Source organism: Schistocerca cancellata, chromosome 4 (genome assembly GCF_023864275.1).
Source record: "Schistocerca cancellata isolate TAMUIC-IGC-003103 chromosome 4, iqSchCanc2.1, whole genome shotgun sequence".
Taxonomy (NCBI): Eukaryota; Metazoa; Arthropoda; class Insecta; order Orthoptera; family Acrididae; genus Schistocerca; species Schistocerca cancellata.
The window spans coordinates 866,672,796-866,961,153 of NC_064629.1; the positions used below are offsets into that span (position 1 = coordinate 866,672,796).

The window sequence follows — 288,358 nt, forward strand, 5'->3', positions numbered from 1 at the left end:
TCATACTAAAGACCATGGAAAACTATACTACCTAGATAAACAGACTATCTAATCGCACTACAGAACTCTACTGTAGACCCTGACGAAAACGCAGGAATTATGTCTAATAAATTAGATTAATACGCAGAGATTCAAAAACCAAACTACCAAAGGAATCAGGTGAGAATTAATAATTAGCCCCTGATTAGGAACTTGTAATATGTCACAGAATCAGTTTAGTTTCCGTCGGAAACGAAAACACGAAAACTGTTCCTATTAGATATTAAATTAGCATGCTGAAATACGAGACACTTAACTATCAAAGCACAAAGGTGAATTATATACAATTCGCTCCTGGTAAGGAACTCGCAAAAATCACAAAGTCGGTTACTTCCCTGTTGCTGCGTCTGTCTCGGCTGGCCACTGCTGCCTGACTACATTAGACAAAGAAAAGTCGCATGAAAAGTCGCTGCTAAATATTTTTTGAATAAAAATTCGAGATTTGATGTCCTGAGTGTCAAGTATTAGATAAAAAGCCTTATCATGTTACTGTAAGGAATGAGAAACCTTAAGTTTCGATGTAGAAAAACAGAAAGAATAGGCCTGAAAATTTATAAAAAATGTACACTGGCCAAAACAATTAGGGGATCAGTTGGGATATCTAGGGTCTGAAGTATTGTCATCGGCAGAATGAATGGTTCGACATGTTTCTGTCGGTTCTACAGAGTGGAGACATTACGATCACCGTGATAGTGGTAATAACGGAAAGTTGCTGCAGAGATGATTGGTGTTGACTTGTGTTTACTCTACCAAACGAATTACACAAGCAGTTGGGTTCAGATAGTGTAGTGAGCAGGTAGTGCAATGCAACATCGTGGCTTACCCAAAGCTATGGCGTGGAGAGCCATAGAATGGTTGGAAGCGGGACAGACACAGAGGGAGCTGGCTGCAGCTACTGGAGTGTCCCAAAGTGTAATTTCCAGGATCTGGACGCGATTTCAGACGACAGGAACTGTTAAAAGAAGGTAAGGTTAAGGCCGTCCACGGGTAATATCAGCAAGAGATGACCGTTATCTACGGTTAACAGCCTGTCCAGACAGGAGGCTTAATGCAACTCAGCTACAATGCACCCTCCAGGCAGCAACAGGACGCGCAATATCAACACAAACAGTCCGAAATCGCCTTCGGGAATGTGACCTCTACGCACGGAGGCCTATGGTGTGTCCCATTAAAACCACGACACCGTTTAGCCCACAGTAACTGGGTTGAGGAACATCAGGATTGGAGTGGTAACGAATGGCGCCAGGTACTGTTCACAGATGAGTCAAGATTTTGTGTTCAGCCAGACAATCGCCGTTCCCTCATCTGGAGAGAAAGACGAACTCGGAACAATCCGGCTTATGTGCAGGAAATATCACCGTATCATGGAGGTGGACGAATGGTATGGGCAGGAGTCAATACTGGTGGACGTAAGGACCTCTATGCCTTTCAGAATGGCGCTTTGACTGCTCAGAGGTATAGAGACGAGATCTTTCGACCTTTTGTTGTGCTCTAGGCTGGTGCCATAGGAATTGGATTTCATCTGCTGGACGATAAAGCTCGTCCGCACGGAGCTGCACTGGTGGACAATATGCTTGAAGCTGAGGGAACTGAACGAATGGAGTGGCCAGCTTGTTCACTGGACTTAACCCCGACTGAGCATGTGTAGGATGCACTTGGCAGACACATTGCAGCCAGAGCAGTACCTCCCACAAAGATTGCAGAGCTGGATATTGCACTGATGGAAGAATGGCCAAATATCCCTCAAAGCTGATTGATGACCTCATAATGTCCATGTCACGCAGGTGTGCAACTGTACTGACTGTCTGAGGTGATCACACACCATATTAGAGGGCAACGAGAATGACTGTTTCACCATTATGGTAGCCCCATATATATATATATATATATATATATATATATATATATATATATATATATATATACACACTCCTGGAAATGGAAAAAAGAACACATTGACACCGGTGTGTCAGACCCACCATACTTGCTCCGGACACTGCGAGAGGGCTGTACAAGCAATGATCACACGCACGGCACAGCGGACACACCAGGAACCGCGGTGTTGGCCGTCGAGTGGCGCTAGCTGCGCAGAATTTGTGCACCGCCGCCGTCAGTGTCAGCCAGTTTGCCGTGGCATACGGAGCTCCATCGCAGTCTTTAACACTGGTAGCATGCCGCGACAGCGTGGACGTGAACCGTATGTGCAGTTGACGGACTTTGAGCGAGGGCGTATAGTGGGCATGCGGGAGGCCGGGTGGACGTACCGCCGAATTGCTCAACACGTGGGGCGTGAGGTCTCCACAGTACATCGATGTTGTCGCCAGTGGTCGGCGGAAGGTGCACGTGCCCGTCGACCTGGGACCGGACCGCAGCGACGCACGGATGCACGCCAAGACCGTAGGATCCTACGCAGTGCCGTAGGGGACCGCACCGCCACTTCCCAGCAAATTAGGGACACTGTTGCTCCTGGGGTATCGGCGAGGACCATTCGCAACCGTGTCCATGAAGCTGGGCTACGGTCCCGCACACCGTAAGGCCGTCTTCCGCTCACGCCCCAACATCGTGCAGCCCGCCTCCAGTGGTGTCGCGACAGGCGTGAATGGAGGGATGAATGGAGACGTGTCGTCTTCAGCGATGAGAGTCGCTTCTGCCTTGGTGCCAATGATGGTCGTATGCGTGTTTGGCGCCGTGCAGGTGAGCGCCACAATCAGGACTGCATACGACCGAGGCACACAGGGCCAACACCCGGCATCATGGTGTGGGGAGCGATCTCCTACACTGGCCGTACACCACTGGTGATCGTCGAGGGGACACTGAATAGTGCACGGTACATCCAAACCGTCATCGAACCCATCGTTCTACCATTCCTAGACCGGCAAGGGAACTTGCTGTTCCAACAGGACAATGCACGTCCGCATGTATCCCGTGCCACCCAACGTGCTCTAGAAGGTGTAAGTCAACTACCCTGGCCAGCAAGATCTCCGGATCTGTCCCCCATTGAGCATGTTTGGGACTGGATGAAGCGTCGTCTCACGCGGTCTGCACGTCCAGCACGAACGCTGGTCCAACTGAGGCGCCAGGTGGAAATGGCATGGCAAGCCGTTCCACAGGACTACATCCAGCATCTCTACGATCGTCTCCATGGGAGAATAGCAGCCTGCATTGCTGCGAAAGGTGGATATACACTGTACTAGTACCGACATTGTGCATGCTGTGTTGCCTGTGTCTATGTGCCTGTGGTTCTGTCAGTGTGATCATGTGATGTATCTGACCCCAGGAATGTGTCAATAAAGTTTCCCCTTCCTGGGACAATGAATTCACGGTGTTCTTATTTCAATTTCCAGGAGTATATATATATATATATATATATATATATATATATATATATATATAGGAAAGGAAGTCGTGAAGGACATACCCGAAAGGTTCAGATACTAGACTTGGAGGAAAATGTGATTAAACCTGTAGAAGGCGATAGCCATGTCAGTACGACATGTTTCTGTCGGTTCTACAGAGTGGAGACATTACGATCACCGTGATAGTGGTAATAACGGAAAGTTGCTGCAGAGATGATTGGTGTTGACTTGTGTTTACTCTACCAAACGAATTACACAAGCAGTTGGGTTCAGATAGTGTAGTGAGCAGGTAGTGCAATGCAACATCGTGGCTTACCCAAAGCTATGGCGTGGAGAGCCATAGAATGGTTGGAAGCTGGTCTGTCAGTACAGGGTAAAGCTAGACGACAGTGTGGAACATTCTCCGTGAAAATTGTTACTACCCCTATAACTTACGGCGCAAGCAGGGCTTACTAGCGACAGACTTTCTACATTGGGAGCAGTTTTGTCACTGGTTTCTTCCCCAGGCAACCACGATTCCAGGTTTTGTGTCAGTCATCCTATTCCTATCCACAGGTGAGGCCATCTTTATGTGGAGTTGCATCTTCAACTTTCATAACACTCATCTGTGGAATAATATGCAGAACCCCCTTGGTATGGTGACAGCGAATCATCAGCAGCAGTACAGTCGGATGTGGGGGCTGGGATAATTGGCGACCATATTTTGGCACCAGTCTTCCTTCCATGTCGCCTAACAGGTCGAAAGTCTCGGCGTTTTTTGCAGGCGACTTTGCTTCCCCTGCTGAAAGAAGTGCCACTCATGATTCGAAGGGTTATGTGGCTGCTACATGATGGTGGTCCAGCCCACTTTGTCGTTATCATCCGGGCGCATCTCAATCGAGTCTTCCATAGTTGATGTATCAGATGAGGGGGTCCAGTTGCATGGTCTGCTCATTCACTGGATCTCAACCAGGGGCCATCTCAAAAGTATTGTGTGTGTAGAGCCCATTCCAGATGTGGAGACATTGGAGCAGAATACTCATGCTGCTTTTGACACTATTTGGATGCATGCTGGCCGATGAGAACATGTGAGACAGTACTGAAGCACATGCAAACCATTTTCAACACATACTGTAACTGTGGCTGTCTGGTACAGTGTTTACTGTACCACAGTCTCTGTAATGATGAATGATTGAATAAATGGTCTCTAGCATAGGAACCAACCATTTCGAGACATAAGTTCATTAGACCTTTTTTCCTGTATCAATACCTAGAGTTTGTACACGGTGGAAAAAATCACCCTCTATGTATACTGCTTGACAACTGCTAAAAAACAACTGATGCTTGGTAGGGAAAATCGCCAATCACTACCGAAGAACCTACAACTGCTATGAAACACCTGACCAACAATAGTACAAGGAAATGTAGAAAACAGGACGTGTTACCTGCTGCGAAGTCTGTGCACGAACGCTCTTCGACAGTTAATGCAATACAGTGTTTGACGAAGGTTGCAAAATTCCGTGTGATACTGCAACACATCTGCAAGACATCATCTGAGTGCTTGCAATCGTTGACAAGCAGTTGGACAACTCAAAGCTGACCATAGAGTCACTATTGCGGCCATAGTAATGTGTGTGTCCAAAATTGTTATCTTAGGATTAAAAAAGTCTGCTAAAGGTGGAAATGCATGAAGAGGCATGCCGCTGGACGTAGATGGACCACCACACAAGAAGAGGATCGATACATAGCCCTAGTGGTGAAACGGAACAGAGATCTCATTCCTAGGCATATTGCTGCAGACCTTGCAATTGCTAGCCGCACATATGTCTCTGCCAGAACCATTTTGTGGCCATTAAATCAAGGTGAAACTTCCCTGCAGATTAAAACTGTGTGCCGGACTGAGACTCGACCTTGCCTCCCGAGTTCGAGTGTCGGTCCGACACACAGTTTTAATCTGCCAGGAAGTTTCATATCAATGCACACTCTGCCGCAGAGTGAAAATCTCATTCTGAAATTAGGGTGGTTTGTGTGCTGAGAAGCCTGTTAAATGCATCCCACTTAATCCACACCATCGTTAACAAAGAGTTCGTTTGGTTTAGGAAGCATGTTAGTTGCAGTCAACAACAACGGTCTAGAGTGATGTTCTCTGACGAATCTAACTTCACTGTGCCAAATGATTCTAGCCACCACTTAGTTTAAAGAGAGAGGGGACATGTTTCACATCACAGAATATTCATGAACGTCATCGATATGGCCTAGCCATTATGGCATGGGCTGGCATTTCGCACAGTCGCTTAACATCGCTTGAAACACCTATTTTCGACCTATTTTGTATCTGTATCGATATTTCTGTGTCATCTTGTAGTGTTGCTTATATAAGATGTTGTATCTGTCAGGGAAATTCTTTGTCTATGTATACATGTTTCAGTTATGTGAGACTTTTGAACGATGGTGTTTAAAATGTGCTTGTGAATTTATATAACTACTGAAATGATTGTTATAAATTGACTTGGTCCATAACTAAGGAATATAGTGTTGAATGTAAAAGAAGTGGGGAAGCCCCGCAGCTAGGGAAGTAGCGTGGCGGAGTGGAAAGGTGTGGTTGACACACAAGTGGCAACTCGTCCTTTGTAACAGGTAAGGAGTCTGGGCAGAGCAGTGCTGTGGTTAACACATTGCTAGTAGTAGCGGATCATTGTGGCTCATATGCTAGGAGTTTTGAGCACAGAAGAGCTTAAGGGCAGTATTTAGAGCAGTGCTGTGGTTAACACATTGCTAGTAGTAGCGGATCATTGTGGCTCATATGCTAGGAATTTTGAGCACAGAAGAACTTAAGGGTAGTATTTATAAGCCTCAGATGCTGCATTTGGTGATTCCATTATCATGGCATGGATTTTTGTCCTATAAAAATATAATTCCGATGCCAGGAAGATATATAACAGGACGAGGCCAACAGTATTGATTGCATCGCCGCCAGGTTAATAGCCATTCCAAATTGCGCCACAAGTGTCACTAGCCTTCCACTAAATTGTCTATATCTGTCACTCTGTAAATGGACCAGGTATTCGTGAAATTTGGTTTATTTTATTATAATAATTGTGGTGTTGCTAAAAACTCTATTTTACATCTGTGATTATCCCAAATCACAAACCTGGACAAGAATCCTATCTTAGTGAATTTAATTCCAAGTGTCCTAATTTATTATGAGAAAGTGTTTGAACTTGAATTTAATGTTGTGTTGTCATTTGCACAGATAATTATACTTTTGAGTAGGTCCAAAGACTGCTTATGAAAGCATTTTTTATTTAAATAGCTATAATTTTTTGTGCTTTAATTAATTAATACTTAATGATAATAATGCTTACCATTTCTCATAATACTGACGTAGTTCTGTTAAAGAGCATGGTTGTCCAAACCATGAAAGATTAAGTGTCCTCATGTACTACATTAGTTAGTCGATGAAGCAATGCAAAGGCTCCTTCAGAGCCACTGTAGTTAGATTTGCATTCTGTTTAGTTGCTTCAGTCCAAGTTTAAGAAAGAACTATTTACTGTGTTATCTATTCTAATGCAAGTTGGTTAATGCACAAACATAGAGGCCCTGTACTAAGCTATGAAGTTATAGATTATGATCATTTGCGGACCCTTTGACTTAAATTCAGAATCATTTCAAGCTTTTCCCTGTTCAGTATTGCTACTAGTTTCCTGTGTGTCGGTAAATGTGTTTGTAAACTGTTACACCTAGTCGATTTAAGTTACGTGTTGTCGAGAGTCATATGTTTCTTTTCACTATAGCTCTATGGCCATTAGTTTATTAGTAATACATTTGTCTGAAAGGGGAGTTTACTGTGTTGCAGTATGAACTGATATGAGGAAACAGTTTAGTGTGCATGTCAAGGAAGGTTAGATGAGCCTTAGCACTGCCTTGTGCTTTATCATTTTGCTTGACACAAGAATGCCTAATTAGGCTGGCGATCGGTTTTAATACATAGTGTTGAAACTTGCGTTTGTGCTGCGAGAACGTCTGCTCCTGACCCACCTATTTACTGTTGTTTACACTCTGCTGGAGAGTTTTGGAAACGAATCACAGTTTGATTGTTCTATTTCCATTAGGTTATCTCACGGTCAAGTTTCTCAAAAATTCCTCACAGAGGTATAACGTTAGCATCGATTGACGTTTTAAGGTGGTCGGTGATACGTTACTTGCTGAGGTATCGTTACAACACAATGGTATTGCAGAGAGATCATTCTGGATCATGTCCATCTGTTTAGGGTGTAGTAGAGCCTGATTTTCTGTTTATGGACGACAATACCTGCCCACACTGGACCCATGAGATATCAGACGCAATGGAAAGCGAAGATGCGGAATGGTCTGCTTACTCCCCATACCTAAAACCTATAGAGCATGCCTGAGATGCTCTTGGCAGATGTGTATCTCAATGAACACTCTCTCCCTGAGCTGTGCAAAAACTGAAAACCACCTTGAGTGAGGAGTGGGAAAATATTCCCCAAGGACTCCTCAAGAGTTTGGTAGACAGCATGAATAACAGTTGCAAAATGGGCATTAGTGCCAAGGAGGGACATTCCTTACTGGGAGTCCAATATTGACCGTTTTATTTGGAGTCTGACCTGTGTCAAACATAAACGTTATTTGTATCTGTTACCCTCGTTTCTCATGTGGCGAAATCTCTACCGTTTTTTTCTTATAAATCTACCACTCTACCTATATTACATATGTACTGTGTTTTATGTCTTCCACTATTGCCTGTGATTATTGCTGCCCAATGAGGTCTCTGTTCCTTAGGAATTTTCAGGCAGTATATATCTCTTCTTGCCTACATTACCAGGTGTGGTTTTTATTTTTTTACCATCCAGCTGTGATACAGAGTCCCAAACCAGCCAAAATATCTACAAACGATAATTCTTCGTAATGCCCACCCACATAACACTAACTAACAAAACTGCTGATAAAAAATGCACTTACATGCGTTGCTGTGGAGGTTGAGTGTTGTTATCCTGTTGCAAACACACATATTTAGTTCATCGGCTTCCCACAGAAGCCCCCTACGCCCTTCCCCCACAGACGTCAAGACGCCAGAGGCGCTTTTGGGGGGCAGCAGAAATGGTGGTGGTGGTGGGGGCGGCAGCAGTGATGCTGTCCCAGTGTGGGTTCAGAGTAGTGTCTGAAAGGTGGACCTGCCTGCTTTATGGAAGGGGTACTGCTCATGGTGGATCCATAACAAACTGTGTCTGTGAATGTTAATTTGGGGTGGATCCACCATGTGCTTCGTCTGGGAATATTGTTCATGGTGGATCCCAAATGCACTATATCCAGAAATATTATTGACTTACCAGTGCCAACAGGACAAACCTCTGCCTTTTTCTATAACTTAAGACAGAACTACTACAATTTCACATTAAATGTCCACACATACATTGTTTTCGTAATCTGTTTGATTTACTTCTGTTGCTTGTTGCAGGTGTCAGAGACTGGAAACGATAGAAGCATTTGTTTTTTTCGCACGAGCTAATTGGAAGCAGAGGTGTAATAGAAACAGCAACTTGTGCATTACTCTGTCTTGAAGAGTCATCTAAGAAGCTTTCTTACATTAATTTTGTATTTAACTTAAACATTTGTGGAGGACGTCAAAAGAACGAGTAAGTACCAAAACTGCACCCTATGATTCACATAAATCCTATAAAAACTGTTTTTGTTGCACAAATTACATTGACTAAAATTTTCGACTAGATTGCAGTGTACTTGTATGTGGTACAACAGCCGGATATTCAGCCCAAGTATTTGATTTGCAGTCACACTCAGAATGCGGGAGACGTAGTTCATAGCATTGTTGAGAGAGTGGTTAAGAGTGCAAAGAAGTCCAGGCCAATTTATGTACCCAATAAATACGTACTAGTCATCTGAAATGCGAATCAGGAGTGAAATTCTCTGCATCTTAGAGAAATATGTTTTTTTTTCAGATTTCAACGATGTTAAAGCTTTGAGTGGTGGAGTGGTTCATTAGGTGGCCCGATTTCAATGATATTAAAGCTCTGAGTGATGGAGTGGTTCATTAGGTGGCTTAGGATGTTGATAGAAATATATTCAAAGTGTCTGAAAGTAAAGTATTTCAAAGTAAGGAGGGAAATGATGTTTCAATATAGAAGAAGCTACAAATAATCCGAGTGAGGACAAGCCAAGTTTAAAGGTATAGAGGAAGACGTTTACAGGGCATGTAGCTGGATTTGAAACCTGCCAATAATACGAAAATGACCCTTCCAGGAAACAAAATTCGAGATTTAAATAATTTGTTTAACTGCAACATCAGTCCTGATTATGACAACGGTGTCCATGATTCTCTTTCAACACAAATGTACATTGTTGCTTTACATGCATTTGTTTTGAATTTCGTTTTCTTTGTCAGTCTATTATTTAACTTCATTTATAAGGTACAAATAGTAAAAATGAAATTACAACAATGAAACTATCTAAGAATGACCAAATAAAATAATGATTTAGAGATAAATTTAAGTTTTTCCGACACACCTCTTTGATCATACATGTTACTTTGGTTACTAATGTTAGAAGAACAATGAAATATTTGCAAAAAGGCTTCCAAGTGGGTGAATAACGTGAAATTTAACAGAAATAATTTTTGTGTTTTGTAGGGAACACTTAGTGTACAGTTAGCCTTAGTTTCAATTCCACACTTAACTTTACTGTTGCTTAATGATGTCTTCAGACAATGTCGATTGTAATTCTGTATTTCTTGTAAATTTTTCATTTTGGCAGTTATGTCGTTCTTCTGGAATAGTGATATATTGACGCTGCTACAGATGAACTCACAAGAAGTTTGCTGGCAGGGGATAGAATGAGCTCTGTGCACGTCATGGATAGCATACATTTCATATACATAACTTAGATCAGCTCCTAATACCATTTCTCTGTGTTTTTCTCATTTTTAAACCATTTAAGTTACATTTCACCATTTTTTTTACGATTGATCGCGCCAGCAGAATCAGTTGTGTGAAATTTACTGTTTTCAACACATATACAATGGACGGTTTTGGAGGAGAATTACCACATGTTGGAGAGAGATTGTCGAAAATGATCTCTGCACAGGTACTGACCATATCTCATTGCCACAGTGTGGTAGATTATGTCTCTCACAGCTGTATTGCCAGGGTCTTTCGATAGCTCCATCTGGAACCTCGCTAGATCCTGTCGGTATTTTATGGTTTTAATGTTTAAGATTTTACCATCATACACCATTATTATTATCACAACTATTTACACTCTTGATATGAAGTGGACCTGGGCTACTTTAGAGTGAATTTCCTCCATTAGTATGCGTTGTGGATGGGATCATGCATACAGAAAAAAGATCACATCCTTCCTACCCCTGACCTTGGGGTATCCGCATCGCAGAACACTCATAAAGTAGTGTGTAATTACATCTAGACCTAGACAGCACAATAGAAAGTCCTGACAACTCGGGTCTCTACTCACAGATTTTTTGTTACCAGTACTAATCATCGACTAAACTATGTTTGACATATGGTGGTCTAATGCTGTATACTATCTATCTGCCTATAGTTTCAATTATTTAACATGGAAATCAATTGCGAAAATTCGTACTGTTGGTGTGCTCACGCAAAATAATGTATTCTGAGACATTTACTACCACAGAGGTGCGTAAGCGGAAGACTGGGGACCTAAGACTAAAGTGTGTGAATTATTTTATCTAAATATACATCTTAGTTCTACTTAAAACGATATCAAAGTCATTCATACATTATGACAAATGCTAGGGTCACATTATTATGTTCTTCCATAGAGTTGTCGGGATTGCTAGTGGCATTTCGCATTTTTTTTATAGACGTCGGAACTGTTACTTTAATAATAAATATACACCACTAAGTGCGCGTTTTTGGTGTGCAGAGTATTTCTACACATACAAACAAAATAAATACATGTTGCTGTCATTGCTGGGTTCACACCACACCCTATGGCCCTGGATATTTACGCCACAGCATGCACAAAATAGTGTAATTGGATTGAAAGTCCAATCACATTTAGAAGCTATGGTCAGAAGATAATGTGGCTGGAAGTATTGTCATTATAAGTTTTATCCTAAGGTTTTTGCTACTGATATGAATAATCATCATTAGTAAAATGCATTTTCTGCTGGTGGTCATTCTGATCATATTGCTGTACCAACACACATTCCAGTGTTTGTCCTACACATTTAATAACATGTCCTACACATAAGAATGGGATCTACACCAACAATTTCCAGAAAATTAAAATAAATGCTATTGACAGGGATGGAGGTTCTTACATTCCAGGTAATCACGTCTGATGATTGGTTATAAAACTAAGCTCTGTAGGTGTATAGTTTTAATTATTTAATCTGGAAATTGATTACACAAACTACCAAATAGTAATGCTGATGGTTTTGCTCTAGACTATATTTTGGCGATATTCTATTTTGTACATCTGGATGGCTGTCTATTCATGATAAGCAAATCACATTTCAAAATCAGTATGGTATGAAATATCTGCCCAGAGGTTTCTTATGCTAGTGTTAAGAATATACTACCAACAAATGATAATAAATCTGGGACCGTAAAGAACAGCCATCATCTCTAGAGGGCCTGACTGCCTTGCTGGCAAAGATATAGGACAAATTATACCTTACTGATGCATGAAGGAGGCAAAGTGTTGAGCAGTCGTAGACCATTACCTACTAAAGTTTTCGTACATGTAGTCCTAATGTCGTTCTGCAATTTGTCAACTGGGATGTAGAATCAGCTTGTATGTTGATCACGTAAATATGACGTCTTTTCCAGTTACGACTCCTAAAATTAGAGTACATAAGTGCTATGGTTTAGATGTGTGTGTGCATGTTGTAGAAGATTGTATTTGTAATGGAGTATTCGGTAATGGTAGGATGATGTACCATATATAGATACTCTGCTTTAAAAAAATGACAATCAGGTGTGATATAGGTTACAAAACTATGCACTTTATGCCTGTAGTTTTATTTATTTAAAGTGGAAATTGATTACAAAAACAGTGATACTGACAGTCGTATTATGGTCGCTTATTGCTTGTAAGAGAACCACATGACCATAACATCTCCTCCCAAATCTTTTTAAAATACACAGATACTCCATATGGTACCTTGTGCCACTCACAACAATGGAGGTATATAGGAAATCGTCTATCCAGACAAGTCCTATTAATTTCACTTATCCAAAATGTACACTGCCTATAAGTGTCAGTTCTCAATAGTGTTTCTGCGAAAAGAGCATTGCCCCGTTTGAGTTCATGTAATACAAGCATGTTGATTGAAACTACCAGTAAAACGTTCAGTGTTACGTTACTAATTTCAGGAAAATTCTTCTACTTAGTAACGAGTGTTTTAAAGCATATCTACAAGCAACAAAAGATTCACTGCTATGAAGTGATGCCTGCAACCTTATAAACCACACAGGTACTATACCTATTCTATTCCAGTCGTCGTTTTTTTTCTTCGTAGGATGTAGAATATGGATGTCTCTTGTGTTACATCCAACGTAGTTCACCACTGCATATCTAACCAAAACTTATATTTAGTGGTCCCATCCCAGTGTTCAAAATGACACAAGTTACTGCATATTTGTCTCAGAACGTTTTTCTTAGTGCAAGCGACTTAATAAATTCCTACTGCATAGGAAACTCTGCTACCATTAGTAGCATGTCATTGATAGTATTATTCTCGTTATTTAGAGGGATGTTCTGTATGTGTATCCACTGGCTGTCACATGTCATTGCCAGATGACACACTATCTGCCTTATCAAGCACCTGCTCCCTGAGATTACGAATGTCGTCTCCAATGTGTGTGTACTCCTCGGCTCTTGTTTCGTTTACTTATTACTGAGTGGCCATTCTGTTCTATACGTTGGGATCATGGATGAGGGAAGAAATATCTTGATCATTACCGCTAGCATAACAGAGGGCAGGGTTTTCTGACATGTAGGAAGATTTCCTGCATTTACTGTTAACCAATGTCTGCACGCTGAGGCTGTGGCGGTTCTTCACCAGGGATAGACGTTTCATATACGTGGGGAGCGCTCCTGCAGAGGTATTGGGAGGCCTGGCCAGTATTCCCAGCACCAGAGTCGGCCCTCGCAGTCACTGGGATCGGCTGCCGCGTCGACAGTACTGACAGCGCCGCCTGTAAGTTCTGCAGAGACTTGCAGCACAAAGTCGGAAATTGTTCATAGGCTTACTGACAGATGATGGGTAAATGCTGCAGCTCTCTACAGCCGCAGTTTATTATGTACTGCCACAGGTGTCGTGATCTGTGTGGGTCAATGACTTGGTAAGTAGGAATAGCTTATTTCCCTGCACTGTGGCCATTGCCCAGTCTCATTTGAATTGCAAGGATGTGTACTTATACTACGGATTATTTGTGAGTTTCACAGTGACGTTGGACACTAGTATTGTAATAAATGTCAATTCTCAATAGTCTTTTCACGAAAAGTGTATTGCACAAAGGGTCTAACAAATTGCTTACTAAGTAAATTGACATTTATTTCGTGTTATGTGTCTTTTTATTCTGCCTGTGAGCACTAGCAGTGCTCGCCTGTCGTCACTGTACTTGCACAATTGTATTTGTTGCTAAATTTTTCCGCATATATCCAGTAGGGTTCAATTGTAGGGTTCAAAAATGGCTCTGAGCACTATGGGACTTAACATCTATGGTCATCAGTCCCCTAGAACTTAGAACTACTTAAACCTAACTAACCTAAGGACAGCACACAACACCCAGCCATCACGAGGCAGAGAAAATCCCTGACCCCGCCGGGAATCGAACCCGGGAACCCGGGCGTGGGAAGCGAGAACGCTACCGCACGACCACGAGATGCGGGCTCAATTGTAGGGGTGGGGGAGTAGCGATATAGTGCTTTCGTTGCATTGTGCCACTCCTGCACACGTTTGAAGGAAAGGCACACTAACCTTACCAATGTGATGGACATAGAAGGACTGGTAGCTCTCCTACTCAAACGTTTGTACATGCCTCCCAGCAATCTCACCCATTCACAAATAATAGTGCAATAAGTTACACTGAAGAGCCAAAGAAACTGGTACACCTGCCTAATATTGTGTAGGGCCTACGCGAGCATGCAGAAGTGTAGCAACACGATGTGGCATGGACACAACTAATGTCCGAAGTAGTGCTGGATACGATTGACACCACGAATCCTACAGGCCTGTCCACAAATCTGTAAGAGTATGAGGCAGTGGAGATCTCTTCTGAATGGTATGTTGCAAGGCATCCCAGATATGCTCAATAATGCTCGTGTCTGGGGAGTTTGGTGGCCAGCGGAAGTGTTTAAACTTGGAAGTGTAATAGTAAACAGCATTGTCCTGCTGGAATTGCCCAAGTCCGTCGGAATGCACAATGGGCATGAATGGATGCAGGTGATCAGACAGGATGCTTACATAAATGTCACCTGTCAGAATCGTATCTAGAGTATCAGGGTCCCATACCACTTCAACTGCAAGCACCCCACAAGATAACAGAGCCTCGACCAACTTGACCACAATGTACACGAGTGGTCCTTTGGCTCCGAAAGCCCGTATCGGTGATATTTCGTTGAATGATTCATATACTGACACTTGTTGATGGCCCAACATTGAAATCTGCAGCAATCTGCGGAAGGGTTGCACTTATGTCACGTTGAACGATTCTCTTCAGTCGTCGTTGGTCCTGTTCTTGCAGGATGTTTTTCCGGCCGCAGCGATGTCGGAGATTTGATGTTTTATCAGATTTCTGATATTCTCGGTACACTCGTGAAATGGTCGTGCAGGAAAATCTCCACTTCACCGCTACCTCTGAGATGTTGTGTTCCATAGCTCGTAGGCGACTGTAACACCACGTTCACACTCACTTAAATCTTGATCTCTGCTATTGTAGCAGCAGTAACCGATCTAACAACTGCACCTGACACGTGTTGTCTTATATAGGCGTTGCCGACCTCAGCGCCATATTCTGCTTGTTTACATATCTCTGTATTTGAATACACATGCATATACCAGTTTCTTTGGCGCTTCAGTGTATATTATGTTAAATGTCTTCTTATTATGCCTGGGAGCTCTGGCTGACTTAGACTGACGTTGCCCAAGCATAAGCGCTAGTTTTGAAAGTGGCATTCGGATTGATTCAGAGAGAGAGAAAGGAGGGAGGGGATGACGCTTATATACAATGAAGCCTACATATTTCTACCGATGTGTTGGGGCCTGTTTGCTGTTATTACTGTGGATGGGAGGCCCATCGCTGAATGCCTGATAGAGCAGTAATGACTTTTGTGCCAGCAACCTAGTAGGAAATAATTAGATATAAAATACTGTGAACTACTTGGCCACTGCTAGAGCAGGGTATATGGCAGTGGCTATACTCTACAGGTCAGTATTAGAAGGGTGATATACTCTGCAGTGCTGGGGGTGGTTGGCAATACTAGTCAGCTCCCTCTAGGTGTGTACTTTCTTTAGTGCTACACTATGTAATCAGAAGTATCCAGACACCTGGCTGAAAATAACATACAAGTTCGTGGCGCCCTCCATAGGTAATGCTGGAATTCAATGTGGTGTTGGCCCACACTTAGCCTTGATGACAGCTTCCACTGTCGCTAGCATACGTTCAATCAGATGCTGGAAGGTTTTTTGGAGAATGGCAGCCATTTCTTCATGGAGTGCTGCACTGAGGAGAAGTATTGATGTCGGACGGTAAGGCCTGGCACAAAGTCGGCGTTCCAAAACATCCCAAATGTTTTCAATAGGATTCAGGTCAGAATCTGTTCAGGCCAGTGCATCACAGGGATGTGATCGTCGTGCAACCACTCTGCCATAGGCCGTGAATTATGAACAGGTGCTCGATTGTGCTGAAAGTTGGAATCGCCATCCCCGAGTTGCTCTTCAACTGTGGAAAGCAAGAAAGTGCTTAAAACATCAATGTAGGTCTGTGCTGTGATAGTGCAACGCAAAACAAGAAGGGGAGCAAGCTCCCTCTATGAAAACCACGACCAAACCATAACACCACCGCCTCCGAATTTTACTATTGGCACTACACACACTGACAGATGACGTTCACTGGGCATTCGCCATACCCACACCCTGCCACCGCATCGCCACATTGTGTACCGTGATTCGTCACTATACACAACGTTTTTCCACTGTTCAGTGGTCCAATGTTTACGCTCCTTACACCAATCGAGGCATCGTTTGGCGTTTACCAGCGTGATGTGTGGCTTATGAGCATTCGCTCGACCATGAAATCCACGTTTTCTCACCTCCCGCCTAACTGTCATAGTACCTGTAGTGGATCGTGATGTAGTTTCGAATTCCTGTGTGATGGTCTGGATAGATGTGTGCCTATCAACATTACGACCCTCTTCAACTGTCGGCGGTCTCTGTCAGTCAACAGACGAGGTCGGCCTGTATGCTTTTGTGCTGAACGTGAGCTTAACGTTTCCACTTCACTATCACATCGGAACAGTGGACCTAGGGATGTTTAAGAGTGTCGAAATCTCGTGTATAGCGTATGACACAAGTGACCCAATCGCCTGACCACGTTCGAAGTCCATAAGTTCTGCACAGCCCTCCAGTCTGCTTTCTCGCGATGTGTAACGACTACTGAGGTCGCTGATATGGAGTACTTGGCAGTAGGTGACAGCACAATACACCTAATATGAAAAACGTATTTTTGTGGGGTGTCCAGATACTTTTGATCACATAGTGTTTGATAATGATTATACAAACAGTATCCTTGATTGGAAATCGGTAAACCTCAGAATTTTGCCATGATGTCACTATTATTTCTAACAATGAACTCATTTTAAAACATAAACGATGACATCACAAAATCTATTAATGTATCAGTGGCTTTGGTTTGTCTATGGCAGTGTGACATTTCGGATACATACAGTATCTTTGGTTGGAAATTGATAAACCAGAAGCGCTTATAGATTTTGCTGTGACGTTAATATGTCATGACAGCATTATTTCTACCAATAGTGGTATGTATTCGTTTGTGACACATACACTATGATGTCACCCTCACAGTAGTAACGTAGTGGTTGCTTAGCAATAATAAATAATTCGGATGCTTTTGGGCACATGCTGCTGCATTGTGACTGGTTCACTCTGATGTACAATAAGGGGGAAAATTTTATTAAAATGTGTAGGAAGTTTTCCAAGAAAGCAGCAAAATTTCCAGAGCAAGAAAAACTATGATCTCTAGCCCACTCCACCTTTCTTAATCTATGATAGAATAAGTTCACATGTTCGTTGCAGAACTGGCGTTTGGGGTAGTTTTTTTTTTTTTTAGCAAGGTTGTATTGTTTTAGGTAACTCCAAAAACAGAGCACCATGAGCAGAAAGTCCTAAATCTAAGCAAAACTTATTTGTCTCATTATACATGTAATTGGTTAAAATCTTATATGAATGTTGCAGTCATTTCGTTTACTTGAGTAAAATCAGTGAAATTTGCGCTGAAACCCGATATCTAAGTCATATCAATGAATTTTGTTGAGTTATTGGCTTCACTGGCTAGATCTATGTTGAAATCAGCAGTTATTAAGACTCTTTTCTTGGTTTCTTCTTGAAGTTTTTGCAGTAGACACTGGAATTTCGACAAAAAATGTTTCGTTTCTTCTGGGAATGGAGTTCTATACACAGATAAAATAAAAATATTATGCCCTAACTCTACGCAGCAGCTTTCAAATATACATTGTTCATTATGGAATCGAAATCGAATCTTGCACATATTCCATTGATCTTTCCACAAGTATGCACGATCCTCCTCGGGTTAAATTACTCTTTCAAATGCTGCTGGCAACATAAAAATTATCGAGGGTATTTAAGATCTTGATATATCTTTGCAAAACAGTGTTCATTCAAGCATACAACCTTGATACTTGGTATTTCTGACAAAATAATTGGCAAGTTGTTAAGTTTTGTTTCTTTGCCATTTGTGTAGTTTGAAGTTAACCCATTTATGTTCAAGTGCATTACCAACATATTGTTACTTTTTTGGATATTCCTAATGGCGTCTGTTTTGAAACGCTGTTTGTGTATTTTCGTTTCAACTTCGTTATCAACTTTTACAACCTCATCTCTGCATACTAGTTTCCTTTTCTAAGTATGATCTTATAAATATTAATATGTATAGTACTAAATTTTGCCGATCCTATCCTGTTTAGATGCAGCCCATCTTGTCTTACACATTTATCACTGATAAATTTATTCGAATCCAAGAAAACTGCACCGAGTCTGTTGCACTGCTCTCTGGTGTGATTGTTTATCTTGTCCCTGTATTTATCACTTACCGATCTCCTGTGCAGGATACTACTAATAATTAACTTTGATGCTGGGTACATGTTTTTCACCGTCCGGATTAGATTTTTTGCTTCGTTTACAATCTCTTCTTCACTGTTGTTTCTGATGTACCAGTAGGAATGCATTTTGTTTAATTGTCTGCATGTTCTTGAGGTGATTATTTAATTGATGTATACCCATCCCTGGGCGGACACCAGTTGCTGCAACCCACTTGTATTTATTTCTAGGTTCGACACATTTTGCATTTCTTTCTACACGAATTTCGTCATTATCATAACTTTTTTCGGTTTGCATATCACTTTTAACACTTTGAGTTTGACATTTTTTTGGCCAATTTTCTCCACTGGTTCACTGTTCCATGGATCCATCGTCGTTTTTCATTTAATAGCTTCGCGTTTTCTTGCTTCAAGGTGGCAATTTCTTTTCTGGGGGTCTCAATGTCAGTATTCAGTAACTTGATAACTTCGTCTTTTGAATTTATCGTGTTGAGAAAATCTTCTCGTTCATCACTAACAAAGTTACGGCATGACCACCTAATGAGATTATCTTGTTCTGTGGTTTGTTGTCCTGTCTCTCATTTCGCAACATTCCATACACCCTTTTGTTTGGTGTCATAATTACTGATTTCTGACATTATGTGCATGATCCTTGATTTTTAATAACCTTACTTAGAATTGAGAGCAGTTTCTATAGTGTGTAGCTACTGCAGGGTCCTACTTGTCCTTGCCAATAGATACATTTCCCTTTTCCTTTCACAAGATACTTTAATCCTTATAGTGAACCATCGCTTTTTACATGGCTGTTTAGTGTCCTTTCTGATTGGTTTATGAGGAAAGCGATTTTCAAACAATGATCAAACTTTCGAAATGTGGTGCTATAGAAGAATGCTGAAGATTAGACCGGCAAACCATTTAACTAATACTGAATAGAAATGGAGAGAAATGAAGTTTGTGGCATAACTTGACCAAAATAAGGGATTTATTGACAGGCCACATCAAGGGATCCACAATTTAGTACTGGCGGGAAGTGTTTAAGATAAAAATTGTAGAGCGACATCACTATATGAATACAGTAGGACGGTTCGAAAGGATGTCGGTTGCAGTAGTTCATCGGAGACGGAGAGGCTTGCACAGGACAGGATAAAATGGAGAGCTGTACCAAACCAGCACTGGGACTCCTGAAGATTACGTCAACAACATGCATTCTTATGAACTTTGAGTTTTCGACTATACTCTTTGACTGCTTCGAATCTGAAGTATTGTTTCTGCACAGGCGTCATTGTGTGGTGTTTGTAAATATGAAGCAGTAGTTGAAAACATCGTTAGAATTAGTTTTAGTTGTTAGTGGAGATGGTGTAGCTACTCGTGGGGTTTGTACCGCCGAACATAAACACTAGTTTTCTTGGATCATATTAATAACTAATAATTACTGAAAAACTGACATGTTTCTGTTTAGTTGAAAAGCGGCTTAGTTTACTGAAATTGTTTATTTTGTGAATGTGACAGGGACCATGGCTGAAGTGAACGTAAGTCCCGATGAAGAAGAACGTGTCCATTTCAGAAGAATAGTTGCTGCCTTTAAATGTTACAGGTAAATGCGTTTTTTTAATGTTTTTTTTTTCATATATTTCCAACAACAGTGAGCAACGTCAGCCTAGGTTATATTATAGACATTCGTACAAGATCCGAGAAATTGCAGGAGTAGAAGCTGAATTTGTTATTTTTTTCAGTGTAATTGAACTTTCTTGATGAAAGTTAACTTTATCCATGATGTTATTCGAATATTTCGACATTTCTGCTGTCAGGCAGGTCCGATGGAATGCCCATCACTGTTGTAAATGCTGTGTGTAATATTATTTCCTACCCATTGACTACAACAATTAACCAGTCTCTAGAACAGGAATGTTTTCTAAATGTCTTGATATATGATAAGATGAAGCCAATCTTCAAAAAGCGATTACCAGAATATGTAGGAAAACTTGTCTGTTGCAGTGTTGTGACCAAACAGATGGAGAAGTTTCTGACAAAAACAGTAATACTTGTACAAATCACGTAGGTTTCCAGAAAGGGAAAAGCTTTATACATGACATTGACGAATTAACTGATAAAAATAAGCTCATTAGATAAAGTAAAATGGTCACATGAATTTTCTGTGACCTGTCAAAAGCTTTTGTTTTAATGTATCACACATAACTTGTTTTCAAAATACAAAGGAATAGTATCAGGGCCTGTGAGTTGCAGTGGTTCATGTCATATCTGGTAGATTGAAAACATAGAGTAACCACAAATGGAAGCAATTACTTCTCAGGCTTGAAGACTTTTATCTCCAAGGTTCAATAGTGAGTCGATACCTGTTTCTGTTGTATATAAATAACTTGCCATTAAATAATGATGTTCATTCGGTGCTGTTTGCAGATGACACCTGAGTCCTAATTGAATATATTGTCCTAGAAAGTATCTCAGATAGTATACAAAACATTAAAAAACCTTGAATCCTGGTTTTATCAAAGTGGACTTAAAATGAATGTAACAAAGACCGAATTGATGCAGTTTATAGCTAAAATACCAGAAACAATTGAAAATAAAATAACTCACAATGGCCAAGAAATGACAGAAGTAAGCCATGTTAAGTTTTTGGGGCCAAGTCTAGACAAATATTTTTAATTGGAAGGCACAAGTAGGTGTCATAGCAAACAATTTAAATAGTCTAACTTTGCACTGTGTGGTTTATCTGATGTGTCCCATAGAAGCAAAAATGTGTCTCACAGATACTTTGAATTGGTTGTTGGGTATAGTATAACCTTCTGGGAAACTTCAACCAACAACATTAGACTTCTGATGCTTCACAAGAAGATCATCAAAAACAGGTATAGCTCGCTACTTAAAAATGCTAAAAAGTAACTAATACTAACTATATGTTTATGAAAGTTTTATTTTCCTCTGCAGTAATTGCTATACGCTTAGAAATAATCATTTGAAACTCAATTACAGTGACTAGATTGTGATATTGGACCCCTCCTCCCCTCCATTGAAAAGTAGGCTTTGGTGACATACTGATTTGTAGTGTAGCCCAAAGTCAAGGTTAGGGTGGATGTGATAATTTGCCACTCGTCACAAAGAAAAATGCAAGCTTTCAATGCACAGATTAAAACTATGACCAAATACAACTATATGTGTGACGGAAGATTTATAATTAACTTAAAGGCAACAAAATATATAATGTGAACCTTAGCTAGCTGAAATAGTGGATTATTAACTTTTGGAAACCACCGCCAGTAGTGTGTAGTGGTCATCATATTCATACTACTCCCCTTGCCACCTTTTCCAATTTTTTTTAGCAACTTCATCTGTTAATCTCATGAGGAGGTAGACACAAAGAGATTACAAATTTCAAATTGCCGTTGACAGTTAACTTTATCCAGATGTTTCTGCTTCTTTGGTACAATCTGTGCACAGGTGATTTCATGCCAATTTCACAAAATTTTTAATGTGTATGGCCAGTTTTCTTTCGAAACACCTCAAGTGGCAAGTGACGTGTAAATTATAGTGTGATAAACTGCCCCTGTTTGATTTATCATCATTATGAGTACCTAAGTATTTGGAAAAAGTGTTGTCATAACAAGTGTATATTTGAAGTTCTCTGATAGCTTAGCCTCCCAGATCCCCTGACTTGAATTCATTGGATTCTTTGGTTGAAGAGTACTTGCAGTGTTGGCAGCCCTTCTACTGTGTACTGTTACTGGCAGTTTGTTTCCATTGCTTGTAGCCAAACAGTTGATAGTATACAGTAGCCAATGAACACATCTGAATGTAATGACTTTTTCAGCTGAAGACACAAATTGATTAATTTTGTTTTTTACGCAGGTAGCTCATGATTATGATTACAGATCTGGCCACTACGGATCATTAAGGGATGTGTCCACTAGCTAGTAAACTTCCACAAATTAGTTGCACAAGAATTTTCTTGATAGTGTTTTTGAACTCTGGGAACATATTGTGGATGACTGTCATTGCATTCTGAATGTGCCTTGAATTTTGGAATGTGTACGGGTATCAGTGAGGAGGCTTGCTGACCCTGTCAAGAGAGGAGGTGGTTATGGCAGCCTGGGATAGCTGAACGCATTAAAGAACGCAGTTCCGGGATACCAGAAGGTGTGCTGGTCTCAGATCGCTTGTGCCTCGCAGATTAATTATGGGGACCAGTGTGCTGGGCAGTCTGGATGTGGCATTTAGGCAGTTTCCCACATCCACATATGTAAATACCAGACTGGTTCCCATATCCTGCCTCAGGTACATGATGTGTAAACACTTTATGCCACAATGTCATATTTGACCTTTTGATTACACTAGATGCAGACAGAAAATGTAGACAGCTTGGAATGTTGAAATACCCTAAGTATTTGTACCACAGTGGATGCCATGTCAACATAAATAGAGGACTGGGAGGATTTCGCCACCAACAAATTTTTTAAGCTCCACTTAAAATCGTATGTCATTAGCAGCTAATATGTTCATGGTTGCCAGCCAGCCATTGAAAATGAATGCTCCCACATAATTAACACAATTCTGAACCAAAGTGAGTGCCTTTAAGTCTCTATGAAGGTTTTATCATTTTTAGTATTGATTTTGTGAACTGAACTTTTGCTTCAGAAGGGAGATAAGTTATGTGGAAGAAATTCAATCAAACAGTAGTTAGTATGCCCAGGTCTTTGAACAGGCTCTTGCAGGACATTTTTGAATTCCTGCGACAAACAATTTGTATCACACACTTTCGAATATAGAAACTGGGTTGGAGTTATGGTGGTCTATGGTTACTTTCTTATGTTGTCAGTACACTTGTGGATGTGTAATACCTCTATTACTCTGCTGTGTGCCTTAGGATGAAGCCTTTTGTGCTTCGAAACTGACTGCAGCTAGCGGAATACAATAAACTCGGCTGGTTGGACATAAAAGCAATAATAAAATTGATTAAATAGTTTTTACTATTCTAATAACATATGGCAATAGTTTATGTGAACTAGTTTATTGTAAGAGGTGGAGCAATAATATCGTCAACAATTTTCCTTGGATGTGATAGTGGGTATTTACAAAGTTTTTTTACTTCAGTGTTATTTACTTGAAACACTTCAGAATTGTAGCCATTATTTTTGTAATGCCATTTTCACAAACGTCTGAATTACCTTCAGCTCATTTTCATCAGAACTATTATGATTACTACACACACTGTGCATTCATACACAAATAATACTGATTTACAGCTTCGGTACATAGTACAACATGGAATGCAGTTATATATATACTGAAACACACCACCCAGTCATTTTTCTCATCTCTTACCTCCTGATAAATGCCCTTCAAAGAGATTCATTTCTGTCATTAATGAAATTTGATCACAACCATGTTCTCACCTAAGACTCAGTTGGAATAGGATCTCAAAATTTAGATGGGGAAAAAAAACACATACCTCACAGGCTTCAGAACACTGTTTTTATGCCCCAGAAGCAAACAAACCATAAAAAATAAATTTAAAAGATCACAGTCACCAATGCAAATGGATACTGCAATCTGCAAACATAACTGTGCTTCCACAAAGTGGAGCATAATATTGGAAAATCAAATTAAAATTAAAAATGGTGTCGAAAGAGCACCATCTAATAAGCAACACAATCCTCCTGGGATCTTTTGTCAGTTTCCAAACATGTTTTGCTTTATACGGTTGGTCCAACCTATTTGTAGATGCATTTTGGAGAGCTGTCAAGTTTCTCATACAACTAAGAGTTACGGTCAATAGTGCAGCTCTTTATCTTGTAACACAAATAAACACAATCACATAACACTGGTACAGACGATTCTCAAATATTGCTCAAATGTGTGGGACGCATACTAGATAGGCCTAACGGGAGATATTGAACGTATGCAAAGAAAGCCACCACAAATGATCCCATGTTTGTTTGACCCATTGAAGAGCATCACAGAGATGCTGAAAAAACTGAGCTGCATTAGGCACAAACTATTCTATGAAAGCTACTTACAGAGTTTCAGGAGCCAGCTTTTAAGTGATTAATCAAATGGTTCATGTGGCTCTGAGCACTATGGGACGTAACATCTTAGGTCATCAGTTCCCTAGAACTTAGAACTACTTAAACCTAACTAACCTAAGGACATCACACACATCCATGCCCGAGGCAGGATTCAAACCTGCGACCTAGCAGTCGCGCAGTTCCGGACTGAAGCGCCTAGAACCGCTCGGCCACCGCAGTCGGCAGTGACTAATCAAGAAATATACTACAACACCCTACAAATGACTCCTGCCTCAATAACAACATGAGACAAGTTACAGCAAATGTAGAGGTGTTTAAGCAATCTGTTCTCCTGCACTCCGTACTTAAGTGGAACGGAAAGAAATCGTAATAACTAGTACAATGCAGGATTCAAACCTGCGACCTAGCAGTCTCGCAGTTCCGGACTGAAGCACCTAGAACCGCTCGGCCACCGCGGTCGGCAGTGACTAATCAAGAAATATACTACAACACCCTACAAATGACTCCTGCCTCAATAACAACATGAGACAAGTTACAGCAAATGTAGAGATGTTTAAGCAATCTGTTCTCCTGCACTCCGTACTTAAGTGGAATGGAAAGAAATCGTAATAACTAGTACAATGCGAAGTACTTTCCACTATGCACTTCACAGTGATTTACAGAATATGGATGTAGTTTTGTGGTCATGTTACACCCTGTCCACTGGAACTGAACCATATATGTTCATTGAGTTTTTTTTGTTTGTTTGTTTAATTTTATTGCTGCAGGATTTGATGTTAGTCAACTTGAAAGGGGTGGGAACGGATAATTTCCATTATATAACTTTTATTCTTAATGCCAAAGGTAATTGTATGGTAGGCTGCTTCCTCATAATTTACTGACGAACTAACTTCCTGCATCTCATATATTAAAGTTAAAGCAGCTATTTCTAGAGTTTTCTGTAGGTGGAAATGCATATGAATTTGTGTATTATGTAACTATCAAATCATTTATCAGTGTACTCAGAAACATAATTATGTTTTGCATGACCCACTATTTCAAAAACGCTGGCAATAGTTTGTTTCAGGTTGCTGTTGTTTAAATGTTAATGAAAACTCTGAAGCAAGTAGGAGTCAGTTCCCTCTGAGCGACACAGGTGTTAACAGACTGAAATCTTCAGTCATCATCACCAGTGAATTCTACATAACAGTGGAAAATGACATAAGGACAAATTAAACAATGTGTACTGCATTTAGCTAGTTATTTATGTGTTCCATAGAATGTTTGTATGATATTTAATTATAACATGGCATTGGTCAGTTGACAGGTTAAAGGAGTGGCTACATGATGCCCATGTACTGAATTTGTGTAATAGTAAAAATATTTAGGTTATTAGCAGAAGAAAGTCTGTAATTCTCTTGAACTTCATACAAAACAAGTTTCTAAATAAAAACTCCTCTTTAGAATACAAACTTTTTCAGCTTCCTATTGTATTTTCCTTTGCTGCTTGCCTGAAATTTTATATAAATAGGAAAGTGAAGAAATTTTCATTAACAGTATTTTAGGAAAATGAGGAACTGTGACTGGTCCATGTGTTTCACTACATCCATTCATCACAGCGCACTCCATTCTCGCTTAAAGTTTGAGTTGTATCAGTAGTTCTTTTTTTTTCAATTTGCCTCATTCAGTCTTTGCAAAAGTATCTTACCTATTTTTTATGTATTTCTAACATACACTACATACAGTTAATTACTGTGTGGATTTTAGAAAAGGTAATTTTGCTTTAGCACTGATCACACATTACACACAATTATGACATATTACCTACAGAAAAGGAAATTGCAATTTTATATACATATTACCACATTATTATTATTATTATTATGGTTATTCTTCCCTTAAAATGAATTTCTTACACATGTACAGGCCACACACATATATTGGCTATATGGGTAGGTGTGACAGCTTTGACTATTTGAGGTGAATTGTGGCTCACATAACTGGCATTTATAAAGGAAAGTAATGCCTGTATTTTTTGTTTGTTGTGCAATCTGATTAAAATTACTTGGCACTGTATGTTGCCAAACTGGCTGTCAGCTCCATCCTTGTGAAAACTCGCACAAGGGGTGGACTCATTTTTGCATGCTGTAGCTGGTAGCAATTAAAAAGAGGATCCAGCACTGCCTGGTAAATGGTTGTATACATACACTGCAAGTCAACTGAAAATCTGTTGCATTGGCAGTTGCAGTTATTGTGTCACGTTGCTAGCTCCGAGTGGAGAAACTAAGTGCCAAGGTGTGAAGTTTCAACTAACAAGTAATTTGAATCGTACTTTAGTATTGTCATTATGGCTGTCACTATTTCATATCAACCATAATGGATTTTTTTTTTAAAAAAAGAGGGAGAATGTGTAATATGTATTGCAGTACTGTAGTTAAAATACATAACACTTGTAAGAAGTGTCTTGCTTTCATAATTGAAAGTTTCAACACTTCCAGACCAGTATTTGTTATATCTATCAAACTTATGCCATGGTAATACTGAGAATGATTATCCACTAAAACTAGCGGACTATCATGTTGAGAGTTCCACATTTTTCTGCATGCATTTACACAATGAAATGATTCTTAAATGTGAGTTATACATAATATAATTGCATCGGAAATAATTGAATGAAAATGTGCAAAGTATGTTTGCTTTGTGAATTTTTCTCTCTTCGAAGGTTAACACAAAATACAAAAGTGACTGAACTGAATTGTTTGATAAGCTTCAGACACCTTTTTTTTCAAATTTAAATATGAACATCCAATAATTTTGCAGATTCCACCTAGTTATTATCTCTTGCCTGTGCATAATATTTATCATTGGCAGTGTACTTTTTGATGTGCACTATTACTTATTGAGGCAAACAGTGATGAAACCACTGGCATATATAACTTGTGTGAGCAGTAAAGTATAGAAATCCTGTGATGATGTGATAGAACCAGTCTTGAGCTATCTTAGTAATCACTCAGAAAATATATGCCTGGATCACTGACAGACTTGATGTACAGTTTAGCCCTTTCCATTTGTGATAGTGGACGTAAGCATGTCATCCTTAATGATAACGCAACTGTAGAAATGTGCAAATATCGAGTGGAATTGATATCTGTAGCACCTGAAGAGACACTTAATGTTATTAGTGACAAGATGCCAGTTTAAACTGTGACATGCACTAGCAGAATACAGTATGTGAAAATAGTTCTCATCTGGACTCTGCAGTTCCTGCAAGGAGAGAACATGAAGTGCTGTATTCTGGTTCAAAATGTGTGAAGAAATTTTCCACAGACAAAATACATCACTTCTGGGAATCAGAGTTGAAATCGCATCTTATATTCCTGTCAAGCTAGATGCCACAGTGGCAAGATGCTGAACTAGCATTTGGGAGAGCATTGGTTCAAATCCCAGTCCAGCCATCCAGGTTTAGCTTTTCCATAATTTCCCTAAATTGCACAAGTCAGATGCCAGGATGCTTCCTTTCCCATGAGACACTTCCACTTACAGCGGCCCCAGGAGAGGAACCATGACAGAGGACAACCAGGTCACCACATGAGATTGAGCTCTCTCACTTTGGGTATTAGGACACAGGTAAGCCATTCTTCTGGGAATGCTGATCATACAGAAATAAGCAGTAAGGGTTTCCTTGCAGCTGGAATATGAGGATTCATGGGGCATGTCTTATACGTTTGCAGTTCACCACTTCTGCCTAAGGATTAAGTGATGTTTGTTGAAAATAATGTTACATTCTGTTTTATGTAATAAATAAAAGATCGCAGATTATTATGACAAGCTTTGGTTCCTCTGAACAGAAAGTCAGTGCTTTAGACCACAATGACTTTAAATTTTTGTTTGTGTGATGGCAAAGGAGGATAACTGTACCAGTGAAATAAAGACCTCCTGAAAATTTCCACAGCATATTGTATTATTTGCAGCAAGCTAAAGAAGTGTGTTCACATTATCAAATGACAGTGCATATAAAGTAATATAGAGGGTGACTAAAAATGTCAATTGTTGCTGTATTATGTCATTTGTTTTACATTTTTTTAAAATTCTTGTTGATCCGTAGACTCAATACACACAACTATCAAAGCACTTTTCCACATTGTGTTTTGCAGTGCCAGTAATATCTCAGCAGACACCTTCTCCAGATTCTTCTTAATAGCTTCCAAGACAGGACAGAGTTCCTGTCCCAATTCAGTTTCTAGTTATCTTGTTGAGTCATGTTAAGTGACATTTACACTCTCACCAGACGAGAGCGATCCTGTGCCACCTGCCTCAACCCTTCTACTTAGAAAATTACTTAGCTACAAAATGAAATAACAAGTTTATTGTTGTCAGTCTCAATTTATTTCCACATTATGTTTTAGAAATTTAAAGCTGCATTGTGAGGTGGATTTATGTAGATTTGCATGTCTCATGTTACATCTTTGGAGTAACCTGTATTACTTTTGAGTAGAAGAAGATAAAAAATAAAAATCTATTCCAATAAATGGCTTACAGTTTTATGAAAGTTCTTGACTGAAAGTATGAAGATAAATTTGAATGTAAAAGTAAAAATACTTCCAGGGGGCACAACACCTTTTTCTGTCGTGTTCCATCACAAGAATGATCACACTTCATAAACAAAGGAAGTGAAGATGGCATATAGAACCTAATAAGTTCAAAGAACATATAACAAACAAAACTCTATTTTGGAACATATCAATGTACTGTGGAGATCTTAGATTGCATAGATGAACGGAAATATAAAATATAAAAATCTCGTGTTCACAAATTCTTTTATGTCATGTTTACATCAATTACTTCTTTCTACACATTTGAGAACTCAGGATGGCATATTAGAAACATGAAGTATAAAGAACATATGAAATAATTATTTTGCTAACAGTGGCAAAGCGGCAAACTAACTCATTAATTATTTGTGAATATGAAGGAGGTGGCAGGCATTTTTTAATCATTTAGGTTGGGCTCAGGTTGTTGATTTTTGGAGCATTCAAGGCTGTCTAGTTTTGTGCCTTTAGGCTGGATATGTAAAATGCTGATACTTCCGTTATTAACATGGTGTTAAGTTTCATGGAGGTGAATGGCTGCTGCTGATATGAGATATTTTTTGTTTTATTAATGCTCCCATGTGTTTCTTGAATTTGATCTTGGCTGTAGAAGGTGGTGGTGTCACCTACTTGGTATGCAAATGTGAAGTTCATATTTTCATGGAAGCCGTTGAACAGTTGGTTTAACTCACTGATATCTTTTGTGACATGGATTAAAATGATGGCATCATTTACATATAAGTAGTAGTAAACAACGTTTTTGATGATATAGTGGTTGAAATTCAGAGTCTTGTTTCCTAAGTTTATGAAAATTATAGCTAACAATCCAGAGAGGTTTGATCCCATTGCCAGGCCATTTACAGCTTCTTGTTGAATTTGAAATAGTGAGTGTGTGTAGGTCCATCAGTTTAGTAATGTGTGTAGAAATGAGTTTTTTGTTTTTGTTGATTGGCATTAATGATCTGTAGTGTTGGATCTATTGGTACAAAGGGAATAATTTTTTTGTGTCAAACAAGGCAAGTGTTTCTCCATCTGGAATTTTTGCATTTTTGACATGTGTAAACTCAGTTGTTTTTCTAAGTTTTCTGTTATTATTCAATATGTACATTACTTAAAAAATTTGGAAGAACTTTTTGTTGAATTTGAATGTTCTACTGTTGTATAGTTCTCTTTAGCTGTGGCAATTGGGATTCCATTTTAATGGATTTTTTGTTGTGACCTGAGGGAGGGTGCTTGAGGGCTCATTGCCACAGTATTTCTTGCTTTTTGAATGGTGAGTAGGAAATTTATGTTATTTGAAATGTATGTAAACTCCTTTTGGATTCTGACTCTTGGAGTCTTAGGTATTTCTATTACATCATTGGGTTGGAAAAAGTTTAAAGTTTTCTCTATGTATGTTGATCTATTCATGATCACACGTGCATTACTTCTGTCAGCTTTTACAGTTATTGCATTATTTGTATTTATATTTTATACTACATATGAGGGCTGCTTCTCCTTTCTTGTGTGCATGAGGTGGTTTTATGACCACCTCCTCCTCCTTAATTTTGTGACATGTTGCTATTCTGTCATTTTGCTTGTCAAGGGCAATAGCTAAAATCTGTGTGACACTGGTGACGTGCTTATCTCGAGTCTTTGGTGCAATGGAGCTTGAATATTGTGTTTTAATTCTTTGCTGGGCGGTACCTCTGCTTCTGCAGTGATTATTATCTCAGTGTTGTTGAGGACAGGGGTGATGGATCTGTGTTTCTTTCAGCTGTTTTCATTCACTTTGGGATGTAATTGTTGTTTGACAAGATTGTCTAGTTTTCCCTTATGTGTCGTTTTCATTTTTTGCACAATAGATGAGAAGTAAATTGTTATGTGTACTGGTATAATTTATGCCAATGTTGGCAACATAATTATTTTATTTGTTCTTTTGTTCTTTACACTTCATGTTTCCAACATACCATCCTGCATACTTAAATGTGTACAAAATATAAACTGATCTAAACATGACAGAAAGTAATCTGTGACCACTTGCATATTTACACTTATATTTATATTCACTTATGGAACTGGCAACTGTAGATATTCACAATCCTTAGACACTTGGTCATAAATAGTGTTTTGTTTGTTATGTGTTCTTTGCACTTATTAGATTCTACATGCCATCTTTGCTTCCACTACTGTTTACAAAGTGTGATGATTTACATTTTCCTTCAAACTTTCAGTCACAGATCACCATAAAACTATGAGCTGTGTACTAGAATAGTGTTTTGTTTTTGTCTTCTTCTGCTAGACAGTGCCAAAGTCATAACACAACACAAATATGTCTTATTAATCCACATAAATTCACCTGACGATGAAGGTTTAAATCTCTGAAACACATCATGGAAGTACATGGAAGTAAATAAACTGTAACTGGTGACAATAAACTTGATTCCATTACTTATGGAGAAACACGTCTGTGGTAAAGACAGCCAACCTTTCAGATTTGGTACAGCTTTGAAATATAGAAAGGTCTTGATCACACAGTTCTTTATTAAACATTGTCACACTTAATTTTTGCATAGTTTCTAAGATGAAGGCAATTAAGGCCTTAATGAAAGTATGTTTTAATAGGAAATGTTTACCATACAGTGTTTCACCTATTTATGCAAAAATTAAGTGTAAAAGTATTGAATAAAGAATTGTGCCATCCAGACCTTTCTATATTTCACAGATGTTCCACTAAACATGATGTTCCATTCAATATCAGTAACAGTCATGGTAAAATCCAAACAAAAATTTTCAAATTGAAGGTTACCCAGCTGTTATTCTCAAAAAATTCACTAAAAACCTTGATAAATATCATATCATTAAACAAGTGTAAAGTTCCATTAAACAGACGATAGTCACTTCCATGTCTTGGAATATAAAAGGAATCAAGTATTGCTAATCTAACAAATTAGTTGTTGCTTATTGTACCATCATATACTGGAAAAGTCAATATATAGGACCATTAACAAAATATTGTGGTTGTTTGATTTAGGCAGCTAACCACTCATTGACATATTAGATTGCTGGTGTTTGATGGTGGTGTTAAGAAATGCAAGTGATGCCAGACTGAGATTCATTGGAAGAATCCTAAGGAAATGCAATCTGAAAACAAAGGAACTAGGTTACAGTACACTTGTTTGCCCACTGCTTGAATGCTGCTCACCTGTGTGGGATCCGTACCAGATAGGGTTGATAGAAGAGATAGAGAAGATCCAACGGAGAGCAGCACGCTTCGTTACAGGATCATTTAGTAATCGTGAAAGCATTACGGAGATAATAGATAAACTCCAGTGGAAGACAGCAAGAGAGACACTCAGTAACTCGGTATGGGCTTTTGTTGAAGTTTTGAGAATACACCTTCACCGAGGAGTCAAGCAGTATATTGCTCCCTCCTACGTATATCTCGCGAAGAGACCATGAGGATAAAATCAGAGAGATTAGAGCCCACACAGAGGCATACCGACAATCTTTCTTTCCACAAACAATACGAGACTGGAATAGAAGGGAGAACCGATAGAGGTACTCAAAGTATCCAATGGCACACACCCTCAGGTGGCTTGCGGAGTATGGATGTAGATGTAGATGAAATAAAAATATTGAAGCAGATAGGTCTGTCAGTGACTAGGGTTATAGCTGTCCCTGCCTTAAAGTCTTTCCATTTTACAGAGTGTATGGTAAGGTTCGTTCCACAAACTGTGCCACAGTAGGATGGCTTGTGTGCCTCGGTGACACAGATAGCTGTACAGTAGGTGCAACCACTTCAGAGCAGTGTCTTTAGAGAGCTCTGACTGATGTATAGTTCCTGAAGAGGGGTGGCAATCTTTTAAGTAGTTGCTAGGGCACCAGTGTGGATGATTGACTGATCTGGCTGGCAACATGGTGTTGATACTGTGAGTGGCTGAAAGGGAGGCAAACGTCAACCATTATATTTTCAGTGAACATGCAGCTCTGCTGTTTTATTTAATAATGATGACATCCCCTTGGGTTAAATATTTCAGAGGTAAAATAGTTTTCCACTTGTATCTCTGAGTGGGAGATTGCTGGTGAGGTTGTTGTAATCAGAAGGAACAAATGTGGCAATCTGTAGGTCGTAGCGTGGAGTGTTAGATCCCTTAATTGAGTAGGTAGGTTAGAGAATTGGAAAAGAGAAATGGATAGATGGAGGTTACATATAGCGGGAATTACTAAAGTTTTATGGCAGGAGGAATAGAATTATTTTTTGGATGAGTGCAGGATTACCAACACAAAATCAAATAGGAGTAATGCAAGTGTACAAGACTAGTAGCTCGACAGTTGATGAAGAGATTGAAATGAAGTATAGTCAGGTAAAAGGAAACAAAGTATGGTGAGACAAAAGAAATTACTCAGTTTGTTAATGGAGATGAAAATTTAATTTTAATGTGGGACTGGAATTCAATATAAGGAAGAGAAGGAAAAATAATAGGAAAGTCTGCACTGGAGAAAAAATTGAGTGAAATTCCCTGGTAGAATTTTGTGCAGAGTAAAATATAATCACTGCAAATGCTTGGTTTAAGAATCGTGAACAAAAGTTGTATACATGAAAGAGACCTGGAGTAACCTGAAAGTTTCAGATAGATTGTACAATAATAAGACACATTTTAGACTGCAAAACTTTTCCAGGAATAGCTGTGGATACTGACCATGACTTACTGGTTATGAACTGCAGATTGAAACTGAAGAAGTTCCAGGAAATAAAGGAGCTAGGATGTGGGTAAGTTGAAAGATCCAGGTGTTGAGTATTTCAAATGGGGCATTAGGTAACACTTGACTGAAATGGGAAAAGTAGCAAAAAGGCAAGGACCAGTAGCAAACTTTGGATAAGACATGAGAAACTGAATTTAATTGAGATACAAGAAAATACAAAAATACAGGATATGAATTAAGCAAAAGGGATTACAATTGTTTATAATATTTGTTTTTTTTATTGACCCAAGAAATCCCATTGTGCGATGTTGCACGTGGATATGAAACAAGAAATATAAAATGACAACCCAGGAATGGTTAGAGGAGACATGCAAAGCTGTAGAATCTTGCTTGACTTTGGGAAAGATAGATGCTGTCTATATGAAAATTGAAGTTATTTTTGAAGAAAAGAGAATGTCTCAGATGACAAACAAGTACTAAACAAATAAATGAAGGCTGAAAGGCGGAAGGATATATTGAAGGACTGTGCAAAGGGAATGACGTGTAGTTAGTAGTTATTTAAAGTGGCAGAGGTTTGCACAGGGTAGAGTAAAATGGAGAGCTGAATCAAACCAGTCCTCAGATTGAGGACAGCATGGTAATTTTATTGCCTCTGCAGTGCTGGATGAGATAAGGATTTCAGCTTCTAGTATATTGTTATAGAGAATGAATACCATTTATTACTATTTTTATGTCCAACCAGATGCATTTATTGTTTTTCAGTAATTGTAATCAATTTTAAATCACAAGAAGCTTCGTCCTCAATTACACAAAATAGCAATTGATGTTTCACATGTCTGGAAGTGTATCAGGTCATTGTATGGCTGGAGTTACAGTGGTGCCATTAAGTGCAGAATAATTCCACTCTGAGGACATTAACATACAAAGGGCAGACAATTTCAGATCACAGCAGCCTAGAATCAGAATTAAAATATTTGTTCAGAAGAATGCCTGTAAGCCACACCAAATGTGATATGCATGTACTTGTAAGTAAAGGTACAAACCTGTTCAGCTGATTGATAAAAAGTAGATCTGCAACACTCCTTCCATTCTGCAGAGCTATCTTTGGTGTGAAAGGTTATATTCTAGGAAAATATAGTATGAGACTAGTTTTCAGATCATCACAAAAAGCTAAATACGTTCCTTGTTTGCAGTGCAAGATGATCTGGGTATGAAATGATGCAATACCTACTATTTTATGTGCAAATGCTACAAAAATTTTATAGTGCGAGCAGTGTACATCGTTCTTGGTATGGGTTACAAAAATAAAGAAATGTCTTAAAAAGACAATGGGAGCAGAACACAGCCATACAAAGCTTATAAAATCATTTTTGAATATGTTGAGAGCCATGCGAGCCTTAGTCTTTTTAAGAGTATGTGTTAAAGAGAACAATACAATGTGCATGGGTACCGGCACTTTTAACAGAGAAACCGACTGTAATATTAGTAGAGTTTGGAGATGGAAAATAATGAAAATTTTTCCGTCAGAGGAGAATGGTGGTACTATGCTCAAGATGTCCAGTCTGATGGGATAGGAGGAGATGCACAATATCTCGCATTTTCGTGGTCAAATCCTTTCTCGCTTGACTGTAGTAAGCCAGACAGTGACAGTGTAGTAGGCACATTCACTTTCTTTGAACCCTCAAGTAATAATACACTCCTGGAAATAGAAAAAAGAACACATTGACACCGGTGTGTCAGACCCACCATACTTGCTCCGGACACTGCGAGAGGGCTGTACAAGCAATGATCACACGCACGGCACAGCGGACACACCAGGAACCGCGGTGTTGGCCGTTGAATGGCGCTAGCTGCGCAGCATTTGTGCACCGCCGCCGTCAGTGTCAGCCAGTTTGCCGTGGCATACGGAGCTCCATCGCAGCCTTTAACACTGGTAGCATGCCGCGACAGCGTGGACGTGAACTGTATGTGCAGTTGACGGACTTTGAGCGAGGGCGTATAGTGGGCATGCGGGAGGCCGGGTGGACGTACCGCCGAATTGCTCAACACGTGGGGCGTGAGGTCTCCACAGTACATCGATGTTGTCGCCAGTGGTCGGCGGAAGGTGCATATGCCCGTCGACCTGGGACCGGACCGCAGCGACGCACGGATGCACGCCAAGACCGTAGGATCCTACGCAGTGCCGTAGGGGACCGCACCGCCACTTCCCAGCAAATTAGGGACACTGTTGCTCCTGGGGTATCGGCGAGGACCATTCGCAACCGTCTCCATGAAGCTGGGCTACGGTCCCGCACACCGTTAGGCCGTCTTCCGCTCACGCCCCAACATCGTGCAGCCCGCCTCCAGTGGTGTCGCGACAGGCATGAATGGAGGAACGAATGGAGACGTGTCGTCTTGAGCGATGAGAGTCGCTTCTGCCTTGGTGCCAATGATGGTTGTATGCGTGTTTGGCGCCGTGCAGGTGAGCGCCACAATCAGGACTGCATACGACCGAGGCACACAGGGCCAACACCCGGCATCATGGTGTGGGGAGCGATCTCCTACACTAGCCGTACACCACTGGTGATCGTCGAGGGGACACTGAATAGTGCACGGTACATCCAAACCGTCATCGAACCCATCGTTCTACCATTCCTAGATCGGCAAGGGAACTTGCTGTTCCAACAGGACAATGCACGTCCGCATGTATCCCGTGCCACCCAACGTGCTCTAGAAGGTGTAAGTCAACTACCCTGGCCAGCAAGATCTCCGGATCTGTCCCCCATTGAGCATGTTTGGGACTGGATGAAGCGTCGTCTCACGCGGTCTGCACGTCCAGCACGAACGCTGGTCCAACTGAGGCGCCAGGTGGAAATGGCATGGCAAGCCGTTCCACAGGACTACATCCAGCATCTCTACGATCGTCTCCATGGGAGAATAGCAGCCTGCATTGCTGCGAAAGGTGGATATACACTGTACTAGTGCCGACATTGTGCATGCTCTGTTGCCTGTGTCTATGTGCCTGTGGTTCTGTCAGTGTGATCATGTGATGTATCTGACCCCAGGAATGTGTCAATAAAGTTTCCCCTTCCTGGGACAATGAATTCACGGTGTTCTTATTTCAATTTCCAGGAGTGTATAATGTGCCTCAAATGCGAGAAAATTTTATATCAGAAATTCATGACAAAAAAATTTGAGGTTACTGTAGTGGGCAACTTGAGTGATTTGTGTGTGTCACTCAAAGTGTAAATTGGGATTTGTGGTTTTTAAGAGTAAATAAAGCAGCTGCAACTAAATGAACATAGACTACTGCTGTACAAGGGAGGATGAGTGTGCCATTATTACAGTGTCCATTTCGGACTATAATATTTTATATTTCCACCTATACAATAATTGAAAATCGCCTGTGAAAAATAAATAATGGAACAGCTGAAGACAACCAATATCTGTGAAATGGAGGTATCAAGCAGTGGATAGGCATATAAATGAGAAATTGAATGTGATGTCTCTAATTTGGAGCCGACATCATCCTATAACAGTTAAGCGAAAGAATTTCAGTTCCTCTTTCATTTTTTAAGATATTTCATTTCAGTTAAAAGTATACAAAAGAAATGAGATGATTGCTGCATAACTGTTATTTAAAAATGTGCTCAGAAATTTATTTGTCTTACTCTTCAGTTATCTATTGATTTTTCACAAAATCTTGAGATTATCCTCAGTTAAATGTTTTACTAATGTCTGCAATCAGTCAAATGAACAAAGTGAAACTTTATAACGTTGTAGGAATGTAAACAGAGGCAAATTATGATGATAAAGACTTTTTTTTTCAAATGGTTCAAAAGGCTCTGAGCACTATGGGACTTAACATCTATGGTCATCAGTCCCCTAGAACTTAGAACTACTTAAACCTAACTAACCTAAGGACATCACACAACACCCAGTCATCACGAGGCAGAGAAAATCCCTGACCCCGCCGGGAATCGAACCCGGGAACCCGGGCGCGGGAAGCGAGAACGCTACCGCACGACCACGAGCTGCGGACGACTTTTTTTTTTTTTTTTTTTTTTTCATTTTAGATATGGATAGATGAAAGTAATAGATCTTTGTGAATTGAACTATATCATATCTGTACTTTCAGGGAAATGATATCATTCATGTGTATAAAAACTTTTCCAAAATTAATTTTGATAAAACATCAAAACTGTATGGAAGCTGTTATATCCAGCCATTAAAATGTGTTTGTGGACAATGAGAACATGGAGAGGTATAACTCTTGCAATGTATTTTGTTAATATGTGTCATGATAGTCTTCATTTTTCTTCACAGAGAAATGTATGAAACAAGACTAAGGAGGGCAGAAACAAATTTGAGAAAACTTTCTGCAAGGCACCAACAGCTCCTACAAAGTTATAAGTTGCATCTGCGCAGTGTCAGAGAATGTATTGAGAAAAATGCTGAGGTTCTTTCAGCATTTGTTCAAGATGCTTATGCACTGTTTGACAATGCGGAGGAATTTGAAGTAAGTTATTTAGGTATTGTTAAATCTCAACATCCAAATTACATTTTTCTAAGTATTAAAATTTTTCTGTAAGTGGTTTAGTAATTAGTGTGGTCTTTCATGAGTTGTCTTTTCCATAGCAAGTAAAGAAAATTTGGTTTTTTAAAAATTGTCCCTAAGATAACGATATAACATGTAGCTAGTTAGTTCCTTGTTCCATAGATCAAATTCACAATAAATGTTATGATGTAGAATGTGTCAACATAGAAAATAAAAAGGGCAGTCAAATGAACACAAGACAGGTGGAACAAAAGTAAGTAAATTGTTTATTATTTCAGAGGTCATCACCAGAACTGTTAATTCATTTACCTCACTGTGAGACAAGACTGTTAGTGCCTTCACAAAAAAAAGGGTGCGTTGTTGCCGACAGAACCATGACTGTACCCATGCATGCACTTCTTCGTCCAAAGCAAATCGTCGGTATAAACATCTTTCTTCAGGGCTCCAAAAATATGAAAATTGTACTGGTGGGGGGGGGGGGGGGGGGGGGGGGGGAGGGGGGTGATGGGGACTGTATGGAGGAGTGGCAAGGGCATTCCATGGCTATGAATGTCATTCTTCAGGGTTGCATGGGGAGAAGTCGGGACTGTTTGGAGCATTTGTAAGGGCTTCCCAGCAAAACTAATGCAGTGCATTTTCAATGTTATTGCAAGTACACTGCAGAAGTTTTGCTGGGAAACACTTACAAATCATCTGTACAGTCATGATCTTTCCCCCATGCAATACCGACATTTTTGGAGCGCTGAAGAAAGACATTGTTTATCATCAACTTGCTTCGGACTAAGAGGTGCATGCCTAGTTACAATCATGGTTCTGTTGGCAACTGCAAACAGTTTTCCATGAAGCCACTGACCATCATGTCTCACAGTGGGATAAATTTGTCAATAGTTTCGACAATTACTTTTGAAATAATAAACAATTTTATACTTCTTTTTCCACCCGTCTCTTTCTCATTTGACTGCCCCTTACGTATATAAAATAATATTAATATGGATACATGCTGGCCATTTACAGTATTTCGTTTACTGACTAATCATTGCTATTCAAGAATTCCTATATAACACTGAAGGAGATGTTAAGGAGAAACATCTTTACTACATTTGAAAACACTTCTGCCATCTGTCAGTCATTTTATTTCAGCGGGTAGATTGTCAAAGAGTTTCATATTTGCATATTTGATTCATTTCTGTGCTAAAGTTAGATTCATTAAAGAGTAATTGAAATAATTACTCCTTCTAGTGTTGTACTTATTAACATCTCTTTTACTCTCAGACTTAAATGGTTTGTTGATAACAAATTTCATAAGTGAATAAGTGCATTATGAGGCTATGGTTATGGTTAATAATGCCAGCTGCTTAAAGATATGGCTGCAAGATGTACACATGTGAACTCCACACATAATGTAATTGCTTTCTTGTATTCATTGTACACTTTTTGCATAAGCGAGGTGTTACCACAGAATGTTTTCCTGTATGACATCAGTGAGCTGAAATATGCAAAATACATTAACATACAGACTAATACATCCCGAAAGTTGGCAATTATTCTTGTGGTAAAAATAGCAACACACAAATGTTTTTGCAGGTATACTATTTGGTTTTTGCATTTTAAATTGTCATCAATATGCAAACTGAAGAACTTGCAGCAATTTTCTACTCTGTTTATTACTTCTTATTGGCATACTATGTCAATAGGAGGTGGGATACCAGTACAAAGCTGAATGAACTGATTTTTTCAAAATTTAAAACTAGCCCATTTGCACAAAAACAGTTACTTTCACAAAAACATCAGTTACCATTTTCTCTTCTGGTGCTTCTTTGCTTGGCTTCACAACAATTCTTGTATTATTTGCAGACAGTACTAATTATGCCTCCTGATTGAAATGAAATGGCAGATCATTAATATAAAGCAAGAACAGTAATGGGTAAATAATAAAATCCTGTGGGATTCCCACTATAACTACACCCCATGAAGATGATGTGGCACCCCTCTTTGTTTTTCTTGAACATACTGTGCATTCTCTCTCTTAAATAAGAATTAAACCAGGCATTTGTTGAACTTGACTCAGTAGAAAGACCCTTTTGAAATCCAGATGGTGATTGATTAAGTATTCCATTACCACACGGGTGGTTGACAGCCTTGGAGTATATTACCTTTCCAAAAATTTTTGAAAATGTTGTAAGGAGTGACACTGGATGGTAGTTATTGACATCTGTGGAGTCACCCTTTTTTAGAGAATCTCAACAATGGCATATTTCACTTTTTCTGGAAAATACCCTGAGTTAATGATCCTTTACATGACTAAGGACATTACAAATTATAGGACCATAACTTTTTAGTGTCTTTTTTGTGATATTAGCAATTGCATATGAACTTCTACATTTTAGAGTCATGATTTGAGAATTCACTAAATGTCCTCTGTATTGTCTCTTCAGTGAAATGCTTTGCTTTCTCTTCTAAACTATTTGCATCAATTTTTTCACCTATTTGTAGAAAGTAATTGTGAAAAATGTCTACTAAAGGCAAACTTTTACTATGCTCCCATTCTCTTTAACAGAAATATCATCATCATCATCATCTATCACTTCTTTCTCTGCTTCTCCTTTAACAATACTCCACATAGATTTTATTCTGTTATTTGATCTCTCAATTTCAGACAAGGTGTGTATACTCTATGATTTTTATACAACTTTTCATCATATGTTTCAGTACTGTTTATAATAAGAAAGTATTTCTTGATCATTACTATTTCTGACCATTTCATACAAGTCATTTTTTCATTGTCAGAAAACTCTGATGCATGTATTGATCTGAGGTTTCTTTAATGATTTGCCATTATTACATTTAATTAATCTTCTTTAGGAAAAGTGCTTTCAAAAAATGTATACATCCTCATTAAGAAATATCTTAAATTTATGGTTAGCATGATGCTCATTGGAAACTTTACAGGAGTCAACATTTTTTAAGCTTTCTTTAAAATCTTCAGTAATTTTGCCATTAACCAGCCTTACTGTTTCCTTAGACTCTTAGAACTGTACATGGAGCTGCTAACTTATAAAATGTGTCTAACAGTGCATCATGCTCTGACAATCTATTTACTGCCTAATGGGCATGAGTCTCTAACTTCTGTTTGTTGAATCTGTACATTAGGTAGAAGGGTACTGGGCAAATTATAAGTGGCTTAGGGCACCTATAGATCATTTCTCCTGTCAGATTCTTTTAAGAAATTTATATTATAATCAACACAGATTAATAATTTCTTCCTCCTGTCTGTCAGAGAGCACGATAATTCATCAAAATTTTTCATGAAAATTTTCCAATTACCCACTGGACCAACATACTGTAAAACTCAAATATATTACATTCCCATTAATAATTCACAAGCACATGCTTCTATATCCAGATCTATGCAGAATTTACTTATTTCTGCATTTTTGTATCTATTTCTCTTTGTATGAATGTGACAAATCCTTCTCTATCTACGTTGGATCTAAATGAATATGTAGCTATCTTATAACTACTACATTAAGATGTATAATATGGGTTTATACCAAGTTAATGAAAGAACAGTTTGTGATTTATGAAATAATAGATAAATCCTGCGGTTTTAGTAGCCATGAGATAAAATTTTATGCAGTACATGTATGAACTATATTAGTCTATGATAAGAGGGAATAACTATGATTTTTTCACTAGAATCAAAGCAGTTTTAGTTGATATGTGGTTGCCAAGTACACGGACCAATTAATTATCATTGACATTAGATATGTACTCAAGTGAGTATAAACACATTATATCCGGGCTTACAGCTATGAAAGTATGGCACTGCAATGAAGTAAATCAGGAATACATGTAACAATAGTGTTAGAAAATACCAAAAAATTGCAGTTAGGCATCAGTGTTCCAATAGTAAATTTATGAAGAAGCTAGAAGCCTTGTATGTAATTCCTTAGTTTTATTTCCCATGGAAAATTATATGTCATTTCATGTTTTATTTTTCTCATGGCTCAAATCAATAGAGTCACTTACACGATTAATTTGAGATATACCAATACAATTCTCTCATATCAGTAAAATACAATACATGTAACAAACAGATTATCTGATTGCAGTGATAGATTTTGCCGTACAAAGAGGTTTAGATTAGAGATTAGATTTACTTTCTTTCCAATTGATCCATAGCGAGGAGGTCCTCCAGGATGTAGAACATGTCAGAAAAACAACAATACATGACAAATATTTACAACTAAAACAAATAAGCCAATGTACCATTCCACAGGTCAAAGTGGAATGATCTTCATTTTTTTTAATGAATACTATGAAAGAGTCATTTTACAAATGCTAATGCACTGAATTTAAAATAAAAAAGTTTATTTATTTATTTATAAGGTAATAAATGTGTAATACATCATATATATATATATATATATATATATATATATATATATATATTTTCTGACTTCCAGCCTTGCCTCTCAATCCTTCTTAAAAAACCTTAATCCTACTCCCAACATCACCACTGCTGAAGCCCAGGCTATCCGTGATCTGAAGGCTGACCGGTCCATCGTCATTCTTCCGGCGGACAAGGGTTCCACGACCGTGGTACTTGATCGTCGGGAGTATGTGGCTGAGGGACTGCGTCAGCTTTCAGACAACACCACATACAAAGTTTGCCAAGGTAATTCCATTCCTGATGTCCAGGCAGAGCTTCAAGGAATCCTCAGAACCTTAGGCCCCCTACAAAACCTTTCACCTGACTCCATCAACCTCCTGACCCCACCGACACCCCGCACCCCTACCTTCTACCTTCTTCCTAAAATTCACAAACCCAATCATCCCGGCTGCCCCACTGTAGCTGGTTACCAAGCCCCCACAGAACGTATCTCTGCCTACGTAGATCAACACCTTCAACCCATTACATGCAGTCTCCCATCCTTCATCAAAGACACCAACCACTTTCTCGAACGCCTGGAATCCTTACCCAATCCGTTACCCCCAGAAACCATCCTTGTAACCATTGATGCCACTTCCTTATACACAAATATCCCGCACGTCCAGGGCCTCGCTGCGGTGGAGCACTTCCTTTCACGCCGATCACCTGCCACCCTACCTAAAACCTCTTTCCTCATTACCTTAGCCAGCTTCATCCTGACCCACAACTTCTTCACTTTTGAAAACCAGACATACCAACAATTAAAGGGAACAGCCATGGGTACCAGGATGGCCCCCTCGTACGCCAACCTATTCATGGGTCGCTTAGAGGAAGCCTTCTTGGTTACCCAGGCCTGCCAACCCAAAGTTTGGTACAGATTTATTGATGACATCTTCATGATCTGGACTCACAGTGAAGAAGAACTCCAGAATTTCCTCTCCAACCTCAACTCCTTTGGTTCCATCAGATTCACCTCGTCCTACTCCAAATCCCATGCCACTTTCCTTGATGTTGACCTTCACCTGTCCAATGGCCAGCTTCACATGTCCGTCCACATCAAACCCACCAACAAGCAACAGTACCTCCATTACGACAGCTGCCACCCATTCCACATCAAACGGTCCCTTCCCTACAGCCTAGGTCTTCGTGGCAAACGAATCTGCTCCAGTCCGGAATCCCTGAAGCATTACACCAACAACCTGACAACAGCTTTCACATCCCGCAACTACCCTCCCGACCTGGTACAGAAGCAAATAACCAGAGCCACTTCCTCATCCTCTCAAACCCAGAACCTCCCACAGAAGAACCACAAAAGTGCCCCACTTGTGACAGGATACTTTCCGGGACTGGATCAGATTCTGAATGTGGCTCTCCAGCAGGGATACGACTTCCTCAAATCCTGCCCTGAAATGAGATCCATCCTTCATGAAATCCTCCCCACTCCACCAAGAGTGTCTTTCCGCCGTCCACCTAACCTTCGTAACCTCTTAGTTCATCCCTATGAAATCCCCAAACCACCTTCCCTACCCTCTGGCTCCTACCCTTGTAACCGCCCCCGGTGTAAAACCTGTCCCATGCACCCTCCCACCACCACCTATTCCAGTCCTGTAACCCGGAAGGTGTACACAATCAAAGGCAGAGCCACGTGTGAAAGCACCCACGTGATCTACCAACTGACCTGCCTACACTGTGATGCATTCTATGTGGGAATGACCAGCAACAAACTGTCCATTCGCATGAATGGACACAGGCAGACAGTGTTTGTTGGTAATGAGGATCACCCTGTGGCTAAACATGCCTTAGTGCACGACCAGCACATCTTGGCGCAGTGTTACACCGTCCGGGTTATCTGGATACTTCCTACTAACACCAACCTATCCGAACTCCGGAGATGGGAACTTGCTCTTCAATATATCCTCTCTTCCCGTTATCCACCAGGCCTCAATCTCCGCTAATTTCAAGTTGCCGCCACTCATACCTCACCTGTCATTCAACAACATCTTTGCCTCTGCACTTCTGCCTCGACTGACATCTCTGCCCAAACTCTTTGTCTTTAAATATGTCTGCTTGTGTCTGTATATGTGTGGATGGATATGTGTGTGTGTGCGAGTGTATACCCGTCCTTTTTCCCCCTAAGGTAAGTCTTTCCGCTCCCGGGACTGGAATGACTCCTTACCCTCTCCCTTAAAACCCACATCCTTTCGTCTTTCCCTCTCCTTCCCTCTTTCCTGATGAGGCAACAGTTTGTTGCGAAAGCTTGAATTTTGTGTGTATGTTTGTGTTCGTTTGTGTGTCTGTCGACCTGCCAGCACTTTCATTTGATAAGTCACATCATCTTTGTTTTTAGGTATATTTTCCCTACGTGGAATGTTTCCTTCTATTATAACCATATATATATATTTTGCCTTTACAAATGTCTGCTTGTGTCTGTGTATGTGCAGATGGATAAGTGTGTGTGTGCGCGAGTGTATACCTGTCCTTTTTTCCCCCTAAGGTAAGTCTTTCCGCTCCCGGGATTGGAATGACTCCTTACTCTCTCCCTTAAAACCCACATCCTTTCATGCTCAAATGTGTCATAGCATCACTTGATTTATTATTGTATATTATAAGACCATGATGTATTTTAAGTTACCACTAACTTTCTTTGGTGGTTGTAGAGTTTTTGTTCTATAGTACACGAGAAGACATGAATAACAGCTTTGAGATGATAACACTAGAACAACGGCCTGTAACCAGACATCGAAATTGTGTAAAATAAACTAAAATTTTGTGGAACACAGACAAAAATGCATTTCCTTGCGTAATTATACATCCCTACTTTTATGATTCTTCACTGCCTGACAAAAAAAGTGAAGTACACAGGGGAAGAGGAGAAAACAAAATGATGCTTCATGGATTGAGAGGATATGTGAAATTATTTCAGTTGTTACAATTATTAGTCAGATTTACAAAGAACTTGGCAGTATGGTCCCACTTATCAGTATGAGGTTGCACCCCCTCCATCCTGGATGCATGCAGTGAGTCGGTTGCAAAAGGGTGCCATAAAGCTGTTGTATCCTCTCCTGAGACAAGCTAGCCCACAGCTGTGGCATCTCGCTGGCCACAGGAGTACCTCAACATCACACAGATGGGACATAGAAACAGGTACAATGTGTGGACGAGCACTGTCCTGTTAAAAAATGGCACCACAAAACAGTCACATGATAGGTAATATATGAGGATGCAGGATGTCCTTGATGTACTGTTGTGCCATAAGTCACTAACAGCTGTGACCTGTGATCATACCTGATGGCTCCCCATGCCATGACAGCAGGAGTAACACAGTACAGCAGTACTTCTCGAAGACATTAGAAGAGTGAGATCTCTCCCAGGGTAACCTCCATACTCGCTGATGATGGTCGTCCAGGGTAGTGCAGAATCATGATTCATTGCTGAACACAATGTGAGACCATTCTTCAGCAGTCCATGCTTTCCGGTCACAACATCACTCTGTATGCAGCCATTTGTGTTGTTGCCTTAACAGTAGCCTATGCATGGGACAGTAATTCTCTAATCCAGCTGTTGCTAGTGTCCAACCAATGGTGCAGTATGACACAGAATGTTGCAGGAAGTCTGTTACTTGATCTCAGATGGCAGGCACAGGTGTGAAGGGGTTATGATGTACGTGGTGCAGAAAATGGTGATCCTCACTTATGGGGGTCAGGCATGGCCGACTTGAATCTTGACGCTGAGTGGGCCTGTCCTCATTTTCCGATAAAGTCCAACGTTGAACCACTCTCACATCAGAATGCCCCACAAATATTTCACGAGTCAATCATCCAGGCAAATGGGGACTCCAGTGAGATCTCTTTCAGTCTCTGTCAGGTACTGATAAAGCTGTCCTGTCTCACATGAGTACACAGCATCACTATGTCCTTCACAGTGATCACTCAACATCTGATGCTGTTTGTACCTTTTATATACCCTACCAGGCCTGGTGACAACACAAATAGCTTTAAAGCACTTCTACTTGCCGCAGAGAATTGCAATTCTAATCATTTACACACCCAATGGTGCGTACATGTACAAAGTTACATTGACATCCAATCTTGTCTTATGGGTGCTTAATGCTTTTTGTCAGGCAGCTTCAGGTTAGACCATCTTCCTGATGCTCATTTTAGTCTTTTTCTGTCATAAAGTAATGGAGTAACTATGTCCAAATTCTCATACTTAAAAGGTGTGACTTACTTTTTCTCAAAGCATTGATTAAAGTGGATACATTTTATATGTAAATCACTTCTTGCCTTTTTTATTATATTCTTAGAGTTTGAAATATGTCCTGATGCATCTCAAAACTTAAGTTATATACATTTTCAAAAATGGTGAGCTGCATTTGTTTCTCAGTTGTTCCAGTGTCTTGTGCACAATTATCTCATCGCCAACAATCAATCTGGCTTCCAGTCACATAAATATTCTTCTGGTGCTGCTCATATCACTGTGAACGAAGTATTACAGGATATTAAAATAAACTGTAGTCTGTTGAACATTCTATTGGCATAAATTTTTATGCTGTATGTTTATTATGACTTTTATTATATTTGTTGTATTTGTGTTCTGAAATTTCAGTGTTTGATTATTCAGATTGTTTTGAAAAAAGTATACATTATGTTACAACAGGTTCTATGAAATTGTCACGGACACAGATGTATGAATGGATAAAAATTTAACCATTTTCCAACATAGATAACTACAGTCATCACAGACATCCATTCATTGTAATACATTCCTGGTTGTAGCTTGCTACTTTTCCAACAGTACTTTAGTTGTACCTATAAATAAAACTTAATGTGAGCTTGTGAAATGGAGCCTTTAATATGAGCATAACAAATTTTAATCACTGCTTCATGGGCCCCAGAAGCATGTTTTTCATACACAGTAAAAGTAATTAACCATTTATGCTTTTGGAAGAAAGTGACTGCACTGATTCAGATTGCCATCAAAACAGTTATCATCAGGACAGTAATGCACATCATACTTCATAAAGTGATCACTCCAGTAAGATTTTTGAATATGGCACAATAGAATGTAGTGCACAACAAAAGATTTCTGTCACGCCAAACATTTGTCACTTTTACCGTAATTTGTCTGGCTGTGTATGTAAAGATGAATGAATTGTTCTGTAATGCTGTTGAATTGAGTTGAGATTTATTTGACCCTGTAGGATTACGTTGCGTACTGCAAGTGCACATGTAATACAGGACACTGATAACAAAAGGCTGAGTTTCTTTGGATGTTAGTGTCATGAATATAATCATTTAGGCTCTTCTGTAGAATTATTAGTAACTTGATAACAAAGTAATGATGCCATTTTTCAGGAATTGTAAGTCATTCGGGTGGTAACCCACTCTGAACTATCTTTTGCACTTAGGTTGTTGTTCTGTATGTATTATGAGTTGTAAGAGTTAAGTAGATTTTTGAAACAATGTCTGCATGTTTCAGAAGTTGTCCTTAAAATGATTCTAATCATTTCTTTTTATGTTAACACCTGTTTTGTTTCGTTTGTATTTGAGTTTCTCCACACTGTCACTCCATACTGTTAAAAAGAGTCAATGGTGCACTGTGCACAGAAGCTATATGTCTCCATATTACAATAGCAATTTTAGTATGACTGTATATAAAATCCTATTACTGGACCTCTCACAGCACCATTTTTCAACCATGTGACAAGGAAAATAAATGCTTACACATTAAAAGTCTTTCCAGAGACCACTGCTCATTCAAAAATTGGTAAAAAATATTGGTTTTCTGTAACATTAGTGTAGTTTCCTAAAATCGATTGAGATATTGCCCCAATAGTTCCTTTCATTTCTTGTGTTTTGTGGATCCCATGGAGAATAATAGGCTTCAGGGTTGTGGAGGAATCAAGATATACGTTAACAAAAGGGAAACACCTTAAGGAAATGTGATGAGTAGTCTGTATTAACAATAAATTATGAAAAAAAGACACAGCCAAATCTTTTTCGATTCTCATCCTACTGAAGATCATCCTCTGTCCCCAATAACCTCACCATTAAAAAGACTTTAACCTTTATCTTCTTTCTTTCCTTCCCGGTAACAGTTAGCAAGCTGAAGGTGTACTTCACTCATTGTATCCTAATTTCAAAAGATAAGAATGTTTTCCAGTCAGTTCAATTGGTTTAAGGGAATTGAAGCTCCATGATTTGCTGAAACAGTGAAATTTACACGATTCACTTTCATTCACAGGTATTTGCACTTAACTTCAGATGTCCTAGAAACACAGCCTTGGTTAAAGTCCAGAATAGGGGCCATGAAGGCTAGGACACTGTCCAGTAAAGTGTATAAGCAGGCAACACATCTATTTTGCATATTCAGTGACATACTAGAAGTAACCTACCCCTATGAACCATGGACCTTGCCGTTGGTGGGGAGGCTTGCATGCCTCAGCGATACAGATGGCCGTACCGTAGGTGCAACCACAACGGAGGGGTATCTGTTGAGAGGCCAGACAAATGTGTGGTTCCTGAAGATGGGCAGCAGCCTTTTCAGTAGTTGCAGTGGCAACAGTCTGGATGATTGACTGATCTGGCCTTGCAACACTAACCAAAACGGCCTTGCTGTGCTGGTACTGCGAACGGCTGAAAGCAAGGGGAAATTACAGCCATAATTTTTCTCGAGGGCATGCAGCTATGGTTAAATGATGATGGCGTCCTCTTGGTTAAAATATTCCGGAGGTAAAATAGTCCCCCATTCGGATCTCTGGGTGTGGACTACTCAAGAGGACATCGTTATCAGGAGAAAGAAAACTGGCATTCTATGGATCGGAGCGTGGAATGTCAGATCCCTTAATCGGGCAGGTAGGTTAGAAAATTTAAAAAGGGAAATGGATAGGTTGAAGTTAGATATAGTGGGAATTAGTGAAGTTCGGTGGCAGGAGGAACAAGACTTTTGGTCAGGTGAATACAGGGTTATAAATACAAAATCAAATAGGGGTAATGCAGGAGTAGGTGTAATAATGAATAAAAACATAGGAGTGCAGGTAAGCTACTACCAACAGCATAGTGAAGGCATTATTGTGGCCAAGATAGACACGAAGCCCGTGCCTACTACAGTAGTACAAGTTTATATGCCAACTAGCTCTGCATATGATGAAGAAATTGATGAAATGTATGATGAGATAAAAGAAATTATTCAGGTAGTGAAGGGAGACGAAAATTTAATAGTCATGGGTGACTGTAATTCGAGAGTAGGAAAAGGGAGAGAAGGAAACATAGTGGGTGAATATGGATTGGGGGAGAGAAATGAAAGAGGAAGCCATCTGGTAGAATTTTGCACAGAGCATAACTTAATCATAGCTAACACTGGGTTCGAGAATCATAAAAGAAGGTTGTATACATGGAAGAATCCTGGAGATACTAGAAGGTATCAGATAGATTATATAATGGTAAGACAGAGATTTAGGAACCAGGTTTTAAATTGTAAGACATTTCCAGGGGCAGATGTGGACTCTGACCACAATCTATTGGTTATGAACTGTAGATTAAAACTGAAGAAACTGCAAAAAGGTGGGAATTTAAGGAGATGGGACCTGGAGAAACTGAAAGAACCAGAGGTTGTACAGAGTTTCAGGGAGAGCATAAGGGAACAATTTGCAGGAATGGGGGAAAGAAATACAGTAGAAGAAGAATGGGTAGCTCTGAGGGATGAAGTAGTGAAGGCAGCAGAGGATCAAGTAGGTAAAAATACGAGGGCTGGTAGAAATCCTTGGGTAACAGAAGAAATATTGAATTTAATTGATGAAAGGAGAAAATATAAAAATGCAGTAAATGAAGCAGGCAAAAAGGAATACAAACGTCTCAAAAATGAGATCGACAGTAAGTGCAAAATGGCTAAGCAGGGATGGCTAGAGGACAAATGTAAGGATGTAGAGGCTTATCTGACTAGGGGTAAGATAGATACTGCCTACAGGAAAATTAAAGAGACCTTTGGAGAAAAGAGAGCCACAAGGGCGATGTACTTGAGGACAATATTATGGAAATGGAAGAGGATGTAGATGAAGATGAAATGGGAGATACGATAATACGTGAAGAGTTTGACAGAGCACTAAAAGACCTGAGTCGAAACAAGGCCCCGGGAGTAGACAACATTCCATTAGAACTACTGACGGCCTTGGGAGAGCCAGTCCTGACAAAACTCTACCATCTGGTGAGCAAGACGTATGAGACAGGCGAAATACCCTCAGACTTCAAGAAGAATATAATAATTCCAATCCCAAAGAAAGCAGGTGTTGACAGATGTTAAAATTACCAAACTATCAGTTTAATAAGTCACAGCTGCAAAATACTAACGCGAATTCTTTACAGACGAATGGAAAAACTGGTAGAAGCCGACCTTGGCGAAGATCAGTTTGGATTCCGCAGAAATGTTGGAACACGTGAGGCAATACTGACCCTACGACTTATCTTAGAAAATAGATTAAGGAAAGACAAACCTACATTTCCAGCATTTGTAGACATGGAGAAAGCTTTTGACAATGTTGACTGGAATACTCTCTTTCAAATTCGAAAGGTGGCAGGGGTAAAATACAGGGAGCAAAAGGCTATTTACAATTTGTACAGAAACCAGATGGCAGTTATAAGAGTCGAGTGGCATGAAAGGGAAGCAGCGGTTGGGAAGTGAGTGAGACAGGGTTGTAGCCTGTCCCCAATGTTATTCAATCTGTATATTGAGCAAGCGGTAAAGGAAACAAAAGAAAAATTCAGAGTAGGTATTAAAGTCCATGGAGAAAAAATAAAAACGTTGAGGTTCGCCGATGACATTGTAATTCTCTCAGAGACAGCAAAGGACTTGGAAGAGCTGTTGAACGGAATGGACAGTGTCTTGAAAGGAGGGTATAAGATGAACATCAACAAAAGCAAAATGAAGATAATGGAATGTAGTCGAATTAAATCGGGTGATGCTGAGGGAATTAGATTAGGAAATGAGACGCTTAAAGTAGTAAAGGAGTTTAGCTATTTGGGGAGCAAAATAACTGATGATGGTCAAAGTAGAGAGGATATAAAATGTAGACTGGCAATGCCAAGGAAAGCGTTTCTGAAGAAGAGGAATTTGTTTACATCGAGTATAGATTTAAATGTCAGGAAGTCGTTTCTGAAAGTATTTGTATGGAGTGTAGCCATGTATGGAAGTGAAACATGGATGATAAATAGTTTGGACAAGAAGAGAATAGAAGCTTTCGAAATGTGGTGCTACAGAAGAATGCTGAAGATTAGATGGGTAGATCACATAACTAATGAGGAGGTATTGAATAGAATTGGGGAGAAGAGAAGTTTGTGGCACAACTTGACAAGAAGGAGGGACCGGTTGGTAGGACATGTTCTGAGGCATCGAGGGATCACAAATTTAGCATTGGAGGGTAAAAATCGTAGAGGGAGACCAAGAGATGAATACACTAAGCAGATTCAGAAGGATGTAGGTTGCAGTAAGTACTGGGAGATGAAGAAGCTTGCACAGGATAGAGTAGCATGGAGACCTGCATCAAACCAGTCTCAGGACTGAAGATGACAACAACAACTAGTAGTAACCCATGTGAGGGAATATATTTTGAGTGTGAGAATTGAAACCATTCAGTATTCTTCTCAGATTATTTATGATGATGTTACATTGTGAGATATTTCATTAAATTGTGAATGCCACCACAGTTTGCATATCTCTTACTATATTGTTTGAATAAAAAGTGAAGTCATACAGCATGAATACCTGGGCGACCCCAAAGGGTAGGTTTAGCCACCTAATTGGAAAAGTTTTCCCTGTTATTTGTGCCCTTGGGCATCATTCCATTGCAAGCTGTGTATGTAAGTGTAACTGATAACTGTAGGTGGCTCATTTGAGGATTTGATCTGTGTTTCTCTAAATATGTTGTGCACTCCACAATTATATTCACATATCTAGATTTGGCAAGTTACTTCATCTCATCATCATGTAACAAACCATCAGTCTGCTGCTCTCTGATCAGGTTTTATGAGCAGCTGTTGACACACCCCTCTACGTTCTCATCACACCTCACAGCGAGTGCTGCTGACATCACTCCTCAAAAAGGCACTGCTCCCATTCTGACTGTTCTACAATATGAAAAAAATGGGGAAAGTATGGCCAGTTATTGCATTGATTATAACCAAGGAATGGTTGAAATAGACATGTGTGACCAGCATTTATCTTAGTTCGCATTTATGAGGAGATATATCAAGAAATATGAGAAGTTTAAGTTAATGACATTCACAAAGTTTTGGTGGAACAGCTGCTTGGCTACTGACCTAATGGGCAGAAAACCCACATAGGCTTCAAGACAAAAGTGGGGGTCGTTTTCAATTGAAAATAGTGCCAACTGAGGAGAAAATTGTCTTCTAGAAGATATAAGGTCTGTTAGAACTGAGGATTACATGAAGATTGCAGCGAATGTAAAACAGAGCCCTGCGTAATGTCAGGCTATGCAATGCTTGCAGTGCCTTGTTCAGTGTTTCCAAAAGTCACACCTTACTGAAACGTCTGTGGTTCACTGGAGAAAATTGGACTGAGAAATCAAATGGAGTATTTGGTAAATTAAATGTATTACTTAAATTCATTTACAGTTTTTTTTATTAATATCAAGGAAAATAGTAGTGTTCCTCACATTATTCAAGTTAAAAGGTGAGGAACTGCAGGTTATTCCCTCTGGTGTTCTGCAAAAATGTCATAAAAATTGAAAATGAGTCCGTACACTTCCATATGTTCTATTTCACTCATTTGTTTGTATTTTATCACAGTACATATACAGTGATTGCAATCTTTTGGTGGATTTCCTACTTTCTTTAACTGTTTGTATGTTGGACATTAAGACTGTATTTCTGAATGTAGGTTTGCCAACTAAACCACCAGAAATGAACAACTGCCGTCTACAGCTACGTACAGAGATTTGAGTTGTTATGACATAAATCCATGGAGGTGATCACCAGCTGGTCTTGGATGTATGCAAGAATGTCTCATTTTTCCAGTGTTTGATAAGGGTCAAGTCGCATCTGTGTAATTTACTACATACAATGTTGTAGTGTAGGAGACCCTAATTTTTCTTATGTAATGTTCATGGTCATTAGGTGAAATGTATACTGGTGGCAGTAGGGTCGTACAGTGCTCGGCCTCAGATGACGGTTCTCTAAATTTTCTCAATAGTGTTCCTGAGAAAGAATGTCACCTTACCTCTAGGGATTCCCATTTGAGTTCGGCATTTCCATAATACTTTCATTTTGACTGTACCTACCTGCAACAACACTAGTAGCCCACCTCTGAATTGCTTTGATGTCTTCCTTTAATCTGATCTAGTGGGAATCCCAAACATTCGAGCAGTACTCAGGAATGGGTTGCAGTAGTATCCTACGGGGTAATCAGTCATTAATGCAACTGCTTTCACATGCCGACAGCCAGTGATGCCAGCTGCTTTGTCTGTGGTGGAGATGACAGGAGGTTCGCAGTAAATATACACTCCTGGAAATGGAAAAAAGAACACATTGACACCGGTGTGTCAGACCCACCATACTTGCTCCGGACACTGCGAGAGGGCTGTACAAGCAATGATCACACGCACGGCACATCGGACACACCAGGAACCGCGGTGTTGGCCGTTGAATGGCGCTAGCTGCGCAGCATTTGTGCACCGCCGCCGTCAGTGTCAGCCAGTTTGCCGTGGCATACGGAGCTCCATCGCAGTCTTTAACACTGGTAGCATGCCGCGACAGCGTGGACGTGAACTGTATGTGCAGTTGACGGACTTTGAGCGAGGGCGTATAGTGGGCATGCGGGAGGCCGGGTGGACGTACCGCCGAATTGCTCAACACGTGGGGCGTGAGGTCTCCACAGTACATCGATGTTGTCGCCAGTGGTCGGCGGAAGGTGCATATGCCCGTCGACCTGGGACCGGACCGCAGCGACGCACGGATGCACGCCAAGACCGTAGGATCCTACGCAGTGCCGTAGGGGACTGCACCGCCACTTCCCAGCAAATTAGGGACACTGTTGCTCCTGGGGTATCGGCGAGGACCATTCGCAACCGTCTCCATGAAGCTGGGCTACGGTCCCGCACACCGTTAGGCCGTCTTCCGCTCATGCCCCAACATCGTGCAGCCCGCCTCCAGTGGTGTCGCGACAGGCGTGAATGGAGGGACGAATGGAGACGTGTCGTCTTCAGCGATGAGAGTCGCTTCTGCCTTGGTGCCAATGATGGTCGTATGCGTGTTTGGCGCCGTGCAGGTGAGCGCCACAATCAGGACTGCATACGACCGAGGCACACAGGGCCAACACCCGGCATCATGGTGTGGGGAGCGATCTCCTACACTGGCCGTACACCACTGGTGATCGTCGAGGGGACACTGAATAGTGCACGGTACATCCAAACCGTCATCGAACCCATCGTTCTACCATTCCTAGACCGGAAAGGGAACTTGCTGTTCCAACAGGACAATGCACGTCCGCATGTATCCCGTGCCACCCAACGTGCTCTAGAAGGTGTAAGTCAACTACCCTGGCCAGCAAGATCTCCGGATCTGTCCCCCATTGAGCATGTTTGGGACTGGATGAAGCGTCGTCTCACGCGGTCTGCGCGTCCAGCACGAACGCTGGTCCAACTGAGGCGCCAGGTGGAAATGGCATGGCAAGCCGTTCCACAGGACTACATCCAGCATCTCTACGATCGTCTCCATGGGAGAATAGCAGCCTGCATTGCTGCGAAAGGTGGATATACACTGTACTAGTGCCGACATTGTGCATGCTCTGTTGCCTGTGTCTATGTGCCTGTGGTTCTGTCAGTGTGATCATGTGATGTATCTGACCCCAGGAATGTGTCAATAAAGTTTCCCCTTCCTGGGACAATGAATTCGCGGTGTTCTTATTTCAATTTCCAGGAGTGTAGTATGGTTTGTTGTGTAAGTTATTTCTAACATACATAATGTAAACAGTTAAAAAAAAAAAGTAAATTGCACATGCATATTACACAACGAGATACTGGAACTGACTCCCTTCATTCAAGCGTTTCTGACAGCTGCTTAGTAAACTGCTCATTACACTCTGTAGTTCCCTCTGAGAAACGGCAGCAATTTCTTTATGAACATTTGTTTTAAATTCATCCGAAGTGTGTGGATTTGATTTGTATACTTTCTCTTTTAATGTGTCCTCCTCCTCCTCGTCCCGAGATAAAAATTTCCAAGGTTTAAATTGGGTCAACAAGGGGCCATATATTGTTAGTGATAACTCTCTCTTGAAACATGTCGTCAGTTTCCTGTAATGATAAGCTGGCTGTATGAGCTGCAGCAGAGTCCTGCTGAAAGGTCACGAAAGCACATTCTCTCTCAGGTAATTGTTTCCAAGAAAAAGATAGGGCCTATTATTCTCTCACAGCTAATAGTGGACCACATACCTAGTTTTTCATCATGCAGGGTTGCCTTGTGTATCACATCAGGCTTTTCAGGACCCCAATAATGGTTACTTTGTGAAGTAATGTATCCATTTAGGTGGAAGCTTGATTTGTCTGAAAGGAAAGTTAGGTGAGGGTCAATTTCTCCGTCATGCACCACCCTATTCAAAATCCATTCACAAAACCACAACCTCGTTGCAGGGTCACCTGGTTTAAGTTCTTGCATTGCCGTTATTTTATATGGTTGTAACTTCAGTAACTTTCTTGCAATTTGAGCAGAGCCACAGGAAATTCCCATCTGCTAAGAAAGAAGTTGAACTGATTTTCTAAGAGACCTTTTCAGAGCATTTCCAGTGTTATCCAGAGTTTCTTGAGTACTGTATGTGATTGTCTTTGTTTCCTATCAAGAACACTTCCCATTTCATGAAATTTATTTATAAATTGATGAATCATATTCCAATTAAGAACTTGGACTGTGTATGTTTCCTATCAAGAACACTTCCCATTTCATGAATTTTATTTATAAATTGATGAATCATATTCCAATTAAGAACTTGGACATTAGGAAATTCCTCGTGAAATAATCTTCTTACTGCATGCGCTGATTCTGTATGCACATGAATACTCTGTGGCAAATAGAATACCTGTATTTCTCCATTTCACTTGAAACAATTTCATTCAGTGCACTGTATTGTGTCACCGAACAGACACATGCTACCTGCACAAGATTTTTACACACTCAGAGGCCTTGCAGCAGGGGGAAATATGCTTCCCACCATTGCTGCCTCCAGCTTGCTGCCGGTGGGGGGAAGAAGATCCTTGCCAGGCAGTTGCATCCAGGATTTATCATCCTGTAAAAGCAGTCTCCTTTACAGATGAATCACACATTCCTAAAACCAGCTTTGCACTGTACAGGGCACTGGCGTAGAATTGCACTGTGCATGTGCTTGACAGTGTGCCATACTCTGAACTTTGAGGGATAATGTCTTAATGGCTTACAATTTTTGTGAAATTGTGCAAGTACAAGAAACTTAAATGTGTAGTGCAAAAAATTGTTGTTATATAACAATTTTGTAGTTAAAAATGGTAATTGTGTAGAAACTCACTCAGTTGTACATGATGCAGGTGATGCAACACTCCTAAATACACACAATACTATAGAGTTACATAGTGCAGAAAACAGTAGGTTCCATATGCTCTATCATGTGCAAATTGAAAGAGTCAGATACCAGTGGCTGACTGATGATGCCATACTTCTCATTCACCCAGTCGCATGTTTGTTATGCCTTAATGATACAGAGACATTCTTGTCATGCTAGTGACATTCTAGAAGGCCAGGAAACAGTTATCAGAATAATGTTTGAAGTTACTGCTATGCTAAAACCAGCTTAAGGTAGAACACTTGCTTTCACAACACATGAGGTAAATTGGATGTTGATCTCGTGCTATATGCACTGATAATTTCCTCAAATAACTGCTTGTAATTTTTGAAACAAATTCTTATCATCTGTTCATTACACACTGTTTAATAGTGCCAGCAGTCATCAGCATGGGAGCAGTGAGGCTTTGATCCAGAGTACAATCTGGGGGTACACTGGCCTGAATCTCCCCCATGTTTACTCGCTCTGCCTATGAAGACGTTTGGATGTACTGTTGTCTGCATATCTGTCTGTGTGGATGTGCTAACTGGTAATACCCAGCCACTCCAGCAATATGGAGACATAACTCATAGTGATAGTGATACTATATGTGTAGCAATTAGTTCTGTTTTCAGTGGCCGTGACTCCAGGGGATATAGCAAATGTGTCACGAGATGAGTGATCACTGCTCACTACAGGACATAAATACCCATCCTGGCAGTTGGATTGACAGTTTGTACCTTGTTTAAGTCTTTGTATGCCAGTCATCAAAAACAATGGTTACCTCGCTTTGTGGACTGTGAAGTGAAACTCTGACTGTGTACATTGTGTTAAGAAACTCTCAGCTTTCTTGTTTGATTTTGATTTGAATTAATGTTACTTAAAACCATGACATTTGGTCCCTACTAAGTTTTTAGCCATCAATTTAGCATTAATCTTGGTTTCACATATGGTTCACAGCAGTGACCTCTCTAGTTTGTGTCAGATGATGACACAAAATTAACTTGTGCAGCCACATTCATGCCCTGATCTGTCAGTACCTGTTCAAATTTTGCACATACGTGTGTTTGTGTACATTTACTGCTGGAGTCTCACATTGTAGATTTATACTTTTCTGTGTGTCCTGTTCATCAGGATTAACCTCGGAGTGTTATCCTTGATGTTTTGTGTTAAGGAGAAAATGATGCATCACTGTCATCACTTGTAAGACAAATACTAGAGGAACTGAATAGTAGTTATAGTGAGGACAGTTCTGTTGATGTCAGTGATACAGGATCTTGAAGTGACGGCCTATGGTGTATGTGTGAGCATGTATAACTAGACAGTGTAATATTTCTGCAAGAGATGTAGTTCTTAGTTCTCTAGTGTCTGAAGGTGATAGTAAAATACTTGGGGGGGGGGGGGGGGGGGGGGGGAGCGGCAAGAGAGTAATTTAGTGACACGTTTCAGTGGTAAACATGATTTCTGTTGATTCACACATTCTTTTAATTACCTGACTTCAGAACACAAAAGTCATTTATAGAAGTGTGGAATTTTGTTTTTCATATTTCCTAATATGTTTTGTAACAGTGAACCTGATGAATAGCACATGAAATCGATGTACTGCATTCATGTAAAAAGGCAAATGTATCTGTACTGCTGCATTCTTGGTTGTTAGGGTGGAATTGTAGAGTGTTGGAGAAGCTTTGTCCCTTGGTTGCAATTAGTCTTCCCACAGATGTGGCAAAAAACTAAGAATTTTGTGATTAATGGGAAAGAATGATATATCTGAACACTCCAGATTTCAGTAAAATTATATCCCAAGACCGTTTGTATTAATTTCTTGAGAGTACTTCAGTTCAGTTCAATACCTGAGGAGACAGGTAATTGAAAGTTAGAAACGTTGTTGATACCATGAATATGATTCTCCAATGTTCATTAAATACGTATCAGGATTTCTGCACTAACAAAGGCCTATTGTTGTTCATTTGTGTTATGCCCCTGCTAGGCTGTCTGCCTTAGATTCTACTTTTTACACAGGTGGTACAACAGAATTTGAAATCCACAATTTGGAGAAAAATGGCCACATCTCTGAAGTCTATTTGGAATGGTATCGTATTATTTACATCATCAGAACTTCTTCCTTTTTGAAAATTTACACAACGAAATAGAGAAAAGTTGACAGAGAAAGGCACTCTGATGAATCTAATGACAAAAATATACGTGCAATAAAAATTGAGATATATTTTTAATTTTGCCTGTGCCAGAATGGAAAATATGAACTGTGAATGTGAAGAATACTCAGACATGTAGTTTTTGACTGCAGAACTTCTGTCCAGATGAATTAATGTGTAAACTCATAGACAGGATGTTCCAGATTCCATAGTATCTGTTTCATACTTTAAATACAAAAATTGAAGAAATGGCAGACAGGTGCATTGTATGATGCAAAAGAAGTTACAAATAATTGTTTATTTCCAAGGTGCAGTAATTATTTTGACACTGACAAAGAGCATTTGGACCTCAGCTTTTTTGAGTTTATAGATTATCAACTAACAATTGCTTGAGTTTGTGGGTTTGAAATGTATCACTACTTTCAAAGTGTATTCTGGCACCCAGATGATAAGGCTTTGAATATTATATGCAGATGAACAAGTGTATTTGTTAGAACAACAGCAGTGAAAAACTATCTGTGCCTAGATAATTTTTACACCCACTGTGTATAAATATCTCTTACCAGTGAAAAAGTCGGAGAGACAGAAAAAATTGTCACCACAGTGTTGGGAAAAAATGAGGCAGGCCACACGGATAACTTGCCTTCATGTAGCAGCCTGAATGCAGGTTATTAGATGCCCATAGCTCTAATTTTATGATAACAGCCCACTCTGGAGCTGATTAAAAGCTTCAGCTACTGGAAATATGGTAAATTTTCACAAATCATACATTTGACACAATGTTAAGTCTTCTTTTATGCCACAAAATTAATTACAATGTACACTGGTGTCCAAAATTAAAGCAACAAATGGAAATTTTGTGAGGTTGCATTTATTTTGCCACAAAACAGTATAATCAGGTGAAAGTAAAGTAGAAACAATATAAAGAATACAGAAGGTGAACAACTGCAACATGCATAATGGCAGACAAAAATGTTCTTCATTTTTTCCAACTTAATGGACTTCACACACTCTAACAACAGGTTAATGTGCTCAGTATGGGGTGTGACCACCTATGCAGCAGTAAAGGCCTGCCAAACAATGGGGCTTGCTGTGAAAGATGTCATCAATCTCATGTTGAGACAAGAACACCCATTCTTTCTGCTGTGCTGCTTGCAAGTCTTGGAGAGTGGTTGGTGGATGCTGACATGATGCAACCTGTGTCCCTAGTGCATCCCAGACGTCCTCTATAGGATTCAAATCAGGAGAGTGAGGAAGGCTGCACCATGCAGGCAGTATCTTATCTTTCCAAGAAAACATCAACCACGCATGCTCTATGAGCTCAAGCATTATCGTCCAACAATACGAAGTCAGGGCCCACAGCACCTCACAACAGCTGCACATGAGGTCTCAAGAGCTCATCACAATACCTGACAGCAGTTAAACCTTGCCAATTTGACCATACAATTTCATGAAGAGGTATTCAAGTGGTCAACATATTCCCTGCCCACGCCATTAGGGATCATCCTCGATATCAGTCTCTTTCCACAAAAGTTGCCTCCTGAAATAGTGTTTCACATTTCCTCCAGATGCGAATCTGTCTAGAATCACTGTCCAGACCAAATCGGGACTCATTTGGCGAAAGAGCATCAGCCCACTGTTGGACTGTCCAGGTGGTATGTTGACGGCTCCACCCTAGACATTCCTTTCTGTGAAGACAATAAAGGTCACTCTGCCAAAGCCTTCTGTACGCTGCTTTCCTCGATACAGCTGCAAGTTTCGAGGCCAGTTGCTGTGCAGTACTAAAATGGTACCATCGTGTCTGTACAGTCAAATACTGGTCCTCTCTTTCTGATGTTACATGTGCTCGGCCCTGCCCTTGTCTTCGGGATACAGTTTCAATCTCTATAAACTGTCACCAAATCTGAAAAACAACAGAATGATTCACATTAAGCCATCGGGCCACATCAGTTTGCGACTGTCCTGCTTCCATTCTTCCTATGGCCATCTACCGCAGAGAGCCTGATAGTAGTCTTCTCTGTTCCATACTTCACCGTCTGTGACTGTGTACACAGTGATTGTGGTTGTGAGACTACCCAGCAAACATTACCCTGTTTGATAGGCACCCTGATGTCATCTTTGGCATGGTTGTCCATTAACCAAAGTGTCATCTTTTGTGAAGGACACAATTGTGCGGACGTCTGTTGACAGTTTCTACGATTATACTGTGAATTAGACACAGGAAAGGGAAATAATGGTCTGTTTCTTTAATTTTGGACACCAGTGGACAATCCATGAATGGAAGGGAAACAATTTGAACTAAGAGTACTTGCAAAAGTGATTAAAAGAAGCTACACACGCATAATATGAACAGCCAATTTTGACAATGTTTGAGATAGGCATAGACTGATCGTAATCCCAGTTATCTAAACAAGAATATTAAATAAATTATTACTGTCATTTATGCAAACAACAGCATGTATTTCTTATCTTCCTTCTCCTTATTTCCACATTTATGATTCTTTTATCTTTGAGTATATTAAGATCCATCTTTTCTTTCTGCACTTTTATTTTATTTATCTATTTTTATTTTATAGGATGTCTGTGTCCTGAAGCATGTCATAACATGTCCAGAGTTTTTTAAAGAAAAATCTGATATGTAAAAATGCTGAACTGTGCAATGACAAAATGAGAATAACAATTAAAATTACACAGAAGGATTAACATTTTTTACTGAGCTTAGTAATGGGGAAGTCATTAGCCGCAATTTATTTGTTGGATTTATCCCAGGAGGTACTCGGGCTGATTTGAGAAAAGTGTAGAAAACTCAAATCAGGTAAACAAGCCTGAATCTTATTTGCATCAACACTTTTTCCCACTTTTTGATTTGTGTCAGTAATTTCCAAACACTATAATGTAATTGAGCAAATCTAAACTACTCATGCAAGTGTCATTTTCCAATTTATTTCTGTGCTTGGGTTTAATTGGATGTCAGTCTTCACTGAATAAGTGCTTCTAATCCTATTGATGAAGTCTGCATGATCAACAGTGAATCTCATAAATGAGTAATTGTGCTGTGATATCTCCAACTTCTTAAGTGTGAACCTACACCGGGTTCATAAATTGACACCACAGATGGCCTTGATGACTCACTTTTGGACTATGAATACTTTCATACCTTAACCAAATTGCCAGAAAACTGAAAGGATGTTCTGATTCAGATGATGATTGTCTGTTAAGGCAATGATTGCTGTACTTAACAATAGAGAATTATTTGTTACAAAAATGGCATTTTTTATGTTGTTACAATCAAGTTACAGGCAACAATAGGTCGATGGAACAGTACATATATTTACTTGCAGTTTTCACACAAGGTTAAATTGTATTTGGATAAACTGAGAGCAGCTGTGCTTCTTGCAGTTGGTACTCATCACATAATAGTCACAGATGTCAAGTTTGGTGCAGCTATGGTGATGGATGGACATAATCTGATGGCAGTGATAGCGGAACTAAATGTACTACTAGTAAATGAGGAATAGAGGCAGTAGAGCAGTTGCAGCTACCAATATTGCCATAATGTCAGTGAGCAGAAAGGCAGTGGAGAGTGTTCATGGTCAAACTGTAAAGTGGAATCTCACTATGAGTAACTGCAGTGCCATCAGTTTTAATATAGGAATTGTTTATACATACTGACTGGACTGATCAAGCTTTCACACAAGAAGATTTTTGCACCATTTTGCTTGAAATCTCCTGCGTACTGTAGTTGACAGCAAACACAAGAAGTTTAAGTAGCTGGATTGAGCTACTGCCTTCTGTTTTTGTCGGAAGTTTTTGCTGTATTTGTATACAAAAATCGTATGAAATTATTGTGTTTGTGTATGCTTTAGGGGAATTAGAAATGTAAAGAAGAGGAAAGTTATTTAAAATCTACTGTTACCTGTTGAAGGCATAAAAATAAAATGTCCAAAATTATAATAGTAGTTTTGTGTTTGTCAGTGTGTAAGCAGTTTTTGTTTTATAAGAGGGTGGAACTATAAAAAGGGTATGATTGGGTTTGAAAGTTGAGCAATGAAGAGACCACAGTAGGAGTAGATGAAAGGTGGAACAGGTTTGAAAAAGCCATTAAGGATGCTGCAGAGGAAATAATAGGCATAAGAAGGAACAGAAGAACCCAGGAGTGGTTTGATGAAGATTGCAGGTCAGCAATAGAGGAAAAGAACAGGGCAAGAACAAAAATTCTACAGAGAGAAACCAGAAATAATGTGGAACAATATAGAGAATTAAGGAGAAGAGCTAACAGACTGTGCAAGAGAAAGAAAAGAGAGTGGAATAAGAAGAAATTTCAAGAACTAGAAGAACTAAAGGAACAGAGTGAAATAAGAAAGTTCTATCATGCCACAGGCAAAATGAAGAATAGATTCCAACCAAAAACAATGGCCTGTTCCAGTAAAGATGGGAAAATGATAAGGGAGGAAGAACAGATAGTGGGAAGATGGGCAGAGTATTTTAAAGATACACTAAGCACCAGCCTAGAAGATGAAGAGACAGCTGCACAGGAGGGAAGAGTGGAGCTGGAAGTAGACAATGAAACCAATGAGGCAAGAAAGCCAACACTACAAGAGGTCTCCCAGGCTGTGCACAAGTCAAAAAACAATCGAGCCCCTGGGGAAGACAGCATAATTGCTGAATTAATAAAAACTTGTGGTGAGGCTGTAATAAAGGAACTGCACACATTAATATCAGATATATGGGAAACAGAAACTATGCCAGATAATTGGAAAATTGGAATAATAGTCCCCATTTATAAGAAAGGGGACAGAACAGCATGTGAAAACTATAGAGGTGTAACACTCCTAAGTACAGCTTATAAGATCTTCACAAGTATATTAAACAAAAGGATACGGGAGTGTGCAGAAGGCATACTAGGGGGCTATCAGTGTGGCTTTCGACCGGGCAGAGGAACAACTGATCAAATATTTGTGATAAGGCAAATGATGGAAAAGTTCTATGAATATGATATAGATCTGCATTTCTTATTCATCGTTTTCAAACAAGCAAAAAAATGTTCAAATGTGTGCGAAATCTAATGGGACTTAACTGCTAAGGTCATCAGTCCCTAAGCTTACACACTACTTAACCTAAATTATCCTAAGGACAAACACACACACCCATGCCCGAGGGAGGACTCGAACCTCCGCCGGGACCAGCCGCTCAGTCCATGACTGCAGCACCTTAGACCGCTTGGCTAATCCTGCGCGGCTTCAAACAAGCCTTTGACAGCATAAATCGGCAAGAACTATACAGAGTACTGAAAGAAGTTGGTATATGTGCTAAATTAATAAGACTAATCAGAATGACAGTGACAGAGACAAGAGCAAAAGTAAAGGTCCTTAGCAGAACAAGTGAAAGCTTTGACTTTAATAAAGGTGTGAAGCAAGGGGATAGTCTCTCCACTGTCCTATTCAACATAGCCCTGCATAGTGCAGTAAATAAAATCAACAAAAGAGGCACCATATTTATGAAAACTAGCCAGATATGTGCATACGCTGATGACATTGCTGTAGTAGGAAGAAATACCAATACATGCCTAGAAACATACCGGGCAATGGAAACAGAAGCCTTAAAAATTGGCCTCATAGTAAATGAAAACAAAACAAAATATATGGTAATGTCACAATCTGAGGCCAGAAGAACCCCTAAAAACCTAAACATCAATGGGAAATGCTTCAATGGAGTGTCCTCTTTTAACTACTTGGGAGCCCTAATAACAAATGATAACAGTATTGGAAAGGCTATAAGGGAAAGAATACAAGCAGGAAACAGAGCTTACTTTGCAAATATGCAGCTTTTCAAAAGTAGCCTTGTTACAAGAAAAACTAAATTGCTAATATATAATTCCCTAGCCCGCCCAGTTATCACATACGGCTCAGAGGTATGGACGTTGACAGAACACGATAAAAATGCTCTAAGAAGCATTGAGCGGAAAATACTATGCAAAATCTATGGGCCAATAAGGGAGGAAGAAGGCTGGAGAATACGCTACAATGCCGAATTACAAGAGTTAATACAAGGCAGGGACATAGTAAAATTTGTGAAATCACAGCGAATACGATGGCTAGGACACTTGGAGAGAATGGCAGAGGATAGAATTCCAAACGATGAAAGGTATGATCCATTCAGTTAGGCGAAAAGGGAGACCTAGAAGAAGATGGATCGATGAGGTAATAATGGATATGAGCAATATGGGAGTCCGGGGGTGGAAAAGAGCAGCAAATAACCAAGAAGTGTGGAGGAAGATTGTTGAAGAAGCCAAGGCTCACCAAGGGCTGTAGAGCTACTGAAGAAGAAGAAGATTGGGTTTGAAGATAGTAACTGAATTTAAAGTAACAGAAGTATTGATATTTTTGGATGGAAAGTAGGAAAAATAAATTAGGAACAAAGAAATATATGTATTTGTTGTAGGAAAATTCTTGTAGAATGTAAGTACTATAGGATTAAAGGAGACCACTCACCAAGAAGCAGAAGCATTTAGTCATTAACATGGACATGAAAAAGAAGGAAAACTTGCTAGATTTAGTGTTATCCTTTGACAAGCTAAAGCATGCGCGCACACGCGTGCGCGCACACACACACACACACACACACACACACACACACACACACACACACATGTGAGCCTGCACCTATGCGTCCTCCTCTCCACCCCCCCCCCCCCCCCCCCCACACACACACAAATGGGTGCCTACATCTATTGACCCTACATGTATCCAGCACAGAGGGGTGTGTGTGCGTGTGCGTGCATGCGTGCGTGCATGCGCGCGCGCTGACGGATAACTCGGAAAGCTAGCAACTTTTCCTTTTCTTGTGTGTGCCTATCAATGATCCACTGCTTCTGCTTTTCAGTGAATGATCTTCTTTAATCCTCAAGTTAATATGTATGTTTCTATGTAACAAAAAATAGCTCTGGTCAATTATAGTAGAAGAAAACATTTTACTGACAATAAATAATTGCAACTTCAACTAAAAAATCTCTTTGCTTCTCTGCTTTTTAAAAGAACTGTTATATATCTGATCTATGGTCTGATACCAAAAAGTCACACTGCCATCATCATGGAGGTCAATTTGAGAACCCTCAGTGCTATACTAAGCAGGGTCTTGGAGGTGGGTTGCCCTTGCTTCCTTCCAACCTTGAACTGATTTTCCCAGCCAGTTATAGGGGGCCTACATTTTAATGTGGACTTCATACCAGAAAAAAGTACAGCCTGGCAATTTTCACATTAACAAATCATTGCCGGAGGTGAAAGAACCAATAAGTGACAGAAAAAGAAATTCCCAGGACTGACTGGAGATCGGACTCCTGATCTTCGGTTTTGAAGTCTCGCACGTACCCAACCGACCTAGTGAGTTGTATTGTTTGTATCTGTCTAAGCATAATATATTTTGTGATTACAAACACAAAACACAATACTATTCTCAGAGACAATGCTACTCATTGTGGCATTTGGAGATTTTGGAAATTTGTGGTAAGTTCCTATGGGACCAAACTGCTGAGGTCATCGGTCCCTAGGCATACCCACTACTTAATCTAACTTAAACTAAGGACAACATACACATGCATGCCCGAAGGAGGACTCGAACCTCCGATGGTGGAGAGCCACGCGAACCATGGCAAGGCGCCTTAGACCGCGCGGCTACCCCATGCAGCATTGTGGCATGTAAAATATACAACACATTTCAACTCTAAGATGAGTAAGGGTTTGGGCAGTCAGCAGAGAGCCTTCTGCTGACACTTCTTCCAAATGATGCTATTGCCGCAGATAATGACAAATACATCTAGCTTCAAAAGCAAATGCACATAGAATATCATAACATTGGTACTGTCCTTAATCATATGGAGGAAGAGGTAGCCTCAGCCAACTCTATGAATCTCTAGATCCTGCTAGCAGTATTTTTCAGCATACGGTGTGCTATACACATGGTTTACTCTGGTCATATGATCAGTGATAAGCTGCACTAAAAATACGTCAATGAAGGATGCAGAATGAAATAAGATAAAAATAGAATGAAATATCCACTCTGCAGTGGAGTGTGCGCTGATATGAAGCTTCCCGGCGGATTAAAACTGTGTGCCGGCCGAAGGTAGGAGGCGAGGTACTGGCGGAAGTAAAGCTGTGAGGATGGGGCGTGAGCCGTACTTGGGTAACTCAGTTGGTAGAGCACTTGCCCACGAAAGGGAAAGGTCCCGAGTTCGGGTCTCGGTCAGGCACACAGTTTTAATCCGCCAGGAAGTTTCAAGATAAAAATAGATAAGATGTAGAATACAATAAAACAGAACATAACATCGTAGTAGGTAAATTGCGTAACTTTTATCTTCATATTCTGATTTACAGGTTGGTGTTGCATTGAAGGCAGTATGATGTGGTGATAAGGAAGTCAGCTAGGTTACCGAGATAGGCTCTTAGTTCACGGTCCGGGGTGGTGTGTTGGACAGTTTGACTTGGAACCCCTCAATCGCAGATAGAAGTGGGTAGCTTTCCCCACTTGTGGAGATTGTTTGCACCTGTTCCATGTCTTATTCGAAGTCTGTTTATGCTTTACAGTATCTGCCATGGAAGTTCAAAGCCCTTAGGTTTTTCTACTGGATTGACATGATCACTGTTATTGGGTGAGGGACTGTTACTGAAGCTCTCGTGCCATTTAGTATCCCTGCTAAAATTAGTAGCTACCAGTTGTTGGTCCACTCTCAGAGGAATGTTTCTAGAGTGAAGCTGAGTTTTTCCAAAATTGGGACATCTTTGTGGATGGAAAGTAGTGAATTATTCATTGTTTTTATACATTTCTTCACCAAAACTTCCTGTCTCCAAAGGGAAGGTGCAACTATATGGGTAATTGTTGGAAGTCAATATAGTGCGGTAGTCTGTATACATCCACTTATAATCTTCGTAGCAGCACTGAGCTGAATGTCCACCATCTTTACATGCTGGCTGGTTAACCACACTAGTGCACAGTACTCAGCTGCAGAGTTCAACTAAAGCAAGTGCAGAGGTTCATAGTGTATCCATCGATGTTCCCCAGTTAGTGCTGCATAGCCTCTGAATGAGATTATTGTGTGATCTTATTTTATGGGATACATTTTCAAGATGTCTTTGATTAATAAGGTCCTATCTAGAGTAACTGTCAAGCACTTTGCTTGTTGCTGATAGGGGAGTTCAGTGTTGATCATGTGAACGTTCAGCTTTTATCCCACCATTTTGTTGTTCAAATGAAAATATCCTACATTGATCTTGTTGGGATGCGGTATTAGCCTCCATTTAGTGAAATACCCATGCATTTTATTTAAATCAGCAGTGAGAATGTTTTCAGCATCTTTTAACTGCTTGTTCAGGACAGCTAGAGTCATATTATCAGCATAGCTGAGTTCCCATGACTGTGTTTCAAGCAGATTAGAGATGTAGTGGTTAAAAATGATTGATACTAATACTGATCATTGAGACAGCCCATTATATAATTTCCTATGTTTGGCTATGTTATTAATCACCATGTTGTCGATAAGTCTCAGTGTGGTTCAGGATGGGTCTACTTTTATCAATTAGTGTAGAAGCCCTTCTTTGCACACAGTGTCATAGGCAGCTGTTAGGTCTGCAGAAGCTACCACTATTTTTTTGATTTAGAATATGAGCCTCAGTGTGCGTGGTTAGGCTCAAAACCTGGTCTGTACAACTCCTGTCTGATCTGAAACCTTCCTGCTCTGGTGGGAAAACTTCTAGGATTTGTGAACCCATCCTGTTCAAAAGTAGCCGTTTAAGGGGTTTGTACAGCTGCTGAGGTGGTAGCTTTTTGCTTTATCTGATGGTTTGTTTGCTTTCAGCATTGTCATTAGTTTAGTAATCTTAAAAGTTTTTGGCAGGCGATCCAATGTTAGTATGCATGAGTAAAATTTTATCAGCCATTTCTTTATTTCCTTCCCACACTGATTCAGGAATTCAGGGTGCATCCAATCAAAACCAGGCACCGTACCCATTTTAACATCACTGAAAGCCACTTACAGTTCTTCAGTGGCGAAGGTCAGAGAGTACTCAGTTTCTTATGATGTTACTTGTTGTGTATGTCTCTATTCCTTTTTAAATTTTTGTGTTTGATATTTGTCTTGTGGTGCTCTAGACAGTGATACAGTTCTACTTGCTATCTCATCAGGTGATACTGGACAAGTTACTTTGGCAGGTGGTTTGCTTCCACTGATCTTCTTCAGTAAGCTCCATGCTTGCCTGTTAGATTTTTTAAAAATGTATTTCAATAGTTGACTTAATCCTTCTGTTCCTTCGTGCATTGTCCAATTTCTCTAGCAGTTCATTGGCTATGTCTGCATCACCATTCTTTGTGTAGGTTTCAAAATGTTCAGCATAGTCTTTCCTCCATCCTGGAATGTATTCTTTGTAGTGCCCACATGGTATATTCTTTTTTGCTGTTGCAATCACTGTGCCTGTGAATCTGTTGTAATTTTTAGGTGTTGGTGGGATCTATCTTACAACATTGTCAAGTTCTTATGAAAACTGTTCCCAATTTGCCTTTTGGAAGCTCTGTCTAGGTTACGGGATGTATAGGTTCTCCAGAATTTGTATGCTTATTTCATTGATTACTGGGCGATATTGGCTGTGTGGGAAATCTGATAGTACCATTCTGGATTTGCTTACTGTTTGGGTATTTTTATTCTGTGTTGAGACACAGAAAGCTAGATTGGAGTCTCTGCCCTAGGCTGCTGATCTGAAAGTTCCCTGATCCTATGCATCAAATATGATACATAGGCTGTTTTCCTCCATCCAGTCAGGTAGTGCAAGGCCATTCTGGTCATTGACATTGTACAGTGACTTTTGAAATCTCCCAAGTAGAGAGCTGGGTGGGGAAAGGGAGGGAAGTGGGGAGGAGGTTAATACCTCAGGAGGCCAGTGAGCCAGTGGAAGCTTGTCAGTATTAGGTATTTAAATCTCTTTGACTTTTGTAACAACACTGTAAATTCCAGTTTCAATGCCAGAGGACAGTAGTTACACATTTTCTATGTTTATGTGAATACAAGTGGCACAGTTGTGTGCATGATAGTATTTATCCAGATATCTTGTGGTGTGTAGCTCTGCAAATGGTGCCTCTTTTGACATGTATTTTTAATGGTCCACGTGTACTCTGGTACATTTTGGAAATTTGGAAAATAGTGTGAACCATAATGAGAAAAAATGATGAATATGCTTAAAATTTGAAGAGCTGTAGACCCTATATCATGAGTACTATAGCAGAAGTCCAGGAGAGATTTCCACATGTCTGCATGCAGAGCTCAATGTGCTGCACCAATATCAATCAGACTTTAGAAAGCATAGCTCTGTCGATGATGCAGTAGATATCACTGCATGCTAGCTGGATGACACCACTAAGAATTATGCAGTTGCTATAATGATGGACATTGTAGATGCCTTTGACAATGTCTGGTGACCTGGGCAGTTTGTCCAGTTAAGCCCTTTCAACAATCTGCCCTACAACTGTGTAGGATGAACTATTGAGTGGGAAGTTGAGCAGCTAAAGATAACAAAATGCTGTCCACAAGGTTCTGTCTGCTGTCCAATTCTTGTCATTTAACTGTCAAATCCTACATAACCCTGCTGAAAGAGGACAGTGAAGCAGGTGGTTTGTTCGCACATATTGATGATGTACCCGTTGTTATTTCAGTGAAATTCTAGAACAAAGTTGGAAGCAAAAGCATGAAGGTGATGGGTAAATAATATAAAAACAACAAGCAGCAGCCAGACAGGCTCTTTCCTGCTGAAGAATAGATTGCTCCTGACTAGAAAGTCAGAGAAATTTTCATTTCCAAAAGATTGATGTGTAGAGATTAAATTTACATTTAGAAAAGAAAAGAAGTGTTTCATATCACCACAGTAAGGTCACAAGAAACTTGCAAAATTATGTACAAATTAGCTGAATTTGGAATTGTGACATAAACTACCATTGTTAGCATTGGGACTACACCATAGTGTCATCATTACTGCCACTGTCGTATTCGTTACATGTGTGGACATTACAGCTGAAGTCAAAGCACCCCTCCACCATAGATGGTGAGATGGTTTTGTAAGATAAATGGTAGTGTTTGTAAACATACCAATAAAAGCATTGTCTGTATTCTGTGAATGTATCTTACCAGTATAAATTTCAGATACAGAACTGCTGCATATTACTTGTTGCAGAAAGGTTACATGAATATGTAAGGCAGATAACTGAAGTCGAAATTATGTGTAAGATTCATTTAAAGTTATGGAGATTTTTTCCATGGCAAAGGAATTTGCACAAGGACAACACCTGTTGTATTTGCGAGCTATTCTCAGATATTTGTAAAATGTTGATGAAATATGTTTACCCAAGCAGTGGCACAAGCCATTTTGTGATGTGAACTGGACTATAAGCTCTCTATCTATACAAATTTTGCAAAGGACAGTGAGATGTCAATACACTGGTCATTCAGTCACACGTCATGTTCCATAAAACCTGTCAATAACACAAGCCTTCAGGGATGTTGAGCAAGTCAGGTTTTCATGAACAGGCAGAAGCAGCTAGTGCAGCCTTTGTATGCAAAGTATACTGACAACCAGTTATGATTAGTGCTAGCCTATTCACTCTGTAAATCATAAGAATTGCTTCTATATAACTTTGTATATGTGTATAAGGGAGACAGTTTTCACTTTGCACATGATAGTGAAGGCAAGGCTTAACAAAAATTGAGACACTTCATTGGATTTGTTGACCTAGAAAAAGCATTTGACAGTGTGTGACGATGTGAAGTGGTGCAAGATATTTGACATTCATAAGTCAGGGATTGCAGTCTTCCTCTCCTACTGTTCAGCCTGAATACTGAGCAAGCAATGATGGACATAAAAGAAAGGTTCAGCTGGGGGATTAAAAATCGGGGGTGAAAGGACATCAATGATAAGATTAGCTGATGATAGTGGTAACCTTAATGAAAATGGGGAAGAATTATGGGACCTGCTGAATGGAATGGACAGTTCAATGAGCACATAATATGGGTTGATAGTAAACCAAAGAAATACAAAAGTGATGAGAAGTACCAGGAATGAAATCAGCTATAAATGTGAACTGAAGTAGACAATGTGAAGAAATTCTTCTGTCTTGGAAGGAAGCTGAATAATGCATGGTAATGCATGGCGGATGAAGTGAGGAGATTATAAGAAGCAGTCTAGTGATAGCAATGAGGGCATTTCTCACTAAGGTCTTAATTTGAGGAATACATTTTGGAAAATGTGTGTCTTGAGCAGAGGACTCTATGGATGTCAGTCATTGTGGAAAAATATTTGTCAGCTAGACAGTGACTTCTCTTCAATCTGTGATGAAACATCTTTTGCTTTCTTAACAATTTTCTAACATGGCTAGTAAATTTGGTGGGTCATTCCCAACCCTTACAACTTTGCTCAGCACATACTGGTCTAAGGCATATTGTACAATGCTTTCGAATTTTATCCATCTATGCTTCATATCTTAATACTTGAAGCTGAGAATTTGATGTTGATTACTCAGAAACTTTGCAATTTGTTTCCCTTCACTCTTGCTAAGTAAAAATATTTTCCTACCTTTCTTAACAATCCTAGTAACGCCTGCTGGCATTAATGTCTTGCTCTACCTCAACTGTTTCTAAAAGTTCAGGTCCATTACTTAGTAGCAGGTCTAACAAACTCCCTTCGTGAGATAGTTCCCTATCTGCCCAAAGTAATTTTCAGTCAATACATTCAGAGCAATCTCACATGAATCCTCATCTCTGGCAGTACCTGTTTTAGTCATAAGCTATTCCCATTCTATAACAGGCAAATTGAAGTCTTCCCATATTATAACAGTATCATCAGGAAACTTACGCGATCTTCTCCAAGTTTTCTCTGAAATGCTATGCTACTATAGCTCTTGAGGCAGATGGTCAATAGAAGCAGCAGATACCATGGTTGACCTGCCTTTGATGTTTACTTTTACTCAGATTACACCACATTTGTTTTCTGTAATGAAGTCACTAGATATTATTGAGTTTTTCCATGAGAATAAATACATCACTACCACTGGTGTCTGTTCCAACCTTCCATTATATGTTCCCAGAGTTTGGAAGAACAATATTACATGAAGGTATGCAAAGAATGCTAGAAATTCTGTTTGAAGTTCAGCATATGGAGAGAAATTCCTAAGTGCAAAGCAGTAAAAACTGATGTTTTTGGTTAACTTGTGTACGTATTGGTGATATCTTATTTAGTTTTATTATCCACCTAGCTGCCTAGGAACTTTGCACGTGGGCCTCATTCAGTGTGTGCTCATAGGTCTCTACTTTTGGAACCTGTAAGTCATTGAAATTTGTTTTTAGTTTCATAACATGAGTCTTTGTAAGAGTAACAGTTAAGCTGTTTGCCGTGAACAATTTGTGAACCTGTTCTACTATGGTATTCTCCTGGCTCTGTATGTTATACAGTGTGTTAGGGTCCTTTATCGCAATACTTGTGCCATCATCTAACATCACAGTTTTTGAAGAGTCCACCAATATCCCACAGAATTTAGTTTAATATGCTGAGCCAAGTGCTCCTAGCTTTAGAGGAATTTAAAATCCTGTTGCCTGCTGCACGCAGCACTCTCTTTAGCAGTGGTGTTGCCTGGTGGCTGTTTTCATCACCTTAGACTTGCAGCAGCTGGAGACGGGGTCTTCCCACTCATGACATGCAGTAGAGCAGAATTCGCTAACATTACTGGCTTGCTCTAGCGGTTGTGGTGATAGGGGTTTTCCTCCTGGAATCACTGAGGCGAGAAGTGGCGTAAGTAGATGTTGATGTGTTGGGGTCCCATCAGACCATTGTGTGCACAAGAGTGAAGTTATATACTATTCAGTATTCTCCTGGAAGTAGAAGTGTTTTTAACTCATTTCTCTCAGCTGCCCGATGGCTTTGTAACTCACAAATTGTGGAAGCACTGGCTAGCATCAGTCATATTTCATCGGCTGTAGTGCAATATTTGTTTCTGAGTGCAGGTACCAACTAATTGGTTTCCAAGAGTTTTTGTGGTGAGTTTGGTGAGCGTATGTGTTTCTGGTCAATTATGGTATCGCATCTTGGGAAATTGGTTCTGGCACAATTGTGAAGTTTCTGCAATGACACATAGTTTTGGTGATTTGGGACGTTTACATTGTCTCTTCATATGTGAACCGTGTGGAGGATTGTTTATCAATAGTTCATTTGTCTGGTGTTAAGTATTATCACTTGTCTATTGGGATACTTCAGTTTGCGGAATCTGACTGAAATCTTGTACTGATTCCCTATATCAGTGAGTTTATTGACAGGGAATGAATTCTGCATGTCATCTGGGTGGAAACAGTCAGTCTCACTTGCAGTACTGTTTAGAATGTTAAACAACAGTAATTGAATGTGGTTGTCATAATTAAGACTGGTTACGCCACATGTGGTTAGAGTGTGGCTTGGTAGGATGTGCCCGTGCGTGTATTTCTGAGGATGTGTTGTTTATGATAGCCATGTCTGAACAAGCATTGCCTTTTGGCTGGCTGTGTTTTATGAACTTTTCTCAGTCCAGTTGGCTGTGTTAAGTGTGTGTGTGTGTGTGTGTGTGTGTGTGTGTGGTTTAAAGTGTTGCTTTGTATCAATCAGTGTCTCTCTTGAATATTGTCATCGTGTGTTTTGGCATTACAGGCCAATTCTTGTCAGGCATTGAAGATTAATTTTAAGTAACAATGTATTATTGTTACCATGGTTCACTCACAATGGTCAACGGCTATCTTGAGTGATTAACTGCAAATACATATAGCTAGAGTTGTTCTCATCATAAATCGGCATTATTGGGTTGATTTCCAGCAAGGCTACTGTTGTACACTTGTATTTTATGGCCAGTAGTGATCCGCCTAAAGGTTGTGTTGTTATAAAGGTGCTTTTTCCCCAGTATATATTGAAAATGTAGATAAGCCCCAGCTAGTGCTGTCTTAGGGTAAGAAGCTTATTGTCTGATAGTTGTAAGGGGTATTACACCATGATTGGCTACTGCTTTACTTGTAAGTGACGTTACCATCATTAAAGTTCATAAACATCAACAGCTAGCTTAAAGAGTCAGTTTAGGTGTAGCTCAGTGAGCGGCCACTAATTCACAGCTACAATTACTATTAACTGGGTACTGGGTTACGTATGTAACTAACTCTGCTATGGATGTTGTTTATTAATTGTAACCTGTGGTGACCATTAAACTGTGTGTTAATCAGAGCCACTAGATTGTGACTTGAAGTGCATTGTCTGCCTTGAGATTAAATATTCATTGATACCAGAATTTTACTTTCTTGAAGTGTTCAATTAGTTTTAGCCAGTGAATGTATTGCTGATCAAATATTTAAATTGTGGGTTAATTGCACATTTTTATTTGGAGTGTTTTAAATATGAATGTTTCCAGCTAGTTGCACTGTTTGTCAGAGTGAAGAGGAATCTGAAACCTTTCTGTAGATCACCATTGGTAATTATTCCTATATGCATAATCGGTGTTTGCCTCTTAACACAAACTATGACCACCTTGTGGCACTGATTAAGACACAGTTTACTGGTCACTACAGGTTACACTTAACAAGCAACATTGTATGTTCTTATTTGGTGTGTTTTAATATGAATGTTGCCAACCAGTTGTGCTCCTAGTCAGAGTGAGAAGGAAGTTGAAACTTTCAGTAGATCACATTAGTTATTCAGGTCTCTGTTTCAGAACAAAATCACTTGTGCCTTCCATTTGTCTTCCACCCTCAAGAATTTCAATGTCGCTGCTATTGACACTGCACTGGTTGAGCTGTGTTGAGCTCTGATGTCCAGTGCAGAGTTCAGTCTGAAGATGTTGTATGGTCAAAATTCTCATATTCCAAAAACCGAAAATTGCATGCTTGAGCAATTTGAAACTGAAGGATTGAATAAAAAAGATTGTTTCAGCTCAACCAACCCTCAGTTACAAAAACCCAATGCTCCACTTGCCAATTTTATTGTGTGGCATATTGTCTGGTATATTTTGTCAATGTGACGATCTGATTTCTATTGTCAAGACGAGACTCCATTGATGGAAGGGAAATGTTCTTTATATCATACCATTTTAGTGTCTGTAGGACAATTTTATGGCCTATACATTTGGATATCATGTCAAAATCACAGAAAATGGCAACATGTTAATTTCCCATGTTCATTTATACCAGAACTGAGTTTTTCGTATCATATATTGCTTTCTTAGTAGAGAAATCTCTACTGATGCCAGATAAAGGTAATGAAATGTTATTCTCAATAAGATGATATAATAATATATTGTAAGTTAACTTATCAACAATTTTTGAGAACATGTGAAGATATAGGTCTATACTTGATAATTGCTTATCTCAACTTCTATAAATGGCTGTTACTACCACATACCTCAGTCTTTCAGGAAACACACCTTGACTCATCAACTTCTTACACATTGCACGTGCATCCAGACAAGCACAAGATTTTAGTACTTTGATTAAAACAACATCCATATCAGAAGAGTTACTTCTTTTCAAGGACCAAATAATTCTTGTGATCTCTCTAACAGCTGATTTGGCAAAACTGATGTCTGACAGTGGAGTTCGTAACTATCCTTGATCAGAACTATCTCAGATGAAATCAGTATTGAAATCTCCTCATACAATCCCTTCCAGTCATTTTTAATTCTTATCTGTACTCCCTGTAACTGCTTAATGTAGTTGAAAAATTTGTTGTTGGCGGACTTCTAGAACCGCTGTCTTGTATGTTTCCAAATCTGTTACTGAAGTATAGTTGTCCAAGTACTTTTCAGTGCAGTACCCATCTGTGCATTGTTGGCTGTTCAATGGGTACAGAAAATCGAACATTGTACCAATAATGCTGAAAAGTAATGAAAGTTATGTACAGTTTTTACACAAACTAATATTTATGGAGTTATCACTGCTTTTCTTTAGAACATAAATGACACCTAAGATGATCACATTATAAAGATATAAATGAAGCATATTAGGTGTAAAATTTATGAAAAGTGTCGATGATGAACCAATCAAATGAGGGTTGTAACTTTGAAAACACTACTTGCACCAGGGTTGGCTGGCAGCACTGTGTGTTGAATGTTGTCAAGTGAATGTAGCATACTTTTTCTTGTACATATCTGTCTTGTATTGACAACATGAACCAGAAAGTCTCCCACGTGGCTGTTTGTTCTGACATCTACACATGGCTCTCAATTCTAACTGCAGGCAGGTTCTGAAGGTCATACCTATAAACAAAAACCTTTGATAATTATTGACTGAGCTATTGGCCAAACAATTAAAATGGAACAGGAAATTTTGTCTGCAAATTATCTCAGTTCCTGCAAATGACATTTTAGTCTGCATCAAAGAGTCACCCTGTGTATTGACGTATAAACTACCAGTACCGTCAGTAAGACTATACTTTAGTGGTGTCTTTTTTCCCGCATTTTATTTCACCAGTCACTTCTTGATAAATAGAATTATTATTGCCTTAATATATTGTGTACATATATCTAATAGTTATTATTTTGCCAATCTCTCCCCTTTTTTGTAAAAGCTGTTGCTATATTATTATAGCATATTCAGTTTGATGGTAACTGAAGTTTTCATTACTTTACCTTCATATTGTTGCTATATCTTCTGTTGCAAAGAATTTCAGTTGTTGTGTACTTCATGTCATTGAAAATTATCAGCCTTGTGATTTTCTGTGCTTGACTTGTTTGCTTAGTAGATGTGAATTTGTGTGTTTGAAATACAATCTCGGAAAACTGAATTGATGGCGACCCACATTGGACATGGCAGTGTGAGTTCTATACAGTGCCATAAAATTATTGGACTTGTGTACAATGTAATAAACAAAAGAGATGGGCAGGGGTGGGAGGGAGAGAGAGAAGATAAATCTACACTATTAATCCTGGATGGTGTGCTGAGGCTTGAGTTTATCTGTGACTTGTACTTAATCAGAAGAAGATGGTGTTTATGTTTATAGTTGATTTGAAGAATAATCAAGAACAGGTGATTTCCTAAGACCCATCAGTTATATTTTTACCTAGTGTTCCTGCAAGTATTTAAAATTTTGTTTCTGTAATGTTTAGATGGAGTCAGTTCAAACTGATACTGAGTTTGTTTAAGCAGAAGCCCAATGTAAATGAAAAATTTCTTATTATAAACAAAATATTTTGTAAAATGAGGTTTTATGTGCCCATTCAATAAAGTGATCTCAAATTAATATAGTGTGATATTTGGTTTAAAAACATGTCCTTTAACACTTACATTATCTGTAAATATTGTTAACAGATTTCTTTAAAATGTTTTCTTCAAATCATCTAAAAAACTTATGGAAACTCATTGTTGTTGTTGTTGTTGTTGTGGTCTTCAGTCCTGAGACTGGTTTGATGCAGCTCTCCATGCTACTCTATCCTGTGCAAGCTTCTTCATCTCCCAGTATCTACTGCAACCTACATCCTTCTGAATTTGCTTAGTGTATTCATCTCTTGGTCTCCCTCTACGATTTTTACCCTCCACACTGCCCTCCAATGCTAAATTTGTGATCCCTTGATGCCTCAAAACATGTCCTACCAACCGATCCCTTCTTTTAGTCAAGTTGTGCCACAAACTTCTCTTCTCCCCAATCCTATTCAATACCTCCTCATTAGTTACGTGATCTACCCACCTTATCTTCAGCATTCTTCTGTAGCACCACATTTCAAAAGCTTCTATTCTCTTCTTGTCCAAACTAGTTATCGTCCATGTTTCACTTCCATACATGGCTACACTCCATACAAATACTTTCAGAAACGACTTCCTGACACTTAAATCTATACTCGATGTTAACAAATTCCTCTTCTTGAGAAACGCTTTCCTTGCCATTGCCAGTCTACATTTTATATCCTCTCTACTTCGACCATCATCGGTTATTTTACTCCCTAAATAGCAAAACTCCTTTACTACTTTAAGTGTCTCATTTCCTAATCTAATTCCCTCAGCATCACCCGACTTAATTTGACTACATTCCATTATCCTCGTTTTGCTTTTGTTGATGTTCATCTTATATCCTCCCTTCAAGACACCACCCATTCCGTTCAACTGCTCTTCCAAGTCCTTTGCTGTCTCTGATAGAATTACAATGTCATCAGCGAACCTCAAAGTTTTTACTTCTTCTCCATGAATTTTAATACCTACTCCGAATTTTTCTTTTGTTTCCTTTACTGCTTGCTCAATATACAGATTGAATAACATCGGGGAGAGGCTACAACCCTGTCTTACTCCTTTCCCAACCACTGCTTCCCTTTCATGCCCCTCGACTCTTATAACTGCCATCTGGTTTCTGTACAAACTGTAAATAGCCTTTCGCTCCCTGTATTTTACCCCTGCCACCTTCAGAATTTGAAAGAGAGTATTCCAGTTAACATTGTCAAAAGCTTTCTCTAAGTCTACAAATGCTAGAAACGTAGGTTTGCCTTTTCTTAATCTTTCTTCTAAGATAAGTCGTAAGGTCAGTATTGCCTCACGTGTTCCAACATTTCTACGGAATCCAAACTGATCTTCCCCGAGGTCGGCTTCTACCAGTTTTTCCATTCGTCTGTAAAGAATTCGCGTTAGTATTTTGCAGCTGTGACTTATTAAACTGATAGTTCGGTAATTTTCACATCTGTCAACACCTGCTTTCTTTGGGATTGGAATTATTATATTCTTCTTGAAGTCGGAGGGTATTTCGCCTGTCTCATACATCGTGCTCACCAGATGGTAGAGTTTTGTCATGACTGGCTCTCCCGAGGCCATCAGTAGTTCAAATGGAATGTTGTCTACTCCCGGGGCCTTGTTTCGACTCAGGTCTTTCAGTGCTCTGTCAAACTCTTCACGCAGTATCTTATCTCCCATTTCGTCTTCATCTACATCCTCTTCCATTTCCATAATATTGTCCTCAAGTACATCGCCCTTGTATAAACCCTCTATATACTCCTTCCACCTTTCTGCCTTCCCTTCTTTGCTTAGAACTGGGTTGCCATCTGAGCTCTTGATATTCATACAAGTGGTTCTCTTCTCTCCAAAGGTCTCTTTAATTTTCCTGTAGGCAGTATCTATCTTATACTCATAGGCTATTGATAATCCTTTATTCATAGATTATACATGACTGGTTTCACAATATTGCAATCCCTTCTTCAGGTGAAAAAAGCTACAGAAACATGTAGTATCAATTAGGAGCAAATTAATAATACCAAACATGTTGGATACCTAAACCAGAAAAAGAAGCAGTGAAATACTTGCATAACTTATTTAACATTAGGCCATTGAAATAGTATGATCTCCCAATATTCAGATGGTACTTGGCATAAGCATTGCCATTTAAAATGTATGTTGAGTAATCCAGAAAAAGAAAACCAAGAAATAGTGGGTGTAGGCCATATAACTGACTGCTGCAAGTCGCATTTTTAGACCTAAAAAGGGAACATAACATAAGAAACCTGAAAAAGTATTGGAAAACTAATTTATGGTAAAGTAAAGGAATGATGGCTCACCAGTGCTGTAAAATGTCTCCAGCAGGAAGGTCGTATCACTGCATGAAGGTATGGACGTGGCCAAGTGTCAGAGAAAAATTATGTTGGGCAATGTGCTGTGAAAGGGCAAGTAAGAAATAGTGGAATATGTTGATAGAGTGGCAGGAAAGTAACAGTTTTGAAACAAAGGTTGGGAGTCATTACATAGACAAAAAATGTAGCAGTGTTACTTCCTCGCCACTTTCATGCCCTCTACCACTTTATTCCCCTACTTCTTACTTGCTCTCTCATGGCACATTGCCCAACATCAGTTTTCTCCAACACTTGGTTTTGTTCACACCTTAATGCAGTGGTATGACCTTCCTGCTGCAGGCAGAGCCACAGTCACTATATGTGGTTTTTGCTATTTTCACAAATTCTGCAGTACTGTTGAGCCATCATTCTTGTACTTTAGTGTAAGTTAGTTCCCCTGTAGTTTTTTGAGTTTCTTACGCTATTTTGCCTTTGTTAGGTCTAAGAGTGTGACTTGCAGCGGGCTGTTACATGGCCTAAAACCACTAATTCTTGGTTTTCTTTTTCTGGATTATTCAACATCCATTTTAACTGACAATGCTAATGACAAGTGCCATATGAACACTGGCAGACCGTACTATTTCAAAGGCCTAATGTTAAATTAGCTGTGTAAGTATTTCACTCCCTCTTTTTCTGGTTTAGGTATCCAACATGTTTGGCAATTACAATGTTGCGTAGCTGGCCGTGTATAATCTTGGAATAAAGGATTATCAACAGCTAACATGGTTTCCAGAAATTTTTTAGAAGATTTTAATAAAACATTTTTAAAGAAATTCGTTAACATGTGTCATTTAAGCTGCAGATGGTTGCACCATAAAATGATGTTCTGTAAATATTTCTTTGTCATGTCCTCCTATCCTGAGTCACCCCATCACATGTGCTGGCCTGTGTTGTGCTGTCTACTGGCACTATGTAGCAGTGCTACTCACTCACTCGCTCCTGGGGTACTGATTATACTTCATATTTTACTGTTCCTGTTAATATGTGTGTCTAAACCGAATATTGCAATGGATTAATTTGAGACCACTCTCCCATTTTGTTCACAAAAAGAAGCAGACCAACATTTTTCATTAACACTATGTGTTACATGAAACACATGATGAACAATATTTGTGTAGGCTGATTCATCTACACAGTGAAAAACAAAAGAGAACATATTTACCAAAATCCCAGAGAATATGTGTCGGAAAACTCAGAGGAGAGATACTTGGTTTTATATTTATGTTTTATATGAGCTGGAGGATATATCATAATTGTGACAAATATCATACTATGGAAATTTGAAGGTTTCATATAATTCATGTTGTAGGCAATAAGGAATCATGTCATGTAAGTGATAGCCTCAATGAATGTTTAAAAGTGCACCAAAATACTATCTCTTATAATGTCAAGAAATGCAGTTGCACAATAAACGAATTTCAGTACATTGAGGGTTCTGAGTAGGCAATGATCCGAGGGTAAAGGTAGCTCTGCATTTAGCTGTAAACATGTGCCTTCCAAATGAACTTTCCATGTACACTCTGTCTGATGTCTACCGAAAGTCTCCAAATACTTAGATTTCCATGTATGCTACAAAGCTATAGTTCTTAAATTTATCTTCTTGAAAACACTTGTAAGTTTCTTTAATCAACATTTTGTGACTGTGGCAAATTAAACATTGTGAACTTGAAGTATTATAAGTTGCTGGCATCAAGTAATACTTTACACTTTCTTTGCTATATTTTTAGAGAGGTGGACGTGATGAGCCACCTACTTGGCAAGACATTGAGAAGCTGCAGGCAACATTGAAAAGTGTGTATCGCGATTGGACTGTTGAGGGAGCTCTCGAGCGAGACCAATGCTATAAACCAATACTTGAAGCTATTGACAACCATTTCTCCACTGAAAAGGCGTGAGTAATATGAGAGTAGTTATGTTATTCACCATAGAGATGACACATTTAATTGCAGACAGGCACAAGAAGAAGATTGTTACACGCTGAGCTTTCAGCCAAAGCCTTCGTCAGAAAAGAAAGGAAAACACACATTATGTTATTGTACCAACTGATGTAAATTTTTAAAGCAAATTAATGAATTATGTTGCATGGGTATTCAAATTTGTGTCACTGAGCGAGCTTTAGGTAAATGCTTTCTGTGTTGTTTGTTGTACTTAGGAAATATTGCCACCTACTTTATAAAGATAAAGATTGGGGTTTAATTTCCTGTCAGTGACAATGTTGTTAGAGCATTTGTTCAGGAAGGAAAAGAATGAGGAAGGAAATAGGCTGCTTCCTCTTTACCGTACTTAATTTTGAGAGACTACAAAAAACCTTAAACACTATGACCCTCTTTCTATCTCCCCCTCTCTCCCTCTCTCTCTCTCCCCCTCTCTCCCCCCTCTCTCTCTCCCCCCCCTCTCCCTCCCTCCCTCCCCCCTCTCTCCCTTCCTCCCTCCCCCTCCCCCTCTCCGTCCATCCCTCTCCTCCTCTATCACTCTTCCCTCCTCTCTCCTGTTTTCTCCATCCCCCTCTCTCCCTTCCACCCTCCTCAAATCTCTGCACTTTTGTGCCATGGTTTCCATTCCAAATACCAAGTGAGGTGGTGCAGTGGTTATCACATTACGCTTACATTGGGGGCAGTGGTTTAAATTATCATCCAGTCATCCAGATTTAGGTTTTCGTCAATTTCCCTAAACTGTTTAAGGTGAATACTAGGAAGGGTTCCTTTGAAAATGACACAATTTGCTTCGTACCCCATCTATCTCAATGCACTTTTTAACTTGTGTTCCATCATTAGTTAACTCATCACCAACAAGATGTAAAACTTGGATCTTTCTCCCCATCATTCTAATTCCATCATTTTCTACCCTATTATCATTTTCTCATGTGCTGCCCTTTACAACGCAAGATGATTAAGAGTGAAATGGCTAGATTTCTATTCCCTAAATCATACCAAGACAGTTCCTTTTAGATGAGCAAAGCTGATACTCTTCTCTGTCTGTGCTAGGACTCCACCTATAATGGCTTTATCTCTGATGGTATATTAGACTGTAATTTTCCTTCCTTCTCTTCTTAGTTTTCCATGTCATGTCTTTACTGTATCTTCCTGTCATTGTCTAGAAAGCTGATTCTTTTGTCATTCATTTCACACAGCCACAATATTTACAACATTATGTGGAACACATTTAAATGCTTCTGCAACTGTGTTCCTTCCTTGTGTTTTGATGGTTGAAAATTTTCAGTCCTAATTGTTTTATTCTCATGATTTCACTTATGTTTTCTGTTATTCAGTTGCAGAGATTCTTATGAAAACAATTATTGTCAATGCAGAGTTCTCTTGTGCTTATGTGATACGTCTATTTTGAGAAAAGTCAACAAAAAACCATTTATGGTTGGTTCTATCACAAAACTGATAGTTGAAAAGAAAGTGACGGTGCCTCAGATTTACAAAATACGACTGTTTTGTATGAGAAATTGAGAGATTGTACTGTTTGAGACTCTTGTTGTCCTTACTATTTCAATATAAGATTTTTTGGAATGACTACTATGTAGCATTGAGTGTCTGTCTGTCTATTAAAGTTAAGATTAGCTGTGTAGTGTTCAGAGTAGCAGCGAAATGTTAAAAGTTGTCCATGGTTATGCTATCTTCTTTCAGGCGTGCATCCAGGACAGCAGTATTTGGTCTGATACATCAGCTGTTGACCGTACAGCTATCTTCGAGGTGTGTCAGTGACTGAATTAAAACCATTTGATATAGAGATATACTGTGGAGTAAAATATGCATGTGTCTGAGATAAGACAGTCTACACAACAATGCCAGATAAAACTTTATTTGTGTAGGAATAAAACATAGCAAGCACTGTGGATTTACTGACTCAGCACTTGTTACGTTTTCTTCTTAGACACACAAAGTTGTACACATGGCTGGCACTGTTGTGTTGACTGTCTTATCTCTGATGTATGTACATTTTATTCCACAATATATTATTCATCAAGTGGTTTTAAGTCAGTCACTGACTCACTTTGAAGATGGTTGTACATATAACAGGTGAAATATCAAACTACAGCTCATACATTTAGCGGAGTTTCTATTTTCTGTCCTTGAAATGCTGAGAACTCAGAATTAGTACCATTGCTCTGCCGCAATTTGAAAACCAATGAGGTGAAACTTTAGTAGGTGATAGTAGGTGACATATGTGTAGGTTCAGAGGATAGCAGGACCCTGATTGATAACATTTTTATTGACTATGCATAGGCTGAAACAAGTAATGTGTACCAAATTGTTAATGGAAATAAACACTGTAGTACCTTACAGCCCTGAGGCATGTTCACACACAACAGAGAAGCTTATTAATGAGAACAGGATACAATGTTTTAAGAATAAGTGAAAAGAGGTGGTATGGAATGAGGTACAGGGGTTGGGCAAAAATACGGAAACACCATGGGAAATGCTTCAACAAAAATGTGGAGCTGGCCAAGCCTGCAGGTTGTGGTCTTGTTTTTGACCATGAATGGCACTAGTGCAATGCCCTCAATACATTGCAAGTGTCAGTCATGGGCACAACAGTGTTCTGTGTAGTTGTGAGTGCGTTATGTTGGAGCTAAGTGAATTCAAATGTCAGCAAATTGATTGTGCTCGTATGGTTAGTGCATCTGTAAGCAAGGTGGCCGAAGGGTTTGGTGTTGCAGGTGGCAGCCTATTGAAGATTTATACCGCATACAGGAAAAGTGGAAAAACATCACACGCTGCGTCACAATGCAGATGAAAGTGTATATTGAGTGATCATGACAGATTATCATTGAAGAGTTTTGTGATGAAAAATAAGAGGATGACAGCTGGAAAAGTCACCACATAACTGAATGTTGCACTCATTGACTCTGTCAGTATCAAAACAACACAAAGGGAACTCTATTAGCAGGGACTAACAGGGCAGTCTGGGATTCCAAAACCACCCATCAGTGATGCAAATGTCTGTAACAGGAAAATGTGGAGATGAAGCCATAAAACCTAGACTTTGGAGCCATGGAAGAAAGTTATTTGGTCAGATGCATCTTGTTTCACACTGTTTCCAACTTCTGGTCGAGTTTGCATCCCAGGAATGAAACATTGTGTGGGTTTGGTGATGATTTGGGCAACCATATTGTAGTAGAATGAAATTTTCACTCTGCAATGGAGTGTGCGCTGATATGATACTTCCTGGCAGATTAAAACTCGAACTCGGGACCTTTGCCTTTCGCGGGCAAGTGCTCTACCAACTGAGCTACCCAAGCACAACTCACGCCCCATCCTCACAGCTTTACTTCTGCCAGCGAAGGTTCGCAGGAGAGCTTCTGTAAAGTTTGGAAGGTAGGAGACGAGATACTGGCAGAAGTAAAGCTGTGAGTACCGGGCGTGAGGCGTGCTTCGGTAGCTCAGATGGTAGAGCACTTGCCCACGAAAGGCAAAGGTCCCGAGGTCAAGTCTCGGCCGGGCACACAGTTTTAATCATATTGTAGTATTCCATGGGCCTCATGGTTACTCTGAAAGGCTGCATATGTTTCTTCCCCAGTGGCGATGATGTGTTCCAGGATGACAGGGCCGTTGTTCACACAAGTCACATAGTCCAAGATTGGTTTTATGAGTAGAGGAATGAATTGTCACATCCTTCCTGGCCACCACAATCAAAGATCTCAATGTTATTTATCCTTTTTGGTCTGTTTTTGAGAGAAGGGTGTGTGTTTGCTATCAGTCTCCATCATCATTACCTGAACTTGCGACTGTTTTGCAAGAAGAGTGGTGTAAGATCACCTTGAAAACCATACAGGACCAATATTTCCTGACTTTGAAGTGACTGGAAGCTCTTTTGAATGCCAACAGGTTTCTTAAACCATATTAGGTGTGGTAATGTGTTTTGTTTTTGATGTTTCCATATTTTTGTCCAACTCCTGTATATATAGAAAGAGATGCTAATGTAGAATTCAATATATTCCATAGTAAATTTCTGTCAGTATTTGAAAGTAGCTTCCCTAAAATGTTATCCAGAAAGTCCATTAAAAAAAAAAAATAAGCCATGAATAACTGAAGGAATCAAAATTTAATGTAAGAGAAAAAGGGAAATTTATAGAAGCTATAATAAGTCAAGATCCAACGTTATTTGCATTCTACAAAAAAAGAAAGTTATTAAAATGTCCAGAAATATGCATGTCCTGACAAAATAGATAATGCAGATAACAAGATTAAAACTGTATGGGATGTCATGAAATGGGAGATAGGCAGACTAGTTAGTGTGCAAGATAGAACAACAATTAGACTAAATGACAATGTTGTGACTGACAATTCAAAAGTTGCAAGTATTTTCAACAATCACTTTCTAAAAGTAGCAGCAAAAATAGGATTAAATAGTTCAGTTGAAGAAACAAGAGAATATATTAAGACTGTCATTCTATAAAACTTGAAGTGAATAGAAGTAGCACCAAAATCCTGCACTGAAATTAATAGAATTCTAAAAAGCAAAAGCTCGTATGCTGTTGATGGAATTTCAAACATAATTTTGAAAATGTGTTCTTGCTTAATAAGCAGTGTCCTTAGTGACAAATGTAGTGCTTCATGGCACAGAGAATTTTTCCAGACGGATTAAAGTATGCAGTTGTTAAACCTCTTTCCTAGAAAGATGACAAGAAAGACTTACATGATTAGTTGTCCAGTTTCCTTACTAACATCTTTTTCTGAAATACCGGAGGAAGTAATGTTTGCAAGAGTAACCCCACATTTAAATAGAAGTAATTCACTTACCATGTTACAGTTTGGATTCCAGAAAGGTTGCTCCACTGAAAATGTGATTTATAGATTCACTCAACAAATGTTACAAGCCTTAAATAATGAAATATTGCCAGTCAGTATTTTTTGTGATCTTCCCAAGGTGTTTAACTGTGTAGATCATGTTACTCTCTCAGAAAAACTTAAGATTTATGGAATTGGTGGCTTTACACACAATTGGGTTTAGTCATACTTAACAAAGGTTGTGCTGAATAATTCAAACAATATTGAAAGGAGAGAAAATTATAGTCACTGGAGAGAAATCACACTGCCCACCAGGTTTGTTTTGGGATCACTCATATTCCTTATATATGTGAATGATCTTCCGCTTAACATTCATCAAGTAGAGTTGGTACCTTTACTAGTGTTATAATAAGTCCCATTGGAGAGGAAGCAAGAGAAAACATTGTTAATTATGTGTTTCAAAGCATTATTAAGTGGTTCTGTGAAATTTGTCTGGGTCATAATTTTGAGAGAAAAAACACTATATTCAGTTCAGTACAACAAATAATGTCATATCAACAATTGATGTAGCACATGAACAGCAGTCAGTAAACAGTGTAGAATGCACCAAATTTTTGGGTGTAAATATTGATGAACAATTGAACTGGAAGGAGCATATTACCGACAGTTAAGTCAGCTGCTTTTGTTCTTTGTATGATTGCTAATCTTGGAAACAAGTAGATAACTTCTTGACATATTTTACATATTTACTCTTGATAATATTGTGTGGAACAATTTTTTTGGCTTGTCACTTAGAAATAAAATATTGATTGCACAAAACCAAGCAGGTTAACTGCACCACACTAATGTGTATGTTCGCTAATGAAATTCATCACAAGTAATCCATCACAACCTGAGAAGAATACTGTGGTCTGTCCCTACAACACTAGAGGAAAAAATTACCTTTATTACACCTTAATAAGCTGTCAGTGGCTCAGAAATGAATTAAGTATGAAACAACATAAATTTTTGCCCTTTTGTCCAATAAAACCTAAAATGTCTGACAGGTAACAAGGCAAGTTTTAAATCCATTCCATGTACGTCTTTTTTTTTGAAAAAAATTAAACACTGATAGTGTGTTAAAAAGCCCTAGTTTTTAAGTGTAGTTGCATGAGTAGGACTAAATATATATGTTCATTAATGTTAACATGAATTGTGTATCCGTACCCTGTAAACTGACTCATTACACATTATTTTGACGCAATAATCATTCAGCTGCTCCATGAAACAGATAACTAACTAACTATCATAGGTTCAAGTGGAGGAGTAACCATTTATAATGTGAGAATTCATTCAAGGGTGTTGCCACAACATTCGGCTCTCATTTATTGCAGGACTGGTTTTAGGGCACTATGCTTGATTTACAGTAGCATCCTGATACCATGATAGATAATATGGTAAATGAAAGTTCCTAATAAAGTATAAAATCTGTCAAACTGATAATACTACAACACATCAAACTTAAATAAACCAATTGTTGTGTAGCCAAAATTAATAATTGTGAACTTATTCAGTATCGCTCTATACAAATATTCTGTAAATGGTCACATTCCTAGGAAGTGCAGCATATTATTAATCATAAACTTTATATGCATGATGTATTCAGTTTCATGTCATCCAATGATGAAAAGAATATACAATATAAAACTCTGTTTGATAGCTGAGTGAAGTCACAAATTAAATTGCCTATATAGTCAATAGTCACAAGGCATTCATAAAATGGCAAAGCTGTTTTAAATTTAAACAAATGCCTAACTATGAGCCATCAAATGTTGGCCCACTTTCATGACTTGCACACTTCATCTGGTATAAGTAAGTAATGGAATGAATAATATTGAACCATATGAGTCAGCTACAACAATACATCTCATATTATGATAACTTTCTATAATTCCTTGAAAAATCATGGTATGCAAAGAGAAGTACCAGTGTTATGAAATACGGCAGCCCAAGGAGAAATAACAAAACAAGTAAGCCAGGAGACTCAATTCACAAACAGTTCAACCCATTCTTAACCCCTTAACATACTGATTTTTTCTTTTTTTCAAATTACAATAAAAAAATTTTTATTAATGAAAAACATCCTATATTGAATGTCATTACATATAGACACGTAAAGATAGCTTTTAAAGCCCAAAATAATGAGTTACAAAATTTTGAAGAGCATCAGTAATAAAATCTCAAGTATACTTGTGCACTGGGCTTTGACAAAAATGTCCTGCAACTTGAAGTCATTTTTTTGTTTCTTTGTAGCTGTGAAGTCTAAACTTGTATTTCACAATGGTTTCCTGTGGACAGAAATCTCGTACCACTGGCCAATACTTCTCACTCAGCTGACAAACTGTTGTCAATTTCAGTCTCTAATGAAGTAATATCACATTCTTCTTCACTTTCTGAGCTGCTAAATTCAATATCAAACTCAGGATCACTAGAGCCATCCTTTTTTGGAAACATTGCCTAAACAATAATACAGGACACAGGTTGAAAATGCACATTTTGTTGCTGCACACATTAAAGAATATCTAGTGGCAACCACCTCAACCAAAACATGACAGCCAGGCTACAAATGTAGAACTGGATGCTCTCTAGTGGCCAAACACTTAACTATCACTTACAGAAAGCTATAACCACCATTTGACTGTACGATATGCTTCATTACACAATCTAGATTTCAACCTTAGGCCACTATCAGGTGTTACAAATTTAAAAAATTGTCTGAATTGTTTGGAACCACACAAGTCAGATGACTTTCGTTATTTTATTATTTTGACAGAAACTTTATCTCCTGTGTATACTTGGGCAACTTAAGAACAGACCTTCAAAACAATCTTTCTGTAAGTTTTGCATGACTGTGGCTCCACATGAAGGAAAAATCATCACTTAAATATTAATGCTGAAATGGATATAAGAGAGGTTTTATGTTTTGAAGGTTTGTTCTTAAGTTGCCTCAGTATACTCAGGAGTTTAAGTTTCTGCAAAATAATAAAATGAGGCAACTCAGGGTTTCATGTTAAGAGGGTAAATAAAGTGAATCTCATAGACTGAACAGAGGTAAATTTGGTAATAAGTAGACATAAATTGATACTTGCAGTAAAGTCAGGGGCTAACAGCATCAGACATCCCATGTTTCATCTTGTTCATTTTATGTAAGTATGAGTTATGCTGTTCCATAAAAACACGGGAGAACTGCCGGATATCAGCAACGTCCTGCCATGATATTTCGGTGCAGAGACTTCTGGCCATCTTCAGGTGAGTGCCACTGTAGTACATCACATGAGTTATGCTAGTTGTGAGTTGAGTAACCTGGCAACCTTCTCACTGTTATCTTTTCTTGGCCTGCCACATTCCATGATGCTGGTACGTGTCTTCAAATACAGTAATTTTTTGAGCAGTTGTGGGATATTGTTATTAGATAGGGTGTATTGCAGTGGCTGACCAACATGTTTAAATATTTTTCATTCCATTACTTTAGTATATGTATTGTGCAGTATCATTAACTGTAAGGCCATATTAGGTGGCTCATAGTACATGACTAGTTGTCTGTTTGCCTAAATTGTCGTTAAGAATATCTATGACAACACATTAGTTTTATGAATATTCTACAAATATTCAGGCATGCTAATTTTGGGTGCTAATCATGTATCAGTTGCAGTTTTATAACAAATGTCCTTCTTAGCACTGGATGATATGAAAAGGAATGTTGTTGTTGTGGTCTTCAGTCCAGAGACTGGTTTGATGCAGCTCTCCATGCTACTCTATCCTGTGCAAGCTTCTGCATCTCCAAGTACCTACTGCAACCCACATCCTTCTGAATCTGCTTAGTGTATTTATCTCTTGGTCTCCCTCTAAGATTTTCACCCTCCATGCTGCCCTCCAATACTAAATTGGTGATCCCTTGATGCCTCAGAACATGTCCTATAGTCAATCCCTTCTTCTAGTCTAGTTGCGCCACAAATTTCTCTTCTCTCCAATTCTGTTCAGTACCTCCTCATTAGTTAGGTGATCTACCCATTTAATCTTCAGCACCACATTTCAGAAGCTTCTATTGTCTTCTTGTCTGAACTATTTATTGTCCATGTTTCACTACTGTACAGGGCTGCACTCCATACAAATACTTTCAGAAAACACTTCCTGACACTTAAATCTACACTCAATGTTAAAAAATTTCTCTTCTTCAGAAATGCTTTCCTTTCCTTGCCATTGCCAGTCTACATTTTATATCCTCTCTACTTCTACCATCATCAGTTATTTTGCTCCCCAAATAGCAACACTCATCTATTAATTTAAGTTTCTCATTTCCTAATCTAATTCCCTCAGCACCACCTGATTTAATTCAACTACATTCAATTATCCTTGTTTTGCTTTTGTGATGTTCATCTTTATCCTCCTGTAAAGATGCTGTCCATTCTGTTCAACTACTCTTCCAGGTCCTTTGCTGTCTCTGATAGAAATACAATGTCATCGGCAAACCTCAAAGTTTTTATTTCTTCTCCATGGATTTTAATTCCTACTCCAAATTTTTCTTTTGTTTCCTTACTGCTTGCTCAATATACAGATTGAATCAGGGATAGGCTACAACCCTGTCTCACTTCCTTCCCATCCACTGTTTTTCTTTCATGCCCCTCGACTCGTATAACTGCCATCTGGTTTCTGTACAAATTGTAAATAGCCTTTCGCTCCCTGTATTTCACCCCTGCCACCTTCAGAATGTGAAAGAGAGTATTCCAGTCAACATTGTCAAAAGATATCTCTAAGTCTACAAATGCTAGAAATGTAGGTTTGCCTTTCCTTAATCTATTGTCTAAGATAAGTCGTAGGGTCAGTATTGCCTCACATGTTCCAATATTTCTATGGAATCCAAACTGAGATTCCATGAGGTGGGCTTCTACCAGTTTTTCCATTCTTTTGTAAAGAATTCATGTTAGTATTTTGCAGCTGTGACTTATTAAACTGATAGTTCGGTAATTTTTGCACGTGTCAACACCTGCTTTATTTGGGATTGGAATTAATATATTCTTCTTGAAGTCTGAAGGTATTTCACCTGTCTCATACATCTTGCTCACCAAATCGAAGAGTTTTGTCATGGCTGGCTCTCCCAATGCTATCAGTAGCTCTAACGGAATGTTGTCTACTTCTGGGGCCTTGTTTCGACTTTCAGTGCTCTGTGAAACTCTCCATGCAATATCATATCTCCCATTTCTTCTTCATCTATGTCCTCTTCCATTTCCATAATATTGCCCTTAAGTACATCACCCTTGTATAAACCCTTTATATATTCCTTCCACCTTTCTGCTTTCCCTTCTTTGCGTAGAATTGGTTTTCCATCTGAGCTCTTGATATTCATGCAAGTGGTTCTCTTTTCTCCAAAGGTCTCTTTAATTTTTCTGTAGGAAGCTTCTACCTTACCCCTAGTGATATATGCCCCTACATCCTTACATTTGTCTTCTAGCCATCCCCGCTTAGCCATTTTGCACATCCTGTCGATCTCATTTTTCAGATGTTTGTACTCCTTTATGCCTGTTTCATTTACTGCATTTTTATATTTCCTCTTTTCATCAATTAAATGCAATATCCCTTCTGTTACCCGAGGATTTCTACCAGCCCTCATCTTTTTACCTACTTGATCCTCTGCTGCCTTCACTATTTCATCTCTCAAAGTTACCCATTCTTCTTGTACTGTATTTCTTTCCCCCATATTTGTCAGTTGCTCCCTAATGCTCTTCCTGGAACTCTCTACAACCTCTGGTTCTTTCAGTTTATCCAGGTCCCATCTCCTTAAATTCCCACCTTAATGCAGTTTCTTCAGTTTTAATCTACAGCTCATAACAGACAGATTGTGGTCAGAGTCCACATCTGCCCCTGGAAATGTCTTACAGTTTAAAAACTGGTTCCTAGATCTTGCTTGGTCTTACCATTATGTAATCTATCTGAAACCTTCCAGTATCTCCAGGCCTCTTCCACTTATATAACCTTCTTTCATGATACTTAAACCAAGTGTTAACTATGATTGATTTATGCTCTGTGCAAAATTCTACCAGGCGGTTTCCTCTTTCATTCCTTATCCCCATTCCATATTGACCCACTATTTTTCATTCTCTTCCTTTTCCTGCTATTGAATTCCAGTCTCACATGACTATTAAATTTTTGTCTCCCTTCAGTATTTGAATAATTTCTTTTATCTCATCGTACATTTGTTCAATCTGTTCGTCATCTGCAGAGCTAGTTGGCATGTAAACGTGTACTACTGTGGTAGGTGTGAGCTTCCCGTCTATCTTGGCTACAGTAATGCGTTCACTATGCTGTTCGTAGTAGCTTACCCGCATTCCTATTTTTTTATTCATTATTAAAACTATTCCTGCATTAACCATATTTGATTTTGTATTTATAACCCTGTATTCACCTGACCAGAAGTCTGAACTTCAATAATTCCCACTATATCTAACTTTAACCTATCCATTTCCCTTTTTAAATTTTCTAAACTACCTGCCCAAGTAAGGGATGTGACATTCCCAGCTCCGACCTGTAGAACGTGTTTTGTTTCTCCTGATAATGACGTCCTCCTGAGTAGTCCCCTCCCAGAGATCTGAATGGGTGACTATTTTACCTCTGGAATATTTTACCCAAGAGTATGCCATCATCATTTAACCATATAGTAAAGCTGCATGCCCTCAGGAAAAATTACAGCTGTAGTTTCCCCTTTCTTTCAGCTGTTCGCAGTATCATCACAGCAAGGCAGTTTTGTTTGATCTTACAAGACCAGATCAGTCAATCATCCAGACTGTTGCCCCTGCAACTACTGAAAAGGCTGCTGCCCCTCTTCAGGAACCCCACGTTTGTCTGGCCTCTCAACAGATACCCCTCTGTTGTGGTTGCACCTGCAGTACGGCTCTCTGTATCACTGAGGCATGCAAGCCTTCCCACCAATGGCAAGGTCCATGGTTCATGGGGGGTGGGATGAAAAGGAATATATCACCCAATAAAGTTTATAACTAATAGTATATCATGCTTCCCTTTCCACAATTTATAGTGTCTGTCCTGAAAGTGAGTTCTTGGAGTTTTCTAAGCAGTTTGTTCAAAATTTCTATTATACTACCCAACCAGACAAACAAACCTGTGACCACTCACACTTTTCTTCTTTGGATTTGCTGGATGACCACTTCTAGTCTGATGTGACATGTGCCCACACACTTGTGCAGGATTAAAGCATTGGTTGTTTGAATGTTTTGTAGTCTGTCTCGTTTGTGTACAGTTTCATAGTATCCTGCCAATGAATCAAAAACAGCCCTTTGCTTTGTGTACTACTGAGCCCCTGTGATTGTTCCACTTTATATTTCTTCACATTTTTACTCCCAAGTGTTTTATGACATGACTGATGCTAATAGTTTTGTTTGATGAGCTCTGAATGTAGTCAGCTCCTGGTGTGGGACTGCAAGAGCAACTGAACTGATCTGAAATGGCCTTCTGGAGGCTGTGCTTGGTCTTACATACACATCTGGTGGAAGTATGTTTGTGATTAAATGATGTGAGGTGAGTGCTTGTTCTTTGGTAGCAGCATTGCCATCTTCCTGGTGTGTGTGCTACTCAGAAACATAGCTGTTGCCCCCTGGCGGAGCCCATAAAAAAACAGAATATAAACATACTATTTGTATACAGCACTGTGTAGTCTTGTATAAATACACAGTCTCTGGAAGAGAGACATTTGCGGGTAATGGGTAGGCAACCCAGCAGGGCAGAGATGTCAGACTAGTAGTGTATGTACGTGGTCTGCAGCTGATAGGTAACATCCTTTCCCCTTATGAAAGAGATGGCGGAGCCATCTCGAAGGAGGCCGACCATGGCTGTAGCTGTGTGGCAAAGGTGCGAAGCAGTGCAGCAGCATTGGGCCAGCTGATGAGATGGGGCATGGCAGCCAGCCAGGACGACCCAGTTGAAAACCTTTCAAGACATTATGTGTGGACGTGAACAGAAGATGGTGCAAGAGCTATCAAAGGTACTGGAGCTGGATAAAGTGCTGGATCCTGACAAGGAGGTGCTGGATTGGCCCAGACACATGGATGAGTGACAGCAGCTATTAGTGACAAACCATCTCCCTTGACTTTTCTTTCACCATCAACAGGAATCTCAAGAAAAACTATGAAATAATAAACAACAGCTGGTGTTCAAGTACACGAATTGAACAGAACTAAAAACAATATATCTAATGAGAATCCTCGAATTGGTATAAACTTCTGAGTACAAGATTCAGTGAACAAGACTGCTGAACTGCTGAGCATGGGGCATAGGACCTGTGGGATCTACACAAAAATAGAAAAATTACATAAATATTTTATGACAACTGCAGAACCAGTTACATGAAAATACGAATTGAACACCTGATTAATGCAAGAAAATGATTTCAACAGATCAAGCATGTAGGGGAACAGTGACTGGCCATCACGGGCAACAAAAGAAAAGGCCGGGTGCTGGAGGGGCGTTCAGCGAAACTTCCACGAAGGCATAATCCAGTGCCCAGAAGAACACAGGACAGGATTGGTGGCACCAGCCAGGATGGTGAGACCAGCAGCAAGGTCGGCAATGACAGTAGAAGTGAGTGGTCACAGCGATGCCAGTACTGACAACTGGACTGACCGCAGAAACAGTGGCAGCGAGAGCACTGGCCCTGGAAGGATCAGCAATCAATACACTGACTAGACAGTTGGCATCAGCATTGGCAGGGTTGGCGATGGCCAGGGGCCGACATCACAAAGACTGATGAACAGACGATGTCATCGCAAACAGACATGGCACTAACTGGAGAGCAAGCATGGCTGGTGACTCACATACTGACTACAGGACTGAGAGCATGGCTGGTGACTCACATACTGACTACAGGACTGAGAGCATGGCTGGTGACTCACATACTGACTACAGGACTGAGAGCATCGCAAACCGACTTGCCAACAACTGTAGGGCAGGCGACTTGCAGTCTGACAATGGGACGGATGTTGTTGCATACAGACATGGTGATGGCTGGAAGGTTGGCCATGACAGTGTCGGCAACATAAAGACTGACCACATGAATGACATCATCACTGACAGGCTTTGCAATGAGAGGAGGGCTAGTTGGAACAGGTCTAGCGATGGACGGACTGAAGACAGGACTGATGTTGTCATTGATGGACTGAGTGATGACATGAGGGCGAGCGAGGACAGGGCCAGCTGCGTGCGGATGGATAACGGGGCAGACGTCATCATTGACAGACTTGGCAGTGACAGGAGGGCTGGCCTTGACAGGGTTAGCACTGACAGGAGACACACCAAGATGACGCCCTGCCACAACAGGCCCAGTTTCAACAGGACTGGACAAGAAGGTCAGTGCCTGATAGCATCACAGGCCAGGGCTGGGCCAATAGTGGCGGGACTGCCCCCATGGAATTCTGTGATTACAAAACCAAATACTGCATTGTATACCTGACTGAAGGTGACTCAGCAAGCCATACAAAAAACTTCTGGACACACTTTCTGGATACGGCTCGTGAACGCACTTACTTGAAGACTGTGGGGAAGACTGTTGGCCAGTAGCTCGTAACGAAGTGCACACAGGCTGCAACTGGAGGTGACTTTTACTACAACAGAAATGCACAACCATCTGTTCCTCCAATAAGTCATTGTCTATGTCTTCTGGATGAGGGTCCAGCAAAAACTGACAACACATACTAAAGATTTTTACTCCTGCACTTGCAAGAAAGTGAGCACTGCATTACGAATTTTATATGCTGTGGGCCTATGAAATGAAACACCAATTGTTGACAGTACATGGCCCAGTCCTCCTGGCCATCAGACACCCAAACCTTTGGTGCAGAAATGGGAACAGCATGCTGAGGCATGGCTTTTGCAGACAAAACCTGAGAGTGCTGTGTTAAACCCTGCAGCAGTTTCTGAATTTGCTGCTCTTGTAACTGAATGATGGGACAGGTGCAATGATAGAGAAGGATACGCAAACTGTAGGCAAAAATACATTACCAGTCATGGGACTTGAATTGTCACAAAAATATGAAAAATGTGCTAATGGACCACTGCAAACAATGCAGACCAACAACATCATCTAATACAACCAGTGTGACACACAGATATCATTGGAAGATTAGCAGGATGCAACTAGCACCACTGGATATAAACTGTGACAACACCAAAACTATCAACATGCATCCCCATCAAAACAAACTAACACCCAACGAAAAATGCATATGCTTGAGCAACTCTCAACCAGAGAGAAAAACAGAATGATACTCCAGCAAACAAACTAACACACTGCAAGAACTGGAAACCATGCATGAAAATAGCCTCATCGCCAATGTCCTCGATAATGGATGAGGGAAGAGTAAACAGTTGCAACAATGTATTTTAACACATGTGGACAAAGACTTGTCACAACTTTACTTTCCTGCTATTTGTAGGTGGTTGCTTGCTGTGTTAAAATATGATTCTCAAATTGCAATACAAAACATTATCTTAACTGCACAAATTCATTATGACATTTGTCCTGAAAACAATTACTGAAAGATGATTCATGATCATTTGAAGTAACAACCACAAAGTTCGCTGACGTGATACCAGATCTGTGGGAAACATCATCCCGTATGGCTTAGGGCGGTGTCTGTGAGGGACCACACTGTGTGGGGTAACGTAGCAGCATGATGACGGTGCGAAGCCGAGTGGAGCGTCCTGGCTTATCTCAGCGAGTTCCATTTGTTGAACTGATTAACTATGAGTATAGCCAGCTCCAGGCTCGGAACTGTGGGAGCAACTGAACTGAACTGAACTGGCCTGCTTTAGGCTGTGTTTTGCATTATGTACCCAGCTGCTGGAAGTATGTTCCTGAGTTTTAGTTTAGTTTTAGTTATGTCATGTTCCATAGATCATTTTCCTGATTATTTTATCGATATGATGTGGAACAGGTCAGCTTACAAGATATATATACATATAGACACATGAATAATGCTAATATTAATATTACTGAAATTTTTAGTTCTACACATGCAACTACTCTTAGAGGTACTTTTTTTTCTTTTCTTTTTTTTTTTTTTTTTTTTTTTTTACCATTTCTGAAACAGAAACTCGTCCATATAGTAGAAGGAGTTGTCCAAAAGAAATGATTTTAAGCTAGATTTAAAACTTGATCTGCCAGACACTTTATGTTGTTGGGCAAATGATCAAAGATTTTTGTTGCTGAATAATGTACTCCTTTTTGAGCAACTGACAGCTTCAATAATGGATAGGAAAGGTCATTTTTCCCTCTAGTGTTGTACGTATGAAGATCACTGTTCTTCGCAAATTGAGATGGATGATTTGTAACGAATTTCATTAGTGAATATATTTACTTTGCTGGTGCAGTTAAAATATACTCCTTTTTGAGCAACTGACAGCTTCAATAATGGATAGGAAAGGTCATTTTTCCCTCTAGTGTTGTACATATGAACATCACTGTTCTTCGCAAATTGAGATGGATGATTTGTAACGAATTTCATTAGTGAATATATTTACTTTGCTGGTGCAGTTAAAATACCTAACTCCTTGAAAAGGTGCCTACATGACGTCCTTGGGAGAACACCACTAATTATTCTCAGTGCTCTCTTTTGTGCAATCAATACTTTATGTCTAAGTGGTGAGTTACCCCAGAAAACTATTCCATAAGACATTATTGAGTGGAAATATGCAAAGTATGTTAGGAGGCTGATCTGTTTATTACCAAGACTAGCGATTTTACGAAGAGCAAAAGAAGCTGAACTTAGTTGTTTGAGAAGCTCAGTAATATGCTTCTTCCAGTTCAAGTTGTCATCAATGTGAACACCCAAAAATTTGGAAAAATCTACCCTGTTAACTGAGCCCTGTTCACATGCTACATCAATTGTCCGTATGACTCTATTCGGTGTACAGAACTGGATATAGTGAGTTTTTTCAAAATTAAGGGAGAGTCCATTTTCTGAGAACCACATAATAATTCTTTGAAAGACATCCTTAACAATATCATCAACTACTTTTTTGGAATCGGGTTTATTATAACACTCATGTCATCTGCAAAAAGTACTAGTTTCGCATGCTGAACATTAGGTGGGAGGTCATTAACATGAATAAGGAACAGCAGAGGACCTAAAAATTGAACCCTGTGAAACCCTGTGGAACTCCCTTTGTGATAACTCCCCATTCACTAGAATTTACCACCCTCCTAACATTATTTGTGCTATTCAGCACAACTTTTTGCGTTCTGTCCATTAAGTATGATTCAAACCAGCTGTGTGTATAGGCTTCAGTTCCATAAAACCTGAGTTTTTCTAAGAGTGTGACATGATCCACACAGTCAAAAGCCTTGGAGAGATCACAAAAAATAGCAACTGGCGATAATTTGTTATTTAGGGCTTGTGCTATTTGATGGGTAAATCTGTAGATAGCATTCTCAGTCGAGTAACCCTTCTGGAATCCGAACTGTGACACACTGAGTAAATTATTTTCACTTAAATGTGAGACTACTCTTGAATACATAACTTTTTTGAATATTTTAGAAAATGAAGTCAGCAATGAGATTGGTCTATAGTTATTTAAGTCACTCTTGTCCCCTTTCTTATGGAAAAGTTTGACAATTGCTCATTTCAATCTGTCTGGAAAAATTCCCTGTGCCAGCGAAGCATTACATATATCGTTAAGGACTCCACTTATTAAATTAGAACAAAACTTCAAAATTCTGTTAGAGACTCCATCAACACCACATGAGCTATTGTTTTTCAATTTATTTATAATTCCCTTAATTTCAGTGGGGGAAGTTGGTGCTATTTCTAAAGGCCTAAAGTCCTGGGGAATGACATTTTTAACATATTTTTTTTTGTTCTTCAACGGAACCCTTTAACCCTGTTTTTGCTGCTACATTCAGAAAGTGATTGTTATAAATACTTGCATACTGACTACATGATGTGTGGATTGTGATTGTTCTTTGATAATAGGGGTGCCAGTTTCTGGGTGCAAGTGCTGCTCAGAAGCATAGCTGGTGCCCCCTGGTGGAGCCTATGACAATGATGTATAAACTTACTGTTTGCATACAGCACTGTGTTGTGGCATGTGATGCCTGGCATTTATGAATACAAACTCTCAGGAAGAGAGAGACTTCTGAGCAATGGATAGCCCACTGTAGAGGTCGGAGACGTCAGGCTGGCAGCAGACGTATGTGGCCTATGGCGTATATACAACAGTACCAAACAAAGAAGCTCTGGGAATCACCAGGATTCTTATAGAAGATGTAATTTGAAAGCTTGGAAGACACTGTGCTATGCTCTGTTATTGTGGAAAAAGGTGCAGTTACTGCTGTCAGTACGACTTTTGTTTTGCAACATTATTTGCACAATGGACATTTCCTACCATCCGCAGGTAGACGACCTCGTGAAACATTTTAATAATACATTGGCAGATACACTTTTGATGTACATTGAAGTCAAACAGTGAGACCTGGATGTGCTACTGTGTGTCATGACATTTGCATACAACACAACAGAGCAAGCCATATCGCTGTTTTTCCTGAACCATGGGCAAAAGGCTTAAACAACAATGAATGCTTTGTTTCTGTTCAACCTGACAATGCTGAGAATTGTTACAGCAATCAGCTCATCACCTAGACTAAAGAAGCAAGACAGCTGACACCCAGAATATGGACAGTAAAAATTATAAAATCAAACACTGACCATAAAATTACAACCCAGGTCCACTAGTATGGATTTTTACACTTGTGTGGAAGGTCGGGCTATCAGAAAAGTATTGAACTGTTACTTTGGTACATGCCATTTCCAATTTTGTTTGTCAGATATTACCTACAAAGTTGAGGACGATGATCTGTATCAAGAAGACAATGGCACAGAGACATTGTCCACGTCCTTTGCATGAAGCCTTAGCATAGTCATGAAGCGAGGCGTCACCATTACTGCCATATGAAGGATCACTGACTAGGTCCAGATCCAAAAAGCTATAGTCCACTCCAAAGCAAAGGGTTACCATTCTACAGGAAGGGGGAGCAGTGCCATCCACCATGGTGTAGCAGTTGTAATCTGTGTGGTACTAGCTAAATTGCTGCTTATTGCATTTATTTACTATTTAAGATTTATGATTTCTGGAGTATTGAAGATTACTATAACATTCTATGTACGTATGAATAAATCTGCTGAGGAAAGCAGTTCAGTCCTGTCTGCACTGTTGTGTGTGCTTAATAAAAATGTTTTCAGTGTGAAATGTTAGTTTTTGTGGATGGCCCTGCTATTACAGTTGGTATTTAGTTACAGATGGTACATGAGAATGTTGTGTATTGGAACCCCAAAAATTCACAGTTTATGTTGTGTTCTGAAATGGTATGTCTTTCAGTTTGTATTTTAGTAGTGTAGTCACTAGTCATAATATATTATTGTGTGTACAATCGTCTATGGCCCATTTCTTATTCCCGTAAGCTATGCAGCAAAGTGTCTGCTCAGCAGTATTTCTTTCATCAGAAATTGCTAGGTGTTAAAAGTTCTCATTGTTTCTGGAAAATTTGATTTCACACTATGAAAGGAAACTATTGGCTGAGGATGGTTTTGTTGATGATTTTTTACAGGATTGAAAGTGTGTTTTCCAGTGCAGCTACTTTTGCAGTTTGTAGTCTGTAGGTGAATACAACTTCAGCTGAGTTCTCAGTTCTTTCCAGTGGTGACATGTTCTTTCAGCATCCTGCAGCTTAGAAAATAGTGTCATGCTGATAGGGTTCGAGAAGGGAGACTGTATAGAATAGAATAGAACAGAAGTTTGTTGTCTCGTAACATACAGTTTCGAGTCATTGACTCAGTTTACAGGAGACTCGTCAAAATACAAAAACTGGTTACAATGTTTCTTATAATATCATTAATATGATATACTGTACTGTTAATTAATTAAGCAATTAATAATTTTTCTTAGGCAGTAACAAACTTTTAAAAATTAACAGTCCAAAGTACTTGCTCTCTCCTGCTCAAATTTTCAGGTTGTCCTTCATGAATTCTTCTACAGAATAGTAACATTTATGCACTGGTTTCTCATACAAGGTTTGTTTAGTGTCTCTGAATTTGTACTGAGCAATTCTCTTCCTTTCACTTTGTTATAAATTTTCATACCCATATACTGTGGAGTTTCAGCATAAATTTTTTAACTGTGGGTGGGCGCCATGAAGTTATTTTGGTTTCTGGTGTTGTAATCATGTTGAAAATGAATGAGAATTTCACTCTGCAGTGAAGTGTGAGCTGATATGAAACTTCCTGGCAGATTAAAACTGTGTGCCGGACTGAGACTAGAACTCGGGACCTTTGCCTTTCGCGGGCAAGTGCTCCACCAGCTGAGCTACCCAAGCACAACTCACGCCCCATCCTCACAGCTTTACTTCTGCCAGTACCTTGTCTTCTACCTTCCAAACTTTCTTTCAGGAGTGCTTGTTCTGCAAGGTTTGCAGGAGAGCAGCTGTAAAGTTTGGAAGGTAGGAGACGAGGTACTGGCAGAAGTAAAGCTGTGAGGACGGGGCGTGAGTTGTGCTTGGATAGCTCAGTTGGTAGAGCACTTGCCCGCGAAAGGCAAAGGTCCTGAGTTCGAGTCTCGGTCCGGCACACAGTTTTAATCTGCCAGGAAGTTTCATATCAGCGCACACTCCTCTGCAGAGTGAAATTCTCATTCTGGAAACATCCCCCAGGCTGTGGCTAAGCCATGTCTCCACATATTCTTTCTTTCAGGAGTGGTAGTTCTACAAGTTTCGCAAGAGAGCTTCTGTAAAGTTTGGAAGGTAGGAGACGAGGTACTGGCAGAAGTAAAGCTGTGAGGACGGGGCGTGAGTCATGTTTGGGTAGCTCAGTTGGTAGAGCAATTGCCCGCAAAAGGCCAAGGTCCCGAGTTTGAGTCTCAGTCCGGCACACAGTTTTAATCTGCCAGGAAGTTTCATGTTGAAAATGATTTGCTACAAATAAATTAGGGTTACTATGTACAAAGATAATCAGCTCATAGATGTATAGTGAGGGATCTCTTAACATACTTAGATTTTTTAGAAGTCGGTGACATGATTTTCTTCACTCTACATTGCGCATATTTCTAATGATGATTTCCTGAAGTTTTAATATTTGGTACTTATGGTTTGAGTTATCCCAAAATACAATTCTGTACCTTATTACTGACTCAAAGTAGCTCTAATATACTACTTTTCTTACATCCATACTGGTAGCATTGTACAGTGTTCTCATTGCTAATGCTAGGCTATTTAATTTATTTGCAAGGTATGTATTTTTAAGCCTCATGATAGATTTTTATCCAGTTGCATTCCTAGGAATTTCATGCACCTAGCTTCCTGCAAATCGTAGTTTAAGTGACTGACTTGAATATCATTTAATTTTGCTTGTTTTGTTTTAAACTGCATTAACTGAGTATTTTGCATGTTTGATTTTAACCCATTAAAATCAAACCAAGTATCTAATTTTTCTGAAGTATTTAATACAGTTTGAGAAATTTGGTCAGTACTGTTACTTTGAATTATTGCAGATGTGTCATCTGCAAATAAAACAGTGATACTCGATATTAAGTGGTAGATCAGAATGGGACCTAAGACCTTGTGGTACTCCTTGTGAAATGGTTTACCATATTGAACTATAAATTCCTCTCTCTAATTATATAACCATTCTTTGTCTTCAGTTGTGTAGGTAGGACTTAAACCATTGTAATACAGTGCCCAATTCCATATATTTGAAGTTTACAGAGTAGCAAAGAGTGGTTCACACTATCAAAGGCCTTTGATAGATCACAAAAAGTTCCTATGGCATGCACCTGAACCGAGCGAGGTGGCGCAGTGGTTAGCACACTGGACTCGCATTCGGGAGGACGACGGTTCAATCCCGTCTCCGGCCATCCTGATTTAGGTTTTCCGTGATTTCCCTAAATCGCTTCAGGCAAATGCCGGGATGGTTCCTTTGAAAGGGCACGGCCGATTTCCTTCCCCATCCTTCCCCCACCCGAGCTTGAGCTCCGTCTCTAATGACCTCGTTGTCGACGGGACGTTAAACATTAATCTCCTCCTCCTCCATGCACCTGACTATCAGCCATGATTTCACCTTTTGGCTTTATTCTTGTATAAATTCATATTTATTTTTAATTTTTGTAATTTAGAAATTTAAATCAAAACATTATGTGCTGTGAAATTCTTGTTAACTTGTTACAAAGAAAAATAACTTTTATATTTTCCATGAGAATTGCCTTCACAGTTCAGTGTTGAGTGTTTTTTCTTGACTTTTTTTGATGAATATGTTTTTATCTCCTCGTTATTTGAAGAATAAAAAAATGTATGTAATAATTGTGTAAATTTGATTTGACGTCATCAGTGTGACAAAAAGTATTTGCATGATTATATTAAGTAATATAGCTATACTGTTGTGACAGTGCAGGTGCAGTTGAGCTGCTGTCAATTCTCAATGAATTTGTTTATGTTGTAGACTTCGCCAGGAGATTAAAATATTAGTCCCAGGTGCTGGGTTGGGTCGTCTGATGTTTGAAGTAGCATGCCGAGGCTACAGCTGCCAGGGTAATGAAGTCTCATATTTCATGTTGTTATCATCATATTTTCTATTAAACAGGTGTGTACTTCAGAGATTCTAAATGACTTACAGAATTACATTATACATTTATTATTAGGTTTCTATTTGGACTAGTATACTGATTTAGTTGTTTTTTCTGATATTATCAGGTGTCATACTGCACATATGTTTACAATTTACCCATGGGTACATAATTTTGCAAACAACCTGACCTGTGAGTCCCAAACTCGAGGTGTCACATTTCCTGATGCTGTTGCCAGCGAAATCTTGAGCTCTTCCGACCTCATGTCTATGGCCGCCGGAGATTTTATGGAGGTTGTACAAAACCATTTTAATTCTGACTTGATAAACTTCCCTAACAATCTCTAGCACTATAATTTTTCACAGAATATGAAAAAAGTTGTAAATTTTTATTACTGTTTTCCAGGACAGTAATTTTCCATAAATTGTACTTTCTCTCGCTGTAGATTGAATGGAAAATCTGTGTAACTGTATTAATAAGTATAACAAGTATTTTGCATTTAGTGAATTCCAGTGTTGGAGCAGCAGATTTGTTTTAAAATGTCAACTTATATCAACTATAATTTTGGAGGCTCTTGAGCCACATGACATTATTATTGAACAAGTTAACATTTCAACATTAATCTGCTGCTCCAGTACTTGGGAATTCACGAATTATTTGCCGAATAGTAGCATCTGTAACACAGCCTTCGTATTAGGAAGTACACGGTCCAGTCACATAATGTGACTACCGCTGATGTTTGACGTCAGCGTGCATTAAACACTCACAGACAGCAGGTAGCAGCACTAGCAGTGAAGGGTATATAACACATGTCATGATGAATGAGGAAAACAGTGCAGTCATCATAATGTGGAAACAGAGCTGATGTTGAAAAGGATGTGGTAATTGGCTTTGAGGCCTAGGATGAAAACATTTCCGAAACGACTAAGTTTGTTAAGTGTTTGTTTGCTGCTGTGGTTGAAGCATACTGTGCATGACAAAATAGCACTATCCATAACTGGTGCCAACATGGGTGGATGACAACTGTGGAAATGTGTACAGTTGAATAGACTTTACTACCCATATGAACTGAGGGGCTACCAACAGTGTCTCCCAATGGGTACTCAGCGAACATTGCTGCACAGCAGGCACCTGGTTCATGTACCCATGCTGATTGCAGTTCATTGGCAACAAAGGCTGGAATTTTCATGCCAACACCACATGTGACCATTATGGTCTGGTGAATGTTTTTATAGCATTCCCTGGGTGATAACGTAATACTGGAAAGCATGCAGGATAACAAGAGTGCATCTATCCTTGGCTTTAGTGTTGTTGCAGTTAAAATGTGGCATCAGCTCTGGAATCAGTGTAGCCATACAGATAGGCATGTAAAACTGTTGTATGTGGAAGGAAAGCAGATTGTCAGTTGTAAACAGGATACGATGGCCATTTGATCTGGCTGCCTCACAGCTAAAAGTCCCATAATTCACAGTATGCTGTAGAAACATTTGAAAGTGAAACTGTAAAAGTTGATATTCCTTTGGTCACTGAACGGGGTGTTAAAATCTGCATGTGGGCTCTAGAGAATCCTTTTGGAAAAAGGCATGAATCTTAAAACAGTTCACAGTAGCTTCATCTGTTCTGTTCAAATTCTTCCGTTTAAACTACCACTAAAAACGCTACAGTAGATCCATTTCATTAAATGGACAGGGACAGCACAGAATATTACCTGTTTCAAATTGTAGCTTAGATCGGTTATGCATTTTGGAGCTGATGATTTCATTTCGGCCTATTTGGACGTGGTGGTGATGGTGATGGTGGTGGTGGTGGCAGCGGCAGCGGTGGCACTGGTGGGGGTGGCGGTGGTCTTCAGTCCAAAGACTGGTTTAATGCAGCTCTCCTTGCTACTCTATCCTCGGTAAGCCTCTTCATCTCCGAATAACTACTGCAACATACATACATTTGCACCTGCTTACTATACTTGTCTGTTGGTATCTCTCTGCAGTTTTTACCCTCCACACTTTCTTCTGTACTAAATTGACAATTTCTTGATTTAAAATGTCTCAAGTTAGGCCACAAATTGCTTTTCTCCCAATTATTTTTAGTACCTCCTTATTAGTTATGTGATCTACCATATATTATTTGGCATTTTTCTGTAGTACCAAATTTCAAAAACTTCTTTTCTCTTCTTGTGTGAGCTGCTTATCATCTACGACTTCTGAGTACTTAGATTTATACTTGATGTTAACAAATTTTTCTTTTTCATGAACACTTTCCTTGCCATTGACAGTGTAAATTTTATCTCCTCCCTACTTTGGCCATCATCATTAATTTTACTGCTCAAATAGCAAAACTCAGCTACTACTTTTAGTGTCTCATTTCCTGATCTAATTCCATCATTGTCACCTGATTTAATTCGACTAAATTCCATTACCCTTGTTTTGATTTTGTTTAGTGTTAATCTTACGCCAGCCTCTCAAGACATTGTCTATTCCATTCAACTGCATTTCCAAGTTCTTTGCTATCTAACGGAATTGGGAAGCCTCATTTTTTTTATTCCTTCTCCCTGAACTGTAATTTCTTCTCTAAATTTTTCTTTGACTTCCTTTACTGCTTCCTTGTACAATGTGGGGGTAGGCTACAGTCCTGTCTCACTCTCTTCTCTATCACTGCTTCCCTTTCACGCCATTCAACTCTTATAATTGCTTTCAAATTATAGAGCACAGCAATCAGTTGTCCTTTCCTTGCTACCTTCATAATTTTAAAAAGTTTATTCCAGTTAACATTTCCAAAAGCTTTCCCTAAGTCTGCAAAAACTATAGACGTAAGTTTGTCTTTCTTTAATTTATCTTCTAACATAAGTTGTTGGGTCAATATTACCCCACGTGGTCCAATATTTCTTTGCAACCCTAATTGACCTAACCCAAGGTCGGATTCTACCAGTTTTTCCATTCGCCTGTAAGTAATTTATGTCAGTATTTTGCAACTGTGACTTATTAAACTGATAGTTGGTAATATTGACACCTGTCACCATCTGCTTCCTTTGGAATTTGAATTAATATATTGTTCAGTTGAAACTTACAGGTTGACAGACTATTGTCAAAATACAAAATTATTCCCAAATGTTTAGTCTCAGTCTCCAGCTGCAGGAGACACCTTCAAAGGTGCTGTTTACCTCAAAAGATGTATCCCACAGGAAGAGCTGAAATGTCAGGGAATAGGTGTTTTCTGCCCTCCCCCCCTCCCCAAATAGCTGAGGAGGTGCTGTGGACTACCAATGAAATATGTAAGTGCCACAACAACTGTTTGTTATCGACTTATGAAAAGAATTTAAATACAGAGTCTATAGACAAACATCCACACCACTGAAGTACAAAGAGAAATGTTACTCCTAGACGTTGCTGGATGTGCCTATATAATGAAGTCAATGAGTCATAGTAGGTGACTGAGTGGAAGGGTGTTGAGGATGATTGATGGTAGGAGCCAACCAGGCATGCAGAGTGTGTCCTTGAGGACAACGGCATTTCTGGCATGTCAGGGGTCGGCAGATGACAGAGGCGATAGCTCAATGTCAGCAGCTGCCAGCAGGACACAATACTTGTGGGACGTCGGGTGGCAGTGGATGTCAGAGGTGATGGCTCAATGAAGATGGTTGGCGGTGGGATGATGTGCGATGGGCTTGGCACCTGGGGGTGGGATAATGTGTGACGGGCTTGGAACTGGGAGTGGTGGACAACAATCCTGCAGAGCATTCGTGACAGGTGCTCATGGCCAGGGCACAGTGATTCTGATTGGTGGGGTGCTAGTGTAGCTGGTGTAAAGCCCGGTCCATGTACTGGCTGCAGCATGGTCTCACAGCAGCCTAAATAACCTCCATCAGAGGAATACCTGTGTGGCTCTAAGTGGGCACATCATGCGACATAAGAAAATGGTACTCAGACTACAGCACTCTCTACCGTGATAGGCACGCTGCCTATTGGTGAAGTTGGTGCCACAAGATACTGTGGAGACTGTGTGAAGTTGTGACACAAACAGCCCGAGCCGTGCGAGGCTAGACTAGTAAACAGCTCTGTGGATTATATTGACATAAACTTTTTATGTGCATCTTCCATTAGAGGCCTGTTATGTGGAGCTGTGTAGTCCCAGGCGGATACTATCCACCCAGCTGAGAAGAGGTTGCACAGCCACTTTGAAGGTTAAGTAGCTGCTGCTGGCAGGCCTGAAAAAGCAATAGACAGACAAGATCAACATAATGAAAAATTACCCGATCACCATGGGTCCAACAGTGTAGTGCCTAGTATTGCCCAACATTTGTGACAAAATTTTCATGAAAGCTAAACTCCAAGTGCAGTGACAGAGGAAGAACCTGCAACCAGTACAGACAAAGGATGGAGCAGCACAGAATAGAAGGGGGAAATCCTCGGATCGTGCATGCAGAGCAGGGCCAAACGACACAGGAAACAAGGCACAGGATGAAGCTGAGGAGGCCCAGAGAATGGGTAATTTGACAGGGATGATGAGACTGGCTGCTGGGTCAGCTGCAGTGGGATCAGCAGTGGGACCAGATGTAGGGGCAGCTGTGACGGTGGGGTTGGCTGCAGTGTCAGGCTGCAGTGGTGGTGGGGACAGTGGTGCCAAAACTGCTAGCAGTAGTGTCGAGGCCAGTGGCAAGAGGGCTGACGGCGACAAGGCCAGTAGTGGAAGTGCCAGTGTCAGTGGTGACAGGGCTGGCCAGAACTGGGCCAGCATTGACTGGGTCAGCGACAAGAGGGCCCGCAATGACGGCACGGCTAGTGTTGGGGGCAGTGGAGGTGAAAGCATCTCTGCAGGCCCCTGGTCTGACACCAGTGCAGTGACAGGGGAGGCCACAAAAGAGTCGGCAGTGGGTGGTGTTGGGGATGGCAGAGATTAAGGCATCTTTGCAGTCACTCTGGCTAATATCAGTGTGTTGACAGGTGTCAGAGCTGCTATGACAGGTGCTGGCATGACAGAGGATGGTAAGTGTCCTGGAAAATAAATTTACAAAGGAACTATCCCAACATTTGCGTCAAATGACCTTGGGACCTTGGGATCCGATGGGAAACCTAAATCTTGCTGCCTGGATGGTGTTTGAACCTACACTCCTTCAAAATGTGAATCAAGAGTCTTAAACAATGCACCACCATGCTCAGCTTCCTGTGTCTGCCAATTTCACACACAACATACAAAGAATCTCGTTCCGATTAGTAAGGTATAACATTTGCCTGTAATTGTGATCTGCCTCAGAGTGGTATAGAGAGTGAATGTCTCCTTAATTCAAAGCTTTGTTTGAAGAACACAGTGTTCTACTACACAGTCTCTATGCCCTCCTCACTGTCCTTAATTTGAGAACTGGTCTCCTCACCCATTTATAGAAAGACTTGTAGTTTAACATGCAATCAAAAATGCTGCAGATAGTCATATTAGCAGCCAGAAAAATATCATGTGACCATCCAGGGATAACACATTTGTATTTGTAGTCTCAACCTGCTCAGCTGCCAAGTCACACCAGGTTAGTAAAAGGTGTTTGTAAAAATTATTTGAAATGAAACAGCTACCTCAGTTAAGATTAAGGAAGTTATTTGTACATTAACTACACAAAATTTCATAACAGTATCAGACATCAGGTATTAAATCTATAAAATTTAGTAGGAAAAGATTTTGAGTGATTAAGTGGTTCATAGATGAGAGGGAACATTCAATACAGACTGTTAGAATGTTCATAGTTAGTAGCAGAGTAAGTGGTAGTGAAATTTAACTGAGTAATTGGTGGAAAGGATTAGTGAGAACAGACATTCACAATGAGCACACTTGATCTTCCACTAGAAGATGAAGTGGAATAAAATATCTCTAGCTTCCTGTAAACAGTGGCAATTTTCTAAGATGAACACGTCCAAATTATATGCTATGCTATATATGTGTTTCAAAAAATTGAGGCAGTTATAATAATAGAAGCTATGTTGTTGTATGAATTATTAGTACCACTGGTATTTATATTTGCATTGTTAGTTGTTTATTTATTTTTGTTGTAATTTTTAATTTTTTTTAAATTTAATTGATTTTTTATTTTATCAAACCTTCTTTCTGGATGACTCATATCTGAAAAATGTATGACTATAAATTCACTGATGATGATAATTAATGCATTTGTTTGTCTTTCGGACAGTAGCTGATGGTTGAAATATTTGAAGACACTTCTTTTGGTATGTAGTGTATACTAGTTGGAATTGCTCATTTTAACAATCATGTCAATCATCCAGTCAAATTTCAGAGAACATTGAGGAAAATACCAAGACAGTCATGTTGTGTTTCCCAAGTCATTCTGTGCTAACATAAAAGAATTTCATTTTAATAGTAATTGATTAGAAGGATGTGCTGCTCATGCTGTAGGGAAGACAAATAATGATTTTTGTAGAACTATGCATAAAGCATTGTTTGATAGTAGCTTGTTAGACAAGCCAATTGTACTTTGCATCTTCATAGTAAAGTAACTGAATCTCTTTGATCATTTGACAGTGTCAGAGAGACTGACATACTTTACCATGAAGGCTCTGTACTACAGTTTTATTATTTAACATGTTGTATCACACAATTTAATTAGTATAATTCTGCAGAACTCTTTTTTTTTTGTCATTCTCACAGTAAGAGCAACATAACTGTCTAATCAACTACTTGCAAAGTAATATTCTCTTTATTCTGGTACAGATACATGATGAGAAGCAGTTCAGGTTCTTTTATTTGTTAATCAGAGAGAATACTAATGTAATCAGCAATAGGTAAGTTACACGAGTTCACTTCTGGGATGGAGCACAGAGGTTTCATAGTCATAATATGAGACCTATTATTATGAATTGCTGAATATGTTTTGTGTTCACCTTGCAGCACTGGTATCTGAAAAGAATTCATCAAAAATGCAGTGATTGTAGCCTTATGTCACAGTTGATACTAATGGCACTTTTTTTGGAGGGTCATAATTCTTCTAACGGGTTTGATGAAGTCCTGCATGAATTCCTCTCCTGTGCTGACCTCTTCATCTCAGAGCAGCACTTGCACCCATCATCCTCAATTGTTTATTGGATATACTCCAGTCCCTGTCTTCCTCTACAGTTTTTACACTCTACAGCTCCCTCAAGCACCATTGAAGTTATTCGTTGATGTCCTAGGAAAATGATCTATCATTCCGTCCCTTCTATTTGTCAATGTTTTCCACGTGTTCCTCTCCTTGCCAGTTCTGCAGAGAATCTCCTCATTTCTTATCAGCCCACCTAATTTGCAACACCCTTCTATAGCATCACATCCCAAACATTTTGATTCTCTTCTTTTCCAGTTTTTCCACAGTTCGTGATTTACTTCCATAAAATGTTGTGCTCCAAACATACATTCTCAGAAATCTCTTCCTCAAATTGATGCCGATGTTCAACACTAGTATACTTCTTTTTTCCAGGAATGCCTTCTTTTCCCATGCTAGTCTGCTTTTTACGCCTTCCTTGCTTTGTGTGTCTTATTATTTTGCTTCAAAGTTATGGAATTCCATCACTTCATCTTACTTTGCAGTGTCTCATATCACAATCTTTGTTTTCTGCATGATAAGGCTTTTAGAGCTCAGAATTGTAATTCACAGACAAATGAACACCAATTTCCCACTTGTACCTTACTTTTAAGATGAGATCTCTTTTTATGTGTGTTGTGAACTGTGCTCTCCTGGTACGAGAGTTCCTTTGCTTAGTTGAAAATTAATCCAACTGCAGGGTCAGGTCTTGTTCCGACTACCTTGACATTAGCACATATCGTGTCTTATTTTCATTAATATGTGTATCTGATTCATCCACATCTACATCTACAGCATACTCCTCAAGCCACCTAATGGTGTGTGGCAGAGGGTACTTTATGTTCTACTAACTGAGCCCTCCAACCATGTTCCACTCGCAAATAGTGTGTGGGAAGAATGATTGTCCGTAAGCCTCTGTATTGGCTCTAATTTTCTCCTCATGGTCATTACGTGAGATGTATGTGGGTGGAAGTAATATGTTGTCTGACTCTTCCCGGAAAGTGCTCTCTTGAAGTTTCAGTAGTAAAGCTCTCCATGATGCACAATGCCTCTCTTGTAACGTCTGCCAAATGGAGTTTGTTGAGCATCTTCGTAATGCTCTCGTACTGACTAAATGATCATGTGATGAAGTGTGCCGCTCTTCGTTGGAACTTCTCTATCTCTTCTACAAGTCCTATCTGGTAGGGATGCCAGATAGATGAACAGTATTCAATAATCGGTTGAACATGTGCCTTGTTAGCCACTTCCTTCATGGATGAGTTACATTTCCTTAAGATTCTTCCTATGAATCTGAGTCTGGCATCTGCTTTTCCCACTATTTGTTTTATGTGGTCATTCAACTTAAGGTCACTCTGAAGCTTGCCACAGAGTTCCTTCTACCATACTTTTCCTTTTGTCTCTGTCTTGTCACCCACACAATATTGGTGTAGAGTTGCCACTTACAATTTTCTTTCAGTTCTACACTGACTATTGTCCCTTAGCTGCATGTCTAGTGACCCATTCCATCGCTAGTTCAAATAAAACTGGGGATACTGCATCTCCCTACCTCAGACAGTAATTCACTTTAAACTTCTCAGACAACATTATATAACACATTACAGCCACTTATGATCCTTGTATGCAAATTTATGTTAATACCTTCAAGACAAGCATGTACCAGTGATGGCTTATGCTTGACTCTCCCATTGGGCAGCACTTACAACTGATGGCACATGCTGGAGCCGCCTGTCATGCGGCATGTACCACCAGTGGCTCATGCTAGAGTCTCCTATCAGGCAGTGTGTACCATTGGTGGCTCATGCTGGAGTCTTCCATCAGGCAGCATGTACTACCAGTGTATCATGCTGGAGTTTCCCATCAGGCAGCGTGTACCACTAGTGATTCACACTTGAATGTCCCATCAGACAGTGAGAAAACCAAATATTAAAAAAAGTCATATAATCAAAATTAAATAATGGAAATTTAACATAAATTAATTGATGAACTGTAGGAGTTATTTTATTTCATCTGAATATTATAAACACAAATAACAAAATTTCAGTAGTAAAAACAATACATGTCAGTGTTATAGACTACACTAAACATAACACTATAAACATAAATAACAAAAATTCCAATGTAAAAACGTACTTAAGTATTATAAACTTCACTTGGTGTTTATGTTTTATATGTAATTTTTGAAAGCATTTCAAACAGTGTGCTGGCAGGCCCTCAAACAATTACAATAAGTTGTTACCTTCTTAACTTTCATTATTGCGTAACCTCTACCTTTTGCAGTCTCTTTGTATGATTCAAGACAATGTGAAACCCTTTTTGAAGGTATTTGGCTTTTAATATCCAAGAGGAGCTACCCATTGTGTTGGAAGTGCACTCCTTGTGGTGAAATAGAACATGTTGTTGCAACGTGATGGTTGCCAGCACATCACTCCGCAAGAGCCAAAGAAGCATTGAATCGCGATTTCAATGGCCGCTGGATCGGTAGAGGCAGTCCGGTAAAGTAGCCTGCCATGTCACCTGACCTTACGTTGCCGGATTTTTCCTTGAGGGGCTATCTGAAGGACAAAGCTTGTGTTGAAGTACCAATTACTCTACAGAACATGATAGAACATATCAGAAATGCTTGTGCAAACATTTCACTAGACATGCTTTTAAATTGTGTATATGCATTCCATGCATATGAAGTAATAAATGTATTGAAATTGAGGTCATCAGTTTGAGCATTTGTAGTGAATTACAGTTATGGTGACAGGCAAGGAGACTTACTGAAATCATGCGCCCATTGGTGAGGGAACTCACTGATATCAAGCATCCCTCTGGGAACCTAAGACTATTACATCCACATTATTGTTCCTGGGTCATGCTAAACATAGTTTATAACCAGATATTGAAACAGCTAACCATGTTTTACTAACAGTCAAATTTTCAACACTAAAATAAATTTTGAACATAAACATCATCTGTTAGAACACAGAGCTTTACATTTACATCATAAATGAGTGTTGAAACAAATGTATTGGTTCTTAATTCCAAAAACAGGCACACATGATATTTGTTGATTACAGTGTCATCTACTACGAATGGAAAACAATGGTTAGAGTAAACAGTACTTACGTTTTGGTGTACAATCCGAATATGCAATAAAAATGAGGAGTTCCCATTTGAAAATACAAAGTTGACCCTGACCACACTGATGGGCTGATTAGGAGATGGCCACTTGTAGCAAAAACAGATGTCTTCTTTACTGATATGAACTTTTCACCTCGAAATTTTTTTTTCATATTATGAGTCGCTTCCGAGATATTTTTGTTGTCTCAGTCCATTTTTTGGCCCTTTTTGTGGACTGTGCTTTCTGATTCTCGTCCATGTTCCAGGTCCTATCTATTGAATACAGTATCTCAAGATGCAGCACATCATTCCCTCATGGAGCAGTTCCATCCCAAATCCGTCTTTTCTCTATTCTTTGTACTTCAATCTGAAACAGAGCTCTTCTTCCTACTCTCCTTACAACATCTTGATATTTTCTCCTGCTTCTAATGGAAATTCGTTATGTAAGAGTCTGAATATGTGATCTCTTCATATTTTTAACATTTTCTCTTTAATAGCCTTTATGCATCCTTTCCTATTTAGAGTATAATTGGTTCTCATCCATGTGTATTTTCTGTAGGTTTTGATTGCTCAGAAGAATCTCCTTGTTTGGTTGGTCTGATTGTAGTTTCGTAACATTCCCTGAGTCTGAGTCATCTGCTTACATTTTTCCGTGCTACTCTTGTGTTTTTTTCTTCTGGCCTCCATCAAATAGTCTTTCTTCCTTTTATTTGTTGCATCAACTACCTATATTACCACTTTGTCCCATATCACAACTTGATTTTTGTCAGGAATCTTCCGCCATAACCACTGAGATGTGCTCTCGGGGGCTCAGCATTCATTTGCTGGATAAGGATGTGGTGACCCCAGGATTCCTCAACTGGGGACTGATAGGTGGTACTCTGGCACTGTAAGTTCTGGGCACGCTTCAGCGACCACCGTGTGGCATGGCGGTGAAACGTTGTGTGGCACTGGGAACGGGTATGTTGACTTTACCACCCATATCACGAGGATGATAAAAACCTCTATAAAAAACCTTCAATCTCAAGGTGTGCTGCATACTGAATACAGTCACATCTCAGTTGTATAAGCCTTACGTAGGTGCGTGGGGCACTGTCTAGTTGGACTTGTATTTCTCTAGCTACTGATGGGACCAGGATGGGTCCTTTGAAAATTTCCCCCCTCCTTCCAGCGGAAAGGGTGGACCGCTGGAAGGTACCAACACCTAGTCCAACAAGAGAGCTTGGGTAGCCAGTTCTGACTCAGTCAGTGGTACCAGAGCACATGCTGTTTGTCAGAATGTTTTTATAATAGTTAAAGAAAAGAGTGGAGTTTCAATAAAGTTTCACCATTTTACATATAGAAAGGTTTAAAGGGCATTACTGGAATCTTAAAATCTGATAAGTCCTTCTGCAGTGGAACCCTGTTGATTGAAACATCTAGTTCTCAACAAGTGAAGAACCTTCAGAAAGCTCAATGCCTCAGGGAGGATGCAACTGAGACTGAACTGTAAAACACATGGAACTACAGTAAAGGTGTTATGACTTGCAGGGTTCTAGTTGACATTCCCCAAGAAGAACTGATAGCTGAGTGGTCCCAGGAAGGCATTGTCGATGTGCAGAACATTATGGAAAGGGTGGATGGTGATCTTGTCAGATCAGACTCTTTTTTTTTATCCTTCCATTTAACAGCACCAAACATCCAGAGCACGTCAAGGCAAGTTTCCTACGCCTAAGCATGCTGCGTTATTTCCTGAACATAATGACCTGTTTTAAATGTCAGTACTTTGGGCACAGTGCTCTTGGTTGTAAGGGAGAAGCCACTTGTAGCAAATGTGGTAAAGCCACCCACGACGGAGTTGGTTGTTCCTCTCGTCCAGTGTGTATCAACTACTGTGGGGCTCACCCTGTTTGGAGTAGGGCCTGCAGTGTCTTCCTTAAAGAACGTAAGATCCAGAGATAAAAGCGACAGATCCAAAAAGATATACAATGCCATGCAGCCGCCCACTTGTTCTGCCTCATCTGCTTCTGTTCTTAAACAGTCAGTCCAGAAAACTGACTCTGCTACACCAACAGAGGTTGCTAGTGTCAACACTGGTACCTGTGTTTGTCAATGCACTTGTGCTGCTGCAGTAACCTGGAAGCCTGTCCCTCACCCAGAACTTCAGAAAAGGCTGTGGTTGCTGACATTGTGGAACTTCCTGCCCCTCCAGAGATCAGCTCTTGTCCACCATCTAGTGCTACTGCTAACACTTCTGTGATTGTGGCTCTGTAACTGCCTCAGACAAAAAAATCAAAACTGAAATTGAAGGTGAAGAATCACACAGACGGAGATGGGAACTACACAGTCCAGTGATGTCGATGTCATCCTGTGTGAGGTCTCTCTTGAATCTTGTTCAGAGGTCATGGACCTCGATATCAGACTGGGGCAATCATCTTGCCTCAAGACGAGCTTCTATCCATTGTGGGCAGAAAGTACTACCCCTATGATAGGTGGCGTCCATCCTACGATGGAATATTAATGGGTTCAGAACACATGTAGAGGAACTGAAACTCCTAGCACAGGAATGTCCCCTATGCTTGTGTTTGCAGGAAATGCATTTTAAAACATCTGATACCCCTGTACTACAGGGCTGTACCCTCTATGGCAGAGATGATGTGACTGGGGAAAGGGACAAGGGAGGGGTCACTCTGTTGGTCAATAATTCACACCACTCCTCTGCTCTACCCTTGGCTACTGACCTGCAAACAGCCGCCATTGAAATTCACGTGAGTTGGAGGATCACTGTTTGTTCATTGTATCTACCTCTGCAAGATGCAATAGACTGAGACTCTCATAGATCTTATGGAATAACTCCCCTGACCTTTTCTGCTACTGGGAGACTTCAATGGACATAATGTTTCATGGGGCTTGACCTCTGCTTGCCCTCGGGGTCGGGTTTTGGAGCACCTGATGAAGTCTCATGAGCTGTTCATCCTCTACACAGATACCCCCATTCATTTGTGTGCTGATTCTGGGTCATTCTCTGCCACTGAACTTTCTTTCTGCTCTCCAGCCCTTGTAGACACTATTCAGTAGGAAGTCATTGACAACCTTCAATCCAGTGGTTACTACCCACTCCGCATTCATCTACTGGATGGATTACCTGAAGAGAAGGCATCAGTTTGGATGGTCAGTGGGGCTAACTGGAGACTTACATTAATTCATGATGTCTGTTCTTTCAGACATATCCAAAAGAACAGACATCACGTGGAATCTGCAGCTGTGATATTTATTATGTAAATAGAAGGTGGAGGGGGGAGAAAGGTTTTGTATACTACCTAGAAGGCGGCGCATGTGTTGGATCAGGAAAAGGTAAAACACGTCGGTACTGCTTTATGAATTGAAATCCCCTTTACTCAAGCAGTAAGAATACGTAACTTGGAATGAGGTGCGAATGCTGAAGCGAAGTGTCCTGGCTGGCTGCACCTGATGAAATGGGCAGAATCTGTAGTGGAGCTCGTAGAGCTGCACGGCACCAGCTAGAGGGCGCTGCCATCGGTGTCTTGTGGTAGTGCCAACCTTTGAAACTATGTGGCATAGTTACTATCAATACCACATCCCTCCCCCCTAAAACAACGCACCGTCATTGAGTATGGCTTCCGACGGCAGGTGAAGGGATCCAGGGGCAGCGCAGCTGAGGGGGCGGTCAGCAGAACTGCCGAGGCGTGTCATCCATCCATGACCGCAAATTGCTCGTGAGGGGGCGAGGCAAACGCCCCGTGGAAAACCTGCCCAGGCCGCGCACTGCTACTGGGTATGCTCGGATGAGGAGGCGGACCAACAACCTGTCTGGTGTCGCTTGACAGTGCCCGAGGGACCAGAAATGACAAATAAGGCACGGTGAAGCTGGCAAAGAATGCGCGCCTACTCCCTGCGCTGCCTGCCAGAGAAAATGTGATAGAGCACCAAATCATGTGGCGCCAAGACAGAATGATACGAAGCAGTGGGAGCGTGCAGCGGCGGGTGCAATAGTTGCAGGAGCGACTGATGGGCGCGGCCACGTGGCAATTCCACAGGGGAATGGGTGCTGCGCGGCTAAGAGCAATAGGAAGCAAGAAAATTTCAGAGTGCGCGCTCGCAAGAGTGCGCGGCACGCAACTTGCTCAACTTAAACGTACACACAAAGTGTTCAGCCTTGCCGTTCGACTGGGGGTGGAACGGGGCTGAGGTCAGATGACGGCTTCCATTAGCAGCACAGAATGCTTCAAACTCTGAGGACACGAATTGTGGGCCATTGTTGGAGACAATAACTTCAGGAAGGCCCTCAATGCGAAAAATAGGTATCAAAGCCCGAATAGTGCTGGCAGAGGTAGTAGAGGACATAGGTACAACAAAAGGAAAGTTGCTGTACGCATCAATAACTATCAACCAGTGGGTGTCCCAGAAAGGACCTGAAAAATCAATATGAACGCGCTGCCAAGGCACAGTAGGAGTTGGACACGCAAAGAAGCACTGACGGGGAGCAGATTGATGCTCTGCGCAAGAGCGACAGTTAGCAAGCAAATTCTCAATTTTTCTATCAATGCCGACCCAAGTGAGGTGACGACGCGCGGATTTCTTCGTCCCCACTATACCCTAAGCGTGCAGCAATCAGAGGATTTCCGGCTGCAACGAATGAGGTACAACCACACGAGACTGATCATTGTCAGTTTGTAACAAGATAACACTTTGGTGTACAGACAAGTTGTGATGTTACGCAAAGTAACGTCGAATGAGTGGATCTCGAATCTGTGTAGCAGTTGGAGGCCATTGAGTACGAATATACTGCAAAAGAATCTGCAAAGAAGCATCGGTGGCAGTCGTGGCAGCAATGCAACGGAAATCCACCAGAAAACCATCAGCTAAATCCTTATCTTGCGAATCAATAAACATGCATGACAGTTCGAAGGAATCAAACACTTCGTCAGGACTGATAGGCAGACGAGACAGAGCATCAGCGTTGCCATGCTGGGCCATAAGCCGAAACAAAATTTCGGAATTGTAATTGGACAAAAACAAAGACCAATATTGAAACTTTTGTGCGGTACGGGCCGGAACTGGCTTGCACGGGTGGAACAACTATGTCAAAGGCTTATGGTCGGTGAACAAATAGAACTTTCGACCGTACAAAAAATCATGAAACTTAGGTACTCCATATACAATAGCTAAAGCTTCTTTCTCGATTTGAGAATAGTTTTGCTGTGCAGAATTGAGCAACCTAGACGCAAAATCGATCGGGCGATCGACAGAATTAATGTGGTGTGAGAGAACCGTGCTTATGCTGTGCGAAGATGCATCGAGAGCCAAGACTACTGGTTTGGAGGGATCAAAAGGAATCAAACAGTGATCACTCAACAAAGCAGATTGGAGCTTGTGGAAAGCAGCGTCACATTCTGAAGCCCAAACAAAGGGAACGTTCTTACGCCGAAGGCGATGCAAAGGTGCTGCAATCTGCGCTGCATTTCGTATAAATCTAATATAATAAGTGATTTTGCCCAACACCAACTGAAGTTCTTTCAAGTTCCTGGGCTCTGGCAAGTCTATAATCACACTGAGATGTGAGGGTGAGGGGTGGATACCCTGTCCGTTAATCATATGCCCTAAATACTGAATCTCAGTTTGAAAAAATTTACACTTGTCTCTGTTACACATTAGTCCTGCCTGCAAAAGTACAGTAAATAAGGCAGGCAAATTCTGCAAATGTTCGTCAGGGGTGCGACGTGATACAACTATACTGTCCAGATAATTGGCACAAACAGGGACAGTGGCACACAACTGCAGCAAATAAGACTGAAAAATACCAGGAGCCAAAGCACAACTGAACGGAAGGTGGCAAAACTTGAACAATCCAAGGTGTGTGTTGATCACAGAATAGCGCTGCGACTGTTCATCGAGCAGAAGCTGAAAGTATGCGTCCTGCAAGTCAATCGTGGAAATGAATTTTCCCGCACCAAGCTTATCAAAAATGTCTTCAGGATGCAGTAAGGGAAATGCAGCTACCACTGTCTGGGGATTTACTGTAGACTTAAAGTCAGCACAAATACAGAGGCGACCGTTTAGTTTCTTCGCACACACGATAGGCGAAGCCCATTGCGAAGCAGAAACAGGTTCAATGACGCCACTATCTTGCAAATGCGTAAGTTCAGCAGCTACAGTGTCGTGCAGTGCATGCGGTACCGGGCATGCGCGCCGGAAAACAGGCATGGCATTGTCTTTAACTACAACATGCGCTGCAAAGTCTGTAGCACAACCAAGGCCATCAGAAAAGAGTTCAGCTAAATCATCGCATAGTGTGGCAACACTGTCTGCATGGTCACTAGCGTTGATGCGAAGTACATTGTCCTGAATTGCGAGGCCAAAGAGTTCAAATGCGTCCATGCCAAAAATGTTCGTAGCATCACTAGAGCGGAACACATGGAAAGACACTGTACGGGTCGTTGCACCATACGTGGCTTGCAAACTACACACGCTGAGCACTGAGATTTCCTGTCCAGTAAATGCAGTCAGCGTGGAATTCCAATGATGAAGTGGGGGCGAGCCAAGCAAGTCATATGTAGATTTGTTCAGTAAAGAAACTGATGCACCAGTGTCCAGCTGCAGGTGAACAGAATGTCCACAAATATGCAAAGTAACAAAACGTTTCCTCGCATCGCGCTGAATGCGATAGGAAGTGTCTGGCAAAAGTTGATTCACACAACGAGCTGTCGAAGCACGTGAAGCAGAAGGCTTTGAATAAATGACATTAACATCCATAGGCTGATGTGAATCCTGATTATGGCAGTTGCCGTTGCAGTGACGCCAATGTGTCACGCGAACAGGAGACATGTTGTGAATCAGAGTTTCTCTTACTACACACAGCTTGCACATGTCCTTTCTTACTACAAAAATAACACTGTGCTTGATGGGATGGGCAACTGTCCTGTGGGTGGGCACAAAAGCAGTTTGGACATGATTTCAGTTTCTTAGTGGACACCTGATTTGAACCATGTTTACGTGCGCACGAGCGGCGTGGTGTGGCTGGCTGGGAGGGGACGTGTTTTGCCGCACTAACAGTACACACACCCGGAGTCAAGTCGAACGTAGAAGTAGCCATGTCTAATGTATCTTGTCTGTCTAGCAAGTCCACTACTTCCTGCAAAGACGGGTTTTTAAATCTGAGGATTTGCTCGCGGATGCGGTGATCTGCCACATTCTGCGTAATAGCGTCTCTAAGCATATGAGCATCCACACGAGCAATTAAAGTCACAGTCAGAAGTTAGTCCCTGAAGGTCCACTAACCAAGATTTATTCGAGTGAGTAGGGCCATGCCGGAGGCGAAAGAATTTGTAACGTGTAGCTACCACATTTACACTATCACGGAAGTGTGAGTTCAAAGCTTCAATCACTTTGTCGTAAGTTTTAGTTTCTGGGTGGGTGGTGGGAAACAATTTCACGAGCACACGGTACAACACAACACCCGTGTTGGCAATGAAAAAGGCAAGCCGCTCTGTACCTGGTATGTTGTAAGCTGTGAAGTGTGCCTCGAGCCGGGCGATGTATTCTGGCCAGCGTTCAACGTCAGTATTGAATGCACAAAATGGTGGCGCCGTCAGCGATGGCATTGGTACAGGCAGTGGCGTTGGAGGCGCCGAAGTAGCTGCAGTTTGTAGTGTGACCAGTCCATTTATGGCAGCAAGGAGCTGTGTCGTTTGCTGAGCCTGAAAATGGACAAGATCGGACAGCGAAGCCTGTTCCTGTGGCGAAGCCGTGGTGTACACAAATGAAAGTTTTATAGCAACTGGGAAATCACAAAAAAGCTAAATCAGTACCAAGCAAAAATGGAAATGATAGGAAGGGACAGCTGAGTCCTCGTCGCCAATTTTTTGTATCCCACCTGGAAGGTGGCGCGTGGGTTGGATCAAGAAAAGGTAAAACATGTCGGTACTGCTGTATGAATTTAAATCCTCTTTACCCAAGCAATAAGAATACATAACTTGGAATGAGGTGCGAAATCTGAAGTGTCCTGGCTGGCTGCACCTGATGAAATGGGCAGAATCTGTAGCGGAGCTCGTAGAGCTGCACAGAACCGTCTAGAGGGCGCTGCCATCGGTGTCTTGTGGTAGTGCCAACCTTTGAAACTATGTGGCATCGTTACTATCGATACCACAAAAGGAAAGGAAAAGGAAGAGACTGTTTATGTCAGCTATATCAGGATTTTATGCAGAATCAGCAGTGATGACCAAAAATGTGTGCTGGCCTGGGGTTTGAACTCAGGATCTCCTGCTTACTAGGCAGTTGCATTAACCACTGCACCACCTGGACACAGTGTTTATCGCAATTGCACGGAATATCTCGGTACGCCTCTTGGCCAACTCATATTCCCACCCAGCACCACCTGTCCGCAGTCCCTGACCATATCCTCCGTGCTCGCTACTTTCAGATTCCTGCAGGAGGTCAGATGTAATTGTGCGTCCCACTGAGGGTGGTAGATTCATTGCCCATCAAGGCCAGTCAGTTATATGAATGTGTGGAGAAGATGGAAGGGGGAGAATGGAAAGGAAAAAGAAGGGGCTGTTGATGTCATCTGCATTGGGACTTTTATGTGGAATCAACGGTGACAAGCAAAAATGTGTGCCGGACCAAGATTTGAACCCAGGATCTCCTGCTTACTAGGCAGTTGCGTTAAACACTGCACCGTCCGGACACAGTGTTTATCACACGTCTGAAAGAACAGACACCACACATTTATAATTGATTCATCTCAATGGGCAATGAATCTACCACCCTCAGTGTGAATGGACAATTACATCCGACCTCCTGCAGGAATCTGAATGTAGTGAACATGGAGGACACGGGTGGGGACTGCGAATAGGTGTCACTGGGTGGGAATGTGGGTTGGCCAAGAGGTGTATTGAGGTAGTCTGCGCAGTTGTGGTACACACTATGTCTGGATGGCGCAGTTGTTCCTTCCCTTTCTGATCCCTCCACCTTCCATTACATAACTGGATGCTGCTGAGCCAGCTGGCTGTGTTTGAACGCAGCAAAAGTGCCCAGTAATGGGTGGACCACATTACGTGAGTGATTCATCATACCGCTGACTTATCTGTACGAAAGTTCTCAGGTCATCTTGGGAGGCAACCTGTGTTGGTAGACCAGTGAGTGCCACTAAAAAATCTGGATCAGGAGTGTGGCATTTCAACAGTTTAAGTACCACCCTACAGCAGAGAACTTCACAACATCTTGGGTGACGAGGGCCATGGCTCAATGCGTAATTAAGGAGAGCAAGAAAAGGTCGTGGTAAGCATTCCTGGACTTCATCAAACATTCCACTTATTCTTCAAAAGTATGGGAAGCCATCAAGAGGGTTTCTGGTAAGCACAGTCATTTGTCAATAGCAGCAGTGAGTGACAAGGGTGTCTCCAAACAATGCCCACAGATGTCGCTCAGATACCAGCAGAGCATTTTGCAAAAACTACTGTCAATACTACCCAGGATACAACATGAACTGCAGAGAGACAAAGATTCTTTCGTCTGCTTCCATGTACTGGGACTCCATCATTAAAGAAGCAGTCAAAATTCGTATAAGTAATGACCTGATCAATGGATCACGGGATTTCCAACTCAGCAAGGCATGGGAACCAGCACTGGTGGTACTAAGGCAATGTCTGCCGCAGTCGAACAAATGCAAGTCAATTGGGATGGAGAATCAAAATCCACACATTTAAACTGGGCGGCAACACTCTGACCGCACACGCGCTGGGCCACTGTTTGCAGCTGCTCTTTTCCGTGTCGCAAATGAGAAGCCCGTGGCCCGTGGCCCGTTTGTACGGCAGGGGCATTGGATGTTGCTGTGCTCTTATGATTCATCCATGATGCTGTTGTAGCCTTAACCCTTGCCGTCTGGGCTCTTCTAGCGAGTCAGCGTACAGGGTATTGGCGAGCCATTACAACAACATGTCAGTAAGCACCTGAAGATGATGAGCAGCTGTCTTGTCGAAATATTGTGCAGCTTTCACTACATTATCCAACACGATGCTCATGAACCACTGAAGCAGTTACTGCATTGGGAAAGTCTTAAACAGCACACCTCACCGTTTCTCCAGTCGTCCACAAGCAACAAGGCCATTAGGGATCCGCATGCGGCATGTGCTGGAGTCATTTGGTGTGGTGCAAACACAACCTCAAATCTAGGGTTTTTACCATCTGCCACCCTCCCAGAGTAATTTTAGATTTAGTGCTGTACAGGAGAGATTACATTCCTGCATACAGTTTTACTACTTCATTTTCTGTCATTTTCACTGAGCTTCACAACTCTACAGCTGTCTTTACAGGTGGATCGAAACAGGGGTACTGTGTTGGTTGCTCCGTTGCTTTCTGTGCTCATGTCCTCAAGGTACAACTGCCTTGAGGCTTCACTGTCTTCGACGCAGAACCTTATGCAATCTTGCATGTATTGTAGCAGGTGGGGTGGGCTTCAAGTACTAAATTCCTTGTTTGTTCTCATTCTCTGAGTGCCCTTCACTCTCTGCAATGCTTATACCCAGCAGAGTAGGTAGTGTAGAATATCAAGGAATTCCTCCTTCAACTACAACAGCTGGGGGAGGTGGAGTCTTTCTGCCGGGTACCTGGACACATGGGTATTGCGGGCATGAAATGGCAGATGTAGCAGCGAAGGAGTAGTGTAACAATCCTTAGTTATTTCAATGTGCTAACCCCCTGTATTCTGTCACCTCTCTGTTGAGGTATAGAGTCATGCGTGGATTGGAAAAAAACCACTACACGGCCATGGCATACCACCTTTCACCACAAAGATGGGATGAGGTCCTACTTACTCATCTTCGCATAGGCCACAGTCCTCTGACACATGGCTTCTTCCTTTGGGTTGAGTATCCTCCAAGGTGGTGTGCTTGTGGCATGCAGATTACTGTATGCATTTTACTAGCCTGTGTTTTATTTTCAGACCAGAGGGCAGCAGAATATTTACCAGCAGATATACCCTTTATTTTGAGTGACATTGAAATGAATGTGGTTAGAGTTTTAAGATTTTGTGTGTCCAACTTGTTTCCAAAAATTTTAAGGAGACGTTTGTAACATGTTAACATGGTGACTGGCTCACCCATGTTTTTTGTAAGTGAGCTGTCGGTTACGTTTCACTATGCTTTTCTTTTAGCTCTTCTGTGGTTTTTCTTCTCTTTTAACCTCATGTATAGCACATTTCACCCTTCTCTGTTTGTGGTATAACACCTTTCACCCTTGTCTGTTGTATTAAGGCCTGTGAGATATAGTGATTGTGTGGGTCAGTGTGAGGGGGGTGGGAGTGAGTGAATGAGTGTCATTTTATAGGTTTTCTCCTCACTGTGTGAGAATCATTTTAGACATTTTATCCACATTCATTTCATTTAATATGTGTAAGGGTGCGGATAATCTTGACGTTGAATGCCTGCACACACACACACACACACACACACACACACACACACACACACACACATCACTGAGCACTGAGTTGTAAATTATACATGATTTGGCACCTCCACTTAAACTGTTACTATTTAAGATTGACATTGTCACTTCTCTGGAGAATAAACTCTTATGATAATAATTATATAATTATAAAGGTGAGAGCCCACAGTTGCACAAATCTAAACATATCAGTTTCCAGTAAATAATATGGTTTTTTCACTTTAATCAAATGCAGCTGAATCCATTACTTCAACCAGAGCTTTATTCTATCTATTAGCTCTACAGCCTAATGCAGTGCTACACACACATATATAGACTAAAATCTTTGTTTATGAACTTCCAGCATTCTGGAGTAACTTGGTTCAGCAACTTCTGTTAATCAGTATAACAAAAAACCAGTCCAAGTTGCAAGTATTCAATTTTTCATTTGATGACTAGTTTTGGGCTGAAACCATGCATACAGATAACTGTGAATGTACATTACACATTTTGTTGGCAACTTCGGAAATGCCATTAAAACTTTGTTATGTTGATTTGGAAATGGATCTTGACCTGAAACTAGTCATCGAATGAAACATAAAATATTTGCAACTTGGACTGACTGTTTGTTCTATTAAAAACATTGCCTCAAATAACCCTTTATACATTAGCCTCCTGTAAGAGGAATCCTGAAAACAGTTTCCCAGTACCTCTACACATTCGAACCCAACTCCACCACAACTTCCTCCTTCAAAAGGACATATCTGTCCAAAAACTACTGTTTGACAATGTCAATCTTAAATAGTAACAGTTTAAGTGGAGGTGCCAAATGAACAGGTGCACAACTCAGTGCTCAGTGGTGTGTGTGTGTGTGTGTGTGTGTGTGTGTGTGTGTGTGTGTGTGTGTGTGCAGGCATTCAACGTCAAGATTATCAGCACCCTTACACATATTAAATGAAATGAATGTGGATAAAATGTCTAAAATGGTTGTCACACAGTGAGGAGAAAACCTATAAAATGACACTCATTCAGTCACTCCTACCCCCCTCACTCTGACACATACAATCACTATATCTCACAGGCCTTAATGCAACAGACAAGGGTGAAAGGCGTTATACCAGAAGCCATGATTTTTTACTGTACTCTGCTTAACTCTATGCCTGAGTCTTCATTTTCCTCATTCGGAGCAGATCTCAAAAGCTCTTTTGAAATTCTGCCTTTCAATTACCTTACACTTTGTTAAGATGGTGATTGTCCTTTGTCGACCCATTGAACATTACTCTCAGCAATGTCTGCTCTCTGGCTAATTACAGTTCTGTGCTTCGTGTTGTCTTGTATTTAGGCCTATGTCATAAAATCAGACCCACTTCCACTGTTCTAATGGAAAGCCCTCTGATACTCAGACCTGCCTAGAAACTACTGAACAAGCATTTTTCATGTGTAAGGAACTTTCCCAAACACCAACCGCTATTTGGCTTAAGGAAACCCACATTCCACTATAGTGATTTGCAATTAAGAAGGCATTTCTTGATGCATTCTGTGCAAAAGAATATGTTGGGGTGGCCCCACACACCTCATGCTCCCGTCGTTGCTAACCCTGGTAAATGGCAACTCTGGGGTGAAGGTCACTGTTGATGCTTCTGACTCTTCCTAGAAAAAATTATGTGCTTGGTACTGTATCTCAAGCTATCACATGCTCCTACAACTACCTGGCAGTGCAGCCATGAGTGTTTAGTTGCCGCGCTACAGAACCACAGGCTCCACAGTGTGGATTGGCAGGCACATTGAATCAACCACAACAAATGCTGGACTGTATGTCAACACAGCAGCCAACCAAAACACACCGGTCTGTTTTGGAGTTAGCCTCCAGCAGCCACCTTGAGAAATGTGCGGCACTATTCTCTCAACCCATGGTGGATATATCACTGTTAGTTGCACAAAATTTGCAGGCACTATGTTGTGTCCACCTATCACATGTCCTTTGATCTTAGAACAGGTATCTGTCCACCAGGCATGTACTTATGATGCCAGCTGGCCACTGGTGAGTCAATTCAGTCCTCTGAACCACAACCGGATCTTCTCCTTGCATTGTCCTTGAGCTCCAACTGTCACATCAACCCCACAGGTTCTTCACAGCAGCATCATACTGAGCAGACTGCAGTTGCTACTGGAGCCATCACCTCCAGTGACCATGGCTTCAACAGACATTGTACTCCTGGAACAGTACATGTGTCGTTTGAACTTATATTCTGTGCTCTCATCAAGTTGCTGCCATCACCAGCTTATGTCCTGACATACTTTGACTATCCTAATTAATTTCCATAACTTGTGATTCGTGAACACTAGATTCACAATTTCTAAGTGGAAACTTACGAGAGCAGTCTCATTTGGTGTATCTTCAGGCTTTCTAGGAATAGCACCCCGTGGTCATTTATTTGTGAATTAGTTTTGTTCTTTGTGTTCCAAGAAAGTGTTTGTTATTTATACTACCTGGGAATATATTTCATTTGTCTACTGCCATATAGAACACATCACTTGGAAAACCATTGTTGTCACTTCTTCATGTAATGCTTGTTATATATGGTTTCTGTTACTTGTAATGAATAGTACAGCAGCTGAGTATCCTACCAAGTCTAAACTAACATGAAAATCAGTGCTAAACATTCTGTGCACAGACAGACATAGCAGAATGAAGCTGTTGGCTGGAGTGTCATTTGGTACATTGTTGTTGTCATTGCACATCACTCCAGCACCCACCTTATTACATGCACACAACTGTAACATGTGGCATAGGGAGGGACCCTCTCATGAAATATCTTGACTCCAGACAGCCACTATTTTGGTGGCAGCTATGTGCATTGTGCCAGCCTAATCAGTGTAAAATTGCTATCGGAATTGAAGTCTGAGTTGGATAATTAATTTATATGAATGCTGATACCTGCCATGTTAAAACATGATATGTAATGTACTTGCATGTCAGAACTTATTAAATGTGCAGACCTATAAATATAGAGAATACCCGTATCTCAACTGAAAAGAGAATGGACAAGTATATCAGATGAAGAAAGTTTAGCGTGATCAAGTGCTAAAAGAATTTGAAACAATTGTCAATTTTGTGCCCTTCTTCCATTATGTGATTAGTTTTTGCCTCATCAAATACAATCTGTCAGAAATGCAGCAGTAACTGATTTAATGCAATGGGAGATGTAATTAGCTTCAATCTTATTGAAGAAACAGTCCTAGTAATTACGGGAGTAATTTAGAGAAACCTGATTGTGATCCAGGTGTGACTTCTCTTAAATATAAGTAAAATATATTCAATAAAACTTTTGCTGGTATGTAATCATCTCTTCACATTGATTTATTTAATAATGTTTCAGTGATGTGCTACAGCAACAAGAAGATGACATGATCACATACCTAGAAAAGTTTTTTTGAAGATGGCTGTGGCTACAGAAGCTTATACCTTATACTCACACACAAGTAAAGTTATTTTACTTCTGTGTTACTTCAGTTAGTGTTGGTTATGTGTAAAGTTTTATTTAATAATAAATTGTCTTTCACTAAGGTAACAAAAGTTATGGGATACCTCCTTATCATGTCGGATCTTCTGTAGCCCAACTTAATGGTGCAGCTCAACATGGCAGGCATTCAACTAGTCATTGAAAGTCCCCTGTGGAAACATAGAGCCATGCTGCCCCCATAGCTGCCCATAATTGTGAAAGTGTAGGCGGTGCTGGAATTTGTGCATGAACTGACCTTTAGATTGTGTCCCACAAATGTTTGATGAGATTAATGCTGGGTGATATGGACGGCCTAATCATTTATTCAAATTGTGCAGGATGTTCTTCAAACAAGTTGCGAACAATTGTGGCTCGGTGACATGGCACATTGTCATCCATAAAAATTCCATTGTTGTTCAGGAACATGAAGCCTGTGAATGGCTGCAAATGATCTCCAAGTAGCCTGATATTTGGACCAGAGGACCCAGTCCATTCCATGTAAACACAGCCCACACCATTATAGAACCACCACCAGCTTGCACACTACGTTGTTGACAGCTCGAGTCCATGGCTTCGTGGGGTCTTCACCACACTCGAACTCTACCATCAGCTCTTACCAACTGAAATTAGGACTCATCTGATCAGGCCACTGTTTTCCAGTCATCTAGGCTCCAACAAATATGGTCACAAGCCCAGGAGAGGTGCTGCAGGTGATGTTGGGCTGTTATAAAAGGTATTCGTATTTGTTGTCTGCTGCCATAGCCCATTAACTCCAAACATTGCCTCACTGTCCTATCGGATACACTTATCGTACGTCCCACATTGATTTCTGCAATTATTTGATGCAGTGTTGCTTGTCTGTTAGCACTGACAACACCGATGCTCTTGGTCGTTAAGTGAAGGCCATCGGCCACAGCATAGTCCATGATGAGAGCTAATCTCTGAAATTTGGTATTCTCAGCATGCTATTGACACCATAGCAGTTGGAATAATGAACTCCCTTACAATTTCCTAAATGGAATGTCACATGCATCTAGCTCCAACTATTATTCCATGTTCAAAGTCTGTTAATTTTCGTTGTGCAGCCATAATTGTGTCGATCACCTTTTCATGTGAATTACCTGATTACAAATGACAACTCTGCCAATGCACTGCCCTTTTATACCTTGTTTATGCAATACTGCCACCATCTGTACATGTGCATATCTTTATCCCTTGACTTTTGTCACCTCAATGTATTTTAACATCATTTGCCTCAGAGAAACACTACAGTATATTTCTGACAGGTTTGTTAGAATTTTTGTTACTATAAAATCATGCAGCATCTTTGTTATCCCGAGGAAATAATTTTAATTTTGTGAAATCATTTTTTCAGATTTATCATGAAAATGCTTACTGGGACTGTGTAGCAACTTGTTTCTTTATTGACTGCTCAAGTAATGTTGTAGATTGCATAGAGAAGATATACAGCATTCTCAAACCAGGTAACCAGTGCTATAATCAATATTTATATCATTATCTGTTTCACAGCTGATGATGAGTCAAACTAAATATTGTGTGACATATATAATTTATGCCTTGACTATGGAAAGAATCTCCATTATTATACTGAAACATTTTGTGAGAGGCAGTATTGAACCATATGTTGCACAGTATACTACTACTATGAATTGTATCAATAACAATCTCATGAGATTTACCTCATATTTTCTGAATTTCTAAATAATTAATCAATCTAATTGTGACAAAACATATAGCTCATTGTTAATATTTATTATTGCCTGTAGAAACACTTAAGTGGAAAATACTAGTCATAGCTCTGGGAACTGTACATGCCTCCTTCAGGGACGTAAGAGGAATCAATTAGGGAACGTTGGAGGAAAAAGGGGTGATGGCTGGGGGGGGGGGGGGGGGGGGGTCACTCAGACCCTAAGTGGCGAGGGGCCCATCTGTTATGAACACTGGGAAGGCAAAGGTGAAGAATAAGGCCTCAGAGAGAATAAGAGGCCAAAGGCAGTACATTGCTAAACACTGCCCCAGCTTCAGTTCAGAGATAATAGAAAAGAAGTGAAGATGAATTAAAAGAGGAAGAGAGATGAAAAGTGGAGATAATAATGTAGTTAAAGAATGGAAAAGAGAGAGAGGTAGTGGTAGGCAGGGAGAGGAAAAAGGGATAACTAACAATATGGAGAGAGGGAAAATGAAAATAACAATAATTGAGTAAATAACTAAGTAAATAATTGAACAAGTCATTAAATTAACTTTATAGAAAAGGGGAGGTTATGCTAATGGAAGTTAAGTCCAGAAATGTGGTAGGAAGAGAGGATATGTGAGGGAGCAAGTTGTCATCTCTGAACCTTGGGAAAACAAGTTCTCCTTGAAGGATTCATATGGCCTGTGTGGTATATCAGGTATAGCATGCTCAGCAAGTGTTTAGTGATTGTCCCCCAAGGTGAACAATTCTCTGTATTCAGCCAGTTTGCTGACACTGTGATTCCTTTAAAAATGTGGTGCTGTGAATACGTGTGAACAACATGGTGCCCTGTCTTTAATGTTGCAGAATCTGCTAGTGGTGGCACCAATGTGTAAATGGTAGTGGATGAGATCATGGAGCAAGATTTATAGTGGAATGATTGAGGGCAGAACCATCAGAGTATAGTGATAAGAACAACCAAATCAAAACAATCGATTCAGTCAGTTGTCGGAAAACGACTTAACTCTTTCAGTTGTTCCTTTACGTATTGAATTATTCATTCATTGTATTGAGTGAAACCAGTCTATGAGAGCAACCGAATGGAAACATTAAAATCAGTCAGTTGTAGCTTTATGAATCAGTGGGATATTTATTCATTCATTTCTTTTGCATGAAACAAGTCTCAGGGAGCAACAGAATGAAAACAGTCAACACAGTCCAGAGACATTTTGTGTGCTACTGACTGAGTTATTCATTCTTTCCTTTTCAAATGAAAGCAGTCTCTAGTTATCCTGTCAGTTGAAGCTTTTATTCATTTGTTCATTCAATAGAAAGTACTGTTTAGTGGTTTAGCTGACCGAGTTATCCAGTTATTCTTCTGAGTGAAACCAGTCTGTAGTACTTTCATTAGGTGAAGTAAAGCAGTGGTATACAATACAAACCAGGGTGCACATACCCCTAGGTTTTGCAAAACAAGCAATAAACACATTTGTTTCATTATGTACTTCTTTTCACTGTTCAAAACTTATTTGCCTAACACATAACTAGTAAAGCTTCATTGGGTGTACAATACTGAGCAAGCATAGGAGTTCTCTTAGGGGCATGTGAATAAGAAAGGAACATTGACGATGCGACTATTAGCACTATGTTTTACTTAAAAGAGATGATGATCATAAATAAAATTAAAATTTGAGATATCGCCTGTGTCATTCATGCTTCACGTTAGCGTCCTGCAGCTGGCAGGGGCAGGCTTGCAGCCGGTGCGGGGAGGTGGGGTGGTGGCCAGATGCCCTAGCATGGGTCCTGGCAGTGTTGTGCTGACTCCGGCTACCATGCCAGCTTCTCATGCTGGCTGTGACCCTGGCAGCCACGGGAGGAAGTTATGACGGCAGCATCACATGCCTACCCCAATGACCCCACAGAGAAAGTTGAGAAAGTATGTTAGTAAATATCACCCAAGCCTAGAGACAGAGTGAAAACATTCATATAATGGCCGCAGCCAACAGAGACTGGAGTCTGTCAATTCCCTCGCATTGAATGAAACCACTCAGACCTGGTCAGCTAGTGAAAACATTCATATAACAGCCACAGCTGACAGAGATTTGTTTCAGTAAGTTGTCTCACATTGAGTGAAACCACTCAAAGCTATTGACTGAGTGAAGACATTCATGTTGCAAACATGGTGGCAGAGACTTGTTTCATTTGACTAAAAAACTGACTGTAAAACAAAAAAAATCACTGTTGGAGTAGTGATAATAGTGTAGGAATGTTCGACAGTTTCGCAAGGATATGGCAGAGGTTAGGGATGCGATGGTAGGTGACAGTTGGTGAGAGTATCGGGGAAAGTCACTCTCATTTCAGTCATTTTAGTCATGGTGTAGTAATATATTGAGGCACTTTAGACCTGGGTGGTACAGGGTGGCAAGAGGATTGCTACTATTTTGAAGTAAGGTCTTGTTAGTTGGAGTAGAAGACTTCTCAGTAGATTTATTTGGAGACACAGTTGGTAGGAGGGAGAAGAGCATGAGAGAATTCAGTGAGGCAAGGTTACTTCAACTTAAGGTTAGCAGAATCTTTTTCCTCTACTCGGCTTCTCTATTGACAGTATATTGATGATAAATATTATTTTTCACTGTACAACATGGTGCTCCAGTTCTCTGAGTCTCTGGTTTATCTTTGCTGAAAACAGGCTGCAGAATCAACCCTGTGACTTAAGCTAATAAACAGTGAATTGTCTCACCAAATTTCGTGTAGGAATTAAACTACTGCTTGTAAATGATGTACATGTTTGTATATATGCGCAAGCTGCATCAATGTTTACAATAAGTTTTCTTGAAGCATCACTTGCCTTGGACTCCTTACATCTGTTAATGGCATACATTTTTGTGTGCGTATAATACTGTTCTTTTCTTACACATAAATACATTCTCCAATATCAGTTGTAATGTTGGCTGTATAAATCAGTAATTGACTCATAATGTTCACTGAATAGAAATAACAGAATATTCAGTCTCAGTTTATGTACAGACTCACTGAACTATTGTGACGATTAAATATGATGTATGTATTAAGTTATGGTTCCAGTTTGAATATACTGCTGTACCTTTATAACATAAACATAAATTGAATTATAAAAAAAAAATAATGTTAAATTTTACAGAGTAAACGAAATGAACAAAAATTTCACAACAAGAGTTACACATGGTCATTTCACACCGACCACCATTACTTTGGTACACTTAACTTTTTCATACACGTATATCAACTAGACATATTGTGAAAACAGATTTTCATCAAAAATTGCAAGATAATAACATGTTGCCATACTTCCATTTATTTGATTGCATAGATGAGTAAGTAACATCCATGGTGAGTATTTAATATGCACCCAGGCCTACTGCAGACTTCACTTCAATAACAAACTATGATTGCAGCTGTGAATGATTGCTGTTAGTACCTCATACTCTAGTGTGTTCCAGAACAGTCCAATATTCACTTTTGTCTTTAATTTTCTTGAATGATGGTTTGCCCTTGACGAATATTTTCTTATATATGGAAGTTAAAGGCATTCATCAGCTGCCTCAAAGCTATTTGAAAGTGGTAATGTTTAAAGTGACCGAAAGCTGAAATGTGTACACATTTATTTTTCAATTCCTAAATAACACAATGTACCACCAACACATCTATCTCTCATTCACTCATGTCCACTCAGGACATTCATTCTTATGCTGACTTCATCATGCTGGGATAGTTAAAATCTGCCATCCTTTATGCACTCTGTACAGAGTTAACACTTCCTTTCCATCCATCCTACAGACCAAAAACCGGTCTGAAACTCATGTTGACCCTTGCTTCATCAAGTTCACAATTATGTCTGGTCATGATCCTCCTCTGTTACCACTCTACTGCATCTTAATAAACTTCCAGGAATTTGACTCATCCCTCCATTAGCCCCTTCTCAATAACACAGATAAAAAGGGCACCCTCAAAACAGATCCTAGCCTACCCATCATGTTTGTAGACAGACGTCACTTTCTAGATGAAACACTAACATTATATGTCAGAAAGTCTTTTAAGTATTTCTGCAGGGTCCCAATACCAGAAGTCCAGTGTGACCTGCAATAGCTGATAAACTACCTAGTTGCAGGCAAGAATGTGTCTCATTCTCTACCTTTTCCAACTCTTCACACCCACATTATTTGTGCTTACAGCATCAGCAGCCACACTTTCCCTGCAACCAAATGTGTTTTCCCATCAAAATGCTTTCTCCTCCAGTCAAGAAATGGCTATGACTGATCACTTATGGCCTGCCTTCTTCGTGCATTAGAGGTGCTCACCTATTCCTCTGTCACCTATCTACAATTTGTAGCTGTATTACTACCAAGCTACCTGTTTGATACTGTTAACATCTTCTTCGTTCTCATCAATATCCCCTGCTCCCATGTACCATTGCCGTCAAACACTAAATTTCTCAACATCTTGCAGATTCTGCACATACCACCTTCTTCCTCATGCAAATGACAGACCGTACCCTCATCTGTTATTATTACTTTTTTGGAGGGTATATGCAGAGTGTTTCATGAAGAATAGTAAATATTTTAGGAGCTGGTGGTATAGACTAATTTGAACAATTGGCATGCTAGTACCTTAGTTGCTGTGGGCTTATTTATTGATTGTCATTTTTGTATTGAAGTTCTAGTTGAGAAGTTGGGCTTGAGTTTATGTAATTTAATTTTTAAACTGTGATTGTAATTGTTGACCAATTCTAGTATATCGTTTAAGCATGTTGCATGCATTTAAAAATATTGAGTATTCCAGTATGCAGTGTTATTTGTGTACATGTTTTTTTTAATGGAAATAGTGTTGCTGCTTGTAGAGAATGTGGCAGATGATTTCCTAACCACAGAGTATAGACTCAGCAGTGCCTAACTGCATTTTCACTAAATTCTGTGAGACTGGTGCAGTGCCCAACAGTCATATGGATGTGCAAATAAACAGAATGTGCATGAAATAGAAGACATTATTCAGTTGATTCAACATAGTCCTTCTATAAGCATACACAGAATTTCTGCAGATATTGGTGTTTCACATACAAGCATGTGGTTGATATTATGCATGCATGGCATCTGTCCTTACCATTTACAGGAGATTCAACACCTTTGAGAATGAGATGAAGGTAGCCAACTGGAATTTTTCACTGAAACATTGGCTAGTTGAAAATCACTTAGTAATCCCATTAATGCTGTTTTCTGATGAGGGTATTCTAACCTATGTCATTGTCAGTAATACTTGTAACTCACATTGGTGGTCCCACAAAACCCACGTACCTTTGTGGAGGCACATGTTGAAGAATGCTTCTCTGCAAATGTGTGGTACGGTATGATAGAAAATCAGTTGATTCAGGCTGTTGTATTAGCACACCATCTTTGAAAACGAGCTTCGAACATTATTGGATGAAGTTCTTTCTTCTAAAAGGATGGGTATGTTTATCTAGCACGATGGTGCTCCTACCCACACTAGTCGTCATGTGACACATCATCTAAACCTAATACTCCTCAGAAGACAATTGGCAGAAATGGTCACACAAGAGATGAATCAATCATTCAGATTATGAATAATGCTGACCTTATAAAAGAACATCAAGATGACCTCAGAAGAGCTACAAATGGTTTTGTCAAGAGAATTCGAAAGTGCACTGAGGTCGGAGGTGAAATTTATGAAAATCAACTTTGAACTTAATCGCTACTGTGAGTATTTGTTTCTATTACATTATAACAGCTGTATCTTTTTAAGAAGTAAAAAATGGAAACATTTGAAATGGAATATTTTATCCAAATTAGTCAGCACTGCTACCTCTGAAAATATTTACTGCTTTTCCTGAAACACGCTGTATACTGACAAATCAGCTGCACAGTAACGGCCACTTACACAGCATCCTCATACATCAACCTGTTTGAAGCTGGTCTGAAATTCTAAACACCTTCTCCTGTTCAGACTCATATATGCATGCACCATTTTCATTCTTCCACAATGTCAATGCATACCATATCATTGATTGCATATGATAAAGACTGTTACCTGAAAATATAGTGTTTATCTCCCCTTGGAATCCGATAAAGTACTTCCTTGTTTGAAGAGATAAGAATAGACTTAGAAGACAACCTAATGAAGTATGGAGAGGTGACATCAGATGCTGCACAGGAAGAACCACAGTTGCATTCAGCTGAAGTAACGTCTAAAGATGGCATTTATCCAACAGTGGACGTCAGATAGTTCATGATTATAATGATGATATTTCATTATCTCTAAGTGCAACTTAGTATCACTTATGTGCTTCACTGCATGTCATTTCACGTTATGAAATGCTGTATTAAAAACTTACATTATAATTCCTATGGAAATAAATTCATTCACTGCCTCTTTATTATTCCTGACATTGTATGACATAAATGTTCAGAAATGTATTTTGCATTAAAGGCCCATATCTTGCTGCCATAAGTCAAAACTGGTAATACACACTGAATGTAAACTTAGTGTTTCAGACAAACCAGAAACTTAGTTTTGAAAATGCCCATTTGCGCTCCCCTGTTTATTCTTTTGCTGTCTATTGAGTCACTGCCTTCAACTACCATTGAAACGAATACTCATTTAGTGGTTCTGTGACTTGTTCATTTGTACAATTTTGTGTTAATATGTTCATTTGATATCATTTTTCTCTTGTTGTGAATGGTCCTCAAGTCTGCTTTAAAACTTGCTTTATGAAATGTGAGGATGTATCAAATATGAATTGTAATTTTAATCTGACAGCTGTGGTAGTGGGCAGAAATGGGTATCACCTTGACAGGAAGGTGGTTGGGATGGCTGGAATAGCATTGTCATGCTGCAGTTGGATGGACATGACTGCTCGAGTCAGTGTGGGAAAGAAGTACACAAGTCAGTTGCACAGTGCATAAACATCAAGTTTCTGATGATGAAAGAAGGTACCAGACCTATGGTAATTTCAAGGAGGCTTTGTGCACAGTTTTGAGAAGAGACCCTTTTCAAGATTGAATGGCATAAAACATTTGGGGCAGGATGGGTAGCTGTGGAAAATGTACCCCACTAAAGATGACCATGGACAAGTTTCACACCAGACAACATTCATGTTGTACAGGACCTTATTGCCGAATATTGGTACATAAAGCTTTGTGAAATTGCTACAGCAGTAGGAATGATCTATGGAAGTGGTCAACCCATCATCACAAATAATGATTTTTCTGCACAACGATGCAAGTCCGCACACTGCTGCTTTAATGAGGGAAAAATTGCAGGAAATTCATTGGGCAGCTCTGGAACATCCTCCTTACGGAACAGATTCATCCCCTTGTGACTACCACATATTTGGACCACTGAAAGAAGAACTTGGAGGACCTTGGTTTGATGACAATGCAGTGGTAGAAGAGTTCATGCACAAGTGGCTGTACACATGCCCCTCTTCTTTCTTTGAGGATGGCATCAAAAAGTTTCCAGTTCAGGAGATTAAGTAGAAAACAAGGGGAGTGTACTTTTGTTTTGGTTAAAAAAAAAAATCCAGTTCATATTTGATTTCCCCGTGTACTTCCATTCATTGTTGGTTATTTGTGCTAGAAGCAAATACTACTATAACATAAACAGTAAAATGTCATCAGCAAAATGACGGTAATTCAGATAAGATCAATTAACTCTCTTTATTCCCCACCAATTTAGGGATCGTGGTAGGAAGGGAGAGGGGGGTCAGGATTGGTGAAGGTAGATGGAATTAATTTGGAACTAACAACTCTTTTTAACAACTCTTTTAAAACCTTTAGAGTGGGATAACTTGGATACGGTGATCCTTGAGTGGAAAGCCACTGGACGATAGATTTCTAAAACAAGTATTAACATCAAGTAAGAAACGGATATTGGTACTTAGACCATTCAACAGGATTGCTTATATCGTGATTCCAAATACTGTCTTGTTCTACTCAAATAAAAAAAGGTTAACATTACTGATTGGTGGCACTAAGCCACTTAGAAGGTTCTCAACAAAGCTAGCAAGATTTCTTTAATTATATCATAGTACTAACCACATATATATTTTAAAAAGAGCATAGTAATAACAACATGCACCAACATCTTGACCTCAAGCCAATGGGTACAGCTTCAGATTTGCAGAGTGGCCACCCACTGTATTATCTTCAACCTAAGATAACCAGCAGTCATTAGTGCACATGACTAGATAATAAGTATCCACTACAATGGTTGTACAATGCCAAATAGTAGCTCCTTTAAAATTTATTATCTAACAGGGCAAAATCTGTGGACTACAAAGATGCACACCAGCCCCTTCAGGAAGTCATAGGAAGTTTAAAGACAATTTACTTGTGACAAATAAAATTTTTTTGTACCAAAATTGCATGTACACGGACACTAGTCTTTGGGAATTAATGAACTAAAATTTAAATCTCAAGTTTAGCAAGTTTTCCAAAATGATCTGGGATCAAATCCTTTTAAAATAATAAGACACATGACCAATACTGAGCTAAGACAAATTACAACACACATTTTTAGATAAGGACTGTAAATAACTTAAACTCCGGGCACTAGCCCTCCACTAAATTATCCTCAAAGCAGCCCAAATCTATGACACAATGTAGTTATTCAAACTGTGGCACCATCCAATTTGAACTACAGGTTAATAGGCCAGTTTTCCTTAAGCACGTGACAAGAGTAAAGATAATTTCAGTTTGAAATCAACAACCACATTGAGCAGCACAGCTGTTGGTTGTCTTAAAATTCAACACTTAAATTGATGCTTTGAGTTTTTTTTTTTTTTTATTAAAAAGAGTGATCTTTCAATTGCAGCACAAGAACCCAATTAAGCAACATGACAACTGTTAGTTCCTTTTAAAAATTTAACCACTTAAGTTTGAGCTTTACATACTTGTCACCCAAGACAACAACCCACAACTTTATTATTGGAAATTGATGAAACAAGAATACATGCTCAGTTACTGTACCACGAGCTGACAGCCACTTTTTCAGCACTTAAGAATCAAAATTGTATTACCCATTCTGTTGCAGACAGTTTGCCAGTGTGTTTGGCTGCTTGCATAGAAATCAGCCATTGGTAAGCACAAGCCATCAGCTGATACTGTTAACAAACACCACACTCAGGCTGTTTCGTTGCTTATATGTAAACCTTCCTTCTTCTACAACAGGTAACAGAAAGGAACATTAATCCACACTGGATCATAAAAGAGAACCTGCCACACGAGCAAACAAAATTTTCAACAAGCAGTTGATGTGGTGGATCGAAATAGAGCACAGTAACAACTCAAAAACTCGTGGTGCACTCCCTGTTGAACACAGGCACCTCAGTGGCCTGCTTTTGCCACTCTCCAGTACATCAAAACAGTTGCTGAGTACTGACTGCCAAGACGTGGCTGTGTCCACCACACGTGATTCCATCAAACCTCCTTACAGGGCACGTCGTCTCTTGACAGCCCACAGCTCACTCTAAGCACACAGTCAGAGGGCTTTTTCTATGCTTGGAATGAGTAAGACCTCTGACTTTAGCCACCCCGATACAGCTACACGGCCAACTGCAGGTCCAGTCAATACGCACGTATCAGATCTGAAGGTGTCCTCAGGGCCTGCTGAAAATAGTTTTAGTGATATGGAACCTCTTTGCCTGCCCTCTCTTTCATTTCTTAATTTCTCAATATCTGGTCTAAGAATGTGAGGGGGGGGGAGGGGGGGTTATCCTAGCTGCATATATGGCATACGATTAGCCACACCTATCTCCTAGGTGAGCATCTTGGGTACAGGTTTAGCGAACCTGGGGTGACAATGCCAGGAACTGGGAAATGCTGCCTGTCCTTTGTAATTGTAAATTCTGGGCATGCTTCAGCAAGCCCCATCCTGTGTGGCAGTGGAACATTGTGTGTTGCAGGTGTAGGTGACCTCAGTTTTAATACTTTGTCAGTGTGGTGAGTGGATGTTGAGGAGAAACAGTTGTTAACAGATGACGTTGGGGGCACTTACTACTCTTCAGTTCTATAATGCTTACCTGGCGAAGTGGACAGTTGGGGGCTCTGTCTGGTTGGACTATTAGTTCCCTAGCTACTTGTGGGACCAAGATGGCACCTTCAAACTCTTATCTTTGGACTGATGATGGGATGGATGTGTACTGCTGATGGGTATTGAACTCAACTCAACTCAATAAGTCACAGGTCCTTCAAAACAAAAGCAAACATCATATATGAGTAACAGAGCAAGAACTGCTGGTCACTGTGTACAGTATTTTTAATCATTGCAAGAAAACATACAGCTTTGAGTATGTTTCACTGTTTGAAATCCAAAAGAATTGGAAGGCATTGCTGGCATTTCAATAATTGATAAAATGTTCAAGGAATAGGACATCACTGGTAGGAACACTCACTTTCTAGGAAGATAAATACCTATGAGAATACACCATTAAAATGGAGTTGCACTAAATGCTGTGCTATAGAAAGGGCATTGTACCATGCAGAGACATAATGGATATACTGAAAGAGGAACTGAACAATAAGAGGACACAAGATAGTGCAATTAATGTACAGAATATAATGACAATAGAAGATGGCGAACTAGCAAAAACAGTTGCATTTATTCTTACATTTAGTGAAATGACACTCACAGAGCATATAAGGGTAGGATACATTTGTCTAAATGTGAGGCATTACATACCCAGTCTGAAATACTGTTGTAAATGCCAGTATTTTGACCACACCACTTAAATGTGTAAGGGAGAGACAGCTTGCAGCAGATATGTCAAGGCTGCCCACATTGGTGTTATTTGTTCATCTTCTTGCTCTAGGGCCACCTTGTCTGGACTAGAGATTGATCTGTATACCTTGAAGAAAGAAAGATGGAATAACTGCAGATAACAAGGCAGAACACGTACAGTGAAGCAAGAAGATCTGTGAAGCTATGTGACTCCCTACATTCACTGCCTCATTTGTTGCAGGTATTAAAAACCAAGCCAGAAAGCCAATTCCTCAACACAAACTAGAGTAAATAGTGCCAGCACAAATACCTGTATCTGTAAATGCAATTGCAAAAGCACGCTTACTTCAAAATATTCTGCTCCCTTCAGACAAGAAGAAAAAGCCACAGGCACTTAGAATATAGAACTTTCGACACCACAGCAGGCAGACTTGAGAAAACAGTCAAGCATGGCCAGTGCCATGAAACTTCCACAACTCCTCCATAAGAAAAAAACAAAAAGGTGAGCTTAAAAGGCAAGTGACAGCAGATTGTCAACAGCCATATTGTGCAGACCTAGTTCTGTCTTGAAAGATCTAGTGCTTCTGCTTAAGAGACTGTGGACTCTGAGACATACCTGAGGGAACTGTCTGGACCCTCAACTGAAGCCCCAATAGTTGCATAACCTCCAACCTTAGCAGAAAAAGTAACCTGACTGATAAAATGGCTCCTTTATTCCAGTGGAACATCAGTGATTTCAGGTCTCCTGTGGAGGGACTGAAACTTTGAGCACAGGAAGAGTATTGTGTTTGTGTCTACAAGGGACATATTTTAAGGATTTTGATACTTCTATGATAAGTGGATATTGGCTCCACAGAAAGGTTGACCTTAGTTGGGACACATCTAGTGGAGGAGTGGCAACCTTTAAAGATAACATTTGTCATTCCTCAACTGTCCCCTTTATCAAAAAGTTACAAGCAGTTACTGCTACAATTTACTTGAAACATAAGGTTACTATATGTTCCCTCTAGCTGCCTCATCATCAACCAGTAGATCAGGGGGTTCTCACCATCCTCATCCTCCCCAACCATTCCTTAGATGTATGTATGTCTGTGTGTGTGTGTGTGTGTGTGTGTGTGTGTGTGTGTGTTGTTGTGTGTGTGTGTGTTTGTGTTGGGGTGGGTAGATAGGTGGGCGGAGGTTAAAACACAGTGTGCTATAGGATTCCCATACTGCCTGCCTCTTGAGTAGAGTGTTGAGAGCCTCCTGTTGGTAGGAGATCATTGTCTTCTAAAATATGAAACAGATTTCAGCACTGCTACAAGGTCATTCTTTGCCATCAGTCTTTCAGTATGCTCTCTGGCTTTCACACTCGCAGCACATGGGGATAAGTGGTTGCTGACTTGCATTTGAGTGATGGCTTCGCAATTAGAAATCACCTGTGACAGAGCAGTGCTCAAAAGAAAGCCAACATGATGGTTTTCCAGTAAGGTGAAATGAACACTGCACAGCCAACTCACCTCGTTTGAACACAGTGACAGCATCTGGTGGTGGATGTATCATACAACAGAGATGATCCAGCATGCTGCAGAAGTATCCAGTCCACACTCTTTGGACCAGCTATGAGGAAAGGTTCTTCCCTAGTGGAATGACAAATGCCACTCTATTGCGACAGACAAATTGGTGGTCAGTGTATATTCAAATACTGACCAACAGCGTAGAGTTTTGACACCTTTCAGGTAATGAGGGCCAACAGTTCCCAAACACTATAAACTGCTTTGCCAACAGTACAGTTGCATGGGAATCCATTAGAGTGATTTCAAAGACAGGCAGAAGATGCCTAGTCAGGACCCAGATTTCTAAAGCCACAGAATTCTCACTAAAAGGTGTGGAAATTCAGTTCTGTTAATGACAAAGCTGCCCATTGTCCATTATAAGCTGGATTTGGCACTGTGTGTGCCTTGTAACATGTCACATGAATGTGATAGGGTCCAGTTCAGTATGTTGCAACAACTCACAGTGAGGACAAAGAAGTCCTCCTTGCCCTTTCTAGCTTCATCTGCACAACTGACAATTTTCCAACTTGTGGAGAGAATCCATTTTAATCCTCCTCTAGAAGGTCTGCACATGACCAAGTAGCTATCATAGTGTTATTCTCACCAGCCGCATGGGAAAGACCTCAGAACAGATGGAAACTGCTGCCTTGTGTGGAGTTTAAACTCTGGACAGTTCCTTAGTCAGAGTGAGTGTGGTTTCAGGAGATACTGATTGATTTTTAATAATCTGGCCGTGCTGGAAGCAGATGTATGCAAGCTTTTGTGTTCAGGAACCACCTAACACACATTTTTTTTTTTTCCAAACTGAAAAAGTTAATATCAGGTTGCGGCCTACTTCATTGTGAATCTGGACATATGAATGTGCACTTTAAGTGAAATTATGCATTTTACTATGGTTTACGAGATTCTGATGCTGTTGGAGGATTATCTGATGTCTTGTTTCTTTTATGACATAATGCAAGATCTCTTAATGGTCTAAACATACGGACATACAAGCTTCGTACGTCATTGTAGCTGTGCACGTGCAGTAGTGACTGGTTTCTGGCAGTCAATGGCAACTGCTGAAAAGAACTTGTTTCTAATAGCTCGAGGGAAAATATTGTGAATGGTGGTTTAAAAAGCATCACTTTCAATGTATATTTTCTTTTACACAAGATGAATTATGTTGCATATGAGAAAGTGCAATGAATTTCTTAAATCACGGAGTGTTTGACTCTCATTTAAAACTTAACACTTTGAGTACCAGCCACTTAGAAGAATTTTGAGCCCAGAAGACCAGACATTTATTTCATTTTTACTGGCACATTCGTGTGATGTATCTTAAAGGTAACACATGTAAAAAAAGACCAATTTATCCGTGAAAGCATAGCTTTTCTGGTGGCTTATTGATCTTCGAGTTCAGTATTATAAGTGAAAGCATAGCTTTTCTTGTAGCCATACTTTTACATTAATTTAAACCATTAGCTTTTCCTACTTGTGTGTTCACGCTGCTTAACAGTGATGTTGCTGTTGACTGACAATCTGTTTTTCATTGACTGGTGAGATCACGTGACATGAGTTAAGATTGTCTTACAAAAGCACATCGCAATCTCGATTTCAACGTTTCAGAAACTAATGTGTTGTATTTGGTGGAATTCGAATGTATACTTTTGTAACATGAAAATATACAGTGTACTTGTTGCTGCACATCAGCTATCTTTCCTTTTCTTCTGCCCGCAATCATTTACTAATGTACTGGGAAGTTCAAGCCGGTGCATAAAACCTTAGCCCTTCAAAGGATTGTTAAGTTTTACAGTTTCAAAGGAAAGTATACTGTCATTTAACAGGAAAGTATACTGTCATTTAACAGGGAAAAAGTGTATTTTCATCCAGGAGAAAGTGTATTTTTAACTAAGAAATCCAGTAAAAATCTGGGAATTTTTTTTCCTTGTCCATGTATATACCTTGAACTACGATCGAGGCCAAAAACAAAATAACACTGTCAATTACCAAAATAGCAGAGGTATCACATATTTCCCAGCCGCACATTACGCAGCGTGAGGTTGAACAAATACCATTATTTTGCTCATAACATACAAGTGGGAGTGCAATGGAAAAACTGAAATCAAAATTCTCTCGTTCTTCTGTGGACGGTGTGATATTTTAATAAACTATTATTAGAGGAGCAAGCAGAAGAGAGTAAAATTTAATTTTCACATACATGTGTCTTTTTTTTCAATGTGAGGGTGAAGTAACTCTAAACAAGTTACCCATTAAACATTTCACTGTCCAGCTGCAGAAAGTTGATGTAATCATCAGATCCTGAATGTAACAGTTCCATTAACAGGTTTTCATGTGTATATTTCTCTCTCATTTTAAACCTTTCCCTGGACCAGTGTCTTGTTCTCTTCTTCTTTAAACACAGTGCTATAGTAAATGTTAGAAATACTTTACCAGCATTTATAGCTATTCCCACTAGTGCCAAAACAGAGCATATATGAAAAGCATTTGCATCAAATGTGGATTTGAGAAACTTCTTTGTTTGCTATTTGTCTTTTAATGGATCAAGTTAAAAAATGCTCATGCTCTCTACAGGTCATTTACAGAGTGAAAAATGGCACTTGCAGAGTTTCACCTGTCTCTAGTTAGGGGAAAATATAGAAAAATATGCGACAGAATGGAGATGTCAGATATTTTTATATAGTTTCCCCTAACAAGAGACAGGTGAAACTCTGCAAGTGCCATTTTTCACCCCGTAAATGACCCATAGAGAGCACGAGCATTGAAAATGTGCACATCCAGAACATGAAAAAGGTATTTCTTGTACCGTTTCGCAGTCTTATGCACTAATCGTATTGAGCGCAGTAGCGTGTCACATTGGTCAACTGCACCCATACTTGAACTGTGATCTACAATACATTGGGGTTTCTTGATCTTTTTTTGCCACTATTTCTGTCTGCTTTTTTCTGTTTCAACCATTTTGTTGTGTTACACATGGTCAACATCCACACTTCTCTTTTGTCACACCACTTGAAGGCAAGCGTCTTGTCAGTTGACTTAAATTCAGCTTTTCTTCATTTTAGTTGCACACGCAGTTTTGGAATGTTGTGCATATTCTTATGAATAGTGCCACATGCAGTTGTTCCAGTCTGACAGTCACACAGTACAGATGGCTTTATTCTGAATATACTTTACTTCAGTGGCATAATTCTTTTAAAACATAAATGACCTTTGAACAACAAAAGACTTTCATCAATGCAAAGCTTCTGATGTGGACAAAATGCACTGTGGAATGTCATATGAACTTCATCAACAATATTCCTAATTTTAAACAAACAGTCACCTCCAGTACTCGCAGAGTTGTTACTAAAGTGTAGCTTCCTCAAAAGTGAAATAATCGCTCTCAGGACATAATTTAACTGAAAACTGGAGAATTTAAAAAGTATACCTTTGGACCAATAATAACTTATTTGCAACTTTTTAACTTGAGCCATTAAAAGACAAATAGCAATAAAACAAAGAAGTTTCTCAAATCCAGTATCTTTCCACTTTGACAGTCAAGAATGCTGCACAGATTCTTGAGTATTTCCATGGTGTACACACAAAATCAATTTGTTTTGCCTGCTGTAAACTACAACAGGTCTTCCGACAGAAATATAAAAATGGCAGAATGCTTGGGTCATTAACCAGTTTACATTTTTGTTCTGAAGCCGAGTCATCATACACATGCTTTAATGGCTGGAAATCAGTTTGTTTCTGTTACACCTGATCTTATGTGCATGTGGGATCTCAGTTGTTGGACAGGTGCATGGAGCACAGTGCACTGTTAACATAAACACAGACAGCTATCTTTTATTCTAAGTACTGGTACCACTAAGAAAAGAATGAACACACATCTTTCTGGCAGCAGTTGAATGTACGAGTTCCTTGTCAAGACAGATACACAAGTTCTGAATTATCCAGTCAGGACAATGAATGATAGTTATAAACTCCATAAGCTCTGACCAACAAGTACATGAGAACACTGAATAGCAAGTACAAGGACAAGTCACAAGTGAGCATGAGAAAACCTGTTCTCATAATTTAAATACATCCACCGCTGGGCCTCGGAGAGGGAAGGTCCCTTGTAGATTGTTGGTGCCGGTGTAACGGCATCAAAGCAGCACCCGTTGGCCATGGTGGTGGTTTTGGGAAGCACAACAGTGACTAGCACCATGCATATTTCTAAGTGCAGTTGACAAGTGATGGTAGGTACTGCAGTTTCCAATCAAAAGGTCACTAATGTGTGCTCTTTTCCGAACTGCTTTGCTATCGCTTTCTGACTTTTCAAATTCTGAATAACTGTTGACTGCACCTCCAGAAGAAGCAACAAACTGGTGTGTTGTACCAGCTGATGTACAGGGCTGAGGACTTCAATTTGGTGATTCTGTTGAATAATCATCACTGCTAACAACATCAGAGAATTAAAGGTCACTGTCGCTCCTAGTGAATATCTCCAGAATGTGTCTATCTGTTCAACCATGGTGATGTGTCATTTATCTCACACAACTGAAGATTGCAAAGTTGAAACTGACAAGTGCTCTACCACTTGCCCGCGAAAAGCAAAGGTCCCAAGTTCGAGTCTCGGTCCAGCACACAGTTTTAATCTGCCAGGAAGTTTCATATCAATGCACACTCCGCTGCAGAGTGAAAATCTCATTCTGGAAACATCCCCCATGCTGTGGCTAAGCCATGTCTCCACAATATACTTTCTTTCAGGAGTGCTAGTACAGCAAGCTTCGCAGGAGAGCTTCTGTAAAGTTTGGAAGGTAGGAGATGAGGTACTGGCAGAAGTAAAGCTGTGAGGACGGGCCGTGAGTCATGCTTGGGTAGCTCAGTTGGTAGAGCACTTGCCCGCAAAAGGCAAAGGTCCCGAGTTCAAATCTCGGTCCGACACACAGTTTTAACATGCCAGGAAGTTTCATATCAATGCACACTCCGCTGCAGAGTGAAAATCTCATTCTGGAATCAAAGGGTTAATCAGGCTCTCTGTAGCAAAGTAGAGTTGCAGAATTAGCTGGGTGTGTCCCATGACTTAAAGCCATTACCTGAGTTAAGTGCATTAGTCCAGTATTCTTTCACCTGGACCAGAACACCAATATCCCAAGGACTCACACATATCATTAGGGACAACGTGAACACTACCCACAGCACGTTAACCTCCCAGGGCCTGAAGAGTTTGGTGAGACACATCAACAGTGCTAAACCTCGATACAGCTGTGCTCCCAGCAGTGTCGGCCCTGAACTGAATGCTCTTGATCTCAAATTGTGGAACAGTGCTATCATGCCATATGCAGATCACTTGCCAGCAGAGCCGTCAACTCTTCAGTCAGTTATCATTACTTGGCAGTCTGTCTGTCTTTGTGACACCTATAATACATTTTGGCCAGAGAGTAGCAGTGTAATTGACATGCTGTCTGTAGTGCAGGTGTTTGAGCAGCCCCAGCTATGTTTGTTTCTCGTACAGTGATCCATCAAGGCTGTTTCTGTATGGATGGTAACAGGTGTACAGTGTGGACATATGTAATAAATTGTATAGTGTTTCACATACAATGACAAAAAAAAAGTGCTCCAAAGAAAACAGCTCATTGATTTACTAATCCATATCTAATTCTCATCTGTTCCTGTGAAGTATAGTTTCAAAATCCTTATGTGTTGGTTCCAAGTAGGGCATCTGATTTTTAACTTTGCACAAGTGTCAGTTATGCACTTGCTTATGGATGGGAGGAGGAAAATGTTTTTGGTTATTTTGTGTGCATGCTCATGTCTTCTCACACTAAAGTGAAACAAGTGGTAACAGCTTGAAGTTCACTACAATTTCTTTTGCAAACATTCTAGATTTACATGTAGATGGTATATGTAGTTTCTAGTTTATTACTTGTGACCAGCACATAGATTTAAAACAACAATCCTTTTTTTGCACATCCCTTGGCATTAGGCAAATACAAAAGAAATCCTTAAATTTTCTAACACAAGAAAGAAATAGCTCTTTTGTAGTTTATGGTATTTGTAGTTTACTGCCTCAAAATAGCCACAGCCTTCTTTTAATGATTTTTGCCTTGTGTTATAGCTTCTTTTACTAATTTATTGTTCATATTTATAAGTGGTATGTAATGTAAGCTTTGTCTGTTAGCTTTCTGTCAAAAGAACTCTTTCTACATATATGGGGTGATTTTGCTAAATGGGGACAAACTAAAGGAAACAATCCCTGAGAGGATAAGGAGCAGAAAATATCATATGGACATATGGCTGGAAACACATTTGAAGGGAAGTACACCCACTTGAAGGTGGAGATAAAGACCTCTGACAATGTAGGTTTCAGTGATTGATAGCAGACGTGAGAACACACTAGGTAAGTGTGAATGCTCTGTCTGTACTAGTGTTCTAGCCCCACATTCAAGAGGTCAGTGAGTGGAGCACCAACATGTACTATCCACATAATGTTTCGTACAACCAAAGGCACTTCTTCCAGCAGGGGAAGCAGGGTCACCTGCAGTAAATGCAGATACATCTCACCTGTGAGGGATTGTAGGATGACCAGGCCCATGAGGCAGTTACCAATAATCACCACCCACACATTGACGCTGAATCGTTACTGATGGTTCACTGCCACCATTCTGTGGGGATTCCCTGTAGCCCACTGATGGGTGATTTGAAAGTTGATGATGCCGCCCTGTAGTATCCCATTGTGGGGGATGTACGCACAAGCAGAGAAAGGTGCCTAGGTAGCCAAGAACAATACAGCTTCATTACTAACAGTGAAAGTACACAATAACAGTAGCAACTGAACAGCTTCTGAGTAAGGGCAACATAAATATTGTCCTGATCTAATGAAGGTTTGTCCCAGATATGATAACAGTTCTCTAATTTTCAAGCTCTGTATACTGTCGAGAAACACTGCCCTAGGCAGAGTTTGTATATGCGAGGAATACCAGGAAGCTGTCTAGTATCTCCTTGTAAAGGTAGCCTCATCTGTGAGTAGGATGGATAACAGAAATCCCAGCACCACAGTGGCCCATACAACAAACCATTGGGAAAATCTTCACCATGGAGGCAAGTCTGTAGGTAATAAGGCCTCTGCACTCGTCTGGCTTACTCCAGGCTGGTGGGCCACCTGCCTGGTTTTGGCACGTGGCTCATTGTCAAAAATCTTTTATCTCCACCTTAAAGTGGGTTACTTCCCATGGAATTCATTTACACCAATATTTCCATCTAACTTTTTGTGCTCCTTGCCCTTTCAGAGACCATTTCCTGCAGTTTGTTCCCATTTAGCAAATTACCCTGTATGTGGTATTTGTTGCTCACAAATATTTATAAATTGAGTATTTAGTTAGTAATTACATAAATATATCACTGATTCTGTGTTCAGTCAGTGGAAAGGCCACATATACATCTCAAATTGGTCTGACACTTGTTTTGAGTAAAAGTGGCATATATTTTGTGTAGCCCCGTAAATGGGAAGAGTAATAGCTGAGTCAGTGATCAATGACCATTTCCAGTGCAGGGATCCAGAGAATATTTTCTAGTTATATCATTCAAAAAGTAGTGTAACATAACACCTGGAAATATTTTCTGTGCTCTCTTTCCTATTTGTGTTAAGCAGTTTTGAATGCAATGGTGAACAGGCTACTTATGTGACAGTTCCAAGCCATCTGACTATTGTTTTAATCATCTTTCTAAGTCCAGAAAAGCTGAGAGGATTGATTTTTAAATGCATACATTGGTAATAGTCGCCAGAACATACTTTCATTTCTCCCTTATCCCCATAAAGCTACTGTGTCATCTACCTCACTATCGTAATGAATTATTGTAAATTATTTTTGATGTCTTGTCTGCAGCTTCTTGCATGTTTGACCTAAATTAATGTTAGAGTATATTTTTCATAATCTTTGTTCCAGTCCAGCTAACCTGTTTTAACTTTTCTGTTTTATTTCTGAATAAGGCAACACTAAATCCAAATCATTTATGGGGATAGTCATAAAGTTTTAATTGTAAACTTGAAAAAATGAAGCTACAACCACGAAACTTGGTGACTGTATTAATCCTTCTCCACATAGCCACCCATCAGTGTGACAGATTTTTCCCAAAGTTGGATATCTTAGTGGAGATGTCAGTTGTAGAAGTCTGCATTTTGGATGTTCGGGAAAGGTCTCACCTTGAAAGTCACCTCTGTGTCATTCTGGAAGTGCGTACCATGCAAAGATTTTTTTATATGAATAAAGAGGAAAATGTCACTTGCTGCTTTGTCAGGAGAATATTGGGAAAGGGGGGGGGGGGGTAGTAGTCATCTGGATTGGCCTGACACAGCTGCAACATTTCCACTGCTGCCTCAGTTTGGAAAGCTTTTTGAATGAGTGTGAGCAGTTGTGAAACCCATCAGGCAGTGACCATTGTCATGTACAAACTGTTGCACTAGAGCTTGAAAACTGATCCATGACTGATTTTCACTTATTTGCCTCACTAGAGATATGGTGGTCTTGAAGCACAAGGGCTTCCACTTCTCTTGTGATTCCCAGTTTTCACAGAGAGGTGATTTACCACTTCATTCTTTGTCACTCAGACTTGTTTCAGCCCTTGAGGATATTTTTGTTCTGTCGTTGCAACTACAACATTTTTGTAGATGTAACAACAGAACAAAAATACAGTCGGAATTATAAAGCAACTACAGACACTATGGCCACACAAATGAAGAATTTAATTGTTTGACCCCATTGGAAGCATTTGCAGCACCATTTAATGACTGTGTCATATGATGATTGCATTTTTGCCATACACGTCTACCAACCCAGCATATATTGTTGCATCATTGTTCTTTATTAGATGCTGATAATGAATTGCTGCATAATATTGCACTTTACCAATGGGCTGCACCTCTTGGATTTCAGTATGTGCGTTAACTACAGACATGTACCTGCAAACAAACAAAAAATTAATTTCATAACTTTTTTAATGTGATATTAAAAGCTTTGTGACTACCCCCTCATACATTCAGAAAGACATGGTGTATTTCCTTCCAAAACCATGTCAAAACTAAGGTCATTCTCTGCCAGTTATGCTGTCAGTATGGACAAAACTTTGCATTCTAACAACAAAAATTTTGTTATTCACAGTGCAGTATCATTTCAACTGCACAAGAAATAACTTCAAATTAGCATGAAAATCAATTGTAATTATTGTTAGGCTATGTCTGTATTAACTATCCGAGCGGCTGTGCAGAAGTGTAGCTTTACCCAATGTTAGCAGTTCTTGGTGGTCTTAGACTTGAACTCCACTTGAAAGTTTTTTTTTTTTTTTTTTTTTTTAAAACTGCTGATGATTATATTGCACTACTCATCCCTAGTGGCAACTACTGCTTACTGCTGTATTTGCAACTTCATGCATAGTAAATTAACTCTTTCTGTGAATGGTAGAATGTTTTGTTAATACTAGTATGTGTACTGCTGGTGCTTAAAATAACATATTCAGCAATATTTGTTTGCATTTTTGATGACCAGGCAAGGAAAAACTTCTTTCTGAATTAATTTCTTGTATTAATATGAAAAAGGGCAGTCAGAAAGTAATGTATCATTTTGCTGTATAAATACAAGAATTAGACAGTTGACATGATTGTCATTCAGTGTTGGTCACAGCCCTGAACACAGTAGGTAAGGCAAATTCACAAGTGATTTCAGCTGTTGAAAACCTTCGTTGTTTAAATATTTTTCAATTATGGGTACCCAAACCTTTGAGCAAAAGAAAAAAAGCTGCTACTGGAGGGAGAGAAATTGTTATTGAAGATAGTGACAAATGGTGTGATATGGAATTATTTCTTTGAACCTGAAATCAAGGCAGAATTTATGGTATGATGGTACTTGTTTAACGTAAAATGAAGAAATGTGTAAGCTGATGGGAAATCTCCAGGCTTCTCTCTCTTGAAATGCAGTGAGAGTGATCCTTGCAAATTTATAAGACCAGGATGCTGCAACTGGAATGTTTAGATCCTCAATAACAAGTTTATCAAACAAAATGAGTGACTGATATTCTTTGCTCACACACAAGTCACATCCTCACATTTATGTACCAGTACAAGCTAAATTTCAAAATCTCACTGGCAAGTTTTATCACACTCATTATACAGCCCAGATATCACACACTAGGCTTTCACCTTTTAGTTATCATGAATGAAAATCTTTAAACACACCACTTTCAGAATAATATGAAATCAAAAGATACCAGGCCATAGTGACTGAGGATTTGAGGATAATGCACAAGTGTGACTTGATTTCTTATAATTCGAAGATAATGGCACAGTTCAATGTTGAGCTGTACTGCAGAAAATGATAGCAAACTAGTTCTATAGAAAACAATAGAGGTGACTTTTTAGCAAGTAATAATTTCAGTAAGAATTTTGTCACTGCGATTTTGTATAAATTCAATGCAGATTTCTTCTGGAACAATGAACATGAACAATAGAAAGCATTACTTTCTGACTGTACCTAGAACTAAAATTTTGACATATGTTGTATGTTATAATGATTTATTTTGCAATGCAGGTGGCATATGGGTGAACTTGGGCCCATTATTGTATCACTATTCAGATGCAACTACAAAACAGCCTCTGGTGGAACCTCCATTTGATATAGTTCTGAGCATTATTAAGAAATTTGGATTCGATGTGCAGGTAACTATCCAAGAACATAGCCTAAATAACCTCTAGATGGGCAGTACATGCCAATAGAAGAAGTAATAATGTCACCAAAGTTATTCTCAAGCTTTTGACAATGAAATTTCTAATTAACATATTGAGGACAGAATGAAATAATGATGGATACATGGGGGAGAGGAAAGCAAGAAATAGTGCCCACACACTTTGAAATTGAACTAGAGCCAAACATTGCATAAGAGTCTGGTGTAGATAGAAGTAATTTGTTCCAAATCCTCATCAAGATTATTTTAATTTCATTATAGGCATGAAATGGTGGAAAGCACTGCCCATACTCATGGGGTGAAAACACATTTCAAGGTTTCCAGTGACTTTCTTAAAAATGATCATCGTTCTCCTGTTTGGTTCTGGTGGATGGATCAAATTAGCAGCTCAGACAGTTTTATTTCTGTTTTGGATTTGATCATCATCCTCTTGTTTGGACGTGGTGGATGGATCAGATGATCAATTCTGGCAATTGTATGAATGTCTTGGATGTGAATTTCTCAACGTACACTATTGACTGGAGACATTCAGAAGTCATCTAATCAAGTCAGAGGTGCATTACATAGGAAGTGGCTACTTGGGTGGTAGAGTGTGGGTGGTGTGTACATGAAGACTTTTTGAGCTAGAGAAGTACCCCCATAGACCAAATGACCTAGTACATGTATTCAGAGAGATTACTATATCACCCACATTAATTGCAGTGGAAAATGTTAGTCCTCACTGTTCAGAAAGAGAAAATGTTAATACAGTACTTCTTAAATGCACTATCTTTCAGGATCAATTCTGAGAATTTGTATTACTTATTAGAGGTGATAATGCCTTTGTGGTACCAGGAAGGAAAAACTGACTGAAACTACAAGTGAATAGCAGGCAGATCTAAATTCAGAATGTAACATCTAAGTTATTTCCAAACCTTCATAAAAAAAACTCAAAAAGTGATCGTCCCTGGTATGAAAATGAGAAAAAAATGTTGTTATGAACACAGAGTACACATTATAGCATTACGGTGTATCTCCACAACTGAAAATTCAATGGATTAATGTTCTGAGACTGGACAGATCTGGCATTCAACATTTAATTCACCATCTTGGAATCTGGTGTACATCAGAACTGAAATGTGATGAGACTCTGCAGAAATGTGACGTCACTCCTATACATCGTATGTACCATCTGTTTATTATCTGCACAAATACATTTATTTAATTGTATGTATGAACAAATACAGACAAAAACTAATATATCACCAAGTATGTGATACCATATTTGTTTAAGAAATGTACCCTATTAGTAGTTCATCATAGAAGATACATTTGTAGGAATATTTTGTTTTGTTAAGATTCTCTGAACCCTCACCAAAGTATGTTGCAAAAATTTAGAAACACCCAATATATCACTACAAAAGCTGGGTCACCTATGGTGGAGGCATGTTAATTGCCATAAAGAACTCTGTCATATCTTCTTATGTTATTATGGATTCCAGATTTGAAAAAATAATGAACTCATCCAGATTGAGCTGGGCTGGGCACATAGCTTAGCGAAAGTGCCCCAAAAAGGTATTACAAGGAAAGACAAGATGATAGAGTGGCTGAGATCGACTGAGAATAAGATTGGAGAATGGAGTCACCGAGGATCTCCAGAAAATAAGTAATAGAAATTCAAGAATTCTAGCAATGGACTGAAATAAATGGCAGAAAATTGTTGAAAAGGCTGAGGCCCACAAGAAACTGTGAAACCACAAAAGAAGAAGAAGAAGTGAAATTGTTTGGGTGAAGATAATCGTTACATATGAATCAAACATTGTAACTGATTATTTTTACAAGCCGCCTACTACCGGTAACTATGACAAATTGAGTAAATCAGTTGAATTTGTTATTGTGGTAGGGGGAACTTCCAACTTGGCAACTATAGAATGAGAGACTCACACTGTTGGAACCAGGGGTAAGGACACAGATTTGTGTTATAGTACAGTAATCTCTGCTCCAAAAATTAGTTTTTGCTGCACAGTTAAAAAACTGACTTGTGCAGATGACATTTTGATGTATATATATGGGAAGTGGTGACTGTAATGCTATAAGGTGCCATTGATGATGAGGGTTCAAAGGGTTGTTAAGGAATGTAGAAAAATATTTCTGCTTAGTAAGTATGGTGAGAAACAGATTGCTGATTATCTGAGCAGCCAATATAAAATTGTCATCTCTGGAACTGAAAGCTTGGAAGAAGAGTAGGAAAAAAATGAAACACAGTCAAAATGAGTGTAAAGAGTCCAACATTAGGAGCATTCCACAAATTTTAAAGTGCTGTCTTATCTAGATGTCTTTTATTACTTTCCAGTGTCACACTTTTTATAATTATGATCAGTTTTCTTCAGTTAGAGAACATAGGATCATAGGTGTTGCAGAGCAGCTGTTCAGTTTCAAGTGCTGTGGATGTTGCCCATGAGTCATTACGACTTTAGTAGTGTGTACAACATTAATGAATTGCTAAGACCTCATGGACTCATGGACACTGTGCATGGGCATCTGAAACTGACTGTTTGCTCTATGACTACTATTACCAAAGACGTTCTGTAATCGAAAGAAACTGGCTATCATTGTAAAATACATGACATTAGGTTGTAATAAAAGACATTTCAACAATTCGTTTGTTGTAGGTTTCTACATTTGACATACGACAAGCCTTCACATTAAGATCTTGTATGATAAGTAGTCAACCATATTTGACAAAGGGCCACAGCCATTTATGTCAGCTGAAACAAGGGCCACATGTCAGTTATCAAATGGATGTGCACCCACTCTCCCCCCCCCCCCCTCCCTGCTACACACACACACACACACACACACACACACACAGAGAGAGAGAGAGAGAGAGAGAGAGAGAGAGAGAGAGAGAGAGAGAGAGAGAGATTGTCAGATGGTTACACTTTTAAAGTAACTAAATAAGGAAACTGCTGCCAACATGAGTAACTTAGAAGTAGATACCTTCGGTGTAATGAAGCAACCCAGATCAATGAATAAATGCATGTCTCCTGGTCCAGATTGTATACCAATTGGATTCCTTGCAGAGTATACTTAGCAATCAGATACAACCGCTCAGTCAATGAAAGATCCATACCTTTTTAGGAAAGTTGCAGAGGTTACACCAATACTCGAGAAAGGAAATAAGTGATTCACTGCATTACAGACCTATATCACTGATAACTGATTTGCAGTAGGCTTCAGAACATGTACTGTGTTCAAACTTTATGACTTACCTTGAAGAATAGATCTACTGACGCAGTAAGCAGAGGTTCTGAAAATATCATTCTTGTGCAACACTACTAGCTCTTTATTCTCATGAAGTAATGAGTGCTATAGACAGGGAATATCAAATTGATACCATATTTCTAGATTTCCAGAAGGCTTTTGAAACTGTTCTTCACAAGCAGCTTATAATCAGATTGTGTGCCTATGCAGTATTGTATCAGTTATGGGACTGGATTTGTAGTTTCCTGTCAGAAACGTCGCACTTCTTAGTAACTGACAGAAAGTCATTGAGTAAAACAGAAGTGATATCTGGTGCTCCCCAAGGAAGTGCTATAGTCCCTCTGCTGTATCTGATCTACATAAACAATTTAGGAGGCAATATGAACAGCCCTCATACACTGTTTGCAGATGATGCTGTCATTTACCATCTAGTAAAGTCACCAGATGATCAAAAACAATTGAAAAATGGTGTATGGTGCAAAAAGTGGAAATTGATCCTAAATAATGAAAAGTGAGAGGTCATCCTCATGAGTATTGAAAAGAAAATGTTAAATTTTGGTTACGTGATAAAATGAACAAAGCTAAAGGCTACCATTTCAAGAAAATACTTAAGGATAACAATTATGAAATTTAAATTGGAACAGTCACGTAGATAATGTTGTGGTTAATGTGAACCAAAGTCTGTGTTTTATTCACAGAACGCTTAGAAGATGCAACAAATCCATTGCAGAGACTGCCTACACTATGCTTGTTCATCCTTTGCTACACTAATACCATGTCCAGCTAGGATTGACGGAGGACATTGAGAAAGTTCAGAGAAGGGCAGCTCATTTTGTGCTATTGCGAAATGGGTGGGAGTCATGAATATGATAATGAGTTAAGGTGGCAATAATTAAAACAAAGACATATTTCATTGCGGTGAGATCTTTTCGTGTAATTTTGATCACTAACTGTCTCCTCTGAATGTGAAAATATTGTGTTGATGCCCACTTACCTACGGAGAAGAGATCATTGTAGTGAAATAACATAAATCAGAGTTCCCATGGAAAGATTTAAGTGTTCGTTTTTCCCATGGCACAGTAGAGAGGAAGAGTAGAGAAATAGTGTGAAAGTGGTTCAATGAATCATCTGCTGGGCACTTAAGTGAGAATTACAGAATAGTCACGTAGAGGTGTGGTAAAATGTTATTACCTGCATGAGACAGGGTACAAATTTCAGTTCATGCTCTGGGCAGAACAGAACAGATTGAAGTTAAATAGATACGGATGAATCTAATTCAATATAAAAGTAAAGGGAAAAATATTTTTAATTAAATATTACCTCTCAGTGACAGATCTGGCAATTCATCTCTCGAACAAGGCTTCCTAAACTTGTTTTGATGCTTGTAGTAGCAGCTTGAAGTGAACTTGCCAGATAAATTTCAGTGATTTTAGGCCTTTTTATGCTTGCATATCTGTGCCACCAAAAATGATGTGACGTGAATACCGTGCCTATTAATGCATGGATATTTTTCCCTGGAGACATATTTGCAACAAAATTCTAGTAGAGATTTTTCAGGAGACACTGAAAATTTCCACATTCCATTTGTTAATCCTAAGATACTTCATCCATGGATAGAGAAGAGTGAGAGAGATTGAAGATTGCTTTATTGCTCTTGAACTCTTGAATATGTCTTTTAGGCCAAATATAGTAGGTAAATATTTAGAAGTTTGATGATGACTGGGTCCATAGTCTTCATGAAATTTTTAAATGAAATCATTCTGCTTTAGACTGTTAGAACATTATTCATTGGGGCTGCAGTTTGAGCATGTGGTCATTTTCAAGCATTGTGGGATGTTGTAATCCACTCAATAGTATAAAGCTGTGACATACTGTATAAGAGCAGTTGCATGTGGTGATGTGAATTTATTTGCTGTTCTATCTACCATACATATAAGAAACCTGGTGAAATAATGATATAAACAGTAATGTTTTAACAACCTAAAGTGGAATAGTTTCATTTTAAAAAAAGGTAAATATTTGTCACAATTTTTATTGTTACATTTCTGCAAGAAAGGAAAATGCAGAAAATTGCAATTTTTTAATTTGTGATTCCAAAATTTGCAATTTTGTTTTGAATACCTTCACATGCTCATACATAAATTCCTCTCTTTCCATCTGAACAATCCTCGGAAGGCTTAGCTGTACTGACTGACCACTGTGTCATCCTCAGCTGTTAGGCACCACTGGATGCAGATATTGAGGGGCATGTGGTCAGCACACCGTTCTCTCAGCCATTCTCACTTTTTGCAACCAGAGCCACTACTTTTTGATAAGTAGCTCCTCAATTGGTTGTGCAAGGGCTGAGTGCAACCTGCTTGCCAACAGCACTCGGCAGACTCAGACGATCACCAGTCCAAGTGCTAAGTCAAGCTCAACAGCACTTAACTTCAGTGATCTGATGAGAGCTGGTGTTACAACTGTGGCAAGGCCATTGGGCATGCTTTTATGTAGAACATTTTAATCCATCTTCCCCTTGTAATTGTTCATTTAGTTTGTTCAATTGAACTGTTACATCTACCAGTAAAGCAAAATCACACATCCATTTTGCATCTTTAAATTGAGCAACAGACATTGTCTTTTCTGTCACAAATATTTATATTTCATCTTTGAGATTACTCACTCACTTCAACATTTTGCCATGGCTAAGTCATTTGATGTTGGTGTAATAAACAATATTTCCTCATTCTGAATTAACAGTCTGTGGAAAGTTAACAAATTCTCTGTGTAGCAAACCATTAGCCTTCTTTGGTGAAGCACAAGGATACTAACAAGTCATATGTTTAGTTTTGTGTTGTGTTTATAGTTTAACCTTAAATTCTTTGCATGATTTTTTGTGCTTGCAATGTTTAATTCATAAATTCAGTGCATATTTTTGTGTTTGAGAAGTATAGTATTGCATAATTACACATACCTTTGTGCAGTCTGTAGTGCAGTAGTCATTTGTTTGTTTACCTTGGATGGTCAGTAACCATTGATAAAAGCTCAATGAGCCATCAGCCTTCATTGATGAAGCACCATGAGACTAGCAAGTCACATTTTTTTAGCTTTTCTGTTTGTTTCACTATTTAATTCCTAAGTTAGTAGGATGGACATGATGTGTGTGTGCTGTGTGCATACACCGGAGCAGCTGGCCTCAGTTAGTGAGCAGCTGAAGACGCTTATGGTCTTGGTCAGCGGACTGTAGGGTGCTGCCTTGGGTATAGTGGTGGCGGAGCATGGGACACCTTAGGTGTCACTAGTTTTGCCCACGTGCTCCGCTGCCGAGGCACCGTGCAGCATCCCATCATGGGGGATCTCTGCTCATCACATATGAGTTGCAGGTTGTAATGCATCTGCATTGGTTGAGGCTGAAATTCAGTGTGGAAGCTAGCTATCTGGCCTTGCCCATTCATCCTATGAATGGATAGGTGGCCACTCTTTCAGCAGGGGCCGAGCAGGCACGTGATGAAGGGTTTACTAATTATCGGCAGTTTCAAGATTCGGAGTGTTACGGAGCCTCTTAGGGAAATAAAATGCAGGGCTGGAAGAAAGCCAATGTTCACTCAGTATGTCTGCAGGAACACGTCATCTGAGATGTGCAGAAGGCTGTGCATGCTGCTATCAAGCATGCAGGGTGCAGTTGTCTGAAAGTTGTGGCTGACATCGGCACTAGTGACATCAGTCACTTGGGCTCTGAGGCCATCCTCAGTTTGTACGGGCAGTTGATGGAAGTAGTAAAGACAGCTAGCCTTACACTCGGGGCGTAAGCAGAGCTGACAATATGCAGCATCGTTCCTAGAATTGATCTGCGTCCTTTGCTGTGGAACCAAATGGAGGGCCTCAACCAAAGACTGTATCAATTGTGTAGTGGTCTTGGCTGCAGATTTCTAGCCCTGCATTATGGGGTGAAAAACTGTTGGACTCCCCTTTTAGGTCAGAGGGGCACTACACAATGGAGCAGCTACTCTGATAGTAGAATACTTGTGACACGCATGTGAGGGTTTTAAGGCTAGGCGGTAGTTTGAGGGCTCCTGATGAACACTCACTGGTTGATACATGGAGAGTGAAATCAGATCACAGACAAAGTAGAGATACTTTGAGCATCAAAATTTTAACAGTAAATTGTCAAAGTATTCATAACAAAGTTCCTGAACTTACTGCCCTGCCGGAAAATTGTTGCACTCAAATTATTCTTGGAACCAAGAGCTGGATGAAACCTGAAGTAGAAAGCTCTGAAATGTTTAACGAGTCATGAAAAATATACAGATTAGATTAGATGTCATAGGTAAAGGAGGGTTCATTGCTTTTGACGAATATGTTGTGTCTATCGAAGTTGAAATTGAACCTGAATATGAAGTTATCTGAACATATATAGCAGATGTAGGTAAACTCAAGTTAACTATCAGGTGTTTTTACTGGCTACCTGATTCTATCATAACAGTTATAGACTCATTCAAGGAAAGTTTGAACTCAGCAGTGTGGAAATACCCAGATCATGCAGTATTAGTCGGAGATGTCTTTAATCTGCTGCACATCGACTGGACCATTTATGGATTCACTGCAGGTGGTATAGTCAGACAGTCTTGTGAAGTACTTTTGAACACATTTTCTGAAAACTGCTGTGAACAACTAGTTCGACAGCCCATGAGCAATGGAAATATTTTAGATCTTGTAGCTCCAAACAGGCCTGTCCTTATCAACTATGTCAGTATAGGGACGGGGATTAGGGATCATCACATTGTTGTAATGACAATGGTTACTACAGTTACTACACTGAAGAGCCAAATAAACTGGTATGCCTGCCTAATATCATGTAGGGCCCCTGTGAGCAGGCAGAAGTGCTGGAACATGACATGGAATAGACTCGACTAATGACTGAAGTAGTGTTGGAGGGAAATGACACCATGACTCCTGCAGGGCTGTCCATAAGTCCGTAAGAGTACGAGGGGGTGGAGATCTCTTCAGAACAGCATGTTGCCAGGCATCCCAGATATGCTCAATAATGTTCATGTCTGGGGAGTTTGGTGGCCAGCGGAAGTGTTTAAACTCAGAAGAGTGTTCCTAGAGACACTCTGTAGCAATTCTGGATGTGTGGGGAGTTGTATTGTCCTGCTGGAATTGCCCAAGGCCATCGGAATGCACAATGGGCATGAATGCATCCAGGTGACAGGATGCTTATGTATGTGTCACTTGTCAGAGTTGTATCTAGACATATCAGGGGACACATATCACTCAAACTGCACAACCTCCACACTATTACAGAGCCTCCACCAACTTGAACAGTCTCCTGCTGATGTGCAGGGTCTATGAATTCTTGAGGTTGGCTCCATACCTGTAAATGTCCATCCGCTCAATACAATTTGAAATGAGATTCATCCAACCAGGCATGTTTCCAGTCATCAACAGTCCAATGTTGGTGATGATGGGCCCAGGCAAGGCATAAATCTTTGTGTCGTGTAATCATCAAGCCCATATCAATGATGTTTCATTGAATGTTTCGCACCCTGACACTTGTTGATGGCACAGCATTGAAATCTGCAGCAATTTGTGGAAGGGTTGCACTTCTGTCATGTTGAATGATTCTATTCAGTTGCAGTCAGTCTCATTCTTGCAGGGTATTTCCAGCCACAGCGATGTCAGAGATCTGATGTTTTACTGGATTCCTGATATTCATGATGCACTCATGAAGTGGTCGTACGGGAAAATTCCCACTTCATCACTATCTCAGAGATGCTGTGTCCCATCGCTCGTGCACCGACTGTAACACCATGTTCAAACTCACATAAGTCTGCCTGTTTATGCATCTCTGTATTTTAATACGTATCTCTATACCAGTTTCTTTGGCACTTCAGTGTAAATCCATCAAGAAGGCTATGAGAGTATTATGGTAGAAAAAGCAGATAAGGAGCCATTGGCACCCCACTTAAACAATGAATGGACATAATTTATTTCCAATAAGATGGATGTAGAGGAAATATAGGTGAAGTTTAAACTGATTGTTAATCACACTCTGCAGATGTATATGACAAGTAAGTGGATTAAAGATGGAAAACATCCTCTGTGGTGTGATAATCAAATTTGGAAAACGCTGAGGAAACAAAGATTGTGCACTCTCGGTTAAAAACAGAATGCACTACTATTGACTGGCAAAAGTAAGTAGAAATTTGTGCTTCTGTTAGCACCATCATACCTTAGTGAAAGATCATTCTGAGAACCCGAGAAAATTCGGGACATCCATAAGTCACCCAGCAGATCAAAGGCTTCTCTCTAGTCTCTCGTCGACCAACCTAGTTTAGCAATAGGAGACAACAAAAGGAAATCTGAAGTTTTAAATTTCATATACACTCCTGGAAATGGAAAAAAGAACACATTGACACCGGTGTGTCAGACCCACCATACTTGCTCCGGACACTGCGAGAGGGCTGTACAAGCAATGATCACACGCACGGCACAGCGGACACACCAGGAACCGCGGTGTTGGCTGTCGAATGGCGCTAGCTGCGCAGCATTTGTGCACCGCCGGCGTCAGTGTCAGCCAGTTTGCCGTGGCATACGGAGCTCCATCACAGTCTTTAACACTGGTAGCACGCCGCAACAGCGTGGACGTGAACCGTATGTGCAGTTGACGGACTTTGAGCGAGGGCGTATAGTGGGCATGCGGGAGGCCGGGTGGACGTACCGCCGAATTGCTCAACACGTGGGGCGTGAGGTCTCCACAGTACATCGATGTTGTCGCCAGTGGTCGGCGGAAGGTGCACGTGCCCGTCGACCTGGGACCGGACCGCAGCGACGTACGGATGCACGCCAAGACCGTAGGATCCTACACAGTGCCGTAGGGGACCGCACCGCCACTTCCCAGCAAATTAGGGACACTTTTGCTCCTGGGGTATCGGCGAGGACCATTCGCAACCGTCTCCATGAAGCTGGGCTACGGTCCCGCACACCGTTAGGCCGTCTTCCACTCACGCCCCAACATCTACATCTACATCTACATCTACATCCATACTCCACAAGCCACCTGACGGTGTGTGGCGGAGGGTACCTTCAGTACCTCTATCGGTTCTCCCTTCTATTCCAGTCTCGTATTGTTCGTGGAAAGAAGGATTGTCGGTATGCCTCTGTGTGGGCTCTAATCTCTCTGATTTTATCCTCATGGTCTCTTGGCGAGATATACGTAGGAGGGAGCAATATACTGCTTGACTCTTCGGTGAAGGTATGTTCTCGAAACTTTGACAAAAGCCCGTACCGAGCTACTGAGCATCTCTCCTGCAGACTCTTCCACTGGAGTTTATCTATCATCTCCGTAACGCTTTCGCGATTACTAAATGATCCTGTAACGAAGCGCGCTGCTCTCCGTTGGATCTTCTCTATCTCTTCTATCAACCCTATCTGGTACGGATCCCACACTGCTGAGCAGTATTCAAGCAGTGGGCGAACAAGCGTACTGTAACCTACTTCCTTTGTTTTCGGATTGCATTTCCTTAGGATTCTTCCAATGAATCTCAGTCTGGCATCTGCTTTACCGACAATCAACATTATATGATCATTCCATTTTAAATCACTCCTAATGCGTACTCCCAGATAATTTATGGTATTAACTGCTTCCAGTTGCTGACCTGCTATTTTGTAGCTAAATGATAAAGGATCTATCTTTCTGTGTATTCGCAGCACATTACACTTGTCTACATTGAGATTCAGTTGCCATTCCCTGCACCATGCGTCAATTCGCTGCAGATCCTCCTGCATTTCAGTACAATTTTCCATTGTTACAACCTCTCGATACACCACAGCATCATCTGCAAAAAGCCTCAGTGAACTTCCGATGTCATCCACCAGGTCATTTATGTATATTGTGAATAGCAACGGTCCTATGACACTCCCCTGCGGCACACCTGAAATTACTCTTACTTCGGAAGACTTCTCTCCATTGAGAATAACATGCTGCGTCCTGTTATCTAGGAACTCCTCAATCCAATCACACAATTGGTCTGATAGTCCATATGCTCTTACTTTGTTCAATAAACGACTGTGGGGAACTGTATCGAACGCCTTGCGGAAGTCAAGAAACACGGCATCTACCTGTGAACCCGTGTCTATGGCCCTCTGAGTCTCGTGGACGAATAGCGCGAGCTGGGTTTCACATGACCGTCTTTTTCGAAATCCATGCTGATTCCTACAGAGTAGATTTCTAGTCTCCAGAAAAGTCATTATACTCGAACACAATACGTGTTCCAAAATTCTACAACTGATCAACGTTAGAGATATAGGTCTATAGTTCTGCACATCTGTTCGACGTCCCTTCTTGAAAACGGGGATGACCTGTGCCCTTTTCCAATCCTTTGGAACGCTACGCTCTTCTAGAGACCTACGGTACACCGCTGCAAGAAGGGGGGCAAGTTCCTTCGCGTACTCTGTGTAAAATTGAACTGGTATCCCATCAGGTCCAGAGCCCTTTCCTCTTTTGAGCGATTTTAATTGTTTCTCTATCCCTCTGTCGTCTATTTCGATATCGTGCAGCCCGCCTCCAGTGGTGTCGCGACAGGCGTGAATGGAGGGACGAATGGAGACGTGTCGTCTTCAGCGATGAGAGTCGCTTCTGCCTTGGTGCCAATGATGGTCGTATGCGTGTTTGGCGCCGTGCAGGTGAGCGCCACAATCAGGACTGCATACGACCGAGGCACACAGGGCCAACACCCGACATAATGGTGTGGGGAGCGATCTCCTACACTGGCCGTACACCACTGGTGATCGTCGAGGGGACACTGAATAGTGCACGGTACATCCAAACTGTCATCGAACCCATCGTTCTACCATTCCTAGACCGGCAAGGGAACTTGCTGTTCCAACAGGACAATGCACGTCCGCATGTATCCCGTGCCACCCAACGTGCTCTAGAAGGTGTAAGTCAACTACCCTGGCCAGCAAGATCTCCGGATCTGTCCCCCATTGAGCATGTTTGGGACTGGATGAAGTGTTGTTTCAGGCGGTCTGCACGTCCAGCACGAACGCTGGTCCAACTGAGGCGCCAGGTGGAAATGGCATGGCAAGCCGTTCCACAGGACTACATCCAGCATCTCTACGATCGTCTCCATGGGAGAATAGCAGCCTGCATTGCTGCGAAAGGTGGATATACCCTGTACTAGTGCCGACATTGTGCATGCTCTGTTGCCTGTGTCTATGTGCCTGTGGTTCTGTCAGTGTGATCATGTGATGTATCTGACCCCAGGAATGTGTCAATAAAGTTTCCCCTTCCTGGGACAATGAATTCACGGTGTTCTTATTTCAATTTCCAGGAGTGTATAAGAAATCATTCACGCTTTAGGATCATACAAACATAGCATAATTTTATAGTCGCACAGATTTCCACATGGGAGACGTAGAAATTGGCATCCCTGTCTTGGAGAAGCAACTGAAAAATTTGAAAACAAGTAAGTCACCAGGTCCAGATGGAATACAAATTCCATTACACTGACTGGTTGCTGCTTATTTGGTAATTTTATTACACTGAGTGTTCTCTGCCACATTGGTCCTTTGCTTAGCTTGCATTTATCGCAAATCTGTCTCCCAGGGCAAAGTCACAAGCAACTGGAAAAAGTATATAAGAAAGGTCAAAGACTGTACCCACATAATTACGCCAATATACTTAACATTGTTATGCTGCAGAATCTTGAACATATTCTCAGTCCAAATATAATAAATTATCTTGAGACAGAAAAGCTTATGTCCACAAATGAATAGAGATTTAGAACACATCGCTCATGCAAATCAAAGCTTGCCCTTTTCTCAAATGATATCCTACAAACCATGAATGCATGGCAGCAAGCAGATTCCATATTCCTAAGTTTTTGGAAAGCATTTGACACAGTGCCATTGGCGGACTGCTGATGAAGGTCCGAGCATCCTAATTGGATTCGCAGATACGTGAATGGTATGAAGACTTTAAGGTAATAGAACCCAGTAAGTTGCCCTTCAGGGCGAGTGTTCAACATGAACAAGATTGATAGGGCCACTCTTATTCTCTATGTATGTAAAGGATCTGGTGGACAGGGTGAACAGTGATTTATTGCTGTTTACTGATGACGCTGTGATGTACTGGAAGGTTTCTTCCTTGAGTGACTGCAAAGGGATACAAGATCACAATTTGTAGTTGGTGTGATGAATGGTAGCTTGCTCCAAATGTAGGAAAATGCAAATTAATGCAGATCAGTAGGAAAAACGTTCCTGTAACATTCGAATACAGTATTAGTAATGTGCTGCTTGACACAATTACATTGATTATATATCTAGGCATCACATTGAAAAGTGATATGAAATAGAATGAACATGTCTGGTAGATAATTGGGCAGATTAATGCTTGACTTCATTTTAGTGGGAGAAATTTGTGAAAGTGTAGCTTATCCATAAATGAGGTGGCATGTAGAATACAAGTGTAATCCATTTTTGAGTACTGCTCGAGTGTTTGGGATCCCCACTAGTTCAGATTAAAGGAAGCTTTTCAGAGACATTCTGCTAGGTTTGTTACTGGTAGGTTCGATCAGCACGTAAGTATTATGGAAACCCTTCATGAACTCAAATGGCTACCCTTGGAGGGAAGACAATGCTCTTTTCATGAGGCACTATTATGGAAATATGGAGAACTGGCATTTGAGACCTACTGCAGATTTATTCTACTGCTGCCATCATACATTTACTGTAAGGACCATGAAGATAAAATGAGAGAGATTAGGGCTCATACAGAGGCTTATAGACAGTCATTTTTCCTTCATTCTATTTGCAAGTGGTACAGGAAAGGAAACGGCAGATAGTGGTATGTGGTACCCTCCCTACTCTAGTGACAACTCTGTCTAAGTTTAAAGATTTAGGACACAAATTTTTTTGTGAATTATGCTGTGACACTGAATTACAGAACTTTTGCCCATCTTAGCTTGTTGTGTCTGGTATAATTTTTGCTAATGCTTCTCACTTTCCTGCAAATGTAAGAACGCCATCAGTTGTTTCTGCTGATAGATTTGTAAGTTCCAAACAGCACCTGCTTATGGTTCCAATAACAGCCTCCATTAAATCATTAGCTTTTGTGATGGCTTTGAGAGGTACTAGAGCACCCAATTCTTCCATAATATTCAAATTTTTATCAATTTCCTTCACAAAAATTGCTGACTGTGCAGTGTTGTGGACATCTTAGCTCTTGTTGAGTGCCAGAGAATAAATTTCAAACTTTGTGGCTTGCTGTTTTAAAGTTTTCTCAACACTGTTGGCTAATTTGTCAATAAGATGAAATAGTCTGTCACAATAAGCTTCATTTATTGAACTGCAGTTTGTTGTCAGGGTGTAAATAACAGCAATGTTTTGAAGGACATCTTTGACATACTCGCCATCTGATAATTATTTTGATTTTGTTGCAATCATTTCCACTATGATGTAACTCATTTTGAAAAGTAACAGCTGCCTCGAAAAGTTAGTTCCAAGTAACTTCATGAAACTGGCCCTCAAATGTATCATATGATGAAGCATGGTTCACATTGGAATGTTGCTTGATATTATATTCCTTGTGAACTGAAACCATTTCATTACAAATTAAATGCATTGCTTTCTTTGTTTACCTCAGTAAAGAAATGCTGATTTTTCCCTGTGACCTGAAATGGTCTGCCCTCCTCCACAATTTCTCTTTTCTTCTTGCTGCATTCAAAACCCATAATCACTTCACTTTCTAACTGACTTGAGTAGCACTGGAACACAATGCTATCCATAACATAACACAGTTAATACTACAGTACCAGACAACAATCGCAGACTGATAGCTGCTTTATTGTTGTATCCAAGGATTATACAGTTGTGTATAGAACTTAGAACAAAAGTAACTTTGCATGATGTGTCACTTCCAAGTAACATAGCTCACTAAAACTTGGCCCATACAAAGAGAGAACTGTTAAAGTGTAGTACAGAAGGTAAGTGAAAGAAATTCACAATGAGACGAATAGAAATGACACTTTTATTCAAATATAAAAATATAATAATTACACTGGAGTCGCTATGATTCATGATGGTCCCCTGAACATTACATTAGGTGGGACATGGTTCTTCATAGTGTGTGTACTCACCATGGACAGCAATTCATGCTCTGCAGCATGCTCCTATGCTGGCCACAAGTTCGGTGAGGAGTTCTTCTGGTAGAGCATTCCATTCATTCTCCACCATGGCTGGCAGTTGCTGGATGGTCATTCATGCATGTGGACATGCTGCAATACGTCTTCCCAATGCATCCCACAGGTGCTCAATGGGATTCAAGAAAGGGAAACAGGCAGACCAGTCCATCGCCAAATATATCCTCTTGTTCAACATTGTTCCTGGGTGCATTACATGTTCCCACCAGTCATCATATGAGGGTATGTCCAGCATTGTTGAACAGTATTCTTGGGTGCATTACATGTTCCCATCTCTTGCCATATGAGTGTACATCCAGCATAGTTGAACAAGATTGTTTTGGAGCTCCAGTTATGGTGTGGGAATGCATAATGTTGTATGGGCATTCTGATCTCCAAATCTATGAACATGGCACACTCACCGGTCAATCTTATTCTGACACTGTACTCCTTCCTACCTGCATCTTTTGAGGGGTGCAATAGGCCCTAACTTCATTTCTAGGGATGAAAGTGTGACCCTACCACAAAAACTCTTCAAAAACCTTGTGGGCAGCATGCTGCATGGCATGCAGTGCCATCAATTGTGATCACAAGCCCTAAAAGAGCCATGTCCCACCTTTTATAATACCCATGGGACCATCATGTATTGTGATGACTTCAGAGTAATTATTGTCTGTGAATAAAAGCGTAATTTCTATTTGTCTGATTATGTATTTCTTTCAGTTACCTTCTGCAGTATACTGTAGAAGTTATTTCTGTGTATGGTCTAAGTTTCATTGAGCTGTGTTCCTGGGTAGTGACACATCATACAAAAGTTACTTCTGTCCTTAAGGTTTACACATAAGTGTATTTAATCTTTGTAGGCCATGAAACATGGATAAAAATATCAATGAACTAGCGACTGCTTTTGTACAAGTCAGTGCTTCATAAGCACCTAGTTTTTCTTTCTTCGTAATTTAAAGTTCCCAAGCACTTGAGGTAGATTAGATTTTACATTTCAGGAAAATTGCTCTGTGTTATATACACTGGAACTTCAATTTTACATTATCTGACATTTTTTGTGATTCTACAGCATAAATTCATGGCCCCTGTGAAAACCCCATAAGATCAATGCTAAAAATTTGTCAGTTTTACATTTCTTCCTAATAAGGTTTGCCTTGATTCTAAGTTCTTACTCGACATCTCACTAGACTTGATCTAGTTTTCTTTCTATTGATATTTGATGTGACTGAACAAGTTATAAGTGGCACAAAACACAGATGGTTCACACCACTGGTGGTGGCGGAGTTAAGGGAATTTTTAGGCCACTGGGGAGAGGGGAGATATGAGAGAGGAAATGCTGATGTAATCCATGATCAGTGTTGCAACACAACTTGCAAGTTTTAGCTTCACCATGCAATTATGATGCAGCTAGTGCTAGGTTGCAGCGGTACTGGAATAACAAGACAGTCGAAGCAAAGTGTTCCGTGCCAAGCCAATACATGATGTAGGGGCCCAGCCACCACCTTATCGTGTGGCACTTATAACTCAGTCTGATCTTTTTGCATGTATTTTTGATGTACTGTATTCAGCAACAATATCAATCGTCAACCTTTTAAATTAAAACACTGAATCTCGGAGAATATGCTCAGTCATAATCAAAGAAACGTCACCTGTTTCCAGCTAGTGAACATATTGGTTGACAACTTGTTAAGTCACCCAATAGCCAGTGCAGCCACCACACCACACTAACACATGAAAAATGAGCTTGTCTACTTGATTGTTGGAGAGGAGGAGTGGCCCTTCACTGACAGGAGGGTAGGTAGGGTTGAAAGCATTTTTTAGAGTGCTGAAAATATACTTTTCCTGTTGATGCTGTGCTATGACAGAGATGTCACACAGAAAAAGAACAAGGGTTTTGTGATAGCACATTTTAAAGACTTTCATGTTCACATCTGACGTGATACAGTTTGCAACAACTATGTACACTACTCGTGTATACACTTTGCAGCACACACACCGCACACTGTAGATCATAAAGATTGACAGCAGTGAAAGAGGGCATGAAGTGAAACTGTAGCACCTGAGTTTCTTTCAAATTTATGTTTTACACAGTGTATAGAAATTCACTCAGCCGGCTTCTAATAAGCTTGTAATGTCAATTGTGGAAGTAATTTCATTTTTTCACGTTTCTATTTCTCTCATCAGGCCTAAAATAACACTTTAATGGTGGTGAGCATATGAAGTGTGGCTCGTAAGAAAAGCGTTAAACAATAACACCAGTGGTGACAAAGTATGTCGTTAAGCAGATGTCCACATTTATACTTATGGTTTAACCATGTAGCTGCTGTGATGTTTTTGGTTTAATCCAACATGTTCATCAGTTTTTGCTTTTTCCTGGGCGAGCACAAAGGAAGATCTCTTAAAAACGCGTGATTTGAATGTATAACTTGGGGTTGTAGCATGTTGGAAAACAACTCTGTTACCTTGTATCCAGATACTAACTTCAATTTCTTGGTGAGTTTTTACTTGCTGTTACACATCTGTGATTTTTTTAAGAAGTGATGAAATTCATTACTGCAAATTATTGTATAAACGTCGTATTGTACACTGGTGTCCAAAATTAAAGCAACAAACTGCTATTTCCCCATCTTGTTTCTAATTCACATTATAATCATACAAACTGTCAACAGATATCCGTATGATCATGTTTTGCAAGGAAGATGGCATTCCAGTCAATTGCCAACCACGCCAACGATGACATCAGGGCACCTATCAAATGGGGTAATGTTTGCCGGGTAGTCCCACATCCACAGTTGCTGTGTACACAGTCACAGACAGTGAAGTATGGCTCCCTGTGGTGGAGGGCCATAGGAAAAATGGAAGTAGGAGAGTCGCAAACTGATGTGGCCTGACAGCTTAATGTGAATGGTTCTGTTGTTTGTCGGTTGTGGCGACAGTTTATAGAGACTGAAGCTGTATCCCAAAGACCATGGCAGGGCTGACCATGTATGACTTCAGAAACAGATGGACCTCACAGCATCCACTGCACGTGTTGTACAGACGCAGATAGTGTACAGACGGCTTCGGCAGAGTGACCTTTATTGTTGGAGACCTGCCATGTGTGTATCTCTGACCTGTCTTCACAGAGGGGAATGTCTAGAGTGGAGTTGTCGACATTCCACCTGAATGATCAAACAGTGGACTAATGGATAGGGTCTGGAGAGTGATTTTCGATCGATTGACTTCGTATTGATGGGCAATAATGGTGGATCTCATAGAGCAAAATGGTTGATGTTTTCTTGGAAATGGAAGATATTGCATGCATGTTGTGGCCTGGTCACTCTCCCAATTTGAATCCCATAGAACATGTCTGGGATGCATTAGGTAGATGGGCTGCATTATGTCAGCATCCACCAACCACTCTCCAAGACTTGCGAGCAGCTCTGCAGGAAGAATGGGCATTTTTGCTTCAATATGAGACTGATGACATCATTCACAGCATGCCCCATAATTGTGAGGCCTGCATTGCTGCCATGTCTCTAATGTGGCGACCAGTGCAAAAGAATGTCACGCATCTCCTCGGAAAAATGTAAATATTGCTAGTAAAAAGAAATCGTGTGCAAATTTTAAGGACGAAATATCGAAACTACACAAATGAGTAACCAGTCTACAGTTTATTATCAGTACACAAAAAATGGAAATTACTAAACTTCAAACACCAAAATGTGAACCGCTGATAAAGAAAAGTGCACCAAAAATTCCGCCAGAAACAACACCCTTTTCTGACAAGTGGTCTCAAGTGATCAAGAACAAAGTTAAAAAAGTGTTGCAAGAAGAAAACAGTACTATGAAGATTAAAATCAAGGATTCAGAAGCACAAATACCTCATAATGAGCCAAATGCAGTGAAAAACCGTAACCATGATTCGTGTGAAAACACGTGATCTGTTAGGCCTCAAACAACTGCTGCAAAAGGAAATAAAGTTCTAGTTTTAAATGACAGTCGTGGCAGAAACTGTGGGAGTATACTACAAGATGAATTTGGCAAAAAATTCAGGGTGCAAAGTATTATAAAACCTGGGGCACCAATTAAGAAAGTTGTGAAAAACGCAGACAAATTAACTGATAACTTCTCCGTCAACGATACTTTAATCATTATTGGTGGTACAAATGACACTGATAAACCTCTGGAAGAATTGCAGAGGAACATGAAAGATTCTTTGGAATACATACTTAAACTCACACAAAAACAAATGTAATAATTCATCCAATACCACTTAGGTGTGATGCACAAGGTCTAAATGGAAAAATCAAAGCTGCAAACTGCCTTACGTTAGAAAAGATCAACACTGCCACAGGCGTGTGTAGGAAGAGATTATCTGTGAATTTCAAAATCGAACACCTGAAAAGAAATGAATACACAACTCATGGTTTACATCTAAACAAACAAGGAAAGATTCGCATTTGTAATAGGCTTGCTTCTTTCATACACATGGCAAAAACTGAAAAACCATGCACTGGCACAGGAAAAAGCATACAGAAATGGACAATCAGATAGAAAGTGCCAGTCTTGAAGTGAAAGTGCCACCCACGAAAAAACAGACAGTTATGGACCATTTTATAACAAAAAATAAGCCCAATGAAAGTCATACCAACACACTTACTAGGTCAAATTTCAAGCCATCAAATGCAGCAACAAGGCAGTCATTAATGGACAGATGAGGGAAAAGGACAGAAAAAAATGTTCAGTCACTCCTGAATAAACAAAATGAAATAGAAATAATATTAAATGATCTAAATGATATTTCTGTATTATGCTTTACGGAACACTGGCTCAAACACGATATGTTAGAGCAAACATACCTTCCTCAGTGCAAACTTGCAATCATGTTTTGTAGGAAAATATTTAGTCTTGGGGGTACTTGTATATATGTTAAAGAAAATATTGAATTCAATAGTGTAACTAAATACCATAAACTGTCATGTGAAAAAGATATAGAACTCTCTATTGCTTAACTACCAAGCCAAAATACAGTTATTATTTGTGTATACAGGTCACCAGATGGAGACAAAAAAGTGTTTTACAATCACATGTAGGATCTCTTGGAAGAAATTCGCTCTCCCAAGAAAATTATAATTATGTGTGGTGACTTTAACATTGATTTTTCAAAATACAATAAATTCAGAAATGATATTATAAATTTACTACAATTGTTCAACATTAGTCCAATGGTAACTGAACCAACTCGAGAAACACTGCATCTATTATTGATCAGATCTTGATAAATACGTGCAAATATGCCTATAACACACAAGTTGTAAACATGGGTTTTAGCGATCACTATGCTCAGATTCTTGCAATGAATGTTTCAGGACACCAAATTCCCAGTCGAATACAACACACTGTAAGGAATTTCAGTATAAAAAATGTGGAATATTTTTGTTCTCTCCAAGGGGGTGAAAGATGTATATGACTGTAATGAGACCAATGAGAAATATGTTAAGTTTATGGCTACATTCAAACATTTTTTTGAAATGGCTTTTCCCAAGAAAACAACTATGCTAAACTCTACTAAAAAAAAAAGAAACAAGTGGATTACAAAAGGGATAAGGATATCACGTCAAAATAAAAGGAGATTGTATGAGTACTCCAAGCATAATACCAGTCCTGACTTTATTGCATATATAAAGCAACCTGGCAAATTGTAAGGAAAGAAATGGGTACCAGGCCAGTTAATCATAGTAATATAGAGCTGATAGTGAATAAAATAAACTAACTGACCCCAAACATGTTGCTAGTGCTTTCAACAATTATTTCTCAAATATAGCACAGCAGTTAATAAATACACACCATGACAAACAGCCAACCAGTCACTCAGATCAGTTTGCCCTTCCCTTTCCTGTTGAGGTGAAGGCCATGCCTAGTATAATCCCACCTATTGAGAGAATCAACAGGAACCACACCAATGTGTGACCCTGCACTCAACATAACCAGCTGTTCCAGCTCCGAATTAACTCTCTTGACTGAAGAGTTCAAATGAGGTTTCCAGAATGAGGTTTTCACTCTGCAGCGGAGTGTGCGCTGATATGAAACTTCCTGGCAGATTAAAACTGTGTGCCCGACCGAGACTCGAACTTGGGACCGTTGCTTTTCGCGGGCAAGTGCTCTACCATCTGAGCTACGGAAGCACCAGTCGTGCTTCTGTAAAGTTTGGAAGGTAGGAGATGAGATACTGGCAGAAGTAAAGCTGTGAGTACCGGGCGTGAGTCGTGCTTCGGTAGCTCAGATGGTAGAGCACTTGCCCGCGAAAGGCAAAGGTCCCGAGTTCGAGTCTCGGTCGGGCACACAGTTTTAATCTGCCAGGAAGTTCCATATCAGTGCACCCTCCGCTGCAGAGTGAAAATCTCATTCTGGAAACCTCCCCCAGGCTGTGGCTAAGCCATGTCTCCACAATATCCTTTCTTTCAGGAGTGCTAGTTCTGCAAGGTTCGCAGGAGAGCTTCTGTAAAGTTTGGAAGGTAGGAGATGAGATACTGGCAGAAGTAAGGCTGAGAGTACCGGGCGTGAGTCATGCTTCGGTAGCTCATATGGTAGAGCACTTGCCCGCGAAAGCCAAAGGTCCCGAGTTCAAGTCTCGGTCGGGCACACAGTTTTAATCTGTCAGGAAGTTTCAGTTAAAATGAGGTCGGTCATGGTGCCCAAGAACAGATACAAACTCAGCACTAGTATGCTTCAGTGCTGATGCAATCCTTGCCAGGTCACACTCTATACTGTACCCAGAATCTCTGTCAATACTATTTCCTGGCCCACCCACTATAAGCACGGTGTCTTTCTTAGTGAAATCTTTGCAAAGTGATCCTAAATCCTCTGTAACCTGCTCCAGACTAGCACTAGATGTAAACAAAATTGGTGACATGGTTTTCTGATCCTAGTTCATCCTGCAAAAGTTGGCCAACACCTCTTCCATGGGAACTACCTAATAACAACACTTTCTTTATCTTTACTGATTTCCCTACATTCTTACTTTTCAATTTGCTGCTGAAAGTTTGTTGTGCCCTGTCTACACCTGCAACTGCTTGAGGCTCACCAGCTTCTAACTGAAGCAACAGGTCAAATCTATTTTCCACATTCACCACGAAGCTGTCAGACAAAGTTCTAGGCCTGTTCCTCCTGTTGCCTGTTGCCACTTCCCACCTCTCTTTACCCTTCTCCCTCCTTAACCTGTCAAGATCTCCCCTGGCCTTGTCTAACTCAGCCTGGAGGGTGGCAGTTTTCCCCTCCTGTCCTAGTATCTTCCTATCTCGACTACATCTCCTACAAAACCACTGATGAGTCTCATTTACTTCTCCTATTCCCATGCTACTACAGTCACCCACATGGAAAAAAGTACAGCACCTGTCACACCAAAGCCCCGACCTAAGAATTCTGTGGCAAGTCAAGCACTTTTCGCTCATGATACATGTAATAGTTTATTAAGAATAAGTCAGTTAAATTACAGATAAACATGAAAATATGATTCCACAAATTTGGCCTATACACAACTGTGTGTAAACAAAAACAACAGTGCAAAATTTCTGAAACAACAGCTTAAACTTTACGCTACTTTCCAGAAGTGTGAGTTAAATAATGAAGAGGTATGCTACAGTTAAATTGCTGGAGAGCACAAAAAACAACTTGACGAAATTCTAGAGATTTGCTGCAGCAAAACGTAAACAGAAAATAGGACTGTACGATCTTTTTGCGTTTTCTGCTATATTACGTAAAGAAAAATGAAAGCTTTAATGGTACACTTAAAAGGCACACTAATACACCTATTTACCACGTAATCAGTACTAAACTATATGTTTTTATAATCTAAAATTACTTATCTTTACAAGAACACCAAAACTTGTGCTAGTGGCCTGGCTGCAGGGCTGCCAACCTTGAAGTGTTCGAAGTGATTGAAAAAGCCACAAGTAATTCATGTAATTAGTCAATGAACATAATTATAGACCACAACTCACACATGGCCACTGTCTCTGCCTACTGAGGCCAGAGACAATGCTCATGTGTGTGAATGTGTGTGTGTGTGTGTTTTCTACTTTGGAAGAAAGCCTTTTGGCTGAAAGCTAAAATGTATGGCAGTCTTTTTGTTGTACTCGTCTGTGACTCAACATATCCTCTCTATGGTTAGTAGCAATCTATCCTTTTCATGACATTGTAAATATAGATGCCACATATAGCAAAATTAAAACAAAAACAGTTTCGAGAAAAGCGAAGTATCAGATAATATAAGGCTAAAAGGTGGAATATACAGAACGACAATATAAAAGAGAGAATCTTGATGACAATATTATGGAAAGAAAAGAGGAAGCAGGTGAAGATGAGGTGGGTGATGTTATTCTGCAAGAATAATTTGACAAAGCTCTGACAGACCTAAATAGAAACAAGGCACTTGGAAAAGATGCCAACCCTATGACTTATCTTTTATAGCATTTGTACATTTAGAAAAAGAGTGTTGACTGGAATATGCTTCTTAGAACACCAAAATTTTCAAGTACATGTGGCAGAAGATTACATGTAATTTGTACAGAAATGAAACTGCAGTTCTAAGAGTCAAAGGACATGAAAATGTTGCAGCAACTGAAAGGGAGTGGGACAAGGTTATAGCCTCTCCCCTATGTTATTCAGTCAGTACATTGATCAAGCTGTTAGAAAACTAAGAATTTGTGAACATCCATTAAAAGTTTCATACAGACATAGTAGATCTGTCAGAGATGGCCAAGCACTTGGAAGGTCAGTTTAAAGGAATGGATGTGTCTTAAAGTGGTTATAAGATGAGCATAATGAAGGTAGAACAAAGGCAATGGAGTGTAGTTGAATTAAATCAATTGATACTGAGGGTATCAGATTAGGAAATTAACATTGAGGGTCTGATTTATAAAATGGTTGATCTTAGATTAGCACAAAAAATGAAAAATGTTGGACTTGGAAATCTGCATTGTATTACATGAGATTATTTTGCCAGGAATTGGGATCTACTTTGATTAGCAAAATTTCATGGCTCGAGTCAGGTTAAATTGCAGTTGTTTTCACACAAATAAAATATGAAAAGACAACAAGCTATTAAAATCAAAGCACTCATCAGGAGTAGGTAATATACCAGATTTTGCTGTTATATGTGAATCACTGATATATCTTGTAAATCTGTCCATCTCAAGTAGCAACTTTCCAACAGTCTTAAAAATCACTAAAGTGAAACCACTTCACAAAAAAGAAGCCAAGAAGAGATGGCAGACTACAGACCTGTTTCTTTGCTGTCAGTGTTTTCGAAACATGTAGAATTCTTTTTTAATTTTTTTTTTTTTTTTTTTTTTGTAAAAAGACTGATTTCTTAAATAAATATTAATAGAATCACCACATGGCCTTAGAAAAAAGCCACTCAACAGAAACAGCAATCTTTTCTGTTCTGTATGAAACACTGCAGCTATCATTTGGCAGCAATGTACCTTGAACATATTTCTAGACTTATTAAAAGTCTTTGACATTATCAATCATAATAAATTAATTAATAATATTGAGAACTGTGATATTAGGGGAGAAGCACATAACTGGATTAAATCATACCTGTATGAAAGAAAGCAACTTGTAGAGCTAAGACATTAAGTAAATGGCACAGTCAGTATACATCAGTCAGATCTATTACTGCTCAAACACGGAGTATCCCAAGGTTCCATACTGTCTCCAATCCTATTTTTACTAAATGTAAATTATTTAGCTGTAGACAATAGTAACAGAAAAATGTATAAATTTGCAGATGACTCAAGCATCTTAATTGCAGGAAGTACCAAATAAACCTTTGAAAATAGCATTAATGCCATCACTAAGAATGCAGTAGACTACTTAGATGCAAACAGTTTAATTGTAAATCTGGAACAAACTGTCGCAATGGGTATATTCACCAGCCAGAATAGGACATCAACTTATCCTCATATTGAAAGAAATGGACAAATAATTGAAAAAAAAGTACAATATTTCTAGGTTTGTGGATACAGCAGAACATGAAATGTGGATATGTTTGTAGACTAAATAAACAGTAAACTGAGCAAAACAAATTTCATAGTACAAATAATAGGGAACTGTATGCCATACGATAATCTCAGAACTGCATATTTTGGTTATGTTCACTTGGTATTGAAATGTGGTGTAATATTTTGGGGATACTGTAGAGCTATTTTAAAATCATTTCGCTCACAGAAAACAAATTGTTAGACTAATGGAAGGGGTAGACCATGTATGCTAAAAAATGTTGTTGTTATAAAAGAAAAATTAAACAGTAACATTCAGTGCATTGCCCATAATGAACCTGTACACAGCTACCACACATGATAAATAAATAAATGATGTAAACCCAAAACAGATAATTGTAGTATTTTTACAGGAAAGCATACTCCATCCTGACATCAAACTGTATCATGCATTACCCAGATCCACAAAAATAGTAATGGACAAGAACAATTTCAAATCAACTATGAAGGATTACTTACTTAGAGTAGCACTCCTTCCATAGCTACAGTAAGGGAGTATCTAGTGAACAAAACTGTAGCACCAATGATAATTGTAAAGTGTATAGAGTAATAAAATATTGTATAATATTGCTTTTGCTAAAAGTGATGTGTGTAAAAATATCAAGGAATATCTTCTGTAAACTACGCAGTCCTAGATCAACAGAGTAAATAAATAAATAAACAAAGTGATCTTTATTTACCAATGATGAAATGAATTTGGGTGTCTGAGGATAGGTAGTTATGTGCTGGATTGAAAGGTCTATGGTTTAGTCTCAGACAAATTGTAGGACCTTTTTTCACTTATTACTTTTTTCTCCTTTGTCATTGTTTGTTAATGTGCAAAATGATATGCTGGATGATTAGTTATAAAGATAATTATGGCAATGCTGAATATGCAAGTCAGTTTGGAATTATCAGGAGCTGGCTCAGTAGTTGTGTCCTGACAGAGTCCAGAGGATGTCAGGTTCGATCCCAGGTTATGTCTCAGTGGTCCCCCTCCACACTGCCCCCCCCCCCCCCTCTAGTCTCAGCCCCACCCCCTACTTCTGCTTCTTTCATTGATGCAGAATGCTCAGTTTTAAGTTTAGGAATCAGAGTAAAACTAATCTCACAGAAGTTATTATAGCTGCAACATTGGATGTGCAGATTACAATATAGCTATCAGTGCAGCAGATGAGGAAACTGAAATGGATAACACTGTTCTCATTTGGAGAAAAGTTTATGAAGAAATTACGGAACCAACAGAAAGTGAAGTTAGTCGGAGTCACAATACAATGAGGACAGCATTTACAGACAATGTATTTACATAAAAATTACAAAATTGGAATACATTTACAAAGTGTCACCTTAAAAGCCAATTTTTTTCATTTCTTTTAGTTCCAGTTCTTTAATTTCCCTACCTCCTTTCAGTGTTAATGCACTGTGCTTTTATTTTATGTTTGTGCTTCTTTTGTAAAATTGTTATTTGACATCAAGATCATTTTTAATGCTATTCTGGCATTTTAGTTTTGATAGCAGACTCATGGATTGTGTGTTTGCCTGTAATTAGAGATTATTTGTAGTTCAAAATATGCGATGTATAGCTTTCACAGTTAACATACACTATTGTTCTTAGTAGCTCAACATAAACCGTCTCTCCTCCTTAATTCTCATTGTCATCAATGAGGAAAACAATATTTTTATTTGAAGTTACAGTTGTTTCACCATTTACTGATATTAATGGATTTCAACTTTCATGCTTCTTTAAATCTGCATCAGAACACGAAGTCAGCTAGAATATAATGAATAATATTGTAAACTACATTTTATGCAACAAATTCTTTAAAAATATTATCTGATTGTATTAAAATATATAAAAACTGTGGCATGTAACTTAGAGATAAAAATATGCACTGTCATTATACAGTTGGAAATATAAATTAATTGTGGCTTCAGGACTGCACTTACATTCTTTCTGCTTTTCATAACAGTAGGCCTGCTAAAATTACCTCCTCCAGTTTTATGCATTTCATCCTTGAAAAGTTTGGATACTGTCTTTCCTCCAGTTTACATGGCATATGTAATTACGTAAAGATGAAATGTAATAACTGTAATGTATGGTTAAAATTATGTCTTATCATGTGTGAATGCTTCTTGGGCATTTTCTTACTAACGTAATAACACATTTTCAAACTTTTCATCTTGGTTTGAGATTTGTCCCTAAGTTTGGAGGTCACACCTCCTTCTGTTTAATTTCCTACATCTTTACAACACGATACATTCGATAATAACATTATGTATCGATGATAATGTATCGATAATTAATATCTGCCAATGAAGCACAATAATTGTGTTGGCAGCTGATTTTTAGTGGTATTGCCAAGTATATTCCGTGCTAATTTAGATCAACGTTCAACCTCATTCAGTGGATCTAAGTTTAGTGTTACACATTACAGCAGGTTCCTGAACAGAGTTCACATTCTGAGCTAAAATCAAAATTGCTTTCCAGTCACTGACATTTATAAAATCGACCCAGAAAGTAGTAGATGAGTTTTGCTATTTGGGCAAAAGAATGGTTGTCGATGTCAGAAGTAAAGAAGATATAATATGTAGACTGACAATAGCAAGAAAATCTTTCCAAGAAAAGAAAAGTATGCAAACATTGTATATCAATTTAAGTGTTAGGGAGTCCTTCCTGAAAGTATTTGTTTGGATTGTACCTTTTTATGATTGTTAAACATGGATGATAAAATAGTACAGTAGCTCCAGGTAAATGCTGAAGATTACATGAGGAGATTAAGTAAGTAATGATGAGGTAACGTATCAAATTATGGACCAAAGAGTGTGATACGACACAATTTGAATAAATAAAACAATGGAAATCTGGGATGGAATGTACAGTATTATGAAAAGGATAGTTGCTACTCACCATATAGCGGAGATGCTGACATGCACGTACGCACAACAAAAAGACTGTCAGAAAGTGTGTGCCTATGTGCGATTCAGCATCTCTGATATATGGTGGTAGCAACTATCCTTTTCACAAATTTGAATAAGTAAAAAGATAGGTTCAAGGACACCAAGAAATAGGTAATGTGATGATGGAGGAAAGGGAAGTGCGGAGGGGTTAAAATTTTAGAGCAAGACCAAGGCTTGAATACAATGTAAGCGGGTGGAAATGAATATAGGGTGCAGTATTTATGATTATGTGGGAAGACTTGCACAAGACAAACTAATAGGGAGAGCTGCAACAAATTAGTTTCAGACTGATGACAACTTTTACATTATGAAGATCAAAAATCTCCAGTGTAGAAATAATCATGGATTCAACAAGCAGTGATAATTTAAAACTCAGCACACACTGTACATGAAATCCAAAAGGGCAGTAGATACCTGTACTTGAGTTAATGCCGTGTATCTCAAATTGTTGAATGCATTTGATACAATTCCTCACAGTAATCTAGTGAATTGCTGAATGTTGGACTGGCGTTGTTACTATACTGAAGACTTTGTAGCAAATATAACTAAGTATATAATTCTCAGTGGGGAGATATTGTTTGATGTGAAATGAGCTTCTGGAAAACATCAAGAGGATGTTACAGAACCATAGCTGTTCACAGTCTGTGTATAACTCATGTGGTGAATAATGTCGGCCGCTCCATGAGACTGTTACTGAAACACGTTAATGTATATTTGTGGCTGTTGCAACCCAGAAAATTGCAGTTAACTACAGGAAGATCCGCAGAAGGGCAGCAAGTGATCCAAGGACTGTCTGTTGACCCACAACAAAAACCTACATATTATATTGCTCATAAATTGATGATAAAACCAATTATTGTTTGAATACACAATTGACATTCAGGTGTATAATAACTAGTTGTATGTACCTGGAATTATTTAAAACTGAACAACAACAAAAAACTAGCTGCAGAATAAGCAGTTGCCAGACTAAGGTCCAGTGGAATAATCTTAATTAAATAAAATTCTTTAAGGAAGAAGGTATCATACGAAACCCTCCTTCAACAAAGTCTCGCTTATTGCTTGTCAGTGTAAGACCTTCATGAGTGTCAGGGATATGCTAATTTATCTCAATTTGCAGACACTGCAACTTATATATACAATCACAAGAAGCCTACTGTTAAAATTATGAGTGCACACATTCCAAGAATAGTCAGGCAACATATTATTTCCTTCAACACATATCACACATCCACATTGTAGAAATTGGGTGTGCACAGAGGCTTACTGACAATCATTCATCCCAAATACCATTTGCAAATAGAAGAGAAGTTAGGTACACACTTTATGGTGACTTATGGAGAATTAGTATAGATGTTGAGAAATTAACAAAATTAGTATATTAATGTGATTTTTGTCATCCCATATATGTTTAATTTAATTTGTTGTATGTTCTATAGATAAAATGCATGTTAAGTTTTTATGGTGTGGAACATCTCAGTTTTTTTTTTAAAGTCAGTTTATCAGAAACAACTTTTGAGTGCTTCTCTGCCTACATGCTGACCATTTATGTGGGGTAGTGTTGTGTAGTGTGTAGTGTAGTGTTGTGATGAGTCGTAGTCATTTGCTGGTAAGTGCTCACTATTGCATGTTGTAAGGATTTTGTAAATGCAACTGATACAGAGCAATCTGTGATTCAGACAAGATGAGAAGAACATTTTAAATGAGTGGAAACAAGTAGAAGAGCAGCATTGCTAGACAGCTGTTGCCTTTACAGTGGGAGTTAGAATTAAATCCATCCATTCCATCAGTACATTCTCCCATTTTGATACTTCTTTCTTTTTTCATAGAAAATCAATATATTACAAACTGCACTGTCACCGTTTTCAGCTGCAGGTTATTTTGTTCACTTAACTAATCATCATAATACTAGCTCAAATATTAAAATAAGTAATACATTTCATGCCAGAGCATTAAAAGCCGTCTTTTAATCATTGATGCCTTCTAAGGACTTAGCACTGTGTAAGAAAGTTGACTATATTCCCCTGACTTATGCTTGCAACTGCAGCCTGTATCTAGTGTAAGGTCATAACATTATCTCTTAGTTTGACTGTCTGTGGTATTATATTCTGTTCTGTTTTCTTTGCAGACTGTAAGATATAATGTGGAGAGTACTTACGCGCACAACACCGAGTCATTGTTGCAGTATAAATACAAGAGTATATTTTTTGTCTGCACTAAACCTGTACCAGTACATCAGACAGAAGCACACGCTGCGGTTGAAGAAAATGTGGAAAATGCTGCTGGAACAAGTTCTTCCCAAAGTGAAAATCCTTCATGCACAAACCCGACAGCTTCATCTGAATCACACACTAAGAAGAGAAAGTCGAAACCAAATTCTGAAGAAACACAAGAATTTTCAGATTCACCTACGACTGATGTACAAAGTGATAAATAGCAACATGATTCTGACATAAATACTACTGACTGAAAAGAAAGATGAAATAGAATGTAAACCCTGGGGCAACATTAATCCTCACATTCCTTGAATCATTGTATTTCTGAATCTTCCACTAAACAGAAGTTTCCTTCACATCATTAACTGGGTGTGCACATTTTCCCACATATTATGCCACGTGGGAAATTTTATTTTATATACATATTATATTTGATCACTTCATATAAACAGTCTATTTGCATTTCATCCTTTTGTCAGTATCATTAAGCTCCATTACATAACTCTGCCATACAGCACAATTTCTCCATCTTCTGTTCCTTGCATCATCATAAATTTTTCCCTCTAAAGGCTTTATTCTCTGTAATTCTAATTTTTGTGTAATTTTTATCTCTGGTATTAAGACACTCCTTTTCTCTCTTACTTCTTTTAAGACTTCATTGCATTTTAGTCCTTGAACTGAACTGATTAACTGCTAAGTATCATGTTCACATAATCAGTTCCAAACTGTCAATAACCTTCATAATGTAAAATTAATTGCCCTTTATTTATCTTCTCTCTCACCTGAAAAAGTAAGTTGAAGGCTAGTGATATTTATTTTGTCATGGTCTCAAATCATCGATTTTCATATCAGATAAGAGAAGATGTATTTCCCTTAGGTTTTAATTTATCTCTTCTGTTGTCATAAGCACTAGTCTGTGTATGACTAGCAATTCGTGGTTCTTCTGTATGTACCAGTGCAAAGCTTTCTGTGATGACAATTTCATTTTTAAAATAAAAACAAAAGCCAAAGTCCTTCATTGTTTGGAATATTTGGGGACTGTGTGTGTGTGTGTGTGTGTGTGTGTGTGTGTGTGTGTGTGTGTGTGTGAAGCACTCAGAAGTAGAGGTACAAAAATGAGTCAAATTGACAAAGCCTTTGGAAGTATGAGCCAATTTATCAGTAAATATATAAAGTTGTTGTCAGCATTATCCCATTTATCAGTATGACATTGCACCCACACTGGCCTGGATGCTTGCTCTGATTCAGTTGGGAAGGGTGTCATAAAGCCATTGTATCTTGTTCTGAGGCAAGCTGGCCCACATCTGTCATAAATGGTCCTTGATATCCTTGATACTAGCACTTGGAATGAATGCATGTCCAAGTTGGCCCCAGGCATGTTCTTTCAGGTACAGACCAGGGGATCTTGCTGACCATGAGAATATTTCCATCATGATGCAGTCAGTTCATAGACATTCACATCATGTGTGGACGAGCATTGTCTTGTTGAAAACTGGCACCACAATATTGTATGTCATGTGAAACATAACACATGGGAATGCTGGATATCCTTGACATTCCATCATGCCACCATAGTTGTTTCAGTCACTACGAGCTATGACCTGAAGTCATACGACCGAGCGAGGTGGTGCAGTGGTTAGCACACTGGACTCGCATTCGGGAGGACGACAGTTCAATCCCGTCTCCGGCCATCCTGATTTAGGTTTTCCATGATTTCCCTAAATCGCTTCAGGCAAATGCCGGGATGGTTCCTTTGAAAGGGCACGGCCGATTTCCTTCCCATCCTTCCCTCACCCGAGCTTGCGCTCCATCTCTAATGACCTAGTTGTCGACAGAACATTAAACACTAATCTCCTCCTCCTCCTCCTCCTGAAGCCATACTCTATGGCTCCCCACATCATGGCATCAGGAGTGACAACACTGTGCTTCTCCAAAACATTGGAAGAGTAGGACCTCTTCCTAGGCCACAGCTGTATTTGTTGATGATGGTCACGTAGTGTGGTGCAGACCCACAATTCATCACCGAACAGAATACAACACTGACCATCAGCAGTCCATGCTTCCCAGGCACAGCACAACTCCAAACTTGGCCATTTGTGTTGTGGTGTTAATGGCAGCTTTTGTACATAATGGTAATTCCTTGGTCCAGCTGCTGCTAGTCTCCAACCAATAATGCAGAATGACACAGAGTGTTGCAGGGAGCTGATTACTTGTTCTTGAATGGCAGGCACAGATGTGAAGGGGTTACAGTGTGCATGATGCACAACACAGTGATCCTCCTTTGAGGTGGTCAGACATTGTCAGTTGGAATTTTGACAAGTATGCCTGCCCTCACATTCTCATGCAGTCCAGTATTGAGCCACTGTCACATCCAAATGCCTCACAAATCTGGAAATACCGCGATTTGACCAGCAAGCCAAACGGAGACCGACAATGAGGCCCCTTTCAAACTCTGTCAGGTGCTGATAACACTTTCTCAGAGGAGTACACAGTATCTCCATGTCCTTCACAGTGGTCATTCAACATCCAACACTGTTCCCACTTCCTGTATATCTTGCCAGGCCTAGTAACAACACTAATAATGAACAACATTAATGCACTCTGGTGGCCTCCCACAGAGAACTGCTACTCTTAATCATTTATCCTCCTGCCGATGGTATGTACTTATTCAAAGTGACATTGATTCCAACCATGTCTCTGGGTGTTTCACTTTTTTATCATGTATTGTGTTTTTGCTACTGTTGGATGTTACCAGACACTTGAAGAAATGAACCAAATGATTCAGTAACATAAATTGAAATAAATGAAATGAATATAATATTTCCAGGCATACTGTTTAATTTACCAGAAATTGCTGAGAAACACTTCTTATTGAAAACTGTGTATTAAACAATTGTATGATGATGTAAATATTCACATATTTTTTTCTTATTTTTTGGGAAGACCATCAGAAATGTAATGTGCCCTGTACCAAACCATAAAGCTGTGATTGATCCATAGGTTGCAATACCATAGTGCTTTGCTAGACACAGTCCTATTGGAGGTGGTATGCCCTTGCCTTTCTGTGGCCTTTGAACTGACTTACCCAGCTAGTTATTGGGGACCTACAGTTTAATGTAGACTCGTAATCATGGTGCAGCTCAGTATTTTTCACATTAAGGCAAAAGAAGTTGTAAGTGAATGATAAAAATCGTTACAGTGATTGGGGATTGAAACCCCAACTTTTAGATATGTAATGTGGCACTCAACCACTGAGCTGCGACTACCACAACACAAAAGAAACAAGTTTGTTTGCATTAATGGGGAATTAGTTGCCATGGTTTGTTAGTGAGCATCAGGTTTCTTTTCTACCTTGAAGTCCATCCTGACACTCATAGAAGGTTTATGAAAATCAATTGACCCTGGTCATTTGTGAGCAGTTTACTACAGACATGTTCTTGCATTCCAGTGCCAAGTATGATGTCTGACTCAGAAGATAACATTGTAGAAAGTGGATTTGATTCATTAAAATGTAAAGACTCTGCTTGAGGTTGGAGAATGGTCAGTCAAGCTGTAATATACCGTGACAAATAGCTTTTTAGTGATGTCAAGGTAATATGCTTTTAATAGTGATTGTATGATTCACTTTCTTTACTAACTTATGTATCAGTGAGTGTGTGCTTTATTGTTAAATGATAATGTGTTACACAATATTCTCATAGGGGTCCAGTTCCCAGCTGAATTCTGATGCAGACAGTCATAACTCAAGCAGTAAAGAAGGGGTTTACAAAAATGAAGGGACACCTCAAACGAGATAAATGGGAATTGAAAACTGATCATTTTGATCATAAGGAAACAATAAAATACCTGAGAAAGGTAAATGAAATGTGAAGAGATAGAAGTATAATATTCCTTCTGTATGAGGATCATAAAACTAAACTGTCATTAAAATCACTTGTAAAGAAAAATGATTTAATTTTGAAAAATTAATCAGAACATTACTGTGATGAAACTAAGTAAAAAGTTGAAAGATGGCAGATAAAAACTCCATTAACTCACTAAGCATTTTCTTATTCTGCAAAGAGGAATGTGAAATGTACAACAAAACTGACCCAATTCTGGTGGTGCTCTCACAGCCTCAAGTACTCATTGCCATACAAGTTCATTTATGAAATGGTGGTTACAATTTACTTCTCACACATTGAAGCAAGTATTACAGTTCTACACATTATTTTGTTCTAAGATCAGAGTCATTGTTATCACAGTTGTGATAGGTCTTGATTTTGCTGTATCGTTCCTGCTGTTTGACAGTGCCTGCAAGAAGTACACTCTTGGAAATGGAAAAAAAAACACATTGACACCGGTGTGTCAGACCCACCATACTTGCTCCGGACACTGCGAGAGGGCTGTACAAGCAATGATCACACGCACGGCACAGCGGACACACCAGGAACCGCGGTGTTGGCCGTCGAATGGCGCTAGCTGCGCAGCATTTGTGCACCGCCGCCGTCAGTGTCAGCCAGTTTGCCGTGGCATACGGAGCTCCATCGCAGTCTTTAACACTGGTAGCATGCCGCGACAGCGTGGACGTGAACCGTATGTGCAGTTGACGGACTTTGAGCGAGGGCATATAGTGGGCATGCGGGAGGCCGGGTGGACGTACCGCCGAATTGCTCAACACGTGGGGCGTGAGGTCTCCACAGTACATCGATGTTTTCGCCAGTGGTCGGCGGAAGGTGCACGTGCCCGTCGACCTGGGACCAGACCGCAGTGACGCACGGATGCACGCCAAGACCGTAGGATCCTACGCAGTGCCGTAGGGGACCGCACCGCCACTTCCCAGCAAATTAGGGACACTGTTGCTCCTGGGGTATCGGCGAGGACCATTCGCAACCGTCTCCATGAAGCTGGGCTACGGCCCGCACACCGTTAGGCCGTCTTCCGCTCACGCCCCAACATCGTGCAGCCCGCCTCCAGTGGTGTCGCGACAGGCGTGAATGGAGGGACGAATGGAGACGTGTCGTCTTCAGCGATGAGAGTCGCTTCTGCCTTGGTGCCAATGATGGTCGTATGCGTGTTTGGTGCCGTGCAGGTGAGCGCCACAATCAGGACTGCATACGACCGAGGCACACAGGGCCAACACCCGGCATCATGGTGTGGGGAGCGATCTCCTACACTGGCCGTACACCACTGGTGATCGTCGAGGGGACACTGAATAGTGCACGGTACATCCAAACCGTCATCGAACCCATCGTTCTACCATTCCTAGACCGGCAAGGGAACTTGCTGTTCCAACAGGACAATGCACGTCCGCATGTATCCCGTGCCACCCAACGTGCTCTAGAAGGTGTAAGTCAACTACCCTGGCCAGCAAGATCTCCGGATCTGTCCCCCATTGAGCATGTTTGGGACTGGATGAAGCGTCGTCTCACGCGGTCTGCACGTCCAGCACGAACGCTGGTCCAACTGAGGCGCCAGGTGGAAATGGCATGGCAAGCCGTTCCACAGGACTACATCCAGCATCTCTACGATCGTCTCCATGGGAGAATAGCAGCCTGCATTGCTGCGAAAGGTGGATATACACTGTACTAGTGCCGACATTGTGCATGCTCTGTTGCCTGTGTCTATGTGCCTGTGGTTCTGTCAGTGTGATCATGTGATGTATCTGACCCCAGGAATGTGTCAATAAAGTTTCCCCTTCCTGGGACAATGAATTCACGGTGTTCTTATTTCAATTTCCAGGAGTGTAGAATAACTTTGCTCTGTTTTTCATTTTTTACTTATTCACCAGTAACCTGACTCTTCTGATGTGGCCCACCAGAATTTCCTCTCCTGTGCAAATATCTTCATTCCATAGTAGCACCCTATGTCCTTACTTATTTGTCACATGTATTCTAACTCTGTCTTCCTCTATAAATTATGCCTCTCCGCTCCCAATAGTGCAATAGCATTTATTCCCCAGTGTCTCAGCACATGTCCTATCATCATGTCACTTCTTTTACTTAGTCTTTTCCAGCCATTCATTTCCTCACTGATTCTCCCAATTACTTCTTGATTTCTTATCCTATCAGTCCACGTAATTTATGCCGTTCTTCTAGAACTGCACATCTTAAGTATTTTGATTCTCTTTGTGTCGCCATTTCATAATGGATTGAATTGTGGACACCGACTTATGTTGTAATTGTACAGGGTGTTAAAAAAGGTATTCCATATTTTGAGAGGTGGTAGTGTGGACCAGAACAAAAAAAGTCCAGTAAATAGTGGCTCTAAAATGCATATTTTAAGAGCTATGAGCACTTGTTCATCTTCTGTGCTGTGAGGCACATCTCTTCTGCTGTAAGCTCTTTGCTATTTTGAATGACGTACAGAATGCAGTAAACAAATGAGAACACATTATTCTGTTACTGGGAAACAGTAGAGCTTCTAATGCAATCTGTTTGCTATTATATACGACATGCACTTTTGAGGGATCAGTAAAAGAGGTGCTCGGTATGGTGCCCATTGATAGTAAGGCGTGCTTCTATCTGACATCTTAGGGAATCATGCAGACTCTGAAAAACTCCACGTTGGACACAGGTGTCATGGCAGCTTCTGATCATAACTGTGGTTTCAAGTGTCCCCCACAACCAGAAATCCAAGGATCAGGGGAATGAGCTGGCCAGTATACTGGATCTCTCTGATCAATTCACAGCCCATTAAATGTCTGTGTGTGGTGTTTTCCGACATTTTAAGAGCTATGAGCACTTGTTCATCTTCTGTATTGTGAGGCACATCTCTTCTGCTGTAAGCTCTTTGCTATTTTGAATGACGTACAGAATGCAGTAAACAAATGAGAACACATTATTCTGTTACTGGGAAACAGTAGAGCTTCTAATGCAATCTGTTTGCTATTATATACGACATGCACTTTTGAGGGATCAGTAAAAGAGGTGCTCGGTATGGTGCCCATTGATAGTAAGGCGTGCTTCTATCTGACATCTTAGGGACTCATGCAGACTCTGAAAAACTCCACGTTGGACACAGGTGTCATGGCAGCTTCTGATCATAACTGTGGTTTCAAGTGTCCCCCACAACCAGAAATCCAAGGATCAGGGGAATGAGCTGGCCAGTATACTGGATCTCTCTGATCAATTCACAGCCCATTAAATGTCTGTGTGTGGTGTTTTCCGACATTTTAAGAGCTATGAGCTATGAGCACTTGTTCATCTTCTGTATTGTGAGGCACATCTCTTCTGCTGTAAGCTCTTTGCTATTTTGAATGACGTACAGAATGCAGTAAACAAATGAGAACACATTATTCTGTTACTGGGAAACAGTAGAGCTTCTAATGCAATCTGTTTGCTATTACATACGACATGCACTTTTGAGGGATCAGTAAAAGAGGTGCTCGGTATGGTGCCCATTGATAGTAAGGCGTGCTTCTATCTGACATCTTAGGGAATCATGCAGACTCTGAAAAACTCCACGGAGGACACAGGTGTCATGGCAGCTACTGATCATAACTGTGGTTTCAAGTGTCCCCACAACCAGAAATCCAAGGGTCAGGGGAATGAGCTGGCCAGTATACTGGATCTCTCTGATCAATTCACAGCCCATTAAATGTCTGTGTGTGGTGTTTTCCGACATTTCATAGAAAATCAGCTGGTGCTTCTTCATGCATGAACCATATCTCCAGCCGTTGTTGAAATAGTATCTCATTACCTGGACAAGTAAGTCGTTTGATAGGAACTAATGATACCTTGTATCACTTAACTCGTTTGACAGTATGTTAGGTGTCATTAGTCTATCACCAATAACTTCTGCCCATACATTAATGAAAATCGGCAATGATGACTTGCTTCTTCAACTGCATGTGCATTTACATCAGCCCACAGATGTTGGTTATGAAGATTGACAATCCCATCTCGTGGAAAACCATCCCATCTGTGCACAGTGCCTTTGTTGAGAAAAGTGGATCTTCACTACACCCATGCAACAGCCATTGGCAGAACTGCAAGGGATTGGACACGCTGTACATGATGTGGGTGTAGCAACTGTTCATGAAGGACCTCCCAGACTACAGTATGACAAACCCTGATAGATGCTGAAAGTCTGCATACACTAGTTCCAGCATATTCTTCCACTTGTTGCAATACTCACTCCTCCACAACAGGAGTATGAATGGTGCAAGGTCTGCCAAGATTTGCAATTGCTGGGGCTACAGAACCAGAGAGTGCTAGTCCCTGGAAAAGATGACTGAATAATGAGGCAGTTGGTACCCTGCATTTTGGGTATTTTTCACAATATTGGACACAGGCTTGACGGTTGCTTCCATTTGCTAGATGGAAACAGAAGATCATGTTTGCCATTTCCTGTGTGGCATAATAGGCTTCCAATATCTTGCTAAGTGCAAAGGTAAAACTACAATGTAAAAGCATTTCAGAAATTTCTTACAACACAATCTGGTTCCAGTATAACTAATGTATGTGCAGCAGTTACCCAGAAATGTGAATACGGTTTTCAGTAACAACGCTAACAAATGTTTACTCTGTGTTAAATTCATGGACAATAAAGAAAGAAGCCTGCAATAGAAGAAATGTGTTTGACAGTAGTGCAGATGAAAAAGTACTCATTATAGTAACCATAATCTAACATGACCAGGAACGATTCGAGAACCAGTAGAACAGGCTGACCAGCTGAGGGCGGCACAGCAGGTTGACAGAGCAACAAGTGGACAAATAATTAGAGAAAGGCAAACAATAGAGACAGTATGGTAGAATAACAAGTCCAGCGAGTAAACTGAGATCGAAAGCCTAAGACCTGGTGAATCAAGAACAAAGACAACAATGTGTAGTGAGATCAACCCAAAACAGAGAGAAATCGAGACTGACTGCAGAGCTGCTGCACTCTTGTCTTTCAAGGGCAGCTGCGGGTGCTGACAGACTGACAAGGCAGGTGTGTCCTCATGGCAGCACTTCCAGTGCTGATGCCAGCATCCACAGATGTAGCAGTGTGCCATCTAGTGGCTGTCATCAAATTCATTACTTTCTGGCAGGCCTTCAAACTCGCTGGGTCGGGGTACCAGATCCCTCCCCCCTGAAATGGGTGCGTAGGGCTGAAAGTGTCCCGGACAATGCTTGTGAAGGTGAACTGGTGGCATTGGTAGACTCCTCGCAAGGAAGCCCGCCAGCTGTGAGGAAGAAATGGGGGTTCTGGCAATGTGGTGGGGTGCAACAGTGCAACCATGGCAGAGATGGTGGACATTTCACATAGACCTCCACTTCTATGCCTTTGTCCATAGAGTGCCCTGGAGTGCAAGTTGTACCCATGTGGGTATGGGAGCATCAGATCCGATGAAGCCAGCAGCGGTGGTGCAGTCGGTAGGTGTGGATGCAGTTGGTTGGTATACAGGCGCTCCAAACCCCTTGGAATGTTAACTGTTGTAAGGTACTGCCTGTGGGTGGCAACCACCGTGGCTGGCATCCACAAAGGTTTTCTCCATATGAGTGTGCTCACATAGCTGAGACCAGAAAAAAAAAACAGCGTGCCCGGTCTGGGGTTCCGTTGGTTGTGGGGCGAGGGGATGGAGGAGAATATGTGGCTACCACTGATGGAGGAGCTCCACCATGCTACAGTTGTGGATAGGGCTGGTCCAGTAAGTGCTCAGAAACACCGTGAGTGGAGCTGAGCTGATGGAGTTGCCCACCACTTTCAGTATTTGTTTAAACGTTCACATCATACACACCACTTTTCCATTGGAGGATAGATGAAATGGCAGACTAAACAGGTGCTTGATACCACTGGAGGTGCAGAACCACTCAAAAGCCATCACTGTGAATTGTTCCCCATTTTCTGACATAATGGTTTAGGGAAGCCATTCGAAGGCTAGAATCTGGACAAACACAATGAGAGTGGCTTCACTGGTGGTAGATGCAGTGCTGACCACCAAGGGATAGTTAGAATAAGCATCCACAACAGTGAGCCACCCAGAGCCCAGAAAGGTGCTAGCAAAGGGCAGATGGAGCAAAGGCCCAGGGGTGACAGAGTGTGGACCAGGGAGCAAAAGACTGTAACAGGAGTAGTGTACCAAGCACAAACAGAACAGCCATGCACCATCGCCTGCACATCTTTGTTCAGTCCAGGCCAGTAGGCATGTTATCTTGCAAGAGCTTTCATCTATGACATACCTCACGTCCACGAAACAGCAGCTGTAAAACACAAGACCACAGGTTGTATGGACTATGAAACGGCGGTTATATGCCTTGACATTAACCAGGTGAACATTGGAAATGACTGTAAAGCAATGGGATAGCGAGCTAAGGGTCGGCTGACTTTGAAAAATAAGTGGGCCACCCACCACATAGTGCATGACGTGTTGCAAGATAAGGTCACGTGTGTACAGCAGTGTGAGTAACCATAATGGAAAAATCATCTAAAGCGTGCTTTTCCACATTTAACTGAAAACAGAATATTTCCTCCTTCTTTTGTGTGGCTGTGTTGTTCATAGTTGCTTTACAACTCCTAAGGGTATTTTCATTCTGTCTTTACAGCTACAAGAAAATGCATGTTTTTCTCACCAGACACAGATCACTTTATTGAGCTAAAGCTTCATCAGTGGTGGTGATCTCTGCTTGGATGATTGCCTATGTCAGAAAATGCTGTCTGATAGCACATCTTTTTTGTCTTTCTTCATTAGACACTGATATTGTAGTGTAATGTGTCACTGCTCTGCAGAACTATGCATTTCTTACATTTTACACAGCACACATTTTCGTACACCATGATTACTGTTTATTGGAAGAATAAAAATAAACAGTAAACAGTGATGTATGAAAAAGTGTGCTGTGTAAAATGTATGAAGTGCATAGTTCTGCAGAGCAGTGAAAAATTAGACTACAAGTATCAATGTCTCATGCAGGAAGATGCTAGGAATGTGCTAGCAGATGCCATTTCCTGATGTAGGTGAGAAACCAAGCAGAAATCACCGCCACTGATGATACTTTACCGCAATAAAGTGAAATGTGTCTGGTGACAAAAACATGCATTTAAACATGCATTTTCTTGTAGTTGTAACAATTGGACAAAAGTACCCTCAGGAAGAATATTTCCAGTTAGCCAAATTCTGGAAAAGGCCCTGAGGGTAGACGAGAGAGAGTATCCGCTTTTGCATGTTGTGCTGTGGGCTTGTATTTCATGGTATTCTGTAATTGTAGGAGCTAAGGAAAAGATCCCAACACTGGAGCTATCCACTGAGGGAGCTGAGAGCATGGCCCAAAGAGGGCTGCCAGCAGTTTCTGGTGTGTAATGAGGGTGAACTTGGTGCCGAATAGGTAAACATGGAAATTCTTAATGGCAAAGATACACGTGAAAGCTTATTTTTCAATCCGTGAGTAGTTCTTTTGTGCATGGGTCAGCACCTTTGACACACAGACAGTAGGTTGCCCAATACCATCATTGTTCCGATGCCCTGACAGGACACAAGTGTCATAGGGAGAAGTATCAGTGGCCAAACCAGGGGTTGTGACAGAAAAAGGGCGTACGGCAGGATGCCGAGCACAACAGATGCTTCAGCTTTGTGGAGATGTGCTCACAGGCAGCTGTCCACCTGTACTGAATGCCCTTCTTCTGCAACTGGTGGAGTGGATGCATAATGTGGGCCATCTGTGAGAGGAACTTAGAATAATTATTCATCTTTCCCAAAAAAGCTTTCAGCTCCTGTAAGTTTTGAGATCAGGACAAAAGTCAATATCAGAAACATTGTGGTTAGTGGGCTGCATTCCATCTTTGTTGAACAAGTGGCTGAGGTATTCCACTTGTTCCTGGAAAAACTGGCATTTGGACAAGCGACGTTTGAGCCCTGCGTCATGCAACATGTTTAAAGAGGGTACAAAAATTGTGCAGGTGATCCTGACCTGTGGCACCTGTAATTATTAATTCATCAAGATAATTGATACAGGCAGGGATGGATTTGTTTAACTGTTCCAGGTATCCCTGGAAGATTGACAAAATGGAATAGATACGAGAAGACAAGATGCTTGTATTTGTATAAGGCAGAGGGTGTACTGATGACCATAACATGTTGTGATTCCTCATCCAGTGAGATCTGTAAATATGCATCAATAAGGCTGATCTGAGAAAAATATTCACCTCTGACAAGCTTCATGGTGAGGTCCTCCAGACGCAGAGTGGGGTAGGTTCTACTTTGGCCTGGGCGTGGCCAGAAGGAGCCATTGGGTTTCTTAACCACCACCAGGGATGCGGCCCAAGCTCTGTTTTTAACTGGTTCAGTCACCCCAGCTTCATGGAGGTGATCAAGTTCATGCTTAGCAGCCATCTACAAGGAGACAGGAATAGGATGTTGCCTGGTAGAACAGATATCTGAACGTAAGGATATATATAAGCCTGGAAATGTGTGGCGCTCCCCAGACCAGGTGTGAATAGAAACACGAAGGAGGCACAGAGATTGTCGAGCTCCTGGAAGCAAACGGTGCGCGGGGGATGACCTGAACCTCATTAGTGTTGAAGAACCCAAATAGCGAGAAGGCATCCAGTCCGAAAATTTTGCCAACTGAGTGACTATTGACAACAAACAGAATTATCAGTCATGTGACATTTTTGTATGGAGCATGGGTTGTGAATTGACCTGGAGGGGAATTGAACTGTCACCATATGTGACCAACATACGGGAGGGTTGGGCTGAGCCAGGGAAAACCAGACAAGCATACATTTGGAGGTAAATCAAAGAAATGGCAGGTCCTATGTCCACCTAGAAATGCACATCCTGGTATACAATTGTGAGGTTGATAAACAACACAATAGTGGAAGGATTGTCCTGGAGAACAACTGCCTGAAGATCGTCCACTTTCCCTTGATGCTTGTGGGGAGTGGGAGTTGACTATCCTGACAGCTTTTGACAGACTGTTCAAAGATGTCCAAGATGTCTATCTTTCCCACAATGGCTGCAGTGCACCCAGTGATCCAAACAGTCTGCACGCAAGTGTGCTGAGAAGCAGTTAGGACACGACAGGAGACCCCGCTGCTGATGTCTACGGGATGTGATTGACTGTTCAGAGGTCATGGAATGTTCAAGACTGATGACTCATGATGCTGCTATTGGGGAAATGTCTTATGAGAATTCCACTCCCAAGGCAGTGGCTGGACCATTGCCACTTGGGGCCGAGCCACAAGGCATTCATTAGCTGCCTACACAATCTTGGAAGAGTGCACGATTTTCAAAATATCATCCAAGGAAGGGTTGTCAAGTTTGAAAGCTGCCATGCATACTTCTGGATCGGGAGCCAATTGGACCACAGTGTCTTGAATCAAAGAATCTGCAAGTGAAATTTTGCAAGCCAGATTTGCACAAGTTATATCACAATGGCAACTCAAACTTTGCAAATTCTTCAGCCACAAGCTGTATGACTGACCAAGTTGCTTGTGGTACTAATGGAACTTGAGATGTGATGTAACCATACAAAATTGTTTTGAATAATAACTTGAAGGCAAGAAACACATCACCTCAAAACTGAGGATTCAAGAGTGGAGCCAGCTTCTTCAGTGAGAAACACATCTCTGATGAATGCAAAAAAGGAGAAGTGACCATTGGAGAGCATAATCAGAAACCTGAAAAGTGACAAAGTGCTGTTTCAGTCACTGAAAGTATACAACCACTGCCTGTATGGGATGGGTACTCTGAATGCAATTGGTCTTTCAAAAGCTGAGTTTCCTCATGGAGTAGGTCAGCATGCTACTGCAGTTGTTATCACTATTGTTGAAACTGTTGTTGCCCTTGTTGTTGCTGTTCCATGAGATGCAGTAGTTTGACATCCATGGAATGCTGCTAACTTTATAGTGATTGGAATCCGACAAGGCTGGGAACAACTCATGAACCAGTAGAAATGGGCCAATTGGTTGTGGGTATCACAGTGGGTTGCTGGAGAATAAATGATTGGACAAACAACTAGGAAAAGACAAACAATGGAGATGGCTTGGCAGAATAACAAGTTCAATAAGTAAACCAATACTGTAAGCCAAAGATGTAGCGAATTGAGAACCAAGCCAGTGATGTGTAGTGAGATCAATGCAATAGTGCAGAGAAATCATGACTGACTATGGAGCTCCTGGACAGCTGGCTTTAAAGAGCAACTGCAGGCAGTGATAGGCTGGCAAGGCAAGTGTAGACGTAGTAGTCCGATCTAATAACTAGGCCCTTCTGATGAGCCTTCAACTGTATGGGCCAGATGCCAGACTTACTTTTCTTAAGGTATTAATTTTAGAGCCCATATTTACTGGAAATATTTGTCTTGTTTTGGCCCATATTATCACTTCTCAAAATATGGTAGACCTTGTTCCAGAAGATGATGGTTTGTTAATCCTGTACTTGGAACAGTGCATAAATGTGTAGCAATGGGACATTTTGTTTCTTTCATTGCAAGAAAAATGTAGTCATAATTTCATTTATATCACTGTAGGGCATACGTCTATACTCCTGTTTTGTCTGCTGCTGCTCAAGGGGTTGTCATTCGTATTTGGGAAGGCTCATAAGAGGTTGTCTTGTATGAGATTTTCGTGATTTGTAAAATGAGCCAAAACCTCTCAAATGGGATAATCACTGGAGACAATCCCCAAGGTTGTTCAGTCTGCATAAACAGTGAAAGCTGTGAACAACACTGTACTCCAGAGCACCTGGTTAACCATACCATCTGTCTGTTGACCCAGAAAAATAGGGACACCACGATTTGGTTTCCCACTATCACCAAGGTTGCCTTCCTGCTAGAGTGCCACTGCCATCCTGCTAGAGTGCCACTGCCACCAAGCTTCCTGTATGGAATGAGGCCATACTGGACAGGTCTTAGTAGTACATGTCAGTAGCATTAGGAATGCCCCACATTCCTTCTCACAAACGTGTGCCCATAATACACACATTTCACATATTGGGAATACCCAGAAATAGGCAACAGTCGATAAGTGTCACCATTGGCAGTGAACGAGTCCCCATTCAACTGGATGCAGGAGCTATAACCACACTCCCTTTGGCAGTGATCTATTGGGAGTTGATTTCAGCATCAGTCTTGAAATCCATTACAATATCGATAAGGTGTGAACAATCACCTTCAGCGTAGTACTTGTCTGCCTCACAAATTTACAAAATTTAGTCACACAATGTCTTGAGCTCTTGGTGATGTTTCATGACGATGATCTGAACACATTAGGGCTGGACTTATTTAACATCTGTGATATTTCTGTAAACAATTTTGTGAAGTTTGTACCATTTAATGAACATAGCAACCTATGCATGCAGTTTCCTTCCCTATTACAACAAGAACAAGGAGATAAAAATAAGTAAATAAATCAGAGCACAAAACTCCCTTCATGGTAATGCCATCCCACATTTTTTAAGACATATGGTATACTACATGCTCTTTGGAATGTGACTGATGAGGAACTTGTATACCTGTTAAATATGTGTGCTATGCAACACATTAAATTTAGTATTTGACAGCCACCATCATTACTGTTTATAAGTAATTTAGTCCCTGAAATCGTCCAGTGATTGTAAGCAACTACCAACATGCAATTTGATTATTGTTTTTTGTTTTTTTTTGCACCCACAGCCCTCCAGTATTTCAGAAAGGACAACAATTTTTGCTGGTGAACCCCATAGAAGTGCTGATACTTCCAGCTATAAGCAGAGTATTTGGCACTTATTCGTCAAAAGGCTGGTGTACAGATAAAAAATTCCCATCGAAAGTACCATCTACTCCCAGCAACCCACAAAATAAAGAAATTGCAGCCAGTATTCTGGAATGACTATTGTTGTCTCCTACTCTTCCCAGACACTGCCACAATTACAACACTGTTAAACACATAATCTGTAAAGCTAACATTTCAATCACCTGAACTTCAAAATAAGAACAGGCCTTCAAACATCTAAATAATTGCCTGTTACAATGGCTACCTCAGATAAACTTCACAACAGACCATTCACTTATTCGTCATTGCACCAGTGTTTGTTTACAATGCAGTGCTCTTGCATCATGCTCTGCACACATCAGACTACTCCATCATGTACGCTTTGAAGACCTCATTATTGGCTAAAAATAATATTCACAAATGAAAAAGAAGCATTAGACATGACATTAGGTGTCAATACGTTCTAGGATTAGTTCTATAGGGTCCCATATCTGGTTACAGACCAGAAACCTAGAGATTTTATGGCTTCACCTCTGTGTTCATGAGTAATCAGTGTGACATTTGTATTAAGCAAGTACTACTGTAGCATGAACTGTTGACCGACATGCCATTACTCTGGTACTTTGTCCCATATTTTGTGGGACCAATTAGCAACTTATACACCAGGACAAAACCTGTTGTCAGCTAAAGAGTTCACTCCTGTTGTTGTCACTAAATATTCAATCATCTGGGATGCAATAAAAGCAGACCCCCACCTTTTCTTTTCAACTGTACACAAAATGGCTCACAACTCGGCACTGACTAAGCTGCTCAAAAAGCCTCCTGATGGTCATTTGTGGCATTCTCCTGATTGTCTAAACCAAAGGAAATTGTGTTATCATGCCTCTGACATGATAACTCAAATTGCAGGCCTGTACTGTGACAGAAGATATACCTACTGTTTTAACACCCAGTGTTGACACGAAATAAGAATGGTCTGGTTGGTGCAGTCAAGCACAAAATGTGGTGTGAAATGTTTCCACTTAAGTCCAAACCTACAAGCCAAGTTCATCCACAGCCAGCAGGCAAACAGTCTGATACAGAGTCTACAACACACGCACAAACACACACACTCCAGGGTCTTACTAGCATTGTGAGGATAATTCCATCTTTCATTCACTTTTTGTATGGACATCCAAATCTCGTGCTCAATTGACAAGTAACTTGTGTTGAGTAGGGAGGACTTTAACGAGTGAGTTTCCTACAAGCATCCATCAGAGGAATGTGATCACAGTTACCTTCATCAGGACTGGAAATACATGATAATGGAAGAATGAATGGCAGTTTCCTTGGATTACCCAGCGATCAGGAGACGTATAAGCATGAATATTGTTCAGCAAATAACTGCAATTCAGGAGAAAGGTATGAAGATGCGTTACATGACAGGGCTTCCCAAGACAGTAGGCTGCTTTTGTTGGAACTGAATACTTTTTCCGAAATTACCATGGAGTCTTCTTCTTCCACCATGCAAGAAGTAGCAGTGTACACATTGAGAATGGAAAGATATGATGGTGGTAGACTACTTGGATTACTCAGCAATCAAGAGCGATGTGCGGGGGAATTCAACTCTGACAGTGCGCAGTGCGCTGGCACAACAGCTGTTCCCACCTTCACCGCTTTTCTCTAGAGATGATAAATCACTGCACTCAATATACAGTTTTACTTCTGTTTAAAAAAATGATAATAATAAATAGTATTTTCTTATAAAACTTTCTTATTCCCCTCAACTCTCACCCAGTAGACAGTAGCTCTAATGGTTTATTAACGATAATTTATATGCATAAATCAGATGAATGTAGAGAGGGAGAGAGGATCAGAGCAATGTGCTGCAATACCTGTCAGTAAATAATATTCACCCATCTCTCTCTCATTACTGTCTGCGTTTCATGCACAGCAAGACATGAGAGTTTGGTTGAGTTCCCAATATCCTTGTAGGGTAAAATAATTGAATTAAGTCATGATACACAGCTATCTCGAAGTAAAAAATGCATTACAACCTTCTAACTACAGAATGTTCTTATTTCCCTATACATATGACTAATGGATTTGAATGCTAGAAGACAAGTATGCAATCAGTTCATGACATGAGTGTGGACCTGTGCTGATTCAGTAAATATTAACACCTGATCTTAGCAATGTCTTGACCCTTGATACCTATGAGATATGCAGTAATTTCTGGTGTGATGGAAAAAAATCATCCATACTGTTTCAAGCGATTAATCTAGTGTGGGGAAGGGTCACATACGCAGTGCAATAATAATGTGGAGTCACGTTTCATATTCATTTTTTTATTTAGTTTCATATATAGAAAAACATTCATGGAGAATGATCCTGTGTAAAAAATATGAAATCACAGAATTTTGTATTTGATTGATTGTTATTATCTAACATTTGCATGTGTTATTATTGTATTTCCCTGGGAATAGATACACACTTCCTCACAATACCTATAGTAAAAACAGTCATAATTCTTAAAAAAATTTCTACTGTAGCTGAAACAGGTCTATGACACAAACCATATGAGAAAAGCAGAGGTCCTCATATAATACAAACAATGATATGCCCACATAGGATTGCCATTACTCGCACTCCTTCCTGGAAGCGGATTTTACACATTAGTAGTGTTGGAAGCTCTCACAGTGACATTGTGCTCTGATGCTGCTTTCCAAAGAAAAGATGCAGGTTTAATTTTAGTCACATACAAGGTGACTCAAAAAGTCCATTAACATTTGAAAATGCACTAATTCAGTGAGTAATGTAGATAGAGAGGTAAAACTTGACACACATACTCGAAATGACATGGAGTTTTATTGAAACTAAAAACGAGTGCAAGAACTGACCAACAGATGACACTGGACAGAAACATGTCAGTGATGCCACATGAGAATCTAGTGTCATTATGAACTGTTAGCTGCCAATTTTGTGACAGAGAGAGCATTTGCAGTGTGGAGACTTCAGAAAGTGGGGAAAGATGATGATTGATTGTCTAACATATTGTTGACTCATGAAGCTTTTTCACATTCTGAAAGTTCTGTCAACACCCACAACTGCAGAACTTGGGTCACCAAAAATTCTAGAACTGTCATGGAAATCCCACTGCTATAGGCACCTGTTTTGGGGTGTAAATGTTTGCCTGATTTAAACGTTTTTAAAAAGATATTTTGATATAGTTTTCACTATTTTTATATCACTTCAGCAATAATTTTCCTAAATTTTAGTTCCATTTTTCAGCAATGAAAGCTAAAGCAAAAGTCATTGATAGCATATTTGCAATGAAACATGCTTTTTGAATTTATGTAAAAGTAACATAAATTCAAAAAGCATGAAAATTATACATCTGATGAAAACACATACATCAAAGCATGAACGTTTGGAAAACATTTATCCTATTACTTTAATAATTAGGGCCTAGCCTATGGTCTGCAAATTACTCTGAGAAAACGACAAGAATACAATGACATTCATAAACCGAGATTCAAAGTTGTTCTTGTATAAGTTGAAACTGACCTCTCACTATCAACATTACTAACTGGGATCCAAAAAGCCTTCACAGGAGCTTACACAAAATATCCATACTCCGATTCCAGGGAATGAAGAGCAGCAACATCAATATCTTTACCTTCACTAGAAGAACTAGCAACTACTTTCCTAAACACTTTGTATGGTTCAAGATATTCTCATGTTGAAAGTTCTTGTGGAATGGGAATTTGCTTCATTAGCTGAGAGACTTCAGCACCATCTTAATCACCCTGCATTATGTTTCTTGGATCAAAGAATTTACTGATAGAGGAAATGACAAACTTTCCTTTGTCGCACTCCATAAAGTGGTTGAGTTTTATCAGGTTTGCTCCACCTACAGATTGGAACAGGGATGTACTTGCATTTGCTTCGGCAGTTTATGAAGTTTACACAAAGTTGTCTCAAAAACAAAACAAAACAAAACAAAAATCCCCCATAAATTTAAAGCTCTTTGAAAATTCACTAACATGAATTAGTGACATCTTTGAGCTGTCTAATGTCAGCAGCAAATTGCAATATTTTGAGCAATGCTCAATAAGAAAAATAGTGTGTCATGGAATGTATATTGGAAAGACAGATTAGAGAGCATATCAGGGGAGTGTTCATTGCAGTTGGCAAAAATATTGTCTCTATTGAGGTAGAAGTTGAGTGTGGCAGTGTAGTCATCTGCTTGCAAATAACAGGTGTAGGTGAAACCAAGTGAATTGTTGGATGTTCTTACCGGCCACCCAGTTCTGCTGTGTCAGCTCTAGAGTCATTAAAAGATAGTCTGCCCTCCCGGTTGGTTGTGCTGTCTAAAGCACGGCTTTCCGAGCGGCAAGGAGTGCCTGGTCCCCAGCATGAATCCGCCCGGCGGATTTGTGTCGAGGTCCGGTGAACCGGCCAGTCTGTGGATGGTTTTTAAGCGGTTTTTCATCTGCTTCAGTGAATGCGGGCTGGTTCCCCCTATTCCGCATCGGCGATTGCTGCGCAAACAAGTTCTCCATGTATGTGTACACCACCATTACTCTACCACGCAAACATAGGGGTTACACTCGTCTGGTGTGAGACGTTCCCTGGGGGGTCCACCGGGGGCCGAACCGCACAATAATCCTGAGTTCAGTGTGGGGGCGTGGTGGGGTGAAGTGGACTGCTGTAGTCGTCGTGTGGTTGTGGACCACTGCGGCTGTGGCAGGGACGGAGCCTGTCTGTCATTTCTAGGTCCCCGGTTAACGTACAATACAATACAAAAGAAAGTCTACAGTCAATAGCATGTAAATACCCAGGTCATGCAATACTGGTTGGAGGTGGCTTTAACCTGCCGAGTATAGATTGTGATGTCTATTAATTCATTGCAGGTGGTGCAGACAGACAGTCATACAAAATACTTTTAAATACGTTTTCTGAAAATTGTCTTGAAAGCTAGCTCGTTAACCCACATGCAATGGAAATATCTTAGACCTTGTAGCTACTAATAGGCCGGACCTTATTGACAATGTCATTAACAATCATGATATCATTATAGCAATTATGATTACAAAAGTAAAAATAGATCAGTCAAAAAGGCTAGGAGAGTGTTTCTAATAGATAGAGCAGATAAGCAGTTGTTAACGTCTCACTTAGTGAATTGGCATTGCTTAGTTTCAGTAAGATGGGTGTAGAGGAATTATGGGCAAAGTTTAAGCAGATTGTAAATTGTGCTCTGGGGAGTTATGTGCCTAGTAAGTGGATAAAGGATGGAAAAGATCCACCATAGTTTAATAACGAAATTTGGTGGATGCTTAAGAAGCAGAGGCCGTTGCACTCTTGGTTCAAAGGGGAGCACATAAATGACGACAAACGATGGTTAGTAGAGATTCGTGCGCCTGTGAAAAGATCTATGTGAGAAGCGTACAACAACTGCCACCATCACACCTTAGCAAAAGATCTGGCAGAGAACCCGAGAAACTTCTGGTTCGTTTGTAAAATCGCTAAGCGGGTCTAAGGTTTCCGTTGAGTCCCTTGTTGATCTGTCTGGTGTGGCAGTTGAAGACAGCAACACGAAAGCCGAAGTTTTAAATTTCAAGTTAAAGAAATATTTCACACAGGAGAATCATGCAACAGGGTGTATACGACCTGGGACAACCGGTAGATCCGGGAAAAACCCGAGAATTTTTTTCATCCGGGAGAAAACCGGGAAAAACCTGGTAATTGTTTAGAATTCCGGGAATTTTTCATTGTTTTAGTTTTCAGGTAAATTTTTATGATTTTGACTGGTAAGAACCAATACTCTAACAAAGGATATTACTGTTTCCCGCTAGTGCAGAATAATACAGCAGCAACAAAACATGAACGAGAGAAAAGAAAACTAAAATAAAACCTAAGTTGCAAAGGAAATGCGCCGTATACAACAACAAAACAGTGCTCATACAAGTGTCTGCCAACAGCAAAGTGTGTCAAAGGCTTTAGGAAGACTATGTAATGCTTTATTACAACAAATTGCCTCCAATGAGGGTGACGTGACAACTGTTTAAATTAGATTCGTTTGAGCAATTGCGGGCGGGCTCTTGCGCATGCGCAGTTGAGTCGCGTATGAGTAGTACCTTCTCCCACTTCTGGTTGCAGAAGTGTGGCTGGGCGCCACTACTTAATATTGCCCCGCTTCGGGGCAATTGACCATTGGACGGATTCCCATATCGGCGACAGCTATATGCGCACCTGGCGTAGAGAAACAACTGAATGATTTGAAAGCAAATAAAGCACCAGTTCCGGATGGAATTCCAGTTCGATTTTACGATGAGTACTCTGCGGCATTGGCCCCTTACGTACCTTTCATTTGTTGTGAATATCTCACTCAGTGCAAGGTCCCAAGCGACTGGAAAAAAGTGCAGGTGGCTCAAGTATATAAGAAAGGTAAAATAACGGACCCACAAAATTACAGACCAATATCTCTAACTTCTGCTTGCTGCAGAATCCTTGAATATATTCTCAGTTCGAATATAATAAACTTTCTTGAGACTGAGACACTTATGTGCATGAATCAGCATGGTTTTAGGAAGCATCACTTGTGTTATACTCAGCTTGCCCTTTTCTCACATGATATACTGAGAACTATGGATGAAGGGCATCAGGCAGGTTCCATATTTTTATATTTCCAGAAAACATTTGACATGGTGCCCTATTGCAGGCTGTTGATATGGATTAAGTTTACAGATATGTGAGTGGCTTAGAGACTTCTTAAACAATAGAACCCAGTATTTTGTCCTCGACGGTGAATGTTCATCAGAGATGAGAGTATCGTCAACAGTGCCCAAAGGAAGTGTGATAGGACCACTGTTATTTTCTATATACATAAATAAATTGGCAGACAGGATGGGCAGCAATCTGCAGTTGTCTGCTGATGATGCCGTGGTGTATGATTCGGTGTCGAAGTTGAGTGACTGTAGGAAGATACAAGACAACAGACAAAATTTCCAGTTGGTGCGATGAATGGCAGCTAGCCATAATGAAGAAAAATGGAAGTTAATGCCCGATGAGTAGGAAAAAAACCCTGAAATGTTCAGATACAGTGTTACTAGTGTCCTGCTTGACACAATCAAGTCGTTTAAAAATCTCGACATATCGTTGCAAAGTGATATGAGGTGGAATGAGCATGTGAGAACTGTGATGGGGAAGGAATATAGTCGACTTCGGTTTACTGGGTGAATTTTAGGAAAGAGTGGTTCACCTGTGAAGGAGGCCCCATATAGGACACTGGTACGAGCTATTCTTCAGTACTGCTCAAATGTTTGAGATCTGTACCAGGTCAGATTGAAGGAAGACATCGAAGCAATTCAGAGGTGGGCAGCTAGATTTGTTACTGGTAGGTTCGAACAACACATAAGGGTTGTGGAGATGTTTCAGGAACTCAAATGGGAATCCCTGGAGGAAAGGCAACTTTTCGAGAAACGCTGTTAAAATAGGGCTCATACGAAGGTGCACAGACAGTCGTTTTTCCCTCGTTCTATTTGCGAGTGGAACAGGAAAGGAAGTGACAATTAAGTGTACAGGGTACCCCCACCATGCATCGTACAGTGGCTTGCGGAGTGTTGATGTAGCTGTAGCTAGGCACTATTTTTTTTTTTTTTTTACTTTACTAGAGGGCAATGCTTTAAAATAGTTCACGGCAACAGTCTCATTTTTAAGAGTCTTAAGGAATTCTACTTCATCATTGATATATTCTCCAAAGTTCTCGACACCTTTAAATCACAAGTTCCATCTTGTGATGACAGGAATTGGAAAAAGGTTCGATTTTGTGAGTTCATCTCTGTATTTCTGATTTAAGAACTGAATGTATGCATGCTTTCTCTTTCAGAAATGAAGAAAGGTGTGTTTTGCCTGCACAACAGAATAGTTCGAATGACTGAGTTCCACGGCCCACACACTGCCCACAAAATTCAATTTATGACACCCAGCATGTGTGTATCGATCCTTCTGAAACTAAAACCCTGATTTCATTTATACCCTAACCCGTATAATGGACTGAATTCGTAGCTATAGAAACTACAGTTCAGTGTTGTTTCCAAGTTTCAAGATTACATTCATAATTGCTTATGAACAACCTGTAGCATTTGCATTTGCAGTAGCTTTCACTTCCTCAACAAACAACTTCTGAACTGTACCATCGTCGAAACTAAGTGCTTTTGTCACAAACACACACTGCCCTTTTCTGTCTGTTGTTTCATAAGAAAGAATTGAGACTCTCTCATCTTTGACATCTTCTTTTAATCTTTCCTCCTCCTATTTGATTACCTAGGGTGCAGAACTTTCCCAGTGTATTCCTGCTGAGGGCAAGTCTCGAGCATATTAAAAATGTCAATAGACCTGAGGGTAGAGTACAGTAGCGTTCGCCACCATTTCAGGAATTAAATTATTAATTTTCTTGTCTTTGAAATGAATGAGGGACGCAGCATGCATTACCTAAGCATAAATATCATTGAATGAGAAATAGAGCATAACCACACAGTTATTAATTTTCCATGGGGCACTGAAATCGATTTGAAAACACTCCTGCAGTTGTTCAAAAGTCATTCGTGCCACATGTGTTTTGCCTGCGATTGCATTTGTGTCCAGTGGTTTAGCTCACTTGTCTTTATATTTTGCCATGCATAATATCAGAAAAACAATTAATGCACTCAGTACGGAAAGTACACTCAGTTCGATTCCAGTTCCCATGTAAATATGGTAAGTGAGATTACAAAAAAATACGGGTATTGGTTCGATTGTGGGGCATCTGATTGCCAACATAACGACTGCGCGGCGATCTCACGTTGTTGCAGCGGACTCGTGCACATGTAAATAGGGGGTTGCCAATATCCCAAAACTTCATGCTGTAAACATTATAAAATTCCGATGTATGACAGTTTGGTTTGGTTCAGTAGGTCACTCTACTTCTGAAAATGAAATCCCATGCTTCTTGAAAGAAGCGCAGAGGGGAACGATGCGGGAAACCCGCACCGCCGTACTAGGTAAGGTCCTAATGGAAATGGTTTGCCGTTGCCTTCCTCCGACCGCAATGGGGATGAATGATGATGATGAAGACGACACAACAACACCCAGTCATCTCGGGCTAGGTGAAAATCCCTGACCCCTCCGGGAATCGGACCCGGGACCCCGTGCTTGGGAAGCGAGAACGCTACTGTGAGACCACGAGCTGTGGTCACTCTGACATTTTAAAGTTCTTGCAATGAGACAGTTGGAATCACAGACAAGTCTGAATTTTGCTGATTCACAAGGTCTCAGTCTCATTCTTGCTATAAAAAGTGAGAACAGTTTTTGAGGCCGGATGGTTGGTTTTAGGCAAGCACAAAGTAATTATCCTCCCTCCTAGCTACACTTCATTACATAAAACTGCATCTTTCTATGTTTAATAACACTAGGAAAACTGCTGCTCCGAAGCCCCACAATCAAACCAGTACCAACATTACTTAAAGTCATGCTTCTCCCCTAGAAACATGTGTAGTATTCCACAAACCTGGTATTTATTTTTTGATCCACTCTCTCAGCTTTGGGTGATCTACTATTCCACTGAAGTATTAGCTGCGACGAAAGCTCAAGTTGTTTATAAAATGAAATGGTTTTTCTCGTTTTACTACTGCACTGACGTCTGTGAGGGTAACTTGTCTTTTGACACCAGTCGTCAGTAGTGCCTCCTTGTTCTTCAGGGGTGAACGGTTGTTAATATTTTTTAGGCACATATCCTTTCCCTGCCGCTCAAGTTGCATATTGCAGTATTTGCAGATAAGTATCTTTCTAGTTTTGTGGAACGTAAAATCCTTCTGATGAAAATTCTTTTACTCGAGCAAAAACTGCCAGTATCTTATTAATAAACTGCAGCACAAAAACAAATCACAAAGTATCAGACTGAATGTGCCAAAGATCAGCGACAATTTCCAAGGTACAATACACCATCAGATCAGAGAATGCGCCAGTCATTGTCGAATGTCCATGTTTCCTGAGCAGGAAAATGTGTTAGCAATACTCGATACAATGTAAGATATCGATATGCACCGAAGTGCCAAAGAAACTGGTACATGCATGTGTATTCAAATACAAGGATATGTAAACGGGCAGAATACGCCACTGTAGTTTGCAACACCTATGTAAGACGATAACTGTCTGGCACAGTTATTAGATCTGTTACTGCTGCAACGGTGGCAGTTTAATAAGACTTAAGTGAGTTTGAACGTGGGGTTATAGCCGGCGCAGGAGAAATGGGGGACAGGTAGTGATGAAGTGGGAATTTTCCCGTATGACCATTTCATGAGAGTACTGTTAATATCAGGAATCTGGTAGAACATCGAATCTACGACATTTCTGCGCCCAGAAAAAGATCCTGCAAGAACGGGACCAACAATGACAGAATAGAATCGTTCAACATGACAGAAGTGCAACCCTTCGGTAAATTGTTGCAGATTTCGAAGCTCGTCCACCAACATGTGTCAGTGGGCAAACCATTCAACGCAACATCATGGATATGGGCTTTCAGAGCCAAAGGCCCCACTCGTGTACCCTCGATTACTTTTTGAGACTTCGGACTGTTGATGACTAGAAACATGTTGCCTGGTTGGAAGAGTCCCATTGGAAATTGTATGAAGTGGATGGTCATGTACGGGTATGGAGACAACCTCATGAATCCATGGACCCTGCATGTCAGCAGGGGACTGTTCAAGCTGGCAGACGCTCTGTAATGGTGTGGAGCATGTGCAGTTGGAGTGATATGGAACCCCTGATAGTCTAGGTACGACTCTGACAGGTGACATGTACGTAAGCAGCCTGTCTGATCACCTGCATCCATTCATGTCCATTGTGCATTCCAGCGGAGTTGGACAATTCCAGCAGGACAATGCGACCTCCCACACGTCCAGAATTGCCACAGAGTGGCTCCAGGAACACTCTTCTTAATTTAAACACTTCAGATGGCCAACAATGGATTATATTCTGTGGTGAGCTGGCTTATCGTGATTGTGACATTTCTCCAACACCGAGATGCTGCACTGACTTCGGTGTGTGTACGTTGCAGACGCTGCATCACATGGTGGTTCTTAGAAACTGAGATATAGTGCACAGCTGATGTGCGTCCTATGACCACTTGCCAGAACAGTGTACACTCACAACCTGATATCATTTACTAATAACCCCGAGTGATCGAACGTAGAGCAGAAGAAAAAAGTTGATTTTTCGAGTTGTGTGTGTGTGTGTGTGTGTGTGTGTGTATCACTTCATATAGTGAATCTCTGGAGGTTTTCAGTATAGTGAGAGGCTCACTTAGGTTCATATCTGCAAGCAGCCATTAATTACAGTGACTTCTGACATCGAATAGATAACGTCTCTGAAATTATTACTCCAATTCTTCATGCACTGCATAGGAAACATACCAGGTGATCAAAAGGTCAGTATCAATTTGAAAACTTAATAAACCACGGAATAATGTAGATAGAGAGGTAAAAATTGACACACATTCTTGGAATGACATGGGGTTTTATTAGAACAAAAAAAGTATTGCTAGACTCGTGAAAGATCTCTTGCGCGTGTTGTTTGGTGATGATCGTGTGCTCAGCTGCCACTTTCGTCATGCTTGGCCTCCCAGGTCGCCAGACCTCAGCCCGTGCGATTATTGTCTTTGGGGTTACCTGAAACCGCAAGTGTATCGTGATCGACCGACATCTCTAGGGATGCTGAAAGACAACATCCGACGCCAATGCCTCACCTTAACTCCAGACATGCTTTACAGTGCTGTTCACAACATTATTCCTCGACTACAGCTATTGTTGAGGAATGATGGTGGACACATTGAGCATCTCCTGTAAAGAACATCATCTTTGCTTTGTTATGCTAATTATTGCTATTCTGATCAGATGAAGCGCCATCTGTCGGGACATTTTTTGAACTTTTTTTGTTGTAATAAAAACCCCATGTCATTCCAAGCATGTGTGTCAATTTGTACTTCTCTATCTACATTATTCCGTCATTTATTCAGTTTTCAAATTTATACTGACTTTTTGATCACCAGGTATGTTAAATACTTACCTGGAACTTGTAAGTGGGGTTATGGAGGGATAACACCATACAATGGTGCTGATATCAGAAGATGCCAACATCAAGCGAAGATGGTTGAATGCACCACTTTGTGCACGATCATAATGCAGCCAATCTCATCGCCCGAATGTACAGACTTTGGACGACTTCAATTCAGTTTGTTTTCTTCAAATCGATCACCATTCACACACATGAAACACTGTGGGGAGCTGACGAGTTTAGGCCAAGAAAGGAGTTAGTGGCATCCTGAGAATGAAAAATTTCATAATTGGCAATTTGGAATATATGGACTGAAATAGCAACTTTATTGGAGATAAAAGGTAGGCAAAATCTTTATCAGAAATTTTAGCTGTTAATTATAGCCCCAAAAAAGAATTTCTTCAAGTAAGGAAAGTGACATATCTTAAGCTTAAAGTCACTATAGTGATTTGTCTGGTTCATCCAGTAATTGAGGAAAAGTATACACTACTCACCACTTTTCGAGACAGATAACTTGGGGAGTGATATGACGGAATAAAAAGTTGATAGAACTAGTTGCACTACTTATTTTACAGAAGTATCATGACTCATGTGTTGTCATAAAGCGAGTGTCCCTCTAGTGAGAGGGCATCTACAATGGAGATATGTCTTCATTAAACCCCTGAATCAGAACTGCACTGTAGTTCAGTGTGCGATGTGCAAGGTATTGGGGTAGCCTGCCTCTGTTTGGAACATATGATGTGAGGTTGGCTTCCTTCAAGGGTTGGCCATTAGCTATCAAGCAGTGTCCTGACAAACTAAGTGAGGCTAGATTCTTTTATATTGGTTACAGGGATCAATCTGCATGCTTTCACTATGGAGGACGGTTAAGATACTGGGAAAAAAACATATAACCTGTGGGTCAAATATGCTGTGTGGTTTTCCAACTGCCCATTTGTAATTGCTGTAAAGAGCAAAGATTTTGTGCGTAATATTTGTCAGAACAGAGACGCGAAAATTACTGCACTGTACAGGATAACCCAAAAGTTCACAAAAATTTGAAAATTCAGTACTTCACCGAACAATGTAGGTAGAGAGGTAATAACTGACATACGTGCTTGAAATGACAAGGGGTTTTACTGAAACAAAAAAAAAAAATTGCACAAAATGACCAACAGATGGCGCACCTTAAAGCTACAAAAGAAATAATTAGCATAACGACTTAGTTTTTTTAGCAAAGACGGTGCTCATTATATCAAATGCTCAACATTCATCAACAGTATTTATAGTCGAGGGACAATACTGCAAACAGCGCTGTACAGCATATCAATAGGTACGGTGAAAAACTGCCGTCAGATGTTGTATTTTAGCATCTGTATTCAGGTCATGCAGTCGCGATAGAACTGCGACTATAGGTTAACCCACAACAAATAATCAGACGGATTGAGGTCTGGGCATTTGGGAGACCAATCATGACAGAAGTGGCAGCTCAGCACACGATCTTCACCAAATGCTGTGTGAAAGAGATCTTCCACATGTGTAGTAATATGGAGTGGAACGCCATCATGCATAACAGTCGTATCTTCCAGCATATGTTATCAGTCAGGCAAGGAATGATGCGATTCTGTAACATGTCAATGTACCTAGCACCTGTCATGCTCACAGTTTGAAAAGCAGCACCCTGTGTTTTTCCTCAAAGAAAAAGGATCTATGTGGTACATCAGCGCCAAAGAATTACTTTCTTGTCATGCAATGTGTAGAGACACTTGTTTTCTGCAAAGCGCAAAATCGTGAAATTTTTAAGAAATTTTACAAATTTAATTCAAAATGTGAAACTATTTACTTTAAAGCAAATTTGCGAAATAATCGACGAATTGTGTTAAATCGCATCATTTGAAGTTAACGGCAGAAATTCAATTCGATTTATGGCAATGAAATACGAATATCGCCGATAATCGATTCTATGCCACTCCGATATACACTGAAGAGCCAAAGAAACTGGTACACCTGCCTAACATCGCGTAGAACCCCTGTAAGCAGGCAGAAGTGCTGCATAGTGACGTGGCATGGACTCGACTAATGTCTGAAATGCTGGAAGGAACTGACACCATGATTCCTGTAGTGATGTCCATAAATCCGTAAGAGTACGAGGGGGTGGAAATCTCTTCTGAACAGCACATTGCAAGGAATCCTAGATATACTTGTTAATGTTCGTGTCTGAAGAGTCTGGCAGACAACGAAACTGTTTAAATTCAGAAAAGTGTTCCTGGAGTCACTCTGTAGCAATTCAGGACGTGTGGGATGTTGCATTGTCCTATTGGAATTGCCCAAGTGCGTTGGAATGCACAACGGACATGAATGGATGCAGGTGATCAGACAGGATATTTATGTACATGTCATCTGCGGAGTCGTATGTAGACGTATCATCAGGGGTCCCATATCACTCCAACTGCACACGCCCAACACCATTACAGAGCGTCTGCCGGCTTGAACAGTCCCCTGCTGACATGCAGGGTCCATGGATTCATGAGGTTGTCACATACCCATACATGTCCATCTGCTCGATATAATTTGAAACGAGACTCGCCTGACCAGGCAACTTGTTTCCAGTCATCAACAGTCCAATGTAGGTGTTGGTGGGGCCCAGGTGATGCATAAAGCTTTGTGTTGTGCAATCATCAAGGGTACACGAGTGGGGTTGGGATGTTTGGGGAAGGAGACCAGACAGAGAGGTCATCGGTCTCATTGGATTAGGGAAGGACAGGGAAGGAAGTTGGCCGTGCCCTTTCAAAGGAAACATCCCGGCATTTGCCTGGAGCGATTTAGGGAATACACGAGTGGGCATTCGGCTCCAAAAGCCGATATCGATTATGTTTCGTTGAATGGTTCGCACGCTGACACTTGTTGATGGCCCAGCATTGAAATCTGCAGCAATTTGCGGAAGGGTTGCACTTCTGTCACATTGAACGACTTTCTTCAGACGTCATTGGTCCCATTCTTGCAGGATCATTTTCCAGGCCCTGCAATGTAGGAGATTCGATGTTTTACTGGATTCCTGATATTCATGGTACACTCATGAAATGTTCATACGGGAAAATCCCCACTTCATCGCTACCTTGGACTATAATACTTCTTACAAAGTCACTTAAATCTTGATAACCTGCCATTGTAGCAGCAGTAACCAATCTAACAACTACGTCAGACACTTGTTTTATAAAGGGGTTGCCGATCGCAGTGCCGTATTCTACTTTTTTACATATCTCTGTATTTGAATATGCATGCCTATACCACTTTCTTTAGCGCTTCAGTGTATATGCATACAGTAAATCGTAATTTTATGACGACTTCAGGGTGAGAAGTTACACTATGTGGTGGAAAGCCAGGTGTCCGGACACCTGGCTGAAAATGACAAGTTCATGGTGCCCTCCATGGGTAATGCTGGAATTCAATATGACAGCTTCCACTCTCGCAGTTTTTTTGGGGAATGGCAGCCCATTCTTCACAGATTGCTGCACTAAGGAAAGGTATCCATGTCGATCGGTGAGGCTTGGCACGAAATCGGCGTTTCAAAACTTCCCAAAGGTTTTCTATAGGGTTCAGGTCAGGACTCTGTGCAGGCCACTCCATTAGAGGGATGTTATTGTCGTGTTACCACTCCGCCACAGGCCGTTCATTATGAACAGGTGCTCGATCGTGTTGAAAGATACAATCGTCATCCATGAATTGCTTTTCACCAGTGGGAAGCAAGAAGGTGCTTAAAACATGAATGTAGGCCTGTGCTGTGATAGTGCCATGGAAAACAACAAGGGGTGCAAGCCTCTTCCATGAAAAACACGACCACACCATAACACCACCGCCTCTGAATTTTACTGTTGGCACTACACACACTGGCAGATGACGTTCATTGGGCATTCGCTATACCCATACCCTGTCATCGGATCGCCACATTGTGTACCTTTATTCGTCACTCGACACAACGATTTTCCACTGTTCAGTCATCCAATATTTACGCTCCTTGGTATTTACTGGCGCGATGTGTGGCTTATGAGCAGCTGCTCGACCATGAAATCCACGTTTTCTCACCTCCTGCCTAACTGTCATAGTACTTCCAGTGGATCATGTTGCAGTTTGGAATTCCTGTGTGATGGTCTCGATAGATGTCTGCCTATTACACATTACGACCATCTTCAACTGTCAGTGGTCTCCGTCAGTCAACAGACGAGGTCAGCCGGTATGCTTTTGTGCTTTACGTGTCCCTTCACTTTTCCAATTAACTATCACATCGGAAACAATGGACCTAGGGATGTTTAGGAGTGTGGAAATCTCGCGTACAGACATATGACACAAGTGACACCCTATCACCTTACCACATTCGAAGTCTGTGAGTTCTGCAGAGCGCCCTATTCTGCTCTCTCACGACATATAATGACTACTGATGTGGAGTACCTGGCAGTAGGAGGCAGCACATTACACCTGATATGAAAAACATATGTTACGGGGGGTGTCTGGATAGTTTTGATCACATAGTGTACAAACAGCATGAGGAAAGTATACAGACTCGGCTCTGGGTCCTCCTTCTCATCAACCTCCTAAACATTCACCTCATACATTCACCTCATACATGACCCCCAATACATGGTCTATATAAGTGACTATCACTAAAGTGCGCGTCGTTTATGACGGCGGCCGAGTTTAGGTTCGTTCTGCGCATCTGACGTCACAAAACACAGTCAGCAAATTGAACAAAGAACGACGTTGCCAGAGCTCGACTGCAGTACAGAACACGGTCGAGTGTCTCCAGTTTTAGAAACGTTCAGTCATAAATAAAGTAACTGAACGAAAGCAATGTCTTGATAGCAGAATTTCTTGTATAGAAAGTTTGGAAAAAGCATTCTTTATACCAATTGCTTGATATCCTATTAATTAATTAAACCAAACAAGCAATAAGCCTCCTAATTCAGGCGATAGCAAGGAAAGGTGTTTGTATCATTCTCACTAACCGCTTTTTCGAATTAAAGAACAGCGGTAATTGTTTATTTCCTATTCTACTTCGACGAAACGTGAGTAATTCATAGTCATACCAACAGTGTTTGTCGGTATTTTGCGTCCTAGTTTAAAGTCAACAAGAACAACATTTACTGATGAGCTGCGTTAGTGTAATGGTTAAAGTGTTTGGCTGCTAAGGGACAGGTTCCGAGTTCAAATCTCCTTCTGTGTTTAATATTTTCTTTATTTAAAAACAATATCGAAGTGTCTTACTTTATCAATTTTATTCGTTTGAATGTAATTTTTTGAAATTTCTAGTGGCAACTGAAGTTAACCATACGGAAAGTATAGACTATGGACTTTTACCTCTGCAAACTCTTCAAAATTTCGTGCAGTGGTTTACTACATTTAATGCTGCACAATAATTGCGTTGAACATCGAAACAAAATTAAGTCATTTATGGGGGGAAGGTATCAGTCAAGAAGATGTGTAAAAATCAAATTTTTGGGCCAAATAGTTTTTGTGAAATCGAATGATAAGTGTGTCAAAGCAGTCGGAACACCAGTGTCTGCACAGGCGAGCAGTGCAGTGATGACATAATCGCGCACAGCGCGGAATGTCTCTGTAGCAGCGAAAGGGTTAATGCGGCCGTGGTGGCTTTACTTCATAAAACTGCGCGCTCCCCCCTAAACGTAAGTTTGCTTGGCGCGTGCAAATGGCAACGCAGCAATCTCCCGCGTCTGGGCGGGCATGCGCGAACCGCCAAGATAAAAGAATTGAACTATAACATTCCACCAATATACACTGAATACACTGATGAGCCAAAATATTATGACCACCTGCTTAATAGGTTGTTTTTCCGTATTTGAAATGAAATACACCGCTGATGCTGCGTCTCAGGGATCTGACAATTTGTTGGTGGATTTGTGGAGGTATTTGGCATTAGATGTCTATGCAAGAGTCATGTAATTTCCTTAAATAACCGGCCATTGATTTGCATATGCGGTGATGGCGCCCGATAGCGAAGTAGATGGGTTCCATGGGACTTACATCAGGCGAATCTGGGCGGCGAGACATCAACGTGAGTTCACTGTAATGCTCCTCAAACTACTGTACCACGAAGCATGAAGTGATGCAGTTGGTTTGCAGCTGTCAGCATGTCCTCGATTACTATCACAGGTCTTATGCAAGCACAGGAGAATGTCTCCCACAGGATAATGGTGCTCCAACCAGCCTGTGTACACGGCGTGCTCCACGTTTCTAGCCGCCGTTCACCTCGCTGACGGCGTTTGTGGAGACGACCATCCACCTAGTGTAGCAAAAATGTGATTCACGCGAAGAGCCAACTCATTTCCATTGATCGGCGTTCGAATCCCGACGGTCCCGTGACCAATGTAATCGTAATTGACGATGTCGTTGGGTCAGCATGTGAACGCTTAGGGATGGTCTGCTGCAGAGCTTCATGTTCAACAGTGTACGGTGTGCTCTGAATCACTTGTACATGAACCAGGGATGTTCTCTTTTGGCATAGATGCCACAGGTCACCATCTCTCCTACTTTACAGAGCAGACAAGCCTCCGAACTCCACGTTCTGTGAAGAACGATGGATGTTCAACCATTTAGCGCCTAGTGGTAGATCACTGTTCTTCTAACTCTTCCTATAGAAGCTCATGAACTTTCGACCAGCTTTGCCATTTTCGAGATACTAGTTCACAGGCTCTGCTTAATAATAATCTGCCCTTTGTCAAAGTCGTTTATCTCAACGGATTTTCCTATTTGCAGTCCATATCTTCGCTAGCGTGATCCCCCATGCGTGTCTGATCCAATTACATCCTTTTGTTACTGCATCACATACCCGCTACGCCACCAAGCGGCATCCAATGTCGCGGTGGGGAGTGATCATAATGTTCTGGCTTATCAGGGTACATTGAGCATACATACCAGTGTGTTTAATTGTTTGAATGCAGTAGGTAGACAGCGTGGAAAACTCCAGAATAAAAAAAGGAATCAGCTGTAGGGCATATTATGAGACTGAAATTGCTACAGAAGAATGCTGAAGGCCAAATTAGTAGACAAGAGTATTTAATGAGGGGGTACTGAATCGATTTGTTGAGAGAGAGAGAGAGAGAGAGAGAGGAAATGTATGGTATAGCTCAGCTAAAAGAATTAGTACTGGTTGGTAAAAAAATTGTGGACAGAACACAAGACGTGAGTTTGAAATGGAGACCTGCACTTGATGGAATAGTATGGAGAGGGCCCTCAGAGCGAAAACCACAACAATTTGCTTACCTTTTGGGAACATCTGCTCAGATTCCTCCTTCACTGTCTCTTTATGTTGAGCTCTGGGCAAAGTATATGAAATATCAAGTACAACTGTTGTTAGGTGCAGTCCTGTAGGAAAGGTGGCTGTTGTTGAATGTCACACATGTATGAACCAATAAACGATTTTCGATGTTGGAATCTTCATAACATTGGATTGGCTGGTGATCGATGATAAAATCCACTGATGATAATTGAAAATACGTCGGTAGCATATAGGGAACGTCACTGAATGGGTGTTTGGAGCACAGCATATTATGATAAAGTAATTGAACTTACACCCTAACTCCTCACTACCCAATATGACGATGCGACCTAGTCCATAACCTGGCGTCATCTCTGTATGAAGTGACTGGAACTCCTCATTGTTGTTGTCGGAAGTCATCTGAGCTATATTCCCCTTCATAGCGTCGGCAAGACTTCCGACAGCAGTGATCGTCATGTTTCAAAAGGCACCTACTCCCTCGCAAAAAAAAAAGAGAGAGAGAGAGAGAGAGAGAGAGAGAGAGAGAGGCAGCATCAGGCGCTACAAATTCTGAGTGCGAATGTTCACAGGTGGAAAGAAAGAAATGGTATAGCTGTACATGGAGCTATCACTGTAAGTCAAAATTATAATTTACATAAACACCAGTATGATGTTTTATGATAGTGTGAGAACTCATCACCAGGAATTAATTTGTAAATATGCTTTCCCTCAACGCAGAATCGAAGCCGTTAGAAATCGTTTCATATACAGGGTGATTATAATTAAAGTTAAACTTACAAAACGATGTAGAAATAACACCACTGGTCAGAATGACATCAAATTGCAACGGAATATTACCTGAGAAGGGGGAAAACGTATGGCAGGAGAAAAATAAGTATTTTAAGTGAGTCAGCTGTGGGTTTTGGTGAAACATTGTAAATTATCCAAACAAACACTGTTTTTGGCTTTGTTTCATAATTTTATTATTAATGTTATTGCACAACCTAGGTTTCGGGTTATAAGCCCATTTTCAAGCACATTACTGATTCCCAAAGATCATAATGCACAGATAAACATGATGACAAGGCAAAGATAACTTTGTAAGGTATCGATCCATAGCGTAATGTACAGTTACGTCACTGACTATTTACAAACAAATTACATACATTATTACACATTCAGCAATTACACTACAATGACTGGACTAAAGTTATGCATCAGCCAAGAGCTTTTTTTTAACTACTGCACAGTAGATGTACAAGTCCTACACACAGAGGAAAAGGGGGCCAAACTCTACCAATTACAGATTTTAGAAATTAAAAGACAGATATGTATATCCCCACACCTATTATTAAATGAGTAAATCCAATTCAATTATTCACCTCTTTTAGATGAGGTCACAACCCCAGGATAGAAGCAAAACTTTGGGCCCCAATCCACCATAGTTAAAAAAGCTCTTGGCTGATGCATAATTTGAGTCTGATCATTGTAGTGTAATTGCTGAATGTGCAGTAATGTATGTCATTTGTTAAAAATGGTCATTGACGTAATTGTACATTAAGCTATGGATCGTTGCCATAAGAAGTTGAGATGATTGATTATCTTTGCCTTGTCCCAATGTTTATCTGTGCATTATGATCTTTGGGAATCAATATCGTACTTCAAACCTAGGTTGTGCAATAACATTAATAATAAAATTGTGAAACACGGCCAAAAACAGTGTTTGCTTAGTTAATTGAAAAACAAATAGTTATAAAATGTAGCAATAGATAGCGCTATAAGCATCATAGTTTGATAGCGGTCGACTACAAATGACAAATGAATCATACAACAATGCCTAAGGTGTATGTTTGGTGTTAAACAAACTGTACTACTCAGTGTGCATGGGTGAACAGGTGTGATACTGTTAGTTACGTTGTCAATCGGATGGGAAAAATCGGTTTTTAATTGTCCTGAGGCCAAAACTGTATACAAAGCATCACTCCCATCGGTTTTTAATTGTCCCATAAAAAGCATCAATCAAAATCAAATCCGATTATTAATTTCCGTGTGACTGGCGCAAAACACGTTCAGTGTGCTGTTCACTGTATTCTGCAACAATTTGAAATCGAGAAACAGCACTTCCACAACTGATCGAAGCATTTCCGGGGTCACGTTCAGAATGTGTTGCACAGTGCGTGCCTTCAATGCATCTAAGTTTTCAGTCAGAACACTGAACACAACATCTTTCAGATAGCCCCACATCCAGAAGTCACACGGATTAAGATCAGGTGATCAGGATGGCCATGCTGTAGGGAAATAGCGGCTGATAATTCTAGCATTTCCGAAATGGCACTTCAGTAGCTGCTTAACCAGATTTGCAATGTGTGGATGTGCGCCATCTTGCATAAAAATGATCCCATCGACACATCCACGCTGTTGGAGAGCTGGAATGTTGTGGTTGCGCAAAAGACACTCATAGCACTTACCACTGACGGTACAGGTAACAGGATCAGAAGCACTTGTCTCTTGGAAAAAATGTGGCCCTATGATAAATGTGCTCTAAACCCACAACACTCAGTGACCTTTTCAGGATGAAGCGGTAGTGGTTGATTTGTGTGTGGATTTTCCGTTGCCCACATTCGACAATTCTGTGTATTGACATATCCTGTCAGGTGGAAGTGAGTTTCGTCTCTCCACAAAATCTTCCACAGCCAATCATTGTCCACTTCTGGGACTGATGACCTCAGAAGTTAAGTCCCATAGTGCTCAGAGCCATTTGAACCATTTTTTTTGTCCACTTTCATATGAGCAATAAATTCTAAAGCAAAGATCTCTCTTGTTGGCAGGTCAACAGGAAGCAACTTGTGCAAATGGGTAATTTTGAATGGATAGCAAAGATGATTGTTTCATAGGATTTTACGCACCATGCTCACGGGTATGTCCAATGTTCGAGCAATTCTCTGTGCACTACACGTTTGCACACCACCACTCGTCTCCTCCTGCATTGCTGTAACCACTGCTTCCACTGACGTCGAATCAATTCGTTTCCTCCCTCTAGCAGGTTTCACACTAAAAGAACACGTCTTTTCAAATTTCTGAGTTATTTTCTTCAGACCCACAGCAGTCATCGGACCAAAGCCTTTTTTCAAACCCTTCAGTGTCCGGAACTTTTGCAGAGCGACATGTGCACAGTCACAATTCTTGTAATGCAGCTTTACAAGCAGAGCGCGATCTTGCATTGAGACAGACATGGCGAACATTGCAGACGTGAAAGGAGGAGTGGCCATGTACCCGGCATCTTTATACCAATTTCAATGGGTCGTGTGCATGACAGGTGTTTTCATTTACATATTCTGACACATACAGCGCAATCTATTGATCAATTTTGACACTATTTTTTTCTTCTGCCATACGTTTTCCCCTGTTTCCGATAATACTCCGTTGCAATTTGACGTCATTATGACCAGTGGTGTTATTTATACAGCGTTTTGAAAGTTTAAGTTTAATTATAATCAGTCTGTACACTGAAGAGCCAATGAAACTGGTACACCTGCCTAATATCGTGTAGCCCCCCCCTCTCCCCCCGACCACCCAGAAGTGCCGCAACACGATGTGTCATTGACTCGACTAATGTCTGAAGTAGTGCTGGAGGGAACTGACACCATGAATCCTGCAGCGCTGTCAACAAATCCGTAAGAGTACGAGGGGGTGGAGATCTCTTCTGAACAGCATGTTCCAAAGTATCCAAGACATGCTCAATAATGTTCATGTCTAGGGAGTTTGGTGGCCAGCGGAAGTGTTTAAACTCAGAAAAGAGTTCCTGAAGCCACTCTGTAGCAATTCTGGACGAGTGGGGTGACGCATTGTCTGACTGGAATTGCCCAAGTCCGTGGGAATGCACAACGGGCATGAACGGATGCATGTGATCAGAGAGGATGCTTACGTACATATCACTTGTCAGAGTCGTATCTAGACGTATCAGGGATCCCATATCACTCCAACTGCACACGTCCCACACCATTACAGAGCCTCCAACAACTTGAACAGTCCCCTGCTGACATGCATGGTCCATGAATTCATGAGGTTGTCTCCATATCCATACACGTCCATCCACTCGATACAATCTTAAACGAGATTCGTCCGAGCGGGCAACATGTTTCCAGTCATCAGCTGTATAATGTTGGTGTAGACGGGCCAGGCGACGTGTAAAGCTTTGTGTGGTGCATTCATCAAGGGTACATGAGTGGGCCTTCAGCTTCAAAAGCCCATATCGATGATGTTTCGTTGAATGGTTCGCACGCTGACACTTGTTGATGGCCCAGCACTGAAATTTGCAGCAATTTGCGGAAGGATTGCACTTCTGTCAAGTTGATCGATTCTCTTCAGTAATCATTGGTCCCATTCTTGCAGAAACTTTTTCTGGACGCTGCGATGTTGGAGATTTGATGTTACCGGATTCCTGATATTCACGGTACCTCATGAAATGGTCACATAGGAAAATTACCCTTCATCACTGCCTTGGAGATGCTGTATCCTATCGCTCCTGCGCCGACTATAACCTCACGTTCAGCCTCACTGAAATCTTGATAACCTGGCATTGTAGTAGCAGTAACCGTTCTAACAACTGCGCCAGACTTGTTGTCTTATATAGGCGTTGCCGACTGCAGCGCTGTATTCTGCCTGTTTACTTATCTCTGTGTTTGAATATGCATCCCTACACCAGTTTCTTTAGCGCTTCTGTATAGTGTACCTCTTTCTTGCAGTTCATTTGCATATAGATAGCGATGAATTTTATCAGCTAACACTTTCATAGCCGCACAGATCACACAGGCATGCTGTATTGAAGTCTGACTACATGCATTCCCAGTGGCAATTTTGGGACTAGAGAAATTTTCCCATTCTGGTATTGAAAGTTGGAGTTCTTTGCAGCCAAAATTTGGAATGTTAATTGAGATCCACCTACTGTAGATGTTTGTCAATAAGTTGTTAAGACATGGACATGATGTCTTACTACTGCAAGATTTCAGGTATACCTGATGATGGGCCTAAGACCCTGAGACCGTGGTAGTGGATAACAACTTCTGTCGTGCAAGACTTTGGTTAATAAAGTATTTTACAACTGTGCGACTTTGTTTACCATGAATATTTTGTTTATTTGTATTGGTTAAATCAGGACAGTGTCGGTTAGACCGTTAGTGAGAGAAGACCTGTGTTACCGCTGCAGGTATAGGCGAGTACGCCGTTCGTTTGCAAATTATATTTACGAGCTTAAAACAGGAGCGACCTCTCTTCAGCTATCTGTGTGGATACTAGTTTTGTTTTATTTTAATTTCTTGCGTGTTTGGCTGCTTACTAGGCACATTATTTCGTTTTACTAGCAGTGTAGCGTAAAGTATCCCAGCCTGTATCGACCCTCGCATGGCACAGATTTTTGTTTATTTATTTTGGTTAGATCAGGTCATTGTCGGTTAGACCGCCAGTGAGAGAGATCCTGCGATCGTGAGCCGACCGTTGGGGCCGAGCGGTTCTAGGCGCTACAGTCTGGAACCGCGTGACCGCTACGGTCGCAGGTTCGAATCCTGCCTCGGGCATGGATGTGTGTGATGTCCTTAGGTTAGTTAGGTTTAAGTAGTTCTAAGTTCTAGTGGACTGTTGACCTCAGAAGTTAAGACCCATAATACTCAGAGCCATTTGAACGATTTTTGAACCTGCGATCCTGCTGCAAATAAAGGTGAGTACAACGTTCGTTTGCAAATTATATTTACGAGTACTATGAGTTGACACAGCTTCTCATAAGAAGCGACTTATTTTAAATTTCATCATTATTCTTTAGCTTCAGCTCCTATATTTCGTGCGAATTTGTTTATTAATAAGGCACAGTTCCGCGCTTTATTAGCTGTGTAGCACCTACAACTACTGTTTGCATCGCGCCAGGAATTTGTTTTTGTGTTTCAAGAGCCACTTGTAGTAGTTAGATCCCCACTCGAGTGATAGCTCTCATAGCAGCAGCAGTAGCGTGTATTCTATTCAATTTTTTACTACTGGCTGGATTATGAATTAGAATTTTTGAATTGTAAATGTTTTCTGACTTTTAACTGCGAAGTCATAAATGGGCGTTAATGAAATGCTTTTACGGCCAGCTGCCGAATGAACATCATCAAAAATATATGAAAAAAACTTTCTAGTAAATTTAATAGTAAAGGTTCTTAGTTGTATTTTCTTCACAGTGGGAAACTTTACCTCTTCTTTCTGCTCTGACGGTCGTCTTGAATCCCCCCCCCCCCCATAGAAGCTGCTAATTGTTGACCATATTTCGATGCAAAGAGACGAACTGTTTGTCAGATAAATAGACAGGCACTGCAATTCTTTTCAGTTTATTTATGTTAACACAAAATCCAATATTATTAAGAGAATGGGTTCAACAGGAAGAGCGATAAAATAGTCTTGTCCTTTCTTTATCAAGACACACCACACATTTCTCCCTTTCTGCCAGCTTCAAAAATGTGACAGTCACATCTCTCTCGTCGAATAGCATCACTGCTGCAGCACAGCGCTTCCTTTTTTCTTTGGAAGTATCTAGCAAGTGCCATTACAAGTGTATCAGAATACTGTGAGTCGGCCGGCCGGGGTGGCCGAGCGGTTCTAGGCGCTACAGTTTGGAACCACGCGACCGCTACGGTCGCAGGTTCGAATCCTGCCTCGGGCATGGATGTGTGTGATGTCCTTAGGTTACTTAGGTTTAAGTAGTTCTAAGTTCTAGGGGACTGATGACCTCAGAAGTTAAGTCCCTTAGTACTCAGAGCCATTTGAGCCAACTGTGAGCTGACACAGCTTCTCATAAAAAGTGACTTACTTTACACTTCGTGAATGTCCTTTAGCTTCAACTGCTATATTTCGTGAATGTCTGTGTATTTATCAGGCCATCTGTAGTATGGATAGGAACTGTGATCGCTGTGTTCAGATGCCAGGCAGGTTGGTGACCCTCCATTCATAGCTTCAGGTGGCATTGGCTTTGGTCACGCAGCTTGAGGATGTTGCCAATGGGCATCACTGTTGGAGGCCAGATGGCGCTATCCGAGGGATGTCCTGCACGACCCAAGAGTCCCCCAATCGGTCCACTACTGTGGCCATTCTGGGTACTGTTCACACTGAGGTTGAGCATGCACCTCTAGTCGAGTGGGACGTCGTTCCAAGATGTGGCCAGCAGCAAAAGACTTTCTGAGGGACTGATGGGAAGGCCTCTCCAGTTTGTCTGATGAACGGGTTTTGGGTGTTATTTGTGGCTGATGAAGTTCTTAAGCCAGATGAAGTTGCTTGCACCATTCCGGAGGAATTCTCTCAGCCTGTAACATCTGGGCATTTACAGAGTGTGGTATTACTGGTAGTTAGGAGTTTCAAAATTAGACGTGTAATGGGGCCGCTTAGGGATATAGCTGTGAAAGAGGGGAAGGAATCCAATGCGCATTCTGTTTGCATACCAGGAGGAGTCATTCCAGATGTGGAATGGGAGTTTTGGGATGCAATGAAGAGCACAAATTGCAATGAACTCCAGGTGTTGGCTCATATTGCCACTAACAATGTGTGCCACTTTGGATTGGTACAGATTCTCTCTGGTTTTGGCAATTGGCTGAAGTAGTAAAGACTGCCAGTCTTGCTTTTGAGATGAAGACAAAGCTCACCATCTGTAGTATGGTCGACAGAACCAACTGTGCTCCTGTGATCCTTTGGTATAGAATCGAGTGGATGGTCTGAATCAGAGGCTCAGACAGTTCACGACCGTATAGGTTGCAGATTCCTCGACTTATGCCTTAGGATGGAGGGGATCTGGGTCCTGTTAAATAGGACAGGAGTCCACTGCACACAGGAAGCGGCTAAATGGGTAGCAGGGGCTGTTTGGAAGAGATTGGGCGGTTTTTTTAGGTTAGAGTGTCTGGGAAATTTGCAGAAAGGGCTTCTGTTTCAACAGGTGCAAGACGAACACAGAACGAGTGTAGACATAGGAAGAATCAATATTGTAATTGTAAATTATCATAGCTGTGTTGGAGAAGAACCAGAGCTCCAAGTGATGAGAGAAATCCCTGAATCTCTAATCGTTATAGGTACCGAATGCTGACTAAAGCTGGGAAATAAGTTCTGCCAAAATTTATACAAAGGACCTAACAATGTTCGGAAAGGAAGGTTAAATACAGTTGGTGATGGAGAGTTTCTTGCTTTCAGAATTCATTTACCTTTCAGTGAAAGTGAAGTAGATAGTTCCTGTGACAGTATGGCTGCAGGCTATACTTGACAATAGGAATAAATTAATAATTGGTTCTTTTTACTGTCTCCCCAGCTCAGATGACACAGTTTCTGAACAGCTCAAAGAAAATTTGAGTGTCATTTCAAGCAGGTATTCCAAGCATACAATTACAATTGGTGGTGACTTCAATCTACCCTCGATATGTTAGCGAAAATACATGTTTAAAGTCGCTGGTAGGCATAAAACGTCGTCCAGAATCGTACTGAATGCCTCATCAGGAAATTATTTTGAAGAACTATTAGAGCCCACTCGAAGTGTAAATGGATGTGAAAACATACTTGACCTCTTAGCAACAAATAATCCTGACGAAATAAAGAGTATCGTGATAGATACAGGGCTTAGTGACTGCAAGGTTGTTGTAGCTAGACTGAATACCATAACATCCAAACCCACCAAAAATAAACCCAAACACATCTATTTAAAAAGGCAGATAAAAATTCACTTGACATCTTCCTAAGGGGCAGTCTCAACTCCTTCCAATCTGACTATGTAACCATAGCCCAGATATGATTTAAATTCAAAGAAGTAGTATCGACAGCAGTTGAGAGATATATACCAAACAAATTAATAAGAGATGGTACTGATCCCCCATTGTACCCAAACCAGAAAACTATTGCAGAAGCAACGAAAAAATCATGCTAAGTTTTACAGAAGCTTCAATGCTAGATGCTTTCAATAGTTTTCACAATGAAACTCTCTCTCTAAATCTGTCAGAAAGCCCAAAGATATTCTCATCATATATAAAGCACATCAGTGGCAAGATGCCATCAATAACTTCACTGCATGATAACAATGGTGATGTTATTGATGACAGTGCCACTAAAGCAGAGTTGTTAACACGGTTTACTGAAATTCTTTCACAAAAGAAGATGCAGCAAATATTCAGGAATTCGAATCAAGAACAACTGTCAACATGAGTAACTTAGAAGTAGATATCCTTGGTGTAGTGAAGCAGCTTAAAACACTTAAGAACGGTGAGGCTGTCGGTCCAAATTGTATACCAGTCAGGTTCCTTTCAAAGTATGCTGAAACAATAGCTAATACCTAATGACGATATACAACAGGTCGCTCATAGTAAGATCTGTACCTAGAGATTGGAAAGTTGCACAAGTCACACCAATACCCATGAAAGGAAATAGGAGTAATCCGCTAAATTACCGGCCCATACCACAAACCTTGATTTGTAGTAGAATTTTGGAACAATACTATGCTTGAACATCATGGGTCACCTCAAGGAAAACGATTTATTAACAAAACACTGACACGGATTCAGAAAATGTTCCTGTGAAACGCAACTAGCTCTTTATTCTCACGAAGTAATGAGTTCTGTCGACAGGGGATGTCAAATTGATTTCATATTTTTACATTTCCAGAAGGCTTTTGACACCTTTCCTCACAAGCGTCTTCTAACTAAATTGCATACCTAAGGAATATCACCTCAGTTGTGTGACTGGATTCATGATTTCCTGTCAGAAAGGTCATAGTTCGTAATAACTGATGGGAGGTCTTAGTTCATAATAACTGATGGAAAGTCACTCAGCAAAACAAAAGTAATATCTGGCGTTCCCCGAGGAGGTGTTATAGCCCTCTGTTGTTCCTGCTCTACATAAACGATTTAGGAGGCAATCTGAACTGTCCTCTTAGATTGTTTGCAGATGATACTGTCATTTACCATCATGTATTGTCATCAGATGATCAAAACGAATTGCAAAATGATGTAGACAGAATATTCACACTGAAGAGCCAAAGAAACTGGTACACCTGCCTAACATCATGTAATGCCCCTGCGAGCTGGCATAAGTGCCACAACACGACGTGGCATCGACTCAACTAATGTCTGAAGTAGTGCTAGTGGGAACTGACACCATGAATCCTGCAGGGCTGTCCATAAATCCATAAGAGTACGAAGGGGTGGAGATCTCTTCTGAACAGCACATTGCAAGGCATCGCAGATATGCTCAATAACGTACAATGGATATGAATGGACACAGGTGATGACAGGATGCTTACGTACGTGTCACCTGTCAGTGTCGTATTTGGATGTATCACGGGTCCCATATCACTCCAACTCCACATGCCCCGCACCATTACAGAGCCTCCAACAGCTTGAACAGTCCTCTTCTGACATGCAGGGTCCATGGATTCATGAGGATGTCTCCACACCCATACACGTCCATCCACTTGATATAATTTCAAATGAGACTCGTCCAACCAGGCAACATGTTTCCAGTCATCAGCAGTCAGATGTTGGTGTTGATGGAATAGATGAAAAGTCCAAATGTGTGTGACATCTTATGGGACTTAACTGCTAAGGTCATCAGTCCCTAAGCTTACACACTACGTAACCTAAATTATCCTAAGGACAAACACACACACCCATGCCCAAGGGAGGACTCGAGCCTCCGCCGGGATCAGCCGCACAGTCCATGGCGGCCTAGGTGAGACATAAAGCTTTGGGTCATGCAATCATCAAGGGTACATATGTGGGCCTTCAGCTCCGAAAGCCCATATTGATGCTGTTTCGTTGATTAGTTCACATGCTGTCACTTGTTGATGGCCCAACATTGAAATCTGCAGCAATTTGTGGAAGGGTTTCACTTCTGTCACGTTGAACGATCCTCATCAGTCGCCATTAGTTCAGTTCTTGTAGGATCTTTTTCCAGCCTACTGGATTCCTGATATTCATGGTACACTTGTGAAATGGTCATACAGGAAAATCTCCACTTTATCGCTACTTCAGAATTTCTGTGCCCCATCGCTCGTGCGCCGACTATAGCACCACATTCGTACTCACTTAAATATTGATAATCTGCCATTGTAACAGCTGTAACTGATCTAATAACTGCACCAAACACTTGGTGTTTTATGTAGGAGTTGCCAACTGCAGTGGTGTATTCTGCCTGTGTAAATATCTCTGTATTTGAATATGCGTGCCTATACCAGTTTCTTTGGCACTTCAGTGTATATGATGGAAAAAGTGGCAATTGACTCTAAATCATGAAAAGTGTGAAGTCAACCACACGAGCACTGAAAAGAATCCGCTAAACTTCAGTTACACGAAAAATTACGCAAATCAAAAGGGTGTCAACTTAACAGATACTTAGGGATTACAATTATGAATAATTTAAATTGGAACGATAGATAATGTTGCGGTAAAAGCAATCCAAAGACTGTGACGTATTGACAGTACACTTAAAAATGTAACAGGTCTACTAAAGAAACTGCTTACACTACACTTGTATGCCCTCTTCTGGAGTCCTACTATGCAATGTGAGATCTGCATTATGTGGAATTGATGGCAGACTTCGAAAAAGTTGAAAGAAGGTGTGTATTAACACGAAATAGGAGAGAGGGTGCCTTGGATATGATTCACGAATTCCACTGGCCACCTACATAGAGAAAAATTTTCATCATAATAATATAAGAGAAATCAGAGCTCTCACAGAAAGATTTAAGTGTTCATTTTTACTGTGCACTGTTTGAGAGTAACCAATAGGTTGTTCAATGAATCCTCTGCCACACACTTTATCGTGAATTGTAGAGTAATCATGTAGATGTAGATGAAAGCTGTCATACTGAAATATTAACATATATTTGACGAAGACCCTGGAGTTATAACTACTTATATTTACAAAACGGATGTAATGTCATATGACACACTTTGTTGTAAATCATACCCCATCCTGTAGACGAACCAAGAAGGTGTACACAAGGAAATTAAAAGGATGCTTTTGTGGAAAGTAATTGAGCCATCACAATCAGCATATCATAGTCCAATATTAGTGATGATAAATCAGAGGGTCAAGTTAGAGTGGATATAGATGTATGACTTGTTAATAAGACAACTGTGCTGATGCAAACTCAGTGATAAATTTGGAAGAGTAGTTCCAGAAGTTTTATGAGGTAAAATTTTTAACCAGATCATTGTATCAGCAGGTAAAACTGTCTAATGAATCAAGAAAGTATACTGCTTCTGTACATGATGGAAGAAGTTATCAATTTTGTGTTTTAGCATTTGGTCTCAATGTTAGTGCTGGTGTATTCATTGCTGCACTTTACATGATCTAACGATCTGATCTCTTAGATAAAGTTACATTCTATGTTGACATTTTGATCACCACTGATATGTAGAATGAACATTTTAATTTGTTAGATAGAACACTACACAAATTTTTGCAAGCAGGTGTAACAGTGAATTTGCAGAGGTCCAAATTCAGTCATGAGAATGGTGTTGGACAGAGCTATGTCAACCAGATTTTAGTGACATAAAAAACTCTTCAGCCAATGTTGACATTCTTTGTCACCCAAATGTGAGCTGGATTTCTGCATTGGAGCTGATGTATCTTATTATGGAATTAGAGGATATCGCTTTTGGATGAACAAAACAGACAATAACCCTAACATTAGCATAATCAGCTTTGCAAGTAGGACACTTTTGGAGTGTGGGATTAGAAGCCACAGCTGTAATATGAGCCTTCAAAAAGTTCGATTAATACTTTTATTGAAAATACATAAAAGTATTTTGCAACCATCAAGCCTTAAGCTTTTTACTAACATGAAAATTACTTCATGCAACAATTGCTCATTGGACAGCTTTCTTGTAATAGTATCACTTAGAAATTATACACATACATTCCAAGAGAATGTAATAACTGATACTTTATCTAGATTACCAAAAGGATTTACTGATGTCACTGACATTTCAGAACAAATCTCTGATTACAGAATTTTATTGATGAAAGACATGGAATATAAATAGTACTGTCCTGACATGTGTAACAACATGGCACAGTTACAAGACACAGATCCTTGATGGCATAAGGTAAAAACATTACTTACGCAGAATCTCCCAGAACAACTTATGCAGCACTATAGTATATGAAACGATGTACTATTTTATATGTGAACCCCTAATGATGGACACTTGCATGTGTGCATTCTAGATTCATGCAGATGTACATTAGTTTGGCACATGATTCATTCTTGGGGACACTATGATTCAACAAAGTGCTTGACCAAGTTGAATTTATACCATTATTTTACGAACATTTGCAAATATAGTGAACAAATATTCAAACTGTCGGAAGACAAAGCTGATAAACAAATACTGCCTACACAACCATTACAAATAGTTTCCACAAATGTTGCCGACCTGGTACCAAATAGTGGCCGGTGTTGCAAGGTACGGAGTTACATTTTATCATCTTTTCACAAAATGTATCAAGCATTAGGCCATTGGGTCAGCTGTAGCATCTTTCATAATAAGGAGAGTTACCAAACACGACATACCAACAATTGGCTGACCTGCTACATTCTTGACAGAAACGTTCAAACTATTTTTGTAAGAAATTGAAATACTTTTCACATGAACATCATGTAAAACGCATATAAATATCTCATTCCCACCTATAAGAAATGATGCAGTACGAATTTTTCGTGAATTTAACCAGTTTATTCTTACATATTGAAGTACACAGCACATCTGTTGGATTGTATAAGTCGAGCCTTTTGAAAACGTTACAAACAATTTACCTATTTGCACAACTCTGTACATACCCTTTGAACTATTACTAAGAAGTAAATAGCAGAAGAAATGGCTAGGACCACATATATGTGTGCCAAAATTTTATAAAAAATAAGAAATTGTTTGTTAACAGTCACAATGTTTTATTTTTCACAAAATTGACCTAGTTATCCAGAACATACAAAATCAATCTACTATCCCTTTTACCTAATAATAATATAACATAATATAATATAATATAATAATAACTATAATAAAAAATCATTTATTTTACATACATTCCCCATAGGTGAATGTAATGTAATTAAATAAATTAGAGAATTAACTATCATTTTAAAAAACAATTTTTAAAACAGCATTTTTAGATCATTTTCTTAGCCTCAAAAATTGTCCTATTTTTGACTTCTGTGAAAAAGGTGTTTATTAAAATTATTTTTAAAACAATTTAAAAAAAAGCAGTTTTTATAACATTTTCTTAACCCCAAAAATTTGTCCTATTTTTGACTTCTGTGAAAAATATGTTTTTTAAAATTATATTAAAGAATAAGTACACAAAATTATTTACTTTCTGCTGTAGCAACCATCAGATGAAGTAAATATGATTTCAGGGCCAAAATTCTTAGACTCTGGTTTTTAAAAAGAATCTAGATCAGACAGGTAAGAAAATTACTTTACTTTCAGCTACTTTTTGAATGTAAGTAAATTAATTACAAAAATAATATTTAAAAAATTTCGCATTGTGAACGCTATATCATGAAATTCATTATTTCTATTTTTAAGTTCCTTCATTCCTTTAAATTTCAGTTTCATTTGTCCTTTTTTAATTACTTCAAGTTCCCAAGGATCAATTAATTTGCAGTATCTATTTGGTGAAATAACTTTAAAATCATTATTTAGTTCCACACAAATTTTTTCTCCATATCTAGTATTTATATATTCACAGTCAGTAACATTATATAAAACATTAACCTCTAGTTCAGTTATTTTCCAATCTCTTTCAAGACACTAACATCATTAAGCTTCTTGATTATAGTCTCCATTTATATAGAATAAATTTTATTAGATTTATATATAATAATTTTTATTAGATTTTCCATAATGAGTAACGACCATATGGTAATGTATCTATTCGATTTTCTAAAACATATCTTTTATGATCATGAGGACTTAGCGGTTTTTTGTACACTTCTATTCTATATATTCACGTTTTTCACTTTTAATGAAATTAAATTTTCCATATTCTTCTATATTGTTATATAAATATCTTAATAATCTTCTAAAATTATTTTGTTTTTAACAACACATTCTTTAATTCCTTTAGATTTCTTTTCTATTTTGTTGTCAACTTTATAAGCATACATCTTTGCTCTTAAACCACAAAATTCTTCCATTATTTTTCCATTACATTCATCTTTCACTTTTCCAACAACTTCCTTCTCTACTTGCGGAATATTATATAAAGGGTGTCCCAGCTACCTTGTCCACCCAAACTATCTCTGGAACAATAACAGCTATTGGAAGACGACTTTCACTGGTATCAATATAGGTATGGAGCCCATGAATGTACATATTTGGAATCATTCCAAAACGAAAGCATATGTGTTTTTTAACACAAACTTATGTATTTTTTAAATGGACCTCCTATATTTTTTCTTCAGCAATCCATAGCATGGCAAAGCACATACACAATGGCGTTGATTGCATTGCAATATTCCCATTACATCCCAAGATATTAAGACGCAAAGTTGACACTTGAAACACCCGATATGCGCTGCTAGCGCACGTCCTGAGGCTCAGGCATGAACCCCATGCTGCCCGTAATCGCGAGATGATTGACATGCATAATGACACTTCCATACTTATCAAGAGGTCCGAAACGAATAATACGGTCTGCTGCCATCCTGCATTAACGTCGTACATTCCAAAAGGTATTTATCCCATAGGCTAGGGGTGATGCGGTTCTGTAACATATCTGTGTACCGCAACGTTAGTCACAAAGTTAACTTCGCTTATCGTTAATCTGTTACTAAAAAGGTAATGCCGTTCAACATTAAAACTTTACTTTACTGTAGATCTAGCACAAGTGACAGTTAATCATTCACTCATAATAGTAAAATTCATGTTGATGGTTTTAGTGAAACGAGCAAGTGGACTAAAAGTTTTACCGTTGTTTAGGTAAAAATGTTTTGATTTGGGTAGTTCAGGTAGGACATAGAAGATGAATGTAAACATGTTTAACCAATTAGTTTTATTATCACATAATTATCAATGTTATGTTTATCTAATGTGTTAAATGACAAATTGTTGCAAACAAATGTTTCTTAACATCACTGGGTAAAATGGCCCTTTGTAGAAACTTCCACTGTGATACCAGCACTACATACTAAACATAGCGTTCACATCTCATGCTCAAAGTGATGCCTATTGGCTTGCATACATAGTGTCACTCTGCCGATGAAGGATGCCCTACTTCGTCCTACTGTTTCCTCTTTGATGGCTGTGCAAGCATCAATAACGCATTGCTTCATGTCCTCTGGTGTTGTTGGTTCATGTTGGTAAACAGCATCCTTCACTGCTCCCCAAAGAAAATAATCCAGTGGTGTAAGGTCCGGAAATCGGGCAGGCCACCTAACTGGGCCACCTTGTCCAATCCACCTACCAGCTGAACTTACGGTTCAGAAGTCGTCGTGCTCGTAAGGCGTTATGTGCAGGGCATCCGTCATGCTGATACCACATGACCATTCTCCGGTTCAGTCCAAGAGAACAGGAAGATGTGTTGTATAAATCTGGAGTATTGTTTGCCATTTTGGATGCCATTTATAAAGAAAGGTCCGATAATGGTATCTCCAATAATCCCACACCAAACATTAACTTTCCGCAGACATTGATGCTCTACCTGACGGAGCCATTTTGGATTGTCTGCGGACCAATAATGCATATTTCTCATATTGACAATTCCTTTGTTGGAGAATGATGCCTCATCGGTAAAGAGAACATCTCCAAAAAATTTGGATTAGTCAGAAGTTTTTGCTGAGCCCACCGACAAAATGTTACCCTATTGCGGAAGTCATTTCCATGAAGATCCTGGTGCAAACGAACATGGTAAGGATGAAATTTATGACGTATAAGAATATGCTGTGCACTTGATTTCGACACACCAACTTCACGTTCAATTTAACGTGTGCTGATTTGAGGATTCACAGCTATGGTAGCGAGCACAGCAACTTCAGCACGTTCATCTGTGTGTGTTCTAGGACGATGTCGAGGTCTTGGATTTAAGCTTCCCGTTTCTCGTAGGCGAGATGTGAGACGACCAAACATCCGCCGTGAAGGCGATGGCTTGTCAGGGAATCGTCTTCTGTACAGTCGTTCTGCCTGAACAGCATTTCGTCCACCTATAACAGGGTACAGTACAGGTATGTAGACTAGGGTAGAAAACAGACATATTAACTTAATAATCATAATGTTCGCTAACAGTACTATCAACAAACAAGCATAAGAATATGCTGTGCACTTGATTTCGACACACCGACTTCACGTTCAATTTAACGTGTGCTGATTTGAGGATTCACAGCTATGGTAGCGAGCACAGCAACTTCAGCACGTTCATCTGTGTGTGTTCTAGGACGATGTCGAGGTCTTGGATTTAAGCTTCCCGTTTCACGTAGGCGAGATGTGAGACGACCAAACATCCGCCGTGAAGGCGATGGCTTGTCAGGGAATCGTCTTCTGTACAGTCGTTCTGCCTGAACAGCATTTCGTCCACCTATAACAGGGTACAGTACAGGTATGTAGACTAGGGTAGAAAACAGACATATTAACTTAATAATCATAATGTTCGCTAACAGTACTATCAACAAACAAGCAATTTCATAACGTATTTCCCATCAACGTACATTCTCCATAGATCAGCAGCATTTCTACCATATCTTCATGTGTGTACATTATACTGTACAGTGTAAGTTCCACAATACAACGTTTATTCACAATGTGTACTACCTCTGTGCCGTCACTAGATTACTGTGATGCATGACTACACTGGCAAGTGGTGTACTGCACGCCAAAGCAACAACAAATGGGATGCTCAGAGGGTGGTGGAGTACAGGAGTTTGCATGGGTCGCAAATCATAAACAAGGTGAAGTGGTAACTGTGGCAGTAGTGGGAACTACGTTGGACACTTGATTAGGTAGAGCCAGGCCCTGCGCGACAGGCACAATGGGTCACATAAAGCATTAGATAAACCTTATTTTGGGTGTGCAGGATAAATAAGACAACCTGACGGGTGTACACCAATTGGTACTGGTTCATATTGTGTATGTAGATAAGTAAAACGTGCAAGAGGGAAACCATTATGTGCTTATGAGTGTTGATGGCAGCAGACCGTGTTATTCGTTTTGGACCTCTTGATAAGTATGGAGGTGTGATTACACATGTCAATCACATCGCGATTACGGGCAGCATGGGGTTCACGCCTGAGCCTCAGGACGCGCGCTAGCAGCGCATGTCGGGTGTTTCAAGCGTCAACTTTGCGTCTCAATATCTCGGGATGTAATGGGAATATTGCGATGCAATCAACAGCATTGTGTATGTGGTTTGTCATGCTATGGATTGCTAAAGAAAAAATATAGGAGTTCTATTTAAAAAAACATAAATTTTGTTAAAAACACATATGCTTTCGTTTTAGAATGTTTCCAAATATGTACTTTCATGGGCCCCAGCCCTACATTGATACCAGTGAAAGTCGTTTTCCAATAGCTGTTATTGTTCCAGAGATATTTCTGGTGGACAAGATAGATGGGACACCCTGTATATTATCTGTTGGATAATAACTTGTATCAAAGTAATCAATCATTGATTTCATATCTTCATATAAGTCTTCATTTTTAATATTATAAATATAACTATCTGTATCTTGATAACATAATTCAATATTTTCTCTATATTTAGGTTTCATAACTTTATAGTGAAAATCGCGCATCAATTCTTTAGATAGATCAAGTATACTTAATCCAACATAAACAGGTTTATTAAATATTATTTTAGTTTTATTCATATGGATAGCAGCTAGATTTTCACTAAATATAGGTCTATCTTTAAAGTTTGGTTTAGCTACAAGTTTATCACATACTTTATTGTTTCTTATATTCTCCATTGTTTTACCAAACACAGAATTATTCATTAATTTATAGAAATCTTTTTCAAAATCATTTTTAGCTTTAGTTCTTAACTGTGTGTTTAGATCTATATACTTCTTTAACCAATCAGATTGGTTAAATTTTAAAACTTTGTGTATTTTTGTAAGTTGCATTCCTAGAGATAGATATTGTTTAAGATTTCTATAATGCACTACAAAATTACACTTTTTTTCTAAAGTAGTTATTAATTTACTTTCATTTGTACCTGGAACAAGTTGTGAAGCAGGACCTAGTGGCAAATCTGTATGAAAATCATCTAATTCTTTTGGATATTCTAGATCTACTTCAAATACATAACCATCTTGACGACTGTTTGACATTTCACTTATTCTTGTACTATTAAAATTATTCGATTCATTCCATTTAAATCCAGCATATGGTAAATATTGGTTCATAGCATAACCATATACATTTTTTACATGTAGATACATTATATAATTTGATATTTCTTTATTATTATAATCTTTTAAATATTTATTATTTGCTTTTATATATCTTTTACAACATTGTAAAATACCACCTCTTATTCCTTTTTCAACCATTAGACGCATATCGTAATCATGTAATAATTCAAGATTTTGATTAGTAATTTTTAACATTGCATCCCACAATAAGCCTGGTACTGTAAAATACCAAGAAGGAACTAAATTATATGTATTTATATATGTTTTTCTAAATTTTTCAAAAACATCACTTAATAATAATACATCAGTTTTAAGATACAAATCATGATATACACCAAGATATTTGAGATTGAATTCTTCCGAAATAATTTTGCATGTTCATAATCTTCATCACTTATGTCACAATGATTTAATTCACTATAAAATTTATCTTTTGTTGGTAATTGTGCTGCTTCAAATTTTTTCAAGAATCCATGTAATCATATGGATAAACACCTATTCTAATTACTAAGTTAATTAATTATGGAAAAACATACTTTTTAATATTTTTTAATTGATTTTTCTCTAATTTTGATGACAGTTTCACAAGTGAATAAGCCATAAATCTAAATGTTTCAACAATTCTCATTTTTCATTTTTTTGTATGTTTACCAAAACTAATATGTTTATTTTCATTATTTGGTTTTAGATCTATTTCTTTATCATCATAACCAAGTTCTTTTACAAAAAGATGTGAATCATAACCAGATAAATTATGTAAATAAATAGGTACAAAATCAGGTTGTTTTAGTTTTAAATTACACTTATTACATAATGGAGCAATATATTTTCCACTTAAATGATCATGATGATGTACTTTTTTATTCTTTTTTGGATAAGGACATTTACATAGTGTACAAACTGTAGAAATATTATACATTTTCTATTCTTCAAGTGTGAGTGGTTCCATTTCTTCAATTACAGAATATATTCTTCCAATGTCTTCAGCTTCTTGTTTTATACATTCTATAAATTTTTTATGACAGTTTGGACCTCTATAACAACAGGATCCTTATAATTTTCATATACATATTTAATATAAAAACAAAATCCACTTGGTTCATGATTTTGATACTTTCTTGTATATGGTGTTTCTAGATTTGGTTCACAATTATCCATTTTTAAAAGTAAAGTTTCAAAATCGGCATAAATAACAAATGGAACTTTTTGTGTAATTTGATAATTTTTCAAATAAACAGATTATCCTTTACCTGGCATTTCAACATTTAATGGTTTATTAGCTCAACAATTTTTTGTGTGTTCATCTAATTTTTCTTTACTCCTAAAATGAAGTAAACATATATCACAAATAGATTTTACTTCATCATGTTGAGTCATTTGACTTGACACAAGTCTAGATAAATTTTTATATAACAATAATGTGAATTATTATCTTTTTTGAAATAAAGTAGATTTACATGTTTCCTTTATTAGATCATGTCATTTCTAATGGATACACTTGTTAATTTTCATCTTCATCATCAAATGAATAAACATTAATAGATAAATTAATTATTTTTTCTATTTTTGGAATATGATCGACTAGTACAGGAAATTCAATATTTTCAAGATTTTTATCGAGATCAAGACCAACAGTTTTATTTGTTGTTATTCTTTCAGCATTTTTATCTACAGGAAACAAAGTTGATTTTATAGACCACAGAAAACACATTTAATCATCATTTTTCACATTAATACAAGGTTTTTTTTATTACTTCTGATAAATCAATGTAAGATGATCCTCTTAGTGGAACATATTTGATAATTACTAGCTGTAAGCCGATTATTCTATTTAATGACCATCCTGATACTTGAGCTTGAAAGTAGGAATTTTTTCTAAAATGTGTTTTTTCTAAAATGTGTCTTTTACCATATTTGAGTTTTTTATTAAAAACTTTTTCTGTTAAAATTGTATAGTTTGGTCTCTGTTGTCCAAACTCTTGAACTCTATCATTTATTTCATTTGTTTGTAGTTTATGTTCACAATATAAATTGAAATTTATTTTTACACCATGATCTACTTTCAAATAGTCTTTAACAATTTAAAAAACTTTTGTTTTTACTGCATTTAACAAATGATTCAGATCAAATATATCTATACTATTTTCTAAATTTACAGTTTGTTATCTGTCTGCAAATGCTTTTTCAACTAAGTAATCTTTAATTGTTTTTTGTCTCTACGTTTCTGAAATACATTTGTAGAAAATGGAAATATTCCTTTTAATGGTTTATCTTCTTTAGTTAGAAAAAACACCATAAATATCATAAAATGGTAATATTTTTCAACGGTTATCACTTACTTCAACTTCATTGTTTTTAACAATATTTGTTTTCTTATCACTTACCTCTTCAGGTATATAAATATAAAAAAGTTTTTTATAATTTTTACTTACATCTGCTATATAATTTTTATGACTTTCACTTATTCTAGATGTATTATTTTTAACAATATTTGTATTATTTTCATATGTATTACTTTTACTTACTACAGGTACATTATTTCTAAAAATATTTGGATGATTGCTAATAATAATAATTGAACGATTACTAATAATAAATCTAATTAAATCAACTTTACGTAAATTTGAATATCTTCGTAAATTATTTTCTTTACAAAATTCAAGACGTCTTACAGCAGTATATTGTTGTAATTGATTGACAAATTGTTCTACTTGAACAGCAGTGTATCTTTCGATTTTGCTATTCTATTTATTACAAATAATGTAATAGATTTGTAAAAATTATTTTTGTTAATAAAACGATAATTATTTAATAGATGGATAAGGATTGTTATTTAATAAATCATTAAACAAAAAGAGAATTAGTTTAAATATCAATTACTTTTCAAGTGAATTAGTTTACTATTTAGTTTAACAATCAATTAGTTTGCTATTCTATTTATTACAAAATAATTCATTAGATCTGTAAAAAAATTTTTATTAATAAACTGATAATTCTTTAATAGATGGATAAGTCTTATTATATCTAGATAATTAATCACAGAGGAAAATTATTTAGATTAAAGCTTTCTTTTTTTTAAATATATTCTAAGGTACATTTCTTATATTTATTATTATGTTTATCTTTATGTGGTGGATTTATGTAAAAAACATTTTAAATCTTTAATTTCTTGACAAATTTTGTATTTCTTTCTTTCTTCATTTATAACATTTACGTTAATCATTGTAGATTTAGATTTTCCTTCATTTTCCATTTTTGTATGTTCTTTACTTGGATTTCGTCTTAAATGTTCTTTAAAATAATATTTAGCAACACTTTTTCCACATACTCAAAGAATGTGATTTTTATTGTAATTTTCTACATGATATTTATTTAAACATGGTCTGCATATAGTTCTATATTGATTTCTCTGTATTACAATATTTACAAAATTTAGTTTTCACAGAACAATCTTGTTAAACTTGATCCATTTATATGGAAAAAAATTATTAGAATTGTAAGAAAGAAATTTTTTTAATGTTAAATTATTTATATAAATTATTTAAAATAATCATCACTAATAATCATCATCATAATCATCATTAGATTTATTGTGCTGATTTCTAAATTGTCGATTTCTGTCAAATTAAGGATCAAAAGAGCCTAATATATCTTTTAATGTTGGTTCGTTATTATTAGTAATACTTCTACAAAGTGGACAATTTCCTTTTTCCTTTAACAATTGGTCAATGCATTCTTTATGAAAAATATGATTGCAGCTTGTTTTAAGAAATAAATTTCTTAATCAATTTCTTAATCAATTATTATTTTCATCACTTAAACAAATAGGACAATCAATATCTTTTTCACAACCTCAATTATTACATAAGTGTCTTTTAGTTTAGTTTGCATTTCGTTTTGGTTGTCCATTTATAAGAAATAATTTTTATTAAATTTATAAAGAAGTTAAATTCTCTAATTGTTGTACTGTATATTTCAATACACTTATTACTTTAGGAATTATATTTCAGATGTTTTATGACAATCAATACCAAACAAACACAAATCAGTTGTACCATCTCTAACTACGTTTTTTGTAAATTCGCTGTATTCGTAGAAAATATCATCTTTGAAAAAATACAACAAATAATTTGTGTATCTAAACACAGAATTCCTTTTTGGTGGGAATCCTGGACATTTTCTAATTGCAGTACCCCATGATTTTCATGTAAAAGTACTTTCATCTAATTCTACATAGAAATATTCGTTAAAGAAAACAATGTTCTTCCTGAATAGGTGTTTCTATGCTATTCAATAAAGAAATTTTCATATCCTAATGTAGTTATTGATTTTGGATATCCTGAAATTAATTGTTATGTGTTTAAATTTTCCATATGAAACATATCATCAACAAATATTACAGTTTCCTCACTTTGTATTTGATATATTCCATCTATTTTTTTTAAATCTTGAGGTAAAAATTTCTAACCAATTAGTTATTAATTGTGGTTTATTCTCATTTATCAAAACCCACTTATTATGAAAAATTTACAAAATTCCATTTGCAAGTAGTTGGTGATCAAATCATAAGTTCACATAATGATTCAATTGGTTCAATTGGTATATGTGACATAGTAGTAGTAGTTGTTGTTGCTGGTGTATTTGTTTCTTTTCCCAATAAACATTGAAAAGCATCAATATCATGTTTAGATAATTCTAAATATAAAACATTATAGTAAGGATACCTTATTGATTCCAATAGACCTGAATGTCCTAAACCTAATGCATGACCAATTTCATGTACTAAAACTTCAAATAGATTTGTTTGATATTTTGGTTTATTTTTGCCAATTTCCAAGTACCAGTTTTCATCTTTATCCATATGTATTTCTCATGGATCATTATTCCTATTTGGAAAAATTGCATCACCTAACATTTCCTTTTCCATCTAACTCCTTTGGACAACGTTGACCATTAAATTCATATAAACGTATTCGTCTTTTACCTGTAATTGGAATATCAGGATCATTGATATGAATAAACTGTATACCACCGTATTTCTGCCATAAACATAAAGCTGCATTTGTTAATTCTAATAGTCTTTTATTTGATCCTTTACAGTCCCATTTTATAATATTTTTATTTCATTTATACATATTAGTTCTATTACTATCAAATGAATCTTTTACACCGCATCTAGGTTTGTTCATAAAATGTAATGTTTCTTCATTTAATTCCCCAGTAACCTCAAGATTGTGTGTTAGTTGAAACAACATTAATGCTTCTCTTAATAATTCATCACTAACTTGGGGATATTTCAGTTTTTGGTGAAATATCTAAGTTACCAAAATCAATTAAGTATTTATCTGCCTTATTCTTTTGCAGTTGTAATCCCGGTGCAGCTACTATTATTTTCACAAGAAGCAATAACAGAAATATCTTCATTTAAACAGAATTAAAAATAACATATTACATAAAGTTAATGGAATTGATTGTAGATATCATCAACAATAAGCTTACTTACAACAATAAGCAAATTTTAATTATTATTGATGATGAAAACAATTCATGGTTTAAAGGAACAGAGATAACTAGAATTTTAGAATATAAAAGACCTAGAGATGCAATTTATTATAACATAGACAAAAAAGACACAAAAATATATACTGAATTAAATTTCGGTCAATCACCGATGGTTCATAATATGAAACAAGACACTGTTTTTATCAACGAATCAGCTCTATACAAACTTATATTCAGATCTAAAATGCCTGCAGCTGAAAAATTTACTGATTGAGAGAATATGAGATTAGAAAGAGAGCATATAAGATTAGAAAAGAGATGATTGATGCCTATAAATATCAAATAAAAGACAAAGATAATGCTATACAACAATTACAAGAACTGAATAAATTAAACACAGATATAATTCAGTTAAAAGATTTGAGAGAAACAGTTAATATTGTTTCTGAAATAATAGCTAAAAGAAATGAAGAAATAAATAGTTTATTACCACATGTAGTTCCTAAAACAATTGGCGACAGTTTATGACCAACATTCATTCTTTTAAAATTTTTTGGTGATGAATGTGAATATAAGTATCATGTCATTTGAACACTACGAAAAAATTTACAGAAACAACTATATAAATGTGAAGATAGACCTGATTCAGTAAATCTGTATCAACGAATGAAAGAAAATATCAGTATTGTCTGTCATCTGAACTATTTCAATATTTTGGATAACTATACACAAGAACAATTGGTTAATGATATAATTAGTCTTCATCAAACAGAATTAATATAAAATAACTGTATTTTTATTTTCCCAAATATTATGTGAATTATCAAAACCTAACCGTTTAACATAAACTTTATCTCCTTTCTTTCGTAAAACTTTTTCAACTAAGTATACATCTAGATATTTCGTTTTCTGTAGTCCTTGTTCATAATAATTTCCTTTTATATCTTTTAATTTATATGTAATTGGATTAGGATGAATAACATCTTCAATTTCAAATACTTCTGTTAACCAGTTAGCTCTATATCCTTTTTCAAAAAGACCTTTATGTTTACTAATTCTCACTTTATCACCTTTTTTAAATTTAGTTTGCTCACTAGATAAAATGTTACTTATTTTTAAATTTTTTTCATTTACATCAATTGGTTTCATTTTAATTGTAGAATGTTTTGTATTATTATATCAATCAATTAGATCTTTTACTAGATCGATCCATTTATTATTTCCTTGTAAAGCAAATTTCTTCCACATCTTTTCTTGAAGTGGACTGTTAAATCGTTCAACAACAGATGCTTTTAATTCTGAAAAAGTCGAATAATGATTAATGTTACATTTTTTCATTAATTCTTCAAAGTCTTAGTTATAAAATTCTTTACCATTGTGTGTTTGTAATCTTTTGGCTTTCTATCTATAAAATGTTTTTGAAAAGCATCAGTTACATTTTTAGATGTCTTATCTTTAATAGGAACAGCAAATGCATATTCCTTTTAAATTACCAGAATACACTTCAACTAAATCAGCTTGCCATAAATCATCTATATTAAAAGAAACAATATTTCTTCTTTTAAAATTCTTTCTCATTGGTTTATGTAATTCATTATTTATATTTTCACAAACATTATTATTATTCAATCCTTCGCCAGCAATTGCTGAAGCAGTCTTATAACTTTGTTCATTTACAATATTTTTTAACAAATTTACTCTTTTTACTTTTACATATTGTACAAAGACCTTCAATTCCATGTCTCTTATTTTTAGTTATACTCTATGTGGAATATGTGTATCAGTAAACTTTTTACACTTTAAAGAATACATATGATAGTCATCAGAAGTATGATTTTCCATTTATATAGATAAAAATTGAAATAGATTAAAAATTTTAATATAGTTAAAATTAATCTGATTTTTCCAATACTTCTAGACATTTACCTACTTTTTGTCTAAGCTATTTTTAATTTCTGGTTCTAACGATTTAATATCACTTTCTACTGAATCAATTTTATTTAATGCATTAATAAGAGTTCTTTTTGTATCGTTTCTTTCTTTATTATTATGTTCCAAATTACCATCTATAATACCATTTCTTTGGTTTAATTCAGAAAGAATCTAGTTATAATCTCCTTTATTAACATAGTTATTAAAAGCTTTTTCTACTTCTTTTTTTGTAAAAAAATTGTTAAAAGTGTTTACCAGCTGGTAAAGTGCCACTGTCAAAGTGTAAACTAATATAGATCATGTGAAAGTGTTCTGGACATCAAAATGGAGGCAGACAGATACGAAAAAACCGCCTATACTGTCGCAGTAAATAAAAACTACATTTACATCCACATCGACAGATAAGCTATATCAATGGCGATACATTAAAGTGTGACCCATCTTTCTGCCATAGAACCAGCACCCAGGATTATGCTACTACCAGTAATGATGTAACTTCTCGGATCCTCCCGAAATCATCTGAAGATGAACCCGAAAGGGTTTGAAAACCAGTTTATGTAATAAAGCATTATTATTGAAAGAAGTGACTGGTTGCAGTTGTGTATAACGTATTTACATTCAATATACAGTCACAGTTCTAAAATATCCGCAATGGATAAGCATAATCTAGTTCATTTTTTCCTAAATAGTTAACTACTTGTTTTGGTATATTACCACCAAATGAATCAAAGACAACTTTTTCAGAATTATTTTTATAGTAACAAATCCAATGTGTACCAGGATTATCAGATGTATCTAAATTAACTATACCACATTCAATTTTAAATGGTTTATTTACTAATTCATCAATCATGTATACACCACAAAAGTGTTTAATGCTTAATTGTTTAGTAAGTTCCTCTATATCAAAATTACTTAATGCATTAGGTAATTTATCATTTAGTTTTTGGAATTTTTTTGTTTCCTTTATTCCAGTTCCTGCTTTCCTCTCCATTTCGAAGTTATGTCTTTTTTGTTCTTCTAATTCTTTATCACCTTCTTCTTATTTATAACTGCATTTGCATTTGCTCCAGATCCAGCAGCTAAAGAACCAATTGTTGATAATAAGGTAATGCAGCTAAAATAATGGTAAAAATCCGCCTTCTTGTTGTGTTAGTCCTTTACCATCTTTCTTTTTTGTTAAATAATCAACAATTTTTTTAACAACAGAAATAGCTAATGTTACAAGTAAATTTTCACCAACTTTTTTTCTTTCTTTCTTTCTTTTTTTGAACATCTGTTAAAAATGGTTCAATTGCATTTAATTGTTCATTATTTAACTTTAATATAATTGACTTTGGTTTAGTTTTGCCACTAGATAGCAAAGTATAATCAATTGCAAAGTTGTTCAAGTATATAGTTAAAAATTTAATAAAGATTTTTAAATTTATAATCCCCAACCATTTTCATCAACATTAATTCCCATACCTAATTTTCGTTTTCCATACATTATTCCTCTAACTGCTGTTGCTGCAACTTTTTCACCAAATGAAGCATCATTTGCATACATTCTTTCTTTTGCAAGTAATTGAAGTTCTTTATGAGCTATATGTCTTTTTTCTAAATCTTTATTATCTCTGTAAGCAATATCATGTTTTTACAAGCTTCATGTAATGGATTTGTACCTTTATCATCTTTAGCTTATCTTTCTTGTAATTTTGTACCAGGACTGCAATAATTATAATCCGGAAGATGTATTTAAAGTGGCAATTTGTTAATTAAAGTATTTACCAATCGTTTTCCATATTTATCACTTTCCCAAAATGTATGTGGAAGATTATTAAAAAATGTAATTAAATATGGAATTCCTTTTGGATTATCAATAATAAAATCACTGAATTTATTTGTTAACATTTGTGCAAAACTAACTTTTTCATTATGATAATTCTTATTGCCAGCTAGTTCTTCACCATGAATAACTGCTAATCTGTCAATTAATTGTCTAACATCATTCATCCAAACATATTCAATTGATTGATATGTATATTTTTAACTAAACCATATCCAATAGCTTCACTTGATGATGAAGAATCTGATGGCAGTTGATATCCTTTTGGCAAATATACAATAACGATTTCTGTTATGAGATTATTATCTTTTTTACCTCTAGTTGATTTGATTTTATTTGGATTACTTTCAGAATCTAGTGCTCATGAACGATACAATATATCTACATAATTTGATAAATTAACAGAATTAAAATTTTCAATTAAATCATCTATATTTATTTTGTTTAGTTGAAAGATTCATTAATCCATCTGTACCTTCATATTCTTTCCCACCAACTTTTAATCTTTTAGCACTAAATATTACAGGAAATTTACCAACAAATTTAAATGCTCCAACAGGTTTTAATCCAAAAGTTGGATCTTCACTATTATCAATATACTTAAACATTCTTTCACTTACGTCTACTAGTCTTTTGTTACCAACATTTGTTTGTGCTGCATCAACATTATCATTATCGTACTGTACCTCTTTAATTTTTGCAGCATTATCAGATTGTTTCACTTCAGTTGTTTTCCTTAATTTTTTCTCTTGTTCATATTTATTAAATATATCTTTAATTTCTGTTTCACTTAATGTATAATCATATTTTCCAGAAATATTATCATCAGACCTATCTTTTAATGGTTTAATTTGTGATAAGTTTCCAAAATCTTCTATATGATGACGATATGGAATGATTTTCTCTGTTTTTTTTGTTCAGTCGCTTTTAAAACATAAACGTTCAATACCTTGTTTTACTTTTTCAATAGCATCAATAACAGGTTAATCTTCCTTTTTATATTTTTCATATTCTGATCTTGGTTGCTTTTTCCAAAGCTTAAACTGTTCTTTTAATTCTTCAGCTTTCTTTCTATTTTGTTTAGCTTGTTTAACAACTTCTTCATCTACTTTGCTAACATTTATTCAGGAAGAAAAAACATTAATTATGTTTAACATTTATGTTTATGTTTTTCATTTAATGTTAAAGTTAATGTTTTTATTTAATATTTACGTTTTAAGAAATGTTGTATTTTACTTCTAAACTTACATTCAATTGGTTTTCTAGACATATTTATTGTGAAAAATCCAAATTCATCATTCCAACGTTTACTACATATTTCTTTAAAATTATCCAACTTTAAATCTCCACCAATGAACTCATTTAAATATGATTTAAATTTCTGATATCTTGTCTAAATATACTTAAAATTTTAAATTGCCTCTAACTAACTGTTTAGGTATTTTTGAATAAGTTTGAGCTAAATAAAAGCAATGTGTAGCTTTGTGTCATCCTCTAGTAATAATAGAATTGTTATTGAAAGTGATGTAAAATTGTATATGGGTGTAGCAGATAGTATTGAAAGTTTACTTGGTTTCAATATTCAAGTTGGTTTAGCTAATTAAAAAGCCATAGCTAAAGATGTTCCTAAAATAATTCTTTTTGAGTTGATAAATATAAATTTTAATCTTGCTGATGGAATGTAGGTAAAACATAATGAACATTTTCATAAAGAAACTAATATTATTGCTTCATTCAAACATAATGCAGAGTTTGGTGGACCAATAATTTATGAACCAAAATATCCTGTAAATGTTCCTATTTTTAATACAATTCAAGATTTAGAAGTTACTATAACTGATGAAAATGATAATTTAATTGACTTTAATGGTGCTAGTGTAACAGTTCTTTTAGAAATATCTTAATAAATTTTTCATTAATAAATCAGCAATAGCTAAAGCCATCTTAGACTGTGTCATGAATAAAATTGAAAGTTATCAATTCTACTCATTTCCTGTGAATAAGAAAACTAAAAATTATTTAAATTTTCCTTGGTTTCATCCAAATCATGCACAATTGTACATGAATTTCAGTGTTATTGGAAATGATGGTATAGATTATCCATCTTATTATGGAATATCAATCAAAAAATTAATTAATGATTATGTAGCAAAAGTGTTTGATTTTATAACGATAGAGAAAGGAAATAATATTCTATCTAGAATTGAACATCCTTTTATTTCTTCATCGGTTTTTTTACATCTAACTTCATCTGTTACTCACAAAATAAGTTTAGAAGAACACATAATTAATACAAAAATATAAATAGTAATGATAATGAAGTACTTTATCCATTATAATTACTTTTGGATTTTTTAAAGGTTATAAAGAAATTATGTGGGAAGGAGATATAACTGTAATTTTTAGACATAGCTCAACTTCTGGAGTCGTAATTCTTCGTTGGGCTGATAAAAATTATGCTGGAATTGAAGTAAAAGATACATTTCTTAAAGAAGGCAAATAGTTATAGAATCTATGAAAATTGATGTACCAGTTGTTAAATATGAACCAAATTATGAACTTGAACAATGTGAAATTATTCTTAAAAATCCGAAAATAGCTATTTCTTTTCATGAACTTCAAATACAAGAAGTTGCTGGATTATTTGGTAAAAACAGTTTTGAACTAGGTATCACAAATTACTATAACTCTACAGAATTTTATATACCATACTTCGTATTTGTTACATTTCAGACAAATCGTAAAAATAATCAATTAGTTGATTGATCAGTATTTGATCATGTTAAACTATAGAATATTTATTTAAAAAATGGTAGAAATGAAGTTTTTCCTCAAGAAATGTGGAATATTAATCCGCCAAATAATTTTCTTAAAGCAGATGATGCATTTCTAGATTTTAAACGAATTACTTTACTAAAATCAGATATTCATATTAATCCATTTAGTTTTATAACTAATTATCCAATTTATGTAATCAATATGACACACAGAAAGTAAGTGGTAACTACACAGAAACAACTATGAAACTTTGTGCAACGTTTAATGATAAACTTCCGAATGATACACTTGCTTATGTAGTTATGTATGGTAAAAAGAATCTTACATATGATGCACAACATAGAATACTTACTGGAAATTTTTAATTAATAACATTTGTTTCTAAATAAATGAATGAGATACTTAAAAAATTTATAAAAGAGTTACCTTTGTGCTTATATACATTTCTGAAATCTTTTAAGAAAGATAGAAAAAATAAAAACTAAATATTTTAATATAAATTCCCTTTGTTAGCTAATTTATTTTAATTAATTTACTTATGTTCACAATGTTAGATTTTTAAAGTAATTTACTTTTGTTTTAATTAATTTACTTACATTCAAAAAGTAGCTGAAAGTAAAGTAATTTTCTTACCTGTCTGATTTATATTAAAAAAAAACAGAGTCTAAAAATTTAGGCCCTGAAGTCATATTTCTTAATCTTATGGCTGCTAAAGCAGAAAATAATTAATTTTATATACTTTTTCTTTAATATAATTTTAAAAAACACCTTTTTCACAGAAGTCAAAAATTGGACAATTTTTTAGGCTAAGAAAATGATCGAAAATGCTTTTTTAATATTCTTTTGAAAATAATTTTAAAAAACACATTTTTCACAAAAGTAAAAAAGTATGATAATTTCTGGGACTATGAAAATCATGTAAAAATGTCTTTTTTAAAAATTTTTTTTTTAAATAATAGCTAATTACCTAATTTATTTAATTATATTACATTTACCTATGGGAAATGCATGTAAAATAAATGATTATTTATTACAGTTATTGTAATATAATATAATAATATATTATGTTATATTATTATTAAGTAAATGGGATAGTAGATTGAGTTTGTATGTTCTGGATAACTAGGCCAATTTTGTGAAAAATAAAAAAAATTGAATGTTAACAAACATTTTTTTATTTTTTATAAAATTGCGCTAGTGGGCCAGAACATACAAAATCAATCTACTTGAAATTGACTATCTGCCTTTGTTATCGCCTTTAGAGCATATCATGCAGTCAATACAGAACCAATCTTCACCTTCATTTGAACGAAGTTCAATACCAGTTTTAAAAAGTAGATATTCATGGTCGTGCATCACTTCTTTAGAATCGGAACATCATCCATGGTAATGCATTGCAACTGCTTCCAGCTACATTAAATAGCATTGTCTCACAGTACCAATATAACTGCTCTCTTGCATTAATTTGTCAAACTTTACAGTATTTAATCACAGAAAATCGAAACCCTTTACCATTGTAATATGTACTTTTTATGAAACGACGATTGCAATGCTCTCTGCTCTAAAACAAACTTTGCTGGTTTAGTCTTTCATTTATTGTAAAATAAATATTGATTGATTATTATGGTTTTGGTGGTTTGACAACTGATGTGTTACTGAAATATAATTATATTACTCCAAAAGTGCACTACCTCATGTGGTAAAGATGTGTGAGTGTGCTCCTCAGTATAGTAATCTAAATGAGTTGCTCTGTATCTCAACTGTTTTTGGGTGGTCTAGTGAACCCTCAATCTGAGGAAAAGATGATAGCAGGAACTTGCAGAATAGTACTATGATACAAATCCTTACTTTTACTTTTCTTCTGCTGATAGTGTTCCATAATAGTCCTACAGAGTGGTTATAAATAAACTCTTGTGAATTGGGCTAGTGTAAATGGAAAAATTATTTCACCATATGAGCACCAAACTTTATAGGAATGATGTTCAGACTGTTTACAGTTTGGTACAGTGAAACACATACACACAGTCAAGATGGTTCTGAACTAGGTGGACATATATTAGTATCACTGAGAATGAGAGAGTATTTCCAATGAATAAGGTAACAATCTGCATTGAGGCACTATATAAACGATTCCATTACCAGGAAATGATGGTATAATATTACTCCAGCGTCACTATATAAGATATTTTCACATACAACCACTGGATGATACTCACAATGCATTTACATGTGCTCCTGTTGAAGATACAAATGGCATCATTTGCAATGACATGGAAGTTCTCAAGCAAATGGGTGATTTATCGATAGCCACTAATAAGTATTTTAGAGGGAAATTATGGATTTCTCATAGAATAATTTCGCTCCTCCTCTCTGACTTAGTGGGATCCTTTCTCCACCTTGTGTCAGAGCTGTCATTCACAACACATCTTGGCTATTTGGATACTGTGAAACAGAAGTAGTTTCTAATATACATGCAGGATGTTCAAATAAAGTATTGAATAATTTGAGAGGTGGTGCTACTCATCGAAGCAAGAAAAATAAGTCCAATAAGCATAGGTCCTGAAATGCATACTTTCTGTTTCAAATAAAGTATTGAATAATTTGAGAGGTGGTGCTACTCATCAAAGCAAGAAAAATAAGTCCAATAAGCACAGGTCCTGAAATGCATACTTTCTGAGATAAGTCCATAAACATGTACACAGAAATGGATACTTTCTGTGATAAGCACATGTTTATGGGATGTGTTCAATGCGTCGTTCATTCATGACAATTCACCCCTCTGTTTTCTAATGTAAGGAATGATGCACCCTTTGAAGTATACCCAGTTGGTATTGTACCTTCTGGCACGTCTTGACCCTATAGTGTCCACGCATCGTTGATTGGCATGGTGTAGACCAGTTTCTTCACCATACCAAAAAGTCTAGGGGATTGAAGTCTGGGGAAGGAGCAGGCCAAGGTGAACCCCTCCCCGACCATCCCAGTGGTCCTTGAAAGTCTGCACTGGATGTTAGTGCACAGAAAGTGAATTGTTGCACCATCATGCATGAACCACATTTGTATTCGTTGCTTCAGTGGCACAGCCTCTAGCAAGGTAGGCAATACATTAATGCATTTCAGTTAACATTTGTGGTAGCATGTATGGTCCTGTTTATCTATCGCCAAGTATGCCTGCCCATGTGGTGTATGAGAATCCTTGTTGATGCCCTCTTTCCTGAATTGCTTGGAGATTTACATCTGCCCATACATGCTGGTTATGGAAATTAAAACACCATCTCTTGTGAAACCTGCCTCATCAGTAAATAAAATCTGGGATGTGAACAGTGGACCTGCGGAACACTTCTGAAACAGCCATTGTCAGAACCACCAGCTGACACGATGATCTTGTGGTCTTAGAGCCCAAATGCACTGTAGATGATATACATACAGCAATTGTTGATGATGTAACCCCCCCCCCCTCCCAGACAAGAGAGTGAGATAAATCTGCTGCTGCTAATTGTCACACACTGGTCGCAGGGGTTTCTTCCACAGAACGTAGCACATGCTCCACCATTTCAGGTGTGCGGACTGTGTGGGGTCTTCCACTGTTAGTCTTCTGAGGTGCAGGAGCACCTGTGTCCCTCACACGCTGGAAAAGTCTGCCAAACGGCTAATTAGAGAGCATTCTGTGCTGTGGTTATTTTTCAGCATAGAGGGTATGGGCTTGCAGACTATGTTCATTTGCTAAACCATAGCAGAAAATGATATCCACAATATCACTAGTTGCATAGTAGGCTTCCATTGCTAACAAGTGCTGGAAGAGAGAAATGTAAGTCTACTGCACCATTTGAACATACAAACAGTCCAATAGTGGTAAAAACACAAGTGAATTCACGTTTGGTTCAAATGGCTCTGAGCACTATGGAACTTAACTTCTGTGGTCATCAGTCCCCTAGAACTTAGAACTACTTAAACCTAACTAACCTAAGGACATCACACACATCCATGTCCGAGGCAGGATTCGAACCTGCGACCGTAGCGGTCGCGGAATTCACGTTTGGAGGAAGGTAAAACACCATGATACGTATCCAGGGTTGACGATATTGTACAATAAGGCACACAAACATGACGAAAACTGACATAGCCTACAAAATAACTCGAACCACATAGCTGACTGCAGACCACCTAATAGTAGATAGAGTACTGTGAGTAAGACATCATAGTATCCTGCTGACACATTTGACAGAGTGGCAATGCAACGATTGTACAAATCTCATCAACCAAGCATCATGCAGCCCTTCCTGCAAACACATGTTTATCTTGCAAAGTATGTGTTTCTGGACATATGTTTACTGGACTTATTTTTCTTGTTTCGATGATTTCTACAACCTTTCAAAGTATTTGACACATTTTTTGAATATCCTTTATAATTACGCTTGTCCTACCTCAGTTAATGGTTTTACTAGTTAATATATATATATATATATATATATATATATCCATATATATACATATAGACATATATATATATCCGCTATTAGATGCCATGTGCTGGAAGCCCGACGCCGAGGGCAGCTCTGGCTGTGTGTTTCCAAAAGTTGTGCGCCAGTGGTGTGACGCTAGGCTCACACAAAAGTCACAACATATGTGTGCAGTGCCATTGCACAGTGGCATGGTAGCACTGCATGCGACAGTGACATCGAGAGCGATTTATTTGTAGATGTAGATGCTAACAGATGAAACGAAAATAATTATTGTTCATTTCTTAATTGTATTTTTATGATTCCACACAAAATTTTGGCCAGGAGCAACAGTGATGTAAGCATTAACACCAGTGCTTCTCTTTGATACTCTCTCATGATATCATAGAACACACAGTATGCCATTTCAGCAACAATGATGACTATAATCCTCAACCAAACTTGGTGATTTATTCTTTCATTTGTTGTAAAATAAATGTTAATTGATGATTGTGCCTTGAGTGACTTAACAGCTGCTCTATTACTGAGGTGCTATGATCCTATATCCACATTATATCAAGGCTGTCATTCACAATACATCGAGCTTATGAAGGTATCAGGAAATGGGAGTAGGTTCTAATGTTTATAATTATGCATGGTTACGAATGTTGGTCTGTGGGGTCCAGGCAATCTAATTAAAAATGTGTGCAAGTTTTATTTATATGTGATGCCACACCTGCAGAAATAAAAGCATAACTTTTATACGCTGAGACCATGCACGACATGTCATCACAAACTTGTATGCCAGTTACGCATACTGTAGGTGCAGCCTCGATGTCAGTGTCAATGCTAGTGTCATTTGCGACGTTGGTGTCACAAGGCCTCCCTCTGATTGACTGGATAAATTTTAAATAATTATTTGTTACAAAACTTAATCAAACTGTCTTTTCGTTGCAGAGCACAGAATTTGAATGATTCATATTAGATGATGACAAAATGAGGGGAGGGAAGGAGTCGATTCACGATGGATGACCTCTTCCTCTCCCCCTCACCGTCTCCTCTTCTCTCCTCCCCTCCCTTGGGCGACCTCAGCACATGCTGACAGTGACCTTCAATATGACATCCAATGCCATAATATGACACTGCTATAAAACTACTGAGAGTCAGAGATTTGTACTCATTCTCCCCCTGTCACTCTACTCATATGTAGACGTTTCCAATTTTTTGCCTCAGGTTTTCACATGCAAGTTTCAGTGGGATGATGCCTATGGGAATTCTGGATGCAATAAAAAAGTGCTCATATTTGTGCTGAAGAAACGGAAAAATCTTGGAGACCAGTCGCAAAGGCGATGGGAAAAAAGACCAAAGTAACAAGTAACGATTTGCCTTTATTTAATCTTTCAACAGCGTGGTTGTCCCTTCTTCAAATCTATGAGGGTAACTGTAACATAAGTTGAATCATAAATCCAGACAAAAATTATAATATCTTATTGAAACGATAAAGTGAAAATATTTACATAATTTTTTCTTGCTTTGTTGTGTGAACTTACAAACTGCCTCATCTATAGATTGTTTAAAACCAAAATTTGGCTGGAAACAGTTTGTTAATAGGTTTAAAGAATGCAGCTGTAATAATTGGGGATGTACGATAGCATCACAAAAGAATTATTTCTGTAGTTTATATCCTGTATTTGAGGCTCAGAATTTACAGTTAGTGTGTAAATAAATTATTTTAAGTCCATAAGCTTTATTTAAATGATTTGTTTCCATGATTCTAGGCAGCAGTTTTACTCTCGCATCAAACAAAAGACAGTAGTTCTTCCTGAAAGATTAGACGGAGATCAGTTGATATGTCAAATAACTTCACAAAGTTATTGACTCACTTTGCAACATAGAGACGACCATTACCGTCCGATGAAAGAAAGAAATTTTCTGGAGGGTCTTGTACTTCTGCTCGATCAGAATTTGTCAGAGGATTCACTGCACTGTGACCAGTTTTCCTACCAATACTGAAGCCAACCTGCCTTGGACTTAACACGTGAATTCAAATGTTAGCGGACCAGTTGCGTTCTGCATCAGCTGATATTGGTAGTAGGTCCAAAATCCTGGATGCCAAATTGCACAGAAGTTTCTTAGTGCACTGCGCTCGTCACAACGTCAACTAAGATACGTGATTGGCAGTAGTCCAGAGACAATATTCCGAAATGAAAGTAGCACTAGCTCGAAATTTCGATATATTTGCTGCAATAACTGCAGAATCAAGTTGAAGAAAATTTCTTAGTCTTGCCGCCGACCGGAGTGGCCGTGCGGTTGTAAGCGCAACAGTCTGGAACCGAGCAACCGCTACGGTCGCAGGTTCGAATCCTGCCTTGGGCATGGATGTGTGTGATGTCCTTAGGTTAGTTAGGTTTAATTAGTTCTAAGTTCTAGGCGACTGATGACCTCAGAAGTTAAGTAGCGTAGTGCTCAGCGCCATTTTTTTAGTCTTGCCTTGTATCCATTGCTTGACTCCCTCATTTGCAGTAAGAGCTCCTCCCTCATCTGTGGGTACAGACGGTTTGCTGCTCTGTGGATCGTGTTCTGCATAAATTCTTTCCTACCTTTCATGGCAGCTTTTATAACTGATTTCTGTTTTCGAGAAAATATTTACTCTCCTTTAGCACTGCCTCTACGTTAAGTGGAACCACAGTAAAAAGTTCATGTACCTCCGACGAAATGACATTGTCTACTTCTGCTTGCATTATAGGGTGATGCTTATGTTTCAGTAACTGCAAATCCTCTTCCAGTGTCTGCCATGTCACATTCTTTAGTATGGTCTTCACAGTCTTGCAGAGCTGAACGTTGGGACATAAAACTGTTTCCAGTATAGCTTTCCCATTCTTTAAGAAGCTATCAGAACATACTGCTACAGCGACCACCAGTGGCAAGGAAGTAACTGCAACATGGCGGACGTGCGTTTGAGCTTCGAAGCGCGGAAAGTTTGAGAATGTGGCTGCGGTTCGAAGACAGTGGAGAAGTGAGTATGGTACAGAACCACCTTCAAGGTTAACAATTACACGTCTATGAGACAAATTCGAAGTTCATGGAACAGTGTGTGATGTGCATAAAGGTCGATCAGGGCGACCTTGTACAGCTACAAGTGATGATTCCACAACTGCGGTCTTGGAACTGTTTCAGCGTTCGCCTAAAAAATCTTCAAGGCAAGCGACACATGAGAGTAATGGAAGTGCTAGTAGTGTGCTATGCATTCTGAAGAAAGGCAAATTTCGTGTGTACATTCCAAGGCTGGTGCAACAGCTATGTGACAACGATCCAGATCGAAGGTTAGAATTTTGTGAATGGGTTCAGTAGATGGTGAGACGTGAACCGGGATTTATGGGTAGCATAATTTGGTCGGATGAAGCCCAATTCAAACTCAATGGAACTGTCAATAGGCACAATTGTGTGTACTGGGCTGAAGATATTCCTCACATTACAGTTGAAAAGGCTGTGAATTTGCCTGGTGTAAATGTGTGGTGTGGTTTGTCTGCAAGGGGACTCATTGGGCCTTTCCGCTTTGAAGGTACTGTTACTGGAGAAACGTACCTAACAATGCTTGCTGACTCCATATTCCCTGCCATTCGTGCATTATACGGTAATGATGAGTTTTATTTCCAACAAGATGGCGCCCCGCTGCACTATCACAGGGATGTACGAGCATACCTGGATCACAATGTGACAGGCCAGTGGATAGGACGCAGGGGACCAATCGAGTTTCCTGCACGCTCTCCAGACCTCAAGCCACTGGATTTCTTCTTATGGGGCACAGTAAAAGATGAGATGTACAAACGTAAACCACGTAACCTGTACACATTTTGGAATGAGATTCAGGCGGTGTGCGCAGAAATCTCATTGGACACTTTGGTACGGTGTATGGAATCAGTGGTGACTCCTACTCAGAAATGTATTGATGCTGAAGGCCACCAGTTTGAACATTAATCACATTTGCAAAGTACATGTATATTTCCAATTGGACTTTAAGCTTTCCATTTCCAGAAATTTAGCATTGTAGAATGGGAAATAAATTTTCTATGATGCTTCAAAGTGTTTATAAATTTTTTTGACGCACTCTGTATATGTATTTGATTTTAGGTTCTGATGGTTTGCAGCGCCGTCACCAGAATAAAATTCGCATTTGTCGTTTGCCCGTGATGCTGCTGCTTTTCTTCCCTTAGATTCATGGCCTCCGCAACCGGCTGGAGGACGCTTGGTGCAGGTGGCTGAGAAAACAGAACAGTGCTGTCAGGGGAGAGCTATCTTTAAAAAAAAAAAAAAAACTTTGTTCATTCTTGGAGAAACAGATCGAGGGAACTTTCGAAAATATCATTTCTTTTCCAGCAAGTGGCTGCAGGTGGTTGGAATATAGGACACAGCTGTCATCTTTCGAAAAACACCCTTTGTTCACTCTGGGACAAACAGATTGCGTGGCACTTCTTTTGCTCCTGCTGCAGGTGGTTAGAAGCATCATCTTTTGTTTGTAGGAATTTTGTTTCGTTTGAAATCAGGCTTTAACGGCTGACTTCAAACAGCTGCATCCTTCGAAATACATATCTTTGTTCATCAGAGCACAGCTGTGGGTAGGAAGACTATCTTTTGAAAACAAGCCTTTTGTTCATTCTAGAGGGTTCAGCAGCCACACACAACTGCACGCTTCAGGAACAGTGGCTTGACTCACACTCAAATCGTCTGCCACTTCCCGTTGATCACAGGCTGGCATGGCAGTAGTATGTTTTTTGGTTGCGGGCTGTTTGGTTTTGTTACACTCGGATGTGACTTGCTATGGTCATGCAGGGCATCTATCTGCAGCAGCCATCACAAATGTGACCCATTTCAGGTAGACCATGGAGAGCTGTTAGCTTTAGGTCTCGCTTTTCAACTCTGAAAGATTGCTTTGCCTTGTCGCAGCAAGGAATGCAAAACTTTGACAGATGTTTCACTTAGTAAGTTTCTATAGCAGACTTGGATCCACCGGAGGAGAGCCACACAAAGCTGTCGATAAGAAGTGAGCACTCGCTTCTGTATGAATGTCTGTTTGCCTTCAGCTGTGCCTGTATAAGCTTTCATTTTTCTAAATATTAATAGCTTTGCCTTCTCGTAAATTTTCCTTGCTTAATGTATCTTTCGTCCGTGGGGAGCCGACCACGTGGTTGAACATTAAAGTTTTGTTGGGCTACCGTCATCACTAACTGTCCGGTCTCATGCTTGTTTTAAAGAACTTTAACTGCTAATGATTGTGTCATGTGATATTGTTGCAACTTGGACACGATACCTACGAAGTACGTCTCCACAAACCACGTGGGCACGCGGGTGTACTGCGAAACGTGTACCGCTTTATGAGTTATTGCGATCAGGCAACAGTAGTGGTACGAATGATTCACACCAATGATTTTAGGAGTAGATTATAACGGAGAATATATCGATGCCTTTCTTTAATGTCTTAGGAATAAATGATTTTATCCACAATTTTCTCTTGTGTTCCGAGGCTACGTTTTTGCACCTAAGCCACCATCAGCTCTTACTAACTGAAATTGGGACTCTGGTGACCAGGCCACAGCTTTCCAAATGTCTAAGGTCCAACCAATATCATCAAGAGCCAAGAAGAGGTGCTGCAGGCTAAAGCACTCACATCGTTTGTCTGCTACCATAGCCCATTAATGTCAAAATTTCGCCACACTGTCCTAATGGATACGTTCGTTGTACGTCCCACATTAATTTCTGTGAGTATTCATGCAGTCTTGTTTGTCTGTTGGGGTTAACAATTATAGGCAAATTCCACTGCTCTTTGTCGTTAAGTGAAGGCCGTTGGCTCCACTGCTTTGTCTGTGGTGTGAGGAAACTGCTGAAATGTATTATTCTCGGCGCGCTCTTGACACTGTGGGTGTCGAAATACGGAATCCCTAACAATTTCTGAAGTATAATGTCCCATGCATCCAGCTCCAACTACCATTCTGCGTTGAAAGTCTGTTCATTCCCGTCATGCATCCATAATCACATCCGAATACTTTTCACGTGAATCACATGAGTACAAATGACAACTCTGTTGTTGTACTGCCCTTTTATACACTGTGTTCGCGATACTACTGCTATCTAGCTGTATAATTGAGCAGGTGCTGCGCCACATCCAGAACATTCCACAGTGGCATCTCAAGGTGTGAACACTATTGCAGACGCTCAGGGTTTCTATGATGATGAATGTAGACAGTTCATATTTAAAGATGTTGCATTCACAGTGCACACAGAAGATAATGGAATAATAGAGACATTGTCAGCAAAGGTTCTATCATCGATTTCTTTCAAGGATGTAAAGTGTGCTAAAAGACAGAAGACTGCAAAGTAGTTAACACATTTCTACCATGGAATTCACTGGGATGATTCTGGCATACCCTGTAAAAATATGATGACGATTATTCGATCACACCGATACCATCATCTATGTGAAGGGAAAGGACAAGATATCATGGTTGGTATTCAAGACCTGGAATTCTATGGGTGTCCTGCTCTCCTTTGATCCAAGAAGAAGAAGAATTGTGAAAATAGTGTTGCTACAACTACATGTGAAAATATAAAATTACTTTTATGTTTGGTGAAGAATAAATGAATTTTTTTACCTCATAATATGTGTATGATTTCTCTTCACCTTCTTCCCTCTCTGACAGTTATATTTAATATATTTCAGTTTATTACATATTATATGTTAAATATAATATATATTATATATTTCAGTTTATTCTATTTAGTATACAGTATAGTTTTGTCCAGATACTATGTCCGTGGTTTACTTAAAGCACAGCGAATATAATTTTGGATATGGTTGCTATATGGCTTTTGAAGTGGACATGGTCACATTACTCCTGCTCCTGTAATCAAATTTGTGCTCCATGATAGGCGTAATTCTATGCAACCATTCTATATACACTCCTGGAAATTGAAATAAGAACACCATGAATTCATTGTCCCAGGAAGGGGAAACTTTATTGACACATTCCTGGGGTCAGATACATCACATGATCACACTGACAGAACCACAGGCACATAGACACAGGCAACAGAGCATGCACAATGTCGGCACTAGTACAGTGTATATCCACCTTTCGCAGCAATGCAGGCTGCTATTCTCCCATGAAGACGATCGTAGAGATGCTGGATGTAGTCCTGTGGAACGCCTTGCCATGCCATTTCCATCTGGCGCCTCAGTTGGACCAGCGTTCGTGCTGGACGTGCAGACCGCGTGAGACGACGCTTTATCCAGTCCCAAACATGCTCAACGGGGGACAGATCCGGAGATCTTGCTGGCCAGGGTAGTTGACTTACACCTTCTAGAGCACGTTGGGTGGCACGGGATACATGCGGACGTGCATTGTCCTGTTGGAACAGCAAGTTCCCTGCCGGTCTAGGAATGGTAGAACGATGGGTTCGATGACGGTTTGGATGTACCGTGCACTATTCAGCGTCCCCTCGACGATCACCAGTGGTGTACGGCCAGTGTAGGAGATCGCTCCCCACACCATGATGCCGGGTGTTGGCCCTGTGTGCCTTGGTCGTATGCAGTCCTGATTGTGGCGCTCACCTGCACGGCGCCAAACACGCATACGACCATCATTGGCACCAAGGCAGAAGCGACTCTCATCGCTGAAGACGACACGTCTCCATTCGTCCCTCCATTCACGCCTGTCGCGACACCACTGGAGGCGGGCTGCACGATGTTGGGGCGTGAGCGGAAGACGGCCTAACGGTGTGCGGGACCGTAGCCCAGCTTCATGGAGACGGTTGCGAATGGTCCTCGCCGATACCCCAGGAGCAACAGTGTCCCTAATTTGCTGGGAAGTGGCGGTGCGGTCCCCTACGGCACTGCGTAGGATCCTACGGTCTTGGCGTGCATCCGTGCGTCGCTGCGGTCCGGTCCCAGGTCGACGAGCACGTGCACCTTCCGCCGACCACTGGCGACAACATCGATGTACTGTGGAGACCTCACGCCCCACGTGTTGAGCAATTCGGCGGTACGTCCACCCGGCCTCCCGCATGCCCACTATACGCCCTCGCTCAAAGTCCGTCAACTGCACATACGGTTCACGTCCACGCTGTCGCGGCATGCTACCAGTGTTAAAGACTGCGATGGAGCTCCGTATGCCACGGCAAACTGGCTGACACTGACGGCGGCGGTGCACAAATGCTGCGCAGCTAGCGCCATTCGACGGCCAACACCGCGGTTCCTGGTGTGTCCGCTGTGCCGTGCGTGTGATCATTGCTTGTACAGCCCTCTCGTAGTGTCCGGAGCAAGTATGGTGTGTCTGACACACCGGTGTCAATGTGTTCTTTTTTCCATTTCCAGGAGTGTATTTTGTTATTCTCTGTCTTAAAATTCACCACCTTAATAGCACTCATCTTCACAAAAACTAATATCATTTGGATCATACACAGCTTTTATATATATATATATATATATATATATATATACATAACTCAATATGAGATAGATCCTTTTTCTAAATAGTAACAACAACAAAAAAAATGTATGGTAACGAATTATTTCGTTTATTAAGTTCACACAAATACAATTCAGTTCCTGAGATTACAGTTCAGTTCTTGACATTACAATATAGTTCTTTAGGTACAATTTGTCTCTGCTATTCCAATGCGTAGATATTTTTAACTTACATACCACATGGGTAACTTGAGAAGATGATGGACAGTGCAGTGTAACATATTGAAAATGCTCTTATTAAGTATCTGAAAAGTGGCAGAATAAGGAGGATATACAAAGAAGAAAATGAAGAACGAATTATTAGAGGCGGTGAGTTAAATAAGCAAATGATTAGAATCTTTGAAAAACGAAACAAAAGCAAAGAAGGAGGAGAATAGGAATTCTACGAGAGAGGTTAGGAATATCCAACAAGAGGAGACGAGTGAGGAAGAAGATAGCAGCACTGCTGGACAGCTAGCGTCATCTATCAGAGAAACGCAGGGAACAGCACGTAGTGGCCAGTGGACTGCTGGGCACCTAGCGACACCTATTGGAGAAACGCAGGAAACAGCACATAATGGACAGAGACAGACGGGAGAGACACCTACACGATCTGAGAAGAACGCCAACAGAGACATCTTCGGAGTGGATAGCTCTCTGGAAACGCAGAAAAAGGCGAAAATAACATGGAAATGGGAGAGTTGGGGCACATAACCGATTTTCTAAAAAAACCAACTAGGGATACTAATACAGGAGCAAATAAAAAAAATTCTAGAAAAGGAAAGTCACTTAGAACAAGAGAAAACAAAAACTGATGGAAACAACATACACAATAAGTATAACAACAAAGTCGAACCAGGTGGAACGACAACATACAGAAACCCTCTGTTCCAGCAACAAAATCAGCCACATGTCCAAATCAATGCACATGAGCCAAATAATAAAACCCGAAATCAGGTTAATGAACTAGAGGGACCATCTTGGAGTATTGTGGTAGGGAGGAACTGGTACAGGAGAAGAAACCAGAGTAATAATAAAACCATAATGGGTACAAAAAAACGAAGAAATGCAGTAACAACAGCATGGCTTTATATCGGTAACTTAAAGAGAACCACCACAACTGATAAAGTAGTGAAATACCTCAACAAGAACAGAATACTGGGACAACAAGAATGTGAAGAACTGTGCACACTGGGTGGCAAAAGAACTTTTCAAAGTAGGCATTCCGTTTGAAGATCTACAAATCACACAAGAACCAGAATTCTGGCCTGACAACATAAAAGTACATCGATTTCGTTTCCCAAGAAGATCAATGGAAGAGGGAGCAGAGCTCAACTAAACTAAGAAGAAAACTGGAAGACCAAGAAATAAATGCAGTCTTGTGGCGTACAGAGGGAATAAAAAGTGCTCTTCATGTAACACCAATAGACATTCTGCAAAACTAGGATCTTGCAATACTAACAGAAACCTTCCTGATAGACAACTGGCTACATAAAGATTTCTACAATTTTCACCTAATGGCAAAGAAGGGAGAAAGAGGACAACCCATAGGAGGAATATCTATCCTACTGAAACCCTGGATGTCCCCCACCAAAAAAATCATAAAACAAGAAAATAGTATGCTAGTACAAGCATCAAACATAAATATAACTGCAGCCTATTTCCAACCGCACACAAAGACAGTAGAAATAATTGTCAAAATAGTCACACTCATCAAACCATGTGACAGCAAACCCATCATTATTGCAGGCGATCTCAACTGCAGAATTGACACGAAGAACTATAAAACAAGACTAATCATTCAGACCCAAGAAGAAGATCGTTTCACCCTACTGAACGATAGACAAATATATATATATATATATATATATATATATATATATATATATATATATATATATATGTGTGTGTGTGTGTGTGTGTGCCATAATGATAGAAACTTAGGAAGGAGATGCCCAAAAAATTCAGTGATATAAAGAAGCCCGAATACAAGGACGGCAAAACGATGGTTCAATGCTGAATGCTATAGGAAAAGAAACACTGTTTTAAGAAAGTTCCACAGGTTAAGAAACCAGCACGATGAGGAAACATGAAAGAGAGGAAAATCATTAAAAAAAACTAATAGAAGAGAAGAAAAAAGAAAACATAGAAGGAGAGGCAAAAAGAGAAGAGGATGAAGCAGCGAAACACTCATAAATAGCAGCAAGACCAAGAAGACAGGCTCATACACCAAATATAGACATGAAGGAATGGGAAGACCACTTCAGTAAGATACTGAACAAACGAGGAATCCAAACACTCCCAAAGAAAGAGAAACAACATGAAACAAAGGAAAAAGACAATGTATGGGAACCTCTAAATGAAGAAGATGTAAAATAAGTAATAAAAACACTGAAGAACAAGAAAGCAGCACGACCTGATAATATATATAATGAACATATATAAGATGCAAAAGAGACTCTCCAACAGGTATGGATCAAACTATTCAACAAATGCCTGGAACGTGGAAGAATTCCAACCCAATGGAGACACTCGATAATAAAAGTTCTCTACAAAGGTAGAGACCCAACGGACACAAACAAGTACAGAGGCATAGCCCTAGAAAATACTCAGTTCAACGTGTTTTCAAAGATAATTGCACAAAAAATTAGGGACAGTCACTTCCCTGAACCACAAATGGGCTTCAGATCTAGAAGATCAACATTTACAGCAGTCAGGTTTCTTCTAAACAACGTCGACAAAGCGCTACTAAAGAAACTAATCTTCTAAACAGTGTTCATAGATTTGACCAAAGCCTTTGACCTACTGGAAAGAGATCTCATAGTCCAAAAAGTAGAAAAACGCAATGGGAGAAGATAGCGTATGGGCTAGAATAATTAAGTCAATCCTTGAATACAATTTAATCACAATCTCAAACAACCTCTCTTTTTCGAACTTCACTTTGTAATCGAACCGAGTCTTACAGAATGACCCAATGAGCCCTTTGCTGTACATTCTTGCCCCTAAAAAATTACTGTGATTTGTAGATAATAGAGAAGATGTATACATATATGCATATGCTGACGACATAGCTGTAGGATCAACAGATATACAGAAGCAGCAGAAAATCATTGAGAAAAGAGATAAATGGTGCAGTGAACACAAGCTACACATAAACATAACAAAGACCGAAATGGTGATTTTCAGAAAAGGAGGCAAAACATCCAAGAAAGCGGAAATCAATGTCAGAGGACAAAAATAAAAATCTCTTCTGACTTTAAATACCTAGGGGTGACATTGCAACCAACAGCCAAATGCTTCACAAAACACACAACAAAACGCGCAGTCCAAGTGATAATAGCAATACAGACGATCGAAAACATCCACCTACTCAGTCTAGAAACGGCTGTGAAATAATTCATTGTAAAAATCTTACCAATCCTGGCCTATGGAATGGAGGTTATATGGGACCACCTGACAGAAAAAAAACTAGAAACACGAGAAAAGGTAAAATCGACTTATCTAAAAAGAGCACTAGATCTCTCAAAGACAACAAGATCTAGACCAGTGTTCCTGCTAGCGAGAGAGACATCCCAATTGAAGACATCAGACTTCGATATATGATGCCACACACCAAAGCTTCCAGAAATCAACTGAAGATCATGGATGATAAACGAGAAAAAGTATGGCTGGAGTTCTATGGCACCGAAGCAATGACGAACAGTTCATGGACAGCACCAAACTTCGAACTGCAACATGTTGTAACTAGATTATCTATTCACAGCTTTCATCGTCTAATTGGCAAAAACAAAAATTATCGCAACCCAACCACAACATGTCTGCATGAACTGTGTAACGAAGTCTGTGAACCATATCACATAGAACTGTGCAGTAAAAGAGTGAAATCTATAAATGAATATGCAAAAATGTAAATGTAAAATGTAAAATGTTAAGCAAAATAATTGTATATGGCTATATGGCTGCAATTTTATTAAATAAAATAAATCAGGAACACTGGTTGAGAATAATTTTTACTTTTTTTTATTTCCAGTAGCATTGGATGAGAATGTTTACAATTTTTCCAGATACAGAAATCTACACTAAAAACTAATGAGGAGATACCTCTGCTACAACTAAATTCCATAGTCCCAATAGCATAGCTCTTACAGTAAGTCTGATAGACTGTGCATATTTAGAGTCTAAATAACAGCCCAACAGCAAAGGCTTTTACAATAATAATAGTTCTGATGGACTATGAGCTCTATATATATATATACTTAAAAAGTAATCTATCTTGGATGGCTAGCAGCAGATGAAAATTTAAAAGTTGTTCTATTTACACAATGCACATGGTGTGTATGTATATATTTACAGAGTACAAATACATTACGTATGAATAAATAAATATACAAATATTTTTTCTGTTTTTGTTTTTTAATAAATATAAATATATTTTTTGTTTATGCTTTTATAACTTTTTTCTCTTACACACATGGTGTGCATATATACTCCTGGAAATGGAAAAAAGAACACATTGACACCGGTGTGTCAGACACACCATACTTGCTCCGGACACTGCGAGAGGGCTGTACAAGCAATGATCACACGCACGGCACAGCGGACACACCAGGAACCGCGGTGTTGGCCGTCGAATGGCGCTAGCTGCGCAGCATTTGTGCACCGCCGCCGTCAGTGTCAGCCAGTTTGCCGTGGCATACGGAGCTCCATCGCAGTCTTTAATACTGGTAGCATGCCGCGACAGCGTGGACGTGAACCGTATGTGCAGTTGACGGACTTTGAGCGAGGGCGTATAGTGGGCATGCGGGAGGCCGGGTGGACGTACCGCCGAATTGCTCAACACGTGGGGCGTGAGGTCTCCACAGTACATCGATGTTGTCGCCAGTGGTCGGCGGAAGGTGCACGTGCCCGTCGACCTGGGACCGGACCGCAGCGACGCACGGATGCACGCCAAGACCGTAGGATCCCACGCAGTGCCGTAGGGGACCGCACCGCCACTTCCCAGCAAATTAGGGACACTGTTGCTCCTGGGGTATCGGCGAGGACCATTCGCAACCGTCTCCATGAAGCTGGGCTACGGTCCCGCACACCGTCAGGCCGTCTTCCGCTCACGCCCCAACATCGTGCAGCCCGCCTCCAGTGGTGTCGCGACAGGCGTGAATGGAGGGACGAATGGAGACGTGTCGTCTTCAGCGATGAGAGTCGCTTCTGCCTTGGTGCCAATGATGGTCGTATGCGTGTTTGGCGCCGTGCAGGTGAGCGCCACAATCAGGACTGCATACGACCAAGGCACACAGGGCCAACACCCGGCATCATGGTGTGGGGAGCGATCTCCTACACTGGCCGTACACCACTGGTGATCGTCGAGGGGACACTGAATAGTGCACGGTACATCCAAACCGTCATCGAACCCATCGTTCTACCATTCCTAGACCGGCAAGGGAACTTGCTGTTCCAACAGTACAATGCACGTCCGCATGTATCCCATGCCACCCAACGTGCTCTAGAAGGTGTAAGTCAACTACCCTGGCCAGCAAGATCTCCGGATCTGTCCCCTATTGAGCATGTTTGGGACTGGATGAAGCATCGTCTCACGCGGTCTGCACGTCCAGCACGAACGTTGGTCCAACTGAGGCGCCAGGTGGAAATGGCATGGCAAGGCGTTCCACAGGACTACATCCAGCATCTCTACGATCGTCTCCATGGGAGAATAGCAGCCTGCATTGCTGCAAAAGGTGGATATACACTGTACTAGTGCCGACATTGTGCATGCTCTGTTGCCTGTGTCTATGTGCCTGTGGTTCTGTCAGTGTGATCATGTGATGTATCTGACCCCAGGAATGGGTCAATAAAGTTTCCCCTTCCTGGGACAATGAATTCACGGTGTTCTTATTTCAATTTCCAGGAGTGTAGATATATACACTTTTTGTTCTTTTTACCTTATTTTATCACACATGGTCAGTGTGTATATACACATGTATGTAGTACACATAAATAAATAAATATGTACATGACACACACACACATACACACACACACACACACACACACACACACACACAGATTGATGACCTCAGGCATCAAGTCCCATAGTGCTCAGAGCCATTTGAACACACACACACACACACACACACACACACACACACACACACACACAAACACACACACTAACACACTAACAATGATATAAGGGTCATTCTACTACTCTGCAGCCTCTCTCCCTCTCTCTCTCTCTCTCTCTCTCTCTCTCTCTCTCTCTCTCTCTCTCTCACTCACTCATCGTCTCCCTCTCACTCAATTAGACTCCCTTACTCTTTCTCTCACTGCAATTGAGGAGTGTGAGTATGGGAGAGTTTGTATCCTATCATCTCAAATGATCATTTTATCGTCATGAGGCGACTGATTTTAGACTGCAGCACAGTTTACACCTCATGTCCTCTCGGTCGAGTACTTGTTTGCCATACCATATATGGCGGCTATAGTCCAGCATCGCAAACACCACTGTACAGGCACAGCAAATAGTCTTACATAGAGAGAGCTCTCGATGACATACAATGTACAACCTTAGCTTTCATACGCATACATTTTTGATCGCAGACCTATAAACTCCAGAATTGGCAATCCATTCACCTCGTCTTTTATAAGACTGATAACTTCCTTGTTCTGTGGAACAATACCGCAAGGATTATTGGCTGTGTATGAGGACGTGTTGAATTCATTACCATGATACCTAATTTTTTCATATGGATCGAAGTTCTTCACCCAATAGATGTAGCTACCTGTATCCACATAGAGTAATTTAGGATTTGCGAAATGAGTTTTTGCAAATTCATAATGAAAGCGCTGGAGTTTGGATAGGTCTAGTATGCACATTTCCACATAAATAGGTTTCATAAACTCTACTGGAGTCTTTGCCATCTTCACAGCATCAACGTTCTTATTGAAAATGGTGATTCACATAAAATTTAGGCTGGGAATGAAATTTCTTACACCATAACACCCATCCTGTTCGGTTTTAATCAAAATTTTACATCGTTCCCTCAAATTCTCCATTTTTACCGAAAATTGGATTATTCATTAATTTATAAAAATCTTTCTCACAGTCACTGTCGTTGAAGCTCTATGACTCATATTCAAATCAATATTTTCCTTCAACCAGCGCGACTGCTTTAAGGAGATAGCCCAGGTGATTCTAACCAGCTCCATCCCCAAGCTGAGACACTGCTGGAGATTACAATAATGAATAATGTATCTCTGCTTATTCCCCAGCATTATCATCAGTTTTGGGGTGAAACCTCCTCGCCTAACTACTTGCTCTGGACACAGCGGCAAATTGGCATGTGCATCCTGCAATCTAATGGGGTACGTGAGTTCTTCCTCCACCACATAACCTACATCAGAATCAGTTGCCGTACCCCCCCCCCCCCCCCCCCCCCCCCATGATTTGTCCACCTAATCCCTTGCATTAGTCTTCGGGCACCCATCGAAACTCGCCAGTTGGCAGTGATTGCTGCATGGTGTGCCCATATAAGCTATTTATATCCAAGTATATTATGTAGCTCGAATCAAGGCATGTGTTGTCCCTGTCACACACCGGTGAGTTATATGCCTATGGACACATTGGGAAAGTGCTCCACAGATCCCTCGCTCAAAGAAAAGAAGCATGTCAGCATTGGTCAATAATTCAATGATGCACATCGTTCTCTTGAGCATTGGATCCCAAGACAATGGAGGTGTCGTGTAACAAAAGGTAGGATCCAGAGAATATGTAGTCAGTCTTAGACTCCGGACTTTCACGAAAACGTCCACAACCAAGTGCACGTCTGTGACCATGTAAAGCCGTGAGTACTCTACTAAACTGAAGATGTTGAATTCCTGCCATATATTCATGGCACACTCATACTCTGCATCCATTATGTAATCGCTTGTGAGGCTGCTGGAGAATGCAGTTATGTCGGGTAGCCTGGTTTCGTTGAGTTTTCCCATACTATCCACATACTCGTATGGGAAAACGCCCTTCCTAGTCACAAGCAGAAACTTTTTCTCGTCTTAAAATGCAGCTCGAGTGATATGCCCTCGCGGGATAGAGTTTAAGCGAGCTTCTGGAGTGACGCCTACATAAAATGTAGCATATTAAGGAAGCGGGGCGTAATTCTTGGCGTCATTCGTTTGAAGAATGAAATGTATTTTTCGACACTCTCAGGTAGGATACTGAGCTGATTTTTCTCCATGTTGTAATCAGCCAAGTGCTCAACTAGAAAGTGAGCGTCATACCCACTTAAATTATGGAAGAAAACGGGTATGTGCCTTGGGAGCTGGTACTTCAAACTGAACGTATTGTGGGCTGTGTCACGAAACTTCCCACTAAGATGACAGTGGTCTCTACGAGGAGTTTTCGCATTTCTGTCTAGTGGCAGCCCACAAATATGACAGTCAACCGCTTTATTGTACAAATCTTGATGCCCCTTCGACTTGGTCTTGGGAACGTTGTCGCTGTAAAGGTTATCAACCTCCAATGTAAGTGTTTCAAGCTCAGCAAGCAACCAAACTACATGATTATCCCTGAGATAAGATTTGTGGTGGTTTAGACTCGACTCATAGGACGATACAGTTTGTTATGCTGCCGCATATGGTGCGTGTTTTTCTGTAAATGTGGTTGTGAGGCTGTAGGGTCATCTTCACAGTAGATCACAGAAGCGAGGAGGCATTCAAAGTCGATGTACACTACAAACGGGCATCGATCTTGATGGTGAGCATTTTTAAGCTTCGTGTATTTGTTTTTCAGTAAGTATAATAACAGTACCCGGTCCTTGGAAGCGCAATCAACTAGATGTGCAGCTAATAACTTGTATGAGGAAAAATAATTCAGGCACCTTAAGAAAATGCGCTTTTTATGTTCTTTTTTCGACAATTGGATGTAAAGGAGTCCAGACACGTCTTTGATCAAAATATAATGACAACTATCACTTTCAGAGAACGGTAGCATGTTTACATGCACGTCATGCTCACTGGAAAATCTTGAGAACTGGAGGGGGCCGACGGCAGTCTGCTTGTATTGCTCCTCTGACTTGCTTTTCTTCTCCAGGCCATAAACATGAACCGATATTCCGGTATTCTGCACCTCAAATTTAGGTATGGCCTGGGTCTTGATGGGGAACTCGATACCATCAGAGTTTAACGCCCATGATTATTATGGGCTACATTGTATTTACTAGGACGCTCAGGATGATCTCTATAATTCTAATTTCTCTCGCAAGCCAGGATTGACCATGCAAAACTACCCCGATCGTTTTTATTTTGGTCATTAATACATCCCCTCTTACCAGCTACACTATGTGATCAAACGTATTCTGACACCCCCAAGAACATACGTTTTTCATATTAAGTGCATTGTGCTGCCACCTACTGACAGGTACTCCACATCAGCGCCCTCAGTAGTCATTAGTCCTCGTGAGTGAGCAGAATGGGGCGCTCTGCACAACTCACGGACTTCAGACGTGGACGGGTGATTGGGTGTCACTTGTGTCATACATCTCTACACAAGATTTCCACACCCCTAAACATCCCTAGGTCCACTGTTTCCAGTGTGATAGTGAAATGGAAACGTGAAGGGACACGTACAGCACAAAAGCATACAGGCCGACCTCGTCTGTTGACTGACAGAGACCACCGACACATGAAGAGGGTCGTAATGTTTAATAGGCAGACATCTATCCAGAACATCACACAGGAATTCCAAACTGCATCAGAATCCACTGCAAGTACTATGACAGTTAGGAGGGAGATGAGAAAACTTGGATTTCATGGTCGATCGGCTGCTCATAAGCCACACATCACACTGGTAAATGCCAAACAACGGCTCGCTTGGTGTAAGGAGTGTAAACATTGGACGATTGAACAGTGGAAAAACGTTGTGTGGGGTGACAAATCACGGTACACAACGTGGCAATCCGATGATAGGGTGTGTGTATGGCGAATGGCCAGTGAATGTCATCTGCCAGTGTGTGCAGTGCCAACATTAAAATTAGGAGGCGGTGGCGTTATGATGTCGTCGTGTTTCTCATGTAGGGGGCTTGCACCTCTTGTTGTTTTCCATGGCACTATCACAGCACAGGCCTACATTGATGTTTTAAGCACCTTCTTGCTTCCCACTGGTGAAGATCAATTCAGGGATTGAGACTGAATCTTTCAACAAGATCGAGCACCTCTTCATGATACACGGCCTGTGGCGGAGTGATTACCCGACAATAACATCCCTGTTATGGACTGGCCTGCACAGGTCCTGACCTGAATCCTATGGAACACCTTTGGGATGTTTTGGAACGCCGATTTTGTGCCAGGTCCACCGACTGACATCGATACCTCACCTCAGTGCAGCACTCTGTGAAGACTGGGCTGCCATTCCCCAAGAAACCTTCCAGCACTTGATTGAACATATGCCTGCGAGAGTTGAAGCTGTAATCAAGGCTAAGGATGGGCCGACACCATATAGAATTCCAGCATTACCGATGGAGGATGTCACGAACTTGTAAGTAATTTTCAGCCAGGTGTCCAGATACTTTTGATCAGATAGTGTATATCCTTAGGGAGCTGGATATAGCTAGACTCCCCATTTACCAGATCATAGACATGTGTATGGAAGCCCAGGTGTAGTATTCAGCTGAGTTCTTTAGCTGACCCTCTCAATTCCATCTTAGAAAACTGGGCTAGTATAACACCAAGGTAGATTTACGAAACCACTGGACGATTGACCTGCTCCGCTTTACCACGCCATTTTCCTTTGAAAGATAATGAAGACTTGTCTCTTCACTGCCAGAGGCAACTTCGGGGGTGTGTGCGATAGTTCGACGCAAAGCACTGCACTGCATTTAATGGCTAGATACTGCGGATTATTGACTACCTGCAGGAGCTCTCTTTCCACGACAGGAAGGTATACCCTTAGAAACCCAACGGGGTCGCTGTATCTTTCTACTGGAATCTTGAGCCTTGTGAACGAGATTCGCTCCTCAAAGGCGTCTGCATTCACTGAGTATTCTAACTGCTGTATGGTGTCACTGACTTGATGCCCGTCATTAAGGGGCTCCGGAACGCCCTATACTTGCGATGTTAAAATAACGCTTATAAATTACATCTTTCCTCACAAAGTATTTGAGGTAGGAAGTTGAACTTTTTACAGATTATTTATTGGAATATGGGCTACAACTCAACACAGGGATTTTACAAAATTTTTGTTCAGTTATTAAAGATGTTTTTTTTCAATTGTAATGAAAATTCACAACATTTTTTTGCAATTTTTATTTATATTTTCAAAAATATACAGTTTTTTGGAAAAAGGCTGTGTTCAATTATGCAGAAGGTACTGTGTAACATTTACTGAAAGTTTGAAACAAATATGTTTGGAAGATCCTTAGGAAACATGTAATTAGTATGAGAAAATAAAAGTTTTGGGAATCGAGCGACAAAGATTGGATTAACTTTTTAGTGCATTCCAGGTCCATAGGGTGGATTATCTTCATCCTCTGCAAACTCCTCCTCCAGCTTCCTCTTGTTCCTTCTCCTGTTTACTCTTGCTTATATTTCTAGACTCTTTACAGCCCTGTCTGCAGCCCGAAGGCGTTCCTTGTCTAAAGCAAGCATCGCTCGTACGATGTTAGAACCTATCTTCATTCCCATATTTCTAAATACCTTGCACCTTACAATGTTGCCATCATTGAAAGTCGCAACAGCATCATACACACCAAAGTGAAGTGTTTCTATTCCAACAAATACAGTCTTGGGGATTCTCGACCATATAACACTATTTACACTTTCATTGGGGTTTTGAGTTTTTCCGTGAATACACTTTTTCAACAGTTCAGGTGCTGCTAAGTCTCTGAAAATAGGTTAGCCACAACACATACTTTATCTCACATCACTAAACTGTACCAGATGAACACGGACGTTAATAATAACACCATTTGACAGCAGTTTAACAGCGCCACAGTGGGTCACGCCCATGTAGAACACATTTCAAAAAAAATTTAAAAATAGTTGTAGTCTTCGGAATTGAATAAATTATATATCTATTAAAAGGTAATAGTCTGCAGATTCAGAAAACGCAAAAAAGTAAAAATTGAACTTTTCATGATTTTGAGCCTTTCCGGAGCCCCTTAAAAGGATGGGAGAGGGAACTGCCGCTAGCCACAGGGTCATCTCTATTAGTACTTCTGCTACTACTATTACTAGTACTACTACTAAAGGGTGATGTCCATCCTGCCTGTGATGGAGTCGGAGGGGAGTACAAGGGAATGCAATTAGGCACACATACCTTCCGTTGTTGGCGATGGTTCTGACGAGCTGAGAGGGAGTATGAGGTGGCACTACCTCTTCAGGCCAGTGGGAACCTGCTGGCCGTGACGACGGTTCCCGATGCTGCTGCTGCTGTGGGCCTGGGGCTCTATTCTATATCGTTCATACCGATTGGTGCAGTAGGTTAGTCTTGGTAGTGATGTCATTTGCAGTTCTTTGTCCGAATTTCCTATTCAGTAAGCTTCTGAGACCTGTTACCGAACGGTCCTCCCGCCGATTTTTCGACAACTGTACTGGGAGGTTTTGGATTTCGGTATGACCCTGTCGTTAACAACAGTAGATGGAGATGAAACGTTCCTACCACAATATTTTCAGACTATACCACCATGTATGAAAAACATTCTGATTCATCATATGCAAGCTATAAACTACAACGAACTTCTATAGCTGCACTCGCCACACGCTCTCGAAAAGGCGAATTTTTAAATTTTGTTTTCGTGAACCAAATCTTTGATATAACATATAGGCAAGCAGGCTACTTCATCGTTTGGATCTCTAGTAGCGAGCTACAACGACATTCTATGCGTCTTCTTATTCTTTGACACTCTCTCATGCAATTTTTCGGGTTCGTGGAGACTTGTTCCGTCTATGCAACTAATTCAAGGAAGGTTATTTCCATACACGTTTCGCTTCTTTTATTTGTGAAGCATCATCACGGATAAAGGAAGCAAACGCGTATAGTAATAAACAAACTGCCTTCAATTAGTTGCCTAGATGGAACATACCTCCATGAATTTTTAAGCAACTACGGAACGATGGAAAATAGAAAAAAATGACGAATTTTTCGGGTGTTTCTTTAGATTTATACAGTGTGGTACTACACTCCATTCGTAACTCATATTCCGAAACGTAAAATCCAAAACAAGACGTCGATGTGAATGAGAAAAAATGACATAATGTGACATTTATGACAGTTTCCAGAACACAGTCAATATTTAAAAAAATGGTTCAAATGGCTCTGAGCACTATGCGACTTAACAGCTGTGGTCATCAGTCCCCTAGAACTTAGAACTACTTAAACCTAACTAACCTAAGGACATCACACACATCCATGCCCGAAGCAGGATTCGAACCTGCGACCATAGCAGTCGCGTGGTTCCGGACTGCGCGCCTAGAACCGCGAGACCACCGCGGCCGGCACAGTCAATATTCTACTGTTACCATGTATTCGTGGAAGCCCATGGTCACCGAAATTTGAACAGAATTACGCACTCTAGGCACACTTTTCGGTACTGTGGAGAATGACATGCCTTTGGTGGCTGCTAGCCACTTCAAGTTCGTGCCACTGTGGTGCTGCAGTGTGCATGCGCGGATCTGAGGCAGATTGCTTTTCATTGATTGGCATGAGGAGAACTGACAACGGCGTTTCGGTTTCAGCAGCGCATTCGAAATGCTTACTGTGTGGGAGTGACAAGTCGATAGTCGACAGGGCACTGAAACACTCTCTTTGCGAATGAGGTTCTTTGGAAAAAATGACAGTGTTTCGTTTCCTGCGTTAAGGTATGTTTGTATTGTGTTCGTGCGGTATAATAAAAGTGATTATTTCCAGTATAAAACCCACGCAATTATTTTCTTTTACCTCTATATAAGAGGTGACCCCGTAACTGCAGTGGTGTGACAGTAGACAAGTTTCTTTACTCATTTTCCGCGCCTTCTCGTATCGACATGTCGTCTGCACAGAACCTCTTCCGCGACATCGACGGCGTCATCCAGAATATCAAGAATGAGCTCGACATGATGCAGCAAACCCCTCAGTTCACAGTGCTACGGATTCCTAAATCTCATACCGAGTTCGTCCACGACGTTACGTTTCCAACCACGCCTCGTGTACCGGCGATTCCCGCGCCGCCGCCACAGGATATTGCCTCGCACAACCAGCCTGCAGGACACCACGATATCAAATCAGATATACTCGTATTTTCATTACCCGCGTCGGTGCCGCGCCCATGAGCCTAAAACTTTCCGTTCGCCGGCCCTCGCGGCCCACCCGCGTCGCTATTACAAATTCGGCCCTCGCCTTTCGTTCCCGAACGTCCTGAAATTTGGTTCGCTACTATGGAGAACATTTTCATGCGGCAACAAATAGTTGATGATTTTGGACAGTTTGCGCTAGTGATATGCAACCTGGACCAATGTACTTCGTCATTTGTATCGTCACAAGCTTACACCACCCACAAGATGGCGTTAATTTCATGTTGCACGAAACCTGTGGATCAGTGGATAACACAGCTCCAGTACCACAAGAAACGCGGTGACAGGTGGTCTTCAGTATTTTATCAGCTTTTACGTGCTATGGTGGACCCTTCCATGTTCTCAGACACATTACTTGTGCACATCTGACAACAGCAGTTACCTTCGCAAGTGTGCTTAAGCTTAATTGCGTACCAGGGCCGGCCATTAGGCGAGTTGCTACAAGCGGCTGATAGAGCGCACTCCCTGCTCGAGTCGCATGCCACAGTGGCTGCCTCCACAACCAACTTGGCTAACGACTCCTGCCAGAGCCGACTAACATGGCGCCTCCAACAACCGCATGACGAATGCCGGATGCAACTGTAGATTTCCAATCTCTCCGTGCTGCCATCGAACAACTGACCACCCAGCTGCAGCAGTTAGAGCCACGTGACATTGTGGCAGCTGACACACACATGCGTCCTCACCAGTCGACGCGCCCACCGCGTCACGAAACAACGGCACCAGTTATTGCTGGTTCCACCAGCATTTCGCTGAGGAAGCTATCAAGTGCTAGGCGCCATGCTCGCACCCAAACGTGTCCCACAGCCTGCTTTAGGCACAGCCAACTGTGAAAACAAGCAACTGTGCCTAAACTCACAGACATGTGGGAGGAGGACACCTCAATTTCAGCGCAAGTCTACATTATGCAGATCAACTTCTCCCACAGCTGTCAGGTACGCAGCTTCATAACGACTTTTTGTTTGTGATCGCTCTACAGGATGGATGTTTTTGGTTGACACTGGCTCAGATGTCAGCACTCTGCCTGTAAATTGTCTTCCTTCAGACAAGTGTGCTGAAGAGGCCACTTTGAAAACAGTCAACGATTTAGTCATCCACACATATGGACAGGAAACACTGGCAGTGGACAATGGGCTACCAGAAAAATGCAACTGAAACTTCGTTATGTCTGATATTGACCAACCTATACTAGGTGCTGATTTCCTGGCAAAACATGCATTGTCCATGGATTTACACAAGTCACACCTCGTCCATTCTGCCAATGGATGAGTTATCCCAGGAATACAAGGAAGTCTGACCTCTCATGCATGCCCAAGAGTAGACAACCTCAGCACACCCACCTAGGAGGACACCATAGCGACGAAGGAGTCTGACCTGCGGTTGGCCCAAATGACATCAAAACAGTTGACAGCACAACAACAGGCTCCCACTGTTTCAACCGCAAAGGCAACACCCAAGCCACAACATGGAACAAGAAAGAACAGGGTGAAGCGTGAGGCAGTGCGTCATATCTGTACAACTCCTGGCCCACCAGTTTCCTCATGTGTTCACAGGTTTGCACCTGATTGCTTGTGGGAAACCAAGACGATTTTCAGTGAGATGCTACAAGAAGGAACTATATGGCCATCCAACAGTCTTTGCTGCCGAAACATGGCAATGGTTTCTGGAGAGCGTGCTAAGTGGGCTACCATATTGTTTCACTTATCTAGACGATATTCAGGTGTTTTCTGAGAACATTTCTGACCATCAGAAACACATAAACGAGATGCGAAGCAGGCTTGGTGTTCATGGATAACACTTAAAGAGGACAATTGCGTGTTTGGGGAACCCGTGGTGACCTTTCTGGGTTATAAAGTCTCAGCTCATGGCATTTTCCCACTGCCAGAGAAGCTGGAGTTGTTGCGTACCCTACCACGGCCTCAAAACTACCATGATCTCTGAAGATTCCTAGGAATGATAAATTTCTATCACCACCACCTCCCTGGAACAGCAGCTATCCATACACCATTGAACAATGCCTTGGCTGGACACAACAAAATTGGCAAGCACCCACTCCCATGGACACCCGAGATGGACTCCACTTTCAAGGCACTGCAAGACGCAGTGGGGCTTGCACATCCTGCACCAGGACATCAGCTAGCCCTAGTAGTGGATGCAAGCCAACTTGCAGTAGGTGCAGCACTTCAGCAGAGAGTGAAGGGTCATTGGCAGCCACTAAGATTTTTCTCACAAAAGCTACAGATGGATCAAACTCGTTGGAGTGCATACGAGAGGGAGCTCCTCACAATGTATGAAGGTGTCAGGCACTTCTGCCCTTTCATTGAGGGCAGGCCGTTCACCATATACACTGACCATAAACCTCTCGTGGCAGCTTTCTCCAAAATCAGCGATCCATGTTCCCCCCACCAGGCTCGTCATATCGAGTTTATATGCCAGTTTTCGACAGACGTGCGTCGCATCCATGGGGCCAAGAACATTGTGGCAGACTGTTTCTCACACATTAACAAGAAAAGTGTAATGTTGGATTATTCTGAATTGTCAAGGGCTCAGGCTTGAGATGTGCAGCTGCAGTCCTTCTTGGTGGACACGTCCACTGGCCTACGTTTGCAACTTGTGGACACCTCTTGCAGCACATTTAAGGTACGGTGGGACATGTCTATGGTTAGACCACACCAATACCTCACTCCCCAGATCCAATGAAAGGTATTCGATTGCACTCTCAGGAACCAATTCCTCAGTGAAGTTAGTGATGGGCCGTTTTGTGTGGCCTTCAATCAAGAAAGATACACGGGAAGTGTCAACATAGCAAAGTGGGAAGCCATGTTCACGCTCCAGTAGGACAATTCCCAACTCCAACAGCACGTTTTGGGCACATACCCATTGACTTAGTCGGATCTCTCCCTCCTTCGGAAGGTTACAGGTACTGGTTTACAGTAGCGGACTGTTGCACACAGTGGCCAGAGGCTACACCAGTCCCTCAATACTTGTTCTCACATCATGGTCCGCACAGACCTGGTACGTCATTCTTTACAGCCACCGTACACCAGGCTATACTAAGTGCTAGGACGAGGCACACACACAATGGATTTACTCCTCCAGGGAAAGCCGACCAAGGTTTCCAGTGAGCAGGTAAAACCTACTTGGACAATGACAACACCGACTGCAATCTAACAGACAACTTCAGACACATCTCACAACAAATCCACGCACTTCGCAGAGCCAATCAGCTGTGACCCACACCATGGGACCTGATGCATCAGCAGAATCACTGAGCAGCACCCACACCCACACTATCTGCACTCAGGCAGGCTGAGAGGTGAAGTTTATGTACCCCACCATACCTGGTGTTCTGCGCTTTGGGTGGGGGGGGGGGCTGTGTGGGAGTGACAAGTCAATAGTCGACAGGTCACTGGAACACTCTCTTTGCAAATGAGGTTCTTTGGGAAAAATTACAGTGTTTTGTTTCCCACATTAACATATGTTTGTATTGCGTTTGTGCGGTATAATAAAGGTGATTATTTCCAGTATAAAATTCACACAAGCGTTATCTTTTATGTAGTGTAATTACCCCTACAACTGAATAATGTTGGGGCTCTGTTTCGAAAACAAGACCATTCGGTGTGCTCGCATACCGAACTGATCGGCAAAATGGCGGAAAGATACAGAATAGGGCCCCAGACTCGCTAGCCTGAGGGAACAAAGCATGTTTTTGGAAGGCCCCCTCTGTTTGTTTGTCTCAGATTTTTTTCTCCCTCACAGTAACCAGGCAACGGCCTTGCTGCAGTGGATACACTGGTTCCCATCAGATCACCGAAGTTAAGCGCTGTCAGGCGTGCTGGTACTTGAATGGGTGACCATCTGCACCGCCATGCGCTGTTGCACTTTTTCGGGGTGCACTCAGCCTCGTGATGCCAATTAATGAGCTACTCGACTGAATAGTAGCGGCTCCGGTCAAAGAAAACCATCATAACGACCGGGAAAGCGGTGTGCTGACCACACGCCCCTCCTATCCGCATCTTCAGCTGAGAATAACACGGTGGTCGGCTGGTCCCGAGAGGCCACTTGTGGTCTGAAGACGGAGTGCTTCACAGCAGCCACGTGCACCAAGGCTGCTTCAGCCTGCTTGAAGAAAAAGAAGACAAGGTTAGCGTCCTCCTCCCACAACTGTATCCTAACAAACAGCAACAAGTAGTTTGAGGAATGCAGCTGATGTCAGAAGTGTCAGACTATCTGTTTGTCCAAGAATGAACAAAGAGTGTTTTTCTAAGGCTAGCAGCTGTATTCCATTTTCCAGTCACATGCAGACACTGGCTAGGAAACAAAGGATGTTTTTGGAAGGTCTCTCTGTCTGTTTGTCTCAGATATTTTTTTCTCCCTCACACCAGCGTTCTGTTTCTCAAACACCTGCACCATGCCTGCTTCAGCCTACTTGAAGAAAAAGAGGGCAAGTTATAACTTGCTGGTATAGCATTGTGAGTTCCTATTGGTCCTCTGCAATATAGAGTTTGGAGTCTAAAGGTATATAAAGTCCAACCCCCACCACAGTCATCGTCAGCCTTTGACAGTGCCCAACTGTGTCCGTGTGAATCTCACAACATGAAACGGCCAGCCAGTAACAATGCCAGAGGCAGTGATGATGGGAAACAGCCATACTTGGGTCAATTGCCATGTAAGTGTTTATAAAACAAATAATGAGTTCAAATTGCGACGTTTATAAAATTTCGTAGCAAAGCATTCAAATCTTTCGAGATTATGATACATTTTGGTAACAAGTGGTTATAAAAGTTCTTTTTCTTGCTATTGCAGCATTCATTTCCCAAATGTTGGCTGAAGTAGAACGTCAGCTGGAAGCTGAAAGTCGTCAGCGAACCGAAGAGGTTCTGCTACCATCATGTAAGTACATCCCAGAATTCGGTGTGTGATAGTTAACGCGTTCAGAGAACATCTGATAAAGTACTCAAATCGTAACAAGTGCTTATAACGTTTCTACTGTTGTTCTAGCATTAGAGCAGCAGCAGTTTGAAGTTGAAAGTCGCCAACAAGCCAAGCAGGTTTTGCTACCATCATGTGGGTACATCTCCAAATTCTATGTGATAGTTTAAATGTTCAGAAAAATAGTTCCTGATGTATTCAAATGGTAAGAAGTGTGTATAAAATATTTGATCTCGCTGTTGCAGCATTAGATCGGCAGCTGACCGACAATGAGCAGCTGCTGGAGGGCAAAATGCAGCAAGAACGTAAGTACATTTGTAATATACTGCTGTTAAACATTTCTTTCGCCATGTACAGTTGTGTGAGGCATATAGTCTTCTTTGTTGTAGATGTTGCTATGGAGCAAGAGGAGGATGAGAATCTAGCAGGTGTATGCGTCGAGAATGATGACCAGGAGTCATCACTTCCATCTGGTATGAACGTTTTATTATTTTTTCCATAGTTATAAGGGGCGTTCAATAAGAAGCGAGCCAGAGGCATAATTACAGAAACCAGTACCTGTATGTTAGAAGTATTGACACTGGCTTTTGAGACACTTGTTCCACTGTGACACAAGGCGGTGAATGGCTGTCACAAAATTCCCGAGACTGATATGTTAACCAGTTCCGCACATACAGCTGGACGTCGTCGTCCGAGGTGAATCGTTGCCCCCTCGTAGCCGTTTTAAGGGGACCAAAAATGGCGTAATCACAGGGAAAGAGGTCCGGACTGTATGGAGGGTGGCTGAAAACGTCCCATTTGAATTTATGCAGGAGTGCCGCGACTATGTTGACCGTATGAGGTTTTGCATTGACATAGAGCGGAATGACCCTACGAGTGAGACTGCCTAGTCGTTTTGCTTTGATTACTTGGCAAAGGGTGGTCAAGGTTTGCGAGTAACGTTGGGCATTCACTGTTTCCTGTGCTGCAGGTAGTGAATCAGAAGGGGGCCATCTTGGTCAAAGAAGAACGTCAGTGTATCCTTTCCTGCACTCGTGTGGATGGCCTTGGCTTTTTTTGGTGGTGGCCACCCAGGATGCTTCCACTGGAGACTCTGTCGTTTTGATTCTGGTTCGAAGTGGTGACACCATGACTCATCTCCAGCCACCACTTGTGCCAGGAACGCATTCCATTCCCGAGCACAGCGCTGGATATGAGCAAGACAGTGGGCCATTGGACATGCTTCCTAGTGTGGTTGAATACTGTGGGGCACCCATTGGACACGCACTTTGCGCATGTGCAGTCGTTCCTTCATGATGGTGTGAACTTTTCCGACACTCAATCCGACTACGGCGGCTATGGCTTTCACTGTCATTCGGCAGTCCTGGGTAATGAGTATATCCACCAGCTGGACGATGTCACAGCGAATACAGTGTGGTGCTCAAGACCGTGCATCATCGGCTAACGACACGTGTCCTTCCCTGAAGTGCTTGTGCCATGGCTTGACCCTTGCAATGGACATGCAGTGTTCGCAGTACAATTACGACATTCGTCGATGAATGTCAGTTCCCCCTACTCCTTCCGTTGTCACAAAACGAACAACACCTCTTTGCTCTTCGTTTGACGCCTCCATGTCACTGTTTGCAATGCAACTGGCAGCGTTAGACGATTGATGCATGCTGATGCTAGCTCTGTATAGTCATGTGACGTGCACGTGTGCCCTCTAGCAACAGTCTGTGAACTTCCACGCTCTGGTCGGAACCACACCTCGTTACACACGCCACGATATTACCATCCTGTCACTGGTTTGCGCATTCCAGACTCCAGCTCGTTTCTTTTTGAACGCCCCTTATATGTGTAATCAATATCTCGCTGTAGGCAAATTCAGTACAAATTTTTTGTTGTTGTTGTTTCTTACAACCAATATCTTGTTGTAGGCGATTGCTGTGAGATGGATCGGTGGCTCCACAACAACAGTTCTGGCGAGGGTGAAATACTGGAGAGGGTGCATGAGATGGTGGCTACCGAAAGGCAGGAAATAAACATCGACTTAACTGCTCAATTCTGGGACCCAGAGTGTACAAGGTGATTATAATGCAACTATCGTCGTTACAGCATATGATTATTATTCTGGAATGCTGATATATTTACTTGTTGTTATTTATTTACAGCATATATTTCAAAAATCTTGAGCATTGTACTTAATTTTTCTCCTTTATTTGTATGTTACAGAGATGCCACCACCACTGGCACCATAACAGCTTGCTGTAGCACGTGCACCTACGGTGGTGGTTGTGGGGGCAAGTATCAAACATGCACCCAAGCGATGTGTACCACTGTGTACAGCACCGCTCGTTGCTGTGCAAGAGGCAGAGGAAGCAGCTGTGGCTGTAGCAGTGCCGGCCCCTGCACCATCAAATATTATTGTGTGCCAATCGTTTTTGAAGTTCTGTTCCAGGTCCACAGTAATTATATCCAGTAGTGTATAATTCGACTTGTAGTTTGTCGAAAATACTGTCTCATCCTCTGATACGTCTCCTATCACGTGTGTTATGCTAATAAGGTGGTTGTGGTCTGCGCACTCTGCTATATAGCAAATCGTCAGCGTCGATCCAGCTGCTTTGTGATTTGGGAAACCAAGTCATTTGACTAACACTCTATTCCCTCAACGCCTGATGACCATCTCTACGAGATACACATATGGTTGCAAGCTCTTCTGTAACTCTTCTGAATAAAAGCATCCTGCAATTTCAGTACCACTGCTGTACATTAAGAGGTAGGCTCTAGGATTCCTTCTCTGCACCTTGAAAACTGTAAATATCTCAGTTGAACAGTTTGACATGTACTCGTATGACAGTAGAATCATTTTGTAGGTTCTGGACCCCTAGACCAATCTTAGAAAAAAAAATTACTCATTAACACTCGTATTTTTTATTTTTCACAAAATTGACCTAGTTACCCACAACCTACAAAATGATTCTACTTTCCCTTTTAACTAATAATAATATAATGTAACGTTTTTTATATTAACATACATCAACATACGTTTTTTATATTTATTTTATGTTTATGTTAACATATGTTTTAATCTTTATTTTTATGTTAATGTTATCATTTAGCTTAACACCCTAAATAAGTTTAAAGTTTGTTCAACATTTGTTTAACATTAGGGTGTTTTACTACCATTTCGAATTTAATTGAGCTTTGTTCCAAGTTTAATTAATTTTTCTTAGTTTAAAGTTTAATCAATTTATCTTTGTTCCAAATTTAATTAATTTATTCAGAAGCAAATTATGCTAATATTTTGGTCTCGCAAAACGCAACTTCAAAAACTAGTTTAAAGTTTGTTTAACATTTATTTGTTTCACTGTCATTTGAAATTTAATTGCTCTTTGTTCTAAGATTAATTTACTTATCTTTGTTGTAGGACTACCTAAACTATTGTAAAATAAATAAAATTTTGGTAAGTATAAAACAGTGCTACATAAAAATATTGTAAAATATATAAATATTTAAAACCTTCTTCTGTACATTCGTCCACCATTGTTTTCTTTTACAACTTCTTTATGTGGAAAATCGTCTTTATAATATTCATCGCTATCTTCTTCTTCGCTTTCCTCATTAGAATCCAATCGTTTTCTTCCAAATAACATTTGTTAAT

The 288,358-nt window shown here is 39.8% G+C and overlaps 1 protein-coding gene and 1 non-coding gene across 2 annotated transcripts; both read left to right on the plus strand.

The window, feature by feature from the left end:
• Positions 1-19,863: 19,863 nt before the first annotated feature.
• LOC126185007 (carnosine N-methyltransferase) lies at positions 19,864-190,010 on the plus strand. Its single transcript, XM_049927734.1, has 9 exons — positions 19,864-20,128; positions 20,265-20,349; positions 38,359-38,551; positions 83,083-83,246; positions 105,615-105,755; positions 105,866-106,031; positions 132,188-132,296; positions 155,358-155,485; positions 186,030-190,010. Exons 2-9 carry the CDS (start codon positions 20,270-20,272, stop codon positions 186,336-186,338), a joined length of 1,290 nt encoding a protein of 429 aa, XP_049783691.1. The 5' UTR covers positions 19,864-20,128; positions 20,265-20,269; the 3' UTR covers positions 186,339-190,010.
• Trnal-caa (transfer RNA leucine (anticodon CAA)) lies at positions 149,649-149,723 on the plus strand. The gene has a single exon. It is a non-coding gene; the product is annotated as a tRNA-Leu (tRNA).
• Positions 190,011-288,358: the final 98,348 nt, after the last annotated feature.

Bases quoted from the DNA above. Each gene is read 5' to 3' on its own strand.
- LOC126185007 (XM_049927734.1), top strand. From the start codon at position 20,270: ATGGCTGAAGTGAACGTAAGTCCCGATGAAGAAGAACGTGTCCATTTC. The intron at 83,247-105,614 runs GTGAGTAATATG...TTTATGTTGTAG, and splicing joins CATTTCTCCACTGAAAAGGC to ACTTCGCCAGGAGATTAAAA. The intron at 105,756-105,865 runs GTGTGTACTTCA...TGATATTATCAG, and splicing joins TCATATTTTCTATTAAACAG to GTGTCATACTGCACATATGT.